Source organism: Jaculus jaculus, chromosome 23 (assembly GCF_020740685.1).
Source record: "Jaculus jaculus isolate mJacJac1 chromosome 23, mJacJac1.mat.Y.cur, whole genome shotgun sequence".
Taxonomy (NCBI): domain Eukaryota; kingdom Metazoa; phylum Chordata; class Mammalia; order Rodentia; family Dipodidae; genus Jaculus; species Jaculus jaculus.
In genome coordinates, this window is record NC_059124.1 from 9728981 (window position 1) to 9971766 (window position 242786).

Here is a 242786-nt window from a genome sequence, read left to right on the forward strand (position 1 = left end):
GCCTCCCAAATGCTGGGATTAAAGGCATGCACCACCATGGCCAGCAAGAACATTTTTTTTTTTTTTTTTTTGGTCTGTCTCTCTGGCAGCTAGCAGCTCCTGGAAACCATCAGAGACTTTGGGGAGAAGCAGTAATCAGGAGTATCTTCGTTGTCTGACGTCTTGTCTTTTTTTTTTTTTTTTTTTTTTTGGTGTTTTGAGGTAGGGTCTCACTCTAGGCCAGGCTGACCTGGAATTCACTATGGAGTCTCAGGGTGGCCTCAAACTCATGGCAATCCTTCTACCTCTGCCTTCTGAGTGCTGGGATTAAAGGTGTACGCCACCATGCCCGGCTTGTCATTTTCTTATTTCTGCCTAAAGACCATCTGTGGTGGTTTGATTCAGGCGTCCCCCCCCTAAACATAGGTGTTCTGAATGCTAGGTTCCCAGTTGATGGAGATTTGGGAATTAATGCCTCCTGGAGGCAGTGTCCTGTTGGGGGCAGGCTCATGGGTGTTACAGCCAGCTTCTCATTGCCAGTGTTTGGCACAGTCTCTTGTCCCTGTTGTCCACCTGATGTTGGCCAGGGTTAAGGTCCACCCTCTGCTCATGCCATAGTTTTCCCCTGCCATCATGAAGATTCCCTCTCAAGCCTGCAAGCCAAAATAAACCTCTTTTTTTCCCCCACAAGCTGCTCTTGGTTGGGTGATTTCTACCAGCAATGTGAAACTGAGTGCAACATCATCTTTTTTTCTTTAATTCTTTTTATTTTATCTTATTTTATTTATTATCTGAGAGAGCAGGAGAATTAGGCAGAGAGAGAGAGAAAGAGAGAATGGGCACACCAGGGCCTCCAGCCACTGCAAATGAACTCCAGATGCATGTGCCCCCTTGTGCATCTGGCTTATGTGGGTCCTGGGGAATTGAACCTGGATCCTTTGGCTTTCCAGGCAAGCACCTTAACCATTAAGCCATCTCTCCAGCCCTTTGTTTTTGTTAATCTTTCTGTTTACATCCTTTTTTGCACTTGTATCGATGATTTAAATATCTTTTTGTTGTTGTTGTTGTTGTTGTTTGCGGTAGGGTCTCACTTTACCCCAGGCTGGTGTGGAATTCACTCTCTATTCTCAGGGTGGCCTTGAACTCACAGTGGTTCTCCTACCTCTGCCTCCCAAGTGCGGAGATTAAAGGTGTGTGCCACCATGCCTGGCTCATTTTCTTTTTTTATATATATTTTATTTTATTTATTTATTTGACAGAGACAAAAGGGGGGAGGGAGAGTGAGAACAGGTGTGCCAAGGCCTCTAGTGACTGCAAATGAACTCCAGAAGCGTGCACCACCTTGTGCATCTGGTTTACATGGTGGGTCCTAGGGAACTGAACCTGTGTCTTTTGGTTCTGCAGGCAAATCCCCTAATTGCTAAGCCATCCCACCAGCCCTAAATATCTTTCTTAATAACGTTTTGTGTATCTACTACAATAAATTTTATTTAAAGTATTTATTTATTTATCTACTTGAGAGAGAGAGAATTTGCATGCCACACCCTCCAGCCACTGCAAGCGAACTCCAGACGCATGCACCGTGTTGTGTATCTGGTTACGTGGGTCCTGTGGAATTGAACCGGGGTCCTTTGGCTTTGCAGACAAATACCTTAACTGCTAAGCTCTCCCTCCAGCTCTAGAATAAAATTTTATTAAAATAATTTTTGTGAAATGGGAAAACATATAAGAGCAGAATATATAAGAAAGCTATTGCTGCAAACAGAGAGACAGATATTCTGTCAAACAAAATGAACACTTTATGCATTGAAAAGCATGTAAATTTAGGTCGTCCTTTATAGCACACCCTGATGGGCAGCATGGCTAAGAGCGAGCTCTGAAGACTGCCAGGCCCAGGGTACCGAGGTCTTCCCAAGCCGCTTTGCGAAGGCATGGGGGGAGGTGTGAATGTCAGCAGAAAGGTAAACAGGGCGCATTAATTCAAGTAAAGAAAGGAAAGATCATGGAAGTTGTTCAAAAAGATTAGAAAAGAGCCGGGCACGATGGCGCACGCCTTTAATCCCAGCACTCGGGAGGCAGAAGTAGGAGGATCGCCGTGAGTTCAAGGCCACCCTGAGACTACACAGTGAATTCCAGGTCAGCCTAGACTAGAGGGAGACCCTACCATGAAAAACCAGAACAAAGAAACCAAAAAAATTGAAAAGAAAAAAAAGGAAAGAAACGACAGATGTAGGTAAAAGCATGTGCCACCACACCCAGCTTAAGTCCCACAATATTTTTATTTTATTTTATTTTTTAAAATTAATTTATTTGTATTGAAAACTTCCACAATTGTAAACAATATCCCATAGTAAATCCCTCCCTCCCCCCACTTTCCCCTTTGAAACTCCATTCTCCACCATATTCCCTCCCCCTCTCAAACAGTCTCCCTTTTGTTTTGATGTCATCATCTTTTCCTCCTATTATGATGGTCTTGTGTAGGTAGTGTCAGGGACTGTGAGGTTGTGGATATCCAGGCCACTTTGAGTCTAGAGGAGCATGTTGTAAGGAGTCCAACCCTTCCTTTGGCTCTTGCATTCTTTCTGCCACCTCTTCCGCATTAGACCCTGAGCCTTAGAAGGAGTGATAGAGATATTGCAGTGCTGAGCACTCCTGTCACTTCTACCCAGCACCATGATGCCTTCTTAGTTGTCCCAAGGTCACTGCCATCTGAAAAGAGAAGATCCTCTAACCAAAAGTGAGAGTAGCATTAATATAAGGGTGTGAACATTAACAGAAGTGCTTACTGGGCAGGTTGGTGAGCATAGTATGTACATTTAGCCCGACAGTGGTGGACATTACACTCCCAGGGCTCATGACTATCCCTACTGTAGGTTTTCAGTATCAGGGATGTATTTCCTCCCATGGAGCAGGTCTCCAGTCCAATTAGAGGTTTCCCCCATTACAGACGTGCCACAATTGTACCCATTGGCTCATTTGGCCTGGCTGGCCAAATATAAGGCTTGCAGTGTCCACTGTTGAGTATCTTCTCTGGTGATTTCTCTCTCTCCCATTGAACTGCATGCAGAATGGCTTCTTCTAGCTTTCTGTCAGCTGGTCTACATGGAGGAAGTTTTCAGTTCAGCTCCAGCAGAATTTCTCAGTGACCTTGCAGCCCAAGTATGTAGAGTCTTTTTTTTTTTTTTTTTTTTTTTTTTTGAAGGTAGGGTTTCACTTTAGTCCAGGCTGACCTGGAATTCACTATGGAGTCTCAGGGTGGCCTCAAACTCACAGCAATCCTCCTACCTCTGCCTCCCAAGTACTGGGATTAAAGGTGTCTGACACCACACCCAGCTTGATTCTTTTTTTTTTTTTTTTTTGGTTTTTCGAGGTAGGGTCTCACTCTGGTCCAGGCTGACCTGGAATTAACTCTGTAGTCTCAGGGTGGCCTTGAACTCATGGCGATCCTCCTACCTCTGCCTCCCGAGTGCTGGGATTAAAGGCGTGTGCCACCACCCCCGGCTTGATTCATTTTTAATAAGTTTATTTTGTTTATTTAAACCTTATCTAAATGTATTGTAAAAGTAAAAAAAAATATATGAAACTAATATAACTGACCTTCTGAAAACAGGGGGGAGCCTAGGAGACTGCTGACTCAAGGAAATGGGAGGACAATCAGAATCCAGACAGTCTATTTATAATTGACCATTTTGTGTCTGGGGGAAGCACTTTGTAAGCAGTCCTACCCTTCTGAGTCATCCCAAGGTCACTGCCATCTGAAAAGAAGATTCTCTACCAAAAGTGAGAGTATCATTAATGTAAGGGTACGAACATTAAGAGAAGTGCTTACTGGGCAGTTTGATAAGCATACTATATACATTCAGCTAGACAGCAGCAGACGTTATACCTCGAGGGCTCATGACTACCCCTGTTTTAAGTTTTCAGTATCAGGGATGTATTCCCTCCCTTGGAGCAGGCCTCCAGTCCAGTTAGAGGGTGATTGGTTTCCACATGACAGATGTGCCACTATTGCACCTGTTGGCTCATTTGGCCTGGAGAAGGTTATCAGCTCAGTTCCAGCAGGATTTCTCAGTGGCCTTGCAGCCCAAGTATGTGGAGTCTTCAGCAATAGGGTCTTGCCATCTATTCCTGGTGGGGAACCAAGGGCCTCTGCAATGGCCTATAATGTTTTTGGGGCATCAGGGACATTCCTGGCCAGCAACTCCCTGGAGTATATCCCATCCCTGGCACTGAAATTTTTCTAGTAACAATCTATGGCTCCTGAGTGTTCCATTGTCCAAAAAGGTAGTTTTCCATATTTATATCCTCTTCGATTTTTATTAGACCCCCATCCACCTTTCCTTTACTCAATCTCTTCACCTGACCTCACTTTGGGCCTTTTAACCCCCATTAATCTATTCTTCTACTTACATATATACAATACCATCCTATTAAGTACTTCTCTCCCTTCCTTTCTCTTTATATCTCTTTTCTAGCTTACTAGCCTCTGCTACTGAGTTTTCTTCCTACTCACACAGAAGTCCAATCATCTGTAGCTAGGATCCACATATGAGAGAGAACATGCAATACTTGGCTTTCTAGGCCTGGGTTACAGTGTGCCACCACCCCCTGCCTAATTTCTTAATATAGGCACTTAAAGCTATAAATTTCCCTCTTAGGACTGCCTTCATTATGTCCCAAAGGTTTTGGTATGTTGTGTTCTCATTATCATTTGACTTTATGAACTTTTTGATTTCCTTCTTGATTTCTTCACTGACCCATTCATCATTTAGTAGTATATTGCTTAGTTTCCATGATTTTGTGTATGCTTTATAGCTTTTCTTGCTATTGATTTGTAGTTTGATCATACTGTGATCAGATAGAGTGCAAAGAATTATGTCAATTTTCCTATATTTGTTAAGATTTGTTTTGTGTCCTAATATTTGGTCTATTTTAGAGAATGTTCCATGTGCTGCTGAAAAGAATGTATATTCTACAGCATTTGGATGAACTGCCCTGTATATATCTGTGAGGTCCATTTGTTCTATGACCTCATTTAATCCAGATGCATCTCTGTTTATTTTTTGCTGGGATGACCTGTCAATTGATGAGAGTAGGGTGTTGAAGTCACCCACTACAATGGTGTTTGGTGTTATCTGTGACCTTAGTTCTAATAGCATTTGTTTGATGAAGTTGGGAGCCCCTGTGTTAGGTGCATATATATTTAGGATTATAATGTTCTTCTGTTGGAATGTGCCTTTAATCAATATAAAGTGACCTTCCTTATCTTTCTTAACTGAAGTTGGACTGAAGCCTACCTTGTCAGATATTAGGATAGCGACCTCTGCTTGTTTTCTAGGCCCATTTGCTTGAAACACCATTTTCCAACCTTTCACCCTAACATAGTGTCCATCCTTTGTGGAAAGGTGAGTTTCTTAGAGACAACAAATTGAAGGATCCTGCTTTTTTTCTTTTTTTTGAACCTAAAATATCACACTTGTTACTAGTTCAAGTTAGCCACTCATTAAGGATCCTGCTTTTTAACCCAGTCTGCAGACCTATGTCTTTTGGTTGGGGCATTGAAGCCATTGATATTAAGAGTTATTGTTGAAAGGTATGTATTTATTTTTGCCATTTTGCTTGTTTTATACTTCTTCCAGTTTTACCTTTGCTCTCCGTATTAACTAGTATTTGAGTATGGTTTGTTTTTTCCAGGTTACATATATGTGTGCTTTTCTTTCTCTTCAGCATGGAGGATCCTGTCAAGTATTTTCTGTAGAGCTGGTTTTGTCTTCAAATATTCCTTTAGTCTGCTTTTGTTGTGGAATGTTCTTATTTCTCCATTTATTTTAATGGATAGCTTTGCAGGATAAAGTAACCTTGGTTGACAGTTGTTATCTTTCAGAACTTGGAATATATCACTCCACGCCCTTCTGGCTTTTAAAGTTTGTGTTGAGTAATCTTCTGTGATCCTGATGGGCTTGCCTTTGCAGGTAACTTGATTTTTCTTTCTAACTGCTTTCAATATATCTTCTTTGGTTTGTGTGTTTGGTAGTTTAATTATAATATGGCGAGCAGAGGTTCTTTCCAGGTTTCGTCTGTTTGGTATCCTAAAGGCTTCCTGAATCTGCATTGGCATCTCTTTCTCAATTTGAGGGAAGTTTTCATCTACGATTTTGTTGAAAATGGCTACTATGCCTTTGGAGTGAAATTCTTCTCTTTTCATAGTGTCCTGAATATCTTGAAATTCCCATTCATACTTTCCTACTAGTTTGTCTTTCTCTCTGTTGGACTGCATTAGATCTGCCACCTGGTCTTCTAGTTTAGATATTCTGTCTTCTCCTTCATCCATTCTCCTGGTGAGACTTTTTTACAGTTTTTTATTGACTGTGTTCTTCACTGCTAGTAATTCTGACTGGTTTTTCTTTATTATTTGTATTTCCTTATTTATGTCTTGTATTGACCTCTTATTTCATTAAATTGGTTTCCTGTGTCTTCTTTGATTTCCTTAAACATATTTCTAATCATTCTTTTGAAATCTTTCTCTGGCATTTCCTCTAAATCAGTCTCACTGGAGGTCATTTTTGATGCATTAAAACTTTTTGGTGGGTTTATATTGTCTTGATTTTTTGTGTTTCTTGTGTTATAATGTATTTTTGCATCTTGGCTTAATTTAATGCTACAATTTTCTAGTTATCTGCAGTATTATTAGATGTATCAATCAATCTGATGTTATATATATTCAGGGTAGGAGCTTAAGGTGCTAGGTATGGCTCTTAATATACTCAGAGTATCTACTAAAGTGACCCTAAATGTTGGGTTTGCCTATTATGAGAGTATTCAAGTAGGCTGAGTGGAACAAAATGCAGACAGATTCCAAAATTTAACTAAACAACATACACCTTCAATGAAAAACAGCACAGGGTATTTATGCAAGAGTAGGTATTATGACAACCAGATCATCTAACAAAGCCCTGGTCCCTTAGCATGTGTGTTTCCCCACACCCTTAATCCTGTCAGCTAAGAGGCTAAGATTTCTCGTCTGTTGAGGGTTCCAAGTCAGCTTGAGACTGAGTGAGACCCTTCTCTAATGAACAACAAAAGAGGAAACAAAGGCACTATAAATCATGAAGCAACAAATGACAAGCCCAAAATATGGCTTATTTAAGAATGTAATTAGCACTTCCTATTCAAGCCTATATACCAGGCTTATTTGGCAGGTGCTGACCTGGTGTAATCCAGTTACCTTTTGGGATGGTTTTGGTCTCAGTTATGCTGTGCTCCTGCTTTGGTTCCTCTTTGCTGCGCTGTGGGCTCAGGCAGGCTGGCTGGGTCGGTGGGTTGCTGCTCTGATTGCCTGTGCTGGGTGCTGTGTAGGTGAGCTCCCTTCCCCAGGTCTCTGGTGCTTGCTGGCGTTTGTGCTGGTGGTGGGGGAGGGGAGGCTGTGGAAGGTAGCTGAAGTTCTCCCCTTGGTCATTGCCATCTTCTTCCTCATTGGCGGCGGTGGGGGGGGGGTCAAGAGATGGCTTAGCTGTTAAGGCACTTGCCTTCAAAGCCAAAGGACCCAGGTTTGATTCCCCAAGTACCCATGATGTAAAGCCGTATGCATAATGTGGCACATGCATATGAAGTTCATTTGCAGTGGCCAAAGGCCCTGGTGTGTACATTCTCTACCTGCTTCTCTCTCTCACATAAATAAAATATTTAAAAAATAATAAATAAAAATTAAAAAGGAAGCTTTGAGATGAGAATACTACTCCTTTTAAAAACTGGAATTATCCAAAAATACATGATGGATATTAGTAACCAGGTGTGGTGATGCACATTTTTAATCCCAGCACTTGGGAGGCAGAACTAGGAGGATCGCTATGAGTTCAAGGCCATCCTGAACTACATAGTGAATTCCAGGTCAGCCTGAACTACAGCGAGATAGTACCTCGAAAAACAAAAACAAAAACAAACAAACAGAAAAGATGGCTCAGTGGGGGTGAAGTTCTTTCCACGCAAGCATGAGGACTTGAGTTGGGCGTAGCGGTTACAGGTGCTTGGTTGCAAGGACTGCTGATGGTGGTGGCCGGCCGTTAATTCTTCAGTAACCATGGTGGAGGATAGGAGAAAGCCAGCTTCTTTTGGGCAATTTCAGTTATAGATTGAGGCCTGGAGAGAACCAGGAGGTGCCACCTCACCCTGACACAGGAACGGAACTCTTGGCGGGAGTGGAACTTGTGTCTGACTAAGAGTGACCTACAGCGGCCCCTGCTGTCCACAGTCTGCCTAGAGAGATGGCCCAAATGGGCTGGCTCAAGGTGGACTGGCTCTGGGGTCCGCCCTCCACATCTATAAACCAACTGGATCTCCCTCTTGCCTACAAAGGCTGCTGCTGTCTTCTTCTGGTCACTAGCTCTGCTTCTCTGGCTCTGCTCTGCCTGCCTCTGTTCCGTGAATCTAGCTTCCCCCTCACCCGGCCTGGCTGAGTGGACGGGGAGAGCATAACACTGTTTCTCGGTCTGGGGACTTGTCTCTGCTTTATCGGTTGGGGTGACGTGTCACTTTGATCACCTGTATGATTTTCCTCTGCCTTCTGAATGTACCACGTGCATCTTTCTCTTACTCTCTAGATCTACCATATGGGTTCTCTACCTCCAGGCCTGCTACCTGTGTGATTTCCTTAAACTCAGGGTAGCCATGAGTTTAAGGTAATTTTAATTTTTAAGGTAGTAATTTTCTTCATTCCTCATTTCTCCTCTGAGCCGGGCATGGAGGTGCACGCCTTTAATCCCAGCACTCGGGAGGCAGAGGTAGGAGGATCACCGTGAGTTCGAGGCCACCCTGAGACCACATAGTGAATTCCAGATCAGCCTGAGCTAGAGTGAGACCCTATCTCGAACCCCCCCCCAAAAAAAAAATCATTTCTCCTCTGGATTTCTTGTTCTCTGCTTTGATATTTTCCCTTGAGCCTCACCATTTGCCCCCTTAAACCTCCCTCCATGGAAAAGCGCATGGCAGATGCCATGTGTGCTCCTTCTAAGTCTCCCTACACACACTCCTAAGTTCTATCTTCCACATGCCTGTGGCTCTACGGAAGACCTCAATTTCTCTTAAAGGAACCTTACCAACTATGTGGTGTTTCCACATGAGAGTGTGTTTCCTAAACCGCACACTCTGTGACTTCTCCCTGAGTAAACTTAATAATTCATGCCGGGCGTGGTGGCACACGCCTTTAATCCCAGCACTTGGGAGGCAGAGGTAGGAGGATCTCTGTGAGTTCAAGGCCACCCTGAGACTACAGAGTTAATTCCAGGTCAGCCTGGACCAGAGTGAGACCCTACCTCGAAAAACCAAAAAAAAAAAAAAAAATTCATAATTTATCTTTCTTGAGTCTGCCTTTGTCAATTCTTGTTAAAGTTAGGACAGAACTCAAACTTGGGATGCCTGCATCTGGAGGACCCCTCCGGAACCGCAAAAATCCTGCCTCAACCATGTAAAGCCTGTCTCGCAAAGTGCTGCGTGAGTCTGGGGTTTGCAGCAGAGGCTCTGGCGTGCCCATATTATGTTCATTCTATCCCTGCCACCCTCAAATAGATAAAGAGATTTTGTTTTGTTTTGTTTTTGGAGGTAGGGTCTCGCTCTAGCCCAGGCTGACCTGGAATTCACTATGGAGTCTCAGGGTGGCCTTGAACTCACAGTGATCCTCCTACCTCTGCCTCCTGAGTGCTGGGATTAAAGGCGAGCGCCACCACACCCGGCTAGAATGTTTTAAATGCCAGGCATGGTGGCGTACACCTGTAATTCCAGTACCAAAGAGATGGAGATGGGCTTGCTAACTAGTCTAGGCCAATTATGGGTGGGAAGTAATTGAGGAAAACACTCAAACTTGACCTCTGAAAAGCCGGGCGCGGTGGCGCACGCCTTTAATCCCAGCACTTGGGAGGCAGAGGTAGGAGGATCGCCTGAATTCGAGGCCACCCTGAGACTACATAGTGAATTCCAGGCCAGCCTGAGGTAGAGCGAGACCCTACGTCAAAAAACCAAAAAGAAAAGAAAAAAAAACTGAACTCTGGTTTTCACATGCATGCACTCACATACATATGTACTCAAATGAACAAAAAGAAACACAAGGGGACTGGAGAGATTGTTCAGTGGTTAAAGGGACCTCTTGCAAAGCCTGATGGTCCGGATTCATTGCCTGAGTACCCATGTAAAGCCAGAAGCACAAAGTGGCGCATTCATCCGGAGTTGGTTTATAGTGGCAGGAGGCGCTGTGTATTATATTTCCTGTTGCTGATGACGGTAGGATGAAAAATTGAAGGTCCAGGTCTCTCTGTGTCTATAGCTAATCTGTATTGGAGGTAGGTAGCTCAGAGGGATGGAATGCTTTTTTATCATGCTTGTGGCCCAGCACCCGAAACAAAGCCAAAAAGATCTATTGAGGTCAATACTAGCACATGGGAGGTTGAGGCAGGAGGATTGCCATATGTTTGAGGCCAGCCTGAGCTACATAGTGAGTTCTAGTCCAGCCTGGAATACACAGTGAAATTCTCTACCAAAACCAAAGTAAAACAAGTCAATAAAACCGGGCGTGGTGGTGTACACCTGTAACCCCAGCACCTGGGAGAGAGAAACAAGAATAAAGGCCACAGGTGGAAGGCTAGTCTGTGGTACGTAACAGGCTCAGAGTAACACAGTAAGACCTTGCCTCAGATACACTAAAAAAGATGCTGGGCATGCCGGGCATGGTGGCACATGCCTTTAATCCCAGCACTCGGGAGGCAGAGGCAGGAGGATCCCTGTGAGTTCCAGGGCACCCCGAGTCTACACAGTGAATTCCAGGTCAGCCTGGGCTACATTGAAATCCTATCTCAAAAAAAAAGGGGGGGGGGGCTGGAGAGATTTCTCAGCGGTTAAGGCACTTGCCTGCAAAGCCTAACGACCAGAGTTCAATTCCCAGTACCCACATAAAGCCAGATGCACAAAGTGGCACACGCATCTGGAGTTCATTTGCAGCTGCTAGAGGCCTGGTGCACCCATTCTCTCTTCTTTCTATCTCCCTCTGCTTGCAAATAAATAAATAACTTTAAAAAAGAAAGAAAGAAAGACCTAGTGTGGTGGTATGCACCTTTAATCCCAGCACTCAGGGAGGCAAAGGGAGGAGGATCGCAGAGTTCGAGGCCAGCCTGGGACTACAGTGAGTGCCAGGCCAGCTGGGCTAGAGTGAGACTCTACCTCAAAAAACAAAATAAAACATACAACAAAACAAACAAATTAAAAAAAAAAACAACATAGGGGCTGGAGAGATGGCTCAGCAGTTCAGGTGCTTGCCTGCAAAGCCTAAGACCAGGGTTCAATTCCCAGTTCCCACATAAAGCCAGATGCACAAAGTGGCACATCCATCTGGCATTCCTTTGTGGCAGCTGGAGGCCCTGGGACACCCATTCTCTCTGTCTCTTTTCTCTCTCTGCTTGCAAATATTGAAAAAATAATGTCAACAATGAATAAGTAAATCCAAGGGTGGTGGCGCATGCCTTTAATACCAGCATTCTGGAGGCAGAGGTAGGAGGATCACTGTGAGCTTAAGGCCAGCCTGACATGACAGAGTGAATCCCAGCTCTGCCTGGGCTGGAGTAAGACTCTACCTCAAAAAAAAAAAAAAAAAAAAAAAAAAAAAAGCTCCGAAGAGCTTTACATAATTACATAATTCTATTAAGCCAGACATGGTGACAGAGGCTTGTGATCCCAGTTTGTAACGCAGAGGCGGGAGGCTGTGACAAGCTTGAGGCTGGTCTGGACTTTGTAATGAGCTACAAGGCGGCCTGGGTAACACAGCAAGACCTTTGTCTTTTGTTGCAGTGTGGATAAGGGAAATTTCCATGGAGTCACAGATACAGTCCATGGGGAAAGGTATGATTTTATTTATTTATTTTTGGAGGGTAATTTTTGTTGTTGTTGTTGTTCCAGAAAAAAGAGATAAATCCATCAGATTAAAAAAAAAAAAAAAAAAGGTGAACTTGGTGCTGGAGGAATGACTCAGCTGTTCCTGGGCTTACCTGCGAAGGGCTGGTATTTGATTCCTCATTATCCAGGTAAATCCAGATGCACTGAGTGGCACATGCATCTGGAGTTCATTTGCAGTGGCAGGAAGCCCTGGCACTCACTTTCTCTGTCTGCCTCTTACTTTCTCTAAAACAAAATGTGTGTGTGTGTGTGTGTGTGTGTGTGTGTGTGTGTGTGTGTATTTCGTTTTTGTTTTTCAAGGTAAGGTCTCACTCTAGCCCAGGCTGACCTGGAATTCACTATGTAGTCTCCGGGTTGGCCTCCAATGATCCTCCTACCTCTGCCTCCTAAGTGCTTGGGATTAAAGGTGTGCATCACCTACCCGGTGTTGCAGTCAGGTTTGCATTGCTGAGAGAAATCAGCCAACTAAGAGCAGCTTGTGGGAATAAAAGGGGTTTATTTTGCCTTACAGGCTCGAGGAAAAGCTCCATGATGGCAGGGGAAAATGACGACATGAGCAGAGGGTGGACATCAACCCCTGGCCAACTTAAGATGGACAATAGCAACAGGAGAGTGTGCCAAACACTGGCAAGGGGAAACTGGCTACAACACCCATAAGCCCGCCCCCAACAATACACTGCCTCCAGGAGGCGTTAATTTCCAATTGCCATCAACTGGGGAGAGTAGCATTCAGAATACCTTAGTTTATGGGGGACACCTGAATCAAACCACCACACCCAGCTAAATAAATTAAATTTAAAGAGAGAATAAAAACTTGGCCTATAACTTTAAAAAAAAGGTGTAATTGGGGTGTATCCTTTAACTAAGCCTTTAGTGTGGGCCAAGCTGCAGCTAGGTCCTCAGGGACAGAGCAGCACAGGCCCTGTCTCCAAGGGCTTATAGTGTTGCGGTTAAGCACACAGGACTTCAACATAAGGAAAAAGAAAACAGCTGTTATAATGCAGACCAACAGTGTACAGCTTTTACTAAGTGGTAGGAGGTTTTTCTGTTGTTGGTGGTGGTTTTATTATTTTTATTTCCTATAGTGGGGATAGAACCCAGGCTTTGCGCATGTGAGGCAATCAGTCTGCCACCGTCACATCCAATGTATCATGTTTTCTCCTTAATGTTTAAAAATATTTATTTAGGGCTGGAGGCATGGCTTAGCGGTTAAGGCATTGTTTGCCTGCAAAGCCAAAGGACCCAGGTTCCATTCCCCAGGACCCATGTTAGCCAGCTGCACAAGGGGGCACACGTGTCTGGAGTTCGTTTGCAGTGGCTGGAGGCCCTGGAGTGCCGGTTCTCTCACTCCTTCTCCCTCTTTCTCTGTCAAATAAATGAATAAAAATATTTAAAAAATTATTTATTTGTTTAAGAGAGAGAGACAGAGATAGTGGACATGCCAGGGCCTCCAGCCACTGCAGAGAAACTCCAGACGCATGTGCCACTTGTGTATATGGTTTATGTGGGTCCCGGGGAATCGAACCTGGGTCCTTTAGGGCTTTGCAGGCAAGCGCCTTAACCACTAAGCCATCCATGCAGCCCAATATCATTTTTTTTTTTTTTTCGAGGTAGGGTCTTGCTCTAGCCCAGGCTGACCTGGAATTCAGTCTGTCTTCTCAGGCCAGTCTCGAACTCACAGCCATCCTCCTACCTAAGTACCCCAAGTGCTGGGACTAAAGGCATGTGCCAATACGCCCAGCCCAAGATACACTTTTACAGTGCATGTCTTTGTGTAATGTATATTTGGGGTAGAGATCCCAAGAAAGCTCCCGCGGCAACGTCCAAGGAGGGGGAGCTCCTTGCCCTGCCGGTGGAGGACGGCGGCAGCTCTGCGGGTCGGAGCTCAGGGCGCAGGGCGCAGGGGGCGCAGGGCGGCGGGGCTGCCCCACCAGTGAGCAATTCGGACTTTATCCCGGAAGCCGTGGGGAGCCACGGAAGATTTTCTTTTGCGTTTTCTTGGCAAGGGCTAAAGGTACGTTGGGAAATGAGAGCTAGCCACGCCGCGCTTGGTATCCTTCCCGCAGTGGCTGGTCTAGTTAGAGCAGCCTGCGGTTACAAAAGCCGCTTTTGGGGAGCAGAGGCAGCTCCCGCCTGGAGCGCACCACTTCTTAGGGTGACGCAGGGGGAGCTGCTGGTTTAAGCCAGCCTAGAGATAGAGGGAGCCTCTGTCTCAAAAAAAAAACCAACAACAACAACAAAACATCAGCCCAGCAAGGTGGCACGTGCCTTTAATCCCAGGAGGCTGAGATTGGAGGATGCTGTGAAGTCGAGGCCAGGCTTGGACTATAGAATTGAGTACCAGGTCAGCCTCTTGGCTAGAGTGAGATCCTACCTCGAAAACAAACAAACAACAGCCACAAACCAGCAAGAGTAACATGTAATTGAATCACTGATATTCTGTTGCCTGCTCAATAGCGCAGCCTTTAGAGGACATCCCAAGACAGTATGCATTCCTGTGATCTACATCTCCCGAGAGATACCTTATGGGTTTTGATTGGATATTCACATAAACTTTATTTTTTTAAACAAGACACCCCATTCTTTTTTTTTAAATAGCTTATTTATTTGAGAGAAAGAATGGACACTCCAGGGCTTATAGCCATTGCAAACAAACTCCAGATGCATGTGCATCTGGCTTTACGTGGGTCCTGAGGAATCAAACCTGGCTCCCTGGGCTTCGCAGGCAAACAAACACCTTAGCACATAAGCCACCTCTCCAGCCCTAGGCCATTATTTTATTTTTTCTTTTCAATTTTTTTATTAACAATTTCCATGATTGTAAACAATATTCCGTGGCAATTCCCTCTTCCCCCCACCCCACTTTCCCCTTTGAAACTCCACTCTCCATCATATCCCCTCCCCCAGGCCATTTTGTGTCTGGGGGGAGCACGTTGTAAGGAGTCCAACCCTTCCTTGGGCTCTTACATTCTTTCCACCACCTCTTCCGCATTAGACCCTGAGCCTTGGAAGGTGTGATAGAGATATTGCAGTACTGAGCACTCCTGTCACTTCTTTCCAGCACCATGATACCTTCTTAGTCATCCCAAGGTCACTGCCATCTGAAAAGAGAAGATTGTCTACCAAAAGTGAGAGTAGCATTAATATAAGGGTATGAACATTAAGAGAAGTGCTTACTGGGCAGTTTGATAAGCATAGTATATACATTTAGCCAGACAGCAGCAGACGTTACACCCCTAGGGCTCATGACTACACTTGTTTTAAGTTTTCAGTGTCAGGGATGTATTCCCTCCCATGGAGCAGGCCTCCAGTCCAGTTAGAGGGCAGTTGGTTTCCACCACGACAGACGTGCCACTATTGCACCTGATGGCTCATTTGGCCTGGCTGGCCAAATATAAGGCTTGCAGTGTCCACTGTTGAGTATCTTCACTGGTGATTTCTCTCTCTCCCATTGAACTGCATGCAGAATGGCTTCTTCCAGCTTTCTCTCAGCTGGTCTACATGGAGGAGGTTATCAGTTCAGTTCCAGCAAGATTTCTCAGTGGCCTTTCAGCCCAAGTGTGTGGAGTCTTCAGCAATAGGGTCTTACCATTGATTCCTGGTGGGAAACCAAGGGCATCAGCAATGCAGGCCATTCTTTAAAAAAAAAAAAATTATAGCTGGGCATGGTGGTGCATGCCATTAATCCCAGCACTTGGGAGGCAGAGGTAGGTGGAATGCTGTGTGTTCCAAGCCACCCTAAGACTACATAGTGAACTCCAGGTCAGCCTGGACTACAGAGCAAGACCCTAATTAAAACCAGAAACAATAAAAGATAAAAATACCTTATTTATTTGAGAGATACAGAGAGAGAGAGAGAGGGAGGGAGGGAGGGAGGGAGAATGGGTACACCAGGGCCTCTAGCCACTGCAAACAAACTCAACACATGGGCCATCTTGTCCATCTGGCTTATGAGGGTACTGGGGAATTGAATATGGGTCCTTAGGCTTCACAGGCAAGTGCCTTAACCGTTAAGCCATCTCTCCAGCCTCCAACATAACTTTTTTTCAAGTTAAGAGTCTCTTAAAAATTTTTTTTTTTTTTTTTTTTTTTTTTGGTATTTTGAGGTAAGGTCTCACAGTAGCCCAGGCTGACCTGGAATTCACTATGTAGTCTCAGGCTGGTCTAGAACTCACAGTGATCTTCCTATCAGCCTCCTGAGTGCTAGTATTAAAGGCATGCACCACCTCACCTGGGTCTTAATTTTTTTTAAAAAAAACTATTTATTTATTTGAGGGAGAAAGTGGGAGAGAGAGAGAGAGAGAATGGGTGTGCCAGGGCCTTCATCCATTGTAAACAAACTGTACATGCATGTGCCACTTTGTGCATATGGCTTATGGGGGACCTGGAGAATTGATCCTGGGTTCTTACACTTCACAGGCAAGTGCGTTAACCACTAAACCATCTCTCCAGCCCATAACCTTTTTTTTTTCTTTTTAAATTTATTATTTGAGACAGAGAGAAAGAGAGAGAGAGAGAGAGAGAATGGGTGCATCACGGCCTCCAGCCTCTGCAAATGAACTCCAGATACATGTACCACCTTGTGCATCTGGCTTATGTGGGTACTGGGGAATTGAACCTGGGTCCTTAGGCTTCGCAGGCAAGCACCTTAACCACTAAGCCACCTCCTCAGCCCTTTTTTTTCTTTTTGAGGTAGGGTTTCACTGTAGCTCAGGCTGATCTGGAACTCACTATGTAATCTCAGGGTGGCCTTAAACTCATGGCCATCCTCCTACCTCTGTCTCCCCAGTGCTGGGATTAAAGGCTTGCCCTACCATGTTTGGCTCCATACACTTTTTAAAAATATTTTTTATTTATTTATTTGAGAGAGAGAGAATGGGCCCACCAGGGCCTCCAGCCACTGCAAACAAACTCCAGACACATGCGCTGGCTTGTGCATCTGACTTACATGGGTCCTGGGGAATCGAACCAAGGTCCTTTGGCTTTGCATGCAAATGCCTTAACCACTAAGCCATCTCTCCAGTCCCCATAAACGTTTTTTTAAATTTATTTGCAAGTGTTGCAGAACTTTTCTGAAAAGATCACTCCAATGCCAGCGTAAGTAAAGTAGAGGAGCTTATTTCCCTGGGGATGGAAGTTGGGATCGCTCCTCAAAGTAACTTTGGTGTTAGGCTGAGATTTTACTTTCACTTTATAGTGTTCATGGCCAGGGGAGGGTGAGCGAGCAAGCTGGCAGCCAGTTTACAGAAGTAGGGCGTGACCGTTAGCTTGTGCAGTCTGTATGGGTCAAAACACACCTATGAATGAACATGCCTATGGATCACGCAGTCAGGTCACCCTAACCATGAGCTCTGTTTTACTCTAGTATAGCCTAAACTGTCCTTCCCTCTTATCGTCCCTCTGGATCCCCCTAAAGCAGTTTTGTCTTTGGGATTCCTTCCTCTACTGATAGACATAAGTTCAGCCCCTTAGCTGTTAACTCTCACAGTGACTTAGTGCATCAGTCCACCTTCCAGCTTCTTTTCCACTACACAGGCAGAGAGAGGCAGGAAGGAGACAGACAAGGCTGGAGAGATGGCTTAGCACATAAAGCACTTGCTGGCAAAGCCAAAAGACCCAAGTTTGATTCTCCAATACCTATGTAAAAGCCAGATGCATGGGCTTGGAGTTCCTTGGCAGTGACGAGAGGTGATGGCATACCCATTCTCTCTCTATGTCTGCCTCTTTATCTCTCAGAAAAAAATATATATTAGTAATATATATATATATATATATATATATATATATATACATAATTTTTATTTATTTATTTATTTTAAATTTTTTGGTTTTTCAAGGTAGTATCTCATTCTAGCCCAGGCTGACCTGGAATTCACTCTATATTCTCAGGCTGGCCTTGAACTCTCAGTGATCTTCCTACCTCTGCCTCCTGAGTGCTGGTATTAAAGGTGTGCACTACCACAGTGGCTCTTTTTGTTTTTTTTGATGTAGGTGTCTCACCCTAGCCTAGGCTAACCTGGAATTCACTATGTAGTCTCAGGCTGGCCTCGAACTCTCAGTATCTTCCTACCTCTGCCTCCTGAGTTATGGGATTAAAGGTGTGCACCATACCCAGGTAAGGTGAACATTTTTACAATAATCACTTCACAAATAAGGAAATTAAAACTCACGAATACAACTTTATATAATACAGATTTGTATAATGTAAACTAAAGAACACCCAGTTGTCAAGTGATAGAGCTATGTCTGCAACCTGGTGTTTATACTTCAAAGCCTGTGGTCTCTAAAGTCCTTGATTACTCATAGAATTTTCTATTTTGTTCCTCCAGACTAGACTGAGCAGGAGAAATATTTCTTGACTTCCAGCCCACCACATCTTCCATCAGATCACTTTACATTAAAAAAATGTATGTAACTGCCCTCTTGATCTCTCTCTCTGCCTCTTTCAAATAAATAAATAAAAATAAAATATTTAAACATTTATTTGAGCCGGGCATGGTGGCACATGCCTTTAATCTCAGCACTTGGGAGGCACAGGTAGGAGGATTGATGTGAGTTTGATGCCAGCCTGAGAATACATAGTGAATTCCAGGTCAGTCTGGGCTGGAGCAAGACCGTATCTCAAAATATGTGTGTGTGTGTGTGTGTGTGTGTGTGTGTGTGTGTGTGTGCTGGAGAGATGGCTCAGCAGTTTAGATACTTGCCTGCAAAGCCTTAGGACCCATGTTTGACTCCCCAGTACCCACATAAAGCCAGATGTGTATGTGTCTGGAGTTCATCTGTAGTGCCTACAGGCCCTGTCATGCCCATTCTCTCTCTATCTACCTCTTTCTCTCTCTTGTGCAAATAAATAAAATATTTTCTTAAAATTTTAAAGATACTTGATGAGCTGGAGAGATGGCTTAGTAGTAAAGGTGCTTGCCAGTAAAGCCAAAGGACCCAGGTTTGATTCCCCAGGACCCACACAATGCCAGATGCACAAGGCAGCACAGGCATCTGAAGTTTGTTTGCAGTGGCTAGAGGGCTTGGCATGCCCATTCTTTCTCTCTCTACCTGCCTCTTTCTCTCTCTAAATAAATAAATAAAAATTGATTTGAGCCGGGCGTGGTGGTGTACACCTTTAATTCCAGCACTTGGGAAACAGAGGTAGGAAGATTGCAGTGAGTTCGAGGCCACCCTGAAACTACATAGTGAATTCCAGGTCAGCCTGGGCTAGAGTGAGACCCTACCTCAAAAAATAAATAAATAAATAGATAAATAAAGACAGACAGACAGATAGATAGATAGATGGAACATATCAGTGGAAGAAAATAATAACGTTTCTTGCTTCTCCTAGTGCCTCCCCATCCCCAGAGTCCCTTTGGCCCCTTAGGGACGTTTCCTCTGGGCTCACATTACTTTATTGGGTGGCTGTGGTAGCTGGCTCTGGGTCTCAGCTTTGCGCATTATTGGGGGGGGGGGGTATTTCGAGGTAGGGTCCTCGGTCTAGCCCAGCCTGACCTGGAATTCACTGTGTCGTCTCAGGGTGGCCTCGAACTCACGGCGATCCTCCTACCTCTGCCTCCCGAGTGCTGGGATTAAAGGCGTGCGCCTCCCCGCCCCGCTCGCGCTGATTTTTTGTCCGCCGTCCACCCATGCCGGGCGCGCGCCTCGTCCGAGCCTGGAGCCTGGTAACCGGGGCACCGCGTCGCTCGCCCGCCCGCCCGCAGGGGGAGGCGCCGCGCCGTCCGCGGTCCGTTCAGCCGTCGCCAGCCGCGCACAGCCGCCACCGGGACACGGCCTCCTCCGCCCGGCTGCGGGGTGGGCACCCGCACCTCTGCGCCCAGCTGAGCGGGGGCGGGCGCGGTGCCGGGGCTGCTTCGGAGGGCCGGGCCCGGGCGCGGGGGCCGGGGATGCTCGGGCGGAGCCCGGGGGTGGGGGGACGACGGGGAACCGGGGGTCCGCGGTTGTCCGCGGGGCCAAGCTGGAGGTGCCGCCGGGGTCCCGGTCACCGGGCTGAGGGCTGGGGACGGGCGCGGAGACCTCGGCGGGCGCTGAGCGCGGCCTCGGGCTTGCCAGCTCTCTAGCAGGGAGGCATGTCGGATGAAGACGATCTGGACGACGTCGAACCCGACCAGGATGACCTGGAAAAAGATGAAGATGAAAAGGACACCGAGGAGTGGGAGGACAAGCGAGAGGGGGAGGAATTCTCGGAAGAAGTGAGAGCCCCGAGGGGCAGGGCGCCAGGGCTTGGGGCGAGGGCGTGGCCAGCTAGGGTGCCCTGACTGGGCTCCTCCTACAGTGGATGCCCACCCCGCTCACCGAGAACCTGATGAAGGAAGGGCTGTCTTTGCTCTGCAAGACTGGAAATGGACTGGCGCACGCTTACGTTAAGCTGGAACTCAAAGACAGGTGCGTGTTTTGGGTCACTTTCATGAGGACCGATGGCACCACTTCTGCTTTCCCACTCTCCTTACATCCCCAAGTGCTCTGGCTGGAAGTCTGGGTCTCTCTCAAGTACGGGCCTGGTGGGAAAAGAAGGGTGCAATGTGCTTTTCAGCATAGTCAAGACTCCTCAGGGGCTTGCAATGAAGTTCAGTGGCAGAGCGCTTGATTGGTTTATACAAGGATTCCTCCACCGCACCGGAAAACAAAAGACCCGACACTTACACGGGGTGGGGGGGGGGCAAACTCTCTCATGCGTCCTTCACAGTGGGGTGCTCTCTGCTTTTTCATAAAGTCCATTGTTAATATTTTTTTTAATTTTTAATTTCTTTATTTGAGAGGGACAGAGAAAGAGAACGGGCACGTCAAGGCCTCCAGTCACTTCAAATGAACTCCAGATGCATGCGCCACCTTGTGCATCTGGCTTACTTGGGTCCTGGGGAATAGAGCCTCCAATCGGGGTCCTTAGGCTTCACAAGCAAGCACTTAACCGCTAAGCCATCTCTCCAGCCCCTGTTAATAATTTTTTAAAACTTTCTTATTTATTTGAAGGAGAGAAAGAGGCAGAGAGAGGGAGAGAGAGAATGGGCACACCAGGGCAAACGTGGCTCCAGACGCGTGTGCCCCCTTGTGCATCTGGCTTATCTGGGTCCTGGGGAATCGAACCACGGTCCTTTGGCTTTGCATGAAAACGCTTTAACCGCTAAGCCATCTCTCCAGTCCCCCATTGTTAATAATTTAACTGGCTCCAAGGCGGTGGCCTTTAATCGAGGCAGAGGTAGGAGGATCGCTGTGAGTTTGACGCCAGCCTGGTGCTACAGAGTGAGCTCTAGGTCAGCCTGGGCTAGAGTGAGATCCTACCTGGAGGGTGGGAACGCAAACACTCACTGGGCTGGAGGCGTAGCTCAAGAACACCTGCCTAGCTGGCACTGGATTTGATCCCTGCACTAAACAAGCACGAAAACCCGCCTTCGCTCTGTCATCCATTCTTCCAACTCTAGGCTGACCATTTCCATCTTGTCCTCTGTCGTTTCTTGCCGGGCGCTCATTCCTGACTCCAGTTTTTCCTCCCTCTCCCATCTCCTAGAGACCTGACAGATATCTACCTGCTGCGTTCCTACATCCACCTGCGTTATGTGGATGTTTCTGAGAACCACCTGACGGACCTGTCACCCCTCAGCTGCCTCACCCACCTGCTGTGGCTCAAGGCTGACGGAAATCAGCTGCAGAGCGCTGGGCTGAAGGAACTGCCCTACCTGCAAATTGCCAGTTTTGCCTACAACCAGATCACCGACACAGAGGGTATCTGTCATCCTCGTCTAGAAAGCCTGGATCTCAAAGGTGGGTCCTTAGGTGGGATTGACAGAACAGCAATATGTGACTGTTGGTTGGGCTATAAAGCAAGCTGTATGCGTTCATTCTTTCCTTGAGACACTTTCCAGGTTTGCAGTGTTGCCCGGTGGTAAATCCCTTGCCTACCATGTGCCAGGCTTGGCACAGAAGATCGGGCCAAGGCATTCATAATTCATTTTAATACTTGTTATGACACTTCCTCATGCTGGAGATACAGCAGTAAACAAAATCAAATATCTATTTTTATTCTAGCTGAGGGGGATGGACAGTTAAGACTGAACATAATGGGGCTGGGGATGTAGCTCAGTGGTGTAGCACTTGCCTAATATACGTGGCCTAGGTTCACTCTCCACGACTGCAAAACAAAGAACCAAGACGATGAACATGAGAAGTAAAAAGAATTTTTTTTTTTTGTTTTTCTAGGTGGGGTCTCGCTGTAGCCCAGGCTGACCTAGAATTCACTATGTATTCTCAGGGTGGCCCTGAACTCACAGTGATCCTCCTACCTCTCTGCCTCCCAAGTGCTGGGATTAAAGGTGTGCGCCACCACATCAAGCTTGCTTTCTCTCTCTCCTTGCAAATAAATAAATAAATACAAACCAGGGGAGGGAGAATGGGAGATGCACAGATAACAATTCTTCCACTCCCCCTTTGGTTTCTCAAGGTAGGGTCTCAGTCTAGTCCAGGCTGACCTGGAATTCACTATGTAGTCTCAGGGTGGCCTCGAACTCAAGGTGATCTCTGCCTCCCGAGTTCTGGGATTAAAGGCTTGTGCCACCACGCCTGGCTGCTGGATATATATATGTGTGTGTGTGTGTGTGTGTGTGTATATAAAACTATTCATTATATAACATATATAAATAAATAATTATATATTATATAGTATATAATATATAAATAATTATATATATTATATAACATAATATATAATATATATATGTATATATATAATTATTTATTTGGATAGAGACAGAGAACAGGCACACTAGGGCCTCTTGCCACTCACTGCGAACAAACTACAGACACATGTGCCACTTTGCACATCTGGCTTTACATAGGTACTGAGGAATTGAACCCCAGGCCAGTTGCTTTGCAAGCAAGTGCCTTAACTGCTGAGCCATTTCCCCAGTGTCTACTTAGGTTTTTTTTTTGAAGCAGGGTCTCACTGTAGCCAAGACTGACCTGTAACTCACTCTGTAGCCCAAATTGGCCTTGCACTGGGATTAAAGGTGTGCACTACCATACTCAGCTAAAATTATTTTTATTTATTTTCACATACATGGGTATGGGCGTATGCACATACCACTGCAAATGAATGCCAGACACATGTGATACTTTATGTTTCTGATTTTGTGTGTGTGTGTGTGAGTGAATGAGGATTGAAGCTGTACTGGAAACTTTGTAAACAAGTGCTTTTTTGTGTAATAAAAAAAGTATATTAATTTACTTAAGAGAGAGAGAGAGGGAGAGGCACAGAAAAAGAGAGAATGGGCATGGCAGGGACTCCAGCCACTGAAAATGAACTCCAGATGTGTGTGCTATCATGTCCATCTGGCTTACGTGGGTCCTGGGGAATCAAACTTGGGTCCTTAGGCTTCGCAGGCAAATACCTTAACCGCTAAGCCATTTCCCCATTCCTTTTTTGTAATTTTTAAAAATTTTCCTCTGGAGATTTATTTTGGATAAAATTGTTGAAGACAGGCTACAATGATACATTGTACAAAAAGTCTAGAAAATAATTTAAGAGAGCATTTTAAGTACTCAGTTGGTAGACTCATAAATATTCTTGCTCTCAATCTGCAGGACAGGGATGGCAGCCTTCTGCCCACAACAACCAAGTGGAGAAGTTTTTCTTACAAAAATGGGATCTTCATGTATAATGGACCAATTTTCTTTACAAAACAGTTTTAGCTACACCAAAAAAAAAAAAAAAAAAAAAAACCAAAACCAAACAAATAAAACCTACTTCTGCCAGTAAATCTTTCCAGTTCTGCAGTGTGAAGAAATCAATGCTCTATTAATTTTTGTTTTTGTTTTTCAAGGTAGGGTTTTACTCTAGCCCAGGCTGACCTGGAATTCACTATGAAGTCTCAGGATAGCTTTGAACTCATGGCAATCCTCCTACCTCAGCCTCCCAAGTGCTGGGATTAAAGACATGCGCCACCATGCCCAGATCAACTTTTGTAATTTTATTTTTATGAGACAGAGAGAGTGTGTGTGTGAGAGAGAATTGGTATGCTAGGGCCTCCAGCTACTGAAGTTGAACTCCAGACACATGTACCACCTGTGCACATGTGCAACCTTGTACACTTGTCACCTTGTGCATCTGGCTTATGTGGGACCTGGAGAGTTGAACTAGGCTTTGCAGGCAAGCACCTTAACCACTAAGCCATCTCTCCAGCCTGCAAACAAGTGCTTTTAACTGCTAAGCCATATTCCCAGCCTGATTTTCTTTTGTTGTGGCACAGAAGATTGAGGTACTCTACCACTTAGCTATAATCCTAGCCGTTTTTCTGTTTTTTTTTTTTTGTGGGTTTTTTATTTATTTGTTTGTTTTGTTTTTGTTTTGTTTTTCAAGGTAGGGTTTTACTCTAGCTCACACTGATCTGGAATTCACTGCATAGTCTCAGAGTGGCCTTGAACTCATGGCAATCCTCCTACCTCTACCTCCTGAGTGCTGAGGTTAAAGGCGTGCGCCATCACAGGCAGCTGCCAGATTTTTTTTTTTAATTTTGAGACAAGGTCTTAGAAGTGGCCCAGCCTGGTCTTGAACCCCCTCTGTAGCCCACACAAGCCTTGGATTTGTAGTCCTCCTGTCTCAGCTTCCCAAGTAGCTGGGGCTACAGGCCTATGCCATCAGACCCAGCACTGGTGGCAAGTTTAAATTAGCTGTTCAGGGCAGAACATTGAGAAGGTGGCATTTCTTGCAGGTGGAGAGGGAATTAGTCATGTGGATTGCTTGGGCACTTCTCATGCATTCTCATAGCTCATGAGGCCATCACATCAAGCCCACTTGCCTCAGGTTCCGAAGGTGTGTTAGTGTTGATCTATTCCTTCTTATCTGGCATTGGGTGAAAGAAAATTCAGAGACTCAGCCGGGAATGACAGCACATGCCTTTAATCACAGCACTCGGGAGGCAGAGGTAGGAGGATCACTGTGAGTTCAAGGCCACAAAAATAATTTCAGAGACTCTAAAACATCAGCTTTAATGCGGAGCATTCAGATTGCCCATATATATGATATGATATGATATGATATGATATGATATGATATGATATATGATATTACATTATATTATTTTTTTATTTTATTTACTTGACATAAAGGGGGAGAGAGAGAGTGTGTGTGTGCACCAAGGCCTCCAGTCACTGCAAATAAACTTCAGATGTATGTGCTATCTGTAGAATGTCCCTTTTTAAAATTTTTGTTAATTTGTTTATTAGAGAGAGGGAGGGAGAATGGGCACACCAGGGCTTCTAGCCATTGAAAATGAACTTCAGATGCATGTGCCACCTTATGTCTCTGGATTATGTGGGTCCTGCGGCATTGAACTTGGGTCTTTAAGCTTCACACACAAGTGCTTTAACTGCTAAGCCATCTCTCCAGCCCCAGAGTGACCCTTTGAACCTTGGTCCCTCTCTTCCTTCCCAGGGAATCGCATCCGTTTTGTAACTGGTCTGGACCCACAGAAGCTGAACAGCCTGCAGACACTGGAGCTTCGAGGGAACCAGATAGAAAGCACACAGGGGCTCAACCTTCCTAAGCTCAAGAGTCTATTCCTGGTAGTTCACTGGGAAGATAGGGGCACAGGGAAGGGGGCACTGCCCTGGCTCTAGGCTCAGCCACTCACATCCTCACCATGGTGATAATGAGCTCTTGAGTGGTGTTAAATGCCATAGAGATACAAAGATAAAACAAACAAGGTGTAGCTAGGTGTGGTAGCTTAAGCCTTCACCACGTACCATTACTCATGAGTCGAGCAAGAGGATTGCTATAAGTTACAAGCCAGCATTAGTGTGAAATCCTGTCACACTCACACACCAAGAAAAGATGGGCTAGGGAGATGGGTGGAGGTTAAGGAGTTTGATTGCGAATCCTAAGGACCCTGGTGAGTGGTGATGGCGTAGGGAGTAGGACTGTCATAGATGAGGTGCGGTGATGCCGTAGGTAGTAGGACTGTCATAGATGAGGTGGGGTGATGCCGTAGGTAGTAGGACTGTCATAGATGAGGTGGGGTGATGGCGTAGGTAGTAGGACTGTCATAGATGAGGTGCGGTGATGCCGTAGGTAGTAGGACTGTCATAGATGAGGTGGGGTGATGCCGTAGGTAGTAGGACTGTCATAGGTGAGGTGGGGTGATGCCGTAGGTAGTAGGACTGTCATAGATGAGGTGCGGTGATGCCGTAGGTGGTAGGACTGTCATAGATGAGGTGGGGTGATGGCGTAGGTAGTAGGACTGTCATAGATGAGGTGGGTTGATGCCGTAGGTAGTAGGACTGTCATAGATGAGGTGGGGTGATGCCGTAGGTAGTAGGACTGTCATAGATGAGGTGCGGTGATGCCGTAGGTAGTAGGACTGTCATAGATGAGGTGGGGTGATGGCATAGGTAGTAGGACTGTCATAGATGAGGTGCGGTGATGCCGTAGGTAGTAGGACTGTCATAGATGAGGTGCGGTGATGCCGTAGGTGGTAGTACTGTCATAGATGAGGTGGGGTGATGCCGTAGGTGGTAGGACTGTCATAGATGAGGTGGGGTGATGCCGTAGGTAGTAGGACTGTCATAGATGAGGTGTTGGTGATGGCGTAGGTAGTAGGACTGTCATGGATGAGGTGGGGTGATGGCGTAGGTAGTAGGACTGTCATAGATGAGGTGTTGGTGATGGCGTAGGTAGTAGGACTGTCATGGATGAGGTGGGGTGATGGCGTAGGGAGTAGGACTGTCATAGATGAGGTGGGGTGATGCCGTAGGTGGTAGGACTGTCATAGATGAGGTGCGGTGATGCCGTAGGTGGTAGGACTGTCATAGATGAGGTGCGGTGATGCCGTAGGTAGTAGGACTGTCATAGATGAGGTGGGGTGATGGCGTAGGTAGTAGGACTGTCATAGATGAGGTGGGGTGATGCCGTAGGTGGTAGGACTGTCATAGATGAGGTGCGCTGATGCCGTAGGTAGTAGGACTGTCATAGATGAGGTGCGGTGATGCCGTAGGTGGTAGGACTGTCATAGATGAGGTGCGCTGATGCCGTAGGTGGTAGGGCTGTCATAGATGAGGTGGGGTGATGCCGTAGGAGGTAGGACTGTTATAGATGAGGTGGGGTGATGCCGTAGGTAGTAGGACTGTCATAGATGAGGTGGGGTGATGCCGTAGGTGGTAGGACTGTCATAGATGAGGTGCGCTGATGCCGTAGGTGGTAGGACTGTCATAGATGAGGTGCGGTGATGCCGTAGGTGGTAGGACTGTCATAGATGAGGTGCGGTGATGCCGTAGGTAGTAGGACTGTCATAGATGAGGTGGGGTGATGGCGTAGGTAGTAGGACTGTCATAGATGAGGTGGGGTGATGCCGTAGGTGGTAGGACTGTCATAGATGAGGTGCGCTGATGCCGTAGGTAGTAGGACTGTCATAGATGAGGTGCGGTGATGCCGTAGGTAGTAGGACTGTCATAGATGAGGTGCGCTGATGCCGTAAGTGGTAGGACTGTCATAGATGAGGTGGGGTGATGCCGTAGGAGGTAGGACTGTCATAGATGAGGTGGGGTGATGCCGTAGGTAGTAGGACTGTCATAGATGAGGTGGGGTGATGCCGTAGGTGGTAAGACTGTCATAGATGAGGTGGGGTGATGCCGTAGGTAGTAGGACTGTCATAGATGAGGTGGGGTGATGCCGTAGGTGGTAAGACTGTCATAGATGAGGTGGGGTGATGCCGTAGGTAGTAGGACTGTCATAGATGAGGTGCGGTGATGCCGTAGGTAGTAGGACTGTCATAGATGAGGTGCGGTGATGCCGTAGGTAGTAGGACTGTCATAGATGAGGTGGGGTGATGCCGTAGGTAGTAGGACTGTCATAGATGAGGTGGGGTGATGCCGTAGGTAGTAGGACTGTCATAGATGAGGTGGGGTGATGCCGTAGGTAGTAGGTCTGTCATAGATGAGGTGCGGTGATGCCGTAGGTAGTAGGACTGTCATAGATGAGGTGGGGTGATGGCGTAGGTAGTAGGACTGTCATAGATGAGGTGGGGTGATGCCGTAGGTGGTAGGACTGTCATAGATGAGGTGGGGTGATGCCGTAGGTAGTAGGTCTGTCATAGATGAGGTGCGGTGATGCCGTAGGTAGTAGGACTGTCATAGATGAGGTGGGGTGATGGCGTAGGTAGTAGGACTGTCATAGATGAGGTGGGGTGATGCCGTAGGTGGTAGTACTGTCATAGATGAGGTGGGGTGATGCCGTAGGTAGTAGGACTGTCATAGATGAGGTGCGGTGATGGCGTAGGTAGTAGGACTGTCATAGATGAGGTGGGGTGATGCCGTAGGTGGTAGGACTGTCATAGATGAGGTGGGGTGATGCCGTAGGTAGTAGGACTGTCATGGATGAGGTGGGGTGATGGCGTAGGTAGTAGGACTGTCATAGATGAGGTGGGGTGATGCCGTAGGTAGTAGGACTGTCATAGATGAGGTGGGGTGATGCCGTAGGTAGTAGGACTGTCATAGATGAGGTGGGGTGATGGCGTAGGTAGTAGGACTGTCATAGATGAGGTGGGGTGATGCCGTAGGTAGTAGGACTGTCATAGATGAGGTGCGGTGATGGCGTAGGTAGTAGGACTGTCATAGATGAGGTGTGGTGATGCCGTAGGTGGTAGTACTGTCATAGATGAGGTGTGGTGATGCCGTAGGTAGTAGGACTGTCATAGGTGAGGTGGGGTGATGGCGTAGGTAGTAGGACTGTCATAGATGAGGTGCGGTGATGGCGTAGGTAGTAGGACTGTCATAGATGAGGTGGGGTGATGCCGTAGGTAGTAGGACTGTCATAGATGAGGTGGGGTGATGCCGTAGGTAGTAGGACTGTCATAGATGAGGTGGGGTGATGCCGTAGGTAGTAGGACTGTCATAGATGAGGTGGGGTGATGCCGTAGGTAGTAGGACTGTCATAGATGAGGTGGGGTGATGCCGTAGGTAGTAGGACTGTCATAGATGAGGTGGGGTGATGGCGTAGGTAGTAGGACTGTCATAGATGAGGTGTTGGTGATGCCATAAGTAGCTGGCCCAATGACAAAGGTTGCAATCTCTCAATTGCAGCTGAATGGGCAGCAGTTCACCCAAAGATTTTTTTTTATTTTCTGTGCTATATCCCTCTGCTCACTCCAGTTCATTTCTACGCAAAGCAAACTGTAGCGGACAGCTTCACTGAGATTAACTTCCAGACCAGACACAGTTATGGAGGAAGGGATATTTATGGAAGCTTATAGATCCAGGGGAAGTTCCATAAGATTCTAGCCTGCCTTCAGAGGCCCAAGCAGACAGAGAAGCACAAACCTAAAAGCCAAAAGCCATAGCACACTTCCGGAATTCCAGCTACGCACACTTTGCATATCTTTAGATTGAAATCTGAAACCTACCACCACGTCTTAAGATCCACCCAGTGACTCTGCCTCCAGCCAGGTGGCTGCAGATGCAAACTACAAACAATAACAAACTGAATATATTAGGGGCCATCTATTCAAACTACCACAGCAACCCTGAACAATTTCTCAGGACACGGGCATAAGAGCAAGCTTCTCACACAAACTGCCAGCCTGGTCCAAGCAAAGCTCTTTCTTACCCTCATAAACCAAACCTCACAGACCATAGTTTTTACTGCATTCAGGTCTTTCAACTCTGACCAGAATAGTCCGTCAAGCTGTACTTACAGCCCTGCAAGGCGTCTCTTAGGGCAAGGTTTCAAATCCTTTCACATTCTCTTGAAAATCATCTCCAAAAGGCCAAAGCCACAGTCAGGTTTTAAGCAGCAACCCCACTCCTGGTACCACTTTACTGTTGCAGTCAGGTTCACATTGCTGGTTGAAATCACCTGACCAAGAGCAGCTTTTGGGGAAAAATGGTTTATTTTGGCTTACAGGCTCAAGCAGAAGCTCCATGATGACAGGGGGAAACGATGGCATGAGCAGAGGGTGGATGTCAACCCCTGGCCAACAGAAGCAACAGGAGAATGTGCCAAACACTGGCAAGGGGACACTGGCTGTAACACCCATAAGCCCACCCCCAACAATACACTCCCTCCAGGAGGTGTTAGCTCCCAAATCTCCATCAGCTGGGAACCTGTCATTCAGAACACCTAAGTTGATGGGGAACACCGTAATAAAATTGCCACGTGGGTACTGGGATATCGAACCTGGGTCCTTAGGCATAGTGGGCAAGCACCTTAACCACTAACCCATCTTTCCCACCTGATTTCTTTACTTGCTGGTTGGGGTTTCTCTTTTGCTTAACTGTGTCTGATTTCTCTCTTCCCGTCTCTGTTCCCCTCTCTTGGTCAACCTGTTTCCGTGGTTCTAGGCCCAGAACATGCTGAAGAATGTGGAAGGTTTGGAGAACCTAAGCAACCTCACCACCTTGCATCTTCGAGACAACCAGATCACAACTCTGAGCGGCTTCTCCAAAGAGATGAGCTCACTGCAGTACCTCAACTTGAGGTATGGGTGTACTCCCTGTGAGCCTCCCCCACCCCGCCCCTCCCCCCATCCAGACAGCTTGCGAATTCATGCCCCTCCCTTCCCTCAGTGACAGCCCAGCTCAGGCCCTTCCTTCTCTCTCTCCAGATCCTTCCTACAGCTTTCTTTTCTTTTTCTTTTTCTTTTTTTTTTGTTTTGTTTTTGTTTTTGTTTTTCGAGGTAGGGTCTCACTCTATCCCAGGCTGACCTGGAATTCACTATGTAATCTCAGGGTGGCCTCGAACACATGGTGATCCTCCTACCTCTGCCTCCCCAGTGCTGGGATTAAAGGTATTTGCCACCACGCCCAGCCTCTCTTTGGTTTTTTTGAGGTAGGGTCTCCCTGTAGCCCAAGCTGATCAGATTTTTTTCCTAAATTTTTTAAATTTTTGTTTATTTGAGAGAGAGAAAGAGGCAGATAAAGAGAGAGAATGGTGCCTCTCGCCTTTGCAAATGAACCCAGATGCATGCACCCCCTAGTGCATCTGGCTCATGTGGGTTCTAGGGAATTGAACTTGGGTCCTTTGGCTTTTCAGGCAAGTACCTTAGCTGCTGAGTCATCTCTCCAACCCTGACCTGGATCTTACACTATAGTCGCAGGCTGGCCTTGAACTCACAGTGATCCTCCTACCTCTGTCTCCCAAACTGTGGGATTAAAGGCATGCGTCACCACATGCAGGGCCTCCTCTCTTTTCTGAAGTAGGCTCTTGCTCTAGCGCAGGCTGACCTGGAATTCACTATGTTGTCTCAGGGGGGCCTCAAACCCACTATGATTCTCCTACCTCTGCCTCTGGAGTGCTGGCATAAAAGGCGTGCACCACCATGCCTGGCTCTCTTTTTGAGATAGTGTCTCACTATGTAGTCTAGCTGAAACTCACTATGGAGTCCTGGCTGGACTTGGATTTTGATCCTCCTGCACCCTGCATGTTGAGGTTACCCACATTCACAACTCAGTAGAGTACTTTCTATTGTCTAGCATGGGGGGACCCTAGGCTCCATCCCTAGCTCCATAAAACAGGCAAACAAACAAAAACTGCCTGTAACAGTAAAAGGATACTACCTCTTAGACAACAAGAACAAATCCTTCCCTGGTGTGGTGGTGCACGCCTTTCATCCCAGCACTTGGGAGGAGGATTGATGTGAGTTCAAGGCCACCTGAGACTACAGAGTGAATTCCAGGTCAGAGTGGGCTAGAGTGAGACCCTACCTCAAAAACAACAACAACAAAAAGAACAAATCCTTGAACTGGTCAGAGAAGCTCCGAGGAGGAAGGTAAGGTTCTTTGAAGCCCCAGTTGCTGCCTCTGTCCTCTGGGAAATCTCTTGTCCGCTAGCTCTGCCCTGTGGTTCTGCCGGAATATGTCTTGTGCATTTTCCTGTTTCTGGTCTGGACCCGTCCTGGGTGGCTCTTGGGCATATTTGGATGTCAGCAGGTGGGTGTGTGCAGTTCAGTATGCTTTGTCTGCATGCCTGGGAGGTGCTTGGTGGCAGAGATGCTAAACATCTGCCCACACACAGAACATTCCAGAACAAAGTCTCTGTAATGGGGCTAGGGAGATAGATCGGGTGCTCACTGGCAAAGCCTGCTGGCCCTGGTTCAATTCTTCTGCACCTGCTTAAATCCAGATGCAAAGGGGTACATGTAGCTGGTGTTAGTTTGCAGTGGCAAGAGACCCTGGTGCACCCACATTCTCCCCTTCTCAAACATGTAAAACAAAACAGACCATAAGAAAACTTTACAAAATGATTATTGTGTTCCAGGTGAGTAATATTCCACAAGGCCTGGGTCATCCATTAAGATGAGGCTGGGATTTTTATGCTTTCATAAAGGCTTGACAAGAAGAGCAGCTAAGCCACCTCTCTAGCCCCAACCTTTTTTTGTTTGCTTGTTTGATTTTGGTTTTTCAAGGTAGGGTCTCACTCTAGCTCAGGCTGACCTGGAATTCACTATGTAGTCTCAGGGTGGCCTCATACTCAGAGGTAGGTGATCTTCCTACCTCTGTGTCCTGAGTGCTGGGATTAAAGGTGTGCACCACCATGCCTGGCTCATCCTTTCTTTCTTTCTTTCTTTTTTTAAATGTTCTTTATCTTATTATCTGCAAGGAGAGAGAGAGAGAGAGAGAAAAACAAAACCAAAAAAAACCCAAAAAACAAAAAAAAACCAGGCACACCCAGGCCTATAGCCATTGCAAAACAAACCCCAGAGGGCTGGAGAGATGGCTTGGCGGTTAAGCGCTTGCCTGTGAAGCCTAAGGACCCCGGTTCGAGGCTCGGTTCCCCAGGTCCCACGTTAGCCAGATGCACAAGGGGGCGCACGCGTCTGGAGTTCGTTTGCAGAGGCTGGAAGCCCTGGCGCGCCCATTCTCTCTCTCTCCCTCTATCTGTCTTTCTCTCTGTGTGTCTGTCGCTCTCAAATAAATAAATAAATAAATAAATAAATAAATAAATAAATAAATAAATAAAGATGTTACACAGATGTTTAAAAAAAAAAAAAAACAAACCCCAGAAACAGGTGCCACTTTGTGCACCTGGTCTTACGTGGATAATGGAGAATTGAACCAATTGTTAGGCTTTGCAAGCAAGTGCCTTAACCGCTGAGCTCTCTCCAGCCCCACTCTGGTTCCTTTCTGCCAGCAGCACCAGCATGTGCTTAGGTCCTAGTTCTTTCACTGACTGGTACCTTTGTCCTGGTGTGATCGACACAGAGGAGGTCTGTTTCTGGAAGGGACCCTTGCCCCTCCTTCCCAAATATGGGGCAGGGTAAGGCCAAGCTTTGCTGCTCCAAAAGTACGACATATTATGGACTAGACAGTGGCATCTAGGGATTCCTTGATGGGCAGAAGCAGGACGGGGCAGGACCAGGGAGCTGCTTGGCAGGCAGCAAATCTGGCCACACAGCAATTCCATGGACATTAGGGTCCAGCATGAGGTTCCCCTGGAGGCCCCATGCTTTGCCATTGGCAACCAAAGCCCATTTTTCCTGGGTGAGCCTCTTCTGACATCCTTGGCAGGGGCAATATGGTGGCCGACCTTGGAGAGTTGGCCAAGCTGCGGGACCTGCCCAAGCTTCGAGCCTTGATTCTGATGGACAACCCCTGCACGGAGGAGACCGACTACCGCCAGGAAGCCCTGGTGCAGATAGCACACCTCGAGCGCCTGGACAAGGACTTTTACGAGGACGAGGACCGGGCCGAGGCGGACGAGATCCGTCAGAGGCTGAAGGAAGAGCAGGAGCAGGAGCTTGATCCAGAGCACGAGGCGGAACTGTGAGGGCCACCTCTTTAGCGAGGCTCATCAGCCTCCCAGGGCCGCAGGGGGGCGCAGGAGAAGGCCAGTGGCCAGGCCCACAGGGAAAGAGAAGCTGCTGCAAAAGGAAGTGGGCGAGGAAGGGCAGGAGACCCCTTGGAGAGGCCAATTTGGGCTTGGGGCAGGGTGGGGGGAAGTCTTGGGTGTGAAGAAAGGGCCAGATGGGCTAGAGAGATGGCTTAGTGGTTAAGGCACTTTCCCACAAAGCCAAAGGACCCAGGTTCAATTCTCCAGGACCCACATAAGCCAGATGCACATGGTGTCACATGCATCTGGAGTTCATTTGCAGTGGCTGGAGGCCCTGGTATGTTCATTCTCTCTCTCTCTGCCTCCCTCTCTGAAATAATTAAAAATAAAATATAAAAAAAAACCTTAAAAAAAAAAAAGTCCAGAGAGACTTGAAAGTAGCTGGTAAAAAGCTCAGGACACACATGTGGAGGCCGGAGCAGTAATAGAGACCGGGGCTGCCAGGCGGCGTACTTTTGGAGTACAGTGTTGCACGAGACGTGTGGCGCTGGGGGCAGGCAAGGAGGCGGCGGCGGGGCGGGTGGTCGTGTACGAAGGATGCATCTGGGCCAGGGAGAAAAGGAAGAGTCTGCGTTAAACACCTGAAGCCAACAGCAGAACGCAGCAGCGTGAGGCCCACCGACTGTGCAGAGGAGCCCAGGGAAGCGAGGCCGCCGGCACTTGGACAGGGGCTACACGGTTCCACTTCTGTCCTCTGCGCAAGAGACCCAAGGCTCTGTCCCCGGGACGTGACAGGACCCCAGCGGGCGCCCACTGCTCTCATGCCCGGTCACTTGAGCAGCCTGCGGGGCAGGTCTGCAGCAGCATGGCCCGTTCCTGGAGATCGGCTCCCGTGCTGGGGAGGGGGAGCGGAGGCACATTGGGGACCCGAAGACGCGTCCTCCCGCCTCCCCGTCCCCCGTTGGACATTCAGGGCGGTGCAAGGCCCAGGCTCGGTGACGGTCACCTGGCCTGGGCGGGGAGGGCCCGAGCTCCGCCCGCAGCCCGCAGCCCGCAGCCTGCGCGGGGGCGGCCCGCGGGCAGCTGGGGGTGGGTGCCCAGGGTGGTCTGGGAGAGGAGCCCGGGTTGGGGGGCAGGCGGCGTCGCTGGGGACTTTCGGGTTCCAAACCAAGCGACATTGCGACCCTGGTGCCCGACGGAGTCCGGGAGGCGGTGCGCGGCGGGCCCCGGGGTCCCGGCCCCTCCGCCCGCCCCGCGGTCCTGACTCACGGGCTGCGGGTCACGTGTGCCCGCCTCGCCCTATAGGCGCCTCCCCCCCGTGCCTCCCGCCGTGCCCGCCGCCGCTCGGGCTCTCCTCCTCTCCTCCTCCTCCTCCTCTCCTCTCCGCCGCCGCTCGGGCTCTCCTCCTCCTCCTCTCCTTCTCTCCGCCGCCGCCGCCCCCAGGTGAGGCCCGCGCCCTGCGCTCCCCGGCGCCCCGCTCCCGGGTCCCCGCCTCGCGGGCCGGGACGCCGCGCACCTGCCCTTCCCCTGCGCGCTCCATCCCCGGCATCCCGCGTCCTGCATCCCCGGCCGGCCTGCGGGCTCTCCCCCGCCGGCGGCCTCCCTCGCGGCTCCCTTCCCCACCCTCTCCCCTTCCCCACGTCGTCTTTCCGCCGTGACATCCCCTTCCATCTGGGGATGGAAGCAAGACGGAGGAGCTGGCTGGGGGCCGGGCGAGGACGGGCCCCTCCGCAGCACCCCCTCGACGCCCAGCCGCAGCCTCCCGGGATCGACGGGCCGTTCTCGGACCCCGACCCCTTGGCAGAGGGGGGGGACTCACGTTGGGGAGAGAGTTTGGACCCTGCAGTGGGCACGGCGTCAACGTAGAGCGGGTGGAGGCTCTGCAGCAGGAGCCCCCCCCCCGCCCAGGCAGCGCCTCTTCTGCCTGGCTCCATGGGTGGGTGCGGGGGGAGATGCCAGGCTGGCAGCCATGCGGCTGTGGGGAGACGTGGGGGAGCCCCACTGGTGGGTAAAGCTGCTGGGGCGCGGAAACTACCGTCGTGCCCCTCGCGTCACTGCGGCGTTCTCCATCTGTCATTCTCCGGCCGGATCCCTACTGCAGTGACCTCCCTCCCTCACTGCCTTGACCTTCCCTTCTCTGGGGAGGGGGCGGGGGCGGTGCCCCCCCCTTAACTACATACAGCCAGCTCTTCCCCACCCCCTGCCCACTGCAGTAACCTCTTTCCCATCCTCCGCTGCCTATGGCCCCGCCCACCGGCCGTAGGCTCCTCCTCTTCAAACCTGTTATCCTTATTCCCCTCACCCACCCAAGGAGATTCCAACCACCATGTCTATAGAGAAGATCTGGGCCCGGGAGATCCTGGACTCCCGTGGGAACCCCACGGTGGAGGTGGATCTCTACACCGCCAAAGGTAATGGATGGGGCCCGGGCCCTCCACAGCCCCCACTTGCCCATCCCCAGTTCCGGGCCTGGGAGGCCTTCCTTGATACCCCAGGGTGCTGGGCCAAACTCCCAAGGCTGCATTGTGGCTGTGATCCTCCTGGGATACAGGAGCCGTGCTCTGTGTCAGCATGTGCACCTATGAGCACAGCTGTGTCCTCGCCCTCGCGCTGGGGGGAGGGGCGGACGTACCTGAGTGGATGAGAAGGCCGCTGCTTGTATAGCTTGGGGATGTGTGTGTTTAGGCCGGGAAGCTAGAGTAATCCTTGGCCCTGGAGTGTCCTTGACACTCTCTCCCTGCTCCATGTTTTCTCCAGGTCTTTTCCGGGCTGCGGTCCCCAGTGGAGCCTCCACTGGAATCTATGAGGCCCTGGAGCTCAGGGATGGGGACAAACAGCGTTACTTAGGCAAAGGCGAGGCTTTCCCTCTTCTAAGCTTGGTCACTACTCAGCCACATATTCTGGCTCCCACCAGTCCTTCACCCTCTCCTAGCATGCCATCCCCTTCCTTTCCCCTTGGCCCCTCCCCGCCTTCCCCTGACTAGCCTGTCTTCTCTCTAGGTGTCCTGAAGGCAGTGGAGCACATCAACACCACCATTGCACCAGCCCTCATCAGCTCAGTGAGGCTCTTTGCTGGGGATGGCTAGACCAGAGGCCTGGAGGGAGCCCTGTGTCCGGGGAGGGGAAGGAGGACCGAGGAAGGCCTACCTTTTAGGAAGCATGGTGATAAGAGAGCTTATTGCTCTCTGCGCCCATGAACGGTTAGGTCTCTTAATGCTATGGCAGGTACCTGGTGGGGTCTATTGAGGTGTGAGGTTGTATGTGAACCCCACCCCCACATCCCACCTGGTCTTAGAGCCCAGCCTTCATCTTGGCTCTAGGTAACGGAGGTTCTGTCCACAGGGTCTGTCTGTGGTGGAGCAAGAGAAACTGGACAACCTGATGCTGGAGTTGGATGGGACGGAGAACAAATGTAAGTAGGGGCTGGGAGGAAGCAGGTCAGCACAGAAAACCACAGGGGCCAGTGCTGGGGCACCCTGTGAGGGGGCTGCTGACCTGCTCCCAGAGTCACTGCAGTGGGAGTGACAGACAGAAGGAAGAACTTTTAAGCACAGGTTGAAGGAGCAGGCATGAGGTAGTCTGGGAGATGTCTAGGAAAGTGGGACTTTCCAGTGCTTTCCTGCCCCCGCTGGGAAATGGATGAGAGGTTGTTGGGCCGGGAGGAGGTGGATGGAGATGTAGTAGCACATCTACTACATATCTATAGGATATAGTAGAGTAGATACATGCTACATCTACTACAGGAGCGGAGGACGAGACGGGGGAGGGTGGGGAGGGGAGGATGAGATGGAGTTGGACTGGGAGGGGTAGGACGCATGAAAGTCTTATTTGCTGAGTCTTTGGGGAATATAGAGGTCGGTGCTGTTATGGGGTTCGGGTCTTATTTCCTCAATGTTTTCCTCTGTCATCTCCCAGCTAAGTTTGGAGCCAATGCCATCCTGGGTGTGTCCCTGGCCGTGTGTAAGGCAGGGGCAGCTGAGCGGGACCTGCCCCTCTATCGCCACATTGCTCAGCTGGCTGGGAACTCTGACCTCATCCTGCCTGTGCCGGTGAGCACTACGCCGCACCCGCCTGGCCCTGGGGTGGAGAGGGAGGGAGGGAGCACCTTGCTGAGGGATGCGGGAGGAGGGTGAGTGGGGCATCTAAGGAGAACGCATATGAGATCTGAGCCCGGTCATGGGGGGGGCGGTGTGAAGGGGGTGCAGGTTGGGATCTTGAGTTAACACTCCCAGGGCAGGACGGAAGGACTCTTGACACTCCTGAACATCTTTGGCTTCCCAGGCCTTCAACGTGATCAATGGCGGCTCTCATGCTGGAAACAAGCTGGCCATGCAGGAGTTCATGATCCTCCCAGTGGGTGCCGAGAGCTTCCGGGATGCCATGCAACTTGGGGCGGAAGTGTACCACACACTCAAGGGGGTCATCAAAGACAAATATGGCAAAGATGCCACTAATGTGGGGGATGAAGGTGGCTTTGCCCCTAACATCCTGGAGAACAGTGAAGGTGAGGCCAGGAGCCTAACTCCAGCTCTAAATTCTATTCAGGAAGGGCCACACACTTGAGTCCTGAGGCGTGTGGGTGGAGGGACATTGAATTCCTGAAAATCCAAAGAGGGTCGGCTCCAGGGGGCCTTCTAAATTCACATTACACCTGGGAGCACAGTCTTTTTCCTGCCCAGATGAATCTATTAGCATCTGTAGGGTCTCTGGAGCTGACGGGGCTACTGGGAGATAGTCTGGGTGACCTGTGAGGTCCGTCTCATCCTTCAGCTTCACAGTCTCAGTGTGACAACATGTGCCATGCTCCCAGGAGGCTGTCCACATCTATCCTACCCCACACCAGCCTCTCAGGACCTCCAGGAGTCCTAATTTTTCTTTGCCTTGGGAGACATTGTATCATAACTGGAAACTATGTAGGTAGTGGTTAAGAATTTAGGCTGAGGCTGAGCTGGGTATGGTGGTGCAAGCTTTTTTTTTTTTTTTTTGAGATAGTGTCTCACTCTAGCTCAGGCTGACCTGGAATTCACTATGTAGTCTCAGGGTAGTCTCAAGGTAGTCTCGAACTCACGAAGATCCTATCTCTACCTCCCAAGTGCTGGGATTAAAGGCGTGTGCCACCACACCGGGTTATTTCATCCTAGCACTCAGGAGGTAGAGATGAGAGGATAACCTTGAGTTCAAGGCCAGCCTGGGTCTACAGTGTGAGTTCCAGGTGAGCCTGGGCGAGAGTGAGACCCGACCTTGAAAAAAACTAATTAACTAACTAAAAGCGTTAAGGCTGAGGTAGACTTAGGTGTGGTTCAGTGACAGAGCATTTGCCCAGCATGTTTGAGGTCCTCTGTTCAACTCCCAGCAACGTACAAACACACATGTGCCTGCATGTGCGTGCGCGTGCCCTCACACAAGCACAGAAAAATAGGCTCTGGAACAAAATTGCCTGCATTTTTTTTTTTTTGAACCTTTACTTGAAGAGTTATTAGCTGGAATCCCTAGTACTTGGGAGACTGAGGCAGGAGGATTGCCACAAGCAATCTTACATAGTGAGACCTTGTGTCAAAATAAAAATCAGGGGCTGGAGAGATGGCTTAGTGGTTAAGCGTTTGCTTGTGAAGCCTAAAGACCCCAGTTCCAGGCTCGATTCCCCAGGACCCACGTAAGCCAGATGCACAAGGTGGTGCATGCATCTGGAGTTCGTTTCCAATGGCTGGAGGCCCTGGTGTGCCCATTCTCTCTCGCTGTCACTCTCAAATAAATAGATAAAAATAAAAATAAAAATAAAAGCAAAAAGGGATCCAGGGGGCTGGGCATGGTGATACACGCCTCTAATCCTAGCACTCCCGATACAGAGGTAGGAGGATCACTGTAAGTTCAAGACCAGCCTGGGCTAGTGTGAGCATGAGTCCCTATCTCACAAAAAGGGTAGGGGGGTCTAGGGATATAGCCCAGTGACAAACTGCTTGCCAAGCATGAGTGAGACCCCTGGTTTAAGCCCCAATAGCGGGGTGTAGGGGGGTGGAGGGAGGCACTACTAGTGACAGAATTAAAGAATTCCATTCCTCTGTTCTGTCCTGTCTGAGCCAGAAGCAGCCATGACAAACACCGCCTCTCCTCTTAATCTGTTTTCTCTTCTTTCTCCCGTCCATGCACGCTGCCTGCTCACAACCCCGCTCCGTTGGTTCGCCTCCAGCCTTGGAGCTGGTGAAGGAGGCCATCGACAAGGCAGGCTACGCCGAGAAGATCGTCATCGGCATGGACGTTGCTGCCTCAGAGTTCCACCGCGATGGCAAATACGACTTGGATTTCAAGTCCCCTGCCGACCCTTCCCGCTACATCACCGGGGACCAGCTGGGGGCGCTCTACCAGGACTTTGTCAGGAAGTATCCTGGTGAGAGCAGGTGATGCGGAGATGGGGTGCGGGCGGGGGAGGCAGCTGCAGCTGTGCATGCAGGGTATGGTAAGCACCTTTGAAGACTGCTCCTTCTTCTTCAGAGAGCCTGACCCAGGCTCCTGGAATCCTGGCGAGGGCTCTGGAAGGAGCCGGGCATGGTTAGAGGCTGCATGGCCCTCGCAGAGAAGTGCCCATGTCAGTATCTGATGAAACTGGATGCTGGGTGGGGCTGGCCCCACTCCGGGAATGGAAAAGAGAGCCGGGGTAGGGGCTGTATTGCCCTTGTCTACCAAGGGCTTCACTCTGGTCTCCATGTTCCTGAGACACAGGGAGAGAAAACAGACATCTGCAAGAAAGGAGTCAGGCTATCAAAGGGAAGAACTCCTCATGAGAACAGGGAATGCTCAGCGAGCTTGTGCGGAAGGTTCAGGGTACTGGACATCTTACGGGCTCCGCATCAGCATAAGATCCCAAGCAGGCTAATTTCAGGAAGGTGGGAAGGCAAACGTGAGGTGGTTTAGGAGGGAATCAAAGAGGGGTGTCTGCCTGAAGTAGCGAGCCTGGAGGGTCACCGGCCCCTCTGCTGCCTCTGCAGTGGTCTCCATTGAGGACCCGTTCGACCAGGATGACTGGGCAGCCTGGTCCAAGTTCACAGCCAATGTAGGCATCCAGATAGTGGGTGATGACCTGACCGTGACCAACCCAAAGCGTATAGAGCGGGCAGTGGAGGAGAAGGCTTGCAACTGTCTGCTGCTCAAGGTCAACCAGATCGGCTCTGTCACGGAAGCTATCCAAGCGTGAGTGGCCCCGGCCCTCTCCGACCTGGCCCTTGGGTCTTCAAGGCTCCATGACTTAAGTCCTCCCGGCCTCACCCCACCCGGGGCTGCTGGGAAGAGCGGGCTACCTGGAGTCCCCTTTCCAGTTCTCACCTCTGCCCCCTTCCCGGCAGCTTGATTTAGGTGCTTCTTGACAGCCCAAGCTTGGGGCTGGCAGGGGAGGCCTGTGGTGCAGGCCGGGGGTCAGCGCTGCTCTGTGACACAGGTGCAAGCTGGCCCAGGAGAATGGCTGGGGGGTCATGGTGAGCCATCGCTCTGGAGAGACGGAGGACACTTTCATTGCCGACCTGGTGGTGGGGCTGTGCACAGGCCAGGTGAGTGGGGTCGGCCTGTGGACTTGGGGGAGATTTTGTGGGATTGATGGGGGTCTAGGCTGAGGTGGGCATGCTCTACCACCAGGTGTTTAAGAGTAGAAGTTTCAGGAATGGGGGTGTAGCTTAGTGGTCAAGTGCCTGCTTAGCATGTGGGCCTGGGTTTCATCAAAAAAAGTTTTTTTTGTTTTTGGTTTTTCAAGACAGGGTCTTGCTCTAGCCCAGGCTGACCTGGAATTCACTAAAAAAAGGAGGGGGCAGGCGTTGTGGTGCATACTTTTAATCACAGCACTTGGGAGGCTGAGGTAGGAGGATTGCTGTGAGTTTGAGGCCAGGCTGAGACTAATTCCATGTCAGCCTGGACTACAGCAAGACCCTACCTCAAAAGCAAACAAAAGAATCCCAGCACTTGGGAGGTTGAGGTAGAAGGATCACTGTGAGTTTGAGGCTAGCCCAAGACTATATAATGAATTCCAGGTCAGCCTGAGCAAGACGCTACCTTGAAAAAAAAAAAAAAAGAACAGAAAATCTCTCCCCTGTTGGAAAGATGGCTTAGCAGTTAAGGTGCATGCCTGTGAAGCCTAAGGACCCTGGTTCAATTTTCCAGATCCCATGTAAGCTGGATGCACAGCACATGTGTCTGGAGTTCATTTGTAGGGGCTGGAGGCCCTGGTGCACCCATTCTCCCTCACTCAGTCTCAAATAAAAATAAAATCTCTCCCCCCAACAAAAAAAGAGGGAGGGGGAAAGAATAAGACTTATTAATTAACATGTCCCTATAATTCTGGCATTTAGGGGTGAGAGACAGGATCAGAAATTCCAGACCAAGCCAGGTGTGGCTGTGAGTTTGAGGCCAGCCTGAGACTACATAGTAAATTCCAGTTCAGCCTGGGCTAGAGCAAGACCCTACCTTGAAAAACCAAAAAGATTGAAATTAAGACTAGCCTTATTTAGATAGTGAGTTCCTGAGTTTGATATCAACCTGGATTACATGACTCCATGACTTAAAAATCAAAATAGAGCCAGGTGTGGTGGTGCATGCCTTTAATCACAGCACTAGGGAGGCTAAGATAGGATCGCTATGGGTTGAAGGCTACCCTGAAACTACATAGTGAATTCCAGGTCAGCCTGGGCTAGTGTGAGACCCTACCTCGAAACAAACAAACAAAAAACAAAAACAAAAACAAACAAAAAAAAACAAGAGATGACTTAGTGGTTAAGGTGCTTGCCTGTGAAGCCTAAGGACTCAGGTTTGATTCCCCAGTACCCACACAAGGCAGATACACAAGGTGGTGCATGCATCTGAAGTTCGTTTGCAGTGACTAAGAGAGTGGGCATGACAGGGCCTCTAATCTGTCTCTCCCTGTCTCTCAAATAAATAAAAATATATTTAAAAAATAATAAAAGAGCAGAGGAGTCCTGTCAGGGTGAAGGCTCAGCTGCATTCTCTTTCCGAATGTTTCAGATCAAGACTGGCGCCCCCTGCCGATCTGAGCGTCTGGCTAAGTACAACCAACTCATGAGGTGAGGGCCCCTGGGGAAGGAATGGGAGTCCCTGGCCAAAGGGCTAAGTACCCGTTAGGTGCTCAGGACCTGGGTAGCCACTGATGCCCAAAGTCTGTTTTTGCTGAAGGAGTTCACTGATGGCCTGACTGAGGGTCGGCAAGGTCTCATAGGAAAGTCAGTCAGGAAATGCTCACGCTGGGGCAGGGCACAGAAACAGGTGGGTGGCGTGAAGGGAGGTGGAGGCTAAAGGGACCTGGAGACAAAAGCAGTCCCCTCTGCTTCCTCACTCTTGTCTTTCTGGCTCCTTTCAGAATTGAAGAAGAGCTAGGGGATGAAGCTCGCTTTGCTGGGCATAATTTCCGCAACCCCAGTGTGCTGTGACCCCTCTACTGCCTGGAGACTTGGAACCTCCATACTTCTCGAACCTTCTTGCTTCCTGACCTGCAGTAGTTCACCCTGAGATACCTTGAGCCCCAAGTCACCCAGAACTTTTTAACCTGCCCCAGTCACTCTTGGCTTCCTCCTTGCTGTCTCTGCTCCCCCTCCTCCTCTCCGGGCCCCATTCTTTGGGGTTACATCCTCCTCCTTCACGTCTGTTCTTATCTTTAAAACTGGAAATGAGTGTGAGGATTAGAAGGGGGTCCCTGGAAGGATGATTAGTGTCCGTAGTGGAGCTTCCGGGTTGGTACGCTGATGTGTTGAGCAGGGTCACGTGTCACCTGTACTTTGCTCTGTTTTCCACATTGTTTATGAGCCCTGAGCTAAGCAGAGAGCTGAGGGGCAGGGGAGTTCTGGGTGTGTGGTCATGCCTGTTAAGGCGTTAGTACATTTACATATTTATTTATTCATTCATTCATTCATTTTTATTCATTCCATTAATTATCTCATGACCTTAGGGTCTACAACTGGCTTGACTTGACTGGGCATCTATACTTTCATGTGGCTGCAGATCCCAAGATGACCGGCGTGGGAGGTCTTGCTAGGATAGGAAGGGTAACAGGAAAGGCCTTAGCATCAGTTTGGTGGTGTGCACTGACTGAAGCCGGGGCTGGCGGAGAACAGGGCTGTGAGCCTGCAGGCTCTTCTCCTACAAACCTCTCTCCAGCCCCAGGTCCCATTCTCCCTCCAACTGCACCAGAGCGCTGTCTCACCTCCCCGCGCCGTGTTCCACAGTTGCCACCACCTCTCTGGCTTTGAAATAAGCACCGCCATTAAAGTCTCAATCACAGCGCATTTGTGTCTGCGGGGTTTTACTCTGCTCATGTGAGAGAAGGGAAGATGGAGGAGTAGAAGGTGCTGAACCTGGAGAGCACAGCTGGGGAGGGCACGAAAGGAAGAAACCAGCTGAGCACGTGGCCAAGATGACGCGACCCTCTCCTTTCCCCGCCTAGGTGGGGGTCTGCACTTTCTCAGCAGCATCTGACTCGGGATGCAGATGAATCAGGGGTGCTTTTTATTTATCTGCAAGGAGAGAGAAGAAAGGCAGACAGAGAGAATAGGTGTGCCAGGGCCTCTAGCCACTGCAAATGAACTCCACATGCATGTGCCAACCTTGTGCATCTGGCTTTAACGTGGGTACTGGGGAATAAAATTTGGGTTGTTAGGCTCTGCAGACAAGCGCCTTAACTGATGAGCCATCTCTCCAGAGCTGAATCAGTGATTCTTAACCTGGGGTCCAAGAATTCCCGGGAAGAATCAGAAATTGTGTGTGCATATTTTTGTACATCTGTGTGTGTGTGTGGGGGGGGCTGGCTAAGGTGTTTTCAGTTTCCCAGAGTCCTTGATCAAAGAAGGGATAAAGCAGTGGACTGGAGATCTCATGTACTAGGCCTCCGCAACAGAATTCAGCTTGGTTTTGGAATGGACTCCATGGCCATTGGCAATTGAAGATTAAAAATAAACAACTGGGGTGCCAGGGAAGAGGAGGGAACAGGGATATAGAGGTGAGCCTGAAGAAACAAGAGTCCCCAGTAACTTGGATTCAAGACCTGAAGGGCTCAACAGGCCCTCTAGCTGGCCAGCCTGTGAGGGTACCATTATGTGGCCAGAGGCCCCCTCTAACTTCAGCTCCAGTGGAGACAAAGTCCTACGGAGCTGCTCAGTCTAGGGGGACAAAACTCCGCCCGTGGACAGCTGTGGCCACTAGAGGGAGCCAAAGTTCCACAGGACGCCATACTGGGAGCCAAGGTGAGCTGGGGTAGAATTTCAAGGTTGTACCCTCTTTGGGCCTCCAACTCAGCCTTTAAATTCTGGTCCCAGGCTCCCTCAGCCGTTCTGCCACCCCCCCACACCCCGGAGCTCAAAGAAGCTTCCAGCTGTGTCCGGGAAGGGCCCGTCTCTCTGCCCTCTTTCCCGTGCCCCTCAGGCCACCCCTTCCCAGTGCCTCTTTAATTTCAGCGTGGGCATCTCCGCTTCCCCTCCTCTCCCCGTGGCCCTTTCCGCCTCCCTTGAGGCTCACTTTTCTTTGTGGCTGTTTTCTCTGGGGTCCCTGATACTGTCTTTCCAGTAACTCCCAGGCCGGCCAGGGCTATTGTAGCTGGAGCCATCCTTCCCAACCTCCCTCCCTTCTTCCCTTCCTCCTCGCTAGATGGCCTTCTCCAACAGCCCCCCCTTCTCCCCAGTTACTGGCTTGTATTTGGTTACAACTCGCTCTGCAGAGGTCTCCCAGGCCCCTCTCTCTACTTTCCTTTTGTGCCGTTGCCTGGAGACCAGTGGGGTTGTGGGGAGCTGGGGCCAGAGAGGGAAGCTGGGGTGAGAAATGGTGGTGGGGGGGATATATGTGAGATTTCCTGCAGCCTGCTGCGAACCTGGCCCTCTCAGGTACAAGAGGAACAAGAGAGGGGGGGGGGTCTGCTCTCCCTTTCCCATGCTTACCTAGGCCTACAGTTTTCTTTTAGGCTGAGATAAGTCAGCATCTTGGCCTTTGCCTTAGAGTTAACGTTAAAACTGTCTGTGCTGGGCCCTTGGGAGACCGAAGGGAAGAGAGGGGAAATGTAGGGACTGAGGAAGCCTGGAACCAAATTAGAGGGTGGAGGACAGCAGCAGGGGTTATCTTAGAGTTTGGAGGGAAGTGGGTCTTTGGTCTCTGAGAGGCCCTGGAGGGGGCAAGGAAGGTGGGCAAGGGGTAAAGTGAGTGACTGTGGAGCTAAGGGACTGGCATGAAGATTCATTCCTAGGGCAAGGAGACATTCTTGCAGCCGCCATTCCCCAGGCCTTTGGCATCTGTTTTAGATAGCTTTTGGGTACTTCAGTCACTTGGCTGAGTTCGGCCTAAGGAATTGTGACACAAGATCTACTGAGTTGCTATAGCACCAATCCCCTTCCTCCCTTCCCACAAGGGAATCTGCCACTTCACCACCCCGCGGCCCCCGCAGTACCTCCCCCCACCCCAAATCCGGGAGCTACTACAGGCTCCCAATCCACAACTCCAGTTCCAGGTCTTCTTCTTTCCCTCCCTTTCTCTAGCCTTCCCAATTTCAGCTGCCAAAAATCACCCTGTTTCTAGTGTCCTTTGTCCAGAGAGATGTTGCTGCGTGGTGTGGGACGAGGCGGGGAGCCCACAGGAGGCACTGGTGGTGGACTGACGGGGTGTTGGCGTCATGGGTGCAGACCGGGCCTGGCTGGCTCGCTGAGGGTTAGGAAGAGCCGGCTAGGCTCGGGTGGGAGCCGTTCGCTTATTCCGCAATTAGAATAGGGAACCGGGGCGCCCAGGGATGCAGCTCTCAGCTGAGTGTCTGCTCCAAGCCTTCTCCGAGGCTGCAGATGCCGTTGGCAAACGCATCTGAGAAGGGAAATGGAGAAGCTCCCCTCGACCTGTTAAATCTCACCTACCCGGGGCCTGCTCCGGCCCGTCCTGCTACTTCCCTTCGCGTTCTCTCCATTTGTAGCTCCTTTTCCCCACGAGGGACCTTCCTTCCATATTGCCACAACGGCCTCGTTTATCTCCCGTGTCCTGGCAGTCCTCTTTGACTCCTGTCAACGGCGACACCCCTCAGTCGCCCTGGGCGCCCCCACCCTCAGGATCCCACACTCCCCAACTTCGTTACCTCCCAGCATCCCAGGGTTAGCAGACATCCAATTCCACCTCCTCCATGTCGACTTCCCTCCCAGCTTGGCTTCACCTCTCCTGAATCCCCACAGCTCCCTCTCTTCCCGACGCCAGTCCCTCCCACCCCGAGCGTTTATCTTTTCCAGAAACTCCATCCTTCTGCGAGGTCTTCATCCTTTCGATTTCCCCCCTCAAGTCCCCAGATTCCCCCGCAGTGCTCCTAAAGCCTTCCACCCTAACGGCTGCCTGCCCTTGACGCACACCTCTCCATCTTTCCGCCCCAGTCTCTACTAGAGCATCCCCCCACAAAGTCCTCGCCTCACCTCGGCCGTGGACTCTGGTCCTCAAACTTCTCCACCTCTACCTCTGCCTTCACAGCCCACGGCCCCGCCCGCCCGCCCGCCCTCGCCCGCGCGGGCCCACAGCTCGCTCGTGCAGCCCGGGGAGCCTCCCGCGCCCCCGCGCCCGGGGCCGGCGCGCCCGGCGCCTCCCCTTCCCGATCTCGCCCGCCCGCGCTCCCTCCCCCTCGCCCGTCTCCCCGCCGGCCCCTCTCCTCCGTTCCCCTGCGCGCCCTCCTTCTCCCGCTTCCTCCCTTCTCCCATCCCCCTCTCCCGAGCGCCCTCCCTCCGCCGTCCGCTTTCCTGTGCGAGCCGCCCGACGCGCCGCCCAGCCCGCCCGCCCGCCCGCCCGCAGCCCCGCGCCGGGCCGGGGCCTTGTGCCGGGAGCGCTTGGGGGCCGCGCAGGGCTCGGGGAGCGGCGAGGGGCGGCGGGGACGGGCGCGGCCGCAGGGAGCCGCGCCGAGGGCGGCGGGGCGCGGGGGCGGGCGGGCGAGCGAGCGGCGGGGGCGGCGGCGCCGGGTGGGGAGCGCGGACGCGGGCGCCGGCAGGATTTGCAGCCGGCGGGGCGGGCGGGCGGGCGATCGGGGCCGGGCGGGGAGCGGGGCATGGGGGCCGCCCTGCGGGGGGGTCGGGGCCGCCGCCGCCGCCGCCGCCGCGGCGACTGAAGCCGCCCGCGGGGGGAGAGAGAGAGAGAGCGAGCGAGCGCGGCGGGGAGCGGCCGACGCCGTCCCCGGGAGGCGCCCAGCCCGGACGCCCGGACCAGCCGTCCCGAGCGCGAGCAGGTAAGGTCTGCGGCAGCTCGGGCCCGGCCCGCGGGATGCTGGCCCGCCCGGCCCCGGCCCCGGCCCTGGCCCCGGCCCGCGGCTCCCACCCCGCCCCCACCCGCCAGTCCCTCTCCCGCCGCCGCCGCCGCCGCCGCCTCCATTTGTTATTTTCCCCGGCGCGTTCCCTCACTGCGGGCTCCGCGGGCCGAGGCCGCGGGCTGGGGGTGGGGCCGGCGCCGGCGCCTCGGCCGGGGCGAGGGACCGAGGGAGGAGGGCCGCTGGGGCCGGGACCCCGAGGAGGAGCGGAGGGACCCGGGATGCTGCGGGGGGGGTCGCGGCGAAGACCGAGCGCGGGAGGGGCCGGGGCGGGCGGGCGGGCTCCGGGAGAAGCCCCGGGCCCGGAGCCCGGGCTCGCTGGCGGGTGTTAGGGAGGGAAGTGGGGACCGGCGAGGGGTGTGGTAGGCGGAAGGATCGCCGCTGCCCAGGGAGGGGGTTGAGCCCGGGGGAACGGAGGATCGGCTCGGAAGGGGCCGAGGGAAGCCCATCTCCGAGCAGCTGGACGTCTCCTGGCGTGCAAACGGGAAAGCCGTATCTTTTGTGACTCGGTCCCCTTGCCTACTCCAGGCCCCCTCTGGCCCCGTTTTCCGATCCTGCACCTCGTACTTCGTGAGGCAGGGCCAGTGAGGGCCAGCGGGGTGGCCCTGAGCACGCCGGGGAGAATTAGGAAGAAAGGACTTCTGGGCGGATGGAGAACAGAGAATTGTGCAACCTCACAGGCATCCAGAGTTGTGACCTCCACCTTTACCCACGCCTGCCCTTCTACTCTCCGTTGGGGAGGCCTCCTCCAAGGCTCCCTTTGTGCCCGGGGCAGGTACCCTTAAACTCCCTTCCCCAGGGTACTACTGTACGGAGGTAGGAGTTGCTTTGGCAACTGAGGTGGTAACAGTGGCTGCCAAGTGGACCCCTGGGATGGTCTCTTGAGGGACACTCCCCCCCCCCCATTTTGTTGCCACGGTAGTGATCCAGTGGGACGTCCAGTAGGTGTGTGTGTGGGGGGGGGGGGTGAGCATTGTCATTTGGGCCCAGCCGTGGCTGTCCTGCAGGCTTTTCGCTGGATTCTGGAGGGTGTTTTCTGATGTCTTGAGTGGGGTTTCATAAGGAGGCGTATCCCTTTCAGTCTAGCACTTTGTGAGACTAGGTAGACATGTTAGGGACAGGTCATTTCTACAAGTCTCGCTACCCAAGTATAAGGTCAAGGATGAACATGCTTTTGTTCAAGTTACACCATCCTGGGCCTGGATAGTGGTCTGCTTTCCTAGCCTGCACAGGCCGTGAGTTTGATCCCTAGGACCAAACAAAAACAAAAAGCAAGTTATGGCATCTATGGGCAGCTTTTTCTGGCCTGTCCTGCCTTTAATGTTTTGTACTCAGTCTTGGCTTCTTTGTACCATTCTTGTGTTTTTTCATAACGTTTTATTTTTACTTATTAGAGAGAGGAAAAGAGAATGGGCACGCCAGGGCCTCTTGCCACTACAAACGAGCTCCAGACGCCTGTGCCATCTTGTACACCTGGCTTATGTAGGATCTGGAGAATTGAACCTGGGTCCTTAGGCTTTGCTGGCAAGGGCCTTATCTACTAAGCCAGCTCTCCAGCCCTATTCTTGTATTTTCTTAAACGTCAGCTCCTCTTTCAGCCTCTCTTCCTGAGCATCCCTTCTCTTTCTCAGATGCTAGGGTGACCCCTCCATTCAACTCACCTTTGGGGCCTTCTAGTTTCCTGGCTTTGTAGAAATGGCTGAACTCGCCACACTCGTGATAGGTGAGGGTGGCTCTGGGGGTTGGTCTGTGCTCTCCCCAGTGAGCCCGTGACTTGGCCAGGCTCCTTGTGATGTTTATCTCATATTTGTTCATTAATTTAAAAAATATATTTATTTGAGAGATGATAGAATGGGCATGTCAGGGCCTCTAGCCACTGCAAATTCCAGATGCATGCGCCACATTGTGCATCTGGTTTTATGTGGGTACTGTGGAATCAAACCTGGGTCCTTTGGCTTTGTAGGCCTTAACTGATAAACAATCTCTCCAGCCCCGTATATTTTGGTTTTTAAAAGACTAGTTAATTTATTTGAGAGAGTCTTTTTTAAAGTAGTTGAGGATGACCTTGAACATCTGGTTTTCCTGCTTCCCACTTCCCAAGTGTTGGGATTACAGGCCTGACCACCATCCCTGTTTCTGTTTTTTTTTTTTTTCCTCAAGGTAGGGTCTTACTGTAGCCCAGGCTGACCTGGAACTCACTCTGTAGTGCCAGACTGGCCTCGAACTCACAAGGGTCCTCTTACTTAAAGGCCGACCCCACCATGCCTGGCTTCATCCCTGGTTTCATTCAGTGCTGAGGACCAAATCAGGAATGCATGCATGCTAGACAACTGAGCCACATCCTCCATCCCCACTCTTCTTTTCGTTCTTTCAAGGTAGGGTCTTGCTCTAGCCCAGATTGACCTGGAATTCACTATGTCGTCTCAGGCCGGCCTCAAACTCACAGCTGTCCTCCGTCAGCCTCCCAAGTGTTGGAATCAAAGGCGTGTGCCACCACACTCAGCTGTGTTTCTTCTTTCTTTTTTTTTTGGCTTTTCAAGGTAGGGTCTCACTGTAGCTCAGGCTGACCTGGAATTCACTCTGTAGTCTCAGGGTGGCCTTGAACTAAAAGGCCGATCCACCTACCTCTGCCTCCCAAGTGCTGGGATTAAAGGTGTGCGCCATCACGCCTGGCTTGTGTTCCTTTATTTTTATTTATTTAATTAATTTATTTATTTGAGACAAGGGGTAGGGGGAGAGATAGAGAGGGAATGGGCGTGCCAGGGCCTCTAGCCACTGCAAATGAACTCCAGACGCATGTGCCACCATGTACATCTGGCTTTCGTGGGATCTTGAGAATTGAACCTGGGTCCTTAGGCTTAGCAGGCAAGCACCTTAACTGCTGAGCCATCTCTCCAGCCCTGTTTTTTTTTTTAAAGTGGGCTATTCCCCACTTAATTTTTTTTCAGTTAATTCATTTATTTTATTTATTATTTGAGAAAGAAAAAGAGGCAGATAAAGAGACAGAGAGAATTTGGGGTGCTAGGGCCTTCAGCTGGTGTAAACGAACTACAGACACATGTACCACTTTCTGCATCTGGCTTATGTGGGTCCTTTGGCTTTGCAGGCAAGCGTCTTAACTGCTAAGCTATCTCTCCAGCCCAATTCCCACTTGAAAGAAATTTTTAAAAATTTATTTGCAAAGTGAGAAACAGTGAAAAATGAGAAATGGGTGCACCAGGTTCCCCAGCCACTGCAAACAAACTGCAGACGCGTGCGCCCCCTTGTGCGTCTGGGGGAATCAAATCCGGGTTGTTAGGCATTGCAGGCAAGTGTCTTAACCGCTGAGCCATCTCTCCAGCCCCACTGCCCACTTCTTTTCCTGTTCTTCCTTAGGGGCTCTTTTCAATGTTCTCATTTTCCACCTTCCCAGTTTGGTCTTCCTCTTTGCAGTGAGATTACAAGGGTGTTCAGTGTGTCCCAGGAATACATGAGGCACTCTAGAAATGTTCCTTGCAGGAACTGTCTGCGAGGCAAGAGGGAGTGCAGCTCAGCAACCTCAGAAATTCACCTGCAGTCCAACCCCAGCCCTCCCCTGCCGTTCCCTATCCTAGGGATTACCTCCCCTTTGAAGAGAGCTTTTCTCCTTCAAAGCTAAGCACTGCACATTTTATCAGATTTCAACTGGAGAGATGGCTTAGTGATTAAGATTACTTGCCTGCAAAGCCAAGGGACCCAGGTTCCATTCCTCAGGACCCACATAAAGCCAGATGCACAAGGTGGGGCATACATCTGGAGTTCATTTGCAGTGGCTAGAGGCCCTGGCACATCCATTCTCTCTCTCCCCGCCCCCGTCTTTCTCAAAAAAATATTAAAAATAAATAAATAAATATAGGAGATACACACTGTGATTGCTGTATTTTCCAAAGTACCTTTCTATATTTTTCTAACCTTTTAGATCCCTTAACTTTTTTTTTTTTTTTTTTCAAGGTAGGGCCTCACTCGATCTCAGGCTGACCTGGAATTCACTATGTAGTCTCAGGGTGGCCTCAAACTCACTGCCTCCCGACTGCTGGGATTAAAGGCATGTGCCACTACACCTGGCTCAACTCTTTTTTATATTATTATTTTTTTTTATCAGAGAGAGAGAGAATGAGAATTGTGCCAGGCCCTCCAGCTACTGTAATCAAACTCTAGACACATGTGCCATCTTGTGCTTCTGGCTAACATGGGACCTGGAGAGTTGAATATGAGATCTTAGGCTTCGCTACTTAACAACTTACTTAACAAGCCCCTTAACTGCTAAGCCAGGATCCCTACACATTTTTTGGAGGGGGTTGCAAGGTAGGGTCACATTCTCTAGCCCAGGCTGACCTGGAATTCTCTATGTACTCTCAGGATGGCCTCGAACTCACAGTGATCCACCTACTAATCCCAAATGCTGGGATTAAAGATGTGCACCACCACACCCAGTTTCTTAACTCTTAAAAAGTTTTTCTTTTTTTTGGTTTTTTTGAGGTAGCATCTCACTCTAGCCCAGGCTGACCTGGAATTCACTAGTCTCAGGGTGGCCTTGAACTGGTCCTCCTGCCTCTGCCTCCCGAGTGCTGGGATTAAAGACATGTGCCATCATGCCCTGTGTTTTAATTATTGACAACTTCCATAATTATAGGCAAAAGATTTATTCGAGCTCAACTTCCATAATTATAGACAATAAACCATGATACTTTCCTTCCCCTTTGCCTTCCCCTTCACAACTCTACTCTCCATTGTTTCTCCCCCCTCCCTATTTTTATTTACTTTTTGCAAGCAGAGACAGAAAGAGAGAGGGAGAGAATGGACATGCCAGGGTCTCTAGCCACTGCCAACAAATTCCAGACATATGTGATCCCACGTGCTTCTGGCTTTACATGAGTGCTGGGGAACTAAATGTGGGTCCTCTGGCTTTATAGGTAAGCAACTTAACTGCTAAGCCCACCCTTAACTCTCACTTGATTTGGTGGCAGGTTTTGTGATGGGATGGATATGGGCGCTCTTACATAGGAGGGCTGGCAAAGGTATACCAGTCATCTTCGTTGTGTTTTAAAAAATATTTATATTTATTTATTTGCAAGGGGAGAGAGAGAAAAATACATGAATGTGGTGCACCAGGGCCTCTAGCCACTGCAAATAAACTTCAGATGTATGTGCCACTTTGTGCCTTTGGCTTTACATGGGTACTGGGGAATCAAACCCAGGCCATGAGGCTCTGTAGGGAAGTGCCTTAACTGCTGAGCCAGCTCTCCAGACCTGGTTTTTGTTTTTATTATTATACTTATTTGAGAGAAAAAGAGAGTGTGCATGGGTACACCAGGGCCCTTCATCATCACAAGCAAACTCTGGATGCATGCGCCACTTTGTGCATCGCATCATGCCTTACACGAGCCCGGGGGACTGAACCCAGGTGGCCAGGCTTTGTGGGCGAGGGCCTTTAACCTGTGGGCCATCCCCCCAGCCCTATTGTGCTTTTGTTGTTTGCCATTTTTGTTTTGTTTGGTCATGTTCTTTGGACATTTTGGGTCTTTTTGTTTATAGTTTTGTTTGGTTTTTGGAGGTAGGTTTTGCTCTAGCCTAGGCTGGCCTGGAATTCATTATGTGCTCTCAAGCTGACCTTGAACTCACAGTAATCCTCCTGCCTTTGCATCACCACTGTTAATAGTATTTTTACTTATTTATTTAGAGACAGGATCTTGTGACCTAGGCTGGTCTTAAACTCCTCCTCCTGCCTCCACTTGCCAAGTGCTTAGATTATGTGCGTATACCGCCCTGCCCCAGTGCTTAGTACTTTATGTATAGATAAATTATACTATGTACTTTTAATGTTTTATTAAGAGAGAGAGGAAAGAGAATGGGCACACCAGGATCTCTAGCCACTGCAAATGACAAATGTGCCACCTGTCTTTGCATTGGTACTAGGGAATCAAACCTGGGTCCTTCGGCTTTGCAGGCAAGTGTCTTGACCACTAACCCATCTCTCCACACCCAGCTTATTTATTTTTTAAATTTACTATTCACAAGCAGGGAAAGATGGATGGATGATAAATAATAAGGAATATGGGTGCACCAGGGCCCCTTGCCACTGCAAATGAACTCATGCATGCACCACTTTGTGCATCTGGCTTTATGTGGGTACTGGGGATTCAACCTGGGCTGTCAGGCTTGCAAGCAAATGCCATTAGCTTCTGAGCCATCTCACCAGCCTTAGTTTTTTTAAATATATTTTATTTATTTATTTGAGAGAGAAAGAGGCAGAGAGAGAGAGAGAGAGAGAATGGGCGAAGTTCAGACCTGGGGCTCTGTCCCATTTTATTAGTTGTTTTTGTTGTTGTTGTTATTGTTTTTTCAAGGCAGATCCTCCCTTTAACCCCAGGCTGACCTGGTACTCACTCTGCAGTTCCAAGGCTGGCCTTAAAGTCATAACAGTCCTCTTGCTTCTTTCTGCCTTCTAAATGCTTACCACACCTGGCTTATTTTGTGATTTTTTTTGTTTTTTAATATTGTTGGTTTTTCAAGTAGGATTTTGCTCTAGCCCATGACCTGGAAGTCACTATGTAGTCTCAGGCTGGCTTTGAACTCACAGCGATCCTCCTACCTTGGCCCCCCAAGTGCTGGGATTAAAGGTATGTGCGACCATGCCTGGCTTTTATTTTGTGATTTTTAAATACAAGATCTTGGAAAGATTACACTCATTCCTCATTGCCTGTTTCAGTATGGTTCAATAGGAGTGAGAAGTAGTAATTACTCTATCTTCCTTGGGGAAAATGTGTTATAGAATGTGAAAATATCATTTACCCAGATCTCCCAGAATGGGTGGGCAAATTTATTCTGTGAGCAGCAGTTAATTCAAGACGATTTACTGAACCTGGTGTGTGCCTGTAATGCCAGCACTTGAAACTCTTGTCTCATAAAAGCAAACAAACACAATCCAAAGGTGCTTGCTTGCAAAGCCTGCGACCCCAGTGTGATCCCATAAAGCTGAACACCAAGTGGCGCATGTGTCCATCTGAGTCTGCAGTTAGTGGCAAAGACCTTGGTGCCTCTACCCACCCCCCCCCACACACAAATAAGTGTACTTTCAGAAAAGACCTGCTGAAGTTCAGTAGGTTAAGAGTCAATAATCAGGGTTGGAGAGATGGCTCAGCTGTTAGAGATACTTGCATGTAAAGTCTTACCAACCTGAGTTTGAAGTGAGTTCAAATTCCTAGCACCCTTATAAAAATGATGTGAGGGGCTAGAGATGACTTAGTGACTAAAGTGCTTGCCTGCAAAGCCGAAGGACCCAGGTTCAATTCCCTGGGACCCTCATAAGCCAGATGCACGAGGGGGCGCATGCATCTCAAGTTTATTTGAAGTGGCTGGAGGCCCAGGTGCACGCATTCTTTCTTTCTGCCTATTTCTCTATCTCATTTTATATCTCTCTATTTCTTTCTCTTTCTAAAATAAATAAATTTTTAAATGTTAAAAAAAAAAGCTGATGTGAGCTGGATGTGGTAGTGCATTCCTTTAATCCCAGCACTCAGGAGGCAGAGGTAGAAGGCTCACTGTGAGTTCAAGGCCACTCTGAGAATACACAGTGAATTCCAGGCCAGTGAGACCCTACCTCAAAAACCATGTGCAAATAACTTAAGTTTAAAAAATAAAAATGGAAGCCAGGCATGGTGGTGCACTCTAATCCCAGCACTTGGGAGGTAGAAGTAGGAGGATCACTGTGAGTTTGAATAAAAAGAAAAATAATTTTTTAAAAAAGTTAACAAGAAAGCTGGGTGTGGGGGCGCATGCCTTTAATCCCAGCACTTGGGAGGCAGAGGTAGGAGGCTGTAAGTTCGAGGCCACCCTGAGACTACATAGTGAATTCCAGGTCAGCCTGGGCTACAGAGAGATCCTACCTTGAAAAACAAAACAAAACCAATGGAATGGCTTACTTGAACTTTAACGAACAATGTCAACACCTAGTGGGCTGGGGCTGTTGCTCAGTTGGTGGCATGCTTGTCTAGCAAGCATGAGGCTCTGAATTTGATCTCCAGCACTCAGGAGGCACCGGCAGGAAGATCCAGTCCACGGAGTTCAAAGCAGCCCGGGTTGCATGAGACTGGGTCAAGAAAATGCAAAGGAAAAAGAAATGGGCAGGGGAGACAGCTCTGTCAGTAAAATATTTGCTCTGCTCTGCGAACATGAGGGCCTGAGGTCTATCCAGAACCCCCACAGGAAAGAAACTGGTGTGCTGCTGCTAGTTTTTAATTTTTTATTTATTTTTTTGAGAAAGAGGGAGAATGGGTACACCTCCAGCCACTGGAAACAAATTCCAGATTTGTGTGCCACCGTCTTGTTCATCTGGCTTATGCACACACACATACATATACACAAATGGTAACAGTTGGCAATGGAGACAGAGGTATATGAGAATATCCAGTACCCATTTATCTCTTGCTAGGTATAGGTAGACTTAAAACTCTGTAAATATGGTCAGGCAAGGTGGCTCACATCTATAATCCCAGCACTTGGGAGGCTGAGGTAGGGGTGAGTTTGAGGCCAGCCTGGGCTATACTGAGACTATTTTTTATTTATTTATTTATTTATTTATTTTTTTTTTTTTTTGAGGTAGGGTTTCACTCTACCCAGGCTGACCTGGAATTCACTTTGTAGTCTCAGGGTGGCCTGAACTCACAGTGATCCTCCTACGTCTGCCTCCCGAGTGCTGGGATTAAAGACATGTGCCACCATGCCTGGCCTCTGAGACTATCTTGAAGAAAGAAAAAAAAAAAAAAAAAGCCATCTCCAGATCATGTGTGGTAACTAATATGATCTAAGTGCTCTGCAAAGAGTCTGTAGTTGCTCAGAACAAAGGCAAGCCACTGTCACAGACCCAGCTCCACAGTGTGCGAGGGAGCGGTGAAAGGCTAAGACGAGCATGGCTGCGCAGGGACCTGTCCTGTCTCAGCAGGAAGTTGCAGCAGGCAGTGTCCTGTTTCACTCTTGTAGGTGGCCTTGGCAAGGGGACAGACGCAAGTGCTTAGTTTTCGTCAAGATAGGGTCTCACTACAGCTCAGGCTAACCTGGAATTCACTATGGAGTCTCAGGTGACTTTGAACTCATGGTGATCCTACCTCTTCCTCCCAAGTGCTGGGATTAAAGGCGTGCACCACCACGCCTAGTTCAAGTTTTATTGTTTGGAAATTTCTGGAATTTTTCCTCCCACATGTTTTAATCTGCAGTTGGCTGAGGCTGGATATGGAAGGCCAGCAGAACTAACCAAGTTCCAGTTTTCAGATACTAGACTCGGGTTGCAGTGTGTGAGGCTCTGCCTGTCTGTGCTAGCATGGGGAGGGGAGGGTCTTCCGTCTCCCGTGTGAGAGGACTTGGGTCTCTGTGACTGAGCGAGGCCTTCTGAGAATCCCCCCAATGTGCAGAACCCAGCTTTGAACTCAGAGCGCTGAGAGCCTGGTTTCTTCTTTGCCATCGCCACCTCCCTGTGGGAGGGGCAACTCACAGTCAAGGTCTGTGAGCCTCAGGTCCCTCACCTGTGTGTCCTACCTTTCAGGTCTTGTTGGTAATGTCACTTGCAATCATTATGCAAAGCCTTGATATCAAGAAGCTAGTAAGTTAACACTTGAGCATTATTTCTTTGTGCTCTGGAATTCACGCCCCCCCCCCCCCCCCCCGAGATAGGATTCTGCTGTGCAGCTCAGGCTGGGCTTGAGTTTCTGGTTCTCCTCCCGCAGCCTTTTCGGAATGCTAGCATTACAGGAGTGCACTGCCATGCCTGACCACAGACATTCTTGAGGGATTTTAAGTGGTAAATCTGTCTCCTGGATTAAGGCTCATAGGTACATATGAAAGAGATTATATTGTGGGCAGAATTTCCTTTACCTGATAGCTGAGGTGGCCTGTGGCGTGTGTCCTCCTTGGCCTAAGCTTAGCGTTGGCTGCTTGCTCAGTCCCTCATGCTCTGCTCCAACTGAACATGCTGATGGTCTCTCCTGACAGGTTCCACTGAAAACTGATCCTGCAAGTCCACCTGTCTACCACCACAGTCCAGCTTCCCAGGCCATAGCTGTGGGAAGCCTGGGGTGGAGCGGAGAACTTTCTGGATTCAGCTGCCCAGGCAGAGGAGAATGGGGTCTCCACAGCCTGAAGAATGAAGACACGACAGAATAAAGACTCAGTGAGTGACAGCTACTGAGTGTGTGCAAGATGAGGGCAGGGAGCTAGGAGGAAGGTCCTAGAGAAGAACAGAGCATGCACCATCAAGTTAGGTACAGTGTGAAAACCATTTCCTGCCTCTCCTCCATCAGATGTCAATGAGGAGTGGACGGAAGAAAGAGGCCCCTGGGCCCCGGGAAGAACTGAGATCAAGGGGCCGGGCCTCCCCTGGAGGGGTTAGCACGTCCAGCAGTGATGGCAAAGCTGAGAAGTCCAGGCAGACAGCCAAGGTATTCGGTCCGGTCCCTGCACATGTCTGGGTGCAGGGGCTGAGGGGTGTGCTGTGGGGGATTTCATCAATGGCGGTGGAGGCCTGGGAGATTGAAGACAGGAATGTTCTCTCTCTAACAGAAGGCTCGAGTAGAGGAAGCCTCCACCCCAAGGGTCAACAAGCAGGGCCGAGGTGAGGAGATCTCAGAGAGTGAAAGTGAGGAGACCAATGCACCCAAAAAGACCAAAACTGAGGTGGGAGACCTTGTAGCTGTCCTGACTTGTTTCTGACTGTTCTTTCCCCAACCTTCCTTTCAGACTGTTCCCACTTTGGATTCAGCTGCAATACTAGAGTTCTATCTCTGCTTATTAAAGCGGTCCTGGCTGCAGCATGGCAGGCAGATCTTGAAGGGGTTGGTTGGGGCAGTAAATGGCTAGGCAGGGCCCAAGAGTTGGAAGGGGGGTTGTTATTACATGTCTTTCATGGAAGGAGCAATCACAAAGAAGATGCAGAAGTGGGGCTGGGAATGTGGCTCAGCAGATAGAGTGCTTGGCTACTATGCAGCAAGCCCTGGGTTTGATCCCCAGCACCTCATAAAATGGCATGGTGGTGTATGCCTGTAACTTTAGCACTCAGCAGCTGGCAGGTAGATCAGAAGTTCAAAGCCATCATCTGTGGCTACACAGTTAGGCTATCTTGGGCTATATGACACCCTGTCTCAAAAAAATAGTATTTGTAAGAGCTTAAGAAAAAAAAGACCCTCAAGCTTGGTGTGATGGCATACACCTTTAATCCTAATACTTGGGAGGCTGGGGTAAGTTTGAGGCCAGCCTGTGGTTACAGAGTGAGTTCCAGGTCAGCCTAGTCTAGAACAAGACATTACCTTCAAAACCACCCCTACCCCAATAAAGAAACAAAGATGGGCTGGAGAGATTGCTTAGTGGTCAGGGCGCTTGCTTGCAAAGCCAAAGGACCCATGTTCAAGTCCCCAGGACCCATGTAAGCCAGATGCCCAACGTGGCACAAGGGTCTGGAGTTCATAAAAGAAAAGAGGGACCAGGCATGGTGGTCACACCTTTAATCCCAGCATTTAGGAGGATCACCACAAGTTCCAGGCTACCCTGAGACTACATAGTGAATTCCAGATCAGCCTGAGCTAGTGAGACCCTATTTCGGGAAAATCAAAAAATAAGTAAATAGAAAAAGAAAAAAAAAAAAGGTGTATGTGGGGGGTGGGGTGGAGAGAAAGGCGTTTGCCTGCAAAGCCTAAGGACCCAAGCTTAGTTTTGCAGTGGCCGCGGTTAGGCCAGATGCACATGGTGGTGCACACATCCAGAGTTTGCAGTGGCTGCAGGCTGTGTCCCACCCCTCTCGCTTTTCAAATAAATAAAAATAAAATATAGCTAAATGGATCAATGAGATGAGCGGGTCCATGTGAAAGGCTAAGAGGGATCTATATTCAGCTATGGATGGACAAGGAGGTATTCTGAGATAGACACAAGAAAGATCAGGGTTAGACTAGGGAGTTAAGCTAGCTGCTAGGGAGCACTTAGCGTCTGGCCGACCCTAGATGGCAGAAGGTGGGCTTGAGCAGGATACCTTCACACCGCCACACAGCAGCATTGCAAGATGATTGTGCAAAGAGGCCCCTGATCTTGGCGAAGCAGGGAGAGGAAAATATAGCCTTCTTCCCTCTATAGCAGGAACTCCCTCGACCACAGTCTCCCTCGGATCTGGACAGTTTGGATGGGCGAAGCCTCAACGATGATGGCAGCAGTGACCCTAGAGATATAGACCAGGACAACCGCAGCACGTCCCCCAGCATCTACAGCCCTGGGAGCGTTGAGAATGACTCCGATTCTTCTTCCGGCCTGTCGCAGGGCCCAGCTCGCCCCTTCCACCCTCCTCCACTCTTTCCTCCTTCCCCTCCACCAACAGACAGCACTCCCCGACAGCCAGAGCCTGGATTTGAAGGCCATCCTTCTGTGACACCCACTGGGTATCATGCTCCAATGGAGCCCCCCACATCTCGAATGTTCCAGGCTCCTCCTGGAGCCCCTCCCCCTCACCCACAGCTCTATCCTGGGGGGGCTGGTGGAGTTTTGTCTGGACCCCAAATAGGTTCCAAAGGCGGAGTGGCTACCTCTTCAGTAGGTCCTCCTAGTGGAGGCAAGCAGCACCCCCCACCCACTACCCCCATTTCAATGTCCAGTTCTGGGGCTAGTGGGGCTCCCTCAGCAAAGCCACTTAATACTCCAGTGGGTGGTGGGAACCTCTCCTCCGCTCCACCACCAGCCACCTTCCCCCATGTGACACCAAACCTGCCTCCTCCACCTGCCCTGAGACCCCTCAACAATGCCTCAGCTTCTCCTCCCGGCTTGGGCGCCCAGCCAGTCCCTGGGCATCTGCCCTCTCCCCATGCCATGGGGCAGGGCATGAGTGGACTTCCTCCTGGCCCAGAGAAGGGCCCCGCTTTGGCCCCCTCGCCCCATCCCCTGCCCCCCGCTTCTTCCTCTTCGGTCCCCGCACCCCCGATGCGGTACTCCTATCCATCCTCCAGTAGCTCCGCGGTGGCCTCTTCCAGTTCCTCCTCCTCCTCCTCCTCCCAGTACCCAGCTTCCCAGGCGTTGCCCAGTTATCCCCACTCCTTCCCTCCCCCAACAAGCCTGTCTGTGGCCAACCAGCCACCCAAGTACACTCAGCCTTCGCTTCCATCCCAGGCCGTGTGGAGTCAGGGACCCCCTCCACCTCCCTATGGGCGCCTCATGGCCAACAGCAGTGCACACCCAGGCCCCTTCCCGGCCTCTGGGGGCCAGTCGGCCCACCCACCAGCCCCAACACATCACCACCACCACCAGCAGCAGCCGCAACACGGGAACTCTGGGCCCCCGCCCCCTGGGGCGTACCCCCACCCCATGGAGGGCAGCAGCTCGCACCACGCCCATCCTTACACCATGTCCCCCTCCCTGGGGTCTTTGAGGCCCTACCCGCCAGGGCCGGCGCACCTGCCACCACCTCACGGCCAGGCGTCCTACAGCCAGGCGGGTCCCAGTGGCCCCCCAGTCTCCTCCGCCTGCAGCTCTTCCAGCTCTCAGTCGCCCTACCCAAGCTCACACCCCTCCCCATCTCAGGGCCCCCCGGGGCCGCCCTACCCCTTCCCACCCGCCCCGCCGGTCACCACCTCCTCGGCTACCCTTTCCACCGTCATTGCCACCGTGGCTTCCTCGCCCGCGGGCTACAAAACGGCCTCCCCGCCAGGGGCCCCGCAGTACAAGAGAGCCCCGTCCCCGGGGTCCTACAAGACAGCCACCCCGCCAGGATACAAGCCGGGGTCACCGCCCTCCTTCAGAACAGGAACTCCTCCGGGCTATCGGGGTGCCTCCCCACCAGCCGGCCCCGGAACCTTCAAGCCGGGCTCACCCTCCGTGGGGCCCGGGCCCCTGCCTCCTGCAGGGCCCTCGAGCGGGTCCTCGCTGCCTCCGCCGGCCTCGGGGCCCCCCCTGAGCGCCACGCAGATCAAGCAGGAGCCCGCCGAGGAGTTCGAGACTCCCGAGAGCCCCGTGCCGCCCGCCCGCAGCCCGTCGCCCCCGCCCAAGGTGGTGGACGTGCCCAGCCACGCCAGCCAGTCCGCCAGGTGAGCGGGCGCGGCGGGGCGGGCGGGCGGGGGCGCAGGCCGCGATCCCCGGGCGCTCCCGGGAGGCACCGTTGGCCCGGCCCTCCTCCTCGCGCAGGTTCAACAAGCACCTGGACCGCGGCTTCAACTCGTGCGCGCGCAGCGACCTGTACTTCGTGCCGCTGGAGGGCTCCAAGCTGGCCAAGAAGCGGGCCGACCTGCTGGAGAAGGTGCGGCGCGAGGCCGAGCAGCGCGCGCGCGAGGAGAAGGAGCGCGAGCGCGAGCGGGAGCGCGAGAAGGAGCGCGAGCGCGAGAAGGAGCGCGAGCTCGAGCGCAGCGTGGTGAGTGCCGCCGCCCCCTGCCGGCCGGGAGGAGCCGCGGGGGCCGGCGGGGAGGGCGCCCCGGAGTCAAGGAAAGCAAGTCCTAACGCCAGCCCTCGGGAGGCAGAGGCAGGGGGAGCGCCATGAGTTCGAGGCCACCCTGAGGCTGCATAGTGAATTCCAGACCAGCCTGGGCTACAGCGAGACCCTACCTGGAAAAAACCAAAAAAAGAGAAAAAGAGAGCAGAGACTAATCCAGGTGTGGTGCCGCATGCTATAATTCTGAATATTTGACAAGTAGAGGCAGGAGGGTCAAAGGCTCTACTTGTCAAATAGTCAGCTACATGAAGGGTTCGAGGCTTGATTGGCCCTTAACTGGGGCTACATGAGAGCCTGTCTCGAAAACAAAGTCAGGCCTGGCGTGGTGGTGCACACCTTTAGTGCCAGCACCCGGGAGGCAGAGGTAGGAGGAGCGCCATGAGTTCGAGGCCACCCTGAGACTCCATAATGAATTCCAGTTCAGCCTGGGCTACCCTACCTCGAACCTCCCCCCCCAAAAAAAAACTCGGAAAGAACATATTGGAAGGGGGGGGTAGGCTACTGGTAGGAGGGCTCCGATGAGATATTTTGACATTTAGTTACTGAGCTAGATGGACACCTGTAACCCGCTGCTCCCTTAATTGACATTTTGATTTTTCCCCCACCCTGTATTTTCATAGAAGTTGGCTCAGGAGGGCCGGGCCCCAGTGGAGTGCCCGTCTCTGGGCCCAGTGCCCCATCGGCCTCCATTTGAGCCAGGCAGCGCTGTGGCCACGGTGCCGCCCTACCTGGGTCCTGACACTCCAGCCCTGCGCACTCTCAGTGAATACGCCCGGCCTCACGTCATGTCTCCTGGCAATCGCAACCACCCATTCTATGTGCCCCTGGGGGCCGTGGACCCGGGGCTCCTGGGTTACAACGTTCCAGCCCTGTACAGCAGTGACCCAGCTGCCCGGGAGAGGGAGCGGGAAGCCCGTGAACGGGACCTGCGTGACCGGCTCAAGCCCGGCTTTGAGGTGAAGCCCAGTGAGCTGGAGCCCCTACACGGGGTCCCTGGGCCGGGCCTGGATCCCTTCCCCCGACACGGGGGCTTGGCCCTACAGCCTGGCCCTCCCGGCCTGCATCCTTTCCCTTTCCATCCGAGCCTGGGGCCGCTGGAGCGAGAGCGTCTGGCCCTGGCAGCTGGACCAGCCCTGCGTCCAGACATGTCTTATGCTGAGCGGCTGGCAGCCGAGAGGCAGCACGCAGAAAGGGTGGCGGCCCTGGGAAATGACCCGCTGGCCCGGCTGCAGATGCTCAACGTGACCCCCCATCACCACCAGCACTCCCACATCCACTCTCACCTTCATCTGCACCAGCAGGATGCCATCCACGCAGGTGAGGCCTCTGCTGCCCTGCTCCCGCCCAGGGGCCCTTGTCCCTTCCCTCCTGTTCTGCTGTGGCCCTCTCCCGAGACTGCGTGCCCAGTATTTCTCTCGACCACCTCGTGCCAGGGCCACACAGCCTGTGTTCTCAGAGCAGCCTGTCCACAGTCTAGCACCCACCCCTGGGGTAGATTCCGCCCCTCCCACCTCCCCACCCCAGTTGGAGCTTTGAAGGGCCGCCTTCATGTCTTCATGTCCTCTTCCTCCAAGATCCTCACATGCTGGTGGTGTTGCCCTGGATTCAAACCTTGTTTCTTGCCAGCCTCCCCTTCCAGCTTCCTATCTGTAGGTTTGGAACTTTCTAGAAAGGGCAGTATCTATCTATCTATCTTTGGTTTTGTGCGCCACAAGCAGTAATGAGTTTTACTTTACTATCCTCTCACCATAATTCTTATTTCTCAGACCACTGCCTGGCACTCCCTGTGCCTTGTCCCTTATTTTTGAAGTATGTGTTTATGAGAGCGACAGAGAGAAAGAGAGAATGAGTATGGCAGGGCCTCTTGCCACTGCAAATTAACTCCAAATACGTGTGCCACTTTGTGCATCTGGCCTTACGTGGGTACTGGGGAGTGGAACCTAGGCTGTCAGGCTTTGTTAAAAACTTATTTAACCGATGAGCCAGCTCTCCCCAGCCCAGTGCCTTTTGCTCTTTTTTTTTTTTTAATGAGAGAGAGAGAGGGAGAGATGGAGATAATTGGCACACCAGGACCTCCAGGCACTGCATTTGAACCCCAGATGCATGCGCCGCCTTGTGCGCGTGTCCCTGTGCATTTGGCTTATGTGGGATATGGGGAGTCCAACATGGGTCGGTAGGCTTTGCAGGCAAGAACCTTAACTGCTAACCAATCTCTCCTCCTCCCTTTTCCCTCTAAAAATGTTTTTTATTATCCATTTTAGAACATTTACTTTTTAAAAAAGTATATTGGGTTTATGACACTTTCTTACCTGTGTATCATTGTACTTCGCTCATATTCACCCCTGACCTCTTCCTTCGGTCTCTTTTCCTAAACTGACACCTTCCCTGTCACCACAGCAATCTATCCTTCCCAGACACTTCTGGCAGCTGTAATCTGTCCCTTCCCTGGCAGTCTCTCCTCTGCCCATCCCTAGAACCGTGTTCTACTTTATGCCCCTTGTGTCCATCTCTGCCCAAATTTGACTCTTTTCACCACTTCACCCTATTCTCGGTCTCCCCTCACCCTGTCACCTGGTGACACTTTCCTCTTCTCTGCCCTCCAGCCTCTGCCTCGGTGCACCCTCTAATTGACCCTCTGGCCTCGGGGTCTCACCTTACCCGGATCCCCTACCCAGCTGGGACCCTGCCTAACCCCCTTCTCCCTCACCCTCTGCACGAGAACGAAGTTCTTCGCCACCAGCTCTTCGGTAAGCTCTCACAGGAGAAGGGCAGAAGGGAGGCACCCAGGCAGTGGGATGGGCCTGGTGGGGCTTGGGGACAAATGAGCTGAGATCCTGCCCAAGAGAGGCTCAGGGACTGGAGCCAGGGGTCAGTCCCATGTGGGCAGAGCGCAGGACGGGTGATTAACAGGCTTTCCAGCCAGGTTCCTCTTTTCCGTAACACGGCTGGCTGTCCCCTGGCCCACGGCCAGTGCTCAGGGTGCACAGTCACACCTCCCCGCTCGCCCTGTTCACAGCTGCTCCTTACCGGGACCTGCCAGCCTCCCTTTCTGCCCCGATGTCAGCGGCCCATCAGCTGCAGGCCATGCACGCACAGTCTGCAGAGCTGCAGCGCCTGGCCCTGGAGCAGCAGCAGTGGCTGCACGCCCATCACCCACTGCACAGCGTGCCACTTCCTGCCCAGGAGGACTACTACAGGTGCTTGCCCCAGACCAGGATCAGGGGGAGGCGGTGGGCCCGGGGAGGGCCGAGCCCTCCTTTCTCTGACCTGTGCTTTGTCTCCCTCCTAGTCACCTGAAGAAGGAAAGCGACAAGCCACTGTAGAACTTTGATCAAGAGAGTGCCCATGGCTCCTGCATCTGGACCTTGGAGGGCCCTCCTGGCCTGTCACCCAGAGCCAAGGAGCGGCGCGCGCTGCTCACTTGCAGGGCTTCTAGAGCTGGGCAGAGGGAGGGAGAGAGGGAGGGAGGGAGGGAAGACAAGGTCAAGCCCCAAGGCGGCGTGCAGAGGTGGGGAGATGGCGAGGGCGGGGATAGAAAGCGCACAGTGCCCTGGACCAGGTCCCTCTTCCTCGTCCCCTGTTTTCCTTTTCCCTTATGCCCCAATCCTCGGTGGCCACGACTCCTCCCCGCCCCCGTTGGTGTGATTATTTCACCTGTTAGATGTGGCTGTTTTGCGTAGCATTGTGTGCTGCCCCTGCCCCGTCCCCGTGTGCGCACCCCCTTTGCGATGTATGCCCCTTGCCCTCCCCACATTGATAATTTATATATATAAATATCTATATGATGCTCTTTAAAAACATCCCAACCAAAACCAACCAAACAAAACATCCTCACAACTTCCCATGAATGTGGCTGTGACTGTTTTTTTGTGGGCCTTTGGGACTGTGGGTAGCAGTGAGCTCTTACTGCCTCAGAGAAACAGGAAAGGAGGGGGCTTCTCTCCAAGGACAGGGCATGGTCATCATAAAGCGCTGGAAGGGGTCCTCCGCTCTCCTTCCCTACCCCAGGACTTGAAAGGGAAGGCAAGCTGAGGCTTGAGAGGCCTGGGACTGGCCCACTCGGACTTTGAGGGCATTGCTATCGCTCATCCTGCTGGGTAGCACCATAGACAGAAAGTTTTGGTTTGTTTCAAGGTAGGGTTTCACTGTAGCCCAGACTGACTTGAATCTCTGTAGTCCTAGGCTGGCCTAGAACTCCCAGAGATTCTCCTACCTTTGCCTCAGACTAAAGGCATGGGCCACCATGCCTGACTCAGAAACAGTTTTAAGAAATCTGAATCTTGGGCTGGAGAGATGGCTCAGCGGTTAAAGCACTTGTCCATAAAGGCTAACAAGGGAGGGGTTTGATTCCCCAGTACCCACATAAAGCCAGATGCCCCAAGTAGAGTGTGCATCTGGAGGCAGGAAAAAAGAAGAAGAAGAAGAAATCTGAATCTTAGGCCAGGCGTGGTGGTGCACGCCTTTAACCCCAGAAGTTGGGCAGCAGAGGTAGGAGGATCGCCAAGAGTTCAAGGCCACCCTGAGACTACATAGTGAATTCCAGGTTGCCTGGGCTAGAGCAAGACCCTACCTTGAAAAACCAAAAACAAAGAATCTGAATCTTTTCCATAGAATGATTTGAGAGATGGTTGGTGGGATGGGCAGAACTTCAGTAAGCCAGCTTGCATTATTTTTATTATTATTACTACTACTATTTTGGTTCTTTGAGGTAGGGTCTCGGTAGGGCAGAGTGCTGGGATTAAGGTGTGGGCCACCACACCTGCAGCTTGCATTTTTTTATTTGAGAGAAAGGCTGTAATAGATGCTGTAGTTCCTATTGGCCCTGGAAATGAAATCCAGACACAAGTGCCACTTTGAACATCTGGCTTTTTTGTGGGTACTGGGGAGTTGAACCCGGATGGGCCAAGCTTTGCAAGCAAGTGCCTTTAACCACTGAACTACTCCTCAGCTCTGCATTTTGTTTGTTTGTTTTTGCTTTTTCAAGGTTGGGCCTCATTCTTGCTCAGGCTGACTTGGAATTCACTATGGTGTCTCAGGCTGGCCTCATCCTCCTACCTTGCCATCATGCCTGGATTAAAATTTTTTTTTAATTTATTTGCAAGCTGAGAAGAAATACAGAGAGAATGCTGCTGCAAAAGAACTCCAGATGCTTGAGCCACTTTGTACATCTGACTTATTTGGGTATTGAGTTCAACTGGAGTGCCCAAACTTTTCGGGCGAGCGCCTTAACTGCTGAGACATCTCTCCAGGCCACTTGCTGCATTTTTTTAATTTTTATTTTTGGAATGGTTATGAGACTTTTATTGTAAATATTTTCATTTAGTTATTTGTGAGCAGAGAGAGAGAGAGACAGATATGGGTACACCAGAACCTTTTGCCATTGCAAACAAACTACAGACATATGTACCACTTTGTGTATGTTTTTCTGTGGGTGGTAGACGATCGGACCCCAGCAAGCAAGAGCCTTTAATTGCTGAGCCACCTCCCCAGGCCAATCATGAGACTTTTAAACTATTATTATTAATACTTAGAAGTTTACATAAAAATATTTTTAATGCATAATTTTTTTGTTTGTTTAGTTTTTCGAGGTAGGGGCTCACTGGTCCAGGCTGACCTGGAATTCACTATGTAGTCTCAGGGTGGCCTTGAACTCATGGCGAGCCTCCTATCTCTGCCTCCCAAGTGCTGGGATTAATGCGTGCACCTGGCCCAGCAATGTATAATATTTTTATTGATAATTGCAATACTTGCAGACAATAAACCATGATAATTCCCCCCCACACTTTACCCTTCACAACTCTGCTCTCAATTATATCCCCTTCCTCTCCATCAGTCTCTTTTATTTTGATGTAATCGTCTTTTCCTCCTGTTATGAGGGTCTTGTGGAGGTATTGCTAGTAAGTCATATTTTTTAATATATATTTTATTTTTACTTATTTGACACAGGAAGAGGGGGAGAGAGAAAATGGGTGCGCCAGGGCTTCTAGCCACGCAAACGAACTCCTGGCGCGTGCGCCCCCTTGTGCAGCTGGCTAATGTGGGTCCTGGGGAATCAAACCTGGGTCCTTTGGCTTTGCGGGCAAATGCCCTAACCACTAAGCCATCCCTCCAGCCCTGCCTCATGTTTTTTTTGGGACAGGGTCTCGTTCTGTAGCCTAGGCTGCTGTTGAACTCGCGTCCCGGGCGGGCGGGAAGGGGCTCCAGGAGCGCGCTGAACCGCTGTGAAGTTTGCGGCGGGCGCGGCGCGGCTCCCCTCCCCCACAGACACCCGGGTTCTCCACGCCGGGTTTTCCAGCGAATCCCTGTTTGCGTTCTTCACAAGGGGCCGGCTCTGATTGGCTGTTTTCCGCCTATCCGCGCTGCCTCATTTGCATATCCGGTATCAAACGTTCGTAGACTCCAGCAATGAACGATTTCTGCGAATCCGTTAGAACGCCGTCGCGGAGCCGAGTGTCACCGTGTGTTCTCTTGCACGCCCGGGAGGGAGGCGTGTGCGAGGGCCGCCGCCGTGAGCTCGCCCTCACCGTGAGCGGGGTTCCCGTGCATGCCGGGTCGGCGGCGGGCACAGCCGGGCAAGTGTTACAGCTCTTTTAGAATTTGTCTAGCAGGCTTTCCGGCTCGCGCTGGAGAGCCCTCCCCCGCCGCGTGTGCAACGGAAGTTCCGCCCCCCTCCGCCCCGCCCGGGCCTGCTCCACGGTGAGCGCCCGCCGCCGCGCGGAGCCCCGGGCCCGGGAGGCCGCCGCCGCCGCCTGGGGGCTGCTGCGCGCGTTGTGCCCCGCCGATCCTTCCCCGCGGCTCCCCTTCCGTCTGCTCGCCGGCGCCGCCCGCCGCTCCCGGCGGAGGCGGCTCGCTGCGGCTGCGTGCTGAGCTTCCTCCCGCGCGCGCGTAGTCTTGCGTCCGCCTGCCCATGGCGTCGGCCTCAGCCCAGCCCGCGGCCCTGAGCGCAGAGCAGGCCAAGGGTGAGGAGCCCGGGGGCGCCCGCGGGATGCAGGGAGGGTGCGGGGCGGTGGGCGCGCGGGGTCCGGTGTCCCCCTGAGTGCACGAGCGGCCAGCCCTCCTCCTCCTCCTCCCGTCGCGGTGCCTGCCGCGGCTCCGCAAATGCCCCTGGTTCGCAGTGGTCCTGGCGGAGGTGATCCAGGCGTTCTCGGCCCCGGAGAACGCCGTGCGCATGGACGAGGCCCGAGACAACGCGTGCAACGACATGGGCAAGATGCTGCAGTTCGTGCTGCCCGTGGCCACCCAGATCCAGCAGGAGGTCATCAAAGCCTACGGCTTCAGCTGCGACGGGGAAGGTGGGTCCGAGGCCGCAGGGCCGGGTGCGGCGGGCGCTGGCGCGGCGGACCCCCGCTCTCTCGCTCTGACATGGGCACGTTTTGTGTGGTATGGGGGATTAGAAGCCGCGCCGCACATGTTAAAGCACTCCAGATTATCTTTCATTTTGAGACACGGCCCCCAGTAAGCTTATGAGGCTGGCCTTGAACTTGAAATCTTCCTGCCTCTGCTTCCTGAGTTACTGGGATTGGCGGCTGAACCGTGCCCAGTAGCCTGTACTGAATCTTATTTTTTTCTTAAAGCTTTACCTATTGAATTTATTTGCATGGGGGCGCGGAGGTTGCACGCACCAGCGTTTCTTGCCGCTGCAGACGGAACACCGTTTGGGCCACGTTTGCACCAGGCTTTATGTGGTTGACTGGGGAATTGAACCTCCGTGAGCAGGCTTGCCAACAAGTGCCATTAATTGCTGAACAAACTACACAGACTACCCTGAAAATAAATTTGCATATTTTCTTTCTTTTATTTTTGGAGGTAGGGTCTCATTCTAGCCGAGGCTGATCTGAAATTGGTTTTAGGCTGGCTTTGAACTCACAGCAGTTGTCTGACCTTTGCCTCCCAAGTGCTGGTATTAAAGGTGTGAGCCACTATGCCCAGCTTACCCTGAATATTGACTTCAGCATCCTAAATGCATGTTGTGGTTTTCGTTAATTCCACTATTACTCCGTATGAAGCAGGAACAGAGTCTTGTGGTAAAGTCGGTGCCAAGGATCCCTGGTACCTGGACTTGAACTCCTTCCTCCTCTTTCAGGGGGAGTGCTTCATGAAAACACATTTCTGCAGTTCTTGTAGTATTTCAGCTAATAAGTTTGGGTTTGGAGGATGAAGTTCATGGGTGAGATCATTTCTCCCCACTGATTCTTATTGGTTCAGTCCAGCCTGCTGAGAGACTTCCTTCGTTTTAGCTATAGACCTGCATCTCATGGGTTCTTGGGACTAAACTGTTAATATGGGGCCTGGGGAGATGTGGCCCCAGTTCTAAGACTCAGCACCCATGTAAGGCCACATGAACAAAGATCCACATGCATCTAGATTTTGTCTGTAGTGGCAATAGGCCCTGTCAAACTAATAAATTACTTAAAAAAAAATGTTTCCGGCACTAGAAGGATGTCTTAGCTGTTAAGGCGTTTGCCTGCAAAGTTAAAGAACCCAGGTTTGATTCTCCAGGACCCACATTAGTCAGATGCACAAGGTGGCGCATGCGTCTGGAGATTGTTTGCAGTGGCTGGAGGCCCCGGGGCACCCATTCTCCCCCATTTCTCTCTGCCAAATAAGTAAATGGAAATAAAAATATTTAAATAAAAGGCTTAAAAAAATGTTCCTGGGTGTGGTGGCGCACGCCTTTAATCCCATCACTTGGGAGTCATAGGTAGGAGGATCACCATGAGTTCGAGGCCACCCTGAGACTACATAATGAAATTCAGGTTAGCCTGAACTAGAGTGACACCTTACCTGGAAAAAAATAAATAAACAAAATGAAACAAAACAAAAAATCCCTGTTAATATGGGATGTTTTATTTAAACTTTATTTTGTTTTCTCGAGGTAGGGTCTCACTCTAGCCCAGGCTGACCTGGAATTCACTATGTAGTCTGAGGGTGGTCTCGAACTCACAGCAATCCTACCTCTGCCTCCCAAGTACTGGGATTAAAGGTGTGCGCCACCACGCCCGGCCCTAAAGTTCGTTTATTAGAGAGAATGACTGTATGGGTCTACTCGGGCCTCTTGCTGATGCAAACGAACTCGAAATGCATGTACCACTTTGTGTGTCTGGCTTTATGTGGGTATTGGCCCAGTAGGCTTTGCAAGCAAGTTTTTTTTTTTTTTTTTCCGAGGTAGGATCTCACTCTGATCCAGGCTGACCTGGAATTATGTAGTCTCAGGGTGGCCTTGAACTCCCGGCGGTCCTCCTACCTCTGCCTCCCGAGTGCTGGAATTGAAGGCGTGCGCCACCACGCGCATCTGCAAGCAAGAGTTAACTGCTGAGCCATGTCCTGGGCTGGGACGTTTTCAGGCACTGCATTCCATGCAGCTGTGCCAGTAGAAACTAGGAAGCTGTTGATTGGGCCCTTAGACCGAGGCCTAGACTAGTTTTCATTCGCTAGGAGCCTGGCTAGGGGGAGATGCATCTGTAGCTGGCACTCCCCGCTCCTGCCTGGCACACAGGTCCTCAGTGTGTGGTTGTCTCTCCCTCTTGCAGGTGTCCTGAAGTTTGCCCGCCTGGTCAAGTCCTATGAAGCCCAGGATCCTGAGATTGCCAGCCTGTCAGGCAAGCTGAAAGCTCTGTTCCTTCCGCCCATGACGCTGCCACCGCACGGACCTGCTTCTGGCGGTAGTGTGGTTGCCTCCTGAGCGCAGCGTTTGCCCACGTGCTACCTGCTGTGGAGGAAAAGGAGGCCTGGGTGCTGCCAAGGGAATAAAACGTGCCTGTGACTCAGCCTTGGTGTCGGTTATTTGCGGCCCTGCCGGCTCCTCGCCCCCCTGCGGGTCCTAACCTCTGCGCCCAAAGACCCCGCCCTCCCCCCCCCCCCCCGCACGGAAGGTGCTGCCCGTTGGGCCGCGGGCTTCCTGCTTGCCGCCTCCCGGGGAGAGCCCGCTGGAGGGTGTTCCCCAGGGTTACTTCCGGGTCCGGGCCTCCCGGTGGGGCCGCAGGTGGCTCCTCCCTCCCCCCTCCGAGACCGGGACGCGGGCCTGGGGGCGGGGAGGTGGGCAGCGGCCTCCGCCCCGCCCCGCCCCACCTGTCCTTCCTCGGGACGCCAGTCGTCCCGGGCTTGTCCTCGCCGAGCCATTGGTTTGGCAGGCTGCATAGAGGAAGTGGCCAGAACCGGAACCCTCTCGTGCGCGGCCACGCCCCCGCGGCTCTGCCCCCGGCTGCCCCCTCCCTGCCCGGAGATGCTGTCCCGCGGGTAAGTCTCCTGCGCCACCTGGGTCCCGGGGCTCCCTTGGGAAGGAGAAGTGTCACTCGCTCCCTACAGGTAGGTGGCTGCAAATGCACTCTGCCACCGCCCCTTCCCCGAACCTGCTTCCTGTCCCCGGGGACGGAGGACCCCGGGCCCGCCCGTGCCCCGGGCCCCCTGGCAGCTAGACACTCGTGTCTACCTCCAGTCTCTGGTCCTGCTTCTGCCTCCAGCCGGGGCCCTGTCCCCTGGGCAGTTTGCCACAAATAGGACAGTGTGAAAGGCACACTTGAGAAATCTCTGCCACTCGGGGCCAACCTCCCCCTCACTTCCCGGCTGCAGTTGCATCATTCCCATCCCCCCCGCATCATTCATTCAGACAGACGGCCAGCATTTATTCACTTTTATTCACACCGAAGTGTGCCCGCAGAGGCGTGGTCTCTACTCAGAGCTGGCATTCTTGTAGAAGGTGACCCACCGAGTAAACAACCAGTAACTTGGGTTATTTCAAATGCTCAGAAGGGTAGTCCACGGGGGGGGGGGAACACGGAAAAAACAACAACAACAAAAAAAACAGCTGGCAAGTGACACAGCGCTGATGACAATATTGCCTGGAGGATTCTAGGGGCTTCCTGATGAGGAAGCTGAGCCCCGGTGATGAGAGCGCCAGCCATGTGGTGATCAGGGTCAAGCGCCGCACGCAGGAGGAGTGGCCGTGATGTGGGAGCAGATGGGCGCAGGACAGCGTGCCCTGCAGAGGGCACGTGGAAGGGAAGCGGGGCCAGGACAGCTGAGACCCTGGCGGGCCTACATGAGTGTCTCAGTGGCCTGGGCTGGTTATGCCCCAGTGCTCCTGAGTCTTGCTTCACACACTCACGCAACCCTTCCTTGCTGCTCGCCCAGCTTTGCTCAGTGCCCATCTTGTCACCGTCAGCCTGGCGATGGATTCTTATTTATTTAGTTTTTCCCCCAAGGTAGGATCTCACTCTACTCCAGGCTGACCTTGAGGTCATGGTGATACGCCCACCTCCGCCTCTGCAGCGCTGGGATTAAAGGCGTGCGCCACCTGGCCGAGGGATGGGTTCTTACAGAGTCTTCTAGGTCCCGAGCCCACCCATAATCCTGGGTAGGGTCTCACTCTGGCTCAGGCTGACCTGGAATTCACTATGTAGTCTCAGGGTGGCCTCGAACTCATGGCGATCCTCCTACCTCTGCCTCCCGAGTGCTGGGATTAAAGGCATGCGCCACCATGCTGGGCCATGGCCACTGTCTTACCAAGTGTTTGGCAAGGTCTCACACAACGCGGACTCCTTTCTGGGCTTCTGGGCCTGGACTTGGAAGGTGCCCTGGAGCTGGGTGCCCGGCCCTTGGAATGCCCTGCTCACCCTGGGATCCACTGGGCATGCCACCTCCGCCCCTTGTCCGGGTTCCTGTGGGTCTCGCCGGGACCTGCCTGGAGCGCTCTGCGGCAGTGAGGTGCTGTGGCAGCTAGCTATAGGTCTTTGGCCACACTCGGCTTTGGTTTATTTACTTTTCCAATCATTATCTTGTGACTCGACCTTGGACGAGTTATTTAACATTTCTGAACAGCTGGGATGACTAAAAGTGAAGGAGCCCATTCGGTGGGCCTAGAGGACAGGTGGAAATACAAGCCCCTGCCAACTAGGAGTAGGGGGGGTGGGTAAAGAGCCCACGTGGGAAGTGGGGGCCAGGGGCTTCTCCCAGCCAGACCGAGACAAGGGGAAACTCACCAGAATCTGGAGGTTTACAAGTGAAGACCGACGGCCAAGAGGGCTTGACTCCGCGCCCCCCCCCCCACACACAGACATATTTGTAACGTATGGTCGTGGGCCCCACCTTCTGGCTTAGGTGAGCCAGAGAGACTGCCGACTGACTGGTCTGGGCTAGGGGCTGTCTCAGGAAGAGGCTAGCAATTACCCTAAATTCTGGGGGCTGAACTTGACCAATTACAGTGTTAGGATTAAATCCTGGAAAAGAGTTGGCTCTCAGGAGGGACCCAGGTTGTTACTAGAGAAACAGATCTAGGGAAGAGATAGGAAGCCAGATCATGGGTTGGAGAAATGATTTAGTGGTTAAGGTGCTTGTCTGCAAAGCCTAATCACCCTAGTTCAATTCCCCAGTACCAACATAACATGCACCGCCACGCCCAGTGAAAAATAAATTTTTTTTTTTAAGATTTAAAACAAGTCATGTATGGTGGCACACAACTTTAATCCAAGCACTAGGGAGACAGAGGCAGGAGGATTGCCGAGAATTTGAGGCCAGCCTGAACTACATAGAGAATTCTAGGTCAGTCTGGGCTAGAGTGCCACCCTACCTCAAAAAACAAAAACAGGGCTGGAGAAATAGCTGTTAAGGCATTTGCCTGAGAAGGACCCAGGTTCGATTCCCCAGTACTCATGTAAACCAGATGCATAAGATGGCACATGTGTCTGGAGTTCGTTTGCAGTGGCTAGAAGCCCTGATATGCCCATTCTCTTTCTATCTGCATGTCTGTCTCTCTCAAATAAATAATAGATAATTAAAATATTTTTTTAAAAAAATAACAACAAAAAGGTTTTTCACCAGCATATTCTTTTTCCTTTCTCTTCCCAGCTAGTCTTCCTTGTACTTTTTTTGTGACACATTGAGTATAATTAAGGTTCCTTAAGGGAACATGGGCGAGGAACTTATTTTAAATTTTATTTTTGAGAGAGAGAATGGATTGGTGCACCAGGGCCTCCAGCCAGTGCAAGTGAACTCCAGATGCGTGTGCCCCATTGTGCACATGCACAGCCTGGTGCGCTGTGTCACTAGTGCACCTGGTTTACGTGGGCTCTGGGGAGCCGAGCCTGGGTCCTTGGGCCTTGCAGACAAATGCCTCAACCGCTAAGCCATCTCTCCAGCCCAAAGAACCTTCTGTTAATCTTTTTGAGATGGGGTGTTACGTATCCAAGGCCGATCTTGAACTCCCAGTGCAGAGATTACAGGCATGACCCACCACACCTGGCTTACTTATCTGTTATGAGATGGGGTCTCCCTAAGCTGCCCAGGATGGCATTGAACTCTTGAAGGCCTGAGCTCAAGTGTTCCTCCTGCCTCAGCCACCAATGCCTGGCCACTTAGCAGCTTTTTAAGTCCTAATTTGGGACATTTTGTTAAGCCCATTTATCAGGTAGGGAATACTGAGGTTCAGAAAATTCCAGTAACGGTATAAAATGGTTTCACCTTGCTTGATGTCATCAGTGGTTGTTTCAATGTGCCACTGGTCTTGATGTCTACCTTTAACCCTTGCTTCCCAAGGGAACCTGTTTCTATTGTGAGACACTGGACACTTGCTTTTGTGACTGTCAGCCCCCTTGAGCCTGCTCCTTCCATTAAGAAAGAGGACACAACTGGCTCTTTAATCCCAGCACTTGGGAGGCTGAGACTAGAGGGCTGCTGTGACTTTGAAGCCAGCCTGTGACTACAGAGTGAGCACCTGGTCAAGCTGGACTGGAGTAAGGCCCTACCTCAAAACAAAAACAAAAACAAGCTAGGCGTAGTGGCGCACGTCTTTAATCCCAGCACTCGGGAGGCAGAGGTAGGAGGATCGCAGTGAGTTTGAGGCCACCCTGAGACTCCATAGTGAATTCCAGGTCAGCCTGAGCTAGAGTGAGACCCTCCCTTGAAAAAAAAACAGGGCATGCCGGGCGTGGTGGCGCACGCCTTTAATCCCAGCACTCGGGAGGCAGAGGTAGGAGGATCACCGTGAGTTTGAGGCCACCCTGAGACTACAGAGTTAATTCCAGGTCAGCCTGGACCAGAGTGAGACCCTACCTCGAAAAACCAAAAAACAAACAAACAAAAAAAAAAACAGGGCAGAATTCCTCCATCACAGGGCTGTCTGGGGTGCAAATGGGGTGGCTGTGTACATGTGAGTGCTCTGTCAGTCTCAGGACATTCACTGTGCCATGATATGAGTTTATTGTAATTTTTGTCTGCCAAGGGGCGTCAGGGATGGACCACATTCTCTGAGCTTCTGCCCATTGCTTGTCTTGATACTCTTCAGAGGAATTTCTGCCACTTCATGGGTCAAGAGTTTTAGCTGCCCAGTGAACTCCTTCCTACTTAGTGGGCTTAGTTCTGGAATGAGTGCAGTGGGCCGTGGGGCAGCTGGTGTGGTGGTGCTAAGCAGGAACCTAGAACTTCCTGTGTGGTCAGGCCTGCGTCCATGCTGGGGATTTGACACAGACCAGCTCTGTGGATGGTGTGCATGGCCAGTTGTGCTTGCATAAATGGTGTGTGTGTGTGTGCGCGCGTTTACGTGTGCGTGCACTCTTGTCTGCAGAGGACAAGTGGGGTGCCCGTGGCTGACCAGGAAAGCACACCTCTGACCATATCTCTGATGAGTTTGTTCACTGAGCATTTTTCTGTACCAGGTTGGGAGCTGAGCAAGTTAGGATATAATGTCCAGACTGAAATGCATAACAGAGAGACCATGTGATAAATTCCAGAGGACAGCAGCAAGAAGACCTAAAAGTGGGGGAGAATTTTAAATGATATGGATGTTTCCAAGAATGATAAAGCATGTGTCACAGGGAAACATAAGCTGGTTTTGTTTTTCTTTTAATTTTTGGCTTTTCCAAGTAGGGTCTGGCTCTAGCCCAGGCTGACCTTGAATTCACTATGTAGTCTCAGGGTGGCCTCACTACAATCCTTTTACCTCTGTCTCCCGAGTGCTGGGATTAAAGGTGTGCACTACTGCACCTGGCTGCTTCTTTATTTTTGAGACAAGGTCATGCTGGCCTGTAGCCCAGGCTAGCCTCACACCCGCAGCACTGCTCTGCCTCTGCCTCTCGAGCACTTCCTTACGCTCAGCAAGGTTTTTTTCTTCTTGGCTGTGCTGGGCATAGAACTGATGCCCCTCTCAAGTTTTCTGTTCTTTTTTGTTGTTGTTGTTAATACCACACACACTGTACGTGTGTGTGTGTGTGTGTGTGTGTGTGCACGTGTATAATTTATTTGGGAGGGAGGAGAGAGAGAGAGAGAATGGGCACACCAGGGTCTTTAGTCACTGCAAACAAATTCCAGACATCTGGTTTACATGGGTTCTGGGGAATCAAACCTGGGTCCTTAGGCTTCACAGGCAAACACCTTAACCACTAAGCCATCTCTCTAGCCAATTTTTTTTTTTTAATTGAGACCAGACATAGTGGCACACGCCTTTTTAAATTTTTTTATTTTATTTTATTTTATTTTTTATTTTTTTGTTTATTTTTATTTATATATTTCAGAGCAACAGACAGAGAGAGAAAGAGGCAGGTGTAGAGAGAGAGAGAATTGGTGTGTCAGGGCCTCCAACCACTGGAAATAAACTCCAGATGTGTGTACCCCCTTGGCCAACGTGGGTCCTGGGGAATCGAGCCTCGAACCAGGGTCCTTAGGCTTCACAGGCAAGCACATAACCGCTAAGCCATCTCTCAAGCCCTTATTTTTTTTTTTTTTTAAATGGAGGAAGGGATTTGTTGAAGCTTATGGATCCTGGGGACATTCCATAATGGCAGAAGCAGCTGGCCTGCTTTCATAGAACCAAACACAGAGAGAGAGAAGCACAAGCCTGAAAGTCAAAAGCCACACAGCATAGCACACTTCAGGAACTCCAGGTAGGCACACTTTGCACATCTTTAGGTTGAAATCTCAAACCCACCACCACACCTTAAGATCCATCCAGTGACACTGCCTCCATCCAAGTGGCTGCCGATGCAAACTACAAACTAATAAAATACTGAATATGTTGGGGGCCATCTATTCAAGCTATCACAGAGACCTTTCCTTGAAAAGACCAATAATAATAATAATGATGATAATGAATAATAATAATAATAGTAAAAGTGATTGCTAAAGTACAACAAATCCTGTTCTTGTACTTACATTTTCCATTTAGAAAATGCCCATTTGATAAAAAGGTGATCTCCTTGTTGTCTCTCATATTACACATTTCTCTCATATTACTAAGACTTGGCGGGCTCATTTTTATTTATTTATTTGAAAGCAACAGAGAGAGGGAAAGAGGCAGGTAGAGAGAGAGAATTGGCGTGCCAAAGCTTCCAGCCACTGCAAACAAACTCCAGACGCGTGCGCCCCCTTGTGCATCTGGTTAACGTGGGTCCTGGGGAATTGAGCCTTGAACCTGGGTCCTTAGGCTTCACAGCCAAGCTTTTAACTGCTAAGCCACCTCTCTAGCCCTCCAGCCAAATTTTTTGTTCTTTAGTCACACCCTAGCCCTTGTTGAGTTTTGATACTTACTTGTTAACTTTTTAAAACTTAAAAAAAATATCTTATTTATTTATTTGAGAGACAGAAAGAGGAAGAAGAAGATAGAGAGATGGAAGGAGGGAGGGAGGAAGAGAGAGAATGGGCACGACAGGGCCTCCAGCCACCGCAGATGAGCTCCAGGTGCATGAGCCACGATGTGTATGTGATTTATGTGGGTTCTGGGGAATAAAATTTGGGTCCTTTGGCTTTTCTGGCAACTTTCTTATCCAGTAAGTCATTTTTTTTCTTATTTATTTTAGTTTTTCGAGGTACAGTCTCATTCTAGTCCAGGCTGATCTGAAATTCACCATGTGGTCTCAGGGTGGTCTTGAACTCATGGCGATCCTCCTAGCTGTGCCTCCCCAGTGCTGGGATTAAAAGTGTGCACCAACTTTTCTTACTTTTATTAGACTATAACATACATACTATGTATCAATATTAAGATCGCAAGCGATTGAATTATTTACTTATTTTCTTATTTGTTTACGTTGTTTTTGCTGCTGGGAATGGAACCCAGGGCCTTATGAATGCTCAGCAAGTAGTTGGCCACTGAGCTGCACCTTCAGTACCATACAGCATTGAAAAAGTATGAAACAGACAGGTTAGAAGGATCACAAGTTCAAGGCTGCTCGGGACACAAAGTGAGTTGCATGCCAGCCTGGGTAAGTGAGTCTCCAACTCAAAATAAAAAGTAAAAAGATGGGCCAGAGGGATGGCTTAGTGGCTAAGGCATTTGCGTGCAAAGCCAAAGGACCCAGGTTTGATTCCTCAGGACCCATACAAGCCAGATGCACAAGGGGGCGCGCACATGTCTGGAGTTCATTTGCAGTGGCTGGAGGCCCTGGAGTGCTTATTCTCTCCCTCTCTCTCTCCCCCTCTTTATCTGTTAAATAAATAAAAATATTAAAAAGTAAAAAAGAAGCCAGGCATGGTTTCTTAATCACCTTTAATCCCAGCACTCAGGAGGCCGAGGTAGGAGGACTCCCATGAGTTCGGGGCCACCCTGAGACTACAGAGTGAATTCTAGGTCAGCCTCGGCTAGAATGAGACCCTACCTTGAAAAACCAAAAAAAGAAAAGAAAAGAAAAAAGAGCCAAAGGAAGGGTAGGACACCTTACAACATGCTCCTCCAGACACAAAATGGGCTGGATGTCCATGACCCCACAGTGCCTGACGCTACCTACACAAAGCCATCATAATAGGAGGAAACGATGATGACATCAAAAGAGAGGGCCGGGCGTGGTGGTGCACGCCCTTAATCCCAGCACACGGGAGGCAGAGGTAGGAGGATCTCCGAGAGTTCGAGGCCACCCTGAGACTACATAGTGAATTCCAGGTCAGCCTGAGCCAGAGTGAGACCCTACCTCGAAAAACCCAAAAAAAATAAAATAAAAAAAAAAATAAATAAATAAAAGAGAGGGCTGGAGAGATGGCTTAGCGGTTAAGCACTTGCCTATGAAGCCTAAGGACTCCGGTTCGAGGCTTGATTCCCCAGGACCCACGTTAGCCAGATGCACAAGAGGCCGCATGCATCTGGAGTTCCTTTGCAGTGGCTGGAGGCCCTGGCGTGCCTATTCTCTCTCTCTCTCTCTCTCTCTCTCTCTCTGCCTGGTTCTCTCTCTGTCTGTTGCTGTCAAGTAAATAAATAAAAATAAACAAAAAAAATTAAAATAAAAGAGAGACTGATTGAGAGGGGGAGGGGATATGATGGAGAGTGGAGTTGTGAAGGGGAAAGTGTGTGTGGGGGTGGGGGAATTGTCATGGTTTATTGTCTATAATTATAGAAGTTGTCAATAATAAAAAAAAAAATTAAAAGAGTACCCATGCAACAGGGCTGTGGTGAGGAATAAGTCCCAGAAGGCATGTAAATGACATTGTAGCAATGTGTCCGGCATGTGGCAACATGCCATTAAATGATAGAGGCATCATTGTTAGCTTGTGCCAGGCAGGCTGAGGAGAAACGGCAGGTAGAGGAGGAAGAAAGGGCCTGATGGCCACGGGGGTTCGGGTGTGTGAGGTGCGGCCCTCCCCAGGGGACCTGAGATGCATACGTCTCCCTGTCTTTGGAGTTGCCCTATATACTCGGGGCCGTGCTCCCGAACCCTTGGTGGGAAGTACCCCCCCTGCCACCCTCTGCTCCTCTTCCCGTGCTCTGAAACAAGAAGTACAAGTGAGTTCCCCCAAGGGGTCGGCCGCGCCCCTTCCTGTCCCCGCCCTGCCCGCCGCTCCAGGCCAGCGGGGTGGCAGCCCTAGGAGCAGGAGGGCAGGTGGTAGTTGGAAGCTGGCCGGCCAGAGGCCCGAGCTCGGAAGAGCCGTGTTTGCTGGAGGCTCAACCCTAGTCTTCTCCCAGCTGCCCAGGCAGGCCGCAGCGAGCGTTCCCCAGGCCTGCTCCTCAGTGGGAGCCCCAGGATGGTGAGGTAAGGGCCCGTGGAAGGAAGGTAGGAGGCAAGGGTGCCCAGGGGCCAGGGCACCTGGCCTCACCACCACTCTGAACCTGCAGGTGGTTTCACCGAGACCTCAGCGGGCCTGATGCGGAGACCCTGCTCAAGGGCCGGGGCGTCCCTGGGAGCTTCCTGGCTCGGCCTAGTCGCAAGAACCAGGGTGACTTCTCCCTGTCAGTAAGGTAGGATGTCCTCGCTGCGTTCGGGGGCAGGTTCCACCTGTGTTAAACCTCCCTCCGTGGTTCCTCGTGGAGTGTCTCGCCCCCCCCTCCGTTCGCTCTTTGCCACCCTGGGCTTGTGTATGTCCCCGTCCGGGTCCTTTGGCCTGTCCTCCCCCCTGCCCCACGCCTGCACTTGCAGACCTTCCCACCTGGTGTCCTGCAGGGTGGACGACCAGGTGACCCACATTCGCATCCAGAACTCGGGCGACTTCTATGACCTGTACGGCGGGGAGAAGTTCGCCACGCTCGCTGAGCTGGTGGAGTACTACACCCAGCAGCAGGGCATCCTCCAGGACCGCGATGGCACCATTATCCACCTCAAGTACCCACTGAACTGCTCCGACCCCACCAGCGAGAGGTGAGCGCCACGCAGCCGGCCCCTGTCCCCAGGGAGAGTGTCCAGGAGGTGGGCCCCTGGCCCGGGAGGGCGCCTGCTCTCAGTCCCTTCTCCTCACTGCCTCCCCCACCCGTGCCCGGCTCAGGGCCCCGTGGGGCCTCCCAGCAGGATCCCATCCCCTGTTCCCCGAGGAAGCAAGAGAAACATCGTCATCTTGCCTCCCTGCAGGGTCCTTGCTGCCTGGCAATCCGGGGATAGGGAGGCCACTCCTTGTGGCTGTTTCCTGACAGGTTGCCCTTGTTGCTAGAAAGCTCTTCCTTGTATGGAACTCTATCTGCCTTCCTACAGCTCCCCACCCGGCCCAGGGTTGCTTAGGCCTGCCTGATGTCAATGTTGAGTTGGATCAAGGGCCTGGGGATCCATTGTTAATGGGACACTCAGTGCCCTAGCTCAGCAACCTGGGCAGGGTGGATCTGGACAGAGCTTGGCTAGTCTTTTGTCCAAAGCAAGGTCATTGAAAACACAGTGTGATGTAGTGCAGACCTAGAGGGCCCTGCACTGACCCGGTCAAGGGTAGCCCTCAAGCTATCCTCCACCAGTGCTGGAAAGACATGGCCGCCGCGTCTGAGTTGGCTGTGGTGATCTCCCTGCGGCATGGACGAGGAGAAGGTGCGCGAATGTTCCTCATTACACTGTGGCTCATCTTCGCAGCTATAGGACACTGACAGATCCTGCTAAGGCAATGGGCAGTGGACAGGGTTTCTCATGGACTCCCGGGCACGTGCCAACTTGCCTTTGCCCTGTGGTTGTGTGTTGACAGCTGAAAGGATTCTGGACCTTGCTCTTGTCAGTTTTCAGCCTCCCTGCTCCCTCTTGGGCAGGATCCTGCACCCAGGGCCTGGTGCATGCTGACCCTATGCTTTCCACAGAGCTTCTCCCCTGGTACTTTTATTCTCTTTTGAGATTCGTGTCGGCAAACTTGCGTCAGTGCTTTTGTTCAAGTCACTGACTAAACTTTAGAACTGGCTTAGTTGATAGTGTTTGCCTAGTATGCACAATACCCTGGGTTCAAATCCTAGCACCAAGTAAACCAGGCATGGTGACACACACGCCTGTAAGCCCAGCTTTTAAAGGTGAAGGCAATACGATCAGATCAGGAGGCTGAGGTGGAAGGATTGCTGTGAGTTCAAGGGCAGCCTGAGACTGATTCTAGGTTAGCCTGGGCTACAGCAAGGTCCTACCTTGAAGAACCAAAGCAAACCAAAGATTGAGCTGGGAGTGGTGGTGCACGCCTTTAATCCCAGTACTTGGGAGGCTAAGGTAGAAGGATCACTGTGAATTGAGGCCAGCCTGAGACCACATAGTGAATTCCAGGTCAGCCTGGGCTAGAGTGAGACCCTACAAAAACAAAAACAAAAAAAAGAAAGCACCAAAAAGCAAAAACAAAAAACTGGAGATGGCTTAGTGGTTAGGCATTTGTATGCAAAGCCAAAGGATCCTGGTTCGATTCTCCAGGACCCACCTTTGCCAGATGCCCAAGGGGGCACATGTGTCTGGAATTTGTTTGCAATGGCTAGAGGCCCTGGCATGCCCATCCTCTCTCTCTCCCTCTTTCTCTCTCTTTAATAAATAAATAAGATATATTAAAAAACATTCCCCCCCCCAAAAAAAAAGATTAAGATAAAAAGTCCTGTGGCCCACTCCTGGAGCTTTCTTTCCAGCCAATGTCAAGTCCTTCATCTAGGTGTCCTTGGAGGCTTTCCTCCTCTAACAGTGAACACGTTGTCCCTACTTCTTCCCCTTTCTACCTGAAGTCTCAGAAGCCGGGATCTGCCTGCTGTAGGAGACTGGTAGCAGAACGGCCAGTGTGCTCATGGGGTTGGAGGGAGAAGCAGGAACTGAGCTGGTGCCAGGACCGTAGGCCCACAAGCTAGCTGCATAATTTGGGAGGAACTGGGGAGAGGAAGGTGGGGGTGGGGAAGGCACACCACCCGGAGGATGGTGCGGAAAGGTACTTCGGTGACCCTTGAGGCTTGGCCCTTGTACTTTGTCTTTGCTTCCCTCCTCTGCTTGGGAAATTTGCATTTGTCCCCTCCATGGTGAGCTCTGTGTCTGTGGTCAGCCCACATTTGCATGGAAACTTCCTCACCCTGTCCCCTAGGGAAAGGGCTGAGCCCCTCTCCCACACTGCCTGGTGACCAGGGTCCTGTCTTGTTGGACTGGCCCAGGGGGCCTCCAGTGGAGAAGTCTCTGGAGGGCTCTAAACTCTGAGCCCTCTGGGCAGAGGTGAGAGGTCAGGACAGAGAGCCTTCTGTCCTCTCTCCCCTTCCCTGCGGTTGGAAAATGCCCCCCTTCCCCTGTCCCTGGGTTGAGGAAACCTCACCACCTCACTTCTCACTCTCTCCCCAGAAGGAGTTTTGTGTTTTTTCCATCACGTGGTTTCCTGTGGGGTTACAGTTTCCTCCAGGGAAGGGGGCGTGCTTCAGAAAGGTCCTGGTTCTGCTTTCCACCCCACAGCCCCTCGGAGCCCCTTTGGTCCCCTCTGAACCCTGGCCTCCCCTACAGTGACATCACCCTGGGTACCTCAGAGACTCTTCTTTCCCCAGTTGGGAGTTCACATTCCCTGCCTCCCTGGGGGTGTCCTCCCATCACCCCCTCCTGACTTCCCTGCCCACTGTGGTTCAGATTTCATGTGCGTCTCTTAGCCCAAGCTTCTGCTTCATGCAGATACCTCTTTTGTCCCTTCAAAGATTTTGGATATTGTCTGCTCTCTGTCTCAAACTGTAGGTTCAAAGTCTGATTAGAACTCTTTCTTTTGCCAGGCATGGTGGCACATGTCTTTAATCCCAGCAGAGGTAGGAGAATTGCTGTGGGTTTGAGGCCACCCTGAGACTAGATAGTGAATTCCAGGTCAGCCTGGGCCAGAGTGAGACCCTACCTCAAAAAAGAAAAAGAAGAACTCTTTCTTTTTAGTTTATTTTGGTGCTGGCTGGGGATGGGAGTCAGGGCCTTTTGTATGTGCCAGGCATACACTGTGCCATGGAACTCCATGCCCTCAGCCCCCACGGCTAGAACTCTTAAGGGCTGCCATGACCCATCCATCATTGTGCAAGTTCTTAACCTCAGTTTTGTTGTTTGAACATTGAAAATAATGGCAACATCTCAGCATTTATTTGTTAATTTAGAGTCAGAGGGGCCTTACTTTGTAGCCCAAGCTGGCTTGGGACTCACTATGTAGACCTGCCTGGCCTTGAACTTGAAGCAGTTCTCCAGCCTCTGCCTCCCCAGTGCTAGAATTACGGCTGTGATCCACCGTACATTCCTGGTTTTTCTTTTCTTTTCTTTTTGTTTTTTTTTTTTTGGTTTTTCGAGGTAGGGTCTCACTCTAGCTCAGGCTAACCTGGAATTCACTATGTAGTCAGTCTCAGCGTGGCCTCGAACTCGGGGCGATTTTCTGTCTCCCAAGTGCTGGGATTAAAGGTGTGCGCCACCACGCCCGGCTATACCTGGCTTTTCTGTGACATGTAGTCTTAAAACTGTATGTACATGGCCCAGGCTGGCCTTGAACTCAATATTCTCCTGCCACTTTCCACACGTGTGACACCAGGCCGTTTTCTCCCCTTAGCATGTTTATTTTATTTATTTTTTTAGCTTAGTAATTTAAACTTTTTTATTAAGAACTTCCATGATTGTCAGCAATAATGCCCTCCCCCCACTTTCCCCTTTGAAACTCCATTCTCTATCATATCCTCTCACCCTCTCAATTAGTCTCTCTTTTATTTTTAAAAATTTTTTTGTTTATTTCTATTTATTTATTTGAGAGCAACAGACAGAGAAAGGGAGGGAGAGAGAGAATGGGTGCACCAGGGTCTCCAGCCACTGCAAAGGAACTCCAGATGTGTGTGCCCCCTTGTGCGTCTGGCTAACGTGGGTCCTGGGGTCCTTAGACTTCACAGGCAAGTGTCTAACCACTAAACCATCTCTCCAGCCCAAGTCTCTCTTTTATTTTAATGTCATGATCTTTTCCTTCTATTCTGATGGTCTTGTGTAGGTAGTGTCAGGCCCTGTGAGGTCATGGATATCCAGGCCATTTTGTGTTTGGAGGAGCACGTTGTAAGGGGCCCTACCCGTCCTTTGGTTCTTACATTCTTTCTGCCACCTCTTCTGCAATGGACCCTGAGCCTTGGAAGGTTATTTGTTTATTTACTTCTTACTTATTTAACAGAGAGTGAGAAAGCGAAAGAGGCAGATAGAATCAAAGAGAGAATTGGCACGCCAGGCCTCTAGCTGTTGCAAACGAACTCCAGACGCATGTACTACCTTGTACATCTGGCTTTACATGGGTACTGGGGAATCGAACTCAGGTCCTTAGGCTTTGCAGGCAAGTGCCTTGACCACTGTGCTATTTCTCCAGCCCTATTTTGTTGTTGTTCAAATTATTAAATTATGCTGGGCGTGGTGGCACACACCTTTAATCCCAGCACTCGGGAGGCAGAGGTAGGATCGCCATGAGTTTGAGCCACCCTGAGACAACGTAGTGAATTCTAGGTCAGCCTGAGCTAGAGTGAGACTTTACCTTGGAAAACCAGGGAAAAAAAAAATACTAAATTATTTTTTTGTTTATTTTTATTTATTTATATGAGAGCGACAGAGAGCGTGGGTTCTGAGGAATCGAGCCTCGAACCAAGGTCCTAAGGCTTCACAGGCAAGCACTTAACCACTAAGCCATCTCTCCAGTCTAGCAGTTAAGGCATTTGCCTGCAAAGCCAAAGGACCCAGGTTTGATTCCCCAGGACCCACGTTAGCCAGATGCATAAGGGGGTGCATGTGTCTGGAGTTTGTTTGCAGTGGCTGGAGGCCCTGGCGTGCCCATTCTCTCTCTCTCTCCCCCTCTTTCTCTGTCAAATAAATAAATAATAAAATTAAATATTTAAAAATTATTATATTTATGAAGGAAAGTATGGAGCCAAGGAAAGGCACCTATGTGGTTAAAGATCCCCCATGGAGAGCGTGGAAAAAAAAACAACCTGCGGAAAGAAAAGAGAAACAAAAGTTTAAGGAGCTCCTGGCATGTGGAGAGCTCAAGGGGGTAAAAGAGTCCTCGTGGGGAGTAAGGCTACGGGCCCTCCTGGCTGAGCTAGCCCGGGCCTAGCTGAGGGGGGACTCACCCACAGCTGGAAGTTTCCAAGTGGTCAGAGCTTTTTTTTTTTTTTTTTTTTTTTCAAGGTAGGGTCTCACTGTAGCCCTGGCTGACCTGGAATTCACTATGTAGTCTCAGGGCGGCCTTGAACTCGTGGCGATCCTCCTACCTTTGAAGCAGGGTCTCACTGAAGCCCAGACTCACTCTGTGATTACTCGCCCTGTGCCCGAGGACGGACTCAACTCACGGCAATCCTCTCACCCAAACCTCCTGAGTGCTGGAACGAAAGGCATGCACTACCATGCCGAACTTTTTCCTCTCGTCATTTTTACGAGACAGTCATGGACATAAGTGTCACGGTGGATTTGAAGGCTCCTGTCTCGGGCATGGGAGACAGCAGGTCCTTGGTCGTCCTGACGCTCTGTGGGTGTGGGCTTACGCTTGCTCTGTGACCCCACCCCCATCCTCCTAACGTGTCTTCTCCAGATGGTACCACGGCCACATGTCTGGAGGGCAGGCGGAGTCACTGCTCCAGGCCAAGGGCGAGCCTTGGACTTTTCTTGTGCGTGAGAGTCTCAGCCAGCCCGGCGACTTTGTCCTGTCCGTGCTCAACGACCAGCCCAAGGCCGGCCAGGGCTCCCCTCTCAGGGTCACTCACATCAAGGTCATGTGTGAGGTGAGGCAGCTGGGCTGGGAGGAGGGTCTTGTGCTGGAGCCTGTGCTCGGGTGGGGGCGCGGTCTGCCGGAGATGGATGGATGGGGGCGACGCTAACACCCTCCTCGGTGCCTCCCAGGGTGGACGCTACACGGTGGGTGGCTCGGAGACCTTCGACAGCCTCACGGACCTGGTGGAGCATTTCAAGAAGACGGGGATTGAAGAGGCCTCGGGCGCCTTCGTCTACCTGCGGCAGGTGCGGGGCAGCCTGGCACCTTCCTTGCCCTTCCCCTAAAGCCGCCCCAGGTGTGGGCCGCTGACTGCCTGCCCTCGCCCACCCAGCCTTACTATGCCACTCGGGTAAACGCGGCGGACATTGAGAACCGCGTCTTGGAACTGAACAAGAAGCAGGAGTCAGAGGACACAGCCAAGGCTGGTTTCTGGGAGGAGTTTGAGGTACGCGACAGGCGGGGCAGCCTTGACGCTTTATGCACGGGTGACATGGCCGTCATCGCCCGTGAGCTGTCCTCTGGCAGGGCTGGTCCTCACTTCTCGCACTTTCAGAGTCTGCAGAAGCAGGAGGTGAAGAACTTGTGCCAACGGCTGGAGGGGCAGCGGCCGGAGAACAAAAGCAAGAACCGCTACAAGAACATCCTGCCCTGTGAGCACTGCTTTGGTCCACCTCACTGCCTCGACCTCCCCCTTCACCATTCTCTTCTCCCCCTACCCCCAGCTGAGCCCTCCTCCCCGAAAGATGCCTGGTCGCTTCCCTGGAGCCTCCCGCACCTAACAGGCCGATTCCTTACACCCTTCTCCTTATGAAGCCTCTCTCCTACCCACACATCTGCTCTCGCCTGCTGTCCTGTTCTCTATGAGCCTGTGTGACAAGGGTAGCCCGTTAGCTTGGGAAGGGTCTGCCCCAGGAAATGGCCCGAGCCATTCTTCTCTACCCATGCCAGTTGACCACAGCCGAGTGATCCTGCAGGGACGCGACAGTAACGTACCTGGGTCTGACTATATCAATGCCAACTACGTCAAGGTGGGTGTGGAAGGCCGTGTGGGCCCGAGGAATTTGATGCCCCTTGGTTCCAGACACCTCTGGGCAAAGCTGAAGCTGGCGTCTGGGGTGGGAACAGGGTGGTGCAGACCCGTCCCAGCCCGAGGGCTCACAGTCCTGGGCTGGGTCCTCTGTGTTTGCGTTCAGAACCAGCTGCTAGATTCCAATGAGAACTCCAAGACCTACATCGCCAGTCAGGGGTGTCTGGAGGCCACCGTCGATGACTTCTGGCAGATGGCCTGGCAGGAGAACACTCGCATCATTGTCATGACCACGCGCGAGGTGGAGAAGGGCCGGGTAGGGCCCGGCCCCATGCTGCCTCCCAGACCCCTCCATGCCCGCTTTAGCGCTTGTTCATGGTTGTTAAGCAAAAGCAAGATCAGGTGTGGGGGTGGAATGGGACCTCCGGGGCAAAGGCTCAGTGCCTCAGGTAAAAGTCTCCCCGTTGTGACTGTCACACCCTTGCTTCCAACCTGGGCACCCCCCCCCCCAGCTCTAGCTGCTCTACGGCAGAGTGCTTGACTAGCCTTTGTGAGCCCCGAGTTCAGCCCTCAGCACCAAAACTTCCTTCTTGGGGCTGGGGATATAGCTCATTGGTAGAGTGCTTGCCTAGCATGCACGAGGCTCTGGGTCCAGTTCCCAACACCACAGACAAAACAAAACACTTCTTTCTTGAATTAGTCCCGGGATAAATGTTCCCTGTGCATCTGCCTCCTTATCCGCTCCCGTCCACGCTGGCCGTCCGTGCAGTCTCTCCCTTGCTCAGGCCCGCAGTGTTGTAATGTCGTAGTCAGTTATCCCACCCCAGTCTTGAACTGCATTAAGCCTCTCCCTCACCTTTAATCCCAGCACTTGGGAGGCAGAGGTAGGAGGATCGCTGTGAGCTTGAGGCAGGACTGGGACTACAGAGTGAGTTGCAGGTCAGTCAGTTTGGGCTAGAGTGAGACTCTACCTCGAAAAAAGAAAAAAAAAAAAGAAAAGAAAAGGCGGGGGGACCTAGAGCAAGCCCTAGAAACAGCCCTAAGGCCCTGCCTGCGTGCCTTGTCCCCCTCAGAACAAATGTGTTCCGTACTGGCCAGAGGTAGGGAACCAGCGCACATATGGACCCTACTCTGTGACCAACTGTGGCGAGCAGGACATGGCTGAGTACAAACTGCGCACATTACAGATCTCTCCACTGGACAACGTGAGTGTCCCCAGCTCCTGCAGGCTCCTGGAACCTCCGCTTGGACTTGCTCTCCACTCTGGGTGGGTGGGATGGGGCAAGATGTTGCAGGCTTTCAGGGGGCACTGACCCTGTGTCCTTGGCCCAGGGGGACCTGGTTCGGGAGATCTGGCACTACCAGTACCTGAGCTGGCCTGACCACGGGGTTCCCAGTGAGCCTGGGGGTGTCCTCAGCTTCCTGGACCAGATCAACCAGCGGCAGGAAAGCCTGCCTTACGCAGGGCCCATCATTGTGCATTGCAGGTGAGAGCGATGGTGTGGCGGCTGCGGTAGGAAACGGCATCTCAGGAGCCGGGCGCTAAGTCAGGGCCGTGCGCTGCTGTGAGCAGTGCGCACGTGAACTGGAATACTCCAGCTTCTTCTGAGCTCCCTTATGGCTCCAGACAGTGGGTAGTCCTGGACGGAAGCCACCTTGCTGCTTGGCCCCTGGCCTGTTGTCTTTTTCCCACAGTCCTCCCTGGGGGAGCCATCTAGTCCATGCTGACAGACACTGCCCTTTTGCCAGTGGTCCGTGGGAGAGGCTGGACTGCATGTCACAAGAGGCTCGGGCCTGGCTGCCCTGATTTCTTTCAGTCCTCCTTAACCATTTCCTTGAGCTTCCACCTGGGGTCAGTGTGGTTCCGTGACCCTCCTCTTTTGCCCTTTGTGGCTCTTTGGGGCTTAGGCAAGGGGAGGTTAGGAGTGATCAGCAAGAAGGAACAGGGGTCCCACAAATGAACCTTCCCATGTGGCCTGGCCTGGGTTGTGTATGGGAGGCAGTAGGTTCAAAGTGATAGATGGAGGCTGCCTGCTTACGTTTGGCTCCTCTGTGGGTCACCTGTGTGACTGGACAAATTCCTTAACTTCTCTGGCCCTCAGATTTCTTCTCTACAAAATAAGGCTCATTGCTGGGTGAGTGCTGTAGGCCTTAGTCCCATCTCCTTAAATGAGGCAGGAAAAGAGCAAAGTCAAGGCCTGCTTGGACTACACAGTGAGTTCAAGGTCACCCTGGTCAACAGTTTGGAAATTTAATAGTAGAGGCTTTGCCTAGCCACGCACAAGGTCCCGGGTTCCATCCTCAGTACTGGAAAAACAAAATCAAACTCATAGGGTTGTGAAGATTAAATGAGCTCCTGTCTCTATGTCTGGAATGCTCAAAAAAGTGCCGTTGTTAACAGCATGATGGCGGATGCCTGTAATCCTGGTGCACGCCCATTATCTCAGCACATGAGAGGCTGAGACAGGAGGAGGATCATGAGTTCCAGGCTAGCCTGGGTTCTATAGCAAGGCAATATATATGTGTATATATATGTGTGTATATGTATATATAACAAAAAAGGGGCTGGGCAGATTGCTTAGTGGTTAAGGCATTTGCCTGTGAAGCCTAAGGACACAGGTTCTATTCCCCAGTACCCATGTAAAGCCAGAGCACAAGATGATTCATGCATCTTTGCATTTGCAGTAGCTGAAGGCCCTAGCACATCCCCTCTCTCTGTCTCTCAAATAAATAAATAAATAAATAATTTTTTTAAAAGCTGACATTTTTTTTTTTTAAAAGGAGGTTCCTATTGATAGTTTAGTAAATCATGTTAGTCAGGAAGAGGGGAAACAGGAACCAGTTTTGTCCTCTTCCCTTCCCATTCCCTCCATGTGACCCCAGGCCTGTGTGAGCCCCAGACTTCTGCTTTCTCTCTTCCTTGGACTGGGCTGAATCTGGAGGTGTCGCATGTTGTCTGCGGGCCAGGCTCTGTCTTCTTCCCTCCTAGGGTTAGACCTGTCCCCAAGAATTACCCCTACCCTCCTGTTGCCACTGCCCCCCCTTTCTTTCCCCCAGCCACACATCTTGAAATCCCCATGGCCTTTATTTAGAAATTACAGGAAGGAAGTGGTATGGGGGGGGTTATTTTTGACAATCTGAGTTTGAAATTAGTTCAATTTAGGGCACTAGCCATCCAAACCTGGCTGTGGGCCGGGCTGGGGTCTCCGCGGTCCATTTGCCGAGGGTGGCAGTGGAGGGTGTGGGAGAAGGGAGCGGGCCACTGCATCGCTCCTCCAGTCTCCTCACCTGGTGCCCTGACTCACTGCCTCGCTGTCCCCGGCATGCTCTTACCTTGCCATGGAGTTTGAAGAAAAGGGAAATGAGTTTCCATGGAAAGAAGAGCAAGTGTCCCTGGCCGTGTGGGGGCGCTGGGGCTGGCACCCTGGAGCTTAAGCAAGGAAAGCACTCGCTGTGCCACTGAGCCACACCCTCAGCCAAGTGCTGACTCTTTTCTTTTTCTTTTTTGAGGCACAGTCTTGCTCTAGCCCAGGCTGACCTGGAACTCACTATGTGGTCTCAGGGTGGCCTTGAACTCATAGCGATCCTCCTACCTGTGCCTCTCCGAGTGCTGGGATTAAAGGTGTGCGCCACCACGCCCGGCCTAATGCAACTCTTGAAAGTAGGGGTCAGGGTAGGGGAGATCCAGAGTGTTGAGGAGCTGGGGGCCTGCGGCTGTGGAGTTCTGCATCTCTGGGGGTGAGGGACAGCTACTAGTTAGCAATGAAGAGTGGGAGCAGGAAGTGGAGGGTGCTGGGAGGGAGGGAGGGAAATGGTGCCAACACACCAGCAGCCAGCCCTCTGCTTGAACATCCCGTGGCTGGAGAGGAAGCATGGGTGCGGAGCTGGGCGCATATCTCCCTTGCTGGCTGAGTGACCCAGGCGCGTTACACTGTGTGGCTGGAGCCTCGGGTTTCTTTGTGCCCTGCCCTGTGCTGGGGCCGACCCTCACGGTGGCTCCTTCTCTCCGCAGCGCGGGCATCGGCCGTACGGGCACCATCATTGTCATTGACATGCTCATCGAGAGCATCTCCACCAAGGGTGAGGCTCCTTGGAGGGCACTGGTGGCTGTGGCGGAGGTGGCGAGCTCCCCTTGGCCTGTGCCTGGCCTAACGTCCCGCTGCCACCTGCCCAGGGCTGGACTGTGATATTGACATCCAGAAAACAATCCAGATGGTGCGGGCACAGCGCTCTGGCATGGTGCAGACGGAGGCGCAGTACAAGTTCATCTATGTGGCCATAGCCCAGTTCATCGAGACCACCAAGAAGAAGCTGGAGGTCATACAGGTGTGTGCGGAGCAGGGCCCGGGGGTGAGGTGGCAGGAGACCATGGGCATCGCCTAATCCTGCCGGGACCGCTGAACACCAACACTTCTGCTCACAGTCCCAGAAGGGCCGGGAATCAGAGTACGGGAACATCACCTACCCCCCCGCCATGAAGGGTGCCCATGCCAAGGCCTCCCGCACCTCCTCCAAGTGAGTGACCCCTGCCTGCCACCCTGGCATTTCCCCTTCTGCTGCCAGCCCCATCCCTTTCTGGAGAGGACCAGTGTGGCGGTTGGGGAGACCTGGATTCAAGTTCAAGCTTGGATCTTACTACCTCTGTTAAAGTTCTATGTGCGGCTGGTGCTAGGGACCAGCTGTGGTCTCTCTCTCTCTCTCTCTCTTTCTCTCTTTTTCAGGGTAGGGTCTCACTCTAGCCCAGGCTGACCTGGAATTCACTATGCAGTCTCAGGCTGGCCTCGAGCTCACATCAGTCCCCCTACCTCTGCCTCCCGAGTGCTGGGATTAAAGCCTGGCTGCTCGGATGAGATGCCACCTTGGCTGCAGGCGCTGTGGGTCTGGAGTAGGGACCAGGAGCAGATTGCCTTGCTCTCTTGGGCTCACACTGTGAGCGAGTGGGGTAGAGGGGCTGCGGGTGCTGGGCCACCCCACGCGGGCTCCTGACCTCCCCGCGCCCCCGCCAGGCACCGGGAGGAGGAGGTGTATGAGAACCTGCACGCGAGGAACAAGAAGGAGGAGAAAGTGAAGAAGCAGCGGTCGGCGGACAAGGAGAAGAGCAAGGGCTCCCTCCGGAGGAAGTGAGCTGGACGCCTTGCACAGGCGGCCATGGTGCGGCCCCTTCTGTGTGTTCTCCTTCCAGCCCGGGCCCAGCAGCCCCGGCTCCGACACGCTTGGGGTGGCTGCAGCCTCATCCTCCCTGCCAGGGAGTTCCCAGACCTTCATCTCATATCCCATTACCAGGCTCCAGCCACCCTCTGATCCCCTTCTTCGCTTTAAACTGCAGTTTTACCTGATCTCTGAAGAGGCGCCACTGGACAGACCAAGACCCACGGCTCACACCAGACCCTACGAGACCCTCATCCCTTTGTAATTTAAGTGACGGTGTTCTCTGAATGTGTGTATATATATATAGCCCAGCAGAACCAGGCCCTTCCTTGTAAATAAAGTCCCGAACCACTGTGTTTTGCCTCCAACTGTGCCTCGACTGTCCAGTGACTGTGTGGAAGGGAGCAGGAGAGCCATGCGTGAGGCTCCTGCATAAAGCTCGACTCTTTTTGGTCAGACAAACCTGGTTCTGGATGTCCCCCCACCGTGGAACACAGGTCCTTCTAGATGCTACATGAGTACTCTCATTGAGTTGCCCTACCCTTTTTTTTTTTTTTTCTTAAAATAGTGGGTGATCTTCATTTATCTGTTATCCTTGGGTTGGCAGTGAAGATCACTGGGTGACAGTAACAATGGCAAGAGGAACACATGGGACATGATGGCTGCATGCCTAGGCTCTGTTTTAAGAGATTGTAGGATTAATTCTAGGTACCTATTGTTATTACTATTATTATTATTATTATTATTTTTGAGGTAGGGTTGTACTCTTGCTCAGGCTGACCTGGAATTCACTATGTCATCTCAGGGTGGCCTCGACTCTCACTGATCCTCCTACCTCTGCCTCTCGAGTGCTGGAATTAAAGGAGTGCACCACCGTGACCGGCTACCTGTTATTTAAATTTTTACTTTAATTAAATTCAATTTATTTGAGAGTGAGAAACTGTGAGAGCGAACCAACATGCCAGGGCCTCCTGCCACTGCAAATGAACTCCAGATGCATGTGCTACTTTGTGCATCAGGCTTTATGTGGATACCTGGACTGTCAGGCTCTGCAACCAAGTGCCTTTAACCACTGAGCCATCTCTCCAGTCCTGGTACTTATTCATATTGTAATTATTATTATTTTAGAGTGAGAGCAAGAGCGAGGGAGAGGGCAGAGAGAATTCGCACACCAGGGCCTCAGCCACTGCAATCAAACTCCAGACGCTTGTGCCACCTAGTGGGCAGGTGTGACCCTGCGCTTGCCTCCCTTTTGTGCATCTGGCTTGTGTGGGATATGGAGAGTTGAACATGGGCCCTTAGGCTTCACAGGCAAGCACCTTACCTGCTAAGCCATCTCTACAGCCCACCTCTTATTTTTTTTAATTTATATAATTTTCTTTGAGGCACTGGGGATAGAACCTAGGGTCTCTGAATATGCTAGGCAAGTGCTCTGTATCAAGGACTCGCTTAGTCCTCAGTCTAGGAAGCTTTATCATGCCCATTTTACAGTGGGGAAAAGTGAGACAGAGAGATCAAATAATTTGTTCAAGGTCACAAGACTACTGGGCTTCAAAGTTAGTATTTTAACTCCAGCTATCTGGCCTGAAGGCTCTCATTACCCTACAATACTCTCCTCATAGGGATTCATGACACACCTTGCTGCTGACTGCTAAATTCAACACCTCGGTTTTTTTGGAGGGTCTGGGAAGCACAGGTCTAGTGTGAGCCTCTTCCAGCTCCCATCATCTGCCCCAAGAGAGGACCAGGGCTCCTGAGGTACACATGAGTGCTTAGTGTTGTACCAAAAGACCTTTCACTTAGCCCTTGGCCTGCGGAGGTTGCTGGTGTCCTCATTCCTCCCTGCGTCCTCCTGGGCACTTTATACAGTGGGTTGACCTGAAGGTCAACTGTTTTATTATTTGGTCTCTTTACTCCTCTCTCTAAAGTGGAAGCTGGGTGTGTCATCTACACTTCGGGGGAAGAGCCGACTCCGGCCACAGGAAAGCCTAAGCAGCGCATGGGACCCCAGCACAGAGGGGTCACAGGTCCCAAGCCAGTGCTGGGAGCCCAGGGTGACAAGTCAGTTCCTCTCTCCTTGGGCTTAGATGTCATGGAGACCCGGGAGCCAGGCACAGTCCTCAAACATTACAGACAGGTATGGAGGGGGAAGCAAGAGACAGTGGTCAGGGATTGAGCAACAACAGCTCCCTGGAGCGAGGCCCTGGGGGGTGGGGGGGGGGAGGGTGGAGCCGTCACCTGAGGCCTCTGGGTCCCTCTCCCAGCAACGCCCCAGCAGCACAGAACAAAGGCAGGTCCCACCCTCTAACTGTCCCAGTTAACTGTCCCCAAGCAGGGCCTTGGTCTCTGGAGCGCACAGTAGGAGGTGGGTCAGAGGGCCCGGCCCAGCCATCCCTCCTAACTGGAACTGCTGGGAGGCAGCTCCCTGCCTCTTCCCAGGGGAGATCCAGTGATCTGGTGGGGTCTCTGCCCTTCGCTGCCCTCACAGGGCTGCCCAGAGACACAGCCCAAGGCCCGGGTGCCGGCCCAGCTAGGCCCTGGCTGGCCTGAGGGATGAGCCTTGAGCGCTGGCCCCCAGGCCATGGGGCAGTGCTGGAGGGATGGAGACTGGACCAGGGAAGAGGCCGCTGGCAGGGGACCCACGGGCAGCTTCTCCCTTTGTTTCTCTGGGGCTGGGCAAAGAATGGACGGCTCCTCAAGGGAGGCCTCCAGGAGAGCGGGGAGGCGTGCTGGGCTGGCCAGGCGCAGGGAGGGAAGGGGTGAAGGCGGGGAAGGGGGCAGCCTATGGCAGGAGGACACACCTGTGCGCAGGGTGGCGGGCGGGGCCCAGGTGAGGCGCGGTGCCGCCGCCGGGCAGGTGGAGAAGGAAGCGGGAAGAGCGGAGGCCCGGGCCGGCTCCGGGCTGTGGGATCTGGGCTTGATACCCGTCCTCTCCTCGGCACCCACCCTCCGAGGGGCAGGTGGGCCTGGTGGCAGGTAACAGCCCCCCAGCTAGGAAGGGATGCTGGGGCGCAACCAAAAACTAGGGCCCGGGGGGACGATGGCGGGGTTGGGTTGGGGGCAGGGGCCGGCCCGGGGCGGCCGGGGAAGCGCTCAGAGGCGGAGGACGTAGGGGTGAAGGAGGACTTCTGCCCCGTCTGGGCCTCGGAGATGGACAGCTCAGGGCGGGGCTGGTGGTGGGCGCCGGGGCGCACCCGGAAGTGTCCCCCGGGACGTGGCGGTGGGGGATGGGAGCCAGGGATCGGAGGCTTCTCCCCCGGAGCCGGGCCGGGCCCGGAGGGGGCCAGGCTGGGTAGGGGCCCCCATCTTACCCAGCAGTGTTTGGGTGCTGCTTGGGAGTCTAATACTGCCGGGTAATGATGGAGGCCCCTGCCCCAGTGTCCGCGCCTTCCACTGCTTTAGGCCGCAGGCTGGAGCTCCCCGCACCTTGTCCCCGCACCCTGAAAAGACCCCTGGCCCCGAGTTTAGGGGGCTGCAGAAAAGGTGGCTCTCGGCCGGCTTCCCCCCCCCCCCGGAGTCCCTCCTGCGGCCCGGTGGGCCCGAAGTGCAGCTGTCCGCCGGAGGCCTCGGCCCGCGCCGCAGCCGCGATCCCGAGCAGCCCCCGCGCCGAGCCCCGGAGCCGCGCGATGGCCGGCCCTGGGCCCATCTTCCAGTGCAGTGTTGGATGGTCTAAACGCGAAGCTCCTAACACTGTCTGTTAAAGATGGCCCCCGGGCCGGCTCCCTCGGCAGTGACCTTCGCGAGGCCTTGAGGACCGGGCGGGCCTCTGACCTTTAGCCCTCGGGATGGCGTGTGCGCCGGTGTGAATCACTCGGAGAAGGGAACAATGGAATGCGCGCAAAATGGCTGCCTCCAGAGCAGCAGCAGCAAGTTCTGGAAGCCTGCTTGTCCTCGGTGCTTCCACGGTCTCCGCACTGTGGATGCGGGACGGGTCGTGCTGATCCCGCGTCCTTGGCTTTGCCCTGTCGGTCTCAGGGTTCCTGCAGCCCAGCAGCCGGCCAGGGCCGGAGGCCTACCCCACTTGTTGCCCCACTAGGATCCAGCGCTGTAACTACCTTGGGCCCGCAGTGTGGTCCTGTGGTTTTACATTCCCCTTGTCTCCAAGAGGGTGAAGGTTGTATGTAGGGGCTACAGGTGTAAGCAATGGCAAAATCCTCCCGGTGCCTGGAGTTCAGTGTCTTTGGAAGAGCGTGGTAACTGTCAGTGCACTGCAGAGTGGCACAGAGGTTCTTAACTCAGTTGGGCCTGGGGCTATGGGGGAAAGCTCACATCCATTGATTGGGAGGATTTTTTCTTTTAATATTATTTTCAGAGAGAAAGAGGCAGAGAGGGAGAAAATGGACGTGCTATGGCCTGCAGCCACTGCAAAGGAACTCCAGATGTATGCACCAGATCTATGTACATCTGGCTAACGTGGGTACTGGAGAATTGAACCGGGATCCTTTGGCTTTGCAGGCAAACACCTTAACTCTCCAGCCCAGGCCCCCTCCCTTTTTTGTGCAAATAGCTCATTACACCCAGTGGCTAAGAAAGTGCCCTTAGCCTTCAGAGGCAACAGGACCCACTGGGCTTTGAACACTTTAGTCTCTGCAGAAACATGTGACCTCCCCACAGCTCCACAGAAGCCTGTTACCAAGGAAGTGAGCTCCCACTGGGGTCATCAGAGTTTTAGCCTGGCTCAGCAGGGCCACACCTAGTCCAGCCTTAATGAGTGTGTTAGCAAATAAGCAGGTTCCTTTGGTAGACATGGAAGGGGGATGAAGGGTTTATATGCTGTTTTGGAGCCTCGACTGCTGGGCTTTGGAGGGCCCAGACCCTCAACTGTTCAGGCTCCTCACGCCCTCTGCTGGCAGAGACCCAGAAGATGTGTTTACCACGAATCCCATTTAAAATGCAGAAAGCTTGACTTAGCATAATAAAAATTTATTGAGAACTTATGGGATGTGGTTCTCTCCTTCCACACGGAGGGAGGGAGCAACACTGTAGCAAATCACTGAGAAATCATACTGTCCCAACCCCACTTGGGTCAATACAGGAAGGAGGAAAGTCATTCACTCCAAAAGGGTTGGTCTCTAGTCTTCCTTAATTCAAGAACAGGATGGGTACAGAGGGACCATCACATGATACTGGGGTCAGGGTGGGGTGTGCTGGACCCCCTGGCTGGCTCCTCAGCAGGCGGAGGAGAAACACATCCACTTCCTTTCTGGAGATGGACTTTCTGATGACTGTCCTCATTTCTTACCCTTGATGAGGCTGTCACTGCAGAAAAAAGAAACAGATGACTGTCATTATTTGGGAGGCAAAAGTGAGATGCAAAGCACAGGGGCAGGGGGGATGGGGAGCAGCGTTCCCTCCTCCTGACTGAAGAGCTGTGAGGAAGTGGGTTCTGAGAGAAGATAGCCTGCAGAACCCCAAGCAACAAGGACACAGCCACACTTACCTTCCCCTGTGGACATGTCATGAAGCAAACACGAAACATGGAAAAAAACAAAAAACAGAAATGTGATTTGGCAGCTTCAAGCCCAGCCAGCTCTAAACCCTCCTTTGCTCCCAAGGGAAGACAACAGATGCAGCAGATGCCAGGAACCCTAGGCACTCATGAAAGGAGACTTGTTTACTTGGCCATGATTTCTGCTTTCCTTTCTTTAATCCCAGCACTGGGAGGCAGAGGTAGGAGGATCGCCATGAGACTACATAGTGAATTCCAGGTCAGCCTGTGCTAGAGTGAGACCCTCCCTCGACAGTCTTACTTGATCTCATAAAGTCAATCCCAGAGGATGCAAGATAGGAGCCATCACCACCCACTTTCTGGGAAGCTATGTGTTAAGCATCCTATGGATAACGCGTATTGTAACAGGCTCCAGAGCCCAGGGTGCAGATGCAGCGCGGTCTCACCGGGTGAAGCTTTCGTCCTGTAGGTTCAGCACAAGGTTGTCAGCTGTGAGATAGATGCGGTTCTGCGATGTGGCAATCTACAGAGCAGAGACAGATGCTAGTATAGGCCGTGTTCCTATGCAAAGTGAGGTCCCTTGGTGCATCACTTCTGCCAATAGGCAGGAACACAAGGCAGGGGGTGTCCTGAAGAGTCATTCTTGGGTGAGAAAAGGTGCCCAGGGAGGCAGTTACTCAAAAGAGAAACAAGGAAGATTTTAACTCCATCACATGTGTTGCAGTCAGGCTCACGTTGCTGGCAGAAATCACCCGACCAAGAGCAGCTTGTGAGAAAAAAAGGTTTGTTTTTGGCTTAATCTCGAGAGAAAGCTCTATGATGGCAGGGGAAAATGATGGCACGAGCAGGGAGTGGACATCACCTCCCTGGCCAACACATGGACAAGTAACAGGAGTGTATGCCAAACACTGGCAAGGGGAAGCTGGCTATATCACCCATAAGCCCGCCTCCAACAATCCACTGCCTCCAGGTGTTAATTCCCAAACCTCCCTCAACTGGGGACCTAGCAGCCAGAATGCGTAATTTACGGGAGACACCTGAGTCAAACCACCAGCGCATAACTGAAGATTTTTACTGTCAGGGACGCCCTGGGCCAGCGGCCCTCCCACTCACCGTCTTGGAGATGTTCTGGGCAGCCCGGATCTTGCGGAGCTTGATATAGCCAGGATTCTTGCCCAGGGCTTCTCCAAGGTAAGCAGGACAGGGTTAAGGTCCACACAGGCTGATTCACGCCCCTGCTACACCCTTATCCTGACAGTCGTCTCTGGGCGGTCAGATCCAGGGTTGTGCTCATGTGGCTTGTGCCCACCCCCATTTTGGTTGTCCCATGTGGACCTCCCTGTAGGCTGCTGCCAAGCACTGGCATGGCAGCAGACACAAAGGCAAGGTCAGCAGTGCTGTTGATCTGGCCTTACAGCGGGGAGCCAGGCCTCGGGTATCCCCACCAAGATTTCAGATCCACCCCTGCAAAAGCCAAGATTCACATTCGCCTTAGTCTCATCAGCCGGCCCGTGAGGAAGCTCAGGAAGCAGGGTGCCCAGGGGAGGGCCAAGCGCTCTAGCACAGGATATCATCTTGGCAGCCTCAGCCTCCCCTTCAGCCTGTACAATCTTCTGTCGTTGTTCCTGCTTTGCTTTCTCCACCAAGAACTGGGCCCGCTGAGCCTCCTGCTGGGCTGTGGTAGAAGGGTTGGCATCAGGCATGTGACACCATGGGCCAGCCCCCTCCCCTCCTGCCTCCAGAGGACCTTGCTCCACACCTCTTGGGACTTACCCACTTGCTTGGCTTCTACAGCAGCTGTGTACTCTCGACTGAAACTCAGCTCTGTGATGGCTACATCGTCGAGAATGAGGCTGAAGTCCTTGGCGCGCTCAGTCAGCTCCCGTCGAATCAGCAGGGACACCTGGGGGCAGGGGTGGGGAGGGGAAGGGAGGGGTGGTTTGAGGGAATCAGAGAACTGAAAGGAAGGCAACTGCTGTGACCATCTAAGCACCAGATCTCACATGGTGAGAAATTCACCAACTTCCTGGCTCTTCAGATGTTCACTACGAAAGACATGGTTCTACCTGCTGTTATGACGAGACACCACCAGAGAGGTGACCACTTATCTCACACTCCAACACAGTACAAATCTCAGCTTCATGACAAGTAAGGAATCTCTTTGTAGAAAGAGGTGCAGGATTAGGGTGGAGAGATGGCTTAGTGGTTAAGCACTTGCCTGTGAAGCCTAAGGACCATGGTTTGAGGCTCGATTCCCCAGGACCCATGTTAGTCAGATGCACAAGGGGGCCCATGTTTGGAGTTTGTTTACAGTGGCTGGAGGCCCTGGCACGCTGATTCTCTATCTGCCTCTTTGTCTGTTGCTCTCAAATAAAAATAAACATTTTTTTTTTTTTTTTTAAAGAGGTGCAGGATAAGTCTAGATGGTCACTGTTTTCTACTATGCTTAGGCACCATTCACATTCTAGTGTTGCTGGTCGTTTCCTGCCGTGATAATCAGGGTAACACTGAAAATAAACCCGACCCTCTGCCTCTACCTTCTGAGCTACATCCCCATTTTATTTTTTTTTTAGGTAGGGTGTCACTCTAGCCCAGGCTGACCTGGAATTCACTATGCAGTCTCAAACTCACAGCAATCCACCTGCCTCCTGAGTGCTGGGATTAAAGGTGTGAACCACCATGCTAGGCTATCCTCAGCCTTACAACCTTTCCTAATAAACTCTATTTTCTAGTATCCAGTACCCGGAGCTGAGGAAGGACGCGCTGTTGCTATGTGGATGGCGATGGAGTCAGACCTGGGCTCGCTGGGTGATCAGCTGGGAGGCGTTGAACTTGGCCACCACGCTCTTGAGCACCTCGTTGACAATGGACGGCAGCACTCGCTCCTCGTAGTCCAGCCCCAAGCGCTGGTACATGCTGGGGAGCTCCTGTGCATTGGGCCGAGACAGCACTCGCAGGGAGATGTTCACCATCTGCAGGTCTGAGGGAAAAGTTAGCAATGCCATCAAGACAAGTTCTAGACCCCCACCATTCCTTCCCAAAATTCTCAGTGATGCTGCACTTCCCCAGGGGAGGACACAAATCAGGTTGGCTGACAAGATGGGACAGCACAGGTAAAACGGGTCCTTATTCACCGTGACAAACTCAACTACAAGTCCTCCACAAATACAGCTATCTTTTTCTTTGTTTTAGGTGGTGGTTGTTTTGAGGTAGGGTCTCACTCTAGCCCAGGCTGACCCAGAATTCACTATGTAGTCTCAGGGTGGCCAAACTCACATTCTCTCACCTCTACCTCCCAAGTGCTGGGATCAAAGGTGTGCACCATCACACCTGGCTACTTCTTTCTTTCTTTTTTAAAAGACATTTATTTTCAAGAAGAAAAACTGAGAGAATGGTTGTATAGGCTTTACATCGGTACTGGGGAATTGAACCTGGGTCCTTAGGTGTTGCAGGTAAGTGCCTTAACCACTGAGCCAATTTCCCAGCCCCCAGTTGACTATTTCTACTTGGTCCTAGTAAGTAAGTGACACAGTAAAAATAGCATACCGTGAGCTACCCACTTCTGAGTGTACATGTGACCAAGGAAGAGGCCTGGAGAATCTCATAGACCCAGCCAAGAGAACTAGTGACAAGTGGGCTTGTAACTTAAGATATGCAAGCATCCATGTACCGGAATGCATTCACTTAATGCAGGAAGTGGGCCGTTTTCTCACTCTAGCCCAGACTGTCCTGGTTCGTGTCGATCCTACCTCCGCCTGCAGAGCACTGGGATTACCGGCGTGGGCTACCACTCCTGGTGAAGGCAGGCTCTTTTGATGAAGGGGAAATCAAGGCCTGAAAGTCCTCACACTACATCTTCCTTTCTGGCCAGATTCCTTTCTTTAGGTATCCCACGTGCCACGCCGCTCAACTGCCCACACTCACCTTTGGAGCCTGTGGGGGAGGAGATTTTTCGGGGTCTGGCCCGAATGTCATAGATGATGGGGTACTGGAACCAGGGGATCCTGGAGGAGAGAAGTCAGGAACAGGCACTGGGGAACTCCATCGCACGTGCTCTTGGGCCCCCGCCCCCCGTAACCACAGACACCAGGGGACCGACTCTCGTCCTGCTGCTCGAGTTTCGCAGCCTTGTCCCGGGCGCAGGGGTGAGCAAGGCCGGTGGCAGACAGCGGAGGGCCGCGTCAAGGGTGAAGGGTCAGGGCGTCTGCCCGCCATTACCTGAAGTGGAGGCCTTCGGCTAGGATGGTGTCTTGCTGCACGCCACCGATCCGATTGAAGAAGATGGCTCGGTGCCCGCCTTCCACTGTGGGGAGAAGGGTGGGCATGAAGGCTTCGCCCGGCTCCCCCGCGGCAGGGAGGCAGGAGCCCGGCGCGGCACGGGCTGCTCACCCGTGAACACGGACTCGCGGACGCCGTAGGCGACCGCCCCGGCCCCCAGCAGCAGCTTCAGGGCCGTGCCCATGCCCCGAGGCCCCGCGGGCAGGCGCCCCGCCAAGTCCTTCAGGTTCTGGGCCATGTCTGATCCTGCTCGGGGCGCCGCCGCCTTGTGCCCGGCTCCAGCTTCGAGACCGCGCCCGTCCGCGAGGCTCGGCGCCGCGGCGCCAACGGGAGAAAGGGCACCGGAAGTGCGCCCCCGCCCCGCCCCCGCGCACAGGAAGCGCGTCTCCGGAAGTCCCGCCCCGCCCCTTCCGGGGCCGTCCCCCGGAGTCGTCCGTCAAGCCGGCCTGCAGCCATTCAGCGTCTTCAAAATGGCAGCGCGGCGGCCGCGCGGACTTGGGCGCGGCGCCGGCGGGAGCGCGGTGGCGCGGCTTCCGGTCTGCCTGCAAGATGGCTGCGCCCAGTGGCGGGTCTCGGCCTCGTGAGCGGCGCTTTGGGGAGCAGGAGCACGAGCGGGACTGGGACGCCGCGGCCCCGAAGAGACCCCGCTTCGGCGTAGGCGGCAAGAGCGGAGGCCGTCGGCTCATTGTGGTGCTGGAAGGGGCCAGTCTGGAGACGGTCAAGGTAGCTGGGAGTAGGCGCCGCCGGCACTGGCAGCGTGATCGCGCGGGATTCCGGGGCTTGCGGATGGGGGGCAGGCAGGATAGAGCCAGCTGAGGGCCAGCCTGGTTTGGAGGCATGATGACCTCGTTGTCGTTGGCGTCCTGGGCTGTCAGTGTGTATTATTTGGGTTTTTTTTTTTGCTGTCTTTGGTTCTCATTCCACTCCTCGCCTAGTTTCTTATCGGTTTATCAGGATTATGTGATGCAAATCATTTAAGTTTAGGGGAGCTGTCTGTTGAAGCCTCCCGCGTTCCAAAGGCAGATAACTGAGAGCTGGCTACTGTAGCGTAGCTTGCTCAGCATCTTGTTACTAAGGCCGTGGTGTTTCATTTGCATCAAAAGTACTTCCATTTTCTCTATATTTCTGCCTATCTTGCAGATGTCTGGACCAGATTATTTAGTAAATCCATCACCCATCCACCCTTTAACCATCCGTCTGTCACCTACTTTTCTAATCGAATGTATTGCTCGGCTGGGCTTCTATATTCCAGGCTGACCTTGAACTGATTATTTTAGGACGGCCTTGACTTACCTATCCTCATTCTCCTGTGTCGGCCCCCCTACTGCTGGGGTTATAGGTGCCATCCTGCCCAGGTTATGTGGTATGGGGGTTTGGACCTAAGGCAAACACTCCACCAACTGGGTTACTTCCTCAGCCTTATTCAAAAAAAATATTTTACTTTTATTTATTTATTTGAGAGAGGGCAAGAGGGAGAGAGAGAGAACGGGTGCGCCAGAGGCTGCAAAAACGAACCCTAGATACATGCGCCACCTGGTTTACGAGGGTACTGGGGAATTGCGCCGAGATCCTTTGGCTTTGCAGGCAAGTGCCTTAACCGCTAAGCCATCTCTCCAGCCCCTATATTTTTATTTATCATTCCTTTTCCTATGTATAATAAAAGCAGCAATTTTCTTTCCTAAAACCTTGTGCAATGTTCTCATTCCTTTTTTTTTTTTTTTTTTAATTGAGGCAGGATCTCACTCTAGCCCAGGCTGACCTGTAGCCCCACGCTGGCCTGGAACTCACCTCAGCCTCTCAAGTACTGGGATTAAAGGCATGTACCAGCCGGGCATGGCGCCTTTAATCCCAGCACTGGAGAGGGAGGCAGGGGTAGGAGGATCCCAATGAGTTCAAGGCCAGCCTGTAACTACATAGTGAATTCCAGGTGAGCCTGAGTTAAAGCAAGGCCCTACCTCAAAAAACAAGAAACAAACCAAACCAAACCAAAAGGCATGTACCACCACACTGTACCTCCTTCCCTTATTATTTTTGATTTTCAAGGTAGGGCCTCACTTTAGCCCAGGCTGGCTTGGAATTCACTATGTAATTTTAGGGTGGCTTCGAACTCATGTTGCTCCTTCTACCCCTGCCTCCCAAGTGCAGGGAGTTTAAAGATTTGGGAGCATAGAGAATGAAAGGGTGAGTATAGGCATTCTAGGGCTTTTTGCTACTGCAAATGAACTTCAAATGTATGGCTTTACGTGGGTACTGGGGAATCGAAACCCAGGCTTTGAAGGCAAGTACTTAAAACACTGAGATCTCCCCAGCTAGCCCTCATTCCTTTTTTTTTTTAATTTTTTTTGTTTTTCAAGGTAGGGTCTCACTCTAGCCCAGGTTGACTTGGAATTCACTATGGAGTCTCAGGGTGGCCTCGAACTCATGGCAGTCCTCCTACCACTGCCTCCCGAGTGCTGGGATTAAAGGTGTGCACCACCACACCCGGCTCATTCCTTTTTCCTTTTTTCTTTTTTTTTTTTTGTGTGTGTGTTAGGGTCTCACTCTAGTTCAGGCTGATGTGGAATTCATGATTAGACTCAGGATGCCCTCGAACTCACAGCGATCTTCCTACCTCTGCCTCCAAGTGCTGGGATTAAAGGCATGTGCCACCATGCCCAGCATCTTTTATTTTTTATTTTTTTAATATTTATTGGAATGTGGGAGAGAGAGAGAAAGAGGCAAAGAGAGAGAATGGCCACTGCAAATGAACTCCAGATGCATGTGCCACCTTGTGCATCTGGCTTATGTGGGCACTGGGGACTCAAACTTGGGTCTTTAGGCTTTGCAGGCATGCACTTTAACCACTAAGCCATCTCCCCAGCCCGTTGTTTCTTATCTTTTAGAGCTAAAATTGCTCAGTGAGTAGGCCAGGAAGTTTTGAAGTCAGGTATGAAGTTTTTGGTTTATTTTTTGAGTCAGAGTCTTACTGTGTAGTTCAGGCTGGCTTGGAACTTTCAATTCTAACCTCAAACCCCCCAGTACTGGACTTACAGGTAAGTGCCATCATGCCTAGCCAGACCTGGATTTTAATCTCGGTTCTTAGCTCTTGCTTAGTGCAGAAAAAGTTTGCCCTCTGTAACGTGGCTGATTCACACAAGAAATGTCAGTCTTTTAAAATAGTCCATTTTGGTAGCTGGGCATTGTGGTGCATGTCTTTAGTCCCAGCACTTGGGAGGCAGAGGTAGGAGGATTGCTGTGAGTTCAAGAGCACCCTGAGACTACATAGTGAATTCCAGGTCAGCCTGGGCTAGAGCAAGACCCTACCTTGAAAAAAGAAACAAATTAAAAAATAGTCATTTGGGGCTGGAGAGATAGATGGCTTCATGGTTAAGGCAGTTGCCTATGAAGCCTAAGCACCCAGCTTTGATTCCCCAGTACCCACATAAGCCAGATGCACATAGTTGCATGTGTCTGGAGTTTGTAGTGGCTGGAAGCCCTGTTGCGCCCATACTTTTCCTCTCTAATAAATAAATTTAAAACCTTTATTTTTTTTTTCTATTTTTTAAATAGTCTTTTTAGCTGGGCAGGGTGACGTACACTGTTATTTTTATTTTTTGTTCATTTTTATTTATTTATTTGAGAGTGACAGAGAGAGAAAGAGGCAGGTAGAGAGAGAGAGAGAGAGAGAATGGGCGTGCCAGGGCTTCCAGCCACTGCAAACGAAGTCCAGATGCGTGCACCCCCTTCTGCATCTGGCTAACGTGGGTCTTGGGGACTCAAGCCTCGAACTGGGGTTCTTAGGCGTCACAGGCAAGCGCTTAACTGCTAAGCCATCTCTTTGGCCCTGGCGCACACCTTTAAGCCCAGTGCTGAGGAGGCAGAGGTAGGAAGATTGCCATGATTTTGAGGCCCCCCCCCCCGAGACTATGTAGCAAATTCAGGTCAGCCTGGGCTAGAGTGAAATCCTACCTCAAAAAAACCCCCAAAACAAAAAGTAGTCCACTTTCTTCTTCTTTTTAATTTTTATTTATTTAATTAATTTGAGAGAAAAATGGCAGAAAGAGAGAGAAAGAGAGAATATGGGTGTGTCAGCCACTGTGAACAAACTCCTGATGCGTGCACCACCTTGTGCACCTGGCCCATGTGGGTCCTGAGTAATTGAACGTGGGTCCTTTAGCTTTGCAGGCAAGCATCTTAATCACTAAGCCATCTTTTCAGCCCTCTTTTTTTTTTTTGAGGTAGAGTTTCGCTCCAGCCCAGGCTGGCCTCAAACTCACAGCAATCCTCCTACCTCTGCCTCTTGAGTGGGATTAAAGGCATGCGCCACCATGCCTGACAAAAGTAGTCCATTTTCTAATACTCTGAGGCAAGAACACTTTGTCCTCCATTCTGTTCTTCCTCAGCCACTTGATTAAGATTGTCTGGGAAAACTTTTTTTCCCCCCATTAAATAATCAGATTTCCTCTCATTTTCTTTTGTAATGATATATCCATCCTAACTACAGGCTCTTACTCCTTCCTGATTGTCCATTTTTCCAGCCTATTAACTCTGAATACTAATTTTGATATGACATATTAGCAGTCCAGTATTAACTAGTTTGCAAATGTGAAAATCTTGCTGTGTTGCCGCAGTGTTTGAGGCTGTAGATTCTTTTTTTTAAAAATTATTTATTTATTTATTTATTTATTTATTTATTTATTTATTTGAGAGTGACAGACACAGAGAGAAAGACAGATAGAGGGAAAGAGAGAGAATGGGTGCGCCAGGGCTTCCAGCCTCTGCAAACGAACTCCAGACGCATGCGCCCCCTTGTGCATCTGGCTAACGTGGGACCTGGGGAACCGAGCCTCGAACCGGGGTCCTTAGGCTTCACAGGCAAGTGCTTAACCGCTAAGCCATCTCTCCAGCCCGAGGGGGTAGATTCTTATTGAATTGCTTCGGTTCAGGTAGTTTTGTAACCCTAGGTAACCAGTTCACTTAGTCACTTCACATATGGGGATAAAAGGAGTTTGTATGTATGAAGTGTCTGAAATAACTAAATATTATCTACTCCTGGTAACTTTTTCCCCACTGTAGGGTGTCACTGTAGCCCAGGCTGACCTGGAATTCACTCTGTAGACTCAGGTCTCAGGGTGGCCTCGAACTCACAGTGATCCTCCTACCTCTGCCTTCTGAGTGCTGGGATTAAAGATGTGTGCCACCATGCCCAGCTTTTTTTTTTTTTTTTTTGAGATAGGGTCTTGCTCTAACACAGCCTGACCTGGAATTCACTCTGGAGTCTCAGGGTGGCCTCGAACTCACAACTATCCTTCTACCTCTACCTCCTGAGTATGGTGATTAAAGGCATGGGCCACTAATGCCTGTGGCTTGGTAACTTTAAGGAGTTGAAAAGGTTATGGCCAAATTTAATTTGCTAGCATATATTCTTAGAATAATTTTGGAACATGCTTTAATTGGTGGTATTTCAAGGGTGACAATTTATAGCTGGTTGAAATTTTTCTCAGACTGTTATCTCCCCCTTCCCCAAGTACTGGGACTGAACACAGAGCCTGTGTATGCTGTGCAAGCACTCTTACCACTGAGACCTGTCCCCGGCTTTACTGTTCGTTTTTTTGAGGTAGGGTCTCGCTAGGCTCTAGCCCAAGCTGGCCTGGAATACACTATGTAGTCTCAAGCTGGTCTCAAGCTCACGTTGATCCTCCTACCTCTGCCTCTTGAGATTAAAGATGTGAGACACCAAACCGGGTGTGGTCGTGCACGCCTTTAATCCCAGCACTCGAGAGGCAGAGGTTGGAGCATCACCATGAGGGCAAGACAACCCTGAGACTACATAGTGAATTTTAAGTCAGTCTGAGTTAGAGTCAGACCCCACCTTGAAAAACCAAAATAAATAAATAAAAAAGACACCATGTCTGGCTTAAAAAAAATTGTATTTATTTGAGAGCGAGAGAGAATGGGCACGCCAGGGCCTCCAGACATTGCAAACAAACTCCAGATGCATGCACTACCTTGTGCATCTGGCTTACATGGGTTCTGGGGAATTGAACTGTGGTCCTTTGGCTTTGTAGGCAAACGCCTTAACTGTTAAGCCATCTCTTTAGCCTGGCTTTTTTTTAAAGATAGGGTTGCTCTGGCTGGCCTTTACCTCATTCTGTAACCTAGTCTGGACTTGAATTTGTAATCCTCCTGAATAGTTGGCATTACAGGCCAGTACCATCAGGCCTGGCTGTATTGTTTTTTTTTTGTCTTTCTTGTATTGGTACCTGTTGCTTTTGCCAATCTCGTGTTTTTTTTTCCCCCAGTGTCTTCATATATTCTAGCTTCCTATGAGTTCTTTGAAAGCACTAAGTTCTTTTTAGCCCAAGGCCACTGAATATATTGTTAATTGCAAACACCCCTTTCTTATTTTTTTTTTTTTTTTTTTTTTTTTGGTGTTTAGAGGTAGGGTCTCACTTTAGTCCAGGCTGATCTGGAATTCATGGCAATCCTCCTACATCTGCCTCTCAAGTGCTGGGATTAAAGGTGTGTACCACCATGCCTGGCACTCATTTAAAAAAATTTATTTATTTGAGAGGAGAGAGAAAATGGGTGCACCAGGACCCTCCAACCACTGACAATGAACTCCAGATGCATATGCCACCCTGTGCATCTGGCTTACGTGGGTCCTGGGGAATTAAACCTGGGTCCTTTGCCTTTGCCGGTAAGCGCCTTAACTGCTGAGCCATCTCTCCAGCCCTCTTTCTCAGTTCTTTGTCTCACTGATTGTTACTTATCTGCTCATTTATTATTACTGTTTTTGTGATAGGGCCTCCCCAGGCTGGTGTCCTCCTAATTGCTGAGATTACAGGCACATGCCGGCATGTCCAAAGAGTCTTACTTGTGATGCTTTTGGTTTTTCAAGGTAGGGTCTCACTGCAGCCCAGGCTGACCCCGAACTCATGGTGATCCACCAACCCTTGCCTCCTGAGTGCTGGGTTTAAAGGTGTGTACCCCCACGTATTGATTTTTTTTTTTTTTTTTTTCGGTATTTGAGACAGGGTTTCATACTCACTCAGAGCAGCCTGGAATGCCTCAGCTTCGTCAGTGCTGGTTACGTTTTATGATGCTGCTTGTTTCTGAGTTATAAGGCTAAGCCACAGAACTGTGGTCAAAATAGAGCTGTAGACTATTAAATGATGGTCTGTGGGCGGGAGAGATGGCTTAGCGGTTAAGTGCTTGCCTGTGAAGCCTAAGGACCCTGGTTTGAGGCTTGATTCCCCAGGACCCACATTAGCCAGATGCACAAGGGGCGCGTGCGTCTGGAGTTCGTTTAGCGGTTAAGTGCTTGCCTGTGAAGACTAAGGACCCTGGTTTGAGGCTTGATTCCCCAGGACCCACATTAGCCAGATGCACAAGGGGCGCGTGCGTCTGGAGTTCGTTAGCAGTGGCTGGAAGCCCTGGTGTGCCCATTCTCTCTCTGTCACACTCAAATAAATAAAAATGAACAAAAAAATTTAAAAAAATTCTGTTCTGTGTTTGAGGTAGATAGAAGTATAGAGGTGACAATGGAATGACTCCCTGGTGTATATTTCCTGTTATAATACCCCGTGAACCACCTACTTTACCTTATGTTTATCACAGTTTGTAATATCGCATGATGATCATTTGTTTTTGTGAGTACAGAAAAGTTCTTTCCTATGGGAGGCAGAGGTAGGGTTGCCATGAGTTTGAGCCAGTTTGAGACTACAGAGTGAGTTCCAACCTGGAACAATAAAAGGCCTTTCCCATATCTCCAAAACATATGGTTTTCATCCTAAGTCTTTCCTGTATCTTTAAACTCACAGGATACATAGTTTTCAAACTTACTCATAAAATACTTCTGATTATATGAAACTAAAAGTTCTCATTTTTTTTTATACCATTACTGTATGTGAAATACATTATTTTCTTTTGTGTTTCATTAAAAGACCAACCCTACCCCCAGTTTTATCCTTAAGGGTTGAGTTGGATTATTCATAAGGTTCCTTTGTTACCTCACGGTTTAGTTTTCTTTTTCTCCTTTTTCTTCTGTGGCACTGTACTTTGAACCTAGGGCCTCTTGTGTGCTAGGAAGGCATGTTCTACCGCCGACCTCTATCCTCAGTTCTTGATTCTTCCTTCTCTGATTTGCATATGCAGACGTGTGTGTATTTGTGAGGAGAGAGAATGGGTACACCAGGGCCTCTTGCTGCATATGAGCTCCAGATGCACACACCCCTTTGTACATGGGTCCCGGGGAATTGAACCAGGGCTGGTAGACCTTGCAAGCAATTTCCTTTTTTTTCCTTAAGATTTTATTTTTATTTATTTATTTGAGAGAGAAAGAATGGGCATGCCAGGGCCTCTAGCCACTGCAAACATACATGTGCCACCATGTGCATTTAGCTTACGTGGGACCTGGAGAATCTAACCTGATCCTTAGGCTTCACAGGCATGTGCCTTAACTGGTTGCTAAGCCTTGTTTCCAGCCTGAGCCATCTCCCCAGCCTTGCTCCTCTGACATTCTTGTTTTGTTCACTACTCAAAACTTCAGTCTTTTCATTTTCTATCGCTGCTCTCTGAGTGCTGGGATTAGAGGTGGACACCACCATGCCCGGCTGTTTTGTTTTGTCTTTTTTGTTTGAGTCCTAATCCAGCTCAGGCGGCCACTGAGCTCCCAGTGCTGCCTCCGCCTCCCAAGCAGGGAGTCCAGCACACGTCGGCGTCATTCCCTGCTCTGTCATTAGCGCCTGCTTACTGCTTCTGCTCAGACTTGCAGCCAGGCGCTCAGGGCCTGTTTGTCTTGTGGACCAAGGACAGCATGTGCGTATGTTCCCTGGTACATGCACATTGGCCATGGGCTCCGCCTGGCCTTAGGATCTTGTGGCCTTGCCTAATAACCACGGGTCATAAGAATTAAATCCAGTGTGCCCTTCCTCTGCCCCCCCCACACACACCTGGAGATGAGTTATTTTGTATTTAGGTTGCATGTATTTCGAGGAATCCTGTGAGAGGCTTGCTGGCACTCTAGGGTTTCCGACGTAACGTCTAGTGTGCGCTTGAGGATTGGCCTGTGGAGCAAACTGCTGGGCTAGGTAATTAACTTACATTGCTGTCGTGGTCTCTGCTCTTCAGGCAGGGAAGACCTACGAGCTACTCAACTGTGACAAGCACAAGGCTATGTTGTTGAAGAATGGGCGGGACCCCGGGGAAGTGAGACCAGACATAGCCCACCAGGTAACTGCTGGGACAGAACTCGAGAACCTTTCCCCTTTTCACAGAAGACCAGGCCGCGGAATGCTGCCCTTCAAGCTTCACTGTGCCTGGCTTCTCCCTTCCTCAGAGCTTGCTGATGCTGATGGACAGTCCCCTGAACAGAGCTGGCTTGCTACAGGTGTATATCCACACACAGAAGAATGTGTTGATTGAAGTGAATCCCCAGACTCGAATTCCCAGAACCTTTGACCGCTTTTGTGGCCTCATGGGTGAGCAGCTTAGGGTTTAACTCCGAATGAACTTGGCGGTAGGGAAGAGAAGAAGGGGAGAATTACATGTTGGGTTCTTCAGTGGAAGAGCAACATGATTGCCAGGGGGCAGACTTGTATTATTTCTATGTTCATGGAAGTGTGACTCTCCTGTTCCTGATTGAGTGATAAGTCTGAACCCATCATGGGCTCAAACTGCCTAACTACTGTTTGCAACATTTTAAGAATACAGTGTGGATGTAAAGGACACAGAGAGAACCATTCTTAATCCTGTGCACTGTGCATTTTTCTGGTTAGACCACTGGGTATTCTCCATCTATCCCTGAATTCTTTTCTCCCCTCCCCAGTTCAGCTTTTGCACAAACTCAGTGTTCGAGCAGCTGATGGCCCCCAGAAGCTTTTGAAGGTGAGGTGATAAAGCCTACTGGTTTGTGGCTAGGGGACTGGGACTGTTTCTAGGGCTGACTTTTCTTTTTTCTTTAGGTCATTAAGAATCCTGTGTCAGATCACTTTCCAGTTGGCTGTATGAAAATTGGCACTTCCTTTTCCATCCCAGCTGTCAGTGATGTGCGAGAGCTGGTGCCAAACAGTGACCCTGTTGTTTTCGTGGTGGGGGCATTTGCCCACGGCAAGGTACAGCCTAGGCTCAGCCCTTAAGATTCTTCATAGAACTGAAGCTCAGTGCAGAATTCCGAGAACATTCTGACAATCCTTGTTCTTACAAGTTTGGAAGAAGTAGGAACAAAAAAGTGCTAGTGATTTTGTGATAGACAAATCTAGGATCTTCCTCTTCTGTAGAAATGTTATGTTAAACTGCATTGCTACTGAAATAGTAGCTCAGCTATGCTTTTCTGTTTTGAAGAAGGTCTGAACTTGCTACAGGGTCAGAGTTGGCTGACCAGACCATTTTCTCCGCAGGTTAATGTGGAGTACACCGAGAAGATGGTGTCCATCAGCAATTACCCCCTGTCTGCTGCCCTCACCTGTGCCAAACTCACCACAGCCTTTGAAGAAGTGTGGGGGGTCATCTGACCACCAGCAGACTCTAGTTCTGAAACAAGGACTGTTGGCTTTGCATCCGTTGACTGTCTAGACTGACTGCTGGGAGGTTAATTAGCTTCTTGTAATACTGTACATTTTTTTGTGTGTGTTCTATAAATACTTTTGCAAATCTGGTTGTTTTGGGAGGTTCCTAAACTTAGCTATGTATAGTGGTATCAATTATTTCCCTTAGAGTTTAGGTGAGGTTTCGCTTGGCATAGTGTTGCATACCTTTAATCCCAATGCTCAGGAGGCAGAGGTAGGAGGATCGCCATGACTTTGAGGCCACTCTGAGACTGTATGGTGAATTCCAGGTCAGCCTGGGCTACAGTGAAACCCAACCTCGAAAAAACAGAACAAAAAAGTGTAGGTGAGGTTTCAGAGTTGGTTCTCGTTGCTTCCAGGCTTTGAAAGCAGGCTTTACCTCCTGACTTCCCATATCCTCATGCTAAAAAGAAGAGACCTTCATGACCTCAGCTATGGCAAGGACAGAACTGAGTGCAAAAGAAAGCAGTCAGGGAAGCTAGCAGTGAAAAACAGAACAAACAAGTAATTTTTTTTATCTGGTATAGTTCCAAGATAGAAAAAGTAGAGCAGGCAGGGCCTTGTACCCTCCCCTCCCCCCCATGGGGGGGGGTGGCGGTATCGGCACATATACAATCGTGGATTGGCAGAACACAACAGATTCCTGGCTAGAGGGGAGAGATAAGGCAACGTGCATGGGGGAGCCCCAAGGGGTGGCAGCCCCTCTGCTCCTCCCACAAGAGCTTCCCCCTTGGCCTGGCGAAGACTGGCAGAGGCACAGCTGGAGGTGTTGTGGCTCCCAGCTCCCTGGCTTCTCTGTCTCTGCTCTGGGCTGACGGAGTGCTCTGAGAAGGGACACAAGTAGTTTCTGCCCGGTCCTGCTCTAGGCCACCTGTAAAGCAGTGTGTGGTTAGAAGGCTGGCTTAAGTTATGGTCCTTGGTCTGTGGCCCTAGAAGCTTCCTCCTAGCAAGCTGGAATAGGCCCGTGGTGTTTCCTCAGTGGGCAGGGCATGTTGAGATCCTCCCCAGCCTCCATCTCCTCCCTTCCAAGCCCGTGCTTCTGTAGGGTGCTTACTTACCAGGGGCAGATTACTACTCCTTTTTCTTTAACTTCTCTTTCCTTGGCACCATTGCTTTGTGAACATAAGGCAATGTGAATAGTAGGATCAAGAAGAAGACGTGGCCGAGAAAATAGATGGACTGATAGACCTGTGGAGACAGAGGCCGCTGAGGCAGCTGTGAGGCACGGGCTGCTCTTTGCTACTCAAGTTCTGGGGCCTCCCTGGTCACCTTGCACTCAGGTCTTTACTTACCTTGAGCCATTTGTCCCATGTGAAGAGGCAGAAGGCAGTCATGGAATAGCCCATGAAGAGCCAGTGAATGGTCTGCTGCACCAAGTAGTAGAAGGGCTGTAGGACAGTGATGGAGGCGAGGCCGCTCAGGGTGGGGCTCTCTTGAATGAGGTTGACAGCCTGGGTAGGAAGGAGAGGTCAGCGTCCTGTCTTTCTCTTTCTCCCTTCGAGCCTCCCCCCCCCCCCCCGCCCCCCTTGAGTCGTACCTGCTTCTCCACAACAACAATGAGGAATTCCATCTGGAAGCACACCAGGTACCCTGAGTGCAGCCCGTGCCAGAGGGCCAGGAACAGCAAGGACAGACCCTGCGACAGTTCTTTGTTCCCAAGGAACTTGAGGCGTTTGAAGACATAACTAGAGGAGACAGTGGGCAAGGCCAAGTTTCAGCCTGGCTCCTTGCATTCTCACTGTTCTGTTTCTGGGATGGGGTGCCCACAGGGGAGTGGTGGCTGGCTCCTACTTGTGCCCCTGCGGTGCAGGAGGAGTACAGACAGGGCAGCTTGGAAGGCAGACGAGCCCCGAGGTGCTGGCACGAGGGGGCAGTGGAGAAAGGTCAGGCCTTCTCAAGCTGTTTCTATGCGGTGCTGGGTGGAGGGCACAACCAGCAAGGGGAAGAACTGGGGCTAGAAGTCAAGGTGCGAAGCTCTTACAGAACTGGGGAGGGTGGTCCTAGGTGGGACAAAGCTAGTGCGAGTGACAAGTATTGGACGTGGACAGAGGTGACAAAACATCCCTACCCTAAGCCTAGGGAAGGAGCATGGGCCCAGGCCTCCAGACTGCTCACCGGGCCACCCAGGCGTTGGTGTTGATGTTGAAAGAGGCTATGGTGCCGTTGAAGCGGGGGTTTGTCTCAAAGAGCCACACCTTCATGTTGGCACAGGCATCCCATTTTGCTTTTCCATTTTCTTCAAAGCCATTGAAGCCCAGCCCGGACAAAATACACACTCCTTCCTGCGGGAAGGGCCAGTTCAGGGCACTTGCCACTCTACCTCACAGGCCTCCCCAGTTTGTTTCTATGACCGTATGTCTTCTGTACTCACTGTGACCAGCCAACAGGTGACGTATTTGTACAGTACAAACTTGCCCCAGACCAGCATGTACATGCAGCGGAACCAGAAAGGACGGCTCTTGGAGGAGAGAGGACATGGGCGTTAAGGACGGCTCACCCTGGTGGTGGTCTGCTTCCTCACACCCGCCAGCGCCACCTCTTTACAACTGCTAAGGGAAGAAGGGCCGAGCTCCTCGGAGCCTTACAGACAAGCTCCTTCTTCTTCTGTTGCCTGCCTCTGCAGCGCCTGTCTGTACAGCCCGACAGAGCACAAGCCAGCTTTCCGAACTCTGCTTTGCTTTATGAGCTCCTGCCCCCCCCTTCCCTCCCCCTGGCAATTGAAAGAAGAAAAGCAGCTACTGGGCTCCAGGAAGCCACTCGGGGTGGAAACAGCAAGGCCTGTACGAGAGGAGAGGGCCAAGTGCACCGGCACAGCCCTCGCCTTGAAGGTCACTGAGCAGAGCCTTGGCCCGGCTGGCACTGCCGCCGCCTCACAGATCCACAGCAAAAGCAGCATGCACTTGCAGGTGGCACTGCCTGCGTCTATGCTAACTACAGGAGTCCTTGCTTGTCCCTTTTCTCTGGGAGGCAGGCGCACTGCCGTGTTGGTGACCACTCACGTCGTAGTCTTCGGTGAGGAGATAGTCTTCGGTGATGTGGGGGCTGAGCAGAGTGTAGCCCACCAGGTAGACGAGGCCCAGACTCAGGCGCTTGAGAGCAGGTATGGTGCTGGAAAGGAGTAAGTGGGGTCACGGGCAGCAGGGCCTCGCCTCTGCCCTTTGACCTGCGGTTGCTGAGAGGCCGTGCAGGCTGTAGCACAGCCTCAGCAGCTCGGGAGCTTGGTGGCCTGCAGACCTCTGACTGCGCTGCTAGAGCTCAGGTTCAGCACGTGCCCGCCCACAAGGAGCTGGACGCCCTACGTAAAGAACTGTAACTGCCAATTCTGAGTGTGTTCCTGCCTCTTGAAGTCACCAGGTGAGGCGAGTTCCCAGTGAAGGAAATCTGGTAACTTAAATTTTCTACGGATTTAATTTTTCCTTTGTTTTTGAGGTAGGGCCTCATTCTAGCCCAGGCTGTCCTGGAACTAACTCTGCAGTTACAGGCTGTCTTTGAACTCACAGCAGTCCTACCTCACCCTCCAGAGTGCTGGGACTAAAGGTGTGCGCCACCACACCTGACTGGGTTTGTACTTCTTACATCTTTCAGACACGGGCTCCCTGTGTGGTCCAAGCTGGCTCGCTTCTCACCCCAGTGCTGGTGCTTCAGTGCACATCCCCAGACCTGGCTTTTGCTGGCCTGGAACTCACTATGGAGTCTCAGGGTGGCCTCGAACTCACAGCAATCCTGCTGCCTCTGCCTCCTGACTGCTGGGATTAAAGGCGTCCACTGCCATGCCTGGCTGTTTTACCTTTTATATGAGAAAACAGGCTGTAAAGGCAGGACATAGAAGTGAAAATTTACATTTGTGCTACAGCACAAAAAGCTAGAAGTAGCTCATGCTCAAGAGTGGGCAGTACGGGGTACCCAGGTGACTGGCAGGGCCTGGGCGAACTGGATCAGCGGGCTAGGCCCAGGCTGCCCTGTTGGAAAGGCCCTTCTGACTTGACTTTGTGAACACCTGCGCAGAGGTCTTGACTGGGGCAGTTACCTGTTTGGCATCTTCCCTGGAGTGTCTGTCAGCTGTCCCTGCACCAGCTTCATGTAGTGGTTCATTGAGAACTGGGGCCCTACCAAGAAGGCCCCGTAGAAGTAGGAGAAGCCGGCGACTTCCAGCAGGGAGGGGACGCCCCGAATGGCGTATCTCTGCTGCTCAGAGGACAAGGAATTCTATGCCGAGAAGAGAAGGCAGATTCAGGACAGCCTTGGATCTCCTCCAGAGCCAGTGTGCGTACTCCCCACCCTTTGCCCCGCTGCTTGGGGTTCTTCAGCTTGCCTTCTCTTTGGGGGATGGAAAAGAGCTGCTTCATGTGGAAATGTGGGGTAGCTTAGCCAACAGCTGGCTGTTGCTGCTTTGACAATGCCTTGCTGGCACTGATCTCTGGACTTTGTGCAAGAGCTGGACCCTTGGTTGATCCTTGCTCAGTGCTATCTGAAACAGACATCACACAGGCTGGGCAATGAGGCAGAGGCTCTGCCCCTGGGACTGGGTCTAGTTTTTGGTGACAACGGCCTTCCTCCTTCCCTCTGGTTAAAGTTTTAGCCTCTCAGCAGAGGAGCGAGTTAGCTTACCTGGTCTTTTCCCCCGTCATAGTAGTCAACAGCCAGACCTGAGCAGAGAGAGGGTGGCTAGACTAGACGGAAAGGACCCCGAGGTGCAGTCAGCAGTGTAACAGGGCGCACCAGTACAGCCATTTGCCCAGAGTGGGGGGGTGGGGTAAAGGAGTAAGGCAGCGCTCATGACTCACCAATCAGCTTCAGGGTCAGGACGCAATGTGGCATTGTCCACTTGATATCATAGTCACCAGTGGCTGTATAATAATATCCAGCAAGAAGGTAGGCCTAGGAAAGAACAACAACTCCGGGTTCCACTGTCACTGCTTTCCCTTTCCTTTTCCTCCCCTTCTTCTTTCCTGTTGTTTTACTATGGTCTTAACTGACAATCTTGCATTAGCTTCCCAAGTGTGCACCACCATGCCTGGCCTCTTAAATTTCCCCTTCTCTCGAATCTGCTGGATGCTTTCATTTTTCCTTTCTCCTGATCCCATCATTAAAAGCATCAAGCTATTCCTACAAGCCAGGCACACTAGTGCAGAGTTATCATCTCAACACTCGGGAGCTGTCAAATTTGAGGCTAGCCAAAGCAACATGAAAAGTGAGGCTAGCTTGGGTGAGATATAGTCTCAAAAAAAAAAAAAAAAAGTCCCAGCACCCAGAAGGCAGAGGTAGGAGGATCGCTGCATTTGCCTGCAAAGCTAAAGGATCCTGGTTTGATTTTCCAGGACCCGCGTAAGCCATATGCACAAGGTGGCACATGCACCTGGAATTCGTCTGCAGTGGCTGGAGGCCCTGGCACACTCATTCTCTCTCAAATAAATAAAGCTTATTTTTTAAAAAAAGATTAAAGCTGGGCGTGGTGGCACACACCTTTAACCCCAGCACTCAGTAGGATCACCGTGAGTTCAAGACCACCCTGAATGAATTCCAGGTCAGCCTGGGCTACTACGGTGGAGGGTGGGGAGCTGTATTCAAGGCTTCTTAGAGGAGAATGAGGCAAGCCAAGCATTTAGATGGCTGGCTCTAGTTCATTCTTAATTGGTTTTCTCCCTTGGTTTGTAATGACTTTCTCCCAGTCCGGGGGCCGAGCCCTGTTAAGAGCCAAAGAACAAGATGGCACAGTCCCATGCAAAGGGTTAGCTGGTGAGGACCTGGGGCAAGTAACGGGTCCTACCAAAAGTCAGAGTGTGTGTTGAGGGGAGGGGTTGTAATAGAGGTCTTCAGGGCCACTGCCTTCTCTCCACTGTCACCCTCCATCTGCTGTCACCTGTGACCTGAGCTGCTCACAGAAAAGTGCTTACCATCTGGAAGCAGAAGGTAGTGGAGACGGCAGTGACGGTGCGGCCCATGAGCCGCAGGATGAGGAACTGCAGCGCGACGCACAGCAGCGAGTGGTAGAACTGGGGTCCTGGCGCAGAAAGGCAAGCAGATCGAGGTGAGCCTTCTGCACCCCCACACCTGGCCTTTGTTTCCTTTTTTGTGTCAGGGTCTCACATGCCCAGGCTGACCTCAAACTCATTTAATAGCCCCAGCTTGGCCTTCTCTCTCTGAATGCAAATAAAAATAATTTTTAAAAATGGAAAAAAAAGCCGGGTGTGGTGGGGCATACCTTTAATCCCAGCACTCGGAAAGCAGAGGTAGGTGGATCACCAAGAATTCAAGGCCACCCTGAGACTACACAGTGAGTTACAGGTCAGCCTGGACTACAGTACCTCGGGGGGAAAAAAAAAAAAAGGCTGGGTATGGTGTGTCAACCTTTAATACCATCACCCGGGAAGCAGAGGTAGCAGGAGGAACGCTGAGCTGGGGGCCACCCTGAGACGACAGAGACTCAGCTTCGAAAAACAACAGCAACAAATTTTCCAAGAAAACTTCCCAATCCATTCATTTCTCCCATGGGAATTCTATTCAGGTCTGTTCTTTCCCAGGATCTAACCAGTGTCCCTGCTAATCTAACCACTTACCAAAGTTAAAATAAGCAATTGAGAGGCCCGTAAAAGCATGAAATAGATGGATGAGGTAGCTGTCCTTGTAGAAAAGGTAATGCCGATAAAACAAAGCCAAAGGGTAACCTAAGCGGGAAGAAATAGACAAGAGGGTTACTTTTGTGTCAAAAGTTGCGTGACATGAAACAGCCCAAAGAAGCAAAGAAGACAAACTATGTATTACATAGATATTAACAAAGAGAAGAAAAGCAGTCCCAAAACCAAGTTGTGTTTTTTTTTTTTTTTTTTTTGGTTTGGTTTTTTTTTTCTTTTGGGAGGGTCTCACTCTGGCCCGGGCTGGCTTGGAATTCACTATGTAGGCTCAGGGTGGCCTTGAACTCACAGTGAGTGCTGAGATTAAAGGCATGTGTCACCATACCAGGCTTTTAAAAATATTTTTGGGGGCTGGAGAGATGGCTTAGTGGTTAAGGGTTAAGGCATTTGCTTGTGAAACCTAAGGACTCATGTTCTACTCCAGATCCCATGTAAGCCACACGCACAAAGGAGCAGCAGGTGCAAGGTTGCACATGCCCACGAGATGTGCAAGCGTCTGGAGTTCAAGTTCAGTGGCTTAGGCCCTGGTGCACCAGTTCTTCCTCTCTCTAAAAATAAAAAAGGTCTAATATTTATTTATTTGAGAAAGAGGCAGGTAGATAAAGATTATGGGCACACCAGGGCCTCCAGCTACTGTAAAGGAACAAAGGAACTCCAGATACATGTGCCACTTTGTACATCTGGCTTATGTGGGTACTGGGGAATTGAACCTGGCTGAATTTCACACTGCAAAAGATGGCATTGGGCATAGCAAAGAAATACTCAAGCAACTAAGATTTAAAACAACCACAGCAAACATCAAACTCTGTAGCTCCAAGTTCAATAATTCTAACCAGCAAAAAGTCTGTGGTAAAAATTCAAGGCTGGAGGGATGGCTTAGTGGTTAAGGCACTTGCCTGAGAAGCCTATGGACCCATAGTTGATTCTCCAGATCCCACATTAGCCAGACGCACAAAGGTGAGGCAAGCACAAGGTCATATATGCTGACGAGGTGGTCCAAGTGACTGTGGTTCAATTTCAGTGACTGAGGTCTTGGCATGCCAATTCTCTCTCTCAAAAAGAAAGAATGGGTGCACAAAGGCCTCCAGCCACTGCAAAAGAACTCCAGATGCATGTGCCACCTTGTGTGTATGGCTTATGTAGGTCCTGGGGAATTGAACCTGGGTTCTTTGGCTTTGCAGGCAAGTGCCTTAAGGTTAACCTCTGTGGTGGTTTGATTTAGGTGTCCCCCATAAACTTATGTATTCTGAATGCTAGGTCCTCCAGCTGATGGCAATTGGAAATTAATGCCTCCTGGAGGCAGTGTATTGTTGGGGGTGGGCTTATGGGTGCTATAGTCAGTTTCCCCTTGCCAGTGCTTGGCACGCTCTCCTGTTGCTATGGTATACCTTATGTGGGCCAGAGGATGATGTCTACCCTCTGCTCATGCCATCATTTTCCCTGCCATCGTGGAGGTTGGTTGATTTCTACCAGCAATGCGAACCTGACTGCAACAGTAAAGCGGTACTGAGGAGCGGGGTTGCTGCTAGACCCCTGACTATGTGGCTTTGGCCTTTTGGAGCTGGTTTTCAAGAGGAATGTGGAAGGGTTTGAAACCTTGGCCTAAGAGATGCCTTGCAGTGCTGTAAGTACAGCTTGATGGACTATTTTGGTCAGAGTTGAAAGACCTGAATGCAGTAAGAACTATGGACTGTGAGGTTTGGCTTAGGAGGGTGAGAAAGAGCTTTGCTTGGAATGGGCTGTCAGTTTGTGTGAGAAGCCCGTGTCCTGAGAAGCTGTTCAGGGTTGCTTTGTGTACAAATTAACTGGTGTGAGCAGAGGGATATGGCACAGAAGGAAAAAAAAAAAAAAAACTCTGGGTGAACTGCTGCCCATTTAGCTGCAACTGAGAGATTGCAACCTTTGTGATAGGGCTAGCTGACCTGCACTGGGGCAACAAGAAGAATGTAGACTCTTTTGAAGGGGCCTGAGTGCTCAAGGAGTGTCCTGTTCTTCAAAGTCTGCTTTATTCCCCCCTGGATTAACAAACTGGCACCCTACCTGGTATTGTGGAGTATAAGAAATTCAGGAAAGAGAGGGTCATTGAGTTTGCAACATGGTCTTGTGTTTTGGAAATGGCCATGGGCAGCGTGAAGCAGGTTTGCTGGATGCCTGCATGGAGACCCCATGGGGCCATGAGGATGAACCATGGATTGCAGTGGAGATGCCAGGACCACGAGATGGCTGCTAAGGAGAACTGCCAGCCCTGATGAATTTTTCCAGGACTATGAGTAACCTAGCTGGAGGGGTGGAATTGGAATACCACAGACTTTGTTTGATGTTTGCCGTGGTGGTTGTTTTAAATCATATATTGCTTGAGTATTTCTTTGCTATGCCCAATGCCATCTTTTGCAATGTGAATATTTATTCTGTGGCATTATGGATTTTTTGAGGTTAATTTTTGGTGTTATGGCTCAGATAAAAGATCTTGGACTATGGGGATGTATGAGCATCATTGGAATTGATAAAACCTATGGGGAATTTTAAAGTTGGATGAATGCATTGCATTTTATATCATGTATGGTTATCAGTTTATGGGGGCCAGGGTCAGAATGTGGTGGTTTGATTCAGGTGTTCCCCATGAACTTGGGTATTCTGAATGCTTGGTTCCCCAGCTGATGGCAACTGGAAATTAATGCCTCCTGGAGGGAGTGTATTACTGGGGGTGGGCTTATAGGTGCTATAGCCAGTTTCCCCTTGCCAGTGTTTGGCAAACTCTCCTGTTGCTATGGTATACCTTATGTGGGTCAGAGGATGAGGTCCACCCTCTGCTCTTGCCATCATTTTTTTTTAAAATTATTTATTTATTTATTTGAGAGCGACAGACACAGAGAGAAAGACAGATAGAGGGAGAGAGAGAATGGGCGCGCCAGGGCTTCCAGCCTCTGCAAACGAACTCCAGATGCGTGCGCCCCCCTGTGCATCTGGCCAACGTGGGACCTGGGGAACCGAGCCTCGAACCGGGGTCCTTAGGCTTCACAGGCAAGCGCTTAACTGCTAAGCCATCTCTCCAGCCCTCTTGCCATCATTTTCCCTGCTATCGTGGAGCTTCCCCCCTCGTGCCTATAAGCCAAAATAAACTTTTTCCAACAAGCTGTTCTTGGTTGGGTGATTTCTACCAGCAATGTGAACCTGACTGCAAAAGCCTCCAAGCCATCCCTCCAACCACCTCTTGTACTTTTAAAATATTTGCAAGCAGAGAGAGAAATCAGGCTTGTACCATCATGTTTGACTTAAATTTTAACTCTTACTAGATTTGTCATATTTTATGACAGTAAATGATAAAACTATTAGCTACATGTAGTTTTTGCATTTGACATACATTTTTTTTTTTTTTCGAGGTAGGGCTCACTCTAGCCCAAGCTGACCTGAACTCACTGTCATCCCAGGTTGGCCTCGAACTCACAGCAATCCACCTACCTCTGCCTCCCTAGTGCTGGGATTAAAGGTTTGCACCAACATGCTCAGTTTAATTTTTTTTTTCAAACAAGAAACATCTGTGCCTGAGGTAACATACAGACGGAATTCCAAGTTAGCCTGGGCTACCGGGCCCCAGGGGGCGGGGGGATAAAGAACAAGTCATGCATAAATAGTGCATGCCTGTAATTTGGGAGGAGAGAGGAGGATCAGTAGCTCATGGTTATCCTTGATTACATAGAGTCTGAGGCTAGCTTGAGCTATATGAGACCCTGTCTCAGAAAAATAAAAACAGGCCAGGCACGGTGGCACATGCCTTTAATCCCAGCACTTGGGAGGCAGAGGTAGGAGGATTGCTGTGAGGCCACCCTGAGACTACATAGTCAATTCCCGGTCAGCCTGGGCCAGAGTGAGGCACTACCTTGAAAAACCAACCAAACAAAAAACAACAGGTGAGAAAATAAAAGTTATCAATGCAAAGATGATTGTTTAAAATAAAATAAAAACAGGATTGGAGAGATGGCTTGGCCAGTTAAGATGTTTGTCTGTGAAGCCTAAGGACCACGTTCACTTCTCCAGGTCCCACACAAGCCAGACACAAGGTGACACGTGCACAAGACTGCATATGCGTGCAGGGCGGTGTGCTTGGCTGGAGTTTGGTTACAGTGGCTGGAGGCCCTGGAATGCCAATTCCCCCTCCCTCCCTCCCTCCCTCCCTCCCTCCCTCTCTCTTATAAAAGAAGTCAGTCTTTAGGGCTTGCCTCAAAAAACAAACAGGTCTGAGGAGATTGCCCAGTGGTTACAGGCACATGCTTGCAAAGCCTGTCAGCAGGTTTGAATCCTCAGTACCCACATCAAGTCAGGTACACAAAGCAGCACATGCATCTGCAGTTTGTTTGCAGCAGCAAGAGGCTCTGGTATGCCCATATTCTCTCACATAAGTAAATAAGTGAAAATATATATAAAAAAATCAACATGGGCTGGAGAGATGGCTTAGCAGTTAAGTGCTTGCCTGTGAAGCCTAAGGACCCTGGTTCAAGGCTGGATTCCCCAGGACTCATGTTAACCAGGTGCACAAGGGGGCGCACATGACTGGAGTTCAATTGCAGTGGTTGGAGGACCTGGCGCACCCATTCTCTCTCTGCTTCTTTCTCCGTCTGTCACTCTCAAATAAATAAATAAAAATAAACAAAATTTAAAAAATCAACAAACCAATACATTAAACCTTTTTAAGGGAATAAAGGCATATATTTAGAAAATCAAATTCTTGATAGCTAAGAGTTTATTTCCTTAAATACTAAAAACCTTAACCATGAGAAATGACTACAAACTAAAAAGCACATTATTCTGTGTACTAGAGTTGAATATAACTACATTTAAAAATATATATTTACTTTCAAGCAGAGAGAGTAAGAGGGGAGGGGGAGAAGAGACAGAAAGGGAGCACCAGGGTTTCCAGCCACTGTAAATGAACTCCAGGTACATGTGGCTTTACTTGGGTACTGGGGAATCGAACCCATCATTAGGCTTTGCAGGCAAGTACATTAATTACTGAGCCATCTCTCTAGCCCAAATTTTAACATTTTTTTTTTTTTGTTCATTTAAAATATTTGAGAGTGACAGAAAGAGGCAGAGAGAGAGTGAGCGTGCCAGGGCTTCCAGCCACTGCAAACTAAGTCCAGACGCATGCGCCCCCTTGTGCATCTGGCTAATGTGGGTCCTGGAGAATTGAGCATTGAACCAGGGTCCTTAGGCTTCACAGGTAAGCGCTTAACCACTAAGCGATCTCTCCAGCTCTAACACTTTTTTTTAATGGTGTGGGTCATTGTTGTTAGTAGAGTTGTGATGGCTTTCTGACCTCTGGGGTAAAGGACACTACTTTGACTCTGTAGGGCATATGATGTCCTGAAATCTGGTATCCATTTCTTACTGCTTTTCTGTCATTTTCCTTGCTACTTTGGGATCAAAAGTCACTTCTTGCACTTTCAATGAGTCTGCCAAGAAAAGTTCTATTCCTTATTTACAATTTATTGTAGGCTTTAGAAACCATAAATTCGTTTTACAGGACCAAGAAAAGATACATGAGGACACAGGCCTCGGGCATGGGGTAGTATACAGGCCGGAACGCGGTTCTGGCTGGTCGAAGGCCCTGCCTGCTCTCCTGGTTTGGGATGTCTTTTGGGTGAGTGACAGTGGTTCCGTCCTATACAGAAGTACTGTGTCACTCTGACACACATAAGATGGGAGAAAATAAACAGAATGGAGTCAAACAGGTCCTCAGACACTGAAACCATTACAGAGAAGGGCAGAGCCTGGAAGGCAGCTGCCCAGGAGGGCAGGAGTGTGCTGGGCAAGCCGCTGTGCCAGCCAGGCCCTCAGTGAGCGTGTGACCACCGACCCCTGCTCTGGGTGCTGCCCAACTAAGCAGGCTTCGGAACCCGGCTGCCTGGCTACTCCTTCAGGGAGGTGCTGTTGGGGGTGGGGGAAGAGTGGCGTCCTACAAGCTGCTTCTTAAGTCTCGATGTCTTCTTGTGTGATCTAGCACTTGACACAGTGTCTATAGTCACCTCAAGTGTCATTCTGGAAACCCACTCAGGCCTCTCCCCCTCCAACTCACTGCCTGCCTGCCTACCAGAGTGGGAAGACTTGTACTCTAATCTTAACAAATGATTTTTTTCCTATTTGTTTCAGACAGAAAGGCAGGAAAAAGAAAAAAAAGGCAGATAAAGAGAGAATTAGCGTGCCAGGACCTCCAGCTGCTGCAAATGAACTCCAGACGCATGCGCTACCTTGTGCATGGGTCCTGGAGGATTGAACCTGTGTCCTTTGGCAGGCAAGCACCTCAACTTCAGCCCCCAAGCACGTTTTATAAAGCTGTCCCAGAGATTTCTGAGACCCTGCTGGGCGAGGTGGCGCACGCCTTTAATTGCAGTCGAGGAGGCAGCACTGTGAGCTGCAGGCCAGCCTGGGCTAAGTGAGCGCCTACCTCGAGGGAGGGGGAAGCCTGTTAACGGATGAAGGATGACAGCTTAAATACAGCTTGTGTCAGGAACCTGCCGTCAGACTTTGAGCTCCCCAGGCACAACCCAGAGCACTGGGGAAGATTGCTCTGTGCAGCGCAGCAGCCTGCTGGAACACGCTAAATGGGTCATTTATTTTATTTTGCTTTTTATGTTTTTGTTTTCAAAGTAGGGTCTCAATCCAGTCTAGGCTGACCTGGAATTCAGTATGTAGTCCCAGGCTGGTGTTGATCTCATAGGTTAATGTGTTTTTAAACACATTTAATCCCAAGCACTTGGGAAGAAAGAAGAGGCAGGAGAACTGCTGTGAATTCAAGGCCACCCTGAGACTACATAGTAAATTCTAGGCCAGCCTAAGCTAGAGCCAGACCTTACCTCGAAAAAAAAAAAGTATTACTTGAGAGACAGAGAAAGGGAGAGGGAGAGACAGAGAGAGAAAGAGAGAATGGGCACATCAAGGTCTTTAGTCTCTGCAAACAAACTCCAGATTCTTGTGCCACCATGTGCATCTGGCTTACGTGAGTCCTGGGGAACCAAACCTGAGCCTTTGGCTTTGTAACCACTAAGCAATCTCTCCAGCCTTTTTTTTTTTTTAAAGGGCTACTTCCAGAAACACAGAATAAGGGTATAATTAGCAGCACAGTGAGTGAAGATGCACGATCTAGTCACTGAGGTTTATGTAGTTTGGGGTTGGGACCAAGCTTCATCATACCCTTCACTGTCAGTGGAAGCTCCTTATCTCCTGTTTTTAAATTTAATTATTTCTTTATTTGCAAGCAGAAGAGAGACAGAGAGGATGAGGAATTGAACCTAGGTCCTTTGGCTTCACATGCAAGCACCTTAACTGCTGAGCCATTTCTCCAGCCCTCTAATAACTTTGATTTGCCTTTCATCCTGTGCAGCTATTTCTGAGCTTGGTAGAAATAGGATATGGCTCCATGTGATCAGTCATGTGACCCCAGACAAAGAATGTGTGGCACGTTTTGGCAAATGTGGGGGAGACCGAATCAGAACTCTATGTGCGGACTGGGTCAGCTGCTAATGTCAGCTCCACAGGGAAGACTGGGCTTTCTGTGATGCCAGGGACTAACCCTGTGTCCTCACACATGCGAGGCAAGCACTCAACGTCCGAGCCACACATCCAGCCTCCGCGAAGGCCCTTTTCAGGCTCCTAAGACACGGCTGAGCACAGGACGTGCGCTCTCAGCTGTGTGTGCTCTGAAGCCTGTCTCTGCTCATGTAACTCAAGATGACGTCTGTGCCAAAGACAGGCTAGTGCTTGCTTCTCCAATTTCAGCCCCACATCTGCTTCTTCTCTGGATAGGCTTGGGGTGATAGTTCCTATCACCGGGAATGCTGTGTAACTCAAGTATGACTTTTCTCCCTAAATTAACCCTTTCCAAGATTCCATACATCTCACCCCACCCCATTCAAGCACTTGGGAGTGTCTCTGACCTTTGCCTCTTCCTGGTTCCCTGGACCTGGTTCTCGAGTCTTTCCTTCCCGTTATTATAGCCGTGCTGTTTTTCTGCACTGTATCTTCAGGTAAGGCCCCTACACTTCACCCTTTACTATGACGACGCCTCTACTGCCACACTGCAGCAGTCTCCACCCAAGAAGTCGTCCTTTAAAGCCTGCGCAGAGGCCACCAGTGGCTCCCAGTACCCTCTCAAGAACATCTCGAGCCTGAGTTCTTTATGCACTCACTAGGACTGTCATTCCTGGAGCCCGAGCCTACGGGATTCTCATATGCCGGAAAGCACACTGTCACCGGCTTACTTCAGCCATGTATGTGTGTGGGTGACACACACATGCACACGGAGGTTGGAGGACAGCTGTGTGGTGTTAGGCCTTGTTTTCTACCTTGTTTGTGGCAGGGTCAGACGTTCACACTGTTTCTAGCAGATTCTCCACCTCCCGTCTTGCCTGTAGCATGGCTGGGATTTCTAATGCCTGCCACAGCTCTGACTTTTTATATGCTGCTGGGATTTGAACTCAGGAACTCAAGCTTCTGTGGCAAGCACGGAGCCATCTCCTCAACCCCTCCAGTGATTTTTAGATAGGTTCTCACCAAGTTGTCCAGGCTGCCCTTGAACTTGTGACTCTCCCGTGTCACCCTCCTAAGTAACTGGGGATTTCAGTTCTGGGCCACTAAAGTTTTACATTGTAAAAGTTTAAGCTATACTTCTAGTTACAATTTGTATTTCTCAGCTGTAGTTAAAACTGCTGTGCGCCCAAACACGTTTTATGTCTTTTATACTTCTCCAAGCACTCCCAACCAGGTCAAATCCTGACCTGACCGTTCTTCAAAGTACAGTTCACCTGTCTCCTTTAAAGGCTGCCTTAGGCCACAGTGAACTTCTGACATACTAAGGACTTTTGCCTTAATTGTCCAGCACACAGCACTAAAGTTCTCATCTGACAAATTATTACAGATTGTTGCATATCACTCCTTACAGTTATAGTATACTGAAATTTTCTTATACTCATGTTTTCTTTTTGAAGATAATATTTTATTTATTAGTGAGACAGACAGACAGGGAATGGGCGTGCCAAAGCCTCTAGCCTCTGCAAATGAACTCCAGACACATGGACCACCATGTGCATCTGGCTTACGTGGGTTATAGAGTCAAAATTAGGTCTTTAGGCTTTGCAGGCAAGCCTTAACTGCTAAGCCATCTCTCCAACCTTGCTTTCTTTGTTTTTTGAGGTAGGGTTTCCTTCCCTCCTGAGTGATGGGATTAAAGGTGTGTGCCGCCATACCTAGCTGGATTATGGTTTTCCAGTAGTACCTTTTCTACATTATAAGATGCCAGTGTGTGTGTTTTACTATGATGTGAATGTAGGGTCTCGTGCATTGCCTAGTGGTAATATACTACTACTGACCTACATCCACAGACCCCCTTAATTTCTGTTTTTTTTGTTTTTTTTTTTGAGGCAGGGTCTCACTGTAGCCCAAGCTGACCTTGAACTCAGAGCAATCTTACCTCTGCCTCCTGAGTGCTGGCATTAAAGGCATGAGACACCATGCCCAGTCTTTTATTTTTTTGTACTCAAAACTTATGTTTACTGCAAACAAACAAAAACAGAGAGAGAAAAAACGGTCAGAAAAAGCACAGCATAGAAGGTTAAGTATTACAAGAGTCTTACAGGCTGCCCTCATGGCAGCACAATAGCAGCAGAGGGCTGTCTGGCTGCAGGCGCGGCAGGGCCTGCTCAGGTCACCGCTGAGGCTGTGCAGCGCGCCCTGGCACCCCCGGTAGGGACGAGGCGGCATCTCAGGAAGCTGCGCTCACTGCAAGCTGGGCGCCTCACAGAACCGCTGCGGTCCGGGCTTGCTCAACGTCCTGGCAGCGTGTGTGGCCACTAAAATCTGGTCCATGTGGTGATCTGTGGGCGGGCTACTGGGATCCCCAATTCTAATATCCGATTCTGACTGCTCCCTCGCACCCGAGTCTCCTTCTGGGAGCATTTCTGCAAAGGCTGCTTGGTATCTAAGGCCCACCCTGATTTAAGGGTCACAGAGCAGTGAGTGCAAGAGTCACCCTCTCTTTCAAGACAGGACAGCACTGCCTCTTTCATTCCATAGGGCGACCCTTCCCTGTTCTGGTGTGTGTTGTGGGAAGACGTTCCTCCTGGTGGGACAGGCCCCAATGTTTCGCTGGTGCACTTGGGTCTCGCCCTGTGACCCAAGGGGTGCGCCAGGTTCTGTCTACCTCAGCCTCCTTGGCCTGTCTGCTGCAAGTGTATCAGTGTGCTGGGGCAACCATGGCGCCTGCTTCCACGCTGGCACTGCAGTCTTGTTAAAGGTCTCTATTCTTCTGATTAGAAATGGGTCGCTGCAGGAATTCTCAAAGTCGACATAATCTCTGACCAGCACATGCTGGCCCGTGTCTACCCGCTTGAGCCGAGCCCCGCCTGTGGCTGCCACCTCGCCACCATGGAAGGGCTGAGGGTTACTTTATTATTATTATAATCATTTTGGTTTTTTGAGGTAGGGTCTTGCTCTGGCCCAGGATGACCTGAAATTCAGTATGCAGTCTCAGGGCGGCCTTGAACTCATTCATTCTCTGACCTCTGCCTCCCGAGTGCTGGGATTAAAGGTGTGTGCCACCACACCGAGCTTGTTTTAATTTTTAAAAAATGTTTTACTTTTATTTATTTATTTGACAGAGAAAGAGGGGGGAGGGAGAGAATGGGTGTGCTAGGGCCTCCAGCTACTGCAAACAAACTCCAGATGTGTGTGTCCCCTTGTGCATCTGGCTAATATGGGTCCTGGGGAATTGAACCTGTGCCCTTTGGCTTTGCAGGCAAACACCTTAACCCCTAAGCCATCCCTCCAGCCCTTATTTTAATTTTTTAAATAACTATTTTACTTTTATTCATTTATTTGAGAGAGAATATACCAGGGCCTCCAGCCACTGCAAATGAACTCCAGGTAAGTGTTCCCCCCCTTGTGCATCTGGCTTACGTGGGTCCTGGGGAGTCAAACCTAGTTCTTTGGCTTCGTAGGCAAGTACCTTAACCACTAAGCCATCTCTCCAACCCTTATGTTATTATTTTTTTTTTCCTTTCTTTTAGTTTTTCAAGGAAGGGTCTCACTAGCTCAGGCTGATCTGGAATTCACTATGTAGTCTCAGAGCAGCCTTGAACTCATGGTGATCCCCCTACCTCTGCCTCCCAAGTGCTGGGGTTAAAGGTGTGCGCCACCACTCACGGCTCCTTATTTTAATTTTTAAGACAGTCACACTACATTGCGGAAAGTGGTCTTGAACTTGTGATTGTCCTGCCCCAACCTCCTGAGTATCTGAGATGACAGGTGTGCATCACCAAGACCAGTATAATAGTCTATTACTAAATTAAGGTACTGCATTCGTTAAAAGAACTTGAGGGCTGAAGAGATGGCTTAGTGGTTAAGGTGCTTGCATGTGAAGCCTAAGGATCCAGGTTTAAGTCCCTGTACCCATGTAAACCAGATGTACAAGGAGGGTGCATATGTCTGGACTTTGTCTGCAGTGGATCAAGCCCTGGTGCATTCATTATCTCTCTGTATCTGCCTTTTTCTCTCAAATACATAAATAAAATATTAAAACATTAAGTTAGCATACCAAGTAATAGGCTTCATTATGGCATATTCAAACATGTTACTTTACTTTGTTATTTTTCACACCCTCCCCAACATTCTCTCCCATTCCCAATCCTTTCAAAAGAAAGAGTGAGGGCTGGAAAGATGGCTCAGTGGTTAAGGCACTTGCCTGCAATGCCTAACCACCTGGGTTTGATTCCCCAGGACCCACGTGAAACCAGATGTACAAGGTGGTGCAGGCATCTGGAGTTTGTTTGCAGTAGCTGGAGGCCTGGAGTGTCCATTCCCTCTCCTTGCAAATAAATATTTAAAAAGAAAAGGCACAGTGGAGAGGAAGATGCTGTATATGCGCGCGTACACACACACACAAATAAAGTAAGCACTAAAACATGCTTACATCACTTACCATTGTTTAAACTTAAATTTTAGATCACATCTTGAAAATGTGATGGAAGGGGCTAAGAATATAGCTCATTAGACCAAGGATTTAATCCCCAACACCAAACACTAGGAGGACACATACTTCCACAAGGTTCTTCTAGAAGGTACTCCGACAAAAGGTATGAAGATACTGTTCCTGGACAAACTTTCTCCCATTACACCTGCCATCCTGCTGACCTTCTTAAAAGAATTGATTTGTGGGGCTGGAGAGATGGCTTAGCAGTTAAGGCGCTTGTCTGCAAAGCCAAAGGACCTTGGTTTGATTCCCCAGGACCCATGTAAACCAGATGCATAAGGTGGCACATGCGTCTGGAGTTTGTTTGCAGTGGCTGGAGGCCCTGGTGCCCATTCTCTCTCAAATAAATAAATAAATAAATACATAAATAAATTGTTTTATTGGAGAAATAGGGAGAGAGAAAATGGGCACAACAGGGCCTCCAGCCACTGCAAACAAACTCCAGATGCATGCACCACCATGTGCATCTGGCTTACATGGGGTATGGACACTCAAACCTGGGTCCTAGGCATCATAGGTAAGCACCTTAACCACTAAGCCATCTCTCCAGCCCCTGTTGACCTCCTTTACACTAGCTTCAGACCCTGTCCATTTTCTAAACCGACCTGTCCATTTGTTTATTTACCTTTCTCTTATAATAAGCTAGGTCTGTCTGTCTGTCTGTCTCTCTCTCTCTTTCTCTAGCTCTCTCTAACCCTGAACTTAACTTACACTACTTGGTCACCAAGCCCCAGGGAATCTCCTGTCTGTGCTTTCCAAGTGCTGGCATTAATTACATGCACAGACTGCTGAACTCAGGTTTTTGTTTGTTTGTTTTGAGGTAGGGTCTCACTTTAGCCCAAGCTGACCTGTTATTCACTATGTAGTCTCAGGGTGGCCTTGAACTCTTGGCGATCCTGCTACCTCTGCCTCCAGTGCTGGGATTAAAGGCGTGCACCACCACGCCTGGCTGCACTGTTTTTTACATGGTGTGGGGGCTCTGAAATCAGGCCTTCATGCTTGAACAAGCATTTTACTAAACCACCTCCCCAAACCCTCCATTTTATTTTTCAGACAGTGTCCCATGTAGCCCAGGCTGGCCTTGAATTCACAGTATGGTTTGGGCTGGGCTCTTGCTTCTGCTCCCTGTGAACCAGCTTACTGAATGTTGAAGACAGGTTTAAAGTATATATAGCAAATGTCTGCTAACGAATTATTTAACATATCAGTGGTTCATGCTTGTCATCAATCCCAGCACTTGGGAGGTTGAGGGAGAAAGATTGTGTCTAGTTCAAGGTGAGCCAGGGCTACAGGGTGAAATTTTGTTTAAAACAAAACAAAACACCCAAAACAAAGCCTGGTGTGGTGGCGCATGCTTTTAGTCCCAGCACTTGGGAAGCAGAGGTAGGAGGATTGCTGTCAGTTCCTGGACACCCTGAGACTACACAGTGAATTCCAGGTCAGTGTGAGCCAAAGTGAGACCCTACCTCACCGCCCCCCCCAAAAAAAACCCACCAAAAAACCCCACCAAACAACAACAAAAGAACAAGGGGCTAAATAGATGGCTTAGTGGTTAAGAAGCTTGCCTGTGAAGCCTAAGGACCCAGGTTCAATTCCCCAGTACCCACAAAGCCAGATGTACAAGGTGGCACATATGTCTGGAGTTCATTTACAGTGACTGGAGGCCCTGGCATGCCCATTTTCTCTCAGTAAAATAAACAAAATATTACAAAAAAAAAATAACAAACCCAAAATTACAGAGTAGCTGGGGAGAGTGCAGTAGCTCAGTTCAGACTGTCTGCCTTGCACGGCAGAGGCCACGAGTCTAACCATACCTGGTACTGAAAAAAATTACAGGGACTGGCCAGAAAAGGAAGAGAGATCTTGAGTTCAACAGTCAGCCTGGGCTACGAAGCAAGATGACATCTTAACTGGCCACTCCCCTAACCCTCCCAAGAAGCCACTGTTTTGGATGACGCTCCTGCTTCAGTAGATCACTAAAAAAAAAAAAAAAAGCCGGGCGTGGTGGCGCACACCTTTAGTCCCAGCACTAGGTAGTAGGAGGATGCTGTCAGTTTGAGGCCACCCTGAGACTACATAGTGAAGCCTGGACTACATTGACACCCTACCTCAAAAAACAAAACAAAACAAAACAAAACAAAACAAAACAAAAAAGTCAAAATGGAATCCATCACTCAAGCCTCACACCTGGCTCCAGCTCCACCTGAGCTATTTATCTCATCCCCACCCTGTGTGTCATCAGCTGACCCTGAGCTATTAATCTGCCCAGAGGTCAGGCTGAAAGAGAGCAGGCAAGCACCCTAAACAAGCCTGTTTTAAAGAATATTTGTTTCTAAGCCCACCCAGAAAGCCAAGCGCCACATGTTCTTCCTCATATGTGGATCCTAGCTGCAGATGATTGGGCTTCTGCGTGAGAAGAGAAAAAGTCAGTAGCAGAGGCCAGTAAGTTAAAAAGGAGATATAAAGAGAAGAGAAAGGAAGGGAGGAGGGTATTTAATAGGTTGGTATCGTATATATGTAAGTAGAATGATTGAGATGGGGAGGGGATATGATGGATAATGTAATCTCAAAGGGCAAAGTGGGGGGGGGGGAGGGAGAGTATTACCATGAGATATTTTTTATAATCATGGAAAATGTTAATAAAAATTGAGAGAAAAGGGCTGGAGAGATGGCTTAGCGGTTAAGTGCTTGCCTGTGAAGCCTAAGGACCCCGGTTCGAGGCTCGATTCCCCAGGACCCACGTTAGCCAGATGCACAAGGGGGCACACACGTCTGGAGTTCATTCGCAGTGGCTGGAGGCCCTGGTGCGCCCATTTTCTCTCTCTCTCTCTCTCTCTCTCTATCTGCCTCTTTCTCTCTCTGTCTGTCACTCTCAAATAAATAAATTAAAATAAACAAAAAAAATTAAAAAAATAAAAAAAATTGAGAAAAAAAAGAATATTTGTTTCTTTTTGTTTTTCCTAGGTAGACTTTCTAGCCCAGGCTGAACCTGGAACTTACTATCTAGTCTCAGGCTGGCCTCAAGCTCACAGTGATCCTGCTACCTCTGCCTCCATGTGCTGGGAGTGCTATGCCTGCCTAAAATATTTACTTATTTGAGGAGAGAGAGAGAGGTACCATCTCCTTTGTCCCTGGTTTGCAAGGACACAACTTTTTGCTTTTTTTCAGGTCGTTTTTAGTAAAACCACCCTTCCATGCTCTGGAAATCGTTTTTTTTTTTTTGAGGTAGGTCCTTACTCTAGCTCAGGCCGACCAGGAATTCACTATGCAGTCTCAGGGTGGCCTTGAACTCACTCATGGCGCTCCTCCTACCTCTGCCTCCCAAGTGCTGGGATGCACTCTTAACACTGAGCTATATCCTCAACCTTGCCCTTTCCCTTTTTTAAATTATTTATTTGCAAAGAGAGGGACAGAGAGAGGGAGAGAGAATGGGCACACCAGGGCTCCTAGGCACTGCAAACTCTAGGGGCAGGCTCCACTGTGCGTCTGCCTTTATGTGGGTGCTGGGGAACTGAACCCAGGTCGTTAGGCTTTGCAGGCAAGCGCCGTAACTGCTGAGCCATCTCTCCTGTCCATTTTAAAAGGGTAACTCTGAGAAAGGTAGAAAAGGAAAAGCCCCACGGCATTTTAGAAAAAGGTACAGATGGAAGCTAAAGCCCCGTGGTTGGTTTCCTTGGCCCTCACCAGGCTCTTGAGCCCTCTGCAGCCTGGGCAGCGCCAGGCACTTGACCCAGTGAGACCACTTATCTCAACCTCATGACTTGGTGGTTAGGGAGAAAGTGGTGCCACTGACAGGCGCCCCAGGATTGGCTGGCTCTAGTGGTGTTGCTGGTGACAGCAGAAATCAGGAAGAAAGATCTGCCCAGAGACAGATAAGGGCTGACAAGGTGGAGTGTGGGCCACCTTAACTAAGGGAATTGGAAGCAAAGAGACAGAAAACAAACAAACAGACAAGAAAACGAGATAAACTAGAAAACATCTATGTGATAAGGGGGGGAGGTGGTTAATATCATCAAGTATTACAAAGCAGAAGAACTCGGGAGGCAGAGGTAGGATCGCCGTGAGTTCGAGGCCACCCTGAGACTACATAGTGAATTCCAGGTCAGCCTGAGCCAGAGTGAGACCCTGCCTCGAAAAACAAAACAAAACAAAACAAACAAACAAACAAAAAAAAAAAACAAAGCAGAACAAGAAGAATGTATTTCACAATGACCTACTAGCAGTATGATGGGCAAGGGAACCGGGAGGCGCTGGCCAGCTAAGGGACAAGGCAGAAATGTAGACTGTATATAAAAAGGCTGTCCCACTGGGCATGGTGGTGCACACCTTTAATCCTAGCACTTGGTAGGCAGAGGTAGGAGGATCACCAAGAATTCAAGGCCAGCCTGGGACTACATAGTAAATTCCAGGTCAGTCTGGGCTAGAGTGAGACCCTACCGTGAGAGAGAGAGACAGAGACAGACAGAGACACGGTTGTCCCTTTAAGACGTTTGGCATCGAGGAAATGAAAGCATTTCTAGGCAGACTTCTACTCCTGCGTGTTTCACAGAAATAGATAAGTAGAGCAGAACAAGTGTAGCCACGCTATGGGAGGAGGATTTACTCTGACCAGGGGAGGAAACCTGGTTCTTCCCTGAGACTGGAACCAAAGCAAGAGCAGTGTGGGTGTTGGTGGGGGACAGATGCAGTTCTTTCCAGTACAGTGTGTAACAGGCCACTGCTTGGGCACAATGGCAGTGTAGGAGATGCTTAACAGGGCTGGGGGCTTAAAGAAAACATGGCCCGCACCCAGGGAGTCACTCACCCACGTCCCATCTGTCTCTCTGAAAGGGAACTGAAAACAAATGGACCAAGTCCTCAGTTAGGGAGCCTCCTTCTTTCTATAGAAGTTAGTGTTGCATAGGCAGTGTCAGATTATTATTTTATTTTATTTATTGTTTAAAAACATTTTACTTATTTGCAAGGGGGGGAGAGAGAGGGAGGGAGGAAGGGAGGGAGGGGAGAGGCAGGCAGAGAGAATGGGTGCACCAGGGCCTCTAGCCACTACAGATGAATTTCAGAGGCATGCACCACTTTATGCATCTGGCTTTACATGGGTACTCGGGAGTCAAACTCAGGTTGTTAGGCTTTGCAGGCAAACACTTTAACTGCTAAGCCATTTCTCCAGTCTAACTGTATTTTAAACTTCACTGACATGTACACCTGTCAGTTTAAACACGAAGCACGCAAGCAGGGCAGCTGATGGAAGCTGCAGGGCAAATGTGGTACATCTATTTTACTAGAAGTTTTTCTTTCTTTTTTTTTCTTTTCCTCCCCTGTCCTTCCTTCCTTTCATTCTTCTTTCTTTCTATTTCCCCTCCTTCCTTTCTTCCTTCTTTCCCTTTCTTCCCCCCTTCCTTTCCTCTCTCCTCTCCTCCCTCCCACTCTCTCTTCTTTCTTTCTTTTGTGGTCTCAGGGAGCCCAGTTTGGCCTTGAACTCCTGACACTTTGCCTGCATCTCATTTTATTTTTGAACAGCTGTGGTCCTGCCTTGCCCTCCTGCTGTTGGGATTAAAGGTGTGCAACTCACGGTGGCACACGCATCTGAGCGCACTTGCAGCGGCTCGAGGCCTGGCACTCCTATTCTTTCTCTTTCTCTCAAAGAAAAGAGGAGAGAAGAGAAGGGAAAAGGTATGTACCATCATGCCCACCTCTACTTGCAATGTACTGTCTTGGTAGTGTACATTTAAGGTGGCAAATACCTGTAATCCCAGTACTATGGAAGTGGAGGCAAGGGATCAAGTTCAAGGACAGCCTTGGCTACTTTACAAGTTCGAGACATTATCTCAAGAACCAAAACCCAAAACTAAAGTATCTTTCCCCCATATTTTGGGGAAGATGTCCTTCCCTTCTCTTGAGATATTTTCCCCTCCCCTTTGGTACCCATTCCTTGAATTTGTTTTTTTTTTCAAGGCAGGGTCTCACTCTAGCTCAGGCTGACCTGGAATTCACTATGTAGTCTCAGGGTGGCCTCGAACTCTCAGCCTCTGCCTCCTGAGTGCTGGGATTAAAGGGCGTGCGCCACTATGCCCAGTTCTCCCTGAATTCTTATACCAGTCTTAGACTAAAAACTTCCTTTATTGTCTTTATTACCACTTCCTTATTCTCTTTGGAATAACAGCCACCACTAGCAATGGGCAGAGCTCAGTGGCGCAGTCCTTGCCTAGCATATACCACATGATGAGTCAGCATCACAGAGACACGCCAAACAATACAACAAAAATTAGTAGCAACGCGCTCAGTGGATGGATGGTGCTCAGGAGGCTGAGATGAAGTGCTGGTTGACTTGTCAGCGGAGAGATGGATTGCTTTCAAATGTTTCTTTGTAGTTTGGTCAAATATTTTATACTGCTATTTCTACTTTGAAGATTTGTCATTCAACTTTTCTCCCTTGTAGTGTTTGAGCACTGGACATTCCTTATGCGGGAGAACTGACAGACATGGGATGGACAGAATGGGCAGAGCTGAGCTAAGCTGTGCCCGACAGTGTATTTAAGTCACAGGTGGTCCCACTAGGCACTGAATGTTGATAATTAATTACAGATCCACTCTGACTGCTGGAAGAGCACTTGTAGGCCATGCCTGTCAGGGTATACGTAGCTCACCTTTGGAGTTTGTTCAGAACAGGTTCACTCTGCTCACCAGCAGACTAAGCCCTGCTGATAACAGAAACAGGTACCAACTCCACTCCAGCAACCCAGTGTGTCTGCGGCTGAGTCATATGCTGGTTATCCATGAGTGCACATTCCTCGAGCTGTAGAAACCTTAGAAATCATCTGCCCAACCCCTTCATTAGACAGAAGAAACTGAGGCCCAAAGGCGATAGCTGGCATTCTGAGGTTAACAGCAGTGGGCCCCGGTGAGAAGCCACATGACCTGACTTCATTCTTGCCACATGCCTTAGCGCTTGGGCGTTATCATTTCGAACTGTGCTCTTCTAAAGCTGCAGCCTGCTCCTCTCTGGTTTCTAGATAACATTCTCTCCTCCGGCCCTGTTCAGAGGCCCTGCACATCCGCTTTGTACTTGCTTATCTGCCCATCTTAAAAACATTTAAGCTGGGTGTAGTGACACAGGTCTACAGTACCAACTACTCTGGAAGCTCAGAAGTTCAAGGACAGGCTGGCAGCACAGAGGGAGCCAGTCTTAAATGAAACCACTTCACTTTAATGCTAAACTTAGATGTTCTCCTGTATGTTAATCTAATAAACTCAACTCCCTCTGCCTCTACTGTATGGTGCGCCAACACGCCCGGCTTCCCTTGTTTTATTTTAAAAGAATATTTTATTTATTCATTTGCAAGGAAAGGAAGAGAGAGAGAGAATGGGCAAACCAAGGCCTCTAGTCACTGCAGATTCCAGATGCATATGCCACTTTGTGTACCTGGCTTTATGTGGTTCCTTAGGCTTTGTGGGATGTATCTTATCCACTGAACCATCTCTCCAACCTCCCTTATTAAAAACTTTTTTTTTCTTTTTGTTTTTTTCAAGGTAGGGTCTCACTCTAGCCCAGGCTGACCTGGAACTCAATTTGTAGTCCTAGGCTGGCCTCAAACTCACAACAATCCTCTTACCTTTGCCTCCCAAGGCGTGAGCCACTATGCCTGGCCCTCCCTCCCTCACTTCCTTTTTTGTGTGTAGTGTGTGGTGCATGTATGCAGGTGTGTGTACCTGTGAACATGCATGTGCAGGTCAGAGGAAAACATCGGGTCCTCTTCTGTCATTCTTTCACCTTATTTTCTTTCTTTCAAATTCCCCTTTCCCCTCAAATCACCTTATTTTCTTGATAGTCTCTCACTGAACCTAGAACTTGTGCTGTTTTTTTTTTTGGTTGGACTGGCTGACCAGAGCCCCAACAATCCTATCTCCACCCACACAGCAATGGGATTGCAGGTGAGTATGGCAAGCCCATCTTCTTTTCTTTCTTTCTTCTTTTAAATATTTATTTATTTGAGAGACAGAAAAGTGGAGGGAGGGGGGAAGAGAGAGAGGGCAAGAGGGAGAGGATGCATCAGGGCCTCTAGTCACTGCAAACAAACTTCAGCCATATGCACCACCTTGTGCAGCTGGCTTACGTGGGTCCTGGGGAATTGAACCTGGGTCCTTTGGCTTTGCAGGCAAGCACCTTGATCTCTCCAGCCCACACCCAGCTTCTTGAGTGCTGAGGATCAAACTCAGGTCCTCATGCTTGCACAACAAGCACTTTTAACTATGGAACCAACTTTCCAACCCCTTTACTTTGTTTCCTTGAGACTGGGTCTTACTATATCATCCAGACTGGCCATGAATTCCCTACGTAGTCCATGTTAGCCTTGAACTCTTCGTGATCTTCCTCATACTCCAGCCTCCTGGGTGCTGGGATTACAGGCAGGTACAATTACACCTGGCTTATTAAATAATCAATTCATTTATTTGCAAGCACAGAGAGATAGACAGAGAATGGGCATGCTAGGACCTTCAGCCTCTGCAAGTGCCTTAACCATTGATCAACCTCTCCAGCCTACATCTGGCTTTTTAACTTAAAAAAAAAAAAAGTTTTATTATGGGCTGACAGATGATTCAGCAGTTAAAGGCACTTGCTTGCAAAAGCACCTGACAGTCTGGGTTCGATTCCCCAGGACCCACATAAAGCCAGATGTACAAAGTGGTGCATGTATCCGGAGTTCGTTTGCAGTGGTAGGAGGTCCTGGAGCACCTGCTCTCATTCTCTCTCAAATAAACAAACAAATAAATACATAAATAAATAAATCTTTAAAATGTTTTGTTAGCCAGGTGTGGAGGCACACGCCTTTATTCCTAGCATTCGGGAGGCAGAGGTAGGAGGATCACAGTGAGTTTGAGGCCATTCTGTGACTACATAATGAAGTCCAGCCCAGCCTGGGCTACAGCAAGATCCTACCTCAAAAAAACAAGAAAAAGTTAAAAATGCTCTGTTGTATTTATTTGCAAGAGAGAAAGAGGAAAAAACAGAACAGGTGCACCGGGGCCTCTTGCAACTGCAAGTGAACTCCAGATGCTTGTGTCTTCTTGTGCATCTTGCTTACCACTAACCATCTTCCCAGACCTAACTGGTTTTGAGAAATTAAAAATTTTTAAATCTATTTATTTGAGAGAGTGAAAGAGGCATATATATATGGAGAGAGAGAGCGAATGAGAATTGGCACACCAGGGCCTCTAGCCACTGCAAATGAACTCCAGATGCATGAGCCACCTTGAACATCTGGCTTTATGTGGGTCCTGGGGAATGAACCCGAGTCCTTAGGCTTTGCAGGCAAGCGCTTTACCTGCTGAACCATCTCTCCAAGCCCCCTAACTAGATGTGCGCGCGCGTGTGTATGTGTGTGTAGCGTGTGCATGTGAAACTAGATGGTGAGTTCCAGGTCAGCCTGAGCTAGAGTGACACGCTACCTCAGAAAACCAAAAATAAATAAATAAAAAATAAAAATTCATAATGAAACCAGGCATAGGCCCGAACACTTTGCTGGTATCCTGAAGTCTCACGGGCATGGACTTCACCAAGGTCTTCAGAGACCAGGCCCTCCCAGAATTAGCTCAGTGGGACATAGTGGGACATGGCCTGGCCCGGCAGGGTCAATGATGGAAGGATCCTGGTGGCCAGTGGCTGCCCCAGGCCCTGGGTGGGGGGCAGGCTGAGAAGTCTCTGCCAGGGCTGTGACTCCCCGGAAAGCCAGCTGGGATGTGGGCAGCAGCTCAGAAGCAAATCTGAAGCTCAGTGGCAGAATGAAAACTCGTCTGGACTTTGGTACACAGTCAGGAAGGAAAATCTCGGAGTGTAGGCAAGCCTCTTTTGTCATTAACATTAACCCCAAATCAACCTTTAACTAGGTACTTAAGTCCCCTCATATCTTTCTGATCTTCCTGTTCATTCTAAGATTAAGTGAACTCAAAGCATGTTTTTCCTCCTGATCTGTATACACAGGCCCTGCCCCTTTTCTTTTTTGATTTTTTTTCACTCCGTAGTCCCAGGTCCCTTCTTTTTGAGCGTGTCTAGTTCAGTGGTCTTTGCTGGCGTCACAATACTCCGCATCCTCCTCATGACCTGCAACACAGGCAACACTTCCACGATCCCCTCCAGACGCCGCTTCTCACAGCCGTCACTTCCGACCCACCCTCCCATCAGGCCCCGGAAAACACTGTTCCCTGTCTTCACGAATCTGCTTGTCCTGAGCATTTTATAGAAATGGAATTAAGTAATATGTAGCCATTTGGGGCTTTTAAAAATCAGTGTGGTTGCAAAATTTATCTCTGTTATAGTACTTATCAATACTCAATTTTTTTCTTATGGCTGAATAATATTCCAATATGTGGAATGTGATGTTAACTCATCAGCTGGGGGTAGTAGGATTAATTCCACTTTAAAAAGTAATTAATGGGCTGGGCGTGGTGGTGCTTGCCTTTAATCCCAGCCCTTGGGAGGCAAAGGTAGGAGGATCGCCGTGAGTCTGAGGTCACCCTGAGACTACATAGTGGATTCCAGGTCAGTCTGAGCTAGAGTGAGACCCTACCTCGAAAAAAACGACGAAAAAAAAAAAAAATTAATGGGCTGGAGAGATGGTTCAGTGGTTAAGGCACTTGCCTGCAATGCCTAACGATCTGGGTTCGATTCCCGGGTACCCATCTAAAGCCTGATGCACAAACTGGTACAAGTATCTGGAATTCGTTTGCAGTGGTTAGAGGCCCTGGTGTACCCATTCTCTCTCTCTGTGCAAATAAATAAAAAAACAAACAAACTAAAATTTGCTGAGTGTGGTGGTACATGCCTTTAATCCCAGTACTTGGGAAGCAGAGATCACCAAGAGTTCAAGGCCACTATGAGAATACACAGTAAATTCTAGGTCAGCCTAAGCTAGAGTGAGACCTTACTTCAAAATAAAACAAAATAACTTTATTGGGGCCGGAGAGATGGCACAGTAGTTAAGGTGCTTATTTGCAGTGCTTAATTGCCTGGGTTCAACTCCCCGGTGCCCATATAAAGTCAGATATATAAAGTGGTACGTGTGTCTGGAATTCGTTTGTAGCAGTAGGAGGCTGTGGCATGCCATACTCTTTCTCTCTCCTCGTTCTCTCACATAAATAAATAAGAATTTATTTAGTTGTTTGCAAGCACAGAGAAAAAAAAGAATGAGAATGGGTACACCAGGGCCTCTTGCCACTGCAAACAAACTCCAGACATATGTGCCAGTTTGTGCATCTGGCTTTACGTGGGTGCTGGGGAATCAAAACCCAGCTACGAGGCTCTGCAAGCAAGTTCCTTAAGTGCTGTGCTATCTCTCCAGACCTGTTCACACTTTTTAGCTATTAACACTGCTTCGGTTTTGAGTGAACAGGTACTTTCAGTGTTCTGGGGTCTAGCTCTAGGAATGGAGTTGCCAGGTTATATGGTAGTTGTTGAACCTTTTGAGAGACTGTCAAACTTTTCTACAGTGACTGCAGCATTTTACATTCCTGCTAGTAGGGTATCACCAGCCCAAGTTCCCCACACCTTTGCCAACACTTTTCCTCCACCGCTGTCTCTTTACCTTCCTTGTTATATAGCTCAGGCTAGACTGGAATTCATTACGTAGCCAAACTGGATTTGATCTTCTGCCTTAGCTTCCCAGAAGAGATGGCAGAAAGAATGTGAAAGCCAAAGGAAGGGGAGAACTGCTTACAATGCAGTCCTGTTCCTTAGCTTTAGGGCACATAATATTTTCAAGTAATTTGAATGTCTCATTCTAACTGCAGACTAAGTTTAAAACACAAACAAGCTTTGATATTCATGAACCCCCCACACACGTACGTATGTACGTCCGTACGTTATAAGTTAGGTGAAGCTGAGGCAAGAGGATTGCTAGTTCTAGGCCAGTCTGGGGCTATACATTGTGAGATGCTTTCTAGTCTGGTCTACCACTGAGTCCTTATTTAAAAAAAGAAAAAGAAAAACCCCAAAAAACAAAAAACATAAAGAAAGCTAGGTGTGGTGATGCCTGGCTTTAATCCCAGCACTCAGGAGGATCACTGTGAGTTTAAGACTACCATGAGACTACATAGTGAATTCCAGGCCAGCCTGGGCTAGAGCAAAACCCTACCACAAAATACACACACACACAAAAAAGGAAGTGGTGGTAGCAAGAGGCTCTGAAACACACATATGTGCAAAACAAAATAAATTATAATTCTAAAAATTATCTACTAGATCACTTAACTCTTAGCCTCAATTCTTTTTTTTTTTTTTTTTTTTTTTTTGAGGTAGGGTCTCACTCTAGCTCAGGCTGACCTGGAATTCACTATGTCATCTCAGGGTGGCCTGGAACTCACAGTGATCCTCCTACCTCTGCCTCCCAAGCACTGGGATTAAAGGTGTGCGCCACCACATCTGGCTCTCAATTCTTTTTTAAACCTTTTATTGAGAACTTTCATATGTACAGACGTTATCACATGACCATAATCCCTTCCTGCCATTCACCCATTTCTCCCTCCTGAACCCTTCCTCTTTCCAGCTAGACTCTCTTCTATTTTGATGTCATTTTCCCCCTTCTTTTATGCTGTTCTCGTGCAGGTAGTGTCTCAGTTCTTAGTAAAGCTGGCCTTTGGAACCATGAAGCGGATGGCTAGTACACGTTGATCTAGAACTTGAACCTGTTCTTGGGTCTCTGAAGCAGTCACAGGTGACCACCTTATTCTGCAGCTGCCACCCCGAAGTCTGTCAGGCTGTTCCTGGTACGCTCTGGGGGACGTCCCAGTGTAGTCAGAGGGACTGCTTGCTATTGCTCGGGTCTTTGATCCCGATCTCCACTGATATGCTTATTCTTCTTTGCAACTAAAAAGCTCCCTTTTCATCTTGATTACTACACGCAAAATCAAAGCAAAGCAAACCTAATCAGCCCCAAGCAGCACTGCCGTGGGCTGCCCGACTGAATGGCTGAAACGAGTTCCCATGACTGCCCAGGCATGCTTTAAGGCCAGTGTCTACTTTTCTTGTGTACACGTCATCTCACAGCCCTAACTTACACATGCCTATGCAAAGAAATGGTTTTGTTTGACAATAAAGTTGGAATAAAATTCAACACATGATGTTCTGTGCAGGTATCAAAAAAGACAGCTGGAGCCAGGTGTAGGGGTTCATGACTATAACCCCAGCACTCAGGAGATGAAGGTGTGGGGATCAGGATTTCAAGGTCATTCTCAGCTACACAGTGAATTAGAGGCTAGCCTGGACTACATGAGACTATGTCTCATAAAAACAAAAAATTCCTAAACCAGAAGCTGATAATGAACAAATCTGTGGCTGTGAATTAGCATAAAATCTGAAATCAGGCCAAGTGTGATGGCACACACCTTTAATACCAGCTAAGGTAGGAAGGTGGCCTAAATTTGAGGCCACCCTGAGACAACATCATGAATTCTATGCCAGCCTGGGCTAGAGTAGACCCTACTTCGGAAAACAAAATCCACAGCCACAGAGCAATATAGCTACATTTTTAGAATTAGGGCCCTTGAAAGTCACTAGGGCCAACGGGACTGGGGAGATGGCCCAGCAGTTGAAGGCACTTGCTTGCAAAGCCTGCTGGTCCAAGCTTGATTCCCCAGTGCCCACTTAGAGCCACAGGCACAAAATGGCGCATGTGTCTGGAGTTTCTCTGCAGAGGCAGGAGGTCTTGGTGTGCACATATTCTCTGTCTTGCAAATAAATGTTTTTTAAAAAGAAGTCACTAAGGACAAGCCTCTATTTTATAGTAGTAGAATCTTTGAACCTTATTTTGTATTATGGTCACAAATTCCATGTTTTTAGTTATGGTGATTTTTTTTTTTTTTAGGTAGGGTCTCACTCTAGCCTAGGATGACCTGAAGGAATTTACTACGTAGTCTCAGGCTGGCTTTGAATTAATGGTGATTATTCTACCTCTGCCTCCCGAGTGCTGGGATTAAAGCATGCGCCACCATACCACGCCAGTGATTTAACTTTAATTTCCATCTATTTTAGCTTTGGCTTCTTTACATGGTGATTTCAGCGCTACCTCAAAAAAAGATTCTGTACTGAATAATGGATTTTTCTTGAAGGGCCATTTGTGTCTTTGGTATAAAGGCAACTAAACTGTAGGATCTGCTTTGATTTAGTTTAAAGGTCACTGATATTAGGGATACTAATTTTGAACCTATGAGGAATGGATTCTTACTCCCAACTGTAATTTTTTTTAACCCCAACTGTAATTTTGTTCACCATGACAACTAAGCTATAGTCATGGCCAAGCCCAGAGAACACTCAGACCAGGCAGTGACCACCTGCTCCATTTGGCCAGCTCTGGCTCTGGACACCAACAGCTATCAAACAGGGTGAAGAGAAAGGGACATCAGGGAGATTTAATTTCTGTGCTTCTGCCTGTTCCTCCCCATCTCAATGGAATCATGATCAGAGCCACATCTCCAGCCACCCAAACCTACATCTATAGCCCAACTTGTTTCCTTTGTTCAAGATCAGATTTTAAAAAGGGAAAGTGGGGGGGGGGATAATGTTTACAACCATAGAAGTTGTCAATAAAATAAAAAAAAGCTTGAATCTGCTCTAGAAGGACAATCACGTCCACAGGCAATGCAAAGTGGTGGTGGTGGGGATAATGTTTACAATCATGGAAGTTGTCAATAAAATAAAAAAAAGCTTGAATCTGCTCTAGAAGGACAATCACATCCACAGGCAATGCAGTGGCCAGAGGAGGCTGTGTTCAAATAAAACTTTATTCACACACACACACACACACACTTTACAATTTCCTTGGAAACTCAAGTACACTCAAACCTGACCACTACCTGGCGGGTCACTGAACAACGTCTGATCCTTCACCTCTGAGCCAGGCTGTTCAGGCAGAAAGGTGAAGTCTCTTCCCCACTCCCAGTGCTGGGGACTGCCTGAGGTCTTGGGCAAGTGCGGCTCCACCACCAAGTTTGTACGTAGCTTGTTGTTTTGGGATCTTGTTACGTGATCTAGGCTGGCCAAGAACTCACAATCCTGAGTACTGCTGAGACTACAGGGAGCAACACCATGCCTCACGCTGTTTTGTTTCTCAGTCAGTCTGTTCCCAAGTCGTTCATTCATACATTTACCAATTCAATACTTACATTTATGGAGTTTTTCTTTAAGTCAAATACTGTGTTAAATTTTAGGCACACTATGGTGGACAAAACTTACATGGCTTCTGATCTCATCTACAAACTGTCACATACACTTGCTGTAATAAATACTTGAAGGAAACCAGTCAGCAGGAGAAAGTATGACAAGGAATATAACTTAGAGAGTCAGGAAAGACCTCGCACGGGAAGTGCCAATTGAGCTGAGAACTAAAGGTGAAAAGGAGTCGGCCAGGTGAGCAGCTGAGCACAGGTCTCTGTGGGCCTCAGGGTCAGGGTGCACCTGGGTTCCGAGTCAGGAAGGGCATGTGCCGTCTCTGAGGAACTGACCAAAGGCCACATGGCTACAGGCTGTGCGAAACAAGGCTCAAGCAGCAGGCAAGCCGTGGAAGGGCTCTGAGCAGGAGGTTCAGGACGGGTCGCTCAGGCTGCTTTGGGAGCAGGCTGAGGGCGAAGAGAACTAGACATGGTCAGGAGGGTGACTGGGGGATGACAGGTGGCTGTGGTTGTGGTGAAGAAAAAGATGAGTTTGATACACAACCTGGAGGTGTGTCAAAGAACTTGGTGACTGGTGTGTGGGCTGTAGCAGGGGGGTGACAAGTGAGTTGCAGGGGGGCAAAGTTGAGTCTGGGTTCTGGTATGGGCACCTGTGCGGATCTACGTGTTTACCTTGCAAACAATTCTGTAACCCCCCCCCATCTCACAAGATCCCCTTATTCTCCTCTCAGTGTGGCTGCCTTGTACGCAAGTCACTAGGACATCCCACCTAGAACACCGTCCTTTAAAGTTTCCTTCCTTCTTTTCCAATCATCTTACGTTGTATTATCTTCCTAACTATAACTCTAGTCACATTATTACCCATTCAAAAATCAAGCAACATAGAATTGTTTTCTTTCCCTTTTTTTTTGAGGCAGGGTCTCACTCTAGCCCAGGCTGACCTGGAATTCACTATGGAGTCTTAGGGTGGCCTTGATCTCACGGCAATCCTCCTACCTCTGTCTCCTGAGTGCTGAGGTTAAAGGCGTGCAGCACCATGCCCAGCTAAATTCTCTGTTTTTTTAACAGAGTTTCACTCTGCAGCCCAGGCTGGGGGTCCTCCCACATCGGCCTCCTGAGTGCTCACTCTCTTCCTGTCTTGCCACCTCAGCCCCTAGAAGCGCCCTTATTCAACATCCAAAGTTCATGCTGAGGAACCCTCCTAAGGCTTTGTGCCTGTCACAGCACTTAGGTAGGTTTCAGCCTTTTATTGGGGCTATTAGTGTACTGACCGCACCCCCATCCCTCGCCCCTCCCAGTCCAGACGCCTTTGAGGGCAAGGCTCTCGGTCACTCATACTGCCCCAGGCGCCTGCCTTCGGGGCCAAGAATAGCTTTCCACAGCAGGTACATTCTAGTGAAATTGTTTAAAGTAAAATAGTTCATATTAAGGAGTGTAGGACCCAAGCTGTTGAAGGAAAGACATTTCCCCTGCAAAATTCATGTTCACCATCCTGCAAGCTCGCAATTACACTTAACACAAATGCACTCACACGCACGCACATACACACATACACATACACACACCTTTTACTAGAGCTGTTCTGGTTCTACAAAAAAAAAAAAAAACTTTTCTCAAAGTTTTAATACTGAATATAAAAATTACGAGGAAAAACATTACGAGGAGCTGAGGCTGCAGCCCAGTGGTAGAGCCTGGCATGCATGAACCTGGGCTCACCCCAATACAAAATATAGCCTCTTGAGTCAGGACTTTTCAGACTGCTGTTGGTAACATTAATGAGTCATGAAATCAAAGCAGTATGTCACAGATAATATGAACAATATAATAAGAGCCAACAATCCTTCCTGAAACTTGCTTCAAATACATATGTGAATATACATACACTTTTTTGTGCCCTGGGTCCCAATGTAAAATATAAGCTAGCCTGGCCTACAGAGTGAAAAAGGTCAGCTTGGGCTAGAGTGAGAACCTATCTCAAAACAATAAAAAATTCTGAAAAATTTGAAAGCTACCGCTTCAATGCTCTGCGCCCACCCCAAGGTCAACATGCAGAACTTGAGTAGGAAAAGTGTTAAGAAGTCAGCATGAGACTATCCAATGTGAATAATGGGCGGGGAGAATCTCACTGGGTTAACATACTTACTGTGCAAGCCTGATGGCCTGTCTGAGCAGAACCCGCAAAAAGCCAGGGGCAGTGGTGGGCGTCTGAGGGTGAGATACAGGTGGAGGCCGAATTCCAAACAGAGGCCAGCTAGCCTAGAATATGCATCAGTGAACAGGCTGAGGGCCAACACCCAAAGTTCTGAGGTTGTCCTCGGACCTCCAGACACATGTGGCATGCACACATACCTGCACTCACATATTAACATGGATACACATCATACCCATACGAACACACACACACACACACACACACGTCACGTACACAAAGATAAGAAAACATGTGAATGTGCTGAGTGTGACGGCTCATGCCTGTAACCCTACCATTTGGCAGGGAGGCTAAGGCAGGTAGATTGCCATGAGTTCAAGACCAGCCTGGGCTACAGAGTGAGTTCAGGACAGCCTGGGCTTCATGAGACTCTATCTCAAACAGCAACACAAAAGTGAATGGTGCCCCTAACTCTTCCCTCAAGAGGTACTTTTAACCGAAATTGATCCCTAATCAGTAGGAAGTAAATCAGAAATCATTCTGGATTTCCGTCAGTAACAATTTTCTGAGAGAAATGGGTTTCAGATTGCTGAAAGGCTTCTGGTTGAGAAAGGGTCTCGCAGAGCATAGGCTGGTCTTGAACTCCTGCTTTTCCTGCTTCCACCTCACATGTGCTAGAAATTATAGGTTTGTAAAAGCAGGCCTCCTGATTGGCGTCTATTGACTTCTAGGCTATAATAGGAACAAGCGCTGGTATCTACCTAAGGAAACTATGAACAAGCAAAGTTTACTCTTTCATGTATGTGCCAACCTTCTGATTCAGACTGATGTGTATGCATGTGACCTTCGCCTACAGTCACACCTGTCTGCATAAAGAACAAGACACAGGCTAAGGAGGAGCTCAGTAGTGGCAGAGCACTTGCCGTCCCAGACTGAAGCCTTGAGTTCAATCTGCAGCACTGGAAAGGAAGGAGGGGGGCAAAACCAGTATGAAGCCCAAAGCTGATCTGGAAATGGGAAACCCCATAAATTACCAAAGGAAACAGTATATGTAAGAGAGGAAGAGGGCATGGGAATGGCACAATGGGCAAGTGGGGCTCAGGCGTGTGGCCGACACACCACACCCAGTGCTGAGACTTTGACGGCTGGCAGTAACGGCAGAAGGTGAGGGAAGAAGGGTCAGAGAGAAAGAGCACTACATCCTGGCTTGCATGCTCCTGGCAAGACACAGCAGTACCACCAGGAATGTGCAAGCAGGATCTGATTATATAAGCCCACAAACGACAAATTCCAAGCCCTGAATTCCAGCCCCAGTTCCATTTAACAGGTTGCCTCTTATAATTTGTCTCCACATGTATTACAGTCTCAATTTATAGTTGAGAAATCAAGAGGGCCTCCTAACTAAGGAGTATAAACACTGTAACTGCCAATTCCAGTTCCCACAAATAAGTGGGTCAGAAGCAAGGTTCAAAGTGTAGGAAGCTCAAAGCTGGCATGGTGTAAACAACTCTAACTTGGTGCTGTTAAGTTTGGTTCATGTCACAGTGACACCCAGCAAACTGTGCAACCCCGTCCACCTCTAAAGTATTTTGATTCTACCAAGGAGGTAAGAATATAACCTTTATTGAAATAAAGAAAGACCATTTTGGTCTGATATGTAATAGGCAAATAATAATGATATTAGCTTAAGTTGTTTAAATATGAATTAAAGCTTCTCCCATTAACTAGATTGGGTTAACACCCTTTGAAGATATTGTATGTCACATCTCTTCTGACTACTGGATAACGTCCAAGCTTCTTTGTGGCATTTAAGCCTTTCCACACCTGCCCATCCTACCTCAAACTTCTTCTTTTTTTTTCAAATCAAGGTTTCACACTGTAGCTTAGGCTGGCCTGGAACTTGCTATGTATGTTCCAGGCTGGCTTTTAACTCGAAGTAATCCTCCTGTCTCAGCCTCCTTAATGCTGAGAATTAAATGCCTGGTTTACCTTGAACTTCTTGCCGTTAGGATCTCTAGTCCCCTGCTTTTGGACCAGTCCTCTTCTTTTTAATCTCCCTTTAGCGCCTGCTTAATTTTCCCTAACCTTACTCTCCCAAGCTCAACTTTTCCAGCCTTCATAAAAACTTCTAATCACTCAAAATCTCTTTTACCCAATCTAATTTAATCTCTGATTTTTACCCTATCAATTCCTATAGGTTTCATAGCAATACTAGGTGGCAGGCAGCTTTGCCCTCATCTCATACGTAAGAAAATTGGAGCAGAGAGGTTAAATGGATTGCCTAGCCAACTCCCCCCCACCATGAAAGGTGGGTCGTGTTCCTTTACCTACAAAGTCCACACTCTTTTTCGTCATACCATACTGCCTCTTTGTACTAAAAACAATACGACCAATTTTCAATGTGTTCATATATGAAAACTTCCCAATAGCCAGGCGTACAGGCATGCCTACAGTCCCAACCTTGGGAGGCAGAGGTAGGATTGCCATGAGTTCGAGGCAAGTCTGAGACTACATAGTGAGTTCCAGGTCAACCTGGGCTAGAGTGAGACCCTACGGGGAAAAGTCAATAAAGATGCTAAAAAAAACGCCTTAAGGATGCTTTTTTTTTTTTTTTTTAAAGAAAAGCCTACAAACCAGTTATAACATAGCCATTTGTGATATAAATTTAGACACACTATATCGTTTGAACCATACAGGTAAAAGATACTTGGAACAGCTCGGAGTTTTTAAGGGTCTTGTTATTCCGTTTGCAAGCTCAGTACTGAAAAGATATTCCTGGTTAAGTGACAGGTGGATGGCTAAGGGCGGGGGGAGGCAATATAAGAAAATATTCCAAGAGGTATTAAAGAAGAAAGGGAGATGAAAGCGTAATATAAAATGGCCATGCACAAACTCGACTCTCATAATGTGGAAATACGGCATGTGGGCTGAGTCGGACCGGAGGGCTATAAAATAATCAAGTTTTAGAGGGCTACGCTGGCGACAGGCAGCGCGCATGTGTGGGGCGGTTAGTAACAGATAGCAATACACATGGCCAGCGTGGAACTCCGAGCGACCCGCACGGCAGGTCGTGGGGCGCCCACACCTCCGGACGGGGGGGCGGCCCGAGGGCAGCGCCGGGCACCGGGACGGAGGTGACGAGGTTTCCGGGCACAGCGCCCCCACACTCGGGCACGACTTCGGTCCTGCCCTCCATAGCTGCCCGGCGGGTTTCCCGAGCGACCTCCGCATCGCGAACACCCCGGCCCCACCTCCCAGCCGGCGGAGAGCGAGGTCCCGCCCCGGGGTGCCGGGACCCCGCGGGGAGGAGCGGCGGGCAGGAGGGTCCTTACCCAGGAAGATGGAGATGATGAGCCGCAGCGCCTGCTCCGACGCGCCCAGGGACGTCGCCAACTTGCTCAGGCTCAGCTCCTCCAGGCCCGGCCGCAGCGGCCCCGCGGCCCCCGCCGCCGCCCCCGCCGCCGCCGCCGCGGACGCCATCTTAACTGCGGGCGCCCCCCGGGGACCCCCCAGCTCCGCGCGCCCCGAATGTGGGCACGGCGCGGTGGCTTCACCCCCAATTCCGGCCCGGGGCCCGCCCCCGGCGTGCGCATTGGCTGCGGGCCCGCCCAGCGCCGCCAGGCTCGCGCGGCGATTGGTGGAGCCGGGCGGGGGGCGGGGCTTCGCGCGGCAAGGTAGGAAGAGGGCGGGCCGCGGCGCCGCGCAGGCAGAGGTGACTCCGGCGGGCGCGGGGCGCGGGGCGCGGGGGCGCGCGGCGATTGGCGCAGCCCGGGCGCGGGGCGAGGCGGCCGCGCGACTCGCTCCGTGCCCGGTGCCGGGGGAGGAGTCGCTCGCGCCCGGCGTCCGCCGGCTGGCCCGCCGCCTGGCCATTGGCTGAGCCGGGAGCAGGCGAGAGTCGGGCGGGGCGGGGCGGGGCGGGGTTACTGGCGGTCGCCGCGCGCCGGGGTCACTGGGCCACGTAACGGAGGGTGGCGGGCGGGCGGGCGCTCCTCGTACCCTCCTGCGGGCCGCCCCGCGCGCCCGAGCCGTTAGCCGGCCGCCCGCACTCCGGCGCTTCCGGGAGGCGCCCAGCGCCGCAGCCACGGCCGTCCGCCCGCCCCGGGGTTGCGCGCGGTTTCCTTCCTGGAAATAACGCGCTCCCTGCAGCTGGGCAGAGGCGGGAGCGTGGCAGTGAGTTCGAGGCCACCCTGAGACTGCAGAGTTTACGTGGGCACTGGGGAAGTGAGTCCTGGCGGACAGGCTTTGCAAGCAAGCACCCTTAAACACTGAGCCATCTCCCCAGCCGGAACCTAGGCTCTCACGCGTACTGGACAAGCATTGTGCTACCGATCCGCGTCCCCAGCCCTGTCTGTGTTTTCTAAGTTTCTCACGCTGGGTTTGACTTGACTTGGCAGCCTGGGCGAACCCTGAGTTCGTAGCCCTTTTGCCTCAGTCTCCTGAGTGCCTGGGGTTACAGGCCTGCTCTGCTAGGTCCGGCCCACCTTGCCCTTCGTAGAGCACGGTTACCTGCCTCGTCTCTCTTCATGTGCCTGGGTCACAGGACACTGTGTTCTCTTAGAGACAAGGAAGCTTCGAGAAATTAAGGAACCTGCTCAGTTGCTCTCTCGATAAGCTGCAGAAAACAGTTGAAACCCAGGTCTATTATCGCCTTCTCCATTTGTTGGGGGCAGTTGTTTTTTTTTTTTTTTTTTTCCAATAAGAAATATTTCATGCTTACAGAAAAGTCAAAGAGCCTGACAACAACTTCTTGATGTCATTTTTCTTCTCTTCTTACTTTGTAGTTTCAGGGTGGCCTCGAACTCGTGGCGATTTTCCACCTCTGCCTCGCGAGTGCTGGGATTAAAGGCGTGTGCCACCATGCCCAGCCCAGTATGTATCTTGACGTGTTTGTTTAAAACTCCATTTCTGGGGATTGAGCCAGGGTCTTGCACATGATAGATAAGCATCTATGACTGAGCTCTACGTACCCTTAGCTCCTGACTTTTGTACTTATCAATGCCTTCTCCATTTTTGTATTTTACATTCTGTGTATACCCAGAAACAATATGTAGTATAGTTTTATATGTTGTTTTTCTAGGTTTTTTTTCTATTTTTATAACGTTTAATATAATTCATAAAACAGTGCTTGTATAAAAATTCACACAAAATTGCTACAGAGCATACAATTTCCAAAAATGTCCTGGGTTTTTATTACATTCAGTTTTCTAAGGGTGCACTCAAATCAGTGGTACAATTCAGACATGATATTTCATTATGTTTGGTAAAACTATTCTCATTTTATCTCCTCCCAGTAGCAACTCTGCTATCCACTTTGTTCAGGGCACGCTCTGCAGAAAACATTAAGGCTGGATCTACACAAGGCAAGGATTTGCATACGACAGTCACAGCCTCACCTGTCCTGCACAGAGAGGCCCACCTGTTCAGCCAGACCCGGTGAGGGCTCAATGACCTTCAACCAGGCGTCTCCAGACCCCTTTCCATCAGGCAAAGACAACTCTGCAGGGGGGAAAGATGGAAACTGAGGCCATCTCTACAGGAACACCCGGGCTGGGTCAAGCCAGTTCCTTACCATTGAAACAGCCAATCTGGTTACCTCTTACCTGGTTGGTTAATGATTGCTGCTAAAATGTACCCTCCCTTCCCCCAACTTAAACGGAATGGCAGGTTTGGGGGCCCAACACTGAAGGGGTAGGGGCACAGGAACACTAGTGACATTAGACACTTTATTCCCCGTCAAAAAAGTTTGTTGTCATAAAGACATGGCCACATGAACTGAAGCAGATGTGAACTCTCTACACTCACGACTATCTTCTGTAAGAAGTTACTAACAGAAAACCATGGCTACTACCGCCTACTGTGACGTACTGTTTTATTTAGAATGTGTCTGTGCTAATCTGTAGTCCTCCAGATACAAGGAAAAAAATATCCAAAACACAAGAAAAACCAAAGAATTTAGATGGGGAGGAAAGGAGTTGCCAACAGATCTTATACAACATTAAATTCTGAAAAAATAAGTATTTTGTGCTCATATTGCTTTATGTAAAAAATTGCCCACTGGAGCCACCTGTACGGATGGAGTAGTGAGTAACACCTTCCAATCCAGGGGGACAGATGAGGAAACAGCTTCCAGCGTGTGCTGCCTCGCTTCACTGAGGCTGTGTGGGATTTGGGGAAAAGGAAAATTGCTGAAGTACAGTTTCCTAAAAGTTAACATGTTCTACTTAGAACCTGTGGATTTCTCTAATATAAGTAGACAGGACTTTCTAAAAAGTTAAATGATTGTGCTTCTGATGTAGCCGGGTCACATTCCACTAGAAAGTAGGACAGTTTTCACATGGCTTGGAATCCTGGTGGATATAATCCTCACAGCCAAAACAAATTCCATGGGGTGCTACGCGCCCCCAACAACCTGTGGAGTCAGCAGGAGGGTCGCAGCTGTCTTTGGGGTCATGAGTGTGTGTGTGTCGTGGAGAGACCAAGGCATTAGAGAAAAGCCCGAGTGAGGAGAAAGGGGGAAGCTCCTGGCTGCCCTCCTCCCTGGCACAAAGATGAACTTGTCTTTAATGGAGGTCCCCTTCATCTCACTTAAGTTTTTAGTAAGGAGAAATGCATGTGTTACTAGAACCATCAGCTTCAATAATTTAGGTCTACAGTTGGAGTAGAAATAATTTGAAAATCACAAGGAATAGAAATCATTTGAGGGCTGGAGAGATGGCCTAGCGGTTAAGCGCTTGCCTGTGAAGCCTAAGGACTCTGGTTCGAGGCTCGGTTCCCCAGGACCCAGTTAGCCAGATGCACAAGGGGGCGCACACGTCTGGAGTTCATTTGCAGTGTCTAGAAGCCCTGGTGCGCCCATTCTCTCTCCCTCTATCTTTCTCCCTGTGCCTGTCGCTCTCAAATAAATAAATAAATAATGAACAAAAAATATTAAAAAAAAAAGAAATCATTTGAAATTCTGTTATTTATTTATTTACTTATTTATTTTTTGAGGTAGGATCTCGCTCTAGCCCAGGCTGACCTGGAATTCACTATGGAGTCTCAGGTGGCCTCCAACTCACAGCAGTCCTACCTCTGCCTCCCAAGGCTGGGATTAAAGGGGTGCACCACCATGCCCGGCTATTCTGTATTTTTAAAATGCTTATTGTGTGCAGACAAGATTATGTCACACAGCACTTAGAACTAAAGTTCTTAGCTGTATGAAGACAACTCATAGATTATTTTTATCATTTCATCACTTTAAGGTGGCAAAATATTTTCTAGTTCTTTTGAGGTAGGGTCTCTCTCACTCTGTAGCCCCAGGCTGGCCTCAAACTCATAGTGATCCTCCTGCCTCTGCCTCTGGAGTGCTGGGATTAAAGGTGTGCACCATCATGCCTGGCTTTATTTATTTATTTATTTTTTGTTTTATTTTTATTTATTTATTTGAGAGCAACAGACAGAGAAAGGGGCAGAGGAAGAGAGAAAGAGAGAAAATGGGTGCACCAGAGTCTCCAGCCAGGGCAAATGAACTCCAGACATGTGCGCCCCTTGTGCATCTGGCTAATGTGGGTCCTGGGGGAATCGAGTCTTGAACCGTGGTCCTTGGGCTTCACAGGCAAGCACTTAACTGCTAAGCCATCTCTCTAGCCTCCATGCCTGGCCTTTTTAATTTAGAGGGAGACAAAGACAAAGAGGGACAGAGAATTGGCGCTCCAGGGCCTCAGCCACTGCAACTGAACTCCGGATGCTTGTGCCACCTAGTGGGCATGTGCAACCTTGTGCTTGCCTCACCTGTGTGTGTCTGGCTTACGTGGGATCTGGAGAGTTGAACATGGGTCCTTAGCCTTTGCAGGCAAGCGCCTTAGCCATTAAGCCATCTCTCCAGCCTTGCCTTTTTTTAAACGGAGAGAGAGAGAGAATTGGTGTGCCAGGGCCTCTAAGCCAACTCTAGATGCATGTGCCCCCTTGTGTGCATGTGTGACCTTGTGCCCTTGAGTCACTGTGCATCTGGCGTATGTGAGACCTGGAGAATTGAACATGAGTCCTTAGGCTTTGCAAGCAAGCACCTTAAGTGCTAAGCCATCTCTCCAGCCTTTTTCTTATATTTTATTTATTTATTTGCAAGGGGAGAGAGAATAGGTGCACCAGGGCCTAGTTTTGTATGCTTCAAAACTATATGTTAATGACGTTACAATTAATGTACAATTTATAAATTAATACTTGATTGTTTTTTTGAGGTGAGTTCTCACTCTAGCCCATACTGGCCTGGAATTCAGTACGTAATCTCAGTATGGCCTCAAACTCACAGCGATCCTCCTACCTTTGCCTCCTGAGTTCTGAGATTAAAGGCATGCACCACCATGCCTGCCTTGTTTTTTCTTCTTTAAAAATCTGTGTGTGTCAAGGGGGTGCATGCGTCTGGAGTTCGTTTGCAGTGGCTGGAGGCCCTGGCGCACCCATTTTCTCTCTCTCTCTCTCTGCCTCTTTCTGTTGCTGTCAAATAAATAAATAAATAAAAATTTAAAAAATCTGTGTGTGTATGTACATTGTGTGTGTCTATATATGTGTGGGGTGTGTATGTTTGCATGGGCGGGTACATGAGTGTCACGGAGCATGTGTGGAGGTCAGAGGGGCATACCAGTCCTCACCTTCCACTCTGTTTGAGACAGGCTCTCTTGCTGTTTGCTACTGTGTACTCCAGTGCAGCTGACCCACAGGATCCCAGGGATTTGTTTCTCTCTTTCTTCCATCTGGCTATAGACACATGCCACTGGAATCTGGCCTCATGTGGGTTCTGGGGATCTGAAATCAGGTCCTGTCCTCATGCGTGTGCAGCAAGCATTTTGCTCTCTGAGCGTTCTCCCTAGCACCTGCCCCACTTTTAATTAATTTTTTTTTAATTTACTGGCGGCTGTGTGTGTGCGTGCATGCATGCGTGTGTGTGTGTGTGTGTGTGTGTGTGTGTGTGTGCATGCCAGGGCCTTTTACCTCTGCAGAGGAATGGCAGATGTGTGCACCACTTTTTTCTTTTGATTTTTATTTATTTCCAAGCAGAGGGAGAGAGAGAGAGAGAGAGAGAAGAAAAGAGAGACATATGGAGAGAGAGAATGGGCACACCAGGGCCTCCAGGCACTGCAAATAAACTCCAGGTGCATGTGCCATTTTGTGTATTTGGCTTTATGTGGGTCCTGGGGAATTTAACCCAGGTTGTCAGGTTTTGCAGGCAAACATTGTAACTACTGAGACATCTCTCTTGCCCCTGCACCACTTTTTGCATCCAGCTCCTCCTCCTCCCCCTCCCCCTCCCCCTCCCCTCCCCCTCCCCTCCCCTCCCCTCCTCTCCCCTCCCCTTCCCCCTCCCCCTCCTCCTCCTCCTCCTCCAAATCCAAAGATTTGCTTTGTGTCCCAATATATAGTCTATTTTAGAGAATTTTCCATGTGCTGCCGAAAAGAATGTATATTCTGCAGCATTTGGATGAAATGTCCTGTATATATCTGTTAGGTCCATTCCTTCTATGACCTCATTTAGTCCAGATGCCTCTCTGTTTATTTTTTCCCGGGATGACCTGTCAGTTGATGAGAGTGGGGTGTTAAAGTCACCCACCACCACTGTGTTTGGTGTTATCTGTGGCCTTAGTTCTAATAGTGTTTGTTTGATGAACTTGGGAGCCCCCATGTTAGGTGCATATATGTTTAGGATTGTAATGTCCTCCTGTTGGAGTGTGCCCTTAATCAATATAAAGTGACCTTCCTTATCTTTCTTGACTAACGTTGGACTGAAGTCTACCTTGTCAGATATTAGGATAGCAACCCCTGCTTGTTTGCTAGGCCCATTTGCTTGAAACACCATCTTCCAACCTTTCACCCTAAGATAATGTCTATCCTTTGTAGAAAGGTGAGTTTCTTGGAGACAACAAATTGTAGGATCCTGCTTTTTTTTTTTTTTTTTTTTTTTTTCCAGAGGTAGGGTCTCACTCTGGTTCAGGCTGACCTGGAATTTACTATGTAGTCTCAGGGTGGCCTCGAACTCTCAGCAATCCTCCTACCTCTGCCTCCCGAGTGCTGGGATTAAAGACGTGCGCCACCACGCCCGGCAGGATCCTGCTTTTTAACCCAGTCTGCAAGCCTATGTCTTTTGGTTGGGGCATTGAGGCCGTTGATATTAAGAGATATTATTGAATGGTGTGTATTTATGTTTGCCTTTTTTTTTTTTTTTGTGATTCTGGTTCTACCTTTACTCTCTTGTGTTAACTATTATTTGAGTATTGCTTGTTTTTTTCCAGGTTCCTTATATGTGTGCTTTTCCTTTTCTTCCTGCATGGAGGACTCTTTCAAGTATTTTCTGTAGAGCTGGTTTTGTCTTCAAATACTCCTTTAACCTGATTTTGTCCTGGAATGTCCTTATTTCTCCATCTATTTCAATGGATAGCTTTGTAAGATAAAGTAACCTTGGTTGACAGTTGTTATCTTTCAGAACTTGGAATATATCACTCCAAGCTCTTCTGGCTTTTAAATTTTGTGTTGAATAATCTGCTGTAATCCTGATGGGCTTGCCTTTGTAGGTAACTTGATTTTTCTCTCTAACTGCTTTCAATATTTTTTCTTTGGTTTGTGTGTTTGGTAGTTTGATTATAATATGGCAAGTAGAGGTTCTTTCCAGGTTTGTCTGGCTGGAGTTCTAAAGGCTTCCTGTATCTGTATTGGCACCTCTTTCCCAATTTGGGGGAAGTTTTCTTGTATGATTTTGTTGAAGACGCCTACTATGCCTTTGGAGTGGAATTCTTCTCCTTCTACTATGCCCTGAATTCTTATATTTGATCTTTTCATAGAGTCCTGAATATCTTGAAATTCCCACTCATACTTTTCTATAAGTTTGTCTTTCTCTTTGTTGGACTCTATTCGATCTGCCACCTGGTCTTCTAGCTTAGATATTCTGTCCTCTCCTTCATCCATTCTACTGGTGAGATTTTCTACAGAGTTTTTTATTTCATTAACTGTGTTCTTCATTGCTAGTAATTCTGACTGGTTTTTCTTTATTATTTCTATTTCCTTATTTATGTCTTGTATTGCCTTCTTTATTTCATGAAATTGGTGTCCTGCGTCTTCTTTGATTCCTTTGATTTCCTCTTTGACTCCTTTGATTTGTTCTTTGACTTCTTTGAACATATTTACAATCATTCTTTTGAAATCTTTCTCAGGCATTTCCTCTAACTTGTTCTCACTGGAGGTCATTCTGATGCATTAATACTTTTAGGTGGATTTATATTGTCTTGCTTTTTAGTGTTTCTTGTGTTATAATGTATATATTTTGCATCTTGGATTAAGTTAATGCTTAGATTTTCTAGCTAGCTGGGTATTCTTAGCTGTATCAATTGACCTGATATTATATATCTTCAGGGTAGGAGCTTAAGATGTTAGGTGTGGCTCTTAACACTCTCAGAGTATCTAGAAAAGTGTTCCAGGGGTTGGGTTTGCTTGCTATGGGAGTATTCAAGTAGGCTGAGTGGAATAAAATATAGGTAGATTCTAAAGTTTAACTAAACACTGTACACATTCAATCAAAAACAGCACCGAGTATGTATGTAACAGTAGGTATTATAACAACCAGATCCTCTATCAACAAAGAGGTTAAGATTTCTGGTCTGTTGAGGGATCCAAGTCAGCTTGTGACCAAGTAAGACCCTTCCCTGGTGCAATCCCTTTTTGGATGGTTTTGGTCTCAGTCAAGTTGCTGGCTGGGTCGTTGGGCCGCTGTTCTGATTTCTGAAGCTGGGCACTGGCTTTTCCTGTGGGGCAAACCGGAGAAATGGCTTAGAGGTTAAGGTGCTTGCTTATAAAACCGAAGGACCCAGGTTTGATTCCCCAGGACCCATGTAAGCCAGATGCACAAAGTGGGACATGTGTCTGGAGTTCATTTACAGCAGCTGAAGGCCCTGGTACACCCATTCTCTACCTTCCTGCCTCTCTCTCTAATAAATAAAATGAAAAGATTAAAAGACCATTTTATTTAGTCATGATTGCCAATTCTTTGGTTAGTTAACAGACACCAAATTTGTCTGCAACAGTGGTGCATGCCTTTAATCCCAGCACTCAGAAGGCAGAGGTAGGAGGATCACTGTGAATTCAAGGCTATCCTGGGACTATAGAGTGCATTCTGGGTCAGCCTAGGCTACAGTGAAACCCTTCCCTTGCAAAAGCCAAAAAGAAAAAAGAAAAGATTTCTGAAATAATTGCCCCTTTTCAGACCTGACCCCAGATACCTGACATCAGGACTAGACTGGCTAAACCAGCCACCCATCCATGGGGCTCATAAAAATCCCCAGTCTGAGTCTTGGGACAGGTTTCCCAAACTCCCCTTTTCTCCCTGGGCAAGAGCTCTGCCTTGCTTCCTTCTCTTAAGTTTGGGGCTTCCAAATCCCATTTTGTTTCTTTGGGCAAGAACCATGCCTTTCTTTCTTCCTGTAAACACCCCTTTTCTTAAAACTCCCTTAGCTGGGCATAGTGGCACATGTCTTTAATCATAGCACTAGGGAGTCAAAGGCAGGAGGATTGCTGAGCTCCAGGTCAGCCAGGGCTAGAGAGAGACCCTATCTTGGAAAACAAACAAACAAACAAACAAAACAACCTCTCTATCATTAAAGCTCTAAACTATAATAAAATCTTTCTACACCTTATCCTATGGTTTTTGGATTTCATTCTTCAAATTCATAAGACAAGAATATGGGGACACCTCCAAATTCCTGTTTTATTTTTTGGTGCATTAGCTGGGAACCCCTAAATTCCTGTATCAACAGGTCCTACCTCTTATCATTAAGCTTCAACATATGAATCTTGGGGGACATATTTAATTCATAGTACTTCCTCTTAACTGGCTCTCTGGTGTCTGCCTAGCAGGGCTCTACATTCTAGAAAACCTTCCCTTTCGCTCAAGTTACTGCCTTCTTTTCCTTCCTTATCATACTTCAGAAACATGATCTCTAGAACAGCTAGGCTCTTGTTTCCACAAAAGCCCTTATGACTTCTCCACTTCCTTGCAGTCATTTGGAGCCAGGTGACTTGTTCTGGCTAACAGACTGTGAGCAGAACTGAAGCATATCCTTGGCCAGTTAGGGTGGTAAAGGGCCACCGTGTCTTCCCAATTTCTCCTCTTATTGCCTTACAAAGACCATCTTCTCTGTGTGGCACAGCTTTAAGAGAAAGTGTCCAACCTATTCAGACTTAGCTTTATGGTATCAAATCCCAAGAATTCAAGGCTACTGCTTAAACTTATTATAACACCCATCACTCTATTTTGTTTATTTTTATTTATTTGAGAACAACAGAGAGAGAGAGAGATAAAGAGGCAGATAGAATGGGCACGCCAGGGCCTCCAGCTACTGCAAATGAATTCCAGACGCATGTACCCTTGTGCATCTAGCTAACGTGGGTCCTGGGGAATTGAGCCTTGAACCAGGGTCCTTAGGCTTCACAGGCAAGTGCTTAACCACTAAGCCATCTCTCCAGCCCACCCACCACTCTTTTATCTTGCTTGTTTTATAGACAGAGTTTCATGCAGCTTTCAGGCTGGTCTCAAAGTCGCTACATAGGCTAGGCTCAAACAGCCTATTTTTCTTTTTCTTTTGTTTCTGAGACAGGGTCTCACTCTAGCCCCGGCTAACCTGGAATTAACTCTGTACACCAAGCTGGCCTCAACTCAGTGCATTCCTTCTACCTCATCCTCCCAAGTGCTGGCACTAAAGGTATGTGCCACCATGCTGGCTAAATAGAGACTTTATGGAAGAGGATACCGCGATGTAGGCCAGATTTGCTTAGACTGTGTGGCCTTGGAGTCATCGTCCTTCTGTCTCAGTCTCCCAAGTGTTGGGACTAAAGGCCTGTACCACCATGCCTGCTTGTTTTCATTTAGACACAGGTTTTGCCAGCGTACCCAGGCTATCTTGAATTCACTCTGTAGTCTAGGCAAGCCTTCCGATTGTCTTGCTCCCTGTCAGCCTCCCAAGTTGCTGTCGTCATCACCAAGCCTGGCTTCTTACTCCACTTTTGTTCTCCTAAAGCTTTTGACAGATTGGATGAAGCCCATCATACTGGGGGTGGGGCGTGTGATGCAATCTGCTTAATTATTCCACCAATTTAAATTATTCCCATTCAGAAACACCTTCATGTATATACCCAGGATAATGTTTGGCTAAATATTTGGGTTCTGTATGGCCCAATAAAATTGGCACATAAAATTAATTATCATGAGTGGGACGTGGTGGCGCATGCCTTTAATTCCAGCACTGGGGAGGTGGAGGTAGGAGGATTGCTGAGAGTTCAAGGCCACCCTGAGACTACATAGTGAATTTCAGGTCAGACTGAGCTAAAGTGAGACCCTACCTCGGGGAAAAAAAAAATTTATCACAAGCCCATACTTGTGAACCTGGAAACATTTATACATCTCCTTGGGACTGAGGACGTGGCTCAGCAGTACAAGGTGCCTGCTTGCATCTTTCTTCCTTCCTCTTTTTTCTATTATCATTTATTGTGCGTGCATGCCTGCGTGTGCGTATGTCCGTGCATATGAACCCCAGGGTGCACATGGAGGTCAGAGAACAGCTTCAAGTCTGGGTCCACGCCTTCCTCCTTGTTTGGCGTCGGGCCTCTTTTTCGCTGCTGAGGACGTTCGGCTGCTTGGTCTGGGAGGTTCTGGGATTCTCCTGTCTCCTCTCCCGTCTGTCTTGCAGAGTGGTGCTGGCTGCTGCATCAGGCTGCATGTGGTGCCGGGCGCCCACAATCCCGTCAGCAGCCTTGGGCAGCACGTGCTTCACCCACTGAACCATCTCCCCATCTTCTCACTTATCTTCTTGTTAAGAAGCTACTGTATTTATTTATGATTGAGAGAGAGAGAGGCAGGTAGAGCCCTCTTCCCCCTTTACAGGTGGTTATAACTTGTAGAATGCTAGTCAGAATTAGGATTTTCTTTTTTTTTTTTTTTGAGGTAGGGTCTCACTCTAGCTCAGGCTGACCTGAAATTCACTCTGTTGTCTCAGCATGGCCTCGAACTCATGGCGATCCTCCTACTTCTGCCTCCTGAGTGCTGGGATTAAAGGTGTGTGCCACCACACCTGGTTTATGATTTATTTATTGATTTATTTTATGAGAGAGAGTTAGAGAGAGAATGAGTTGGTGCACCAGGGCCTCCAGCCACTGTAATTGAACTCGTGTGCATGTGTGACCTTGTGCATATGCCTCGCCTTGGGCATCTGGCTTATGTGGGATCTGCTGAGTCAAACATGGGTTCTTAGGCTTTGCAGGCAAGTACCTTAGCTGCTAAGTGATCTCTCTAGCCCATACTTTCAAAAATTATATATGTATATATATATATATATATACATACACACACACACACACACACATATATGTATGTATGTATGTATGTATGTATGTATGTATGTATTGCTTTTTAGAGGTAGGGTTTCACTCTAACCCAGGCTGACCTGTAACTCACTCTGTATTCTCAGGGTGGCCTCGAACTCATAGCAATCCTCCTACCTCTGCCTCCCGAGTGCTGAGATTAAAGGCGTAATCCACCACATCTGGCTTACATATTTTTAAAAATTTATTTGCAAGCAGAGAAAGATAGACAGAAGAGAGGCAGAGAGAATGGGCAAGCCAGGGCCTTGAACTGCTGCAAACTCGAGACACATGCTCCACCTTGTGCATCTGGCTCTATGTGAGTCCTGGGGAATCAGACATGGGTTGTTAGCCTCTCATTCAAGCACCTTAACCTCGGAGCCATCTCTCCAGCCCAGAAGTAGGATTTCTATGGGACTGATTCATGTTTTCTTAACTTATGTGTAATTCCCTCCCCACCTTATCCCCTGTCCTTCCAACACCTCCCCAACCCCAATATTCTGCCCTCCCCTAACTTGTTAGGTAACTCCTCCCCTCTCCCTAATTCTCTCTACTGTTCTCATTCTAGTTTTATGCCTATATTTCTGGGGCTGACTACTGTTTGCACCCATCTCTAATTGATCCCAGCTAGGAACCTCAGATGAGAGAGTACACGCGGCATTTGTCTTTCTGTGCCTGTGTGACCTCTCTTAGGAGGATTTCTTCCAATTCTGTCCATTTACCAGTAAAGTTTTTTTTTCTTTCTCTTTTTCAGGGATGGGGTCTCACTATGTTGCCTAGGCTGGAGTGCCATGGCTATCCACAGGCGCGATCCTACTAGTGATCAGCATGGGAGTCTTGACCTGTTTCATCCTGGGCTGCTTAACCCTTCCTTAGGCAGCCTGGTGGTCCTCTGTTCCCAGGAGGTCACCATATTGATGCTGTACTTAGTGAGGACACCTGATCAGCATTGTGCACTACAGCCCAGACCTGCTGGACTCAAGCGACCCTCTTGCCTCAGCCTCCTGAGTAGATGGGACTCATTTACCAGTAAATTTTATTGTTTCACTTTTCCTTACCACTGAGTAGAATTCCATTGTGTATATGCACCACATGTTTGTTACCCATTCGTCAGTTGATGGTCGTCTGGGCTGATTCCAGTTCCTAGCTATTGTGAATGGAACAGCCACAGGGAAGGCTGAGCAAGTGTCTCTAGTAAAGAGTGGAGTCCTCAGGTATATGGGCACTCCTGAGAAGGCTGTTTCCTGATTTTCTCTGGTTTCCTTGAACCATTTATTGAGAAGTTCTTGTTGAGTATCTTCCATTTTCTTCATCCATCCTTTGAGTTCTTTTCATTGTCTTTCTTCCAATTCATTGAGCCAACTTTTGATTCATGTTTTGAATTCTTTTTGCCAGTTTTGTTCCATTTCCTACAGCCACTCTTGGAGTTCCTGTTCGATTACTCTTTGTTCTGTTTCTTCCCACTCAATAAGCCATTTGTTTATGTTTTCATTAAATTTGTTTAAAAAGTTTGTTGAGATCCCAATCTGCACTTCTATGTCTTGGGTTTACTCTAAGCTCTCATTGGAGGCTTCCTTTGTGGGAGCAGGTAACCTTGGCAGGGATCCTTTACTGGGTGTTGTTTGATTTGCGTCGGGGTCTGACCATCTTGAGTTCACTTGTCTCACTGAGGCCGTAGCAATAGCAGCTCTTGTATAGTCTGTTTTGGCTAGTCTGATCTAAATTGATGAAAGGGGGTGTGGGATTGAAGACTGTTCACTGGGCTGGGGTAGGTGCATGCGAGCCTGAACAAGGTCTATTTTGAGTATGGCTACACTGGGCTATTCTGAGTAAGATCAAGGAAGACCTGGTTTCTTAGTGTCTTAGCTGGGTGCATCAAGCCTCAGCCCTTCCTCACAATACTCACAATGGAGTGCGGTGGGTCCTGCTCCCAGCCTCTTTTGCGCTGGCCTAACCTTCCCAGGCAGCTGCGCAGGATGGCTGTACCCTTGGGGCATGAATCCCAGGTCAGCATGGTACGAGGCTCCTAGCCTCCCTTCTCTAATTTCTTTCCTTCTTTTTCCTCTTTCTTTCTTTTTATTTTTTTTATTTTTTTTATTTTGAGGTAGGGTCTCAGTCTGGTCCAGGCTGACCTGAAATTCACCATGTAGTCTCAGTATGACCTCAAACTCATGGCGATCCTCCTACCTCTGCTTCCCAAGTGCTGGGATTAAAGGCATGCACCACCACATCTGGCTACTCTTCTCTAATTTCTTCAATATTTTTTGAATTATTGAAACCTTCCATGATTATAGACAATAAGCCATGATAATTCCCTCCTCCACTTTCCCCTTCATAGCTCCATTTTCAGTGCCAGGAACTGAGAGGTCATGGATTTCTGGGCCATTTTTTGTGTCTGGAAGAGCACATTGTAAGCAGTCTTACCCTTCCTTTGGCTCTTACATTATTTCTTCCACCTCTTCCACAATGGACCCTGAGCCTTGGAAGGTGTAATAGAGATGTTTCAGTGCTGAGCACTCCTCTGTTACTTCTCCGCACTACGGTGCCTTTTGAATCATCCCAGAGATTACTGCCACCTGTAAAGGGAAGCCTGTCTAACCAAAAGTGAGAGTAGCATTAATATATGGATATGAACATTCAGAAAGGCAGAGGAGGATTGCCATGACTTCAAGGCCACCTTGAGACTACATAGTAAATTCCAGTTCAGCCTGAGCTAGAGACCCTACCTCAAAAACAAAACAAAAATGGGAGCTGGAGAGATGGCTCAGGGGTTTAGGCATTTGTCTATGGAAGCTAACAACCCAGGTTTGATTCTCCAGTACCTGTAAAGCCAGATACAGAGGGTAACACATGCATCTGGAGATCGTTTGCAGTGGCTAGATGCCCTGGCATACCCATTCCCTCTCTCTTCTCTCTGTATCTCTCTGCTTGCAAATAAATAAATAAATAAATAACCCATTCCTGTCCCAGGACACAAGGTCCCCTGCTCCCTGGGGCTGCGACCTCCCCTCTTAGACACACACAGAAAGGGCAGCACCAAGCTCACAGCCAAGAAGAGAAGCAGGAGTGACAGATCTTCCAGAAGAGAGAAAACTGGCCAGAATCCCACCAAAGCCCCAGTGGCCCCAGTACACATGCCTGTCCATCCAGTGCAGAGCTGCAGGAGTGTAAACCAGATGAGGGGATTTTCCATTCACATCAGCCTCCTCACAAAATCAAGAAAACTGAAGGAGAACCAGCCAGAACCAGGAGAAGGCAAACAGGACCAGCTGGGCAGCTCTGTACAACTCCAGGCATCTTGAACAGCCTCACATTCCCCCAACCATCAGAGATCTCATTTACTCCTGGATGCATGGAATCCAGCACAGTTGTTCAGAATTCTAGACATAGCGAGAGAGAGAGAGAGAGAGAGAGAGAGAGAGAGAGAGAGAGAGAGAGAAAGGGAAATGGGCATGCCAGGGCATGCAATTGAAGTTTAGATGCTTGTGCCTCCTAGTGGGCATGTGTGACCTTGAGTTTGCCTCACCTTTGGGCATCTGATTAATGCAGGATCTGGAGAGTCGAACATGGGTCCTTAGGCTTCACAGGCAAGCGCCTTAAGTGTTAAGCCATCTCTCCAGCCCCTCCTGGCTTTTAACTTTTGTGTTAAGTAATCTGCTCTTACCCTGATGAGCTTGCCTTTATATGTGACTAGCTGACAGGATTAAGGGTGTGGGGTGACACACACCCTCAGGGACTTGGGCTTTTCGAGGTTATCTGTTTAGTTTAATCCCCATGCTTGTATAACTACTCTGTGCTGGTTTTGATTGAATGCTTGTATTGCTCAGTTGAATTTTAGAATTTGTTAGTAATTTTTTTCACCCAGTCTACTACAATTCTTGAATAGTAACACCTAGGGTCACTAATGCTGTTTCCTTTGAAGTGTAAAAGCTATACCTGACACCTTAAACTGCTACACTGAAGATATATAAAGTCATATTCATATGGCTAAGAACACTGCAGATAATTCAAAAATCCAAGCATCAAATTAATTCAAGATGCAAAAATGTCTACATTATAATACAAGAAACACAAAAAATCAAGACAATACAATCACACCAAAAATTATAAATCCATCAGAAATGACCTCCAGTGAGACTGCTTTAGATAAAATGCCTGACAAAGATTTAAAAAAAAATTACATCTATACTTAAAGAAATCAAAGGATTCAAAGAAGAAAACCTGCTCCTGAAGGAATCCCAAGAGAATACAGGAAACCAACTTAATGAAATATGTAGGTCAATACAAAACATGAGTAAGGAAATATAAATAATGAAAAAAGTACTAATCAGAAACACTAGAAATGAAAAACAGAGTAAATCAAATAGAAAACTCTAGAAAGTCTCACCAGTAGAATGGATCAAGGAGAGGACAGAATATTTAAACTAGACGACCAGGAGGCAGCTCTAATACAGTACAGAAAATAGAAGGACAAACGAATAGGAAGACATGAATGGGAATTTCAACATATTTGGGAGACTATGAAGAGATCAAACATAAGAATTCAGGAAAGAGCTGGCATGCCCCCCTTACATCGGCAGTAAGACCGGCCTCATCTCCAAGGTGGAGATCTGCTATGAGGGCATCCTCTACACTGTTGGCACCTAGAACGCCACCACCATAGCCCTCACCAAAGTTTGACCCTTCGGTACAGAAGACAGACCAACAGATCGTCTGATACCACTAGGAGATGAAGGTTTTGAATATATTATATTCCATGGAAGTGATATTAAAGACCTCACTGTTGGTGAGCCACCAAAACCACAGTGTTCTTTGCCTCAGGGCCCAGCTATTGCTCAGGCTTCACCGGGTTCATGGTCATCTTCACGCCGGTCAGTGAGTTCCTTTCGGCAGGATGCCAACGTGCAGTCAGTTCAGTCCAAGTTGGTTGGGCAGCAGTTTGGTGCTGTTGGTGCTGCTGGAAGCTCCTTGACGTTCCTTGGAACAGAAGCATCAAACAGCAGTGCCCTGTCCCAAAGTAGTGCAGTTGGTTCTGCCTTTACACAGGACACCATATCTATAAAAACACAATTATCTCAGGGTCGATCAAGCCCTCAGTTAGACCCTTTGAGAAGAAGTCCAACCATGGAGCAAGCAGTGCAGACCATCTCTGCCCACTTACCTGCTCCAGCACCTGTTGGGCGAAGGAGCCCTGGGTCCACCAGGCCTTTGCATCTACCAGCCAGAAAGCAACAGAGAACCAAGAGCACAGGCAAGCTGAAGCACACAAAGTCTCAAGGCCAGAAAACGTGAATGATCATCTCAGAAGTGATCGCAAGAGACAAATAGCTCCAGGTGCTCCTTCAGCACCAAGGAGAGGGCGCGGGACCACCGGGGAGGCAGGGGAAGATTTGGTATGCCCGAGACGGCCCAGTGAAATGTGAGAAAGACTTTGACTTTGAAAGTGCAAATGCACAATTTAACAAGGAGGAGATTGACAGAGAATTTCATAATAAACTTAAATTAAAAGAAGATAAACTTGACAAACAAGAGAAACCTGTAAATGGTGAAGATAAAGGAGACTCAGGAGTGGATGCACAAAACAGTGAAGGGAATGCTAATGACGAAGACCCACTTGGACTTAATTGCTATTATGACAAGACTAAATCCTTCTTTGATAATATTTCTTGTGATGGTAACACAGGAAGGAGGCCAACCTGGGCTGAAGAAAGAAGGTTAAACGCTGAAACGTCCAAACCATGGCCGTGGCAGGTACAGAAGCAGAGGAGGACTTGGGTTCCGTGGTGGCAGAGGACGTGGTGGTGGCCGAGGAGGGGCCTTCACTGCCCCTCGAGGATTTCGTGGTGGATTCAGAGGAGGCCGTGGGGGCAGGGAGTTTGCAGATTTTGAATATAGGAAAGACAGCAAAGTTGCTGCATAGTCCACCAACAAGGGGTTCTAGCTCTTCCTGGCCCTGGAAATTGGTTTCAGCCTTTGTGAAGAATGAAGAAGTGACCTTGCCCTACACTTGTCACACGCACTGGGTTTTCTGCTTAATTTCAAAGATACAATGCAGTCACTTTTTTTGTGGGGGGGGGACTTGTCCTTAAAAAAATGAGCACTGACTATATTTGATAAGTAATTTCTTATGTATAGTTACACTTGAGCCGTACTTCAGTGGGACTTCGAAGGATTTTTTCATCACTAAATTGTACTTGGCAATTACTGCAGTTGCCTGCAGATTGGGCTGTGATACTGTGTGAGCCACAGAAGGTTATGTGTGTATATGTGTGCGTGTGTCTGTATCTTTCTCTTTCTCTTTTGGAAATCCTATAATATGAGATAGTCAGTTAACTAGGGTGCTGGATGGTAGAGAATTTCATCAGTCAGCTATGTACACACAGGTAATTACTGTTTCTTAGGCAAAGGTAACTTTTTATATAGTTGTAAAATTCCATTATATTCCATTGCCAAAGAAACATTAAGAACTTTGTATAGTTGTATAAAAAGCAACTAATTTTTTAAAAGAATAAACATTTTAAAATCAGAAAGAAAAAAGAATTCAGGAACGAGTGGGAAATGAAATTCACTCCAAAGGCATAACAGGTATTTTCAGCAAAAATCATAGAAGAAAACTTCCCCCAAGTAGGGAAAGTGATGCCAATGCAGATGCAGGAAGCCAATAGAATGCCAAACAGACAAAATCAGGAAAAAAACCTCTCATCATTGTATTATAATTAAACAAAAACCAGAAAGCAAAGAAAATATATTGAAAGCAGTTAGAGAGAAAAATAAAGTGACATATAAAGAGAAGCCCATTAGGATCACAGCACATCACCACAAACTTTAAAAGCCAGAAGGGCTTGGAATGATGTATTCCAAATTCTGAAAAATAACAACTGTCAACCAAGATTACTTTATCCTGCAAAGCTATCCATTCAAATAAATGGAGAAATAAGGGCATTCCACAACAAAAGCAGGCTAAAGGAATATATGAAGACCAAACCAGCTCTATAGAAAATACTTGGAAGGATCCTCCTTGCTGAAGAGAAAGAAAAGCACACACATAAGGAACCTGGAAAAAACAAACCATACTCAAATAATAGTTAATACAGAAGAGCAAAGGTAAAACCAGAATAACTACAAAGCAAGAAAAATGTCAAAAATAAGTACATACTTTTCAATAATAACTCTTAGTATCAATGGCCTCAATGCCCCAACCAAAATAACAGGTTTGCAGGCTGGGTTAAAAAGCAGGATCCTTCAATTTGTTGACTCCAAGAAACTCACCTTTCCACAAAAGATGGACACTATCTTAGGGTTAAAGGTTGGAAAATGGTGTTTCAAGCAAATGGGCCTAGGAAACAAGCAGGTATTACTATGCAATATCTGACAGGGGGGCTGGAGAGATGGCTTAATGGTTAAGCGCTTGCCTGTGAAGCCTAAGGACCCCAGTTCAAGGCTCAACTCCCCAGGACCCACGTTAGCCAGATGCACAAGGGGGCACATGCGTCTGGAGTTCGTTTGCAGTGGCTGGAAGCCCTGGCACGCTCATTCTCTCCTCTCTCTCTCTCTCTCTCTCTCTCTCTCTCTCTCTCTCTCTCTCTCTCTCTCTCCCTCCCTCTTTCTCTGTCTGTAGCTCTCAAATAAATAAATGAAATGAAATGAAAAATTAAAAAAATAAAATAAAATAGGTTTAAAAAAATATCTGACAGAGTAGACTTCAGACCAACATTAGTTAGGAAAGATAAGGAAGGACACTTTACATTGATTAAAGGGACACTCCAATAGGAGGACATTACAATCCTAAACATATATGTACCTAATATATGTACCTAATATAAGGGCTCCCAACTTCATCAAACAAATGCTATTAGAACTAAGGTCACAGATAACACAAAACACAGTTGTAGTGGTGACTTCAATACTCCACTCTCATCAATTAACAGGTCATCCTAGCAAAAGATAAACAGAGAAGCTGGGTGTGGTGGCATATGCCTTTAATCCCAGCACTAGTGAGGCAGAGGTAGGAGGATTGCTGTGAATTTGAGGCCACCCTGAGAGTACATAGTTAATTCCAAGTCATCTTGGGCCAGAGTGAGACCCTACCTCAAAAAACCCAAACAAACAAATAAACAGAGATGCATCTGGATTAAATGAGGTCATATAACAAATGTACCTAACAGATATAGATATACAGGACGTTTCATCCACATGCTACAGAACACACATTCTTTTCATCAGCACATGGAACATTCTCTGAAATAGACCATATATTAGGACACAAAGCAAACCTTAACAAATACAGGAAAATTGAAATCCTTGCACTCTATCTGATCACAATGGGATCAAATTACAAATCAATAGCAAGAAAAGCTATAGAGCACACACAAAATCATGGAAACTAAACAATACACTACTAAATGAGGAATAGGTCAATGAAGAAATCAAAAAATTCATAGAGTCAAATGATAATGAGAACACAACATACCAAAACCTTTGGGACACAATGAAGGCAGTCTTAAGAGGGAAATTTATAGTTTCAAGTGCCTACATTAAGAAATTAGAAAGATCACAAGTAAACAACCTAAAGCTTCACTTTAAGGCCTTGGGGGGGGGGGACAAACAAGGCAAACCAAAAATCAGTAGAGGGGAAGAAATAATAAAGATTAAGACAGAAATTAATGAAATAGAACCCCCCCCCAAAAAAACAATACAAAGAATCAAAGGGAGAAAGAGTTGGTTCTTTGAAATGATAAATAAGATTGATAAATTTTTTATTTATTTTTATTTTTTTTTGGTTTTTGGAAGTAGGGTCTCACTGTAGCCCAGGCTGACCTGGAATTCACTATGGAGTCTCAGGGTGGCCTTGAACTCACAGCGATTCTCCTACCTCTGCCACCCAAGTGCTGGGATTAAAGGTGTGTGCCACCACGCCTGGCTCAAGATTGATAAATCTTTAGCACACATGACAAAAAGAAAGACAAAAGAGACACAAATTAATGAAATTGGGGATAAAATAGGTACCAATATAATAGATATCCAGGAAATTCAGAAAATCATAATGATATAATTTAAGAACATATACTCCACTAAGTATGAAAATCTGAAAAAATGGATGATTTCCTTGATTTATGTGAGCTACCAAAATTAAGTCAAGATGAGATAAACACTTAAATAGACCCATAACAAGTGCAGAGATCCAAGCAGTTATCAAAAATCCCCCCACTAAAAAAGTCCAGGCCCAGATGGATTCACTGGTGATTTTTTCCCCCACTGGTGAATTTTACCAGGCTGTCACAGAAGAACTAACATCAGTGCTTCTTAACATTTTCCATAAGATAGAAAAGGAAGGAATTCTACCAAACCCCTATGAAGCCAGCATCACTCTAATACCAAAACCAGACAAAGACAGAACAAAAAAGAAATTTATAGACCGATCTCCCTCGTGAACATGGAAATTGCAGAAGACAGTAGGAAATGGAAAGACATCCTATGTTCTATTGGATGAATTAATTATGTGAAAATGTCAATTATTACCCAAAACAATCTACACATTTAATATAATCCCCATTAAAATTTCAATGGCATTCTTCATAGAAATAGAAAGACCAACCCTAAAATTCATTTGGAAGCAAAAAACCCCCTCAAATATCCAAAACAATTTTGAGCAACAAAAATAAGCCTGGTGGTATCACCATATCTGATTTTAACCTATATTACAGAGCCATAATAAAACAACAACAACAACAAAAAACCCAGCATGGTACTGGCACAAAAACATACATGTAGACCAATGGAACAGAATAGATGACCCAGATGTAAGTCCAGGAAGCTACAGCTACTCTTTGAAAAAATGCCAAAAATATTCACTGGAGAAAAGACAACCTCATTAACAAATGGTGCTTGGAAAACTGTTTATGTATCTGTAGAAGGATGAAAATAGATCCTCATCTTTCTCCATGTACAAGAATTAAGTCCAAATGGATCAAAGACCTTAATATAAGGCCAGAAACTTTGAAACTGATAGAGGAAAAAGTAGGGGAAACCCTTCAACAGATTGGCCTAGGTAACAACTTTGTAACCCCAGTTTCTCAGGAAATAAAACCACTAACCCACCACTGGAACCTCATTAAATTGCAAACCTTTTGTACAGCAAAATACACTGTGAATAGAGCAAAGAGGCCACCTACAAAATGGCTACAAAAAAATAGCAGAAAATCTTGCTAGCTATACATCTGACAGAGGATTAATATCCAGGTATTGCAAAGAACTCAAGAGACCAAATAATAAGAAATGAAACAACCCAATCAACAAAATGGCTATGGAATTAGAGAGTTCTCAAAAGAAGAAATACAGATGACCCATAAACATCTAAAAACATGTTCTACATCCTTAGCCATCAGGGAAATGCAAATTAAAACTAGTTTGAGATTTCATCTCACCCCTGTCAGAATGGCTGTCGTCAAGAAAACAAATGAAGGGCTGGAGAGATGATTAGAGATTAAGGCACTTGCCTGCAAAGACAAAGGACCCAGGTTTAATTCCTCTGTACCCACATAAACTAGATGCCTAGGTGGTGCATGCATCTGTGGTTAGTTTGCAATGGCTGGAGGCCCTGACATGCCCATTCTCTCTTTCTCTCTCTCTTCCTCTCTTAAATAAATAAATATTTTATTATTTTATATTTATTAGACAAAGAAAGAGGGAGGGAGAGAGAGAGAGAGGGAATGGGCACGCCAGGGCCTCCAGCCACTGCAAATGAACTCCAGATGCATGCATCCCCTTGTGCATATGGCTAATGTGGGTCCTGAGGAATCAAACCTGGGTCCTTTGTCTTTGTAGGCAAATGTCTTAACTGCTAAGCCATCCCTCCAGCCCAGTAAAAGTATTTAAAAAGAACCAAATGACAATAAATGCTGGCAAGGTTTTGTATAGAGAGGAAATCTTCTACAATATTGGTGGGAATGTAAACTGGTGTAGCCATTATGGAAATCAGTGTGGAGGTTCCTGAGACAGCTAAAAATAGATTTACCATCTGACCCAGCTATACCACTTCTAGTTACATATCCCAAGGACTTATCACACTACCTTATCCATAGTTGCACATCCATGTTTATTTTCACTCTAATCTCAGTACTAGGAAATGGAACCAGCCTAGATGTCCCTCTGCTGATGAATGGATAATGAAGATGTGGTACATTTGTACAATTGAATTCTATTCAGCAGTAAATAAAAAATCAAATTATGAATTTTTCCTAATGCCATTGGAATTTTGATGGGAATTGCATTAAATGTGTAGATTGCTTTTGGTAACATTGACATTTTCAAAATATTGATTCTTCCTATCCAAGAACAGGGAATGTCTTTCCATTTCCTACTGTCTTCTGCAATTTCTGTCTTGAGTGTTTAAAAATTTCATCGTAGGGCTGGAGAGATGGTGTAGCGGTTAAGCGCTTGCCTGTGAAGCCTAAGGACCCTGGTTCGAGGCTCGGTTCCCCAGGTCCCACGTTAGCCAGATGCACAAGGGGGCGCACGCGTCTGGAGTTCGTTTGCAGAGGCTGGAAGCCCTGGCGCGCCCATTCTCTCTCTCTCTCCCTCTATCTGTCTTTCTCTCTGTGTCTGTCGCTCTCAAATAAATAAAAAATTTAAAAAAAAAAAAATTTCATCGTAGAGATCCTTCACTTTCTTGGTTAGGTTTATTCCAAGGTACTTTATTTATTTATTTATTTATTTGTTTGTTTGCTTGTTTGTTTGTTTGTTTGTTTGCTTTGTTTTTCGAGGTAGGGTCTCACTCTGGTCCAGGCTGACCTGGAATTAACTCTGTCATCTCAGGGTGGCCTTGAACTCATGGGAATCCTCCTACCTCTGCCTCCTGAGTGCTGGGATTAACGGCGTGCGCCACCATGCCCGGCTCTGTATTTATTTTTTTTGAGGTAATTATGAATGGGAGTGATTCCTCAATTTCTTCCTCAGCATGTTTGTTGTTAGTATATATGAAGGCTACTGATTTCTGTGTGTTTATTTTTTAACCTGCTATATTGCTAAAAGTGCTTATCAGCTCTTCCATCTTTCTGGTAGAGTCTTTAGGGTCCTTTATGTATAGAATCATATAATCTGCAAATAATGATAAATTGGTCTCTTCCTTTCCAATTTGCATCCATTTTATGTGTGTCTCTTGTCTTATTAATATAGCTATGACTTCCAGTACTATATTAAATAAAAGTGGGGACTGTGGACACCCTTGTCTTGTTTCTGATTTTAGTGGAAAAATTTCAAGTTTTTCCCCATTTAGTATTATGTTGGTTGTAGGTTTGTCACAAATAGCCCTTATTATGTTGAGATATGTTTCTTCTATTCCCAGTTTCTGTAGGACTTTTATCATGAAGAAAGGTTAGATTTTGTCAAATGCCTTTTAAAAGCATCTATTGAGATGATCATGTGATTTTTATCCTTCAGTCCATTTATATATTTTATTTATTTATTTATTTGAGAGCGACAGACACAGAGAGAAAGACAGATAGAGGGAGAGAGAGGGAATGGGTGCGCCAGGGCTTCCAGCCTCTGCAAACAAACTCCAGATGCGTGCGCCCCCTTGTGCATCTGGCTAACGTGGAACCTGGGGAACCGAGCCTTGAACTGGGGTCCTTAGGCTTCACAGGCAAGAGCTTAACCGCTAAGCCATCTCTCCAGCCCGTGTATTACATTTATTGATTTGCGCATGTTGAACCATCTCTGGAATGAAGCCAAATTGGTTGAGATGAATGATCTTTTGTTTGTTTGTTTGTTTTTGTTTTTCAAGGTAGGGTTTCGCTAGCTTAGCCTGACCTGGAATTCACTATGCAGTCTTGAATTTACTGCGATCCTCCTACCTCTGACTCCCAAGTGCTGGGATTAAAGGAGTGCGCCACCACACCCAGCCCCAGATGAATGATCTTTTTGATGTATTTTTGCATTCTGCTTGCCAATATCTTCTTGTGAATTTTTGCATCTATGATTATTAGGGAGATTGGTCTGTTGTTTTCTTTTTTGTTCTGTCTTTGTCTGGTTTTGGTATCAGGGTGATGCTGGCTTTGTAGCAGGAGTTTGGTAGAATTCCTTCCTTTTCTATTTCATGGAAAAGCTTGAAAAGCTCTGGTGTTAGTTCTTCCGTGAAGGTCTGATAAAATTCACCAGTGAATCTATCTGGCTCTGACTTTTTTAAATTGGGAGACTCTTTGTAACTGCTTGTACCTCTGTACTTGCTACAGGTCTAATTGATTTGGTAATCACCTCTTGATTTAATTTTTGTAGGTCACATAAATCAAGGAAATCATCAATTTCTTTCAGATTTTCACACTTGGTGGAATATATATTCTTTTTTTTTTAAATTATTTATTTATTTATTTATTTGAGAGCGACAGACACAGAGGGAAAGACAGATAGAGGGAGAGAGGGAGAATGGGCGTGCCAGGGCTTCCAGCCTCTGCAAACAAACTCCAGATGCGTGCTCCCCCTTGTGCATCTGGCTATGGTGGGACCTGGGGAACCAAGCCTCGAACAGGGGTCCTTAGGCTTCACAGGCAAGCGCTTAACCGCTAAGCCATCTCTCCAGCCCTATATATTCTTAAAGTATGTCATTGTGATTATCTGAATTTCTTTGGTATCTATTGTAATGGTGTCTTTTCACTCTAATTTTATTAATTTGTGTCTCTTTTGTCTTTCTTTTGGTTATGTTTACTAAGGGTTTATCAATCTTGTTTATCCTTTTAAAGAACCAACTCTTTTATTGATTCTTTTAAATTTTTTTTGTTTCTATTTCATTAATTTCTTCCCTAATCATTATTATTTCTTTTTAAAAATATATTTATTTATTGGTGAAGAGAGAAAAAGAGAATGGGCATGCCAGGGCCTCTAGCCACTGCAAACGAACTCCTGACATATGTGCCCACCTTGTGCCCCTGGCTCCCATGGGTCCTGAGTAATAGAACCTGGGTCTTTTGATTTGCAGGCAAGCGCCTTAACGGCTAAGTCATTCCTGCAGCCTGTCATTGTGGTTTCTTCTAGTCTACTGCGTTGTGGTTTGCCTTGTTCTTCTTTTCCCCAGGCCGTAAGGTGAAGCATTAAGTTGTTTACTTTTGACCTTTCTAATTTCTTTTATTTTCATTTTTATTTTTTTGGGGGGGGGGAGGAAAAAGGGAGGGAGGGAGCGACACAGAGAGAGAGAGAGAAAGAAAGAGAAAGAGAGTGGCCATGGCAGGACCTTCAGCCTTCTGTGAATAAATTCCAGACATGTGTGACCCCTTGTGCACACATGCAACATTGCACATTTGTGTCACTTTGCATCTGGCTATGTGGGATCTGGAAATTTGATTATGAATTCCTTATGCTTCACAGGCAAGTGCCTTAGTTGCTAAGCCATCACCTCAGCCCTCTCATTTCTTAATATAGGCACTTAAAGCTATAAATTTCCTCATTTCTCTTCATTGTTTCCTAAAGGTTTTGGTATGTTGTGTTCTCATTATCATTTGATTCTATGAAGTATTTGATTTCCTTCTTGATTTCTTCTTTGACCCCTTCATCATTTAGCAGTGTATTGTTTAGTTTCCATGATTTTGTATATGCTCTATAGCTTTTCTTTTTGTTCATTTTTATTTATTTATTTGAGAGTGAAAGACACAGAGAGAAAGGGGGAGAAAGAGAGAGAGAGAGAGAGAGAGAGAGAGAGAGAGAGAGAGAGAGAGAGAATGGGCACGCCAGGGCCTCTGGCCACTGCAAACGAACTCCAGATGTGTGTGCCCCCTTGTGCATCTGGCTAACGTGGGTCCTGGGGAATTGAGTTTCGAACCAGGGTCCTTAGGCTCCACAGGCAAGCTCTTAACCACTAAGCCATCTCTCCAGCCCTCTATAGCTTTTCTTACTGTTGATTTGTACTTTAATCCCATTGTGATCAGACAGAGTGAAAGGAATTATTTCAATTTTCCTGTATTTCTTAAGGTTTGCTTTGTTTTCTAATATATGGTCTGTTTCAGAGAATGTTCTATGTGCTGCTGAAAAGAATGTATATTCTGCAGCATTTGGGTGAAATGTTCTTGATATATCTGTTCGGTCCAATTGTTCTATGACCTCATCTGATCCAAATGCTTCTCTGTTTATGTTTTGCTGGGATGACCTGTCAATTGATGAGAGTAGGGTGTTGAAGTCCCCCACTGCAACTGTATTTGGTGTTATCTGTGACCTTATTTATTTATTTATTTATTTTTTAATGTAGGGTTTCACTCTAGCTCAGGCTGAACTGGAATTCATTATGTAGTCTCAGGGTGGCCTTAAACTCATGGCAATCTCCTACCTCTGCCTCCCAAGTGCTGGGATTAAAGGCGTGCACCACCATGCCCGGGTATGTGACCTTAATTCTAATAGTGTTTGATGAAATTGGGAGCCCCCATGTTAGGTGCATACATGTTTAGGGTCGTAATGTCCTGTTGTTGAAGTGTTCCTTTAATCAATATAAAGTGACCTTCTTTGTCTTTCCTAACAAATGTTGGTCTGAAGTCTACCCTGTCAGATATTAGGGCGACATCTTGTTTTCTAGGCCCATTTACTTGAAATATCATTTTCCAAGTTTTTGCTCTAAGATAGTGTCTGCCTTCTATGGAAAGGTACGTTTCTTGGAGGGATCCTGTCCTGCTTTTTAACTCAGTCTGCAAACCTGTGTCTTTTGGTTGGGACATTGAGGCTGTTGCTATTGTGTTATTATTGAAAGATGTGTATTTATTTTTGCAATTCTTCTTATTTTGTAGTTCTTCAGCTTTTTTCCTTTCCTCTCTTTTATTAATTATTATTTGGATATGTTTTATTTTTTCCTGCTTCCTTATGTGTGTGCTTTTCTGTCTCTTCTGCATGGAGTATCCCTTCTAGTATTTTCTGTAGAGATGGGTTAGTGTTCCTATATTCATTTAGCCTATTTTTGCTGTAGAATATATTTATTTCTCTATCTATTTGGATGGATAGCTTTGCAGGATCAAGTAATCTTGGTTGATAATTGTTACCGTTCAGAACTTGGAATACATCATTTCAAGCCCTTCTGTCTTCTAAGTTTTGTGTTGAGTAATCTGCTGTGATCCTGATGGGCTTCTCTTTATATGTCACTTGATTCTCCCCTCTAACTGCTTTTAACATATTTTCTTTGCTTTGTGTGTTTTGTGGTTTAATTATAATATGACAGTGAGAGGTTCTTTCCTGATTTTGTTTGTTTGGCATTATAAAGGCTTCCTGTATCTGTATTGCCATCACTTTCCCAATTTGGGAGAAGTTTTCTCCTGATTTTGTTGAGAATACCTGCTATGTCTTTGGAGTGAAATTCTTCTTCTGCTACTATGCCCTGAATTCTTATGTTTGATTTCTTCATAGTATCCCAAGTGTCTTGAAATTACCATGCATGCCTTTCTAGTAGTTTGTCTTTCTCTTTGTTGGACTATGTTATATCTGCCACCAGGTATCCTGGTTTAGATATTCTGTCCTCTCCTTGATCCATTCTAATAGTGAGACTGTCTACAGAGTTTTCCATTTGGCTTACTCTGTTTTTCATTTCTTCTGTTTCTGTTTGGTATTTTTTTTTCATTATTTCCTTTTCCCTACTCATGTCTTGTATTTACCTCCTTATTTCATTAAATTGGCTTCTTGTGCTCTCCTTCATGAGTTTGTTTTCTTCTTTGATTCCTTTGATTTCTTTTTTTTAAATTTCATCTAATTTTTATTTTTTAAAAATTTTTAAATTTATATTAACATTTTCCATGATTATAAAAAAAATCCCATGGTAATTCCCTCCCTCCCCACCCCCACACTTTCCCCTTTGAAATTTCCTTTGATTTCTTTGAGTATAGACGTCATCTAATCATCTGCAGTGCTCTTAGCCCTGTACGTGAGTGTGTGTGTGTCTGGGGATGGATGTGTTCTCCAGAGGTTCACATAACTGAAGGTTTGGGGATGGGAGGCCATGCAGGATGCCTGGAGTTGTACCGGAGCTGCTCAGCTGGCCCCTGCTGTCTTCCCCTTCAGGCTTCTTGACTTTGTGAGGAGGCTGATGTGAGTGGAAAATCCCTTCCCCTGTTTTCTGCTCCTGCAGCTCTGTGACAGTCAGGTGGGTTGGATGTGCAGGCCTGAACACTTATGTTTGATCTCTTCACAGTGTCCTGAATGTCTTGAAATTCTGATTCATATATTCCTATTAGTTTTCCTTTCACTTTGTTGGACTGTTTTAGATCTGCCTCCTTGTCTTCTAGTTTAAATAGTCTGTCCTGTCCTTGATCCATTCTATTGATGAGACTTTCTACAGAGGTTTTTTTTTTTTTTTTTTGACTTACTGTGTTTTTCATTTCTAGTTTTCATTAAAAAAATTTTTTTAAAATATATTTTATTTATTTATTTGAGAGAGAGAGAGGGAGAGGATGGGCACACCAGGGCCTCCAACCACTGCAAATGAACTCCAGACACTTGAGCTCTGTTGTGCATTTGGCTAACATAGGTCCTGGGGAATCAAACCTGGGTCCTTTGGCTTTGCAGGCAAACACTTTAACTGCTAAGCCATCCTTACAGGCCTTTAAAAATATTATTTATTTATTTATTTATTTGCAAGCAGAGAGAGACAGAGAGAACAGACATAGACAGAGAAGGAGTGCACCAGTGCCTCCAGCTCCTGCAAATGATATGCATGCACCTCTTTGTGCATCTGGCTTTGCGTGTATGCTGGGGTATCAAACCTGGGTCATTAGGCTTTGTAGACCATCACCTTAACTGCTGAACCATTTCTCCAGTCCCATTTTTAGTATTTCTGATAGGTATTTCTTCAGTATTTCTATTTCCTTACTCATGTCTTGTATTCACCTCCTTATTTCATTAAGTTGGTTTCCTGTGTTTCCCTTCAGGAGTTTGCTTTCTTTCTTTCTTTTTTGTTTTTTCAAGGTAGGGTCTCGCTCTAGCCTAGGCTGACCTGGAATTCACTATGTAATCTCAGAGTGGCCTTGCACACAAGGTGATCTTCCTACCTCTGCCTCCTGAGTGCTGGGATTAAAGTCATGTGCCACCACAGTCGGCTTTGTTTTCTTTCTTAATTTTTTTATATGTCTTATTTGATTTCTTTGAACATAGTTATAATCATTCTTTTGAATTCTCTGTCAGATATTTCATCTAAAAGTCTCAGTGGAGGTCATTTTTGATGGATTTATATTTTTGGTGGGATTATTTTGATGTTTTTGTGTTACTTGTATTTTAATGTATAGATTTTTGCACCTTGAGTTCATTTGTTGCCTGGGTTTTTAAATTATCTGCAGTAAATCCGAATATCTTCAGGTAGGCGCTTAAGGCGCTGGTGTTGTTCTGGTATGACTCCCAGAGTAACCACAGAAGTGACCGCGGATGTTGCAGCTGCCTGCCGAGCCATCCTCCTAGCAGGCTGGTGGAGCAAAACGCAGGCAAATTCTCAAATCCAACTGAGCAATATCCACAATCAAAACCAGCAAGGAGTGTTCACGCAAAAGTCTGGATTAAAACCAATAATCTAACAAGCCCAAGTTCCTAAGGTGTGTGTTGACTCACACCCTTAATTTTTTCAACTGGGAGGCTGAGATTCCTGGTCTGTAATGAGTTCCAGGTCAGCCTAGGCTAGGCCTGAGTGAGACTCTGCCTCCAAGAAAGAAGAAAAAGACAAAAGGCACTATAAATCAGGAAAAACAAAAGGTAGCAAGAGTCAACCCCCAAATACAGCTCAATTAAGAATGTCAAAGACAGCCGAGCATGGTGGCACATGCTTTTAATCCTAGCACTCAGGAGGCAGAGGTTGGAGAATCACCATGAGTTCGAGGCCACCCTGAGACTACACAGTGAATTCCCGGTCAGCCTGGGCTAGAGTGAGACCCTACTTTGGAAAAAAAAAGAAAGAAAAGAAAAGAAAAGGAAAGAAAAAAAGAATGTCAAAGACAATTAAAAGTACATCAGTTAAATCCAGCATGTAACCTGCCCTTAAATGGAAGTTGCAATTAGCAGTTTCAAAAAAGGCCTATATACATAGGTTTGGGGCAGGTATTGACCCAGTGTAAGGAGGGTCTGTTACCTTTTGGGATAGCTTCCAGTCTCACCTATGCTGAGTGCCTGCCTGGTTCCCTTTATGCTGTGCTATGGACTCAGCTAGACTGGTTGGGTTGGCAGATCTGCTGTGTGGCTGAGGGGTGGGTAAAGGGTGGCTGAGTTCCCTTGGAAGCCTGAGTTCTCCAGTGGTTTCTGGTGCTGGTGTTTGGGAAAGGAAAGGCTGTGAAGAATGCCTGCAGTTTTTCTGGAGCTGCTCAGGTGGTTACCATTGTCTTCTCCTTCAGGAGCTTCTCCACTGGTCCCTCAGGTCTTCTCCTTCAGGAGCTGCTCAGCTGGTCCCCGTTGTCTTCTCCCTCAGGAACTGTTCATCTGGTCCCTGTTGTCTTCTCCTTCAGGAACTGCTCAGCTGGTCCCTGTTGTCTTCTCTTTCAGGAGCTGCTCAGCTGGTCCCCGTTGTCTTCTCCCTCAGGAACTGCTCAGCTGGTCCCTGTGGTCTTCTCCTTCAGGAGCTGCTCAGCTGATCACCGTTGTCTTCTCCTTCAGGAACCGTTCAGCTGGTCCCCGTTGTCTTCTCCTTTAGGAACTGTTCAGCTGGTCCCCGTGGTCTTCTCCCTCAGGAACTGCTCAGCTGGTCCCTGTGGTCTTCTCCCTCAGGAACTGCTCAGCTGATCCCCGTTGTCTTCTCCTTCAGGAACTGCTCATCTGGTCCCCGTTGTCTTCTCCCTCAGGAACTGCTCAGCTGGTCCCCGTGGTCTTCTCCCTCAGGAACTGCTCAGCTGGTCCGCGTGGTCTTCTCCCTCAGGAACTGCTCAGCTGGTCCCTATTGTCTTCTCCTTCAGGAACTTCTCAGCTGGTCCCCGTTGTCTTCTCCTTCAGGAGCTGTTCAGCTGGTCCCCGTTGTCTTCTCTTTCAGGAGCTGTTCAGCTGGACCCCGTTGTCTTCTCCTTCAGGAGCTGCTCAGCTGGTCCCTGTTGTCTTCTCCCTCAGGAGCTGCTCAGCTGGTCCCTGGGGTCTTCTCCCTCAGGAACTGCTCAGCTGGTCCCCGTTGTCTTCTCCTTCAGGAGCTGTTCAGCTGGTCCCCGTTGTCTTCTCTTTCAGGAGCTGTTCAGCTGGACCCCGTTGTCTTCTCCTTCAGGAACTGCTCAGCTGGTCCCTGTTGTCTTCTCCTTCAGGAACTGCTCAGCTGGTCCCCGTTGTCTTCTCCTTCAGGAGCTGTTCAGCTGGTACCCATTGTCTTCTCCTTCAGGAGCTGCTCAGCTGGTCCCCGTTGTCTTCTCTTTCAGGAACTGCTCAGCTGATCCTTGTTGTCTTCTCTTTCAGGAACTGCTCAGCTGGTCCCTGTTGTCTTCTCCCTCAGGAGCTGTTCAGCTGGTACCCATTGTCTTCTCCTTCAGGAGCTGCTCAGCTGGTCCCCGTTGTCTTCTCTTTCAGGAACTGCTCAGCTGATCCTTGTTGTCTTCTCTTTCAGGAACTGCTCAGCTGGTCCCTGTTGTCTTCTCCCTCAGGAGCTGCTCAGCTGGTCCCTGTTGTCTTCTCCCTCAGGAACTGCTCAGCTGGTCCCTGTTGTCTTCTCCTTCAGGAGCTGCTCAGCTGGTCCCTGTTGTCTTCTCCCTCAGGAACTGCTCAGCTGGTCCCTGTTGTCTTCTCCTTCAGGAGCTGCTCAGCTGGTCCCTGTTGTCTTCTCTTTCAGGAGCTGCTCAGCTGGTCCCTGTTGTCTTCTCTTTCAGGAGCTTCTCAGCTGGTCCCCGTTGTCTTCTCTTTCAGGAGCTGCTCAGCTGGTCCCCGTTGTCTTCTCCTTCAGGAACTGCTCAGCTGGTCCCCGTTGTCTTCTCTTTCAGGAGCTGCTCAGCTGGTCCCCGTTGTCTTCTCCTTCAGGAACTGCTCAGCTGGTCCCTGTTGTCTTCTCCTTCAGGAGCTGCTCAGCTGGTCCCCGTTGTCTTCTCCTTCAGGAACTGCTCAGCTGGTCCCTGTTGTCTTCTCCTTCAGGAGCTGCTCAGCTGGTCCCCGTTGTCTTCTCCTTCAGGAACTGCTCAGCTGATCCCCGTTTTCTTCTCCTTCAGGAGCTGCTCAGCTGATCCCCGTTGTCTTCTCCCTCAGGAACTGCTCAGCTGGTCCCCATTGTCTTCTCCTTCAGGAGCTGCTCAGCTGGTCCCCGTTGTCTTCTCCTTCAGGAACTGCTCAGTTGGTCCCTGTTGTCTTCTCCTTCAGGAGATGTTCAGCTGGTTCCTGTTGTCTTCTCTTTCAGGAGCTGTTCAGCTGATCCCCGTTGTCTTCTCCTTCAGGAGCTGCTCAGCTGGTTCCTGTTGTCTTCTCCCTCAGGAACTGCTCAGCTGGTCCCTGAGATTTCCTCTTTCAGTAATCCTCAACTGGTCCCTGCAGTCTTCTTCTTCAGAAGCAGCTCAGTTGGTCCCTGTGATCTTCTCCTTCAGGATCTCCTCAGCTGGTCACAGTGGTCTCCTTCTTCAGGAACTGTTCAGCTGGTCCATGTGGTCTTCTTGTCCAGGCATGGTAGTAGGTTTACAAAGAGAGATTTCACAGCTAGCTATATCTTTAGTAGACAGTTAATCTTACTTGACGAGAACTGGCCAAGATTAATCAAGAAGTGAAGGAGCTTTCTATTACTAAAATTTTAGATTGGCTGTAAACAATTCCTTGAAACATGTTGCTTTGATATTACTGATAACTCTAGAATTATCCAACAGCAAATAGATCAGATAAAACAAGAAGTTAATAAAATGCATTAAAATAAATTATGGTTGGGCCTAGGCCATGGTTGCCATGAAGAAGCTCCTTATTTGAACCCTTAATATGCATTGTTCTCTTCATAACTGTTGTTCCCTGCCTAATCAACTGGCTATTCAAGTTTATCAGATAACCAATTATTTCTGTAGAACTAATGTATCTTAACACCCAATATGCCCCCTTGCCTATAATATATCACAATGTGAATAATCAGCCTTCAACCAAATATCTTTTTTTAATTTCTCCCAACCCCTACAGGAAAAAATACCACTCCGGGGACCCCCTCTAGCTCCTACAAATGAACCACTGAAAACAAAGTCCAGATGCATGCACCACTTTTTGCATGTGGCTTTGTGTGCGTAATGGAGAATTGAACTTGGGTGGTTAGGCTTTGCAGAAAAGTGCCTTAACTCCTGAGCCGTCTGTGCAACCCCAGTTATTTTGGCTTTAATGTTTTAGTTTCAGTTTGCAATAAGATTTAAACTTTCATGTGGGAGTTTGATAATATGAAGACTTTTTTTTTTTGGTCCAAATTTGAGATACCTCTTTATCACTGGCATTTTACTATTGGAGGTTTCTATCTTCCTTCCTTTCTGACAGACTGGCCTTTTTCTTATTATTTATATGAGAGAGGGAGAAAGAGGGAGAGACAGAGAATGGGTGTGGCTGATTCTTCAGCCACTGTGAATGAACCCCAGGCACATGTGCCCCCTTGTGCATCTGGCTTACATGGGTCCTGGGGAATCGAACCTGGGTCCTTTGGCTTTGCAAACAAGTGTCTTAACTGCTAAGCCATCTCTCCAGCACCTCCCCATTTTTAATGCAAGAGAACACACCCACACACATGAGAGAGAGAGAGTGAGTGAGAGTAAGAGAGAGATGATTGGTGTGCCTGAGCCTCCAGCCACTGCATTCAAACTCCAGACGCCTGTGCCCCTTGTGTGCACCTGCCTCCTCGTGTGCTTGTATCACTGTGTGTCTGGCTTATGTGGGACTTGGAGAGTCAAACATGGACCCTTAGGCTTCGCAGGCAAGCTCCTTAACTGCTAAGCCATCTCTCCAGTCCCACCGAAGGTTCTTACCACCACCATTTCACCTCTTTACAGGTGTCTCATAGGTATCTTAGATAACACATGTGCATTAAACCGAAGGCGGGAGATGAAACAGGAAATGGAGGGTTAGTTAACATTAGTGTCTTGTTGATAATCATTCTGGAGAGTTCTGGGGCTGGGAGTACAGAGAGGAGGATTTGTTACTGAGCGTGATTGCTTTGTGAGTGCAGAGGCAGGACTGCCCTAACCAGATTCCTGGTTTCCTTCAGCAGGTAGAAGGTCACATGCTTAGCTGCAGCTACACGTGGTGGCTTCTGCCTGTGAGCCCAGCCCTCGAGAGACTGAGCCAGTAGGATTGTCTGGTGTTTGAGGCCAGCCTGGGCTAAAGAATGTGACCCTGTCTCAAAAAACAAAAATAATCAAACAAAACTGCTTAACTGAAAAAAAAAAAAAAAGTTAAGTGTGTAGCCATAAAGGAGGGACTCACTGTGGGTTTATAGGTGAACATCTCTAGTGCTCTTGACTCATCTCCCCTGAGGGCTCACAGTCCTGGTGTAACTCCTCTGGCCAGTCCAGTCTGCCACTCACGCTTGCCCTGGCAGGTGCAGAAACTTACTTGACACTGATGGGAACAATAATGGGGCATGTTTCCCGCGGCTGTGCCTCCTTCCTCTTGGGAGTAAGTTCTCCCCAGGGAGTATACATTTTCTCCTTGGGGAGGCCGCCCCTGCCCAGCACTGTCTCTGTCTAGAAGGATGAGTCTATCTAATTCTGGGGTTCAATTAGTCCCCCCATGGTTTCTGCTCTGATACCACCAGATGGTCTGTAATCTTACTGCTTCAATCCGATTCCTGGTGAACTGAGTCAGGATGTTAATCATGCAGGGGCCAAACAGTAGAGCCAAAAGGACCGTCATCAAGGTCCCAGCCAGGGGTGTCAGCCAAGGGCCTCAAGGATTCCAGGTGTTCTGCCAGTAAGACATTCCAGCTCTCTCCCATGTCTTAATATTTAAAAAAAAAATTTATTTTTCTTTATTGATTTGAGAGAGAAATAGGTAGAGAGAGAGAGAGATAAAGAGAAAGAGAGAATGAATGAAAGGGCATGCTGGGGCCTCCTGTTGCTGCGAACAAACTCCAGAGGCATGCGCCCCCTTGTGCAGCTGGCTTACGTGGGTCCTGGAGAATCAAACCTGGGTCCTTTGGCTTTGCAGGCAAGCGCTTTAACCACTAAGCCATTTTTTCCAGTCCCCATGTCTTAATTCTTTCCAAGAGCTGGCAGCCATTTTTTTTTCTTATTATTCTTGACTGGTGTGCATGAAAGCATCATTTCTCTCCCAAGAAAACACAGATATCCCCCGTTTTGTTGTGATCAGGTCTAGCCCCTTGTGGTTCTGCAGCACTACTGAGGCCAAGGAATCTATCTGGTTTTGAGGAGTAACTGGACTTTGCTAGGCTAGGCTGAGATCCTCTTTGACCTGGTAAGATAGTTGGCTGTGCTGCACCCGCTGGAGGCCTGTGGCAGTTTCCCTAGTAGCTGCCCCGCCGAGGCCATTCCCGGGAGGATGGGAGCAGGACCGGGCGCCTCTTCTGCCTGGAGGGGCTAGGCAGGTCGTGGAAGACCTCGTTTCCTGGGAGTATATCTAAGCTGCAGTCAAGAAGACTAGGGCAGGGCTGGGGAGACGGCTTAGCGGTTAATCGCTCGCCTGTGAAGCCTATGGACCCCGGTTCAAGGCTCGGTTCCCCAGGTCCCCTGTTAGCCAGATGCACAGGGGGCGCACGTGTCTGGAGTTCATTTGCAGTGGCTGGAGGCCCTGGCGCGCCCATTCTCTCTCTTTCCCTCTATCTGTCTTTCTCTCTGTGTCTGTCGCTCTCAAATAAATAAATAAAAAATGAACATAAAATATTAAAAAAAAAGAAATAAAAAAAAAGAAGACTAGGGCAGGTCACCTCTTGGGTAGCAGGTGAAAGTACTATCTTGACAGGCAAAACAGGTACTGTCTGGGCCCCAGGCTTAGGAGCCAGCCTGTGCAGTTGTCCGCCCCTATACGGTTTGCTTCCCCAGAGTGTATAGCAAGGGCCCTGCCACACAGGTGCTGTCTTTGGTGCTTAGATTGTCTTGGGGTGTGTTGAAGAGGGTTAGGTTGGTAACTCCTACTCCAGCATAGGGCATCTGGCTAGCTCCCCAACAGAACCAAGCTCTGGGTCTGCTTGCCTTATTAACTCATGGCTAGTGTTTGCCAGTTGAAGCACTTTGGATCAGGGGCCGGGGGTGGCATCCGGGTTGAAGCCTGAAGGAGTAGCATTGCCCTCAAGGGTTTCTGGGCTTGGCTGGGGGCCCGGGGATCCAGTGTGGTGACTCTGCTCACAGGAAGCCGCACCTTGATTAACCTGAGTGTGGCCAGCAGGTTAGCTCGCTGCCAGTGGGTTTTCGGTGCACCAACCCATCTTAAAGTTTCGAGAGCCCCTTTCTTAAGTCCTCTCTCTAGTCAGTTCCCAGTTCACTCCATGGCCTCTCCCTAGCTCTGGATGGGCATTTTTTTTGTTTATTTTATTTTTATTTATTTATTTGAGAGATATAGGTAGAGAGAGAAAGAGAGAGAGAGAATGGGCATGCCAGGGCTTCCAGCCACAGCAAAGGAACTCCAGACGCGTGCGCCCCCTTGTGCATCTGGCTAACGTGGGTCCTGGGGAATCGAGCCTCAAACCAGGGTCTTTAGGCTTCACAGGCAAGCGCTTAACCGCTAAGCCATCTTTCCAGCCTTGGATGGGCATTTTTACCAGACATTGAGACCTTTTATCCTTTTTAAGGGACTCCTTCCCAAGCCCCTGGAGTGGCAAAGTCCACATGTGACCAATATCTAAGGTACGGCCAGTACGGCCTCCGCCCCTGTCCTTGGCATTTCTTGGTATGTAGTCCTCAGTGTTTCTGGGTAGGGGTCCATGGGCCACATAGCCTCAGTCATCTCCTGTGTGTCCATACTGGTAGTTTGGGCAGGGATCTACACTACCACTTCTGAGCAGCGGTAGGGAGGATCATCACATGGTCAGATCCTCCTGAGAGGTGAGACAAGGGCCTTGAAGGGGGCCACTAGCCTGGCCTGGCAGTGCTGGTCTGTGGTAGAGGGCACCTCCCAGACTGGCTCATGGGGGTGAAGGGCTGGCAGCAGGGCTGAGCGGAGGTCGTTCAGCCAGGTCAGGTTCAGGAGCAGCAGGGCCGTCCACAGTCACTGGATTCCTGAGGATCCAGTCCCCTGGATTCTGAGGGTCATCTCCAGGTTGCTTGGACAAGGTCAGCTTCAGGGGCTGGTTCAGGTGTAGTTCAGTTCTCCACTCCCACTCTGGGTCAGTGGCAGCCTTGGTGTGCCCATGGCCTGACACCTGCAACTTTACGAGCTGAGGGTGTGGTGAGTGTAATTTGATAAGGTCCCTCAAACCTTGGATCTAGGTTTCCCCTCACAGGGACCTTGATCCAGACCCAATCTCCTGAATTCTAGGGGTGTAGGGGACCATGAGCCATGGAGGGAGGGAGGGAAGTAGGAGATTTAAGCACCCTTTGATTTAAGTCTCCTTTGTAATGTTGACTAAGTCCTTTAAAAACTGCTGGAGGTGTGTCCATACAGGTCACTAGAGTCTCTCGGGAGCAGTGTAGGAGGATTTCCAAATAGGATTTCAAAAGGGGAAAACCCACGTTTGTGGGGTGTGCAGTGTGCCCTGAACAACACAAGCGGTAAGATTTCTGGCCAAGTCAGGCCTGTCTCCTGGCGATGTTTGGCCGTGGCCCTTTTCAGAGTTCTGTTCAGTCTTCCTGAGGACTGGGGGAGGTACCATGTGCGCATGTCCCAAGTTAGTCTCACTGCTTTAGACATCTGCTGGACAATTCTGCTGACAAAAATGAGGCTGCTGTTTGATCCGATGCGCATCGGGACCCTGAAGCATGGGGTGATCTCTCTGGGCAGAGTGTGAGACCACTTCTGGGCTCTCTCTGAGAAAGTGCAGAGTGTGACCAGCAGGTGTCTGTAGCCCTTACTAGGCTGGGTGTTTGTGGAGTCCAGTTTGAAATGGTCAGCCGGGTAGGATCCCCGCTTCCGAGGCGGTGGTGGGGCTTGGGGCCCTCGTTGGGATAGTTCTGTGCACGTTGCAGACATGCTCTGCAAGCTCGCAGAGCCAGCGTTGCCACCTCGGAACCAATGGGAGCGTCTGCAGCAGGGCCAGCCGAGCAGCCCCCCCCCCCCCCGCCCCAGTATTCACGTGCTCCTTCCTTTAGTGCTTCCTCCTCCTCCTTGGTGCAGTATTTGGGCTGCCTGAGGAGGACTTGCAGGGCAAAGGGTATTTCCTGGGGTCTCAAGGAAGGAGGGCTCACTTCCTTGAGCAGAGCTGCCTGTCTGGCTGTCTAACCCGCTAGCTGGTTTCCTCGTCTCTCTTTGTCTCAGTTTGGAGTGTGGGCTTGTCAGCCAACTCCTGCTGCAGCCTTGGGGCTCCAGATTGCTTCCCGAAGCTGAAGGATCTGGTCGCTGGTTTCAGCATCTTTCCTCCTGATGGCAACAGTCCTCTCTCATTATGAATGGGACCGTGGACACGTAGTGTGGCAAAAGCATAGCTGGACCTGGTTTTGTGGCTCGCCCCCCTTCTGCAAGGAGGAGGGCTCTGGTGGGCTCATGTAATTCAGCCTTTTGGACTGACCAGTCGCTGGGAAGTCTCCCCTCCAAGTCCCTATTGGCAGCAGCTGTCATTCCCTTGCTCTAAACTTTGGCTCCCAGCAGTGAAGATTTCTGAGTCTGAGCTAGGGAGTGGCTCATCCTTCAGATCAGGTAGGGGAGAGAGTCAGTCCTCAACACTTTCCTAACAGGAACGGAGGCTCTCCTTTCTCCTCTGGGAAACACGAGGCAGGGTTCTTGGCTTGGGTTGCTCTGAGCATGGTAGAGTCGGTGAGGCTGGCGGTGGAGAAAAGCTGATAGGTACGCTGCGTCAGGCCTGATCCATAAGCTCCATCTGCCCTGGGAGGGATGGGCCTGGGGTTTCTGGTAATGGACAGAGGGGTGTCAGGTCCTCTCTAGCTGTCAGGTGGCCTTAGTTTGGAGATCTTCTCCATGTCTCAGTGGGAGAGGGTGCTGATGGCAGTGGACGATCTTGGTTTTCTTCTTGTGGTCGAGCCAGCTAAATGCAGGGTGGTGGTGCCTTTTGGTTCTGATTGGCTGTAGGAGGCAGCAGGTTCATGGATGGGAGATATGGGGGAGGCTCAGCGTCCATTCAGGGGCCTGATGAATTGGGAGTGTCTCTTTCGGTTTGGTTGTTCCTGCAGCCAGCACGGCAGCTGATTTCCTTGGCGTATTGGAAGTGGGGCAAGTCAGGTGGGCACGAAGCAACATGTACTAGGAATTGATGTACAGAAACCAATCATGATGACTGGGGTTTCCAGTGCAAGCTTTTCTCGTTCTACAGATGGTAGCCAGATCTAGGGTGCCCTCAGGTGGCTGTTCCAAATCAAAGGACTGACAATCGGTTTCACAGAAGGTCTTCAGCTTCAATGGTTTCTATTTGATACCATAATTTCCAGAATATCCTGCCTTAAACATTTCTAACATAGTCTGGAGTGCCACCGGGCACTTTGACTGGAAGGAGCACATCTTAATTTATATGTGCCTAGAGTGTGCCTTGTGTGCACAGGGGGTTTGGAGAGTCCGGAGACTCTTTCTCAGTCAGATGCCTGCCTGGTTGGTCACCTTGTGGCAGTTTAAGGGAGCTTACTTACCTTTAGGGCCACACATATAAACCCCACGCCTGGCCAGAGCCCCCTGTTTTTAAGGTGAGTGCCCATTTAGGTGAAACAACTCTGGAAGAACTGCAGGTTAGGGTCCTATCAGACTTCCTAGCCGCAGGGCCATGGGGCCATTAATCACTTTCTCAAAGTCACACTCAGTCAGAGTTCAAACAGTCAGAGTTTAAACAGAACAGTTTCCCTTATTTAGTCCCACTGATAATCCTGATCTAGCTAGTTTACAGAGACTGGAACAACTGTGGTTCTGAGAGAAGGAGGGCCATCACCTTGGCACCGCCTCAAGGTGCGGAACGCCTCCTGTGGGGATCAATCTGGGCAGGCTCCTTACTGTACTGAGCTTCCTGGGGCTTTCCTATTTGATGTGACCAGCCGCTTCTACTTCTTCATCTTGCTGTGTTGCTTGGATGCTGCAGTCCAGGGCTAAGCAGCCCTCCTTCCAGCTTCCTGGTAGGAGATGCTGGAATTGTGTGTTTGTGTGTGTGTGTGGGGGGGATGCACTTCTTGGTTCCAGAGGCTGTAGTGGGCTTCAGAGCCCAGGAGTGACACCCCCTTCAACCCAAACAGGGGGCCAGCCATCTGATCTTGCTGGGGCTTCCAGGAATGTTATGGGAACTCCTGGACAGATTGAGACTTAGAGCCACTTGGGCAGAGAAGAGGAGGATTTACTCACACTAAGGGGCTGATGCCCAGATATCCCTGTAATGGAACCAGCCCTAGGCTTAGGCATGCACGGCCTTTTATATCGTTCACCTATAGCAGGTGCAGTCAAGCAAAAATTACAGAAGCGTGCGTGGTATAAGCAAGCAGCTGCACAGTTTGAATGTCTTGTAACCCTTGTTCAGTTAGCTCAAGCCTATCAGTAGCTCACAGGCAGGTAGGGAGGCTTATCTCTGTCCCCTGGTCTCTCCCTATGGGTACCTTGTGGCGGGGGTGGGGTATCTCTCTGTCCCCTGGTGTCTCCCTGGGGGGGTCTTTCAATGAGTGGGAGCTTATCTCTGTTCCCTGTGAGTAATTCCTGGCATGGTTTGGACTTTACAACAAGCTTGCTTTAATTTATCTGTTTCCTATTAGAATACCATTATGTCAACAACTCATCTGCTCTTTCTGGAGACAGGAGTGGAGTGAAAGAAGTCATCTTGCACCCATGAGAGCTCAGCGAGTAAGCACTGGTTAGATTGCCTCTTAAAGCAGTGGCATGGCCTGTACTCAAGAGCAATCAGAGGGGCTGCCGGGCAGGGCATGAGGCCACGGTGACTGTGCGGAGTCCAGTTGTCAAACGCCAAGGGAGTGAGGTGAGGCTGTCACGAATGTCCCCACGCTCAGCTGTCAGCTTCTGTGGAGAAGCTAGGTAAAGTGAGACCCAGCGGTGAGAAGGTGGGTTGTTTGGCTGTTGTCTACCACCTCAGCGCCCATTTCATCCTGTTTTGATTTTTTTCAGAATACCAAACTATATTTACTGTTTACAGTAGCAAATGACAACAAATCGTGTACAAATTGGTGACTAAACACAACGAAGCCAGCAGACATCCCACCCGAGCCCACACGGTGAAACAGCAAACAGGAACATTTTCTGCAGGATTCTAAGCAAGCAGATGATGGGTCAGTGTCAAGTGACCGTAAAAGGCAGAGAATGGCCATCAAGCAGCAATGGACCCCTACAGAAGGACAGCAGGCAGAACCACGAACATTTTAACTGGTATAAACCCCAAATGCAGAAGTGAAGTCACGACGGGGGCATAGTTTCAGGTACATCTGGAGAGCGGCAGAGCCCACGTCCATGAGAATGCGCTCGCCTTTTCGTGGGTTTCTTTTGCAAGGACCCTTCGAAGCTGCCCTTTTTGTAGAACCAGCATCACACCATCTTCAGACTCTGACTGCTTTCTCACTGCAATCCTCCCTTTTCCAGAAGTGACCCCAACACCCCTCCCAATTTATCACGTTCCTGAAGTGACCTGGACCACCCATCCTCATCATCACTGGAATGACCCAAGCCACCTGTCTGGTTATCACTTTCCTAAAGTGGCTCAAACCCTGAGGCAAGGGGAACTGTCCAGCAACCAAGGAAATTCAATGTCCCCACTACCCCAATAGGTATTCCCTAGTCTGTAAGGCTTTTTTTAAAGAGTCTTGCTCTAGCCCAGGCTGACCTGAAATTCACTGTGTAGTCTCAGGGTGGCCTTGAACTCACTGTGATCCTTTTACCTCTAGCTCCTGAGTGCTGGGATTAAAAGCCTATACCACCAAACCTGGCTTGGGAGATGGCTTTTTGACCTGCCTTGTCAAAGCCCTCCTCTGAATAAAGCCCTGAATAAAGCCTCTTTCTACGTTGAGTCAGATCTTCCCTGTCATTTCTTTATTTATTATTTTTTTTGGTTTATTTTTATTTATTTATTTGAGAGCAACAGACAGAGAACGAGGCAGAGAGAGAGAGAGAGAGAGAGAGAGAGAGAATGGGTGTGCCAGGGCTTCCAGCCACTGCAGATGAATTCCAGATGCGTGCGCCCCCTTGTGCATCTGGCTAACGTGGGTCCTGAGGAATTGAGCCTCGAACCGGGGTCCTTAGGCTTCACAGGCAAGCACTTAACTGCTAAGCTATCCAACCCCCATTTCTTTATTTTTAAAGATAATTTTATTTATTTATTTGACAGAGAAAGAGAGAGAGAGAGAGAGAGAGAGAGAGAGAGAGAGAGAGAGAGAGAGGACGTACCAGGGCCTCCAGCCGCTGTAGATGAACTCCAGATGCGTGCACTCCCTTGTGCATCTGGCTAATGTGGGTCCTCGGGAATCAAACCTGGGTCTTTTGGCTTTGCAGGTAAACACCTTAATTGCTAAGCCATTTCTCCAGACCCCCCTTTTATTATGGCAAATTGTGTGAGAATTGTAACTCTTCAGGACATGACCGAGAGTGATGCAGGATTTTGGGGTTCAAAAGGGGTCTCCTAGAATTTATAAACCCTTGGTTTTGGGTTCTTTCCTACCTTTAATAAATAATTAGTAAATACAGACTTGCCAGGCATGGTGGCGCACGCCTTTAATCCCAGCACTTGAGAGGCAGGGGTAGGAGGATCGCCATGACTTCAAGGCCAGCCTGAGACTACATAGTGGATTCCATGTCATTTGAGATAGAGTGAGACCCTACTTTGAAACCAAAGTAAATGAATAAAGAAAATAAAGACAGACTCAAGAAGGATAAATTATGAATTATTAAGCTTATTTAGGGGAAAATTCCAAATTGTTGGGTTTATTTAAGGGAGATTGGCATCTAGGAAGAAAAGCAAGAACAGAGACATAGACACGTGGGAAGCAGGGATCTAGGAGCTTGTGTAGGGAGATGTAGGAGAAACCAGCATGGCATCTGCCCTGTGGTTTTTTTTTTTTTTTTTTTTTTTTTAAGGTAGGGTTTCACTCTAGCTCAAGCTGACCTGGAATTCACTATGTAGTCTCAGGGTGGCCTCGAATTTACGGCAATCCTCCTACCTCTGCCTCCTGAATTCTGGGATTAAAGGCACGTGCCACCATGCCTGGCTACCCTGTGTTTTTAGAGGAGTTAAGAGGATAAACAAGAGACCTGCTCCATGGGAGGGAATAAATCCCTGATACTGAAAACTTAAAACAGAGGTAGTCATGAGCCCTAGGGGTGTAACGTCTGCTGCTGTCTGGCTAAATGTATATACTATGCTTATCAAACTGCCTGGTGAGCACTTCTCTTAATGTTCATACCCTTATATTAATGCTACTCTCACTTTTGGTAGAGAATCTTCTCTTTTCAGATGGCAGTGACCTTGGGGTGACTCAGAGGGTATCATGGTGCTGGAAAGAAGTGACAGGAGTGCTCAGTACTGCAATATCTCTATCACACCTTCCAAGGCTCAGAGTCTAATGTGGAAGAGGTGGTGGAAAGAATGTAAGAGCCTAAGGAAGGGTAGGACACCTTACAATGTGCTCCTCCAGACACAAAATGGCCTGGATATCCATGACCTCACAGTGCCTGACACTACCTACACAAGACCATCATAATAGGAGGAAAAGATCATGACATCAAAATAAAAGAGAAACTGATTGAGATGGGGAGGGGATATGATGGAGAATGGAATTTCAAAGGGAAAGTGGGGGAGGGAGGGTATTACCATGGGATATTGTTTATAATTATGGAAGTTATTAATAAAAACTTGAAAAAAAAGAGGGTGAATGGTGAGGTTCTTTGGGCCTCTCTCTCCAAGCAGTGAGCTAGACTGACCAGTAGGGGTGCTTAGATAGGTCTCAATCAGACGAGTTCCATTTTGTGGTGGCATGTGGGGTGGCATCTTATGGTTTTCTTTGAGCCTCAGTTCCTAACGGAAACTACCTCAAAAAGGTAGCTTTCTCCTAGCCTCCTTCATGAAGTCAAGGTGGAGGCTGCTCCGTGGAGGGCTGTCTCTGGGGCAAATCCCCGACAGCTGGGCAGGGTAATTCGCTTGCCTGGAAGTTCCTCCTCCTCTCCCCTTCTGGGCTGCACCCTGGCAAGGCCATTCCCTGTACCGTAGCACTGGATCATTCAACCATCCTTAGCCCAAGAAGATGGTGAGTCAGGCCTCCGTCTCCCTTCCTAAGATAGCTGTGTGAGACAGCCTGGGCTCCCTTGTCTTGTCCTCAGAAGGCTCTGGGAGCCTCAGGCCAGCGACCATGGCTCAGGGACGCCTGGCCCGCACTTCCACCCTCCTGGGCTCTCAAATTCCCAAAACTTCACCGGTCTTCTGGCTGGACTGTTGCCGTGGCCAATCTTAAACTCTTAGATCCAAAAGCTGTTTTCGTCCTCCATTGTAAAAGCAGGGATGGCATTTATCTATTGTTATGTTGATGTGTTTGTGTGACAGATGCAGCAGGTCTCTTGTTGCTGCAAGCCAATGCCTGCTTTGCCTTACTTGGTGGCCGGGGAACGGAACCCAGGTCAGCTCCTCGTTTATGAGGCATCTCCCCAGCTCCAAGAATCGATATTGCTGTTGATAGCGTTTGCCTCCAAGTTGAGTCCTTTTTTATCCTGTTGGAATTGTGGAGCCAATAACAAAACCAAGCACTAGTCGAGACTTCTGTTTTTGGTCAACGATAGAAGAAGCAGGAGATAATTTGTTTTAAAAAATATTTTATTTCTTGGGCTGGAGAGATGGCTTAGCGGTTAAGCGCTTGCCTGTGAAGCCTAAGGACCTTGGTTCGAGACTTGATTCCCCAGGACCCATGTTAGCCAGATGCACAAGGGGGCGCACGCGTCTGGAGTTCGTTTGCAGTGGCTGGAAGCCCTGACGCGCCCCCTCTCTCTCTGTCCCTCTTTCTCTCTCTGTCACTCTCAAATAAATAAATAAAAATGAACAAAAAAATTAAAAAAAATTTAAAAATATTTTATTTCTTATTTATTTGTTTGACAGAGAAAGAGGGAGAGAGAGAGAGGCAGAGGAAGAGAGGAAGGAGGGCGATAGATGCAGAGTAAAAGGAGTGACAGGTCCGGGCCGTGGTGGCTTACGTGTGGTATCACAGTGAGTTCTGGACTAGCCTGGCTACAGGGTTAGTTTCAGGTCAGTCTGCCTCAAAGCAAAACAAAACAATGGGGAGGTCATATGATGGGCTAAAGTGAGACCCTATCTCGAAAAATTATTTATTTATTTACAAGCAGAGACAGAGAGAGAGAGAGGAGAGGCGAGAGACAGAGAGAAAGGGCATGCCAGAGTCCACAGCCACTGCAAATGATCTTGGGGCGCTGGTGCCGCTGTGCACATCTGGCTGTATGGGGGTCCTGGGGACCGAGGCTGTGCTTTGGAGCCATCTCCCCAGACCCTCCCTTGTTTTTTGCTGGGGATTGAACTCGGGACCTCAAGTGGGCTGAGCTGTGCTCTACCTATGACCACATCCCCAGTGATTCCTGTTTTATCTCCGAGTTAGGTGGTCAGCTGTGCATAGCTAGTGTTACCCTAAATACTGCCTGGTGGTCTAGCTACGATTCTGTCCTTCCCTCATTTTGTTTGTCTTTAAAGACAGAATGCCTGAAGGGCAGAATTTTCTCTACAGTAGGCTGTAGTTGAATCTAAGATTGTTGTCAGGGTGACCAATTGAAAGCCTTATTATAACCCCATCTACATGCTAAATATATCCCCCTCCCCACAGAGCTGTGACAGTTGACAGTTATCGTGATGACAACTGGAACAAGCCATAAAATACGGGTAGAGAGGCAATACTTGAAGTTCCAGAAAACTCTCTCCCATTCCCAGACAAATATGAATGTTCCTTCCCTCTCAGTTGTCCACCGGCCCATTCATTTTACTCTGTACCTATAACCTTCCCGCCTCCAAGAGTTGAGAAACTGATTCGGGAGTTTATCTCTCACTTTTATTTTTTCTTTAAATTATTGTGAATCAGGATCTTTCTGTGTAGACTAGGCTGGCCTTGAACTTGAAGAAATGCTCCTGCCTCTGCCTTTCAACTTTTGGAGTTACAGTATGCTCAGCTTAAAAAAGAGAGAGAGAGAGAGAAGGAGGGCATGTCAAGGCCTCTAGCTGCTGCAAAAGTACTCCAGATGAGCCGGGTGTGGTGGTGCACATCTTTAATCCCAGCACCCAGGAGGCAGAGGTGGGAGGATCTCCATGAGTTTGAGGTCACCCTGAGACTTCATAGTGAATTCCAGGTCAGCCTGGGCCAGAGCAAGATCCTACCTCGAAAAACCAAAAATAATACAACACAAAACAAAAGTACTCCAGATGCATGAGCCACCATGGGCATCTGGATTACGTGGGTACTGGGGAATTGAACCTGGGTCCTTAGCCTTCATAGGCAAGTGTCTCAATCACTAAGCCATCTCTCAAGCCCATGCTCAGCTTTTCCTTCCATTATTTCTTTTCTTAAAAAAATATTTCTTTTTTCATTTTGGGATGTGTGTGTGTGGTATGCAGGTAAATGCACCCTATGGAGGCCAAAGCTAGCTGACCAGGGAGCCCCAGCAATCCTTCTGTCTGCCCTGCTGAATGCTGGGTTACAGGTATGCACAGCCATGGGTGACTTTTTATGTGGGTGGTGGGATTGAGCTCAGGTCCTCATGACTGCATAGCAAGTGCTCTTGAACCAATAGGCCATCTTCCTAACCCTCCTATTTCTGTTCTTGGCCATGAAAAAGCTTCCCTCACTGCTTAATTGGTGCCTTGTCTTGTTACTGGTTCCCCAATTCCAGAAGGAAGAATGACCTAGTTTGGGAACAAAACTGGTGACAGCAAGACCTAAGCTTGTCATCTAACTGCAGGCGTAGCTCTGGGTGCTGGATGGTGAGATGTGCGCAGATACTGCTTTTTTAATCTGATTTCTCCAGAAAGATGCGGGGATCCGTGTGTTTAGTTTTCAAATGTTAATGCTTGGTGATGGAGTGCTATTGCAGTCTGCAGGGGAAGCAGAAAAAAAGATACGACTACTGTTTGTGGTCACCATACTGCATTGTTTTCTTAAAATTCTCAACAGGAAACTGCTTCTGACCCAAGGGTCATGGTTGAGGGACTGGGTTTTTTTCTGAATTGATGCCTGATTGGCAAGTAGAACTGAGATGGGTTTTTTCTATTCATTTCCTCCCTCCCTTCTTTTCTTTTCTTTCTTTCTTCCTCCCTCCCTCCCTCCCTCCCTCCTTCCCTCCCTCCCTCCCTCCCTTCCTTCCTTCCTTCTTCTTCTTTTCTTTCTTTTTTTGTTTGTTTGTTTCTTTTTTGGAGGTAGGGTCTCACTTTAGCCCAGGCTGACCTGAAATTCACTGTGTAGTCTCAGGCTGGCCTCGAACTCACAGTGATCCTTGTACCTCTGCCTCCTTAGTACTGGAATTAAAGGCATGTGCCATCATGCTCATTTTTTTTTCTTTTTAATTTATTTACTTGAGAATGAGAGAAGGAGAGAGAGAGAGAGAGAGAGAGAGAATGAATGGGCATGCCAGGGCCTCCAGCAACTGCAAACAAACTCAGATGCGTGCCATCTCATGCATGACTAAATGGCATGGGGGAGTTGAACCTGGGTACTTAGGCTTCTCAGGCAAGTGCCTTAACTTCTAAGCCTTCTCTTCAGCCCTCTTTCTTTTTGTGTGTGTAGAGTATGGGCAGTATGGTATATGTTAGGGAAAAAGAAACAAGAGTGAAGATCCGGCTCAATCGCAGACTTAATTCAGGGCTGCCTGAGAAGAGCTCTGACCAGGTGGATCAAAAAGCCCCCTCCCGGGCTGGAGGGATGGCTTAGCAGTTAAGGTGTTTGCCTGCAAAGCCAAAGGACCCAGATTCGATGCCCCAGGACCCCCGTCAGCCAGATGCACAAGGGGGCGCACGCATCTGGAGTTTGTTTGCAGTGGCTGGAGACCCTGGTGCATCCATTCTTTCTCTCTCTCACTCTCTCTTTCTCTGTCAAATAAATAAATAACTAAATAAAATATTAAAAGCCCCCTACCTTACAGAATAGGGGATGTTTAATGGGACAGTGGGGGCATTGGAAGTCCTTGGTTTCTAGGTGGTCCACCTTGCCTCAGGGCTTGGACCTCTGGGGAGAAGTGATCATTGGACGGGTTGAGAGGGTGTACAGTTAGGCTGACGAGACCCCTGAGAGTGAAAGAGGTAGCAAAGTCTGCACTTGCTGGAAATCAATGACTTCTTATCTCTTGCCTAGTTCCCCAGACCTGTTTTTCCACAGACAACCAGGACCCCTCCTGGAAGGGAGGTCTTTCATAGCATTTAAACGTTGTGATTTAAGCATTCAGCGCCTGGAACTTGGTGTCAGGGCCCAGGCGGGAGGTTCTTTACCCCATCCAGCTTCCCACATGGCAGGAGCTCCTTGAACTTTCTTTTCTCTCTTCTTTTTCTGTGTGTCCCCCCCCCCCCCAACCAGCCACCACGCAGGTACCTTTCCTGGGCTCTGTACTTTCCTCAAAAAATATAATAATTTAATAATTATCCTTCTCAGCCTTTTTAAAAAAATTCTTTGATTAAAATTAGAAACGAACCTAGGATTTGGGGTTCAAGAACTTTCCTGGACCCTGAGCACCCCGTTACAAGGTGGTTTGGGCCATTCCAGGAATGTGATAGTTAGGGGGGTCGTTGGGTCGCTTTGGGGAAGTAGAGGCTCACAAGGAGATGGCGCCAGAGTCCAAAGAGGGCGTCTTCCTGGTTCAACGGTGTGTGAACAAAGTAAACCTGGAGCTGCTTTTCCTCAGCCACAGAGCCCAGGGATTCTCCAGTCGCCACCTTCTGTGGACTGAGGTGACACACATGCATGGTTATGCCCAGTTTTTGTTTTTTTGTTTGTTTTGTTTTTCGAGGTAGGGTCTCACTCTAGCCCAGGCTGACCTGGAATACACTGTGTAGTCTCAGGGTGGCCTCGAACTCATTGCGATCTTCCTACCTCTGCCTCCCAGTGCTGGGATTAAAGGCGTGCGCCACCACGCCTGGCTTAAAATTTAAAATATATTCAGTTAATTGAGAGAGAGAAAGAGAAAGGGTATGGGTGGGCCGGGACTGCCTGCCACTGCAAATGAACTTCAGATGCAAGTGCCACTTTGGGCATCTGTGTGCCCCATTTTGTAGGTGGGGTTCTGGGGAGTCTGACTTGGGTGATCTCTGCCCACCCTCCCCTGCCCTGTGTCCTCTTGCTTAACCATGGGGCCATCTCTCCATCTCCTTTTCTTTCTTCCTTCTGTTTTTTTTTTGTTGTTTTTTTTTTTTTTGTTTTTAGCCCTGGCTGGCCAGACACTATGTGTAGCACAGGCTGGTCTCAAATTCTCGGTCATCCTCCTGCTGGGATTACAGGAATAGGCCACTATGTCTGGCTTTGAGATGACATTTTTAGGGGGAAGAAGATATGTGAACCTACATAGCTCAGGTCTAGGTATCTGCCTCGATGGCAGGTCGTGCCCCAGCTCTGACGATGCCTTTCCTCAGTTGCAGTGTTCTCCCTGATCCTAACTCGCACGCAGGCCACGGGCTGGGCTTCCCCAGTTTTGCTTTCCTTCTCTTGTCAGTCCCCTCCTCCTTCTAGAAATCACCTGACTTCCCTGAAAACTGGGAACTTCAGGAATTAGGCAATCATGAAATTTCCCATTCCTCCTTTCTCCACCCCCCACCCCCATCCCCACCCCCAAACTCTCTCTGGATTAGAGGAATTTCAGACTTGGAGGGAAGAGGTGCAGTTCCAGTTTTCAAAGCAGAGGGCGCTCCAAGATCAAGGCTGAGTTACCCCTTTCCATGTCATGGTCTCCCAGCCCCCGCTGTTTGGATCAGGGAATTTTGAGCGCTCACACTCCCTCCCGTAGGGAATGTTCTGAGCAGATCGGCGGCCGCAGACTCTCACGGAGGCCGTCCCTTTGGAGCCACGGGGTCACCCAGCATGGCCACAGGCAGGAGAGAGGAGACCGACCCACTTACTCCCACCAGCTTTTGAAGGTAACAACCTTGGAAATGAAAAGCAAAACTTTGATGGAGGACAAAGGAAAGACAGAAAACCTTATGGAGAAAGTTTTGGGGCAAAGATGGAGGGTTGAAACAAGTACAGTTAAAAGAAGGCAGACTATAGACCAAGGGTTTCAAATAGGCTGATCTCATCCCAATTCACCCTACCATGCATGGTTCATGGGTAAAAGAAATTTGGAGAAGATGTCCTTGGAACTGTGGGAAGGTAGCTCACCTTTTTAGTAAGCAGCAAAACAAATAAACAAGCTCTGAAAGATTACTGTTGCTGCTCGGCTGCCCTTTCCCTGTTCATGCAATCCTTCTAGCAGCAGCTCTCCCCTGTGAGTCCAAGGCCTCTGTCTGTCCCTGTCAAAGCAGCTCATCCCCTCATAATTGGCCCTGGGACATCAACAGAAGCATCCGAGATAACAAGCATGACAAACAGGCCATCGTTATAAATGAGGAGGGAGCCCAGATGGTTAGGATGGGCAAAGACTGCTGACCACCCTGGTAAAAATGGAGATATTGTTCCTCGAGGGCATGTCAGGGAATAATGGGGTCTGAAGAAGAGCCCAAGAATGCTGGGAAAAATTCCGGAGATGGCTCAGGGAAGCAATGGGAGGAGAATATGATTTAACGCTATTCTAAAACGTAAGTTGAGGGAGGGCGGAAGAGACCAGGAGTCATATGGTGACGGTTATTCATATGAATCTATGTGGTGTTCTTGCAAAGGGGACACTGAACCAAAGGGGGGCCGCGAACTAAAAAAGACACCTGTGTTTCTTGATAAAAGACAACAAGACCTGCCACTCTTTCAGCTCCAAAGTCCAGCGGTGCAGAGAACCAGGACCACCAGAGACATGGAAAAGTTGCTAGAGATGTGGTAAGTGATTAGGGGTCTACAGACATGTGTATGAACTCCATGGTTCATTCTCAGCCCCCCCCCCTTCACTTTTTGAGAAAAGGTTGCTATGTAGTTCAGGCTGATGAGCTCATGGTCCCCAACCTGTCTCCTGAGTACCTGGGTTATAAACATTCCTGCCATGGTCCCCGTCCCTGTCTTCTCCTGAGAACGAGGGTTATAAACATTCCTGCCCTGCTTGGCTTCTCCTCATGCTCTAAAGAAAAGGTTTGGATCTGCAAACGAATCCCAGACTCATACACTACCTTGCACAATTGGCTTAGGTGGGTACTGGAGAATTGAACCTGGGTTCTTAGGCTTCACAGGCAAGTGCCTTAACTGCTAAGCCATCTCTGTAGCCTAAGGGTTGGATCTGAAACCCAGTTTTTCAGTTTGATTGGCCTTTTTAAAAATGTTTATTTATTTATTAGAGACAAAGAGAGAGGGAGAGAGAGAGAGAGAATGAGAATAGGCACACCAGACCTCTAGCCTCTGCAAATGAACTCCAGGCTTTGTGCTACCTTATACATCTGGCTTATATGAACAAGAAGAATTGAACCTGGGTCCTCGGGCTTTGCAGGCATGTGCCTTAACCGCTAAGCCATCTTTCCAGCTTTGATTGGCCCTTTCTTTACTGCAACCCGAGCCTCTCTCATGATCTTGTTTTCTGTTCTCTCTTTTCTTTCCTTCCTGCTGTGACAGATGCTGGAGGTCTTCATGAAGCTGTTGGTACCCAGGTTCCCCACCTCACTATGCCTTTTTTTCCTAGGTGTGTTGTCCTGTTTTCTCTTCTGGCATGGGTTTCTGCTGAGCCTACCATGTACGGGAAGATCGTGTCTCCTAACTATCCTCAGGCGTACCCCAATGAAATAGAGAAGACCTGGGACATAGAAGTTCCTGAAGGTTTTGGGGTTCACCTCTATTTCACCCATCTAGACATAGAACTGTCAGAGGACTGTGCATATGACTCAGTACAGGTACAGCACAGGCATACAAGGAATGGCGGTGGAAGGGCAGGGCTGGGTGGAAAAATGAGAAGATGAAGGAGGCAGTGTACAGTCAAGAAATACTGTGGAACTGGAGGCATGGTGCAGTGGCAGAGATCTTGCCTAGCGCGCATTCAGTCCGTTCTTCAATCTCCAGCACTATAAAACAAAAACATATGTTGACCATTTTTTGCTCATATCCAAACTCCTTTTACATATCATTCGATTTTTCTCTTAGATAATGTCAGGAGGCATTGAAGAAGGGAAACTCTGTGGACAAAGGACTAGCAAAAGTCCCCAGTCCCCCATTGTGCAAGAGTTCAAAGTCCCATACAATAAACTCCAGGTGACCTTTAAGTCAGACTTCTCCAACGAAGAGCGTTTTACTGGGTTTGCTGCGTATTATACCGCTGTAGGTAAGGCTCACTGTATGCACATGACTTACTGACCCAACTAACAGACTGGAGGCAGAGAGGGTGGGGATGGCGCAGCGGGCAAAGGCCTTGCCCACACGAGCACGAGGACCTGAGTTTAGATCCCGGGGACTCTTGTAGAACGCCTGTAATCCCAGCACTTCGGAGCCCGAGACAGGAAGATCCAGGGGCTAGTAGACTGGTGAGCTCCAGGCTCAGCGAAAAACCTTGTCTCGAAAGAAAGAAAGAAAGAAAGAAAGAAAGAAAGAAAGAAAGAAAGAAAGAAAGAAAGAAAGAAAGGAAGGAAGGAAGGAAGGAAGGAAGGAAGGAAGGAAGGAAGATAGATAGATTTCACTGTGCATTAGATGAGGATTTTGTTTATAAGTTTTTTGAGATGTGGTTTTATTATACAGCTTAGGCTGGCTTCAAATTCTCTATTTTGCTTCCACCTCTTGAGTACTGGGATTGTAGGTATGAGCCATAGCACCCAGCTTTGTTTATCATTTTTACAAAGTGTTAACTTACCCTGGATCCTTCCATCATTTGCTTGTGTGAAATTCAAGCACACGATCATACCTAAGTGGTGATGGTCATAGCATGCAATAAACAGTAATTTATTGACGACTACATATTAACAATTTCACCTGTGTTAGCAGTCTTTACCTCATCCCTTCAAGGTAGACACGATCATCTCCATTAAAGATCAGGAGGCTGATATTGGTGGTACAGGTTGTAAACTCAAGGCTTACTTGTGCTGCAGATTGAGTTCAAGGCCAGCCAGGACAAGACTGTGTGTCTAAATAAAAAAAATATAAAGAGGGGCTGGAAACGTGGCTCAGTGAGGAAAGTGCTTGCTGGGCAATCTTGAGTACATGAGCTGGGATCCTCAGAACCCACATAAAACTGGACACACTTGCAGATGGGGGGGGAGGGTGGCCAGGGCAGAAGAACCAGCCTGGTGATGAGAGACCCTGCTTCAGGCAAGACGGAAGCGTAGGAGCGGTACCTGAAGTTGTCCTCTGACCTCTACGTGTACGCCCCCACCCACCCACGCCCCCCCACCCCCACACACCCACCCACACCCACCCACACACCCACACCCACACATACACACACACACAAAACGAGTAAAACAAAGGCTTGGAAATCAAGTATGGGGTCATATACTCAGGAGAATAAAGAATTCAAGGCAAGCTTGGGCTATATAAGATAAAAAGAAGGGGGAGCCTGGCAAGTTGGCATATTCTTTTATTTTGTTTTTGTTTTGCGAGGTACGGTCTCACTCTGGCCCAGGCTGATCTGGAATTCACTATGTAGTCTCAGGGTGGCCTCGAACTCATGGCAATCCTCCTACCTCTGCCTCCCAAGTGCTGGGATGAAAGGCGTGTGCCACCATGCCCGGCTTTGGCATATCCTTTTAATCCCAGCACTTGGGAAGCAAGGGTAGGAGGATTGTTTTGAGTTTGAGGCTAATCTGGGACTACAGAGAGAGAGAGTTCTGGGACAGTCTGGGCTAGAGTGAGACCCTACTATAGAAAAAAAAAAAAAAAAAAGAAGGGTGGAGGTTGGGAATATATCTCAGTGGTAGAATGCAGGTTTAGTCTTAAGTACTGAGAGACAAAAAAAAAAAAAAAAGATAAGGCAAAGCTATTAAAATGAACAATTTAGGGCTGGAGCGATGGCTTAGTGGTTAAGGTGCTTGCCTGAGAACCCCAAGAACCCAGGTCTAATTCCCCAGTACCCACATACGCCAGCTGTACGGGGCGGTGCGTCGTCTGGAGTTTGTTCATGGCGCCTAGAGGCACTGGCACACTCGTTCTCTCTATGTATGTATCTGCCCCCCCCACAAGTAAATAAACAAAAAGTAACAATTTACCAAGAATTGTATAAGGAATGAATGCATGGCACTCTAATTGATTCAAATATGGCATTCTAATCTTCAAATTCAGGAGCCTTCCACATCTAAGCAAGAGAAGCCAGTGTGGTGAGAACTCCTTTCTAGATGTGCAAAGGTGGCCACCCCTCTGGAATCGTAGTGCAGGAAAGTAATTAGAATAGTACCACCTTGATGTCCTTGTGAGTCTGTTTGTTCTCTGGAGACAGGGTTTCACACTGTAGCCCAGGCTGGCCTCCAATGCCTCAGCCACCCAAGTGCTGGGATTTCATGTGTAGCCGCCACACCTGGCTTTGGGGCTCTTTTAAGTGACAGCCCTTCCTGCTTTTCCTTACCCTTAACAGTTTTGAATTTACTGTCGTTCTTCCTTCCGGGTCTCTGTCCTTGACTTCAGTTTTTCTCTATTCTGTAGACGTAAATGAGTGCACAGATTTTGCAGATGTCCCTTGCAGCCACTTTTGCAACAACTTCATTGGTGGTTACTTTTGTTCCTGTCCCCCGGAATACTTCCTCCATGATGATATGAGGAATTGTGGAGGTGAGGTTGGCATCAAGACGGGTGAATGCTCAGGATGTGGAATGGACTGAGGGTCCAGAAAGGGTCTTTGCATCTTTCCTCTTGGGGCTAGTCTTGCCCTTCCACTCTTTTTAGTATCTTGGTATCTCCTCTTAGTTATCCATAAATTGACTGGGAGCCGCAGGAGAGGAAGAAGATAAGATGTTAGCTTTCTGTTCCTGTGGTATGATAGTCCAGATAATTAAGAGAAAAAATTACTCATTTTTAGCTCATGTTTCAGCTCCCAGTCTGTTGGCTCCATTGTTTGGGAGTCTGTGGTAAGGCAGAACATCACTGTGGGGACCCATATGGTGGGGCAAAGCTGTGCACCCAAGGGAGCTGGAAGCGAAAGGGGAGGAAGGCGCAGGGCTCCCTATAGCTTCATCAAAGTCGCACCCGAGGACCTGATTTCCTCTCACTAGTCCCACCTCCTAAAGATCACGCTGTCTCCCAAGCGTGCCACACGCTGGTGACCAAACCTTGTCACTTTGGGAGGTATTTAAGACCCAAACCATGACACACAGTTCCAGAGAAAGGCTGGTTAATTGGAGAAGAGACATTGCCTGTGCAAAGACTGACTAGAGCTCTTTACAACCCTGGAGAATTCCATCTTAAATCAAGTCATGGAGCCCTCAGGCACTGGCCCTGACGAGCCGCTGGTGTGATGGTGTTGTGAGGGCTCCACCAGGAGAGCAGATCCTGGGCTTATGACAGAAGGAAGGCCTTGTAGAGGAGAGTGGCACTTCGTTGATGAGCCTCACATTTGACTCCTCCTTTCTCTTTTTTCTCCCTCAGTTAACTGCAGCGGGGATGTATTCACCGCACTGTTCGGGGTGATTGCAAGTCCCAACTATCCCAACCCATACCCAGAGAACTCAAGGTGTGAATACCAGATTCGCTTGGAGGAAGGGTTCGAAGTGGTAGTGACTATGCGGAGAGAAGATTTTGATGTGGAGCCAGCTGACTCAGAGGGGAACTGCCAAGACAGTTTAGTTGTGCGTGGTGGATGACTAATTCTTTACATTTTAAAATTGGTTTATATATATATACATACATATATATATATATATGCATGTTCATATGTGTGAAGGTGCATGTATGCATACGGGTGAGTGTGACCATGTGTGCATGTGTGCATGTGTGGAGGCCAGAGGTTGAGACTGAGTGTCTTCCTCACCTGAATTCTTGAGATAGGATTTCTCCCTGAACCTGGAGCTCACCCATTCAGCTCGACTAAGTGGCCAGTAAATTGTAGGGATTCTCCCATCTGCAGCTCTCCTGTGCTGGTACTACGGGCATGTGCTCCTGCCCTGGGCTTTTTTTTTTTTGGTTTTTCGAGGTAGGGTCTCACTCTAGCCCAGGCTGACCTGGAATTCACTATGGAATCTCAGGGTGGACTCGAACTCATGGCAATCCTCCTACCTCTGCCTCCCGAGTGCTGGGATGAAAGGCGTGGGCCACCACGACCGGCTGCCCTGGGGTTTTATATGGGTGCCAGGGACCCAAACTCATGCTTGTGTGGCAAGCACCTTATTCCCCAGCCCTGTAGATGATTGGCTCTCCCCTTCCTCAGCTCACTTAGAGATTGTTGGGATGGAGACTCCTCCTTCTCTTTGATCCTGGTGATGAGCCCAAGCTCTTGTCTGTAACTTGGAGCCACAGCCCCAGTCGGAGAGAGTATTTCTTCCTTCCCTTCCCATCCATTGCCTCCTCTGAGACGGCTTCCGCGAGGGTGCACCTGGCATTCTGTGCAGCCAGGCTAGCTGCACACTGGGACAGTCCTGTTGCATTAGCCTCCGAATGCTGGAATGACGGCCGTGAGCCATCTTCTCCTCCTCCTCCTTATTTTTGGTTTTTCAGGGTAGGGTCTCACTCTCTCGCCCAGGCTGACCTGGGATTCACCGTGTAGTCTCAGGGTGGCCTTGAACTCACAGTGATCCTCCTACCCCTGTCCCCGGGGTGCTGGGATTAAAGGAGTGCACCACCATGCCCGGCTCTGGCTACTTTTTTATTTTGACAAAGAATATCTAGCTGAATTGCCCAGTCTGGGCTTAAATTTGGGATTCTTTTACTTCTGTTTCCCAAGAAGCCGAGATTACAGGCCCATGCCTTCAGCCTCAGCTTTTCTGGAAATCAAATGTGTCTTTCCTCCTGTCTGTTCTTTTCTTCCCTTTCTCCTGCTTCTTGTTTCATATCACATTTATTATTTGTCTTGTTTTCATGCTCTCCATTTAATTTCTTCCCTTCAGATTCTCTTTTATGATTTCATTGTTTTGTTTCTTTTCAGTTTGTTACAGACAATCAACAATTTGGTCCTTACTGTGGTAATGAATTTCCTGGACCACTAACTATTGAAACCAAGAGCAATACTCTTGATGTCATCTTTCAAACTGACCTAACAGAGCAAAGAAAAGGCTGGAAGCTTCGTTACCATGGAGATCGTGAGTAACCTTTAGTGCCTCTATGTGGTGGTAATGAAGTCCTTGGACAATGTACAAACAAAATAAATAGATTGTTTGGTTAGAGTTCTAAGATACTTTAATTCCTTTGTAGTAATACTGCCAGGAGTTGCTAAGGGTTGGGGAGCTGGTTCAGTGGTTAAGGGCCCTTGCTTGCAAAGCCTGCTGGCCCTGATTTGACTCCCCAGTACCCACACAAAGTCAGAGGCACAAATTCGCACATGCATCTAGAGGCCCTAGCATGACCATTTTCTCTCCTCACAAACAAACAAATAAAAGTATTAAAAATGTAGTTGCTAGGAATGTCTCAACATCTAATAGTCCTTCGACTAGTCTTGAGATTTCAAACATCGGGTAGTTAGTTAATGGTGCCATATTATTTAAGACCTCTGCCATATTAGAATATTGGACACTGGAATTGAGGAAAAGGGATCGTGGAAAGTATCTAAATGGCTGGGGTTGCTGGCACGTACCCATTACCTCAGCACTTGGGTAGCAGAGGCAGAGAGTTCATTGCAAATCCGAAGCCAGCCCATACCTTGTCTCCAAAAAAAAAAAAAAAAAAGGTAGGAGCCAGACATAGGCACATGCCTTTAATCCCAGCACTTGGAGGGCTGAGGTCGGAGGATCACCATGAGTTCAAAATCAGCCTGGGACTATAGAGTGAGTTCCAGGTCATCCTGGACTAGAGTGAGACCTTCACCCCCCCCCCAAAAAAAAGTACGAATGATATAAATTAATTATAATCTTCAACTATTTAGTAAAATTTTGTTTCTGTCCTTTTCTAGCAATCCCTTGTCCCAAGGAAATCACTGCCAATTCTGTTTGGGAGCCTGAAAAGGCAAAATATGTGTTTAAAGATGTGGTAAAGATAACCTGTCTGGATGGCTTTGAAGTTTTGGAGGTAAAGGACTATTCAGGTTTCTATCTGTTATTGTTATTGATGAGGATGAGCATAGTGAAATCATCCTGTCATCTACTGAGTGTCCTGTTTGTCAGATATTAGCTTTATTATTTTTGTTTTTTGTTTTTTTCAAGGCAGGGTCTCACTCTAGCTCAGGTTGACCTGGAATTCATATTTAGTCTCAGGGTGGCTTTGAACTCGCAGTGATCCTCCTACCTCTGCCTCCCAAGGACTGGGATTAAAGGCGTGCACCACCACACCCGGCAGATATTAGCATTTTTGTCATGGACAGAACAGCTCATGGCCTTCAGTCCTTCCCGTGAGTTGTGGATACTGTCAGTCAGTTTGGCTTCCCTGCTTCAGTCTTCCCAGGGAGGGAAGCTGATATGTTGGACAAAGCTGTCTGTCTTTTTTTTTTTTTTTTTTTTTGACAATTTTCATGATTGTAAACAATATCCCACGGTGATTCCCTCTCTCCCCTCACTTTCCCCTTTGAAACTTCACTCTCCCTCTCAATCAGTCTCTATTTTATTTTGATGTCATGATCTTTTCCCCCTGTTATGATGATCTTGTGTGGGTAGTGTCAGGCACTGTGAGGTCATGGATATCCAGGCCATTTTGTGTCTGGAGGAGCACGTTGTAAGGAGTCCTACCCTTCCTTTGGCTCTTACATTCTTTCCACCACCTCTTCCTTAATGGACCCTGAGCCTTGGAGGGTGTGATAGAGATGTTTCAGTGCTGAGCACTCCTCTGTCACTTCTTCTCAGCACTATGGTGCCTTCTGAGTCATCCCAAGGTCACTGCCATCTGAAAAGAGAAGGTTCTCTAACCAAAAGTGAGAGTAGCATTAATACATGGGTATGAACATTAAGAAAAGTGCTTACTGAAAGCTCTTTTTTTACTCAACTCTTGGGTACTTTGGATCATTCTTCTAAGATGTTCAGTCTCTTTTAATGAGAATTCCTCATTGATTCCATTTTTGGATTTTAGTTTTGATATTAAAAAATAAATGATTGAGCTGGGCATGGTGGCGCACGCCTTTAATCCCAGCACTTGGAAGGAAGAGGTAGGAGGATCGCTGTGAGTTTGAGGCCACCCTGAGACTCCATAGTGAACTCCAGATCAGCCTGAGCTAGAGCGAGACCCTGCCTCAAAAAAACAAAACAAAAACAAAACAACAACAAAAAAAAATAAATTATTAACAGTGACATCTGTTATTCTCCAGGGAAACGTTGGCTCAACATTTTTCTATTCTACTTGTCAACACAATGGAAAGTGGAGTAATTCTAAACTGGAATGTCAACGTATGTGTTTTTCAACATGGAACTCTTTTTCTTCTTTTTCCAAAAAAACTGAAAAATCAGCATATCAAACTTTAAGTCCATGGTTCCTCTTAGGCTTGTGAGCAAGGGGGTTGGGGTTTTGAAGGGGAGCTGGTCATGAAGGATTGTCTAATGCTAGCCCTGGTCTAGTCGTAAGCATGTTTCTTTGAAAGAAAGGGCTGTAGTAGGTAGTCCCAAGAGAGTATATTCTTGGCTCTTATGCTAAGCTATGCTAGCCCATGCTAACCACTGAGAACCAGGCTATACAGGCATCATTCAAGAGTCTGTATTGGCATGTCTCAGAAGGTGGTGCCAGTTGGAGAGGTTAATATTGGGAGATCTAACATGGGTGTGCCTATCATGGGGTCAGGAAGGAATGAGGCTGTAATGGGTCTATAACCCTGCCTGGCAAGGAATGGCTGTCCTGATAATCCATCTCTTCTCTTCCTCTCATAGCTGTGGATTGTGGCATTCCAGAACCCATTCAGAATGGTAAAGTCAATGATCCAGAAGATACTTTATTTGGTTCTGTCATCCATTACACTTGTGAAGAGCCATATTACTACATGGAACATGAAGGAGGTGGTAGGTCTCTTTTGCTGAAGAAAAGAGAGGGAAGGACTATGAGTGACTGGGATGGAGTAGCACAATCTTTCTAGGTTGGAAAGAGTTTGCAGTGAAGTGAAGGAGACATTGTCATCCACTTGGCTTTGATTTTCGATATTAAAACAAATAAATTAGCCAGGAGTGGTGGCACACACCTTTAATCTCAGCATTCAGAAGGCAGAGGTAGGAGGATCACCATGAGTTCAAGGTCACCCTGAGACTACATAGTGAATTCCAGGTCAGCCTGGGCTAGAGTGAGACCCTACCCTGAAAAACCAAAAACCAAAACCAAACCAAACCAAAACAAAACAAAACCAAACAAAAAATTAACAGTGACATTTGTTATTCTCCAAGGAAGTCTAAGGACATAGTTTTCATGTGGGGTAGGGTACATTTCAAGGATAATTCATGGGGAATTATAGAGGTCACCAGCTCAACTTACCTGTAGCATTTCCTGTGATTATTCAACTTTGGGCCAGTTATTTCATATAAAACTCTCATGATGATCTGGTAGTGGTACAAGCCAATAATTCCAGCATTCAAAAGGTAGAGAAAGGGGCTGGAGAGATGGCTTAGCAGTTAAAGCACTAGCCTGTAAAGCCAAAGGACCCAGGTTCCATTCCCCAGGACCCACATAAGCTAGATACTCAAGGTGGTGTGTGTGGCTGGAGTTCATTTGCAGTGGCTGGAGGTCCTGGAGCACCTATTCTCTCTCTCTCTCTCTCTCTCTCTCTCTAATAAGTAAATAAAATAATTTAAAAAAATGGTGGAGAAAAGAGGAGTTCAGTGCCAGCCTGAGCTATATAATGAGACCCTGTCTCCAAAAGCAAAACAAGACAACCAATAACAAAATCAAACAAACAAACACAAAACCCACAGGAAGAATGTTTCTGGTAGTAGCTGAATGTTCTGTACATCATGATAATTAGCCTTCTCCTCCTTCTTCTTTCTTTTCCACTTCTTTTTGTTGCTCAGAGATAGGGATTCATGCAGCCCAGGGCGCCCTAAAGCTTGCTAAGTGGCTGAGGCTGCCTTGACCTCCGGATCCTCTTTCCTCCATCTCCTAAGTGGTAGGATTTTAGGCCAGCACTATGCTTGGCTCAAGATTCTTTTTAAGCTGATTTGATCTGGTCTCCTGCTCAACATCCAGAGGAGCTAAGGTTCTGTATGAAAGGGGGAATGGAGAGATGTGAGGAGCTGAGGCACTGTATGAAAGGGGGAATGGAGGAGAGATGTGAGGAGCTAAGGTTCTGTATGAAAGGGGGAATGGAGGAGAGATGTGAGGAGTTAAGGTTCTGTATGAAAGGGGGAATGGAGAGATGTGAGGAGCTGAGGCACTGTATGAAAGGGGGCATGGAGGAGAGATGTGAGGAGTTAAGGTTCTGTATGAAAGGGGGAATGGAGGAGAGATGTGAGGAGTTAAGGTTCTGTATGAAAGGGGGAATGGAGGAGAGATGTGAGGAGCTAAGGTTCTGTATGAAAGGGGGAATAGAGGAGAGATTGAGGAGCTAAGGTTCTGTTGAAAGGGGGAATGGAGGAGAGACGTGAGGAGCTAAGGTTCTGTATGAAAGGGAAGTGGAGGAGAGATTTGGCGAATGTGACCTGTGTTCCTTCTTTTATTGCAGGGGAGTATCGCTGCTCTGGTAATGGGAGCTGGGTGAATGATGTACTAGGAACTGAGCTTCCTAAATGTGCTCCAGGTAATCAGGGCTACGGTGTGGGTGGAGGACGGAGGAGTCACACATGGTGGGAGTAGATGTCACCTTCTGAAAGCCACCGTAACCCTTTTAGGGAAAGGATTTAGTCTTGGCCTCCCAGAGTCCAAACAGGGAGGTGGCAGTAACACTGGGCTGTAGGCATTCCCTGCACTCTACTGATTCTGGTTGATTTGAACGGAAACAGGAAAAGGTAGGCAGAGATGGTGACATCATTAGTCATTAGGAAATGTAAATAAAAACCATTAAGAACTGCGTATGGCAGGAAGCAGAGGTAGGAGGATCACAGTGAGTTCGAGGCCAGCCTAAGACTACATAGTGAATTCCAGGTCAGCCTGGGCTAGAGGGAGACCCTACCTTAAAAAAAAATTGACAGAGGTGGGCATGGTGGTGCCCACCTGTGATCCCAGCACTTTAGATGCTGAGGCAGGAGGATTTGAAGAAGGGGACATCCTTGGCTACATAATGGGTCTCTCTCACTCATACAAAAGGTTTCATTTGAGTACCGGTAAAAGGCAGAAAGCTTGGGTCTACAATGTCTGTGGGATGAGAGCCCCAGCACCCGCTCCCAGCTTAGTCTGTGGTCTCCTACGCCCGAGCTGGATGTGAAGTGTGCCTTGGAGGGCTTGTGGGTCAAGCTGTGGGCAGCGGAGCACCCCAGGGCACCTGGGCGTGGTAATTCAGGCGCCGCTTCGTTTCGGTGATCTCTCTTGTGACCGCGCTGGTGGCCCTGGTATCGGGGACGCTTGGGTAAGGCTAGGGTCAGTTGGATACGCGAGAGCTTGACTGTGGCCGGCTGAGAAGCTCGGGGTCAAGTAGTTGAGGGGGGCTGGTGCTCAGCATTGTTTTCTGTTCCCCCCCCCTTGTCTAGTCTGCGGAGTCCCCAGTGAGCCCTTTGTAGGCAAGCAGCGGATTTTCGGAGGCCAGGCTGCAGAGATTCAGAACTTCCCCTGGCAAGTCTTCTTTCAGAGCTCGCGGGCCGGCGGGGCGCTGATCGACGAGCGCTGGGTGCTGACGGCGGCGCACGTGGTGGAGGGCACCCCGGACCCCACGATGTACGCGGGCTCGCGGTGCATACGGGCCAGGTGCCTGGAGAGCGCGCAGAGGCTCACCGCGCACCGCGTGCTCATCCACCCGGGCTGGAGGCCCGTGGACAACCCGAGCGCACGGAGAAACTTTGACAACGACATCGCGCTGGTGCAGCTGAAAGACGCCGTGAAAATGGGACCGACCGCCTCTCCCATCTGCCTGCCGGGCAGCGCGGCGGAGTACGGCCCCACGGAGGGCGACCTGGGGCTCATCTCGGGCTGGGGGCGGACCGAGGAGAAGGACATCGTGGTCCGGCTCAGGGGGGCCAAGGTACCGGTGGCTACTTTGGAGAAGTGCACAGAGGCCCAAGGGGAGGACCCCAGGGCCGAGGCCGGCGCCTATGTGCTCACTGATAACATGATCTGTGCTGGGGGCGAGGGCGCAGACAGCTGCCAAGGGGACAGTGGGGGGGCTTTCGCCGTGCAGGACCCCAATGAGGGCAGCCCCAAGTTCTACGTCGCTGGCCTGGTGTCCTGGGGCAAAAAGTGTGGTTCCTATGGGGTCTACACGAACGTGAAGAACTACCTTGACTGGATAAGGAAAACCATGCGGGAGGCCAGTGACCCCGGTCATGACTAGGCCGTGCAGATGCCACCACCTTCTCCAAGGCAAGGCTCAAGCCGTTGTTTTCGGGTCCTCACACCGTTGTCATTGTTACTGCGCAGTGACAGAGAGAAGATGCCTGGGTGTGGCTGATGTAGAACTCGCTGGAGGCAGAGTTTCGTGATGGAGTCGGGCTGATTTCTCTGGCTGTGAATACCTCTTATTAGTAGCAACACAGGAGTGGCCCTTGTCTCTTTTACTAGCCTACAGGGGTCTCTCAGCGTTTCGTCTCTTTTTACATGTTTGAAATTCCATCAGCCTTATCATTCTCAGTGTCCATTATCCACTTATAATAAAGGATGTGCACAGCCCAGTTCGGGATGAGTCGCTTTGTTCCGCATCAAGACTTCCGACTCATGGAGGGGGATAGAATGAGAGAGCTACCCTATGACAGGGTGCAGGCAGGCAACCCGCCACTCAAACTGGACTGTCATTCCTTCCACTGCATGTCGCCAATAGTTAGAACTGATGGTTTAAGGCCTACAGTATGTCACCTGGACATTATTTATTTGTGTGTGTGTGTGTGTGTGTGTGTGTATGGATGGATGGGTATGGGTGGGCACGTTAGGCCCCCCTACCTCTGCAAATGCACATGAGATGTCCATGCCCCCTCTTATTTTTTCTCATCTGGTTTACTTGGGCAGTTTGGTAATTAAACCCAGGCCAGCAGGTTTTGTAAGCAAGTGCCTTCAACCTCTGAGTCATCCTCCCATCCCCTGAACTGAGCTCTGTACCAAAGTTCAATGATGATGGTGAGAGAATTTCCCCTAACAATCCCTAGGGGGAAAAGAAAAGAAAAAACCAAAATAAACCAATCCAAAGCAAAAAAACTTCTCTTCAAAGAATGACTAATGATGAAACATGACAATAAAAATAGAGAGTTAAAAAAAAAAAAAAGCCGGGCATGGTGGTGCATGCCTTTAATCCCAACACTCCAGAGGCAGTGGTAGGAGAATTGCCATGAGTTTAAGGCCACCCTGAGGCTACATAGTGAATTCCAGGACAGCCTGGGATAGAGTGAAACCCTACCTTGAAAAAACAAAAAAACAAAAAGAAAAAGAAATAGAGAGTTTTAGGAGAGATGGCTCAGTGGTTAAGGCACTTGCCTACAAAGCCTAATGACCCAGGTTTGATTGTCCAGTATCCATGTAAAACCAGATACACAAAGGGGTACATGCCTCTGGGGTTTGCTTGCAGTGGCAGGAGGCCCTGGTGCACCCATTCTTTCTCTCTTCTTCCCCCTTCCTCTTTCTCTCTGTTTCTCTCAAATTAATGAAATAAAAGAAATAGAGACTTTTGTTTTCTTTTTGAGGTAGGGTTTCACTCTAACTCAGGCTGACCTGGAGCTCATCCTGTAGCCTCAGGCTGGTCTTGAACTCAGAAAAATCGTACCTCAGCCTTTGGAGTGCTGGGATTAAAGGTGTGCACCACCATGCCGTTAAATAGAGACTTTTTGTGACAGGATCTATGTAGGTCAGGTTCACTTAGAACTAACTGTGTGGCCTGGGCTGGCCTGGAATCCACTGTTCTCCTGCCTCAGTCTCCCAAGTGCTGGCGTTACAGGTATGTGCAAACATAGTATGCTGGGCACATGCTCTACCACCGAGACATATCCCAGCTCTGTGTTACTGTGATGATTGTCCCGGCGAGGTGTTTTTTTTTTAAAATTTATTTTTATATTTATTTATTTCTGTGTGTGTGTGCGCGTGCGCACGCTCATGCGTGTGTGCAAGTGCCATGGCATGTCTGTGGAGACCAGAGGACAGTCTTGGAGTCTGTGCTCCATTTTCTTTGAGGCAGGGTCTCTTGCTGCTGGAAATGAACTGCCAGACCTCAAAAGGATGTGAGGTCTGTGGGCTCACAAGCTTTGGGTTCTCCTGGATCTGCCTCCCCTTGTCATAGGAAATTGGAATTGTTGAAAAGCAGATGCACAGGTGCATGCACCACTTTGCATCCGGCTCTCCATTGGTCCTGAGGAACTGAACCTGGCTAGCAGGCTTTCCAAGCAAGCGTATTGATACCTGCTAAGCCACTTTCTTGGCCCAGAGTGTGTGTGTGTGTATATATGTGTGTTTTTTTTGTGTGTGTATGTGTATATGTATATAAATATATGTATATGTGTATATATATATTTTTTGGTGTGTGTGCACACACAGTATGTATGATGTGGTGTGTTATGTGTGGTGTCTGACTGTGTGTGCAGATGTGAGTGTCTTGCATGGGTTTGCTGCAGCCAGAGAACTTCAGATCCCCTTCTCTATCACTCAACAGGGTGCTTCCTTGAGACAGGGCATCTCGACCCAGAGCTGAGCCCCAGCCGTGCTCCAGTCTCTGCCCCGTGGGATGGGGTGACAGACGTGTGCTGTGGGGGCATCCACCGTCAACTATTTTATGCCCTCCAATGCCCTCATGCTTAAGTGGCAAGTATTCTTAAGACTGAGCCATCTCTCCAGCCCATAGCAGAGTATTTTATGAAAAAGCTGAGAATTGAAACTAAAAGTCCAGGAGAACTCTGGCCTACTTGATGTGACATGTGGCTTTCAGGAGAGCACTTTTTGGCAGAAGTCAACTGGCGTGTGTCTGGGGTAACTAGGAAAGGGCTCTGATCTTCCACAGACCTAAGTGGCTGTAAGTTCAATAGTCACTTTGGACTGAAGGGTGAACATATGATGAGGTAACCAGAACTTGAACAGAAGAGCCTGCTGAGCTGGGTGTGGTGGCTCATGCCCAGCACTCAGGAGACAGAGGCAAGATCACTGAGAGTTTGAGGTCACCCTGAGACTACATAGTTAATTGCAGGTCAGCCTGGGCCAGAGTGAGACCCTACCTCAAAAAACCAAAAAAAAAAAAAAAGAAAATTATAGCTGTTTGTGTCCTTGTTCAGAATAGGCTTCTTCAGCCAGGAATGTCTAAGGGAGGACACTCAGATGGCCTCTGGTCTTTCAAACTTAATGAGGCCAAATGTCTCTTTGCCTTCTTTATTGCCTGTGAGCTTTAGGGATAGTTATTAACTCTTTAGTTCCCTTAAGTTTTCAGGGAAGGCTATTAAGCCTTCAGCCCAGACTCTGAAAGGATAAAAGAAATTGGAGGGGGGCTGAAGAGATGAGTTAGCAGTTAAGATGTTTGCCTGCAAATCCAAAGGACCTGGTTTGATTCTCTAGGACCCACATAAGCCAGATGCACAAGGAGGTGCATGCATCTGGAGTTTGCTTGCAGTGGCCGGATGACCTGGCATGTCCATTCTCTCCCTCTCCCTTTCTCTCTTTCTCTCTGCCTCTTTATTTCTAATAAATAAATAAATAAATAAAATATATTTAAAAAAGAAACTGGAGAGAACTGGGGTTAAGTGGGACATTTTGGGGAGGACTGCATGGGCTGGAACAGGGGTGGTGAACTCATGTTTATTCCTGCTGGGGGGAGGCAGGAGATCTCCCTGGGTGTCCCACACAGTCCTGTGGAAGTTGGATGTCTGGGGGCTGATATTTAGTGGCCACGAAGAATTCAGTGACTTGCTGCAAAGTGAAGGCATGTATTCTGTCCAGAAGGAATTCAGTGAGACATCTGAATATGGAAGGACCAAAAAGAAGAATTAGCCGAATCGTAACAATGGGGCCCAGTAAAGAGCTTAATCACGGAAACTATTGCTTTAAATCTGACCCAAAAGTACTCTCATGGATTTTGTTAATTTTTTGTTTGACTTTTTCTATCTGTTGTTGAATAATATTAGAATTATCTGTAATGTTGAAACAGCACATTCCAGGAAATTGTTGACATCCAACATGATGTTTCAGTGGTAGGAAGTCAATAGTAGGTCTGTTTTGTAATACTGAGATCTGGAGTTCTTTCATTTCTTGGTTAATCTCTGCCAGAACTCATGCAGTGAGATTTGCAGTCTCGTTGAAAACGCAGGCCAATTTTGAGACTTCCTTCTGTATTCCTGTCCCAAGGCCTGGAACAGGCCGGATAAAGGCTGATGTGATGGCCACCTGTCTTGGATCTCATAAGATTAAATTGTCATCACAATTTGAGGGCAAGCTCCTGATAATTCATTGGGAGGGGCCTAGGGAGGGTAATAAGGGAAGGATCTGTCCCGTGGAACAGATTGCAGAGAGTTTGGCAGGAAGGGCTTGGTAAGTTGTTTGGCTGCAGAGGAAGACCCATCCCTTGGGTAAACGTTTGCCAGAAGGTAAAGATATATTCCTTTCAACAGAGCAATGAGGAGGTGAGGATCTATGAGAGGTTGGGAGGAGGGGACAGTTGATGCATAAGCAGTGTTGTCGGATAGTTAGAGAGGTTGGGAGTGCTGGCTCAGAATGGAGCACAGGATGGTTTTGTGTTGTAATTCTGTCCCCAGTGACATTAACACAGTCATTATATTTGGTGAACAGGCCCATGTGATTATTAGTTAACAGTTGATGGACTGAGTTTCGCTTTTGTAGGCAAAAAGAATGTTTGCTCATTGTGTCAACAGCCAATTGCACCCAGAAGTTTTGAATATTCTGGGACCCTAGAGGGCTCATGGGGATACTTACGTTCAAGGTAGCCTTTGAATACACTGTATCTGTGGTGAATCCCTTCTTAAGTTTGACACCAGAATGTAGCCCTGAGTCTTGGGTTAGCAGGAGCTTTATGGATAGCACAGTTTATATTATCTCTTTTAGATTGATCTGTGAGGTTTCTTCCAGGGCCTCTGTGAGACACCTTGGCTACAGTTTAGCACTAAGGGAGACCCTGCAGCGGCAGGTCCTGTTTGGGGCACAGAAGGGGCACACGTGTCAGGAAAGGTGTAAGCAGAAGTTATCTTTGCGGGGAGTTGGAGATGGGTAGAGTACGGTAGAAAGAGTATGGCAAATAGAAATTTGGGTGGCATTTTATGATTAGAGTGTTAATGAAATATGCCCATAACAGCAGGGTGGGAGCTGCCTTTGCAGAGTGGGACCAGCCAGAGTTCACATCTGCATTAGGGAGCTATACACACCTCTCCTCTGTAAGCACGCATGTGCTTGTCCTCGCCTGAGTCCTCAAGACCACGTGTGGTCAGGGCCTACATTTCCTGCCCAAGAATCTAGTTAGGCTTTGTTTCTTGCTTAGGCTATGTTTTGGGTCTTCTCTTAATTTTCCCAGATGTCTGCATCCATCACAGACTCTGACTTATTAATCTCGTCACTGTGATGTCCACTAGAGTGGCCAACCTGGGCTCTGGTGACATCTGGAAGACAGACTCTTGACTAGCCCCTCTTTGTCACAGGGGGACTTCTGTGGAGCCCGCTTAGCTGGTGACAAGCTCACTGATGTACTTTAGCCAATGTAATCCCATTTGAGTTTCCTCTTCTGTAGAAGACGGTCAGAATCATGCTGGTGAGCAGACTGAGGCCTAGGACCACAGCAGTAACTATGCCCACTACCAGCCAAACTGGGAACACCAACAAGTTCTCTTTTTCCACAACATAGTCTTCTGTGTCCAGGCTGAACACCAATGTCAGGAGGGTTTTGGACGTCACAGATACAGGTATCATTGTGTATAAACTGTGTCTTGTCTATGGTGATTTGACACATCTTTCTTGTTAAGGTCTCAAGCCCAGGTGATTCTGCTTTTGAATGGTGCCTAACCCCCGGTGCACACTTGCCCTTGGGAATAGTGGGAAAACGACAGTATTGTCAGCCCCCTGCTCCTGGAAGCTCTGGGAGACTGTGGCCTCCTGTAGTTGTGCTAGCAGACCTGAATGTGCATGTCAGCCTCCCTTGAGCTCCATTTGCAATGTAGACTTCTTTGCGTGTATATACCTCCAAGGCTGATATTCTAGCTGTCAACAGGCTGAGTGCCATTTTTAGCAATGTAGCAGAATACAAACTAAACACACAGAAATAAGTAGCTTTCCTATATACTAACAACAAACATATTGAGGATGAAATCAGGAATCTCTCCCACTCACAATTGCCTCAAATAAATAAATAAATAAATAAATAAATAAATAAATAAATAAGTAAGTAAGTAAAGAAAGAAAGAAAGAAAGTACGGACCTTGGAGTAAACCTAACTATGGAAGTGAAGGATCTCTACAGTGAGAACTTTAAAATACTCAAACGAGAAATTAAAGAAGACACAAGGAAATGGAAAAATATCCCTTGTTCTTGGATTGGAAGAATCAATATTGTGAAAATGTCAATTTTATCAAAAACAATCTATACATTCAAAGCAATCCCCATCAAAATTCTAATAGCAAAGCCGGGTGTGGTGGTGCACGCCTTTAATCCCAGCACTTGGGAGGCAGAGGTAGGAGGATTGCCATGATTTCGAGGCCACCCTGAGACTACATATTGAATTCCAGATCAGCGTGGGCCAGAGTGAGACCCTACCTTGAACGCCCCCCCCCAAAAAAATCCAATGGCAGCCCTCATGGAAATAGAAAAACCAATTATCAATTCATTTGGAAGCACAAAAACTTTGAATAGCCAAAATAATTTTGAGCAACAAAGCTGGTGGTATCACCATACCTGATCTTAAGCTATATTACAAAGCCATAGTAATGGGTACAGCATGGTACTGGCACAAAGACAGACATGTAGATCAATGGAACAGAATAGTGGACCCAGATGTTAATCCAGGCAGCTACAGCCATCTGACTTTTGACAAAAATTCCAAAAATATTCGTTGGAGAAAAAACAGCCTCTTCAACAAGTGGTATTGGGAAAACTGGATGTCTATGTAGAAGGATGAAAATAGATGCTTGTCTTTCTCCATGCATAAGAATCAAGTCCAAATGGACCAGGGACCTTAATATCAAACCTGAAACTTTGAAACTAAGAGGAAAAGGTATGGGAAGATCCTTCAACATACTGGCATAGGCAATGGCTTTCTGAATATAACTCCAATTGCTCAGAAAACAAAACCACTAATCAACCACTGGGACCTCATGAAATTGCAAAGCTTTTGTACAGCAAAGGACACTGTAAATAGAGCAAAGAGACAACCTACAGAATGGGAGAAAATCTTTGCCAGCTATACATCTGACAGAGGATTAATATCCAGAATATACAAAGAACTCAAAATACAAAACAATCAGAAATCAAACAACCCAATTAAAAAATGGGTTATCGAACTAAATAGAGAGTTCTCAAAAGAAGAAATTTAGATAGCCTATAAACATCTACAAAAGTGTTCTACATTCTTAGCCATCAGGGAAATGCAAATTAAAACCACTTTAAGATTCCATCTCACTCCTGTCAGAATGGCTATCATCAAGAAAACAAATGACAATAAATGTTGGGGAAGATGTGGAAAAAGGGGAACACTTCTACACTGTTGGTGGGAATATAATCTGGTACAGCAATTGTGGGAGTCAGTGTGGAGGTTCTTGAGACAGCTAAAAATAGATCTACATATGATCCAGCTATAGCACTCTTAGGCATATATCCTTAATTCCTCTTTTTACTACCTTAAAGATGCTTGCACAAACATGTTTATTGCTGTTCTATTCATAATAGCTAGGAAATGGAACCAGTGTAGATGTCCCTCAACAGATGAATGGATAATAAAGTTGTGGTACATTTACACAATGGAGTTCTATTCAGTGGTAAAGAAAAATGAAATTATGAGATTTGCAAGGAAATGGATGGATCTAGAGAGGATTATACTAAGTGAGGTAACCCAGGCCCAGAAAGCCAAACATCTCTTGTTCTCTCTCATATGTAGATCCTAGCTACAAATATGTAGACTTGTGTGAGCTGGAAATCAGCAGAGGCCAGTAAGCTAGAAAAGGCTATAAGGGATGGAGGAGAGGGAATGACTTAAGACGATGATATTGTATATATGTAAGTAGGAGAACAGATTACAGGAAGTGGAATGGCCTAAGTGAGGCCAGGGGAAGAGATTGAGTAAAGAAGGACGGTGGATGGCGGGGGGAGGCTCAATCAAAATTCAAAATATTCTGAATAAGGCATGAAAACCTACTTTGGAAGACAATGGTACATCATGAAGCATCTGGAAAATTTTCAGTGCCAGGGATGGGATACCTTCCAGTAAGTTGTTGGCCAGGGAGGTCCCTCTTGCCTCCAAAACAGACTATTGCCAAGGCCCTTGATTTCCCATGAGAAACAGTTGGTAAGACCCTATTGTTGAAGATTGCACATGCCTGGGTGGCAAGGTCACTGAGAAGTCAGGCTGGGGCTGACTTGAAAACCTCCTCCCTATAGACAGCCAAATGAAAGCTGGAAAAAGCTGCACTGCATGCAGCCCTATGGGAAACAGAAGTCATCAGTGTGAAAACAATGGACACTGGAAGCCTCAAGTTTGGCCAGCCAGGCCAAATGATCAAACAGGTGTAATAATGGCATGTCTGCTTTAGGGAAAATCAATTGCTCTCTAATTGGACTGAAAACCCACTCCATGGGAGGGAATGCATGCCTGGCACTGAAAACCTAATCAAAAGCCTATGGCAGGGGAGGTCATTAGCCTTAGGGGTATAAAGCCTGCTCTTATGTGGATAAATGCATATATTACTGTCACCAAATTGCCCTGAAATCACTACACTTAATGTTCATATTCATATATTACTGCTACTCTCACTTCTGGTTAGAGAAGCTTCTCTTTTCAGATGGCAATGACCACTGGGATGACCCAAAAGGCAATGTAGGGCTGAGAAGAAGGGATGGAGGAGTGTCCAGCACTGAAACATCTTACACCCTCCAAGGCTCAGGGTCCATTGTGGAAGAGGTGGCAAAAAGAATGTATGAGCTAAAGGAAGGGTATGACTCCTTACAGTGCAACTGTCCAGACAGAAATTGGCTTTGATATCCTTCACCTCATAGTGCCTAGCAATATTTTCACAAGTCCCTCATAATAGGAGAAAAAGATGAAGAGAGGGAAGGGATATGGTGGGGGGTGGAGTTGTGAAGGGGAATGTGGGGGAGGGGAATTATCATGATTTATTGTCTGTAAGGATAAAAATTGTCAATAATAAAATTATACATTAAAAATAATAAAAAAATAAAAGAAAGACTAATGGAGAGAAGGGGGGGGATATGCTGGAGAGTGGATTTGTGAAAGGGAAAGCGGGGAAGGGAAGGAATTATCATGGTTGATTGTAAGTATGGAAGTTGCCATTAAAAAAAAAAGTCAAAAAGTGCCGGGCATGGTGGCACACGCCTTTAATCCCAGCACTCGGGAGGCACAGGTAGGAGGATCGCCGTGAGTTCAAGGCCACCCTGAGACTACAGAGTTAATTCCAGGTCAGCCTGGACCAGAGTGAGACCCTACCTCGAAAAACCAAAAAAAAAAAAAAAAAAAAAAAAAAAAAGTCAAAAAGTAAGAAAAAAAGTTGTTGTGCTTACAACCATGTGTGGGGAAATGAGGACTTTCTTCATGTTAGAAACTATAGACAAAAAATGCAAGAGAGAGGTGGGTGTGGTGGTGTACACTTTTAATCCCAGCACTTTGGAGGCAGAGGTAGGAGGATCACTGTGAGTTCAAGGCCACCCTGAGACTACATAGTGAATTCCAGGTCAGCCTGGGCTACAGTGAGACCCAACCTTGAAAAACAAAACAAACAACAATAAAAAAGCAAGACAGTACTGATAGCCTTCACCTGAAGTGTGTTTGCTTGATCTTAATGGCTCTCATTGTCTTCCTAAGTAGAAACTTCACATCTGACCCTACTAAGTGCTCTCATGTTAATTAAACACCATTTCATTCATTTTACACTCTGGAGCCAACTGTGATGTCAGCATTTGTGGGCAGGAGTCTTAGGAGTCGAAGGTCATCCTTAGCTAAATAGAGGCCAGCCTGGGCTACGTGAGACCTAGTGTCACAACAGCAACACAGAACTACCTGTTGCAATGCTCGGAAGATGCCCTTTGGCTTGTGTCAGGTAAAGAATAGGAGCCAGGTAAGAGGTATGGCACACACCTGTAATTCCAGCTCTCTGCAGGCCAGGGTAAAAGGATTATGAATTCTAGGCCAGCATGGGCTCCTTAGTGAGAGGCCATTGAAACAAAACAACAAAACACCAGGAATGTGGGTAGGACTTATAGAAAAGAGAATTTATTTCGCATTGTCTTTCTGCATCAGCAATTTTAATATGGGTTCTTAAGTGGTTATCAACAACTGTTTCTGTTTCCCCCACCCCACTCTCCTGCACTGCCCACTGGGTTCCAGCCCAGTGAATTCTGGGCTCAGGCCTCTTCCCCCATTTCTTTCTTGATCCAGTCCACATAGTTGAGTAATTTTGTGTAGAAACCATATCCCTCACCGCAGCCAATGCCCCAGGACACAATGCCTGCGGCCACCCAGCGGTCACTGTGGCGGTCCCTCACTGCAAAAACACCTCCGCTGTCCCCCTGGCAGGAATCCTGCTTGAGACTCGGGTCCCCAGCACAGAACATGTTTTGGGAAAACACATCATTACTCTTTTTTGTGTGGAGCCAGTTCTGGCACGCCTCTCGCTCTGCTACGGGTAGACGGACAAACCTCAGGTCAAAAGCAATCTTGTCCTCCGTTATCCCAAAGCCACTGACGTAGCCCATGAGGCCCCTGTCGTAGACGGTCTCGTTGTCAGGGAGGCAGATAGGGAGGAGGTTAGGGCCCAGGGTGACAGGATTTTCCAGTTCCAGCAGGGCAATGTCCCCCTCAAAATTGTGGGACTGGTCCTGACGGTAGTCTGGGTGGATGCTGACCCTACGGACGGGGTGATTGCCCAGCTTCAGGATCTCTGCCACATTGGTGTGACCCAGGAACACGTCCACGGTGGCATTGTTTTGCATGTTCTGCTCCTTGGGGTACAGGGTGTGGGCAGCAGTGAGGATCCAGCGGTCGCCCAGCAGGGCCCCGCCCCCTCGCCCATAGATGTTGGTGAAAGCCTGCCAGGGGAAGTTGCCCAGGTGGGCCTTCTGCCCTCCAATGATGCGCTGCTTCTGCTCCACTGGGTGGACGGGCTTCCCACACACTGCAGGAGAGAGACAGGGCCGCTGAGCTCTGGGGGCCCCCCTCGAGCTCTGGCCTTCCTCTGTCGCCCTTTCCCTCTTCCATTCGCACCCAGGACCGCCTCCCCTCCCCTGTCACTCATCTCTTCTTGGGATGTCTTTTCTTCTCACTCTCAGGTTCTTTGTCTGCCCAGTGAAAATGCTAGAGTATCAGGACCGAGTCAGTTCTCGGTGCCTCTCTCTCCACCCTTCCTCCTGGGTTGCTTGCTCCCATTCCTTGTGGTCACACCTCATCTGTTCTCCACTCTGTGCTAAGGTGTCTCTCTCTGCTGGTCTGTTTACTCTGTGCCAACCTTTCTCTGAGGCCCTGAAAGGCTGCAGAAGATACCAGGGCGGCCCCGGAAGGCATCCGCTCTTTACCTGGTAGACACCGAGGAATCTTCTCTCCCTCCTCCTCATTCTTCCAGATGCCCTGGGCTGTGCAGGTATACATGCCTGGGGGGGGGGGGAGAGTCAAGGTGGGGGGTGATGGGCAGGAAAAGCAGGCTGTGAAAGCCACTCACGTGCCAGGGATCAAAGTCAACTAGTTCAAATCTATCAAGATGGCCATCGAAAGTGTTAATAAACCCCTTACATATATTTTGTCTTGGTGTTCAGTGAAAAAAAAAAAATCAGAATATATACGTGTGTGTGTGTGTGTAGATGTGTGACTTACTGTAAAAGCTGACCTGGAATTCACTCTGTAGTCTCAGGGTGGCCTCAAACTCACAGTGATCCTCCTAGGTATGCCTCCCGAGTGCTGGCATTAAAGGTGTGTGCCACCATGCACAGCTCTTGAGTTCTTTTGAATTTTTGTTCTTTTTTTTTTTTCCTTTGAGGTAGGGTCTTGCTCTAGCCGAGGCTGACCTGGAATCCACTATGTAGTCCCAGGCTGGCCTTGAACTCACAGTGAACTTTCTATCTCTGCCTCCTGAGTGCTGGGGTTAAAGGTGTGCGCCATACTTGGCAAATTCTTTTTAATTTAAAAAGTTTTAGCCAGGCATGGTGGCATACTCCTGTAGTTCCAATATTTGGGATATGGAGGTAGAATGATCAGGAATTCAAGGTTGTTCTTGGGCTATACAGTGAGTTTGAGTCCAGCCTAGGCTACCTAAGGATCTGTTTCAAAAAGTGAGAAGGGGAGTTTTAAAGATAACCATAGAGGAGTTTGAGAGCCACAAAGTAAACCTAGATACAAAATAGAAGCATATCAACCTGAGAGGGGAGAACTCTTGCTGTAGCTGGCCCTGGTAATGTTGTCTATTGTGCAGTGTCACAGTGTTGCTAGTAAGGGTAGTGTTATGGACCGGGGTGTAGCTCAGGGTAGGGGTGGTGTGGTGTGGTGTGGTGGTGTCATTGGAGCTCTTAGTTAGTGGAGATGGTGGTTATGATTATGTTGGTGGCAGTTTAACGTGGTGGTGGTAACTGCAGTGTTGGCAGTGGTCACGATATTCATGTCAGTGAAGATGATGTTGGGGACGGCAATGTGGAAGCGGACATTGTTGATGCTGGTAGTGATGGTGATTTTTCGTGGTGGAAGTGGTGATGGGGATGGTGGCACTTTCACTTACATCATGTCTGATTCCTTTTCCTTCAAACATACTAGATTCCCTTTGGCATGATAATCTAGGATCCTGCGCCAGCCCCTGGGGATTCTTTGGAAGAAATACCAGGAGATATTCTAAATCCAGGCCGGGAAGACTGTGGTGGCAGCAGCCCCTACCTCGCACTGCCTCATTGCTTCCAGCTCTGGTCTTCATCTTGTAATACGGCTCGTGGCAGTAATACTGGATCCAGGCCTCATAGGTGTTCACCCCCTTTGTGGTGATGTAGTGGAAGTTCCCGTTAGACAGGCTTCGGGGCTGCCCACAGTCCTTGACTTAGAGAGGAGACAGGGCCGCGTGAGATCGGATGAAGTGCGCGGGGCGTGAGCCTCAGCGGAGCACTGGAAAGGGATGCAGTAAAATCTTGTTCTGGCAGGACCCGTCGATCCCGCTGACGTGAGGGCTCAGTGGTTCCTAAGGTGGGCAGTGGGCTTCCAACAACAAGCCAGGAGGAGGGTTCCTTGGGGACAACTTGGTTGGTCAGGACTCCCTCTTTCCTTCCCAGCTCTGATTCTATGACTAAGGGATGGCCGGTCTTGGGCACAGACACGTCTGGTGTGTGACTTACTCTTGCACCAGGGCATGGCCCGGTGCCATGTGCCATCATCCTGGCAGACGGCGGTGAAGGAGAGCAGCGCCCGGTCTCCCTGTGAGTAGAGGTGAGAGGCACCGTCAGCAGCGGGCGGTGAGCAGCTCCTGTCCCTGCCCTACTTCACACAGGGGCATCAAGCCTCAGCCCCCCATTGACGGGGAGTCCTTGCCCCAGCCCGTCCTCAGCCCAGAGCTGCGAATGGTGTTACCATCCCAGGGCAGAACGTCACAGCAAGGGCTAATTGGCAGACTGAATAATCTTCCCTCCAGGCTCTTGCCTGTTTCTTACCAATTCCCATGAATTGTAATTAAAAAAGCAAAAACACCATAAAACAAGATATAAGCTAGGTGTGGTGGCACTCACACCTTTAATCCCAGTACTCAGGAGGCAGACGTAAGAAGATCGCTGTTAAGTCTGAGGTCAGCCTGAGACTACATAGTGAATTCCAGGTCAGCCTGGGCTAGACTGAGACCCTACCTCAAAAATCCAATAACTAAATAAAAATATCCCAACATACAGAACCACAAGTCAGAAGCTGGGCATTATGGCACACACCTTTAATACCAACACTTGGGAGGCAGAGGTAGGAGGATTGCTATTAGTTCAAAGTCAACCTGAGACTACATAGTGAATTCCAGGTCAGCCTGATCTAGGAGACCCTACCTCAAAAAGCCAAAACCAACCTACCAAACAAACAGCTGCCCCCAAACAATCCCCCCCAAGTTAGGATGAATGCTTTTATATAAACATAAAAGACCTTTCTTAGACAGTCTCACGAATCTCTCTCTGTGCCCCCAAGGTCTGCGTCATGTTCTCTCCTAGATTGTAGTTTTCTTAAGGTCAAGGACCTTTTCTATGCCATCTAGCTCCTTTCGTAGGTGCTCGAGGTGACGGGGAGACTGCACACTACAGTGGGAGCGTGTCTAGGAGAAGATCAACAAGTGACTCCCTTTGGATAATATTAGAAAATTCAGGTTTTTGAGACAAGGTCTCATTCTGTATTCCAGGCTGGCCTCAAACTCGTGATTCTCCTGCCTCTGCTCCTGAGTATTAAGGTTACAGGTGTGTCACTGCACCTGGCAATGATTGACTGTTATTAAGACCAAATATCAGCTGGGTATGGTGGCAAATGCTTGTAACACCAGCATTCAAGAGACTGAGGTAGGAGGATGACAAATTTGAGGCCAGACTGGGCTACATAGTGAGGACCCTGTCACAAACCAGCCAGTTAAGCTATCCACCCTTCTGAGTCTGCAAAACTGAAGACAAGACAATGAATGGGCTTGGGGTGAGGCATCCGTGTGGACAGAATGCTGTGCACCAAAACTTCCCAGGTGTTTTTGGATAACCAGGGTGCCCAGGCTGTACCACAGACTGACAGGATCAGAGTCTCTTGGAGGGACCTGGATATTCAGATATCCATTTAAAAAAAAGTTCCGATGTGGAAAGTGTGTGTGTGTGTGTGTGTGTGTGTGTGTGTGTGTGTGTGTGTCTGTGTGTTTTCTGGTACTGGGGACTGAACCTTGACTTCATGCATGTTAAGTAAGCAGTCTACTGCTGAGGTATATTCCCAGCCTTCTTTTTTTTTTTTGTGAGACAAGGTCTATGCTGCCCAGACTTGGCTTTGCATTAGCTCTGTAGCCCAGGCAGACCTTGAACTTGTGATCCTCCCCATGGTTCAGTCAAGACTTTGGGCTGGTGGGTCAGGTGATTCTGACAGCGCAGCCCTCCTTGCTGAGTGCAGAGGGGGCGAGCCTAGAGGAGTGCTTCCTCGTGGCTGGACCAGCTTCCCCGCACCCAGGCTCTTACCTCCATGAGCTGGTAGCCCTGTTTGCAGGTGGCAATGAAGTAGTCCCGGAACTGGTACTGAGGCTGCAGGTCCTGGATGACGGTGAACTCATCTAGGGCCTTTGGTTGGGGGCACTTGATGACTGTTGGGGAGACCAGAGGGGTATGCTCATTTCAGAGTCACACATCTATCTTTCTCTCTATCTGTTCCTCATTACTGGCCAGCAGAGGGATTTCTTAGGTCCCTTATTTTCACTTTGATTTTAATTTTTGGCGCTGGGGGCTGAGCCCAGGGTCTCACACGGGCTAAACACGTGTCCTGTCACTGCCCTGCGCCCCGACCTTGGAATCTCACTTTCGGTGGTGTAGTGAAGCTTCCAGCCCCGGCTGTCCCCTGACCCATCCGTGAAGAACAGCAGATCTACCGCGTTGCTGCTGGTGTCCAGGTCGGGAGGTCTGTGCTTCCCACAGAACTCGCCCAGATTCTTCCCACTGGCATAGATCTGATGGAAAGACAGATGGTGGTGGTGGTGGGGGGGTCATAAAACGGGACATTTTCACAACGGGTCATCTGGGTATCAGCCTGGTAGCTCGGGTGGTGGAAGTGGGCTGGCACCTCCCTTGTTTTCAGCTGCAGGTGAAAAGGGATCCCCGGGCCCCACTGGCAGTGTGTGGGAGCTTCCCTACTTCACGTGATGCTAGTGAGCGGGTTGGACTGAGGACCCAGGCGGACGCGGGGACTGCAGGAGCGTGTGGGTATGTAAAAGCGAAGGAAGGGCCTTCCAGGGTGCCCGATGGCTGATACCTGGAGCTGGTCATAGGGGCAGTGCACTTGCTGGTGGTCATCAATCTCGAAAGGCTCCAGGAACTTGAGGTGCAAAGTGAGCCCCCGCTCCACACGGATGCTGTAGTTGCAGCGCAGATCCGCTGGGTAGGGCTGTGGGTACTCCAGACTGGAGATGTAGCCCGAGGGCTCCGTGTACAGCTCGCTGCTGCACTCGGCTGTGAGAGCGGAGCGGAGCCGGGGCAGTCACCGCGGGCTCTGAGGCTGGCCCAGTGAGCCCTGGCTCTGTCACCCTTTCATGCCCACCCTGTCTCACCCTGGCAGGAGTGCCCGTCCTTCTGAAGCTCATAGCCCGGATGGCAGGAGCAGAAGTAGCCACCGATATAGTTGTGACAGAGGTGTTGGCACCGGGGCTGGGGACCCTCCTCCTGCCCTGGGCTGGGCTGGGCTGCACACTCATCGAGGTCTGCAAGAGATTTCCCAAGCAAGGGTTAAGTTCCTGCGCAGAGCTTCCGCAGTGGCCCTGGGCTGAGTCCACTCTGGCCCCCTGGACCTCCAGGCCTCCGGTGCTCTCTGGAAACTGTCCAGTGGGGGCAAAGCACAGCCTGACAGGCTCCTGCTTGTGGGGAGGGGAAGGGAGGGAGGGCTTTTCGCTTCCCTGGGGTTCACGGTCGCCCCCCACACCCCACACTCAATGCGTCTGATGCCAGATGAAAGTCCTCAGGGACCAGGCACCTATGGCTTGGTAGTAGGCCAGGAAGCCCCTGTAGACCATGGTGACCCCATTCTCCTCGTTGGAGAAGTCCGTGTGGAAGGTCAGCAGCATCTTGTTCCCTTGGGACACAAACTCCCTCCTTCCTGGGGGGTTGCCCAGTGGAGACTCCAGCTGCTGCCCGCAGAACTTTCCCAGGGTTCTCTTGTCCGCAGAAATCTGTGGAGGAAGGAGGCACACAGGAGGAAGAAGCCCAGCTTAGGGGCCTCGACCCGCGCCATGCTGCAGACAAGGCCTCCTCGCTTGCCTGGCAGAGGCCACGCGAGCTCCATGATGCTGCTCAGGATTGGCTGCACTCTGGCTGCTGTCACTCCCAGGGCACTTTTTTTGTTTGTTTTTGTTTTTGTTTTTCGAGGTAGGGTCTCACTTTGGTCCAGGCTGACCTGGAATTAACTCTGTCATCTCAGGGTGGCCTTGAACTCATGGCAATCCTCCTACCTCAAGGCGTGCGCCACCACGCCCAGCCCAGGGCACTTTTTGCCCTTTGACCTTTGTCTGCCAAAGTCTCCTATTGACATTTAAAAATATATTTATTTGAGAAAGTGAGAGAGAGAGAGAGATTGAGAGAGGGAGAGAGAATGGGCACGCCAGGGCCTTCTGCCACTGCAAATGAATGCCAGATGCGTGCGCCCCCTTGTGTGCACGTGCGACATTGCGTGCTGGCGTCACTGCATTTGGCTTATGGGGGACCTGGAGATTCCAACATGAGTTCCTCGGCTGTGAGGGAAGTGCCTTAACCACTAAGCCATTTCTCCAGTCCTCTATCAACATTTAAAATGTTATTTATTTATTTATTTGAGTGAATGAAGGAGAGGGGGTGGAGGGCAGGAGGGGGAGAGAGAGAGAGAGACAGAGAGAGAGAGAGAGAACAGATGCACCAGGGCCTCTAGCCACTGCAAACAAACTTCAGACACATGCACCCCCTTGTGCATCTGGCTTATGTGGATACTAGGGAATCAAACCTGGGTCCTCAGGCTTCTCAGGCAAATGCTGTAATGGCTAAGCCATCTCTCTATCCCCACTGTTTTGTTGTTTTGCGATAAGTTCTTGTGAGGTAGCCAAGACTGGCTTTGAACTTGTAATCCTTCTGCCTTTGTGTCTGACAATTTACTGGCTCTTTGCATGCTGGGACATTGCCTCTTCTTCACACTTCAGTCTTTCTTTTTTTAAATTTTGTTTTGTTTTGTTTTTATTTATTTGAGAGCTACAGACAGACAGAGAGAAAGAGAGAAAGAGGCAAATAGATAGAGAATGGGCTTGCCAGGGCCCCCAGCCACTGCAAATAACTTCCACACAGACGCGTGCACCACCTTGTACATCTGGCTTACGTGGGACCTGGGGAATCGAGCCTTGAACCGGGGTCCTTAGGCTTCACAGGCAAGCGCTTAACCGCTAAGCCGTCTCTCCAGCCCCATACTTCAGTCTTAGCTCACACCACTTCTTGGAATCCTGGTGTCTTTAGTCACTTTTATCTTTCCATTATTCCTTGGATTGACCATCTTTATTTCCTCCCCCTCCTCTTTTTCTTCCTTGGTGTTTTTGCCACATCCTCCTGCCTCAGCTTCTCTAGCACTGGGATTATCAATCTTGCATGGTTTTCTCAGCCCACCTTACCTTGTTCAAAGCACACTCAGCCAGGCCTCCTCACATACCCTACTGGCTATGATAATACTCCCTGGCACCCAGCACCTTGGCATCGGCAAGCATTGCCTTACTATCTTTTCTTTTTGCCTCACAGATTCCACAGCCCCCCTTCCTCACTGTCCTCACCAAGAAGGTTCTCCCCCTGACGCTGCAGACACCTCAAGCCCGCTTCATGAGGCAGACGTGCAATCTTCACGTTATTCTCTTAACATTTAGGTTGTCGTCGGAGCATGGCGGTACTGGAAATGCACAGGCTCTGCTTGAACCCTGCACCTTGTTTCCTCTGGACATGGAAGCGGGGCGAGGCAGGAGCAACCCTCCGTGGTTACGCAGCGGAGCGTGCTGAGCTCGGTTTTGCTGCGGCCATGTGCAGTTGGCCACTCATGTTTAATTTCCTTATGTTCCCATTGAACAGCTAACCCTACAGGGAAACTGAGGCACGCATGTTTCCCACAGACTTACGGCTAGTGATCTGACCCCTGTAGAGAGTGAGAATGGGCTTCACCCCCTCTGTTTTCCTCCACGATGTTCACCAAGGCCTTTAACACCCCTAGGCACTCCTTCTAGACACCAAGAACCCCACTTGGTCAGCACTTCTACAAGACTGGGCAACGTTGGGCACAGGCCTGAAGTCCAGGGTGCTCCGACCACAAGCCCTCCCTCAGCTTCCAGAATGGCCCCGTTTCTGCTTCCCTTTCGAGCCGCCTGATTCCTACCTTCACATAGTCATAGTAACAGCCTTCAGAAGGCTCCACGTCAAAGTGCCGGAAGACAAGTTTTACCCTGTACCCCATGGGCACTGTGATCACCGTGGTTGTCTCAAAGTTGTTGGGGTAAGGCTTTGGGTACAGCGGGGAGGTCACCTCCCCATAGAGCTTCTGATAGGTAGGGATGGAGGTCCCCACCTCGAAGAACAGGATTACCACGAGGAGGGACGAGAGCCACCTGCCAAAAAGAGAAAGGGCATTTGGGGTGCTTGGGAGTGTGCACCCTTGTCAGTTGGCCTGCGATGTGGCAGAGGTGGGGTGACCATACTTCCAGCTTTTTCCTCTGCCCATTCTAGGCCTCATAGAGATGCTTTTGGTGGGGGCGGGGGTGGCCTCTGCAGCTGCTGCATTTGGGTGTCCCTCCCAGGGCAGCATCCAGTCCAGAGGTCGCCACACCCCCATCGTGCTCCCTCCCCAGTCTCCTCCCCTGCTCCCCTCCGCCAGCCCTTCTCTTCCAGGAACAGGACTGGCTTGGGACCAGTTAGCTGAGGGTGAGGATTCCCAACTATGGCTCTGCAAGGCCTCCCCAGGCTTCAGCAAGGCTTCCTGGAATCTGGGAAACATGCATGGGGGTCTTCCCTTGGTGAGGGATCCCCTCTCCTCGCTGTTCCCTATAATGAGCCCAGAGCCGAGAAAAGGAAGGTGGTTCCAGCTCATATGCCTCGGGTCTTCTGTGGTCCCCAGGAGGGATGGAGAGTGTCCCCTTGAGTACACGGTGCGCGTTGCTGGCAAGGAGGAGAAGGCGTCCCTGTCTGCTGGAGTAGACAGGGAGCAGTCTCGCCTCTCAGGCTCAGTTCCTCCCTCCCTCGGTGCCCATCAGCCTTACTCACATTTCTCAAGGCCAGTGCTTGGGGTCCTTAGCTCTCCTGGTAGCGTCTTCATGCAACGCCCCGTGAGGTGAGAGGGAGGACCGGCATGCAGAGTTGGGAAGGGCGAGGGAGCAACTGTGGCGGTGGAGGGGGGACCATTCCCGGAGGAAGGTTGTAGGGAAAGAACTATTTGCATATAAAAAAAAAAATCTGTTTGCACTTTAGTTTTGGTTTTAAAGTTTTCGTTGGTGGTGCCACCTGCTGGTCTACGTGTGGAAGAGCCTAGGAGGTGGAAGGCGTCCTGAATTTGTAGGGACCAGGAAACATCTGGGTGGCGTTCCAGAATCCGATCATCATTCTTCAGACTTTCTGGGGCGGGGGGCGGGAGGGCTGCTAGCTTCGTGCTTTCAAGGTCCCTCAGGGGTGAGAACTGTTTTTCCTGGGGAGACACAAGCTCACCCTAGACAGGGCTCAGACAGCAGACAAAAGCACGATGGCACCAAACCAGTTTTGGTGACCAGGGAGTTTTCTGGGTCTCCTGCAGTGCATCACACAACCCGCAGGCAGCTCCGCAGGGTAGGTGGGAGAAACACCCCCCCCCCAACAATTGCTGACCCTTGTATAACCTTAGGGCTCTTTACCTCGACCTCCCTCCCTGCCCTCAGCAGAGAGTGTTTTCATCAGAGAAAATTGCTCCCCAACGTTGGTCAGCGTCTGTCCCTCAACAGTGTTTCCTGCTCCTGAACCTGGGGTGATAAGAACTTTCAGCTCTTCCAGACTTGTTAAGTCCCTCTTTGCTTCTGGAAGGAGCATTTCAGTGAGAAGGGATTTGTTATACAACGTTGCCCCAAGGGCACTAGGGTATCACGGTTGGCAAGAGGATGATGTCTTTATCCACTGACTCCTTTCTTGCTTCCAGTCCTTCTTCAACTGGCAGCCAAGGTACAGGAGTGGCCGGGGCTTAAATGATGGCGGACATGTGGGAGTGGACAGAGAATGGGCTTACTTGTCCTGGGGCCCTGACCTGTATTACTCATAAATGATACAGCCCCAGAAGGGGGTTACTATGTCACAAGACCCTCCCTCCCTCCCTCCCCCCCAAATCACTGACCTCAGGCTTGACAATGAACTTGGCTTGGCCTATGTGTGTGTGTGTGTGTGTGTGTGTGTGTGTATGTATGTATATATGTATATGTGTGTGTATATATATATATATATTAATATATATAATATATATTATATATATATTGAGGTAGGGTCTCACTCTACCCCAGGCTGACCTGGAATTCACTATGTAGTCATGTAGTCTTGGGATGGCTTTGAACTCACAGCGATCCTCATAGCTCAGCATCCCAAGTGCTGGGGTTAAAGGTGTGCGCCACCACATGGGGTTGAACTTGAACTTGGCTCTTAGCAAAGACAGGGCAGTTGTAGAGGGGTTGGAACCAGTTTTCCTCAGCAGGTCCTAGGGTTGAGTTCTGGGGATAAAACTGCTTTGCTTAACAAAAGGTGTGGATACAGAGTAAGAATGACTTGGTCTCATTGGAAGGGAAGCTCGGTCCCCAGAGAGCCCTCCTGCCTACCAGGAAGTAGTGTCCTGCCTAAGAATTTTGCTGTTATCCTGGCCTCTCTGTGGCTCCAAGTACCAGGTGGCAATTTGTCCTATGAGAGACTGGACCACAGAGCAGACCTCCCAGTCCTTTACAGTCTGTAGACTGTCCTGATGGTGGCTTTTATTAGATTAACTCTTCGTCCCCCACCCACTTGCGCACCTACTCATCAATTTATGGTGTCACCTATCTTAGGTGCCAGGCGTTTTCACAGAAAACAGATTGCAAGGACTCATGAAGAAGAGGGCACTTGCTCACTGGACAGTGACCGGTCACCATGGGACGTGGCTGGAGAGCAGCACACACAAGGTGTGGAAATACTAAGGCTTTGGAGGGCTTTCCCCAAGACACGTGTGTTGGAACAGAGGACAGAATCTAGTGGCAGGATTGCTCCATAGTTTGGCTTTGTCAGGTTAAGATAGACAAAGGATAGGAGGGAACTGTGCATCCCCATGCCAACAGCTCCCTCCCTCCCTCCTTTCCTCCCTCCCGCACCAATCTCTCTCTCTCTCTCTCTCTCTCTCTCTCTCTCTCCATAATGGGAGCAGAGGAAGTAGGTAGGAAGGAAGAAGTCCAGGAAGACCAGTCAGCTAAAGCCATATCATTCGTCCTGGGAACTCCAAGTTCTTTGTAGGCATCATGCAACATCCCAGGGGTTCTGAGTTCTGTCCCAGTTATAACGCAACGTGACCAGAAAGTCACAAATCTGGATTTTACCAGCTCAGTCCCAGCCCCACTTGAACTTGGTCCAACTAATTCAAATAAGATATAGATATATATTTAAAGATATAAATGAGGGCTGGAGAGATGGCTTAGCGGTTAAGCGCTTGCCTGTGAAGCCTAAGGACCCCGGTTCGAGGCTCGGTTCCCCAGGTCCCACGTTAGCCAGATGCACAAGGGGGCGCACGCGTCTGGAGTTCGTTTGCAGAGGCTGGAAGCCCTGGCGCGCCCATTCTCTCTCTCTTCCTCTATCTGTCTTTCTCTCTGTGTCTGTCGCTCTCAAAAAAAAAAAAAAAAATTAAAGATATAAATGAATAGATATAGATCTAGGCAAACAGGTATGTATTTTTACCTTGTAGAAATTCATAAAATTTTTAAAATAATAAAAATAAGTAAAAGCTGGGTGTGGTGGCACATGCCTTTAATCCAACACTTGGGAGGCAGGGGTAGGAGGATTGCCCTGAGTTCGAGGCCACCCTGAGACTACATAGTGAATATGTGGTGAATATGTGAATAGCCAGGTCAGCCTAGACTAGAGTGAAACCCTATCTTGAAAAAGCAAAATAAGTAAAAATGATACATGCTTATGGGTGAAGTCAGTTCTACACGGCTGGGATGAACTTTCAAACAGACAGTTTATGGGAGGAAAGGATTTATTTCAGGCTTACAGATCCAGGAGGAAGTTCCATCAATGGCTGAGGAATCTGCTTCCACACATCCCAGCAGACAGAAACAAGCAAACAGCCCGTAAAAAAACAAGAGAAGCAAGTACCTCGGGCAGAAAATAGCAGGGACCCGCCAGAGCTCAGGCCTTTGGGCTGGAAGTCAGACCCACCCCAACACACCCTAGGGCTGGACCCCAGCATCTGCTCCAAGTGATACCTCCTCCAGCCAGGCGTCTGGAGACCCCAGTTACAAACTTCAATAAAACACCTGAGTCTATGGGGGATATGCATTCAAACCAACATACTTACGGAAGAAAAAAATTAGCCAGTATAAAATAGAGGAAAACAAAACAGCTAAAATTGTGCTATATAAAACAGCCTTTGTTTGGTATTTTGAAGCAGGGTCTCACTCTAGTCTAGGCTGACCTAGAACTCACTCTGTAGCCCCAGGCTAGCCTCAAACTCACAGCAATCCTCCTTCCCAAATGCTGGGACTAAAGACATGCACCACCACACCTAGTTTATTTAGTATTTTGAGGATTTTTTTAAATAGTCTTTTGAACTGTGTCTATGTGAGTTTTAAAAGTTGAAGCAACTATGTGTATGTATGATGTTGGCTCCTCTTAATTTTTCTCTTTCTTTGAATGCTTTTAAAAGTTTGAGACAGGATCAGAGTATGCAATCCCGGGTAGCCTTGCGCATGAGTCCACCCTGCTGCCTCAGGCTCACAGGTAACTGGGATTACAAATCACTGTGCCCAGCTTAGATCCTACATCTTCCCTCTCTCCTTCTCTTTCTTTTCCTTCCTTCTTTCCTCCTTTCTTTCTTTCATTTCTTATTTCTTATTACTTCTCATGGAGATTGAACACAGTGCCTTACACATACTAGGCAAGCACCCTGCCACTGAGCTGTTTTCCTTTTCAATCATTTTATTTTGAAGCCAGGTCTCACAACAGTGGTCATGAAGTTACTATGTCGCCCAGGCAGACCTTGAACCTTTGATTGTCTTGCTTCATCCAGCTGGGGTCCTATTAATTTTCAAAGGTAAATTTAACCTTTGGCCACAGAGCAACCTGAATCTTTCAACACTAACATATTTATTCTCTTCTCTGCTTTGTGTGTTCATTGTCTTTCTTCTAATTGTGTGTGCGGAGGTCTGAGGGCAACATTGGGGTGTGTACCGGCTCCTACTACTTTGCTTGGGACAGGGTTTTCCTTGTTTACTTTTATTAAAAGATAATTTATTTTTATTTATGTGAGAAAGACAGAGAGTTAGACAGACAGAGAATAAGGGGGAGAATGGGTGCACCAGGTCCTCCAGCTGCTGCAACCGAACTCCAGATGCATGTGCCACCTTGTGCACCTGGCTTACGTGGGTCCTGGGCGCATGAACCTGGGTCCTTTGGCTTTGCAGGCAAGCGCCTTAACCGCTAAGCCATCTCTCCAGCCCTCTCTTGCTTATTTTTGTTTTAGGTTCTTTCTGCCACTTCTGTGCTCCAGACTAGTCTAGCTGGGCTGCAAGCAAGCACCTCTAACCACTGAGATACCTCCCCAGCCCCTTGTATACATTTTCTATTCCCACTGAACAATTTATTTAGTTTTTCATCTCTCACTGTAAATCATTCTAAATACTTGCTACAAATGACAGAGTTGATGTTGCCATGGTGATAACGCCCTTGATGATGTAGATGAGGAAGGTATGAGCAGGTGCTGTGTCTTCACAGAAGCCAAACTCCCCAGGCAGAGAGAACCTGTAAGCCTGTGGGTGGTGGGAGGGAAGCAGGCAATGAAACAGGCCTTGCAGACAAGCGATAGATATCCTGGCACAGTGGGAGAGGGGCCATCTCTTCAGACAAGAGCCAGCCATGGGACTTTCACAAGTCCTGGGATTTCCTGCACTTTAGTGTCCTCACTGTGAGGCATGGAGAGTAATGCGTTCTTTGCCAATGCAGGGTGAGAATTAAGTGAAATGACCTGTTAACACCGGCCTAGAGAAGACAGGAAACCAAAAGTGGATGTTTTACTGCAAGACATGTAGTAAGTGATGAAGCTAATGGCTTGAATATTTCATAGTATTTGAAG

The 242786-nt window shown here is 48.8% G+C and overlaps 10 protein-coding genes, 2 long non-coding RNA genes, 2 other non-coding genes and 2 pseudogenes across 21 annotated transcripts; 10 read left to right on the forward strand and 6 right to left on the reverse strand.

The window, feature by feature from the left end:
• The first annotated feature begins 19654 nt into the window (after nucleotides 1-19654).
• On the forward strand, nucleotides 19655-33879 carry Lrrc23 (leucine rich repeat containing 23). 3 transcript variants are annotated; one of them, XM_045139626.1, is made up of 7 exons: nucleotides 19655-19710; nucleotides 19977-20108; nucleotides 20192-20301; nucleotides 21422-21675; nucleotides 25340-25470; nucleotides 30238-30374; nucleotides 33403-33879. In XM_045139626.1, the coding sequence occupies exons 2-7, from the start codon at nucleotides 19986-19988 to the stop codon at nucleotides 33659-33661; spliced, it is 1014 nt and encodes a 337-aa protein (XP_044995561.1). In that variant the 5' UTR covers nucleotides 19655-19710; nucleotides 19977-19985; the 3' UTR covers nucleotides 33662-33879. The 3 variants fall into 3 exon arrangements, with proteins under 3 accessions (XP_044995561.1, XP_004668650.1, XP_044995562.1); XM_004668593.2 differs by lacking the exon at nucleotides 19655-19710 and having other exon boundaries at nucleotides 19918-20108; XM_045139627.1 differs by lacking the exons at nucleotides 19655-19710; nucleotides 25340-25470 and having other exon boundaries at nucleotides 19918-20108.
• Nucleotides 33880-34963: 1084 nt separating this feature from the next.
• Nucleotides 34964-43938, forward strand: Eno2 (enolase 2). Its single transcript, XM_004668661.2, has 12 exons — nucleotides 34964-35107; nucleotides 35976-36075; nucleotides 36422-36517; nucleotides 36665-36723; nucleotides 37007-37076; nucleotides 37580-37713; nucleotides 37946-38168; nucleotides 39852-40049; nucleotides 40648-40849; nucleotides 41094-41202; nucleotides 42665-42723; nucleotides 43017-43938. The coding sequence occupies exons 2-12, from the start codon at nucleotides 35991-35993 to the stop codon at nucleotides 43084-43086; spliced, it is 1305 nt and encodes a 434-aa protein (XP_004668718.1). The 5' UTR covers nucleotides 34964-35107; nucleotides 35976-35990; the 3' UTR covers nucleotides 43087-43938.
• LOC123456458 lies at nucleotides 43548-47139 on the reverse strand. The gene is made up of 3 exons (XR_006634555.1): nucleotides 47077-47139; nucleotides 46537-46677; nucleotides 43548-44166 (listed from the first exon to the last, which is right to left on the reverse strand). It is a non-coding gene; the product is annotated as an uncharacterized LOC123456458 (long non-coding RNA).
• A 618-nt stretch (nucleotides 47140-47757) lies between these two features.
• Atn1 (atrophin 1) lies at nucleotides 47758-66260 on the forward strand. Of its 3 annotated transcripts, none has more exons than XM_045139617.1 (10): nucleotides 47758-47873; nucleotides 57954-58131; nucleotides 58262-58399; nucleotides 58521-58634; nucleotides 60081-62014; nucleotides 62112-62334; nucleotides 63033-63729; nucleotides 65016-65159; nucleotides 65429-65609; nucleotides 65702-66260. In XM_045139617.1, exons 2-10 carry the CDS (start codon nucleotides 58105-58107, stop codon nucleotides 65733-65735), a joined length of 3492 nt encoding a protein of 1163 aa, XP_044995552.1. In that variant the 5' UTR covers nucleotides 47758-47873; nucleotides 57954-58104; the 3' UTR covers nucleotides 65736-66260. The 3 variants fall into 3 exon arrangements, with proteins under 3 accessions (XP_044995552.1, XP_044995553.1, XP_044995551.1); XM_045139618.1 differs by lacking the exon at nucleotides 47758-47873 and adding an exon at nucleotides 48509-48726 and having other exon boundaries at nucleotides 60084-62014; XM_045139616.1 differs by lacking the exon at nucleotides 47758-47873 and adding an exon at nucleotides 48512-48726.
• Nucleotides 66261-68986: 2726 nt separating this feature from the next.
• On the forward strand, nucleotides 68987-69048 carry LOC123456492. Its single transcript, XR_006634567.1, has one exon. It is a non-coding gene; the product is annotated as a U7 small nuclear RNA (small nuclear RNA).
• Nucleotides 69049-69229: 181 nt separating this feature from the next.
• On the forward strand, nucleotides 69230-72179 carry C23H12orf57 (chromosome 23 C12orf57 homolog). Its single transcript, XM_045139636.1, has 3 exons — nucleotides 69230-69371; nucleotides 69528-69704; nucleotides 71943-72179. Exons 1-3 carry the CDS (start codon nucleotides 69320-69322, stop codon nucleotides 72092-72094), a joined length of 381 nt encoding a protein of 126 aa, XP_044995571.1. The 5' UTR covers nucleotides 69230-69319; the 3' UTR covers nucleotides 72095-72179.
• Nucleotides 72180-72485: 306 nt separating this feature from the next.
• On the forward strand, nucleotides 72486-94284 carry Ptpn6 (protein tyrosine phosphatase non-receptor type 6). 3 transcript variants are annotated; one of them, XM_045139620.1, is made up of 16 exons: nucleotides 72486-72648; nucleotides 81437-81559; nucleotides 81762-81956; nucleotides 87562-87751; nucleotides 87870-87986; nucleotides 88073-88186; nucleotides 88295-88391; nucleotides 88690-88769; nucleotides 88935-89084; nucleotides 89842-89973; nucleotides 90101-90255; nucleotides 92781-92848; nucleotides 92943-93094; nucleotides 93192-93283; nucleotides 93775-93919; nucleotides 94095-94284. In XM_045139620.1, the coding sequence occupies exons 1-15, from the start codon at nucleotides 72635-72637 to the stop codon at nucleotides 93890-93892; spliced, it is 1797 nt and encodes a 598-aa protein (XP_044995555.1). In that variant the 5' UTR covers nucleotides 72486-72634; the 3' UTR covers nucleotides 93893-93919; nucleotides 94095-94284. The 3 variants fall into 3 exon arrangements, with proteins under 3 accessions (XP_044995555.1, XP_004668714.1, XP_004668715.1); XM_004668657.2 differs by having other exon boundaries at nucleotides 93775-94284; XM_004668658.2 differs by lacking the exon at nucleotides 72486-72648 and adding an exon at nucleotides 81213-81353 and having other exon boundaries at nucleotides 93775-94284.
• A 4539-nt stretch (nucleotides 94285-98823) lies between these two features.
• Nucleotides 98824-103934, reverse strand: Phb2 (prohibitin 2). Its single transcript, XM_045139628.1, has 10 exons — nucleotides 103755-103934; nucleotides 103584-103668; nucleotides 103290-103369; nucleotides 102161-102345; nucleotides 101139-101268; nucleotides 100937-101040; nucleotides 100479-100556; nucleotides 99812-99888; nucleotides 99357-99362; nucleotides 98824-99175 (listed from the first exon to the last, which is right to left on the reverse strand). The coding sequence occupies exons 1-10, from the start codon at nucleotides 103879-103881 to the stop codon at nucleotides 99148-99150; spliced, it is 900 nt and encodes a 299-aa protein (XP_044995563.1). The 5' UTR covers nucleotides 103882-103934; the 3' UTR covers nucleotides 98824-99147.
• LOC123456498 lies at nucleotides 100636-100873 on the reverse strand. The gene has a single exon (XR_006634573.1). It is a non-coding gene; the product is annotated as a small nucleolar RNA U89 (small nucleolar RNA).
• Nucleotides 103935-104181: 247 nt separating the features above from the next.
• Emg1 (EMG1 N1-specific pseudouridine methyltransferase) lies at nucleotides 104182-114279 on the forward strand. The gene is made up of 6 exons (XM_004668656.3): nucleotides 104182-104366; nucleotides 112755-112856; nucleotides 112963-113104; nucleotides 113452-113510; nucleotides 113588-113737; nucleotides 114023-114279. Exons 1-6 carry the CDS (start codon nucleotides 104193-104195, stop codon nucleotides 114134-114136), a joined length of 741 nt encoding a protein of 246 aa, XP_004668713.1. The 5' UTR covers nucleotides 104182-104192; the 3' UTR covers nucleotides 114137-114279.
• Nucleotides 114280-114689: 410 nt separating this feature from the next.
• On the reverse strand, nucleotides 114690-164944 carry Lpcat3 (lysophosphatidylcholine acyltransferase 3). The gene is made up of 14 exons (XM_045139805.1): nucleotides 164765-164944; nucleotides 153479-154268; nucleotides 120748-120855; nucleotides 120085-120191; nucleotides 118975-119068; nucleotides 118799-118836; nucleotides 118218-118396; nucleotides 117190-117298; nucleotides 116562-116648; nucleotides 116306-116472; nucleotides 115728-115875; nucleotides 115483-115641; nucleotides 115249-115378; nucleotides 114690-115061 (listed from the first exon to the last, which is right to left on the reverse strand). Exons 1-13 carry the CDS (start codon nucleotides 164942-164944, stop codon nucleotides 115262-115264), a joined length of 2283 nt encoding a protein of 760 aa, XP_044995740.1. The 3' UTR covers nucleotides 114690-115061; nucleotides 115249-115261.
• A 2481-nt stretch (nucleotides 164945-167425) lies between these two features.
• Nucleotides 167426-171438, forward strand: LOC101600095 (annotated as a pseudogene).
• A 23805-nt stretch (nucleotides 171439-195243) lies between these two features.
• LOC123456466 lies at nucleotides 195244-196458 on the forward strand. Its single transcript, XR_006634560.1, has 2 exons — nucleotides 195244-195476; nucleotides 195567-196458. It is a non-coding gene; the product is annotated as an uncharacterized LOC123456466 (long non-coding RNA).
• A 4601-nt stretch (nucleotides 196459-201059) lies between these two features.
• C1s (complement C1s) lies at nucleotides 201060-218307 on the forward strand. 2 transcript variants are annotated; one of them, XM_045139737.1, is made up of 13 exons: nucleotides 201060-201128; nucleotides 204411-204540; nucleotides 205365-205429; nucleotides 206217-206424; nucleotides 206672-206849; nucleotides 209153-209278; nucleotides 210092-210291; nucleotides 211584-211737; nucleotides 212544-212659; nucleotides 213885-213963; nucleotides 214438-214566; nucleotides 216213-216287; nucleotides 217174-218307. In XM_045139737.1, the coding sequence occupies exons 1-13, from the start codon at nucleotides 201115-201117 to the stop codon at nucleotides 217968-217970; spliced, it is 2271 nt and encodes a 756-aa protein (XP_044995672.1). In that variant the 5' UTR covers nucleotides 201060-201114; the 3' UTR covers nucleotides 217971-218307. The 2 variants fall into 2 exon arrangements, with proteins under 2 accessions (XP_044995672.1, XP_012806657.2); XM_012951203.2 differs by lacking the exon at nucleotides 201060-201128 and having other exon boundaries at nucleotides 204360-204540; nucleotides 205279-205429.
• A 4798-nt stretch (nucleotides 218308-223105) lies between these two features.
• On the reverse strand, nucleotides 223106-223820 carry LOC101599415 (annotated as a pseudogene).
• Nucleotides 223821-228006: 4186 nt separating this feature from the next.
• Nucleotides 228007-237884, reverse strand: C1r (complement C1r). Its single transcript, XM_045139741.1, has 11 exons — nucleotides 237731-237884; nucleotides 236850-237078; nucleotides 234453-234648; nucleotides 234034-234183; nucleotides 233739-233935; nucleotides 233289-233436; nucleotides 232955-233076; nucleotides 231122-231200; nucleotides 230673-230828; nucleotides 229331-229405; nucleotides 228007-228933 (listed from the first exon to the last, which is right to left on the reverse strand). Coding segments are annotated over exons 1-11 (2124 nt in total). The 5' UTR covers nucleotides 237733-237884; the 3' UTR covers nucleotides 228007-228163.
• Nucleotides 237885-242786: the final 4902 nt, after the last annotated feature.

Excerpts from the sequence above, each read along its gene's own strand:
- Lrrc23 (XM_045139626.1), top strand. The coding sequence starts at position 19,986 with ATGTCGGATGAAGACGATCTGGACGACGTCGAACCCGACCAGGATGAC. Across the intron at positions 20,109-20,191 it reads GGGAGGAATTCTCGGAAGAA|TGGATGCCCACCCCGCTCAC; the intron begins GTGAGAGCCCCG and ends CTCCTCCTACAG. Across the intron at positions 25,471-30,237 it reads AGCTCAAGAGTCTATTCCTG|GCCCAGAACATGCTGAAGAA; the intron begins GTAGTTCACTGG and ends CCGTGGTTCTAG.
- Eno2 (XM_004668661.2), top strand. The coding sequence starts at position 35,991 with ATGTCTATAGAGAAGATCTGGGCCCGGGAGATCCTGGACTCCCGTGGG. Across the intron at positions 37,077-37,579 it reads GGATGGGACGGAGAACAAAT|CTAAGTTTGGAGCCAATGCC; the intron begins GTAAGTAGGGGC and ends GTCATCTCCCAG. Across the intron at positions 40,850-41,093 it reads GTCACGGAAGCTATCCAAGC|GTGCAAGCTGGCCCAGGAGA; the intron begins GTGAGTGGCCCC and ends TCTGTGACACAG.
- Atn1 (XM_045139617.1), top strand. The coding sequence starts at position 58,105 with ATGAAGACACGACAGAATAAAGACTCA. Across the intron at positions 58,635-60,080 it reads CCAAAAAGACCAAAACTGAG|CAGGAACTCCCTCGACCACA; the intron begins GTGGGAGACCTT and ends TTCCCTCTATAG. Across the intron at positions 62,335-63,032 it reads GCGAGCTCGAGCGCAGCGTG|AAGTTGGCTCAGGAGGGCCG; the intron begins GTGAGTGCCGCC and ends GTATTTTCATAG.
- C23H12orf57 (XM_045139636.1), top strand. The coding sequence starts at position 69,320 with ATGGCGTCGGCCTCAGCCCAGCCCGCGGCCCTGAGCGCAGAGCAGGCC. Across the intron at positions 69,372-69,527 it reads GAGCGCAGAGCAGGCCAAGG|TGGTCCTGGCGGAGGTGATC; the intron begins GTGAGGAGCCCG and ends CCTGGTTCGCAG. Across the intron at positions 69,705-71,942 it reads CTTCAGCTGCGACGGGGAAG|GTGTCCTGAAGTTTGCCCGC; the intron begins GTGGGTCCGAGG and ends TCCCTCTTGCAG.
- Ptpn6 (XM_004668657.2), top strand. Across the intron at positions 89,085-89,841 it reads GCGAGGTGGAGAAGGGCCGG|AACAAATGTGTTCCGTACTG; the intron begins GTAGGGCCCGGC and ends TGTCCCCCTCAG. Across the intron at positions 89,974-90,100 it reads AGATCTCTCCACTGGACAAC|GGGGACCTGGTTCGGGAGAT; the intron begins GTGAGTGTCCCC and ends TCCTTGGCCCAG.
- Phb2 (XM_045139628.1), bottom strand. The coding sequence starts at position 103,881 with ATGGCCCAGAACCTGAAGGACTTGGCGGGGCGCCTGCCCGCGGGGCCT. Across the intron at positions 103,370-103,583 it reads GCCGAAGGCCTCCACTTCAG|GATCCCCTGGTTCCAGTACC; the intron begins GTAATGGCGGGC and ends TCTCTCCTCCAG. Across the intron at positions 100,557-100,936 it reads AGGCTGAGGCTGCCAAGATG|CTTGGAGAAGCCCTGGGCAA; the intron begins ATATCCTGTGCT and ends TGTCCTGCTTAC.
- Emg1 (XM_004668656.3), top strand. The coding sequence starts at position 104,193 with ATGGCTGCGCCCAGTGGCGGGTCTCGGCCTCGTGAGCGGCGCTTTGGG. Across the intron at positions 104,367-112,754 it reads CCAGTCTGGAGACGGTCAAG|GCAGGGAAGACCTACGAGCT; the intron begins GTAGCTGGGAGT and ends TCTGCTCTTCAG. Across the intron at positions 113,511-113,587 it reads GCCCCCAGAAGCTTTTGAAG|GTCATTAAGAATCCTGTGTC; the intron begins GTGAGGTGATAA and ends TTTTTTCTTTAG.
- Lpcat3 (XM_045139805.1), bottom strand. The coding sequence starts at position 164,944 with ATGGTTCAGTGGGTGAAGCACGTGCTGCCCAAGGCTGCTGACGGGATT. Across the intron at positions 120,192-120,747 it reads AATTGCTTATTTTAACTTTG|GACCCCAGTTCTACCACTCG; the intron begins GTAAGTGGTTAG and ends TTTCTGCGCCAG. Across the intron at positions 116,473-116,561 it reads TCACCTGTTGGCTGGTCACA|GAAGGAGTGTGTATTTTGTC; the intron begins GTGAGTACAGAA and ends CCCTTCCCGCAG.
- C1s (XM_045139737.1), top strand. Across the intron at positions 212,660-213,884 it reads ATGGCTTTGAAGTTTTGGAG|GGAAACGTTGGCTCAACATT; the intron begins GTAAAGGACTAT and ends GTTATTCTCCAG. Across the intron at positions 213,964-214,437 it reads TTCTAAACTGGAATGTCAAC|CTGTGGATTGTGGCATTCCA; the intron begins GTATGTGTTTTT and ends TTCCTCTCATAG.
- C1r (XM_045139741.1), bottom strand. Across the intron at positions 234,649-236,849 it reads GTTACTATGACTATGTGAAG|ATTTCTGCGGACAAGAGAAC; the intron begins GTAGGAATCAGG and ends CTTCCTCCACAG. Across the intron at positions 229,406-230,672 it reads AAGCAATGAGGCAGTGCGAG|GCATGTATACCTGCACAGCC; the intron begins GTAGGGGCTGCT and ends CCCCCCCCCCAG.